General features: G+C 45.3%; 5 protein-coding genes across 10 annotated transcripts; 3 read left to right on the top strand and 2 right to left on the bottom strand.

The window, feature by feature from the left end:
• Positions 1–87,459: 87,459 nt before the first annotated feature.
• On the top strand, positions 87,460–104,892 carry YWHAB (tyrosine 3-monooxygenase/tryptophan 5-monooxygenase activation protein beta). Of its 2 annotated transcripts, XM_090064896.1 has the most exons (7): positions 87,473–87,617; positions 92,325–92,378; positions 95,059–95,360; positions 98,895–99,018; positions 100,207–100,370; positions 102,383–102,478; positions 102,991–104,892. In XM_090064896.1, the coding sequence occupies exons 3-7, from the start codon at positions 95,067–95,069 to the stop codon at positions 103,045–103,047; spliced, it is 735 nt and encodes a 244-aa protein (XP_089921022.1). In that variant the 5' UTR covers positions 87,473–87,617; positions 92,325–92,378; positions 95,059–95,066; the 3' UTR covers positions 103,048–104,892. The 2 variants fall into 2 exon arrangements, with proteins under 2 accessions (XP_089921021.1, XP_089921022.1); XM_090064895.1 differs by lacking the exon at positions 92,325–92,378 and having other exon boundaries at positions 87,460–87,617.
• Positions 104,893–109,845: 4,953 nt separating this feature from the next.
• PABPC1L (poly(A) binding protein cytoplasmic 1 like) lies at positions 109,846–141,236 on the top strand. The gene is made up of 15 exons (XM_090064897.1): positions 109,846–113,478; positions 119,035–119,228; positions 119,629–119,744; positions 120,734–120,873; positions 123,437–123,531; positions 123,904–124,041; positions 125,346–125,441; positions 127,076–127,342; positions 128,772–128,862; positions 129,201–129,326; positions 131,554–131,693; positions 133,196–133,289; positions 134,824–134,954; positions 137,848–137,938; positions 138,690–141,236. The coding sequence occupies exons 1-14, from the start codon at positions 113,286–113,288 to the stop codon at positions 137,929–137,931; spliced, it is 1,905 nt and encodes a 634-aa protein (XP_089921023.1). The 5' UTR covers positions 109,846–113,285; the 3' UTR covers positions 137,932–137,938; positions 138,690–141,236.
• Positions 141,237–141,391: 155 nt separating this feature from the next.
• TOMM34 (translocase of outer mitochondrial membrane 34) lies at positions 141,392–150,243 on the bottom strand. The gene is made up of 7 exons (XM_090064894.1): positions 149,785–150,243; positions 147,254–147,353; positions 146,319–146,471; positions 144,803–144,972; positions 144,406–144,550; positions 143,376–143,502; positions 141,392–142,714 (listed from the first exon to the last, which is right to left on the bottom strand). The coding sequence occupies exons 1-7, from the start codon at positions 150,110–150,112 to the stop codon at positions 142,616–142,618; spliced, it is 1,122 nt and encodes a 373-aa protein (XP_089921020.1). The 5' UTR covers positions 150,113–150,243; the 3' UTR covers positions 141,392–142,615.
• A 71-nt stretch (positions 150,244–150,314) lies between these two features.
• Positions 150,315–233,566, top strand: STK4 (serine/threonine kinase 4). 2 transcript variants are annotated; one of them, XM_090064893.1, is made up of 12 exons: positions 150,315–150,497; positions 154,908–154,988; positions 158,496–158,624; positions 160,398–160,512; positions 161,057–161,221; positions 161,665–161,832; positions 162,347–162,484; positions 163,561–163,689; positions 169,482–169,668; positions 197,223–197,380; positions 228,074–228,156; positions 229,920–230,056. In XM_090064893.1, exons 1-11 carry the CDS (start codon positions 150,466–150,468, stop codon positions 228,122–228,124), a joined length of 1,353 nt encoding a protein of 450 aa, XP_089921019.1. In that variant the 5' UTR covers positions 150,315–150,465; the 3' UTR covers positions 228,125–228,156; positions 229,920–230,056. The 2 variants fall into 2 exon arrangements, with proteins under 2 accessions (XP_089921019.1, XP_089921018.1); XM_090064892.1 differs by lacking the exon at positions 228,074–228,156 and having other exon boundaries at positions 229,920–233,566.
• Positions 233,567–241,433: 7,867 nt separating this feature from the next.
• On the bottom strand, positions 241,434–276,634 carry KCNS1 (potassium voltage-gated channel modifier subfamily S member 1). Of its 4 annotated transcripts, XR_016444475.1 has the most exons (5): positions 275,643–276,634; positions 270,476–271,468; positions 249,122–250,533; positions 248,414–248,513; positions 241,434–246,047 (listed from the first exon to the last, which is right to left on the bottom strand). XR_016444475.1 is itself a non-coding variant. In XM_090065035.1 (3 exons), the coding sequence occupies exons 2-3, from the start codon at positions 271,439–271,441 to the stop codon at positions 250,078–250,080; spliced, it is 1,422 nt and encodes a 473-aa protein (XP_089921161.1). In that variant the 5' UTR covers positions 271,442–271,468; positions 275,643–276,634; the 3' UTR covers positions 241,434–250,077. The 4 variants fall into 4 exon arrangements, 1 of the variants encoding a protein (XP_089921161.1); XR_016444474.1 differs by having other exon boundaries at positions 248,414–250,533; XR_016444473.1 differs by having other exon boundaries at positions 241,434–248,513.
• Between the last annotated feature and the right edge of the window lie 10,456 nt (positions 276,635–287,090).

Here is a 287,090-nt window from a genome sequence, read left to right as displayed (position 1 = left end):
TGTTAATTATGCAAACACTTGCATGTGATTCATAAGATAGATCCAGAGATTTCATAGAGCGATCTACTGTCAAAAGACTTTTGTGGTCTTTTTTTAATTCTTTGTGTAACAGGGACTCAGGCAAGAGCCCTGTTACTTAGGATAGCTCTGGAAGGAGCACCCTGCCAGGTGGAAAGGATTTCACACCTGGGGGAAGATTGAGTGATTAGCCCACAAAAACCGGCAGCGGAAAAGTTACTGATAGCCTTTGGGTACAAGACGATGAGCGCAAGGGTAACCGAGACCCCGGAGAGACAAGAGTGACAAGAGAAGTCTAACCTGTGACTTGGAAGGACGTTGAAAGCACCCGACTTCTTGGAGACACAACAGGTCAGACCCAGGCGGAAGTTGCTGCTGAGGATTATGCTGCATGGTGAGTGCAGAGACACTGAGGCACCGGGAAACAGCTCGGCGGGGAACCAAGTAAGAAATGGCATCTCCGGGACAAAGTACAGGGAAATAGAGACCCAGATAGGCCATTACCTCACCAGGATTATGATCACATAGGGGATAGCCAGAGGGACTATAGGGGGGCAGCAGGGAGCCGCTCCTGTCATAAGCCGGAGATGATGAATGAAAAACGCAGAGATCATGTTCTGCTAATAAGGTAATTAGTGATTTAGATTAGTTTAACCAATGTATCTTTAAAAGTATTGGCTTGGGGTTTCTCCTCACCTCTAACACAGGTTAACCTGGCCAATGAAGTAATTGGCAAGGTTATTCTTACCGTATCTGTTACTTTGTAAAATAAACCTACAAGCTGAGCGGGCAACATCTGGGTGATATTTATTGATCACAGACATTAAAAATTCACAGATCTCCTCTCTTTTCTTATTACATCCAAGTCATGGCAGGCGAGTACAGAAAGGCGATGAAGTTATTACCCAACACACTCACACTTTGCAAAAGAAGAAATGCTCTATTATTTTCCCCACGGTCAAGAAATCAGTGAAAGCTAGGAGCTGGCATTGGTTGAGAACCACTGATCTTAAAAAAATTACAGCATCCATGAGACATTCTGTCATCACAGAAACGGGCAGAAAGGCCTCTCCATGTCTCTTTGCAAGATTAGTATCCAGCCAAACCTGATATGTTCCTATCTATTAATGTCCAAAACAGACATGTGTCCTGCTCCCTCCACTGCTGCTAAACAGCAAATACCACGCTGTAAATCAAACCAGGAGAACTGCATTCCACAGAGTATCGTTTTGTTCAAATTTGAAATCCTAATATGAAGCAATGGCTGCAACTTTCAGTACTGTTATTCCCCCAGCTTTCTCTCCAGTTGTGACTAGATTCACACACCTGTCTCTCTTCAGCTGTCTATAACACAGCCCACAAAGGCACTAAGCTACAAGCTAGACAGGGACATGGCTGACTGTCAGCAATGAGGTATTGACCTGTCAGCCTCCAGTCTCACATTCACTCTTTTCACTGCTTCCTCTTCTTCTCACATTTATCTTGGCCATCTTCTTTCAAAGGATAAGATAACACTAAGCTTCACATCAGCTGCATCACTGTGCACTCTGTTCATTCTGTTGGCATCTATAATAGATGGGCAGGATCAAAGGTTGGGAGTTATTCTGATGCCTTCACAAGCAGCAATCTGTTCTGCTGCCTCCTGTTCTACCCTCTAACCCCCTCCTATGGTTAAATCAACAGAGGTAGGTGAATGGATATATCAAGATATATCATATTTTCCTCACTCACCATACACCCCGAAATAAGACATGCACCTTGTTTTGGGGAAGGAAGAATATTGAGTCTAACAAGGTTAAGAACCAATGATCAAAATGAAATTGCAGCATCCATGAGACATTCTCTGTCATCACAAAAATGGCCAGAAAGGCCTTTCCAGTAAGGTCAGAAAAAAAAATTTAAAGGATGTTTCCAGAGAAATGGCCAGAGCTGATTCACCCTTCCTTTTTTGCTTAAAACCAAAAGCTGAAACCCTAGCTGTTGTTAAGAATTGGTGGGATGGATCTCTGATTTTTGAGAAGTCTCCAGAACTGAAACAGAAGAAGAAAAGCAGACTGCGACAGGGGGCAAATCTCCCAGGCCCGGTCACAGTACTGGCCCACCCACCTGCCTTGGGCAGTCTGCCCAGTCTCGCCTCCCACGTCTTGTTGTTAGGATAATGGTTGTAATAAAGCAGAAGGCTGCCCATTTTAGGCCCTGATGTCTAGGGATGTATACACAACTCCGACCTCTCCTTATCAAGTCCCATGCCTCACAAATGTCTCTATTTGAGTTGCTCTTAACTCCAGCTTGTGGCCGGGCCAAACTCAGGCCTTAGCTTGTCCTCATACATTCGCCCTTTCTTTCTACCCTAATGGGCCTCATTCACGCCACTGGCTTTCACCGGGCCTCTGCCAGTACGCCCACTCTCACTGGTTCTCTTACTCACTGCCCCACACTGGGCCACATTCAGCCTGCCCTGCTCCCTTGAACAGTTCCCATAGGCCATCAGGCTTGCTTACTAACACGCCTTGGCTGGCCGGCACACAGCCCCTCAGGCTTTCTCGTGACCCTCATCCAAACGGTAACCAGCCAATTCACGTCACCCTGGATGGAGTTCTGACCCAAAGCCCCTTGTCAGGTAACTCATTACTCTTTGTTCCTACCTAGGGCCAATTACTCACCCACTCAGCCTCCGGCCTACTTGTGGCCTCAGGCATCTGAAGACTTACCTGGGCCTCACTGCCCCCTTTCCTGGGGCCTCATCACAACCCTGTCTCTCTGGGGCCCACACTCCACCTCTGTGCTGTGGTCTCGAGGTATTACACCCCCACAGGCTCAGCTGCCCCTCAATAGGCACACCTGGCCCCATTACGACGAGGTTCTTAGACCCCCACAGGCTCAGATGCCCCTCGCTGGGCATGCCTGGCCCTACTATCCTCTGGGGTCTTACACTCCCATGGGCTCAGGTACCTTTCCCACGCGTGTGCCAGCCTCCATTTCCCTCTGGGGTTTTACACCCTCATGGGCTCAGATGCCTGTCCCATGTGTGTGCCTGGTCCCACTACCCTTCAGTCATAATGACCCACCGGATGGTGGAGGCTGGGGTTATCAGGCACCCCTACTCATCTTTCATTGGGGAGGTAACTGGACTGGCATTTCTGGGGTACTGTCCCACCATGGACAGCCCCACTAGACCAACTCTTCCCCAGCAGGATGCAGCTCTCAGCCTTACTCAGTCTAGTTCCCTCATTAGGGCACCTGGCTTGGGATATCTCTCACTGGACCCAGCTCTCACTCTGACCCCATTCTGATATTATAAGTGCCAGCATGCCAGCTGTCATGTCCCCACCATTGAAGGGACCTTCAGCCCAGGTGGGCTCTGGCCCTGCCTCCAGGCCAGTCAGGGTGCCAGATAACTCACCTTGACCCTGGTCTGCCCCTCACAGTGAGCATAACTACCCTTTGGCTTTCTGGCCCTGGCCCTCTTGCACTCACCAGTGTGAGGGTTCAGAAAGTCAGCCTAGCAGCTGCTAACCCCCATACTCCAAAGGGGTCCCTTCTGGGTCTCACAATTGAACCCCTGGCTTCACTCCTGCCAAATCTACTTGGGGCTTGCCTGACCTGTTCTGTAGGCCTACAGACTGTTAGCCCCCTTGCTAGGCTGGGCCATGCTCTCTCTAGGCCTCAGCCTTCTTCCTGGGGCTCAGGACCCCACTGGGCCCATAGGAACCTCCTGCTATCCCCATAGCTCCTCCCTTACCTCCAGGGCGTTCGGAGCAGCAGCTCAGCCAGGTGTTGTTCCTCCCTGGCTGCCAGCAACAGACCTCCCCGCCAGGCCTGAGGGCCCAGATCTTAAATAGCCACCTCACCAGGGCTGGCCTTCACCTGCTGGCTGCCTGCTCTCAGCCCTTAAAGTGTTCTCCATCACAAAGGCAGAAAAAATGTCTGAAGAAAAGTTAGCTTGAGTAGTGGAACATCAGGACCACTAAAAAGGAGAGATGATTGTTATTGCCAGTGGATTGAAGACCAGTGAGGTATTAAGTCAACCGACTCCCTCAGCTACCTGCATAGAAATACCAGTGCTGCTCTTGGGCAGTTGGTTTTAGAGCAGAAATCAAAGCACAATGCTTTTATTCCAGTCAGTGGGGGGTGGGGGGAAGGGGAGGAAATCAACCTGCTTAAAAACACACCCCAGCTTCCGAGGGTGTGGCTGATTTGGGGGGGGGAGTGCAAATAGTAGGTGAAAAAAATATAGTACTTCCTTCTCTGCAATCCCCCTTGAGCTACTAAAACATGCGCTGTACCCCAGTCTGTATGGGAACCAGGTAATTTTATTTGCTGACTTTTTCCCTGTGAAAAATGCAAGCTCCGCATTTGAGCAGCCAGGGTGGGGGAGGAGGAGATGTCTTCAAATAGAAAATGCTGTTAAGAGCAGGTGTTTGCACATCCACTTCACTGAAATATCATAGGAACAGCATGTCCCCAAGGCCTGCATGTTCTGCAGCACTGCAGGCCAGGGAAAACTGGGCAAGGAAAAAAGAAAAGCTAGGAACAGATGGGGCAGAGGGAAAGGACACAGCTGGTGGGAAGGGAAGGAGTGCTAGAAAGGACGTAAGAACCAGGCCAGAAGAAGCTGAGTTGGGGGAGAAACTGGAAACTGGAGAGCAGACTCTAGAAAAGGAGGGGAAATGGAAAAGAATTAGGTGCAAGCAAGCGGGAAAGGAATAAGGGGAAACATGTAGTCATGGGGCAAATGACATTTTAGGGTACAGTCCAGACATACAAAGATTCAAGTTGCAGCAAAGGAAGTTTAGATTAGATATTAGGAAAAACTCTTTCATGAGGAAGGTAGTAAAGCAGTGGAACAGGTTACCCAGACAGGTTGTGGAATCTGCATCCTTGTAAGTTTTTAAGACCCAAGTAGACAAAGCCTTAGCTGGGATGATTTAGTTGGGGATGGTCCTGCTTTGAGCTGGGGGTTGAACTAGATGACCTCCTGAGGTCCCTTCTAACCCTAATTTTCTATGATTCTATGAGACAGAGAAGTACGTGCATATAGTGCAGCCACAATAAGATGTAGACCATAGATCATCTCATAGATGTAGATCATCTCATAGATCATCTCATAGATGTAGATCAGGAAGTTAAGACAACTACCCAATTTGCACATGCAAATATAGGGGCTGTTTTGGTAAAACTCAACTTAAAAAAAAATAAAATTGTTAGAGCAAAGGCTTTATGTTATATTTTGGGGGCTTGGGAGATGGAGCTGAGCAGTTTGTGACTGAATGCAAACATCAGATCATGCAGACAAATTGCTTTCTTCATTCCTTTCATTCATACCCACACATGCCACTGGCATTGTCACAGATGGAGGCAATGCTGGAAGTGACAGCTGGGATTTAATGTATTTGAATGTTAATCACCAATTATTGTAAAATACAATAATATTTCAATGGGTGAGTAATTTAGCTCCCAAGCCACAAATACAGATTCATCAACTCTAGCTGTAAATTTCCCCACGTCTCACATAATAAGTAACTAACTAGCTTATATAGAAATGGATAAGTTATAACCAGGCAAAGCAATGGTACCTTGGGAATCAGGTTGGCATGGAATTATCCAGCCAAATTGCTAAGTGATAGTGTGGCATTCTGCCCATGTCATGCTTAGCAAGACTCAAGTTTAATTTTTTTTGTTAGATTTTTAGGGCTGGGAGGGACCTCATAAGATCATTGGGTCTATCCCCCTGCCCAAGGGGCAGGAAGTCAGCTAGGGTCAAAGGACCCCAGCAAGATAAATGTCCAAAATGTTTCTTAAAGGCATCCTGAGTAGGTGCTTGCACCACCTCTGTGGGGTGTCTGTTCCAAGCCTTGGGGGCTCGGACAGTAGAAAAGCTTTTCCTTATGTCCAGCCTAAAATGGTCTTGGTGGAGTTTGTGATGGTTGGGCCTTGTCATCCCCTGGGATGCTCTGATGAACAAGTGTTTCCCCAGATCCTGATGCGCACCCCTTATTTACTTACAGGCTGCCACCAAGTCCCCCCTGAGCCTGCGCTTCTCCAAGCTGAAGAGTCCCATAGCTCACAGCCTGTCTTCATAAGGCCTGTTCTCTTGCCCTCTGATCATGTGTGTGGCTCTCCTCTGGACTCTTTCAAGCTTCTCCACATCCTTCCTAAATTGTGGAGCCCAGAACTGGATGCAGTACTCCAGCTGCAGCCTCACCAAGGCCGAGTATAGCAGCGGGAGGAGGGTCTTGCTTGAAATGCATCAGTAGATGCAAGCCAGAGTTTTGTTTGCTTTGCCAGCTGCGGTATCACATTGGCAGCTCATATTCATCTTGTGGTCAGTCATGATCCCCAAGTCTCTTTCGGTCATGGTACTAGCGAGTGTAACATTGCCGAGCCTATAAGTGTAATGTGGGTTTTTATTCCCGAGGTGGAGCACTTTGCATTTCTCTGTATTGAACGCCGCCAGGTTTTCATCTGACCACCTTGCAAGCCTATTGAGGTCAGCCTGGGTCACCAGCCTATCTTCACTCTTCCTCAAAGTTTGGTGTCATCAGCAAACTTGGCCAGTCCACTTTTGACACCAGTGTCCAGATCATTTATGAAACCATTTTAATGGAGTACAGGTCCAAGAACGGAGCCTTGGGGGATGCCACTAGTCACCAAGTGCCATGTTGATTCTGTTCTGTCAACTACCACTCTCTGGGTCTGACCTCGGAGCCAGTTCCCCAGCCATCAGACTGTGGAGTAGTCAAGGCCACAGTTACCCAATTTTTCCATGAGGACATCATAGGACACCAGGTGAAAGGTATTTTTAAAGTCCAAATATATGACATCAACCTCTTCCCCTTTGTCCAGGTGATAGGTCACCTGGTCATAGAAGGAAATGAGATTGGTCAAGCAAGACCTACATGCAACAAACCTGTGCTGGCTATCCCTCAGGATGCTGCCTTTTGCTAGCCTGTTAAGAATAGTTTCTTTGATCATTTTTTTCCAAAATCTTCCCAGGGATTCAGGTAAAACTGAGTGACCTGTAGTTTCCCAGATCTTCTTTCCTCCCTTTCTTGAAGATGGGCACCAGATTGGCCCTCTTCCAATCTTCAGGTACTTCTCCTGAGAGTCATGAATTCTCAAATATCCTTGCCAGTGGCTGCGCTATGGTGTCTACCAGTTCCGTTAGCAATCTTGGGTGCAACCTATCCAAACCAGCTAATTTATGGGGATCCAGCCTCTTAAGCTGCTCCCTCACAAGATCCATGCCAGTGGTGGGCATATATTCATCTTCATCCTGGTCATCCCACATCATGTTTGGCAGGGTGGACCCCTTGGGCTGGTGAAAAACCGATTTAAAGTAATTGTTAAGTAGATTGGCTTTTCCCTGGGTGTTGGTAGTCAGCTACCCCAACTGATTTAGCAGGGGTCCAACGTTGCCCTTGTTTTTCTTTCAATTCCCCACATATCTGAAGACTCCCCACGCATCTGAAGAAGGGCTTACCCTTGATTCCTATAACCAGATGGAGTTCAGTTGCAGCCTTGGCTTTTCCAGTTCACTCCCTGAAGGTGTGGACCAGTGCAGTATACTTCTCCTTAGTGCTGTTTCCTGTCCTCCATCCATTATACGCCTCTCTTTTTAGACGTAGGAGGTCCATGTGTTCCCTGTTGAGCTAAGGGGGTTGCTAAGCCCTTTTACCACCTTTCCACACTAGTAGCACTCTTAGTGTAGGAGCTTCCTCCACCCCCATAGTTCCTTCCCAAATCTCCAACTGCTTCTTGCTGATCTCTCCTTGCCAGCATTCAGGAGCTGCAGCCTTCCTGCTGGGCAATGTTCCCTCATCAGCTTCCAAGATCTTATGGTCAGCTCTGCTCTCAAGGTCTGGGTTTACATCCTGCCTAAGCCCAGCCCTTCTCCAGTCAGACGACTCCCTCCAATCAGTCCTGGCCCCCCCTGCAGGCTCCCTGGGTCCATCAGCTCTGGCCTCACCTGCAGGCTGCTACACCAGCTGCTTGGCCTCTTAAAGTCGGAGGTGCCTTAAGCATCCTATAACACTGTCTTTTTTAAAATAGCTATGGGGAGTTTATAAAAGAAGCAAGACAGAAATAATCCTGTGTGTGATTTTCTGCAGATGAGTTTTGGTGCTTGTAAAAGTCATGGTAAATGGATTTTTTCGGTATCCAAATGGACATTGGCAGGTTTATAGACTAATAGGTGATTCACCATAGCTCCTGATGCTGAGTCTCTGTCTGGAGGAGGATATCACTGCCAGTGCCTAGGGGCTTTTAACTTATAACACTCCTGCCTTCTTGGTCCTGTATCTATGGTGTAGCTGGCTGAGAAAACCTCAGAAGTGAAAGGCTACTGCTATTGGTTCTTCATGGAAGGTGCTCACATAGAGGTCTGGTGGGTAGCAGGTAAAAGCCCTTATGTCAGAATAGTAAATAGCAGGCATTTGGCCTTCTTCACAGAGCAGGCAGCAGAAACTAGCAACAGAAGCAGGTGTCCCATTTTTCCTTGTCATTTCCTGCTTCTGCAGGCCCATTTCTGATCTAACTTACGCATCTCACTGAGTTTCATGGTCTGTTGGCAATATTTTTTGGTTAGCCAGAGGAGTTTCAACATAAGGTGCCATATGTTCTTGTATGAGACATGCATTGCCTCCCCCCATCACCACCCTAAAAAGGCTTCTGGCAATTATTGTATGCAAGATATATAGTAATATGCAACTCAGGAAGAACAACAATAAGCAAGGTGGGCTCCCTAGCTGCTTACTTACTAGAGTTACTTACTGCAAGGAAATATCTTTTTTTTCCATTTTGCCTTTCAAATACAAGGTGCATATATTATTCCAGGGTATGCTGTTTGCAGGAAAATACAGTATTCTTTCCTACTCCAGGTCTTTGAAGCCCCCCACATAAGAAGGCAACCAGATTGCAAAGACAAGGATGGGACTCAAATTTGGTTTAAAGAACTCCAATCTATTGCCACTCTGAATGACTTATAACTTATTATTCAAAATAATGCACGAGAAAGCTATGGGGGCAAGACTTATATCCCTTTGGAAATGTATTTATGAGATATTTAATGTAAAAGGCTGGGCTATTGCAAATGTTGTTCTGTTAGCAGCAACAAAGGTGAAAGCTTCAGTCCATGGACCCTATAATTTGTTAGAGATCTGTGAGTTTGGCAATAAAGGTAGTAAAGCCATTGACATCAATTACTTAGACTTCTGACAGCAGCACAAAGTCTTTCAAAGAGACTGAATACTCATGAGGTGAGAGCCAAAGTATTATCACAGTCAAGACTGGCCTGGAGACCTAAGGCAGAAGAACAGATGTGTACAGTCAGGTTTCATTGTGGCCAGAGATTACTAGCAGGTGCCTTAAGGTTCCAGGTAGATCCCATGTGGTTTGATGTATTTACTGATGATCTGAAAATCTGATCCTGTAGTCTTGTGTATGTGCTCACCTCACATACACCCCCTGCAGTTGGTACTTGCTCCTCCAAACCAGCGGGGCATTTTCCACTAACTTCAGGGGGCTTTGGATTAGCCCCTGCCTGGGACTCAGATACTCGGGGACAAGTCTGACCATTAACAGAGCTGCCTCTCACACTGCCACATCCCAGACTTAAGTTGCGACCGATGTGATCCCATATGCAGCTGTGGTCCCCACAAGTGAAATGAGATGAGCCTTTTCAAATCAGCCATTTGGGGTTGTGCTGAGGTGAAATCCTCCTCCCTGGACTAAGCCAGCTAGGAATGGCAGCGAGTTTGTCAGCTGAGAGCTCTAGAGAGAGACATGTTGAGAGCAGAGGTTCAGCCATCCCCAGGGTCCATTCCCATTGCTGGGTGGTTTTGGTTAGCTTGGCTTTTGGGGAGACAATAGGAGGGAAATGTGCCTCCTTAAAATGCTGCCTCAGCAGGGGACCTGCCAAGCATTCTCAGGTGAATCCTGTCCTAGAGCTGCTGTTGGCCCATCAAGGAAGCCACTTTAAATGCAACTGCTACAGTTGGTTTGTGTGCCCCAGGCCTTTGAAAGACTCATTATGTATTTATTTGTAAACAGAGCTGTGTGGATGATTCCAGCTCTACATTGATCCCTGCCTTTCCTCAAAATACTTCTGCAAGGAAAAGCAAGGTAAAAATGGTGAAAACACGTATTTCTACTTCTCCTAGCACTCTGCCAAAGGAGCTTGCTAACACTGATGGGGCTTGAGGCATTGGAACGACTTGCCAAGGGAGGCAGTTGCAACTGCCTCCCTTGGCAAGTCGTTCCATCTTTAAGAATGAAAAGGAGAACAGTGGTCTCACAGGAGCGAATGAACCTTCCTGATGCTGGAGCTGGACTTGAAGAGCTCATTCTGGGTGTAAGGTCCTCATTCAGTTATCTTTTGACTAACCCACATCAAAGTCTAAGGATGGAAGCAAAGGGAGCAAGAGGAAGTTGACCATTTGTCCTGGGGAGGGACTGTTAATCATGCCCTAATGCTCAGTGCATCCCGATCAGAAAGGCCCACAGTCAGCTGGAAGCCACTCAGCCTCGTTTACAAAAATCTGTATGAGGCTCCATGAAATTTGTTTTGCTAAGGCCATGTAACCCTAAGGCCGGCCCTCATTTCCCAGCCCTATCTCTGAAAGTAGATAAATGATACATGGAAAATAACAATGATGTTACTAAACTCTGTGGGAACTAACTCCAATGCCCTGAGGTTCCTTCTTCTCTGGGAATGGCAATTGAATTATAATAAACTGAAAAAGCTTCTCTTATGCAGAACCCCTTTGTTTTTCATAGAATGACCCACCTTGCTGCTATATACCTTTTTCAGTATTTTGCCAGCTACTGAGGCACAGGCCCAAACCATATCCTCAAGCTGGTGTGTTTCTCTTGGTGCCTGAATATTTATTCCAAGCAAATGTTTTCCCCAGTCAACTGAGGAGAAGGCTACAGCAGGCTGATTCCCTTTCACACCTCCACAGAGGATGTTGCCATTGCTCTGTGCAATGAATGTCACAGAAGCTGCCTGTTTCTTTCCTGCACAGGGAAAAGCAGCCCAATCCTCTTGAAGGACCCAAGCACTTCAAGCTGTCTGTTCTCAAGCCATGACTCATGCTATGCTGTCTCTCTGGGGCACGTCACTTTTTCTGCAGGTTAATAGTTCTGCTCTCTGCAGAGCTGGGGCTGGATTTTTGATGCATTTTAAGTTGCTGACTAATGTTCTTTGCTCTGCAGTTGTGACATTTGGCACCCTTTCTGGAAATAGCTATGAAGAGAAAAAGAATCCATTCACCCCTTGAGGACCTCAGGTATTTGCCTGTATACTTCCCATTAGGAATAATCTAAGACCCTGTTGAAGATTGACATGGGACTCCACTGCACTGCTCTCAGGCAGCAGCATAAGAACATGGCCAGATGCCCAGGGCAGCTGCCAAACGCAAGGGTAGTGATGATTTCTGGTTGCCACTGCCACTGTGATTGTGCAGCTATGGCAAAAGCTGGTTTCCTCTCCTCCCTCCCATTACCCATTAATGCCCAGGGCTGTTGTCCCTGTCCCCCACCCTAGTTACATCACTGCTCTCAGGACATCCTATTCTTTCTGCCTCCACAGCTATGTTTCAGTGACCTTCCCTAGCAATTGCTACATAGTCTTCTGTAGAAATAGGTTGGAGCTACATAGCTGATGAAGGCTGGATCTCCAGAGTATAGGAGTCAGGATATAAACAGTCCCCTGCTTTCCCTTTTGCAGCCCTACAGAGGACACCAAATATGGGTTCCACAAGGAACACAGGATTGGAAAAACCTGCTGGCTCAATGAGTCCAGCCACCTGTTATCACACCACTATATAAGCATTGCAGATACTCCCTCTCATACACTGATCAATATTATCTTAAAGCTAGCTAGGGGTTTTTTTCCCTCCAGCTATTCTTACTAAGGGCCATCCCAGAACATCGCTGCTCTGACGGTTAGAAACCATTCAGCCTAAGCTGATTCACATTTGAGTTTAAACACAGTTGTACCTCTGCCAACATTGTCTTTGGGCTTAAATAGTTTTTATCCCTCTCTCATGCTCCCCTCCTGCCATATTTATAGACAGCAATCTTCTCTCTGTCATCCTTCATTTTGCTAGGCTACCCAAGCCAAGCTATTTTAGTCTTTACTCAAGAGGCTGGCTCTTCATTCGTGTGGTCATCTTGGTAGCACTTCACTGCTTTTATTCTGTGTGGGTACAGCCATAACTTGACTGAAAGGAATAGTATGTGGGGGCAACCATAATTTGAGTAATGTGTGGAAAACTTAGACCAAAGGGATTGTCCCAACCAGTAGGTTGAATCTTTGCCATGAAGAAGAGAATATCTTTTGACATGTGCTCCATATCAGGTGATTCATTTGCTTTGGGTTTATGTCTGAGTGCTGTCACCCTCTAGTGGGTACAGCTCATGAATTGGATAGAAGAACTTTCATAGGTAGCAGTTTCCTTTAAGTAGGTTGATGGGGCCCGGCATTGCTGCTGAAGGCAAGGATTCCAATCCCACTTCCCCATGTGTGATTTATCCTTGAGCATCTCTGAAGACTGGTTTTGCAAATCAGGAACTGGATTGGCTATATTCAGTTCCAGGTTCTGACATGCTGATTTTCTGTGTGACATTGAACAAATCTTTGTGCCCCGGTGACTTATCTGTAGAAATGGGATTAATATTATATTTTATTTGTCTGTCAGGTCTGTTTACTCTGTTTCTGAATGATGCCCAGAATAATGTAGCCCTGATGGGGCATGGCATCACCCCAGGCTCAGTACTCAGACCAGTACTCTTTAATATATTCATAAATGAACTGGATTCAGGTGTCAGAAGCAGACTGGGTAAGTTTGCAGATGACACCAAATTATGGGGAAGTGTGGTCACACTAGAGGATAGGCTGGCAATTCAGGCTGACCTGGACAGGCTAGCAAGGTAGGTAGTTGACGTTCAACATGGAGAAATACAAGGTGCTCCACCTTGGGAGAAAAAACTCACATCATACTTACAGGCTTGGCAGTGCTACACTCACTAGCACCACAACCGACAGAGACTTGGGGGTCATGAGCGACCACAAGATGAACATGAGCCACCAGCAAAGCAAATAAAACTCTGACTTGCATCTATCAATGCATCTCAAGCAAGACCCATGAAGTCATCCTCCCACTTTACTTGGCCTTGGTGAGGCTGCAGCCGGAGTACGGCATCCTATTTTGGGCTCCATACTTTAGAAAGGATGTGGAAAAGCTTTTGAGAGTCCAGAGGAGAGCCACGCACATGATCAGAGGTCAAGACAACAGGCCTTATGAAGAGAGGCTGAGAGACTCTTCAGCCTGGAGAAGTGAAGGCTCAGGGGAGACTTGGTGGCAGCCTATAAGTATATAAGGGGTGTGCACCAGGATCTGGGAGAATGTCTGTTCACCAATGAACAGTTCTAACCGTCACAAACTGGTGGGAGACTGTTTTAGGCTGGACATAAGGAAAAACTTTTTTACTGTCTGAGTCTCCAGAGTCTGGACTAGACTCCCCCCAGAAGTGGTGTAAGCACCTACTCTGAATACCTTTAAGTCACAGTGAGAATTCCTGACCTCATCCGGCCCTCTGACAACTACCCCATGGTCCTCATCCATGTGGGAACAAATGCAGCCAGGAGCACTCCAGCCCGTGTTGTGAGTGACTACAGGGCTCTGGGGACCAGGCTTAGGAAGACGGGTGTGCAAGTAGTCTTTTCATTGATCCTCCCCATCAGCGGTCACAATAGGCATCACATCACCTGTGTCCTGTAAGTCAAACTGCGGCTCCAGAGTTGGTGCCATCGTGAGGGTTTTGGCTTCCTGGATCACGATCCGTACTCCTATGCAAGGGACCTCCTGGGACAAAATGGGCTTCATCTCTCCGCAAAAGGTAAGAGTCTCTTTTTTACAGGTTGACTGACCTCCTATGTCGGGCTTTAAACTAAGTACGACAAGGGACAGGGAGGCACGAGATGGAGAGAGTCTAGAACCTACAAACTGCCAGACATGCAGCAGTACACCCCAGGTAAGTACTAAGGGGCCTTTTAGGCATTAGAGTGGGGGGGCAGTGGGGCACCAAAGGCACCATTCAGAGGGCTCACGTGCCTCTATACTGATGCTAGGAGCATGGGGAACAAGCAGGAAGAACTTGCACTTCTGCTTGCAGATAATAACTCGGATTTAGTGGGGCTACTAGAAACCTGGTGGGACCCTACCCATGACTGGGCAGTACACATTGAGGGCTACAGGTTGTACAGAAGGGACAGAGTAGGGAGGAAAGGGGGTGGAGTTACTCTCTATGTAAAGGAGCATTATACATCTACCCTAATCAAAATGGGATCAGAGGAGGAGAAAGTTGAGGCATTGTGGGTTAGGACACATGGAGGTCGAGGGGAAAGGGACTTGGTGGTAGGGGTCTGTTACAGACCACCACGCCAAGAGGAAAAGCTCGACTTGGAATTCTTGAGGCAGCTCTCAGAGGCCGTACGGTCTAGGGATGTGGTTGTCATGGGGGACCGAAACTACCCTGACATCTTCTGGGAGGAAGCCAAATCTAACCATTCACATACCTTCTTAACCTGTGTGCAGGACCTTCACCTAATGCAGGAGGCATACAGTCCCACTAGGGGGAATGTCTTCCTGGACTTGGTGTTGGCTGTGGGAGAGGACCTGGTAGGGGAACTGCAGATTTGTGGTCACTTTGGGGACAGTGATCACCAATCAGTCGAATTCACCATATAGCGTAGGGTGGATAAGATAATTAGCAGGGTGGAAGTGCTTGACTTTAGGAAGGATAACTTCAGTGTGCTTAGGAGTTTAGTCAATCATGCACTGCAGGATAGGAGTATTGGTGAGATGGGAGTCCAGGAAGGGTGGTTGTTCATGAAGGAAGCGATCCGTTGGGCACAGAGGGAGACTATCCCAGTACAAGGGAAAGGGGGAAAGGAGCCAAAAAACTTCCTTGGCTAAACAGTGTAGAAGTAATTGGCTTACTTGACTAGAAAAATAGACAAAGACCAGAAGTGCTGATACTGCTTAATTCAAATGTTCTGAGATAAGGAATCCGCATTCCTGCATGCCTTGGGTTATCTTGATATCTTGCCCTATGCATAGATAGTTGTTTAAGTAAACTTTCTAAGTTTCTGTGTAATTTACTATTGTTTTGTTTCTCCAAGGTGTATTTTTTATCTCTTTCTCTGTCTTTAGTATAAATACGCTTGTAAACTTAGAGAGTCTGAGAAATCCTTTGAAGCAGACAAGTGGGTGATTCCCCTTGCTGTATGGAATTCTCCCTGTGATCACAGTATAGCCTTAAATAAAGAAAAGCTGGCTCTGTCAGTCCTGATTCAACCACAACGCGAAGTTTGATTTCTTCCACAACAGGGAAATCCAGGGGAGCCTAAGGGCAAAAAAGAAGGCATATAAGTGGTGGAAGCGGGGGAAACTACCAAGGAGGATTATACCTACTTGCCCTGCACTTGCAGGGAGGCAGTTAGAAAGGCCAAAGCAACTACCGAGCTGAGGCTGGCAACACAAACTAAAGACAACAAAAAGTCTTTTAGGTCTGTAGGGAGTAAAAGGGAGGCACAGGGTAGCATAGGACCCTACTAAACAAGGAGGAGCAATTAGTGACAGACAGGGGGGACAAGGCTGAGCTATTCAATGAGTTTTTTGCCTCAGTGTTCCCGAACAGGGCTCAAGATAAGTCTCCTAATGGGTTCTTAGATGGGCAGCAGAGGGACACCAGTCCACCAACTGTCGACACTGACTTGGTGCAGAGTCACTTGGATGGACTGGATGTGTTCAAGTCAGCAGGCCGGGATAAGCTGCATCTGAGGGGACTGAAGGAATTGGCTGGTGTCATAGCAGGACCACTGGCACAGCTATTTGAGCACTCATGGTGCTCAGGTCAGGTCCCGGAGGAGTGGAAAAGGGCCAATATGGTGCCTATTTTCAAGAAGGGGTGGAAGGAGGATCCGAGTAATTATAGGCCAGTCAGTCTCACCTCCATCCTTGGAAAGGTCTTTGAAAACATTATGAAGGATGATATTTGTGCAAGTCCAGTGGGAAAAATAATGCAGCGGGGAAACCAGCATGGATTTGTAGCAGGTAGATCATGTCTGACCAATCTGGTTTTGTTTTATGACAGGGTCACAAAATGCCTAGATGCAGAAGTAGAGGTGGATGTTGTTTTCTTGGACTTTAGCAAGGCTTTTGATATGGTATCTCATCTTATTCTCATAAATAAATTAAGAGGCTGTGACATAGATGTTTACATGATCCGGTGGGTGGCAAATTGGCTTAGCCGTTGCACCATAGCGTGGTAGTAGACGGGTTGGTGTTGACCTGGAAGGATGTGGGTGGTGGGGTCCCACAGGGCTTGGTCCTTGGACCTCTACTCTTCAATATCTTCATCAGTGACTCGGATGTGGGTGTGAAGTGTACTCTGTCCAAGTTTGCGGAGGATACTAAATTGTGGGGTGAAGTACATGATCCGGAGGGTAGGGAATGATTGCAGGCAGACCTGGACAGGTTAGAAATGTGGGCAGTACACAATAGGATGCAGTACAACAAGGACAAGTGCAGAGTGCTGCACCTAGGGTGCAAAAATATCCAGCACACCTACTGGCTGGGAAGTGACCCTCTCAGCAGCACAGAAGCAGAAAGGGATCTCGGAGTCATAGTGGACTCCAAGATGAACATCAGTCGTCAGTGTGACAAAATCATTAGCAAAACTAAATGCACTTGATTATGCATCAGCAGATGCGTGACAAATAGATCCAGGAGGTGATACTTCCTTTCTATGTGGCATTGGTCAGACCGCAGTTGGAGTACTGCGTCCAGTTTTAGGAGCCCTACTTCAAGAAGGATGTTGATAGACTCGAGAGGGTCCAGAGGAGGCCACTAATATAGTTAGTGGCTAACAGGACAAGCTCTGTGAGGAGAGGCTGAGGGACCTGGACCTCTTCACCTCCACAAGAGAAGGCTGAGAAGTGATCTTGTGTCCGCCTACAAATTCATTAGGGGGACGCAGCAAGGGATCGGAGATGCTCTGTTTACCAGGGCGTCTCTTGGGGTAACAAGGAACAATGGTCACAAACTGACAAAGAGCAGATTTAGGCTAGATATCAGGAAAAATGTCTTTGTGGTAAGGGCAGCCAGAATTTGGAATGGGCTTCCAAGGGAGGTGGTGCTCTCCCCTACCTTGGGGGTCTTTAAGAGAAGGCTGGCTAGGCATCTGGCTGGGGTCATCTCACCCCAGCATGCTTTCCTGTCCAGGCAGGGGGTCAGACTCGATGATCTGTTGAGGTCCCTTCTGACCCTACATCTATGAATCTATGACACACTTGGATGCTTATCTTGTTGGGGTGATCTGACCGCAGCTGACTTCCTGCTTTTTGGGCAGGGGGCTGGACCCAATGATCTTCCGAGGTCCCTTCCAGCCCTGATGTCTATGAAATCTACAAAATCTATGATGTTAGTTCTAGCTTCTAGACATTCCTATAACACAACATATCAATCAATGTTTGAAGATACATAGTTTTGTTATATGAGTATGGAAGTGGTGGGAGAATTTACATGCAGGGACTGAGGGTCCTGCTGCAAAAATAATTCAGGCACAGAGAAATCAAAGAGAACTGGTTTTTTACTCTTGGGAGCTACAAAATAGGCTAAGATGCAAAAAATAACCTGCTATGGGTTCCAGACACTCCGTCCCTTTTACCCAGTCACAGAGAATTTAAGCTTAGTTACACGGTGCCTGATCTTTCCATCTAGTGTTATCACGACCTTCTCCCGCAGCCCCTGACCAGATCCAGCTGAATTACCAATGGATTCTTCACTCTTATTCCATTCTTTTTCCCTCTGATCCTTGGGCAGATCTGTAAGAAGGGTTACATAAATTTCTCAGGGACATTTTTCTGATTTTTAAAATAAATTCACATCTTCTTCCACCAGTTTGTGTTTGTTCTCTGCCAGGCACAGGCAGAAGAGACATCAAGACAAAGTGGAAGGAAGTGAGAAGGAGGGAAATCAGAGCCTTGTAACCAGGAAAGCAGGGAGAAGGGACCTCTACCAGGGAAAGGAGGCACTGGCAATCACACAAACGGTAAGACAGGAAAAGGTGGGAGGGAGGGTCAAGGAGGAGAAAAGGACCAGGTACTCCTAAATTCCCTTTCCATTCTAGTAATGGGATAGGGGCCCCATTACAGATATTGATGCAGTTGTTTCCTCTGTCTATACCCATGTTGGCTTGGGATGGGACTCCAAAGTGACTTGCTTTTGCACGTTACCTCTTACATCCACAGAGCACGTGCCTAATGAAGTGCCAACATTTGAAGAATCAGGTGTTCCAGACCTCAGAAAAACCCATCTGCCCCCAGCTACTGGGGAAGGGGGGGACGGTTCTCTTCCATACTTGAGATATTTCCAAGGAGGGTCACATATGTCCTTCAATGCTGTTGCTGTTCTTATTGTACATAGCATTTGTACAAGGCATTGATGTTTCTTTGCTTCACAGAAAGAAAAAAAATGATGTAGCCCCTACCTGAGGAGATGATGTTCCCACAGTGAACCATTTCAATATGCAAGACAGCCACAATGGTGTATCATTCCTAGAGATGGCCCCTCAGTCCGTTCTACAGCCCAGTCCCTTAAAGCCCTCACCTGTGTCCTGATCATGCCTTGTCACGGTCAGAGCTGAAGGCAACTGCTTTTTCCCACAAAACCCAATTATTAAAAAAAAGAAGTAGATTGCACAGGGGAGGATGGATTCCCCCTTATAAAATCACAGAAACGCAAACTCAATCATCCCAGGTGAAGAAACCATACATCTTCAATTCATTTAAATGCAAAAGCAGCCACCTCACTAATATCTCAACTCCTTTTTTTTTTTAACCTTCCCAAGGGATTTACTGAGGTTGTAAAGTGTTTGGGGAAAGGCTGTCTCTTTGCTTTTTGTATATCGCCTTGTGCAATGGAGTCCAAGAAAATCACCCAGTGTTTCTATGCCTTGTTTTCCCACCTGAAAAATGTGCATAATAGCACTCTATAGCTATTAGGCACTTTTCGACCTCAGAGGTGTTTCTAAGGATGAATGCATTAAAGACTGTGAGGGGTTCAAATGTCATGGCAATAGGACCTATAGCAATGCTTGGGCAGTACATCTCCCAATGGCCAATGCAGGATTATTACCTTGATATCCTTATCAGGGCTTTGTCCCATCCAGTTTTAGGTATGCCCAGGGATGCAGTTAATTTCACTGTTTCTACCCATTCTGCAGATGTTCCAATAGGCTGCTCAGCTATTACAGGGAGGAGTACAGCATAAATGCTGAGAGGTTGAGGAAATATTTCATGTTTTCAGCTGCAGTTTAGACTCCTTTGCATAAGACAGAGACACATGCTGAGAAATGGCCACTCATACTCTTTTATGCTGGGCACCAGCAGAACAGATTGCTCAGAAACGGAGGAACATGAAGCCAAACAAGTAGCGGCAGCAGCTAGGGTCCCTCCTTCTCTGCACTGTATGTATTAATGATACTGGCACAAGACCTGGCCACTTATCCTATTAAACCCTTTGAAATTAATGGGGCAGTTTCTCTAGGACTCTCCACAAATGGAGGGGAAAGCCATGGGATGTGAAGCAGGCAAAGCCAGGTCTGGTACCCCAGAGAGTGTTGACAACAAGGGGGATGACAGTCCTCCCTAGCACATGGGCCCTAGGCTGCTTTTGCCAGAACAGAATCATGATGCTCAGAGGAAGGGGCAGCCTAAGTCCGGCAGGTTCAGTCCTGTCCGCACTGAAGTCAATATATTAACACAATGGGGAAGAGGAGGAGGAGGATGAAGATTTGGCAGGGGCGTTTCAAAGATTCTCTCTAGCATGGAGTGAGTGGACAAGCTGAGACACCATTCAAACTGCTCACACTCTGAGGGCAGGGGAGCATGTGTCTTTGTCTACAGGGTGTTCATACTGATAGAGATGTCATCACTGCCTTAGGAAGGCTTTGAGTCCAACCCTGCTCCCCCGCCCACTGATTCAGGTCCGACGCCACTCCCCCCCACTGCTTTGGGTCCAACCTCATTCCCCCTTCACCCCCTACCGCTTCAGGTCTGACCCTGTTCCCCTTGCCCTCTTCCCCCCCGTCGCTTCGGGTCCTCCTGGCCCGCGCCTGCCTGCTTCCCTGCTCCCCTCCCTCCATCTCTCTGCTGACAGTTCTGGGGGGGTGCCACCAATGTGATCCCCCCCGTTGCCCTCAAGCAGGGAGGTGGGGGAGCCCCACTGCTGGGACAGTCAGGGCGTGTTCTCCACTGCCAAACTTCCCTGGCAGTGGCTCAATCTTGGGCATGCACAGCCCAGGCCATCCAGCCAATTGCTGCCCGCCCTCTTAGTGGCACGTGTGCAGTTAGCCAGAAGCATTACAGACAGACAGACACACAGACAGGCAGACTAAGCCTTTTATTATATTAGAATAATGCTTATTGATGCACACTTAACACCCCACAAAAGATAGCTACTTCACATCTTTTCTATGTGTAGTAGATGTTGGACCAGTGGAAAAGTCTGAACATGACTTATTTTACATGAGGAGGCCATTGCGCATCGGCAACCACACAGGTCTTGGTGGAGGAGAAACCTGGGTCTGGTGGCAAGAAGATCCAAGATAACTGGGGTTACTCTTCCACTGCAGCCTTCATCTACCTTCAAAGCCAGTGAGAATTATGTCTTCTGCATCCTCCTGCTCCACTGCTGAGGTCTTTGTGTTGTGTTGGACTGCTTTTCATCTGATACATCACCTTTGACCTTACCACCATGGGTGACCCTACCAGGAGTACAAGACTCCTGATGGTGTCACTTTTAGAGTTATCAGTGTGCACAAGCCTCCCCACCCCATCAAGGTGGCAGTCCAGTGCATATAAAGCATGCAGACCACTTTCCCTGGTCTTCCTCGGTGTTGTCCTTTTCATGAGGTAGATATGCCTGGAGTCAGTTTTGGCCCTATTTTAAAACCGCTGCCAAACCCTAAAGAAAAGCAAAGCAGAGACAGTGACCAAAGAAAACTGAGCTGAAAAACGGTATCTGCAGCAGGGTGACTTTGATTTAAATTAAATCAATTTAAATCCCAATATAAATCACTGGTCAGGAAGCCTTGATTTAATTATTGTTTTCTACAAAAAGTGCATTCTTGTTGTTTGATATAACCTTAATACATATGATTCACAACTCAGAGACAGATGTACAGTAGATAGATGTAGGTTTCATTTTTAGAAGGTACACACTATGCATTTTAAAGCAGTGATTTATTTTGATATTTTTTTGGATTAATTTTGCAGCTACATCAGAAAACTGAATTGTAATTTAACTTCTTGAAACTTTGCACTTTTAGAGAGAGGTAAGGGCTTGACTGTGCATAAAAACTTGCAGAAAAACAACAGGGTTGACGGGTAGGTAATCAGGTCTGTTATCTCTCATCTCCATATACTGCTGTTAACAAGGATGTTCTCTCTCAAGGCACAAATCCACCGTTTGAGAACTGAAACTAAGCATCACAGAGATTCTTAATGAGATCTTTAGACTGAGTACTGAGTCCCATTGGGTAGAGTGGTTTTCTTTAATCTTTACTAATCTACAGGAGCCTGTGGGAACGTGGGAAGACTGGGCCTCTAATATAGTCCATGGCCTGTTGTGACCTATTTATATTTTTTTTCTATAATGGTTACATGAATATATGGTCTCAAATAGTATATAATTAGAAGTTATAATCCCTATTCCATGATGATATCTTTGAGCTTTAATATATCTTAAAATTAAACTATCTTTATATAGTTTTTTTAAAAATCTTAACAAAAATATGATTCAATTTTAAAAATCCATTTTTTATTATTTATTTTTTTTAATTGTTGATTTTTATCCACACTTATCTGCAGCATGTTTTACAGCCTGTGGGTATCTCATAAATCATCTCCAACACTTAAAACTGCTGTGAGTACTGGAGAGGAGAGCAACAAATCCTCATTGTGTCTGGGAAGACCAGGAGCCAGAGTCTGCTCTGTTATACTGGTATCAATCCAGTGTAATCCCAGTGCTCACTTCTCTGACTCTCTTGTGCAGGTTACTGACTGGGTGGGGGGTGCTTTTTAGGATAAGGATTGAAGCAAAAGGAGGAAGGTCATGGCCAAAAGATTGGGATGTCTCCGGGCCAACTGCCCTGTTTGGTTCCACAATGTCTCTATTACCCTTTAGGTAGAATAGCTTTGCCATGTGGCACCAGGCAAGTAGTAAAGAATGCTCATTCCTTTCCTCCTTCACAAATGAGATTTACCAATAAACTACAAGGAAGCCAACTATGCTGCAGACAGGTCAGTGCAGATTGGAGCAGCCTGCACTTTCTGCCGGCTCACAAGCTGCGTAACACAGGGGTAAGAGGAGAAATAACAAGCACACGGATAGTGTCGATGCTGCCATGTTTCCATTGTTGAACTGCCACTCAAACACCTTGTTAGGCATGGGTGTGACGTCAGATGCGTGTCTAACAAACTCTGCTGTCACTCAAAACCCTTTTAACAAATGGAGATGGTGACAGCTTGCAATGCGGTGCTCCAGCCCTCCCCAGTGTTTTCTTTTTTTAAACACGAAGATTAAAAATTAAAATTTCTGGTCAGCTACAACTCTCCCTGGCAAGGAGCTCACAGCTGTGGCTGTCATGGTTTATAATGTTGCATCGTATGGGGAAAATTAACTACAAATGGAATCTCTATGTGCTCTAATGAGCTGGCTAGTTGTCCTCTGTGCGGCAGCATCAAAACTGTTCAACTGTGTGCCATAGTCCCCCTTACCAAAAATACCTGACAAAGATTCTCCTTTACAGCAAGTGATAAGAGTTGGTGAAGAAAGATCTGAATGCAATTCCTGGCATTATGAAGGTCCTAGTGGCCGTGGGATATAGCATAATCATAGTAGCATGAGCTATGCTGTCCCAAGGAGTCACTGTTTCTCTCTGGCTGGGAGATGGGAGGAAGGAGTCTACTATACCCATTTCCAGAGTGTCGGAGAACTTTATAAATGCCAGTGGTTAGACCTCTGCTTCTCTTCCTTCCTCCACCCCCTCTTTACTTGGGTCTTTTTCTTCTTCCTTGTGGAGATGCCAAGCCAAAGAAGTGGGTTTGCACTTTGTTCCAGGAGTTCTTGGTCTGACCTGTGACACTCAGGAGAGGGCAGGTCACAGGTCTCAGAAAGGCACAAACCTCCCTCCTGTGCCACCATGCCTTGTCACTGTGCAGCTCATTCCATGGAGCAGCGAGGGAGGAGGGCAGCCTCCAGCTCTCCTGCTCCCTCTCAAGTTGTTCCCCTTTTCTCCTTTATCTCATGCAGTGCCAGATCTCAGGGACTGTAATATTTTCTTCAGCATGTTAGCAAATCCTCCTCATGCTCCAGGAGGTCACCTTCCTTAATCTATGATGTCTGATTGCATAACAGTGATACCGAACAAATAGCTTACATTTCATCTTCATTTCCTTTCATCTCAAGTGCCAAATGAATTCCTGGACAGTCACTGCTTCAGCACAGGGCTGGGGTCATGCACTGGCCACATTAACTTTAAAAAGGAGTCATATGAAATGGGCTAAAAGGAGGAAATATGAACTTGGTTCCAAAGTCTCTGTTGCAGCAGCCAAGCCAGTGAAGGGTCCCAGAGCAGAACTGCCACTTGCAATTTCAGATGCTCAAATATCAATCTGCCTTCTTTCCCCCCCTCCCCCTGTGCCCAATTCTATAATTAAGGGCAGTGATCAATTCTCATTACTCAGCCTTCGACAACACCCGTGCTCTGCATTCAGTCCAGGTGCCCAGGGGAGAGGACAAGTGCAAGAATCTAAATGGATACAATAGTTAGGTAATTCTGGTCCCTATATAATGGGCATTGACAAATGAGAGAGAAAGCACTCAAGACTCTGGGAAAATGAGTTCCCTGATCAATACTTCATTAATGTATAAATATGCAGAGCCCTGTTCTCAGAAGAAGTGCTAGCCCAAGCTTTACTTGGCCTAAACAAGTTCAGGGCTTTGATGAGAGGCAGTATAGGCTAGTAAGTAAGAGATCACAGGTTTCTGTTCCTTGCTCTGTCACAATTCCCCATATGACCTTTGACCAGTCACACAGATTGTCTGTTTGCACACTCAGCTCCTCTGTGCACACGGGTGAAGTTTTCAAAAGTGCTTTGGGGGCTTAGCAAGCTTAGTCCCATTTCCAGAAGTGACAAAGAGCCAGTAAAGCAGTCCACTTGCTGTAACAGCATACCAGGCAGCCTGATCAAAAGCACTCTGAAGTTAATGATAGTCTATCTCCTGATTCTGGCTTAGGCCGAAGCATACCTGAAAACTGGAACATAGGATTATTATTATTGCTGTAGCTCCTAGAGGTCTTAAACCTGCTGTACCAGGTGCTGCAAAAATACAAAGGAAACTACAATCCCTACTATAAAGATGAGCTCTGATCAGGTCTGGCTAATGCTGTAAGAGATTTCTGGGGTTTATGACCTGGGAATGAAAATGCACTCCCTGCAAAAAAATCCCATTTAGCATGCAGTTCTCAGTGCAGACTGACCAGCTTGTGTGTTTGGAGAACAAAAGGCGATGCGACATATGAGTCTCCTCTCTCTGGCACTGACTCACAGCTCCTACACAATCGCTGTCAAAGCCCTCAATGCAATTCCAAGCCAATGCATAAACAACCCAGATTCAACCATTTCTAGCTCTGCAACACAGAAGACAGTGTCTTAATGGTGCACTCTAAACACTGGCAAGTGCTAGCCTTGTGGGGCAATGGGATCATCACAGGCAGCAGGAAGACTGAAAAAGCACTTTGGAGCAGGGCGCTCCATCTCCCAGGCCCTAGCAAGCAAGGCTCTGTACCATGTTGGCTAACACTTTTAAAGGTCTAGCATAAACAATACAGCCTTAAATGTATAAGAGGAACCCAGGCTTTAATTTGCTCAGCTTAGCACATGTTCAGGTCTACCCTACTTTGTCTATGCTTGGTGTTTAGAACATGCTAGCTCACAAGTCTTAGCTAACAGCACACCTCTGGGTCTGATGTTTGATTCTTGGGTTTAAAAGATGAAGGAATATTCCAGGCTTCTCTGCATTACAGGGCTACTGCTGCCACAGCTATGTCAGCAGAGGGACGGGGGCAAACCCCCTCCTGGTGATGTGACATAGGAGCAGAAGGGGTTGTTCTTTCTGCTTCTTTCCACCACCTCCCTGTCTGCTGACAGAAACTGTCTTCTGTCAGCATAACTGTGTCCAGACAGGGCGGGTTGTCCGCACAACTACTTCGGCAACACTTTGTACTGTGGACCAAACTGCCAGCATCAATACTTTACTTGGAATTAGTGCATCTAGCGATTCAGTCCCAAATGGAATATGGGCTACTGTCAGCAATTTTATATTCCCTTTTTATTTTTGTAAAGGCACCCAGAAACCTAAGAGACTGGAACTGGATTCCTCGTCTGGTTGGTAGTGAGAGAAACTCTTCACCATTACACAGTTGTTTGAGAGATTCGTTGGTCTCAATCCTGACTGAACATCATGAAACCCACAATTGGCAGCTTGGCTGCCGTAGTCCGTTGACACACTAAAGACTAGTTAGGTTATAGAGACCAAACTGCACCCTTAAACCAGTTGAGATATGTGTACTTCTGTATAACCATCGGGGCAATATAAAAGGGTTTAGTGGCTGGGTAGCCTACTCACTTAAGAGTGCACAGAAACCCACTGATATATTTAATATCAGCAGCCTGTGGAAATGATTTCCACAAACAAATTCAAGCCAGTGACCTATAGAAGTGAAAGGCTCCATGACTGATTACCATTGCTTACACCAGGGGTGGCCAGCCTGCAGCACGTGTGCCACAAATGGCATGGGCAGCCTGTGTGTGTGATACACAGCAGATCAGGGAGGGGGCAGGCAGCAGAGCAGCAGATAGAGCAGAAAACAGAAAGAAGAGCAGCATATAGGGCAGGGAGCAGAAAGCAGAGCAACAGACCAGGCAGGGGAAGGAGAATTGGAGTGGCACACGGTGAGGGTACGTGGCTTATTTGTGGCACATTGGCCAAAAAGGTTTGCCCCCACTGGATTACACCATCTGGTTTGCCAGACTTCTTTTCAAGTTATGGCCAATGACCTTCGTTATCTTTTGTGTCTAGTTTATTGTAATTGAATAGTTTGCACTCTCTGCTCACTTAGCTCTGTATGTTATTGATAGGACCAGTGTCACAGTGTCAGCAACTACGCTGGCAGGTCTCATGGGACAGCCAGGAACCATCAGCATTTAGGTCTTTCTTAGAGAATGCTTCTGTGGAAAAAGCTGAATGTGAGATGCAGAGGGAAGGGTTTGATTTTCTTGTTCCATTTCCTACTCATTTTTCTTTGGATTGTTAATCACATTTCGAATGACGGAGGATGTATTAATAGGACATTTCAATTCATAATGTCCCCATCTCCCTTTTCTCACTGTCTTCGCTTCCTGGAACACTGAGAGCCTCCTTCATATTAATTAAAACAAATAAGATGCTCATACATCTCATTAGGGTAATTTGGAATTTAAATCCATGAGCAGTTCCTCCTAATGAATACTGTGAAGAGAGTCGGCGACAATCTCATTCCCTCCTTCCTTGTGCATTTTTGCTCAGCCTCTTCAGAATAACAATGTGCTGTAAAAGCTCAGTCCTTGGCCAGATTCCAGCTCAGGTAATAACATCCTGCCCCTAAATGCCTCCCATGCTCTCAAGAGGAAATACTATTCCTCCTCGCTAAGCTGTTGGGCAATGTTGCAGTGCACAGTTAAAGAGTTGCCATGTTCCTCCCCAGTGAGATCTTGTAGAACACATACAGCATCTATATCTCAGGGGGTGGGAAGGCTCATTATATAATAATATATTAAGGCCTAATTTTTGCTGGGGTTCAAGCTGGTCCTTAACCCTATGCCCTTAATTACACGTGGCTGCAGCACTGTGCCCACAGACAGATGATTAGCTATCTAATGGCTGGCACTGAAAACCAAGGTTTGCTGGAGGTCCAAAACTGGACACGTAGTTATGTTCCAGCACAATTAGTGGCTGCTGTTTGTAAAGGCAGCCCTCACCATTTGCAGCAGGTTTGAGATCTACAGAAGGAAGGTGCCCCAGAAATGCAAAGTGCTGTTCTCAGCTCTTCTATGTGCACTGAACTCACCCCATAAAATAAGAGCTCTCTTGCATTTGACAGGGATTGTAACACCCACACACGTGAATCGGAGCTGGAGGGGAATTTTATATATAGTTCTCTCCTTCCAGCCTTGCATTGTTCTGTTCAGGAGTCAAATCAGGTGAGTTCTAAGAGTTTGAGTTCAGTCAGAGGTTCAGAAATTCAAATGGGTAGGTGCTGTAGGATGTGCGTGACGGCGGCGGGGGAGTGGTAGCAGGGGAGGCAGAATCATTGTAGAAAACATGACCTGGAAAAGCTAACCCTCTCCTGTTTGTTGGTCAGGGATCACACACACACACACACACACACACACACACACACACTTAAGGATTTACATAGGGTTTTGCACAGGTCAAAGAATTAGAACCAAATTCAGGGTTTTCTTAATACTCAAATTCTCTTAAAGGAAATTTCTCAATAAACAGAAACCACTACTATTTCTTTATTCAATTAAGAGGCAGTTACCAGCAGGGATATGCCTGGGTGTTTAACTCAGCTAAGTCCCATAGTAGAAAGGGAAGTGTTTTGTCAATTAAACCTGTGTCTGCAATTCAAGGGTGTCTTTTGCCATGGAAGTGCTTGTGGCCTCTAAGGAAGTCAAAGGCAGGGGTCAGGTGGAAGAATGGGCTAGGATGGCTCTGGGCAAGAGAAGGGGAAGCAGAGATGCAAGAGTGCTGCTCTTGGGAACAGCAAGCTGAATGAAGAATGGGAAGTTGGTGATTTCTGAGCTTAACAGTAATGGGTAGGAGGAGAGTGATGACACGCACCTGTCATCCCAATGGAGCAGGAGAAGCCAGATTGACATGCTTTGTCCATGGACCACTCCAGGTTTGGAGCCCCCACCAAAGCCTCTGGCCAAGGCTCCTCTGGGCCTGAATTAAGAGTGTTAGCCTCAAATCTCCTAATTCAGCCAGAATCTTCTCTTTAATAGCATTCATTCCTGCACCCATCTAGCTAAAAAGAATTTAACCGCTTTGCTAATCTCATTCTATTTCAGAGGTTTGTTCCAGTTTCCTTACAGTGTAAGCTGGGATAGCAGCGGTCTGCTGTGCTCATTATACTAGATTTGGGCTTCATCTTGAGCTCCCAAGGGGATGGCTGTCTGCTCACAGCCTGCAAGATCTGCCCTCTGTCTCTCTTAGGATACACTACTGTTCCTGCCACTCAGGAGAGGTGCTGGGCTAGGGTATGGCTGTGCAGTTACCCCTTGTCCTGTTGTCTCTATTCCTTCCACTACCTCCAGGTGCTATTTGCTAGACCCCAGCTGCTCATCCATCCGGCCTCCCCCATCTATTGCCTCAAATACCTGATTGCACTCATCTACCCTGCCCAGACATCCTTTCCTGATATTAATGCTGCCTCCCCATTCTCTCTGCTCCTTTAAGTCAATTTTCAAAGCCCAGTGCATCAAAGAGCCTTGTAAGCTGGCATGCACATGGGCATATGTATAAGGAAAGAACAGTTTGGAGACCATACCTCACTCCCCCCGGCAAATGCTCCATCATATTATCACCACTGTCACTTTCTAGAGTTCATTTCTCTTTCCTTTGCTTCCAGTTCCCTTGGATTGGCAGCTTTCCGGAGCTGCAGCTCTGTCTGTGTAGTTGACAAAACACCATGAATAGCCACAGCTCTGTCCAGGTCACACAGTCTGGTAACATGATCCAGATCTGCTGGTGTTAACTGCTTCAGCTCCACTCAAGTCAGTGGTACTGGGCTGGTCACAGCCTGGTGGCAATGCTAATAATTTCCTCTACATCCTCCTGGAAAAAGTCTTTCCACAACAACAGTGACACAGCTCTCACCTTCTCTTCTGCTCTAGGTCTTGGTGCTGACAACCCCTACTCCCCATAAAGCCCTACCAAATAAAAATAAGGAATGCAACAAAACCTAAAAGGCCAAGCAAATTCAAACCCTAACACTGCCACCCTGAGCAGAATGTGGAATCCTGAAGGGGGAGAGATGTCAGCCACTTGCTACTGGGGTGTAGGTTGTTGCCATGTTGGTCTAAGGACATAAGCAGACAAGGTTCTTTGGGTGGATCTGATATCTTTTATTAGACCAACTTATAACCTACCTGACATCTGACTCCCCAGATGCCTCTCCACTATTCATCCCCCTTCTCTCCCCCCCACACCTGGCCTGTCTCTCACCCATTGACTCCTCAGTCTACATCTTCAGAGACTGCCTATCCTGTATGCAGCCCAGTCCAGCCTCCAGTTTCTTTACTTTTCATTCCATCCAGGAAGAGCGCACACCAACTGCAGAAACTTCCTCAGCCTGACAAAGGTTTTTTGAACCTGAAAGCTTGCTTAATTTTTTTTTTCCAACTATTTAAGTTGGTCTAATAAAAGATATCAGATTCACCCAAAGAACCTTGTCAGCCACTTCCATTGATTTGACAGAGAAGAGGCTCAGGTTCCATGGGGATAGGTGGCTCTATAAAGGCCCTTGAGTGGAAAGATTTAAGGTAGCCTGTCTCTTATGCCTATGCAGAGGAAAAAGCACCAGGAGGTACATCAGCATCTCATGCTGGAGGCCACAGTGCAGGGAGGAAAGAGCATCCTCAGAGCTGTTCCTCCCCACTCTTAGGCAGGTGGAGGTAGGGATTTGGCAAGGCATAGCAAGTTGGGCATCAAACCACACAAGTGTGCCATGGGCTGTCTGCTGTGCTGCCTACTGGGGTAGATGCTCATGCACAGAAGAAACAAAGCAGATGGTGACTCTCTCTGCATGACAATCTGCTGCCCAAGCTGCTTTGGGGCCAAGGTAATAATGTGGTACCCCATCATGCAAGGCCGTGAGGATGCTCTTATTAGCCTAAATGATTAAATTGCCCTCTGTTGAGAGGAACAAATCTGCCAGCCAGTTCCCTTCTGTTGTGCCTTTAGCAATGAGTGCCTGGAAGGCTGGTATCCAACTTTCCAAGGGAAGCATTCAAGAAAGCACCACACTCAGAGCCATTCAGTCAGTCTGCAGGATGATTTCCGTTCCTGGTGGTTTGGTTGCTACCCAGAGATTTTCCCATGTTGCTGTCTGCTGTTGTTTGTTCCTCTGCAGCCCTTCACCCACCACTGCCCCCTGAATCCATGCCAATAGTCCACCCTCCATTTCTTCTCCATCAAAAAAATACCAAGAGCCACATGAATAAAATAATCTGCTGGAAATTACTCATCTTGAAATACTCATCCACTACAGTGATGGGGGAGAAACTGGTGCCTGCAGGAGAGAGAGATCCTGGCACTTGGGCAGTCAACATGGCTGCCCAGAAGGAGTGCCCAAGCTGGGGTAGATGTGTGTGCTGATTGCTAGGGAAGTGCCTTCTTCTCATTTGTTCAATGCTGCTGAGGTGCTCAGCATGCTAAAAGTAAAGGCCTTTGGCATGCACATTCTCCCAGTTTGCTCAGCAAAACTGCAGTAGTTGAGTTGTCTATGAAATCCTGGGCATGCTACTGTATACAGACCTGTCTTCCACCATTTGCAGATATGGCTCATTGGAGACAGCCGTAAAACAGGAGGCAGGAGGAAGGAGTTTGAAGATGGCTCAGAGAGAGTGGTGAAGCCTGGAGCAGAGGGCTAGCAGCTGGGTCCCAACCACAGGTTCCATCTGTGGCCTGGACCTGCACCCCTGAGAAATGAAGAGAATAAAAGCCACCTTCTGAGAAGGCTCAGAAAGTAAATCAGTGTTTAAATGATGGTTGTATTAGGCCAGAGATACAACCTGTTCATGTCTTGCAGAGAAAGCATAAGAGCTCTTACCAGCCCAGACAGCTATACCCATCCCAGCCACAGGAGGTCAAAACATATGTAGTTAACACTGCAAAGTGTGCAAATAACTCCCACCTGAGACCAGTTCACTACAGTTCTCCACAGGAGGAGGTAGGAGGATGAGGGCCCCATGCAAGCCTGCAGGGAAGTTTTTATTTCTGTTCTCTCGCACTATATATGTCAAATTTCTTCCTCCCCCTCCTCCCTCTTATCAGGGGTTGTTCTCTCTGCCTTTAGAGTCCATAGCAGCACAGGACTCTTCCAGAAACCTTTCTGAGGGTGCTGCAGCCATACTTAAGAGGCAGCAGTGGGTAAGGTGATCCTCAAAAGACCATCTCTTTGAGCAGACCTTGATGTGAAGTGCAGTATTTATACTTCAGTACCCATAGGGGCTAAGCATGTACTTATAATGGTCTCCTTGGCATCCCTATAGAACATGTCTCTCCATGGGAAGGATCCTCAAGGATCCCCCTCACCTATTAAAACACATGAAGTTTCAGCTTGCAGCTTCTTCCATGCAGAGCTGATTCACCATGCAGCCTGTGAATAAGTTATGTGTAACAGAAGAGCGTGGCTGCCAGAAAACATCAAATTACTTCCTTTCATCACCACAAATTAGAAGCGCTCCTCCTGCTGAGAGAGCCAGGCTTCACTCCAATTAAAAGTCAGCATGGGAGTAGTTTTTCTCAGTCTCCTGAGAGCTGTGACTCCCATCACAGCACCGGCCCGTAGCAGGGCGTTCTGCTTCTGGCCCAAACAGGGAGAAGACCTTGAATCAGAGATGGAGAAGCCAATGGTCCATCTGGTACATGTCATGGTCAAGGCAGGATGGCTCCTTGCTTTCTACTTCCCTGTGCCTTCTCTAAATTAATTTAACTGCTTGAGACTTGTCCAAGTGCAAAGGAAGTACTGCCTGCAAAGAGTAGCCACTCCTCACACCCCTCAGCCTGGTGTCATCGGTACCCTCACAGCCTGGAAGGAGCATGGGATAAACACCAGCAGGCGGAAGAGCTGACATTCCAGCCACATGTTCAGCAGAAGAGGGAGAGGCAGTCTCTGCAGTAAGGGCCATACAATCCAAATCAACCCTACAGCAAAACCCTTGGGGCTGAGACAAGAAGAGGGGGTGTTTTAGAGCTCAGCTTGCTGCAAATGCACTGGCTTCAGACAGTAGTGGAGGAGGTGGGAGAGAAACTGCAAGCTGCGCCAGTGCCTCTAAAATACCAGGGATGTCCTTTTCCCACATCAGTCCTACATTTCTCCCTGCAATCTGTGTCGGAGCAGGAAGGCAGGAGCTGTCCTGCAGCCTTTCACAGGAGGAAGACGAGCTGTCCCTCTCAGATAGAGGGCCTGTCCAATTGCCATGCTGCTGCATCTTCATGATGGCCTGTGCTTTGGTGCGAGAACCCCATCTCACTACAGACTGTCCATAGGAGGGATCAGTTTCCCTTCTTAGCCCTGCACTTAGCATGCAAGAGAATTCAGCCAAGACCTTTCCTTACCTCTGATCAGCTTCTCGTTCTGCTGTTTTGTTTCTTAAAAAATAAACCTATGAAGCCCAGAAGCAACCAGGGATGTTCCTGAGGCAAGACTTAGTTTATACTCACAGTCCATTCCTCTCCCATAAGAATAAATCAGGTTAGACCTGAAGGAGAAACCTTGCATTGATCTTTAAATCAATGCAAGCAGAGACCCCACATTTATACTGCACACATAATTTTCCTTTACAGGTTTGCAAGCAATGAGAGGAGAGATGAATGTCAGCAATGAACCGCTTTGTATGTCTGTATTTATGTTGGCCAGTGTAGAGAAGGGACTGGTTTAACTATAGTGCACGCTGCTTTAATGTAGAAGCGATGTGTCTGTAATGTAAAGGCCTCTATGGTGCTGCTTACCTCCCCTGAGCAGGACACCGTGACACAGTGCTGTGAGAACAGGGTATAGCACAGTGGAAGAGAAGCAAAACTTACAGGTATAAACACAGCAGCCCTGTGTTGCTCTGCTACTGCAACTCTGAGGGCTGGTTCAGGAAAATTAACTGGTGAAGCCTGGAGTTCATGTACCCTGAAGCAGACAGTTCAGACATATTTGTGGGATGACATTAAAATAGAGACTGAGGAGATAGCAGAAGATCACTCTTCTGGAATGAAAACTATCCCAAAAAAGAAAGGGCATATAGAGAATTAACTTTCCATTGAAGAAGTCAAGTTGGTGAATCCTCCCAGCTAAGGGAAAAAGAAAAAATAGCAGATAGAGAAGCAGAAAAGTGGTTTAAAGTTACTACTGCTGCCTAAGTGTCTGAGTTGCTGGCTCAAACTGAATGGCTCCTCAAGCCAGATTTTGGAGCCAGTTAAGTGTTTGCTTGCTCCTCACACTTGTGTGTATGACAATCACAAGCGTACCTGTAATCTAGGTAACTATGAATATGAATTGCTGGTGATATTTCTTCTGAATTGCTGCATGTACAGTTATCTGGTAGTCAATGGCAAGTGAAGGGCACAATGACACACTGACTTAGGGTGGTCACCTGTCCCTAACTGGGCGGGACAGTCCCAAAATGTAACGATCAAGTCCCAGTCCTGGGCTGAATGATTCCTGGGCCACTCAGACATGCACGTGGCCAGCAATACAACCAGGAGCAGCTCCCCCAGCTGCCAGCACGTAAGTCAATGGGGACAAGGAAAGGGCATAGGCAATGTGGGAGAAGGGCAGGGGGGCAGATTGAGGCCCCCATTGTGAGGGAGGGCATGGGGCAGGGTTGGCGGCTCGGGCTGGGGCCACTGCCTAGCTGGGGTGATGCATGGAGTCTGGAGCCCAGCACCGGAGCAGGAGTACACAGCCACATGGCCTGGCCAGGGAGCAAGACAGAGCTACCGGTGGCTCATCTGGGAGGTAGTGGGGGGCCTGGTCCCTGCCAATGGGTTCAGTCCTGGGGAGAGGGGCATGGGGGAGGCACAGCCCCTCCCCCACAAATCTGTGCCTGGGGTAAAGGCAGGCTGCTTGCTGCAGGATCCAGGCTCCCTGCCCTGCTGCCCTCCCCTTGGGGCCTCTGAGGCCCGTTGGGCAGGACCCAGCGTGGGAGAGCAGAGTGGGGCGAGGAGGCTCAGAGTTCCACTTCTGCATTTTGAAAAGGTGTTCACCCTACGCTGACCACTTCCCAATCCCCACCCCCTCCATCTTTCTACAGAGCCTAAAGTCCCTGTAAGAAGTGAGAAGTGGGAGTGGAAAGGCGATAGTGGCTCCCTGGCACCTTGCACAAGCTGAAATCAGCCATTTCCAAGGACAGTTTGAGAAATGGAAATGAATTCCAGCTGAATGCAACCTACCGTCCCAGCCTTCAAGCATCATATTAGTGCAAATAATACTGTGGTTCATACCACAATTCATATGGGCAGTGACTCATGAAAAAGCCAATAAGACCAGCGGGTGAGGTCGCACTGGTAGGAGAGGTGAAAGGAAACAAATCATTTACTGACTCATCATCCAGAACCAAGTCGGCCCCAGCAGGGCACCTGCAAACCCAGCTAATGCCTCACAGCAGCAGGAAGCTGGCAGAACCCAGCAGCATAAAACAGATCATTCTTTTATTCGCTCCTCTGGGCACAGAATCGCTAATCTTTGCTCTCAGAGTGAAAGCCAAGTGCCCATGTAATTTGAGTCTCTGTATCTGGGGCTTGATCCTGTCCAGTGGCGAGGACAAAGAACCCAAGTCAGAGAAACTGGTAAGCACGTTACTTAACTTTAAGTATCCAAGTAATACCAGCAGTACCCGGATCTTTTCCTTAGTGGAGCTCAAAGCAGTTTAAAAAGGAAGTCTACTATCATGATCCCCATTTCACATATGGGAAACCTGTGGCACAGAGCAGTAAAGCAACTTGCCTAAGATCACCCAACGGACCAGAGTGTGAGCAAGGAAATAGAAGTCCAGTCTCTTAAGTCCCAGGCCAGTGTCCACAAGACCAGGCTGCCTGGACATTGACCCAATTGGGATCCTTGCTGTGCTAAAAGTTAAACATATGCTCAAGTGTTTTGGTGGAAGTAACATCTTGCTGGGCTGAGCCCTTACTGCATCTGGCTGGCCAAAGAGGGGGTGCAAGGGCAGAGGTCAAGTGACTCTCACATCCTTCTGCCTCAGAATTGTGCCTGATGCCGTAGGCAGTGGCTATCATGTACCTGGAGAAGGGGCTGATCTGCTCCTTCAACAGCTTTTATTGACAGAGGGCAGTTAGCTCTGTTTGCCCCTAAAGCTGGCTCACACTACCCAGCACCAGAAAAGCCAGGTAAGCTGCTAATGCATAATTACTTTCTCTGAAAGACCTGCTCTTCTTCAGTAGTCTCTGATCTTGTACCCGGAGATGCTTTCAGAATCTGATCCAGCTCACTGGGCATTTTACATTGTAGCTCTTTCCTGATCCGTCCCCAAGCCCTGCAGTCACCCTCTGGCAGAAGCTAGACCCCAGAAGTGTCTTAAGACTACAGGACACTCTTCTCTTCAGTTGCCTTCTCCAGGACCTTAATCTAGATTATTATGATCCCTTGATGGGCATCTGTTAGATTCACAGCCTCTATTTACACCCACTATCTCAATTTGAATCCATCGATGATCTATCAGTGAGTCAGGCTAGTGCACTTAACTGAATACCTTGCTACCAAACTGGCCTCAGGAGAAGAAAGAAGCAGTTTTCTCCTCTCCAAACACTGCAGGCTCCTGCCTTGCAGGCATGATATAATTGGAGCCAAACTCTGTTTCACAGTTCCTTGTCACCAGCTGCAGGTTCACAACTCCCAGCTCTTGTGGCCTCAGCGATATATTTAATGACGCTAAATATAAATCAAATGTTCAAGTTGCACAAATATATGCCTCTCGCAGATTAAGAAATGACAGCCATGTGTTTGGATTTATTAGTCAGGCAAAAGATAAATGTTGTGGCTAATTGTGCCTGGTCCTCTCCTCTCTGGAGAAATAAAACAGAGACCATGCATGTGCGGCTCTGGCCCAGCATCCCATCTGCCTCATATAAGGAGGGGAAGGCTAGCAGTGCCAATGCATGCCAGGCAGGCTGGCTGGGCACAATGTGTGTCTGGCCAGGCCTATGTCACATGAGTCTAATGCCATCCCTCATTACTTATTATGGACATAGAATGACAGATGTGCTCTGGGCTCACAACATCAACTGACAGACTCCCTGCCCACAAGAGTTTATCCTCCAAGGCCAGAACAACAGGAGGAGATAACAGAATGATAATAACAAAGGATAGCCCAAAAATCAGGCCAAAATAATGGTGCACTTCTCTGTGAAGATCATATAGATGTCTTGGCTATTTCAGTTCATGCTAATATTAATTGTTTAATATCTTTAGTAGATTGCTTATCACAAGACAGCAATCTACCTGACACATATGGGAATATACACACACATGCATGCAGAGACATCCACATGCATGCACCAACATACAAGGAGACACACCTATGTAAGCACACACACAGACACTGTACTCATTTGTGTATGCACACATAGGCACATGCATACTTAATACACTGGGTGATGTGTGTCATGACTCATGTCCTTCACATGGCAAAAAGCCATTGTGAACATGAATGATTACAGCTGACAGCTGTAAAACGTGGCTTGTTAGCTAAGACTGCAGATACCCATGCTGTCAGCCTTGAAGGCCCTGTGTGGTTATGTATACACAGGGAGACATGCACACAAATATCTAAGAAGCTGGAGTCTGGTGTAAATGAACTGATGGCTTTGCCTGCCCTTGACAGCTGAGGGGTTTGAGCAATAAAGATGCACTTTTGGGTATGTTATTGCCTAAAGATGGCAAGTTAGAAATCCTGGCTGGAGACAGCTGTTTCAGCTCCACATTGAAGGCTACTGTTTCCCATTAACTGGAGTTCAGAGCCCCTTGGGTACAATACAGCAAGCCATGAAAAGGAGCACTAGATTGTGAGGCGGGCAGGAAGCACCCAAGCAGGGCTAGAATGCATTGTTCTTTTGGGACTGACGACTTTATGAAGGACCCTACTCCATTGCCCAGTACCTCAAAGATGGGTGACTCGGACTTCATTCCTGATTAGAGGATAAAACAGTTTCTGTTAACTGGGCATTAAACACTGAGAAAATTTTAACAGCCCTTGTCACTATCTCTATTTCAGGGGTTATTCTTTAGCAGAACTTCTTGGAGGACAGGGCTGAACAGTAGCACGAGGATGCCAGGATGCCCTTATAGTCATCTGATGTCAGGGTCCTCCACAATTGCTAGAACACCCTCTGAGAACTGAGAAGCCTGAGCTCTCTGGCCAAGAGCCCTATTCTCCCAATTAAAGGCTGCATCTCTTCTTTCTGCTGAGACTAATCTCTTTGTATCTCTTTATAGATAAAGAAGATTAACAGGTAACTTCTGCTCTGCAGTTGGCAATGAATGCCAGCAGATTAGCTGCAGGTCTGTGCAGCAATCTGTGATCCCTTGGTATCAGATAACAAGCAGAGATACTTGCACGGTAATGATCGTCCTATCAATGAGCTCATGAATGAGTAAAACCCAGGACTTAGTGGCAGAGTGATAGTTTGCTGTACACTAAGCCCTGGGACAGGAGCCAAAAGTTAAGTCATTATAGGGCACTGGCATAGGAAGTCAAAATGACTGATCAAGGCAAATCTCTTCCTTGCAGGAGAGATTGGGTGCGTAGCCACACCTTGTTTAACCTGACTGGATTTTTATTTAATCTGTAATTTGCTTTTTATAGCTTTCTCTCATTAAAACCAATTGGCAAGTCAATATAATAAGATCTTTACGTTCTGGACCCATTCACACTGTTAATTTCCCTTCTTTTATTTCTTCTCAAATAGGTTTAAGGATGGGAAGAATTGGGTGCTAATTTCACTGCATTTGTCAATTCAGTAAGATAAAGAATAACACAGAAAGAGACCAGATATCCATAGAGAGGGAATAAGAGAAAGACACTTTTCCTTTACGTAGCTCCTTTTATGAGGAGGCATTTCATAAAATTTCACAAAACAGGCTAAGAAAGCAGCTTGTGAGGTACTGTTTCTGTTACAGAGGTGACCAAATTTAGGCAACAGTTGAGCCTAATGGCCTGATTTTCAGTGTGGAGTGAATGCCAGCATTCATTCTCAGAAAGGTCCATTTAAGTTACCTGTTCCTGTTCCAGAAAAAAAGTCAGTCTGCCAACTACTTGTCTCTGTCTGCTTCACACAGATGGTTACAGCCAGGTAATTCAGGCATGGTGGGACAGTTTGCGTGGCTAAGGACAACTATGGGCAGACCTTTACCTCACCCCAAATGGTGTAAATATGCCTACTGACTTCACTGGAAATGGACCTCTGCTAAAAAGTCCATAAAAATTTGTCCATAATGGAAAATCACTCAGTATTAGAACATGTGTCAGCTAACACAAGGAAAAATACTCAAATCAAGGTCATCAAAAGTATTTAGGTTCCTAGCATTCACTGATTACCTAAGTATTTCTAAGAGCGGAGGTGTGACTACTTTACATCATGCTAGTAAGCTGTGTGCTAACACAGTGTGATTCCTGAGTATAGATTGGCTCTATGGTAGTCTTTGTACCATCAACAGATAAGGTGTCCATATCCTCCACACTAAAGACAGGACAGGAACAGCTGCTCCCACCAAGGAAGCAAGGAAGAGTAATTGTGATAGGAGACTCCTTGCTGTGGGGAACAGAGGGTGCCATTTGTTGTCCTGACCCTTAGCTCGAAGGTCTGCTGCCTTCCAGGAGCCAGGATCTGAGATGTAATGGTGAGGATCCCAAAGCTGGTCTGTCCTACAGACTACTACCCCATGCTCCTTTTCCACACAGGCACCAACGACATAGCAAAAAACAACCCCAGGAGAATCATGAGAGACTACAAGTCCATGGGCGTGAAGCTCAAGGGACGAGGAGCACAACTGGTATCATAGTATCATTGGGTCAGAAAGGACCTAAACAGATCATCAGGTCCAACCCCCTGCCCTTGGCAGGAATGGGTGCCGGGGTCATATCACCTCAGCCAAATATCTGTCCAGCCTCCCCTTGAAGACCCCCAAGGTACGAGAGAGCACCACCTCACTTGGGAGCCCATTCCAGAGCCTGGCGGCCCTAACTGTAAAGGCCAGAAAGACCTGCTTGGCTCAACAGGGACATAAGGGAGCTTTTGAAAAGGAAAAAAGCATACAAGCAATGGAAAAATGGTTCAGCATCCAGAGAGGAGTACAATCACATGGTCAGAGTCTGCATGTGTGAGACATGGAAAGCCAAGGCAGGCATGGAGATCAAGCTGGCATCTGAAATAAAGGACAACAAAAAGTTCCTCTATAATTATACAGAGAGCAAGAAAAAAATCAAGTTCCACTTTGGGACCCCCTACTAAATTTTGGGGGACAGCCCACAGTTGATCCCCATGAAAAGGCAGAGGTCCTAAATGCTTACTTCACATCGGTGTTCCTGAAATCAGATGGGAGCTGCTCACCTGTCCAGAGGCCCAGAAAATATGGGGAAGACAACAGCCCACATGAAATTAGTCCCAAACAGGTGAGGGTACTCGTAGAATATCTGGACGTGTTCAAATCTGCTGGGCCAGATGACCGGCATCCAAAAGTCCTCAAACATCTGGCTGAGCTCATAGCAGAGCCTCTGACAAAGCTGTTTGAAGAGTTGTGGAACTTGGGAGTGGTACCAAATGACTGGAAGAGGGCTAATGTGTACCCATCTTTAAGAAAGGGAAGAGGGATGACCCTGCAAACTTCAGACTGGACTGTCTAACCTTAGTTCTGGGAAAAAGCTTTGAAAAAATTGTTAAGGAGGCCATCAACCACAAGCTTGTAACTAGTGGGGTATTAAGAAGCAACCAACGCAACTTTGTTAAGGTTATGTCACGCCTAAAAAATCTGGTATCCTTTTATGACCATGTAACTAACCAGCTGGACAAGGGGCATGAGACTGACATCACTTACCTAGACTTCAGCAGGGCCTTTGATACTGTTTCCCACGAGATCCTTTTAATTAAGCTGGAGGGTACTGGCCTAGACCAGTCTACAGTGAGGTGGGTTGGCAATTGGCTCAGAGGCTGATCCCAAAGAGTTGTAACTTGATGGGATGGCTTCACCCTGGCAGGCCATCTCCAGTGGTGTCCCCCAGAGATCAGTGCTTGGGCCCATGCCCTTTAACATCTTTATCAATGACTGGACGAAGGTGTGGAAAGCACAGTGATTAAGTTTGCAAATGACACCAAGATGTGGGGAAATGCAGACATGTCTGAGGATAGGGCAAGGATCCAGGCAGACCTCAACAGACTGGTTCTATGGGCTGAACACAATCAGATGAGGTTCAATAGGGACAAGTGCCAGGTCCTTCATCTGGGTAGGAAGAACTTTCAGCACAACTATACGATGGGTGGTGATCCATTGGCTGGCACTGCTTCTGAAAGGGACCTGGGGATGGCAATCAACCAGAAGATAAATATGAGCCAACAGTACAATGAAGCCACCAGCAAGGTAAACAGACCTCTGGCGTGTATCGGCCAGCGTGCTGTGAACAGATCCAGAGAGGTGCTCCTCCTGCTCTGTTCAGCACTGGAGAGGCTGCCGCTGGAGTACTGTGTTCAGTTCTGGGCAGCGCACTTCAGGAAGGATGTGGATAAGCTCAAAAGGGTGCAGAGGAGAGCCACCCATATGATCAGAGGCCTGGAGGACAGGCCATATGAGGAGAGACCCCTGGGTTTGTTCAGTCTGAGCAAGAGAAGACTGAGAGATGACTTGATAGCTGCCTACAAGTATGTCAAGGGTGAACCCCAAGTTCTAGAGGAGCAATTCTTCAGCAAGGCACACTCAGGGAGGACGAGGACCAATGGGCACAAGCTAACTGAGGAAAGATTTAAGTTGGACATTAGGAAAAACTTTTCCATCAGGGTATCTAGAATCTGGAACACGCTCCCAGCAGAGATGATGCAGTCACCATCCTTGGAGGTGTTCAAGAGGAGGCTGGACAAGCACCTCGTTGAGCTTGCTTGAGCCCAGTAAACTCCTGCCCATGGCAAGAGACCAGACTTCATGATTTTACAGGTTCCTTCCAGTCCTTTGATTCTCTGGGTGCTTGTACACAACAGGGGTTTAGTCCTCAGGGTTTTATTCTATGCCACCTAAATTGAAACAGTGGGTTTTTAATTGAAACCCACTTTTTCAATTTTTCTGTCATGTTGCAGTGAGGGGGTCAATCTTTTTTTGTGGGGTGGGAAGGACAGGGGGCTGGAGCCTGCTCACAGCCAGGGGGTGAACTGCCAGTGGGCTGAGCAGCCCCTGAGCTGTGGGGGGGCCCTGGCCCTTCCCTCCATGGCAATGGTACCCCCAGGCAGGTTGCTAGTAGGCTGGGTGCTGCCCCAGCTCAGAGGCAGCACCCAGCCCTATCCAAGTCTTCCCCGACCCCAAGCTGGGGCAGCACCTGGCCTGCTAGCAGCCCGGCTGGGCAGCCTCAGGCGATGCTGCTCCCACAGAGGGAAGGACTGGGGCCCCTGCAGCTCAGTGGCTGCTTGGCCTGCCAGCAGCTGTCCAGGTGCAGCCCCAGCTTGGAGGTGCCCAATCCAATGTTTCCCCGAGCCCACCTGGACTTCCAGTGCCCCATGCACTGTCCTCGCCACCTTCTCTGGCCACCAGCAAACCCAGCTGCTCTCCTGCTGCCTTCCCACACTGCCCCAGAAGTAAGCCAGCCCATTCCCAGGTGGTCCCAGGCATTCTGGCAGCCACAGGAGCATGCTGAAAGCAGAAGCAGCGAGGGGCCCAATCTTTTTTTTCCTGCAGAATCTGCCTGCCTCTCCCGTGGCCGGGGGGGGAGGGGGGGGGAACGGGGGGGGCAGGATGTAGTTGAGTTTGCAATGATGTAAACTCATTTAAACCCCCCAAAACTCTTACAGGTGTACAGTGTGATGCCGTTAAGCCACACAAAGTAACATTTTCATTACGTGTACGTGGTAATGGCCTCACATGTACAAGTGATCTAACTGACTTCTCCAAGGTCACACAGCCTGGCTCACAGATCTCTTCTCTGACCTTGAGGCACCACTATCTCTTAAATAGGAAGAAGATGATGAAAAGAGAAGAGAAAACAAAATGAGAAAGAGGCCTTGAAAACAATTTGTATCAGGAGTATCACAGATAAATTCCCTGGGTTTTTCACTTTGTTATTCTTTCCTTATGAATGTGTTCATGATCAGTAGTCCTATACACTCCAGGAGGACAATCACCTTAATGGGAAGTTACCAACCTCCTCTTTGCACGGGTAAAATAAAATATTTGTCTTCCTAATTTAGTTGCACTGAAGTAATCAGGACCTAAAAATGACTGTTGAAGATTGATGCTTAGAGTGACAGAAAATAACCCCATTGAGCATATACCTGTGTCTGTGTGCACAGGAATCCCTGCACACATGAATGGAGACATGTGTTCATGAAACTATGTAGGTGCCTTTGTGCATGAGGGGAGTGCATATGCAGATGTTTCAATATGCAGATATTCCTCTGGTCTAAATTAGAACAAAAATAGAAGCAACTGCTTTAATCTTCACTTAGGAATACTATGAACATACCATTTTTTCCTTGGCATTTTTTGAAAAATGATGTGCTTTTAATTAAAGGCCAGTGCCATAAGCTTTAAGTCGTTAGCATCCCAGATAAGATCCAAAACCATTTTCTTCAGGTTTTGCCCATTTGAGAGAATCAGAGCTATTTTTCTGAATTAATGCCCATCATTAAAAACAAGATTTCATCCCAGAACACCCATAAGGTAACACTGGAAATAGAAAGAATTAATGGAAACTTTATACAGCCGTTTGGCTCTTCATCAAAAGTGCAATATTTCCCTAAAAAGAACTGCATTCACTACTAGATTAAATTCTCCCTATGTATTGTTCCCAAGTCTGATACCTTTCATCAAGCTTCGCTAGGTGTTTTCAGATCTCAAATTGTGGCTTCTATAATTGCAAGTCTTATTTGGTTGACGATGCAAGAACTTTCATAGAAGCTCCTGACTAGAGCTTTCTGCTGTCTGGCAATGCATGTGAGACACTGAAAATACGTGTCAGGTCAACCAAACCCTGCAGTAAATGTAAAGAATATATTTAGTATTGAGGAAAGCAACACCTGGCTCCACAATGCAACTCCCAGGGGATAGAGTACGTCTTAGGAGTGAATTTTTTTCCAAGCTTCATGTAAGAGGAAGGTTGGTCTCTGTGGTCACTGCACCTGGCTAGTTTGCAGGAGATGCGAGTTCAGTCCTGGGCTCTTCCAGGCTCTCTTGGGCAAGTCTCTTAAAATTCTTGTGCTTTGTTTTCCCCATCCATGAAAAGGGATAGGAGTGTATCCTTTCTCCTGCTCAATGTTCATCTCATCTATGGAGATGGTCAGCTCTTTGGGCAAGGGTTTGTTTTTATTGCAGTCTGATCAGTGACTTGGTGATGAACATGGTGCTCTGACTTCAGCTGTAGCCTCTCAGTAATTTAGATCACTCACAGGTAGTTTTTTTTCTTTAATGGCTCCATTCAGAATCCATTGGACTTGTATAAACCAGAATTTCCAGAGCAAATCAAGAGCTCCTGGTTTGCTTAAGTTGTTTTAAAAGGACACAGTAAAATGAGGGTGGCAGTAGGGAAGAACATTATTTCTGAGAGCTCCAAACATCAGGAGGTTCTCTCTTCTGTGCAGCTATCACACAACTGTGAGGTGTGAAGACAGCTGAAAGAAAGTCCAGTGGTGTGAAGGTACCAAGCGACTCCAGTTACAGGCAGACTTAATTACTGAAACGCGAGCATTCATTTCCTCCTCCTTCCCATTCACATCCTTCCCCCACTCCTTGCCTTCCTGCTTTCTGTCTGTCTTCCTGGAATGCCCTCCTATTTCAGCAGGAAAAAAGTAAACACCCTTTTTTCATACAACCGCAGCTTTCAAACATACCACTCCTCCCCAAGCCACCCCCATCAACCCTCTATGAGAGGGCTTCCTCCCTTCCTCAAACCAACCTGATTCTGGTCAGCCAGGGATGCCTGCCTCTGATCTGGTGCGTCTCCTAATGTCAGCTAGGAGTTTCAGGGCCCAAGAATGTGCCTTACTCTATTCCAGCCAAGGTTGTTGAGTAATAATAGCATTCGGCTGCTTCAGTGAATATATACCTGTAGCATATGAATGGTACAGGTTCAGCCCTTTGGTTTTGCATGATTCTTTGTATGGAGATGTCACAAAATCCTTCTGTGACATAAAAGCAATTGTTATTGCAACATGCCTGAGGAGCTGTCCTATTCTGTAGTGTCCTGCAGCTCCTTCCTTCCCGTGTCTTTGAAACTCCTACAGCCAGATTCTCTCTGAGTCTGACACGTGAATGATGTATCAGGATAGGTCCTGGGGCAGCTGTGGTACCCATTATGGCCATTTTAATCCTACACATACTCCTGGTCCTTTCTATAACCCCGCCTGTTTCTCTCATCTGCCACGTCCTGATGTTTCTTTGTTATTAATTGGGAGGCTGCCCCCAAGTCCCATGGTATCCTCACTGGTACTTTGCCCAACCTGACTCATCTCTCACGATCACTAGACCCCCCTCTGCCCACTGGCCAAAACCATGCAGTTCTCATGGGTGTCTCTCACACTCTGGCTGACCTACTGGTACCTAGCTGGCACTGGGAGCCAGTGGTTACCATCTGTGGCCTGAATGGGTCTTAGGGCTCTCAACTGTGGCCTCCCGCTGCCCCCATTGTCATGCCCGTGTCCATGCCCCACAGGTGATACTCCATCTACAACTTAGTTCTTTTGTAGAGGCCTCATCCCTCTTGGCTTTACTGCCCCTCCCCTTCCTCCCCACCCCCCAGCTGTAGGGTTTCAGCCCTGGCTCAGCGATTCAGGCCCAGCTATCCCAGCCTCAGCCCTCTCTGGGTATCTGGTCTGTGGGCCCTTCAGCCCCATATTACTGCTTGTCTCAGTCCCTTTGGAGTCCCTAATCCATGGCAAGGCTGATCATGGCTCAGCCCAGCATACACTGCCCCTACAATGTCCCTGATCTAGGACAAGGCTGCTCTTGGTGCAGGTCAGCCCCCATGGTATCCCTGACCCAGAGCAAGGATAATCTTCATTCAACTCAGCCCCCGTATTGTCTCTGACCCAGGGCAAGGCCGGTCTCAGTTCTGCCTCCTCCTAAAGTGTTTGGGCTTCTGCCCCATGCAGCCCACCAGGTCCCAGACCCTGTGGCATCCAGTCCACCCCTATCAGCCACACCCAATCCTCTGGTCTAAATTAGAACAAAAATACAAGCAACCACTTTAAAATCCAGGTGCCCTCTCTGGGTCATCATCATACCTACCAGCGTGACCTGGCAGGAGTTCCTTTCTCTGCAGAGTTCAGGGCTAAACTGCCCCTCTGTCTCACGAGCCCAGGTTTATAACCCCTGTGCTCCTCCCCTTCTGGTCAGGTGCTGAATGACCAGCTGCAGGTGCGTCCCCTCATCTTAATGGGAAGCTTACTGCCTAGGCTGTAGTTGTTGCCTTGCTGTCTTCCCTCCTGCAGCTAACCTCTGTTCAACTGGCTGGGGCTCTTTCTGCTGCAGTCTCTCCCTTAAAGTAACAGAAGCCCCCGGCTCCCTCTTACAAATGGAAAGAGGTATCGGAATACCCCAGGAAGTTTGTCATTGTCATTGATGAAAAGCTGTATTTCCAGCTTGCTGTGTGATCTATAGAGGATAAATAGTGCAAAGCCTCTTCTGTGGGTTTTCTCTAGGTAAGAAAGATAAATTGCTTTCTCTGTGGTTCTCAGCTGGTGTACTTGGAAAGAAGAGTGCAGCCAGCATATTACATATGACGAGGTTAATAGCAAATACCTGGATACATAGGCAAATACATACATAAATACACACACATATTACACATACACACATATATTACACGTATATGTAGGTATGTATGTGTGTGTGCACATATGCAGCTGTTTGCTTTGGATCTGCATTTACTTTTGTCTCTGTATACATGCATATATTCTTCACTTGTTTGAATTGAGAAGAAGCCTCGTTAGGGAAGGACTCCCTTTTGCTTATTCCTCTCTGGCTTAAAAGTCTCATGATAAGGACCTTCCCTCTGTCTGAGGACTGTTTCTATTCTGAAGCCCAATAGTGAAAACAGGCAGAAAGTCAGGGACCGTTCCAGAATGATGCAGGACCCTTTTGAGTGATCCTTAATGGAAATAAACATCTTTCACGTTTTTGTCCCCCACTGAAGGCTTTGTTCCACACCCAAGGGACATATATACATGTGTTGTTCTCAAAGGACAACACAATAAGTGATAAAAAAATACAACTAAGGAGGCAGATCCCTCCATTGATGCTGTTACTTGTTATTTAAAGTGGAGGACCAGCTCCTCCATGGTTGCAAATCAGCACAGTGCTCTTGCCTTCTGAACAGCTACTCTGATTTTTGTTTCAGTGGTAGATGTGACCCAGAGACTTAAGCCCATCCTAAAACAGCCAGTGCAGAAAAGATAAGCTATGCTGTTGACTTTAAACAGCAGGTGGGTCTGCACAGTCTAGGTCATTTAGCAAAAATGTTGCAACCTGGCTATACTTAGGTCTTCTTCTTGGATATCATTGTTGTAACCTAACTGCCTGGACAGAGAAATAATTAATGGTGCCCTTGTTCAGAGTACAAGTGGAACATGTGATGGCTCAGCAAGCTATAAATTACAACTGAGTTTCCATCTGATCCAAAGTCTATTTATACCTCACAGGCCCCAATTAACTTTAAAAGTTGGGGTTGATGGTGAAATAGAGAAATTGTTCTCAAATAATGTGATTGAATAGGGTCTGATATTAATAGATAGAGACAGAAGATGCCATTTATTCCTCCAAGGCAAGGAAGGTCTAGAGCTGCACACAGATTTCACTCAGTTATTCCTGGACTGAGCCAATGAACTTGTGCTGGACATTGGAGATTACACTGAGAAGGAACAGCCAGACCTTCCAATGTGCCTTGCTCCTTAGGGATGAATAAAGTAAAAGACCCCCAATCAAAAATTCAAAAATGCTGTCCTCTGCAGGACTAAGCAGACCTCCCAGGACCAGAAAGTTAAGGAATCTCCCTCTTATTTTGAAGACCTTCTCACTCCCACTTTCCTAACAGAGCTCTCAATCTCTCACTAATTGGTACCAAATCCAAACAGAAAAGACAAGCCTAGCAACAAGGTGTCTTGTTTGTTAAGGTGATTCTGAAGTATTTAATAACTGGAAGAGGAGAAATTAAATCAATAAGCAATATGAACTCTAAAGTTGGAGTCAAATGCACCAGAGAAAGCTAAATCTGACTCTTGAGGTGATTCAGCCCCAGAAGGGTTATGTGGTTTAGCATTATTTTTTTGAATACTGTGCTTAATGATATAGAGAATTGTTCATTTTAACAATAAGACCATATGAGGACTTTAGATTATCATACTGAATGGGAATTTCGGCAATTTCAATTCCAACTTAAGTTGCGTGCTCAGCAACACATCCAGGCTGACTGTGCTCAGCCAAAGAAGCATGTGTGTGCAACAAAGAAACTATGAAGGACCAAAGGAGAATTCCCTCAGCACAGGAACAGCATACTACTAATGTAAGCACACCAACACTTCTTCATACTGCATTGAGGATTGCCAGGAACATGACTCTGAAGGGACATACCTACAGCATTGAGCACCACGGGGATTCAGGACTGCAGCATAGCCAGTAAGCTGTCATGCTGACCCTCCAGCTGTTCTATGTACAGTTTGTTCTGAGCCTCCTGCATCCAGCCTCAAGCAGAAGTTCCCAGATGCTGTCAAAAAAGGTTACTCTAGTAAGATGCATGTCTCGGCAAAGCCAGGAAGAGCTGGAAACCTTGCAAAAGAAAGTCTGGTCTCAAGAAATCTCGGACCCCCTACTCATTCAGATAATTCTTCCAAGCCATTCGATATACCTGCATCCCTACTACCACCTTATGTATGAGCCTGTCAGCATTATAACCTATAGAGTTTGCTTAGGAAAGGTGCATAAGACAATGGCAGATTTCCAAGCGCAGTAGAAAATGGTGCTAATATCCGAGGGAGTACTTTCGTCTTCAGGATCCATACTGAAGCAAAGCTTCATCATGGTGCTATTATAAACAGAGATGCTGCATTGTTGCCTTTTCAGAAACGTGTAAAACCCTGGCATAGCTGCTGATCACTAAAGACGCCAACAAGCCTTTTGCTAGAGCAGGAATTAGGCTAGGAATCCTGACTGAATCCCAGCTCAGGTAATTACATGCTGCCTCTCAGGAATTTTAATTGGGCATTTATTCTCCTTGACTTCCTGTCTTAAAGAGCAGCTTTTCAGGGAGAAGCTGTATTTTGATGGCAGAGCTGACAATCCCTGTATGCTCAGTTTCAGGAGTAATAGTGCTTTATTAATGCATGACGTTGTTAGCTGCTTCTGGAGAAGGAAACTCTGAACAGCCCACTGAAGTTCCTCCTGAAAAGGCTCTTCATGCCTCAGTGCATCACCTAATCCCTTTCAGGCTACATGTTAACTTCTTTGCATTAGATTTTTCCTCAAAAAAATCTCTGACATTTTCAGCAAATTAATGACAGAATAATTAAACTCAGAAAGCTGGTATCAGAATGGTAAACATGTGCTTTCCTGGTGCTTGTTTAGGACCCAGCTACCTTAAAATAAAAGAGTCCACTCCCTCCTACTGAAAGCAAGTCTGATGCAGTAGGTCATTTAGTAGGTCTTTTATTTCTTGAGCTTCAAGTCTCCGGGTTCCCATTCCTGATTCTGAGCTCCATGTGGGGTTTTGGTCCTAGAAGTGCTGCACAATCAGATGTGCTGATGAACAGCAAGCAGTCTGATGGAAATATGAAAGTGTTCCAGAAAAGAAAACACCGTGTTTTTTAATAAACCAAACATAATCCTCCTGCTTTGATTAGGGCCCTGGGATGGAAGCTCTTAAGGTGGGCAGCAGCTCTTCAATTTGTTCACTGTTATTAGACAGAGTAGTGTGGTATTGGGGGGGGGGGAGCAAACAGCTTTGTGATCAGAGAATCACAACCTGCTTGCCCCACTGAATGAGTAGGGCTAGAAAGGCCCAGTTATCAGTCTTCTCTTACCAAAGCTTCCTGGGAGTGAGGAGGTCTGAAGCACACTGTACTGTAATGCTAGCTGCTGTCTTACATTTCAGGAAGACAACACCAGGAGGAAGAGAACCTGGGAGAGAAAACAGGTGGTATATGTAAGTAAATGCTTTAATGCTTGAGAAAGCCTATTGATTTTCTGTTGAAGAATAATTCCAGGAGCTGGACAACATGTACTTACTGTGTCTGTGGAACAAACATCCTAGGGTTTAAGAAACCATCCTTTACCTTCTTGGCCTATCCCAACAGTGGCACTCAGGGTATCCCACTGCCCTCAGTAGCAATCATACCATTCTTCTGAATGAGATCTTAGAGTGTACTCCCTTTCTCCACAAGTGGCTAATGTTCAAAGGCCTCACTCTACACTTCTAGGATAGTAGGATCTTGCTTTTATCATGCCCATCCTCTTCATAAAGGAAGATATAAGGCAATGATTCTCAACCAGGGTGCCATAGCATCCTGGGGTACCCTGAAACTCTTTCAAGGGTGCCAGGGGATGCCAAGCCATTTCAGCACTGTTAGGTAGGCAGACATGGTTCACAAGATAGATAAACCCAGAGATTTCAAGTAGGAATCCATAATGTTACAAAAACTTTCTGACCTATTGTGGTCTTTCTGAGTTCCTGGCAGCAGAAAAAATACTTTATCATTTTGCCTTAGTCAAAAAATGAAAACGAAAAACTGGCATTTTTCAAGGGGTGACTCAAGTCTGAAAAGTTTGAGAACCACTTGTGTAAGGCCTGATTTTCTATCGCCTTGCACCTTGGCAATCCTTTACCCAAAATGGTTTAATATCCCCAGTGGGCTTGGGCATTAGACTCTCTTTGCATGGGACAATACAAAGTGCAAGACCAAAGAATCAAGCCTCATTTATCTGGGCCTGTGTATACTCTTGCTGAGTACAGCACTGCTGCTGAAGTTGCTGAGGCAGTCACTGTACTGTCAGGCTTTAACTCACTACTGAAAAGCCCTGGAGAATAAAAGGTGTAATATAAAACCAAATTTTCTCTATACAGAAGGAACTGATCAAGTAAGCATTTCATGAGGTTATCTTTATTTCTGCAAAGCCTCTGAATATGATCTGGGCTGAAGACAGATGCCAAAGAGCGTCAAAATTCTCTGCTGAGACCCGTGGTGCAGATTTATTTTAAGAGCAGCAGCAATAACCCAGAGCAGCTCTCAGCCACTTCTCTCACACTCTAGCATTGAAAAGCTAATGCTGCACAAGCAAGATTAGTCTGGGCCTGCTATTTTCTCACTTAAGTTTCAAGTGGCTCCTACTTCCAGCTACTCGTGATGTTTCATTGGCTGACAGCTTCCTCTCCTGAATACTATGAGAAAATATTGCCCTTAGGCAGTTGCCCCACTATTTCCTGCATGTCATAGACTGAGAAACAGCCTGATCCATCTCAGAATGGACAGAAAAGGAGATCAAATTCTCTCTCTCAAGATGAACAAGATCTTTTCCAAGAGGTTTTTCTCTTCCTAGGGGACAATAGTAGCACTTGTTCTTGCTTTCTGTACTCCTGAGGAACCTTTAGCCTAATTTCCTCTTTTCCATTGCACTGCTCAGTGCTCACCAGGCTGCATCCATGGGGAAAAATAACCCATCTACTGAGGAGACTTATATGAGCATAACAGCCACACTTGGTCTTCCAGAAGATTGAGGGAGGAACAAAGAAAGACAGGACCAGAGAGAATGAACAAGGTCAGCAACAGGAATCAGCCACTTCATAAACTCTTTGATACTATGAAAGTCACACTGTGAACTCACAACAGTTAAACAAGATTTAATGAGTAAATACCTGCTGTTCTACTTGTTCTACATTGCCACCACACACACTTCATCATGCAGAAAAGGCAAGGAGTTAATCACGTTATTGTAAGGCACACAAGGATTCGGGACCAGAAGAAGGTTCAGATGCCAAGGTGTCCAAGGAATTATACAAGGCATTTGCGTCTGTTTCTGTTGCTTTGGCTGATGCTAAAAATGTAGCAAAACAACTGTGGCGCTTTCCCTGTAGGTGGAGTGTCATTATGAAAAAGATCACCCTCTGTGTCACCAGAACCTGCTGCTTTGTCTCTTCTGAGCCCCACTGTCAGTTGCAGGTAGCATGAAATGTGGAGACTGGTAGGCTGCTGCAGGTAATCCTTTCTTCTGGAGCTGTAATAGGCTAGGCAGTGAAATAACGCCGCAAACATACCCAGCTTCACTATCAGGGGATGCAGGACTCACAGGAGGTCACTATCAGGGGATGCAGACCTGAGGTCACAGGTATCTCAGCTTGTCCATGTGGGAAAGCTGGAGTGCAGTAAATTAGGGTGCACAGTTACAACACACTAACTGCTGCACACAAACTCTGAAACAAGAGTACCCAGCCTCATGCCAGGAATGTCTGCACAAGGACTTGGGATGGAGCAGCTAGTTCACTGGACACTGATTTCCCTGTATAGACCCTTCAAGAGCTTGGCATGGGCTGAAGCAGGAGAGGAGTCACTCTGACTTGCCATGCGGACAACCACAACCAAGACACAGGATTTAGTATTAAAGAGCCATAGTTTGTACCTGACCAATAATGTGTAAGATCCCTTCTCAAGGATGCATTGTAAGACCCCAAAGCAGTTTGCTTCATTTAATTGCAGACACATTTACTTATCTAGGGACTACAGCAGGGGCCAGAGTATCAGGATTCCTGGGTTCTTTCCCTGGCTCTAGCAGTGACTTGCTGTGTGACTTCAGCTCTACTTCAAACTGAAGACCTCAGCATCATCTACTTCCTAGTATAGGGAGGTTTTTGAAGTACTCCCAATTGCCAGTGAAAGGGCTCTGGGAAGTTCAATGGATTATTGTTGTTGTGGTTATCCTAACTCACTGACTCCATTATTACAGGGTCTGGATGGAGTTAGCATATCTTTGTTCTAAATATAAGAGATACTTTGCCCCTGTATCTCATACTGATGGTGTGTGGTTTGTCTAGCAAACTTCTAAATCCAGGACACAGGGCCTCCAGTGTGGCTTGGCTTTCACCAGGGCCTTCTCATTACTCTAGATTGCCTCCTCGCTCTCATAAGCAGCTCACTGTTCAGTCTCTGCAGTAGAGTCACTGATGGCATAACTTGTGCATTTGATTCTGAGGCTGCCACGTCAGGAGTATTAATTCCTAGTCATCTGGCCATGTGCCCTGCCAGCAGTGCCCACACCTGCCAGGACTGCACAGAGTTTGGAAACCAAACGCTTTATTTCTGACTGATTTTCCTCATGCTCATTACAGGGCACAGCTTGGATTCCATGTCTTCTCTTTGCTTTCTTGCAGAGGGTGACAGACTGTTCTTTATTTAGTGAGGGCTGGGGCCTTCCAAGAAAATATCAAATTTGCCATCATGGCAATGGCAAAGCAGCTGGTGTTAGCCTGGGCTTCCTCCATCTGCCGGTTGTAGCCACTCATTGCAGCACATTTTATACTCAAGCTTGGAAACACTTTGGGCCTAGCATGTTCTTTTATAATGTCTGTGGACAGAACCTAGCTCAATAAATACATAATTAACCATATAAATAACAGGTGGTAATAAGCAAAGAATGCGATATCAAATGCTGGGGGAGGTCTTTTCTTGTTTGATTGCTTGGGTTTTTATTTGTTTTCATTTGGGCAAGAATGTAAATGACACGGTACTGTGACGAAGCTGTGAGCCACAGAAAATGTTATACATAGTACTAACAACCAGGTGAAGACTGGATTAGTTCAGCATTCTGGCTGGTCTGGGCTTGCCTGATCAAATAAATTACATTGCACATTTTCTAACACAAAGCCTGCTTACAATGAGCTCTGTGAAATTGCAATATAAAGGAAACAAAAGTGGAAAAATGAGAGAAAGGGGAAATGCACTTAGGAATAGCCAATAGGAAATGTCCAGCCTTAGTAAAACATAAGTGAGCACATAGAGGGAAAGAGAAAGGGACAAGCAAGATTCATATATTGCTGGAAAGGGCTGGAAGGGACCTTGCGAGATCATCGGGTCCAGCCCCCCTGCACTAGGCAAGAAAGATAACTGTCAAGTGACCCCAGCAAGGTGACTGTCTAGTCTCCTCTTGAAGATTTCCAGGGTAGGTGATTGCACCAGATCTGGAAGGCGTTTATTCCACAGTCTAGACACTCAACTATAAAGAAGTTTATCCTAGTGTTAAACCTGAAATGGTCTTCCAGGAGTTTGTGGCCATTGCTTCTAGTTTTCCCCAAGGGTCCCCTGTCAGCCTTCTCCTTTTAGGTTGAAGAGACCCAAGTCCCTCAGCTTTTCCTTGTATGTCCTGCCTCACAAATGTCTGATCATACAGGTAGCTCTTCTCTGGATTCTCTCAAGCTTTTCCACATCCCTGTTGAAGTGCAGCCCCCAGAACTGGACACGTACTCCAACTGCAGTCTCACCAATGCTGAATAAAGCAGAAGAATCACTTCCTTGGTTTTCCTTGAGATGCATTGGTTGATGCTAGAGGTATTAGAAATGGGGCCTATTTGTTTTGGATTTGGATTCGGCCCAAATCAGGGACAGTGATTTGTTGATTTGGATCACTGTCCTTGATTCAAATTGGCCAAATCCGAATCTGAAGATTCAATGCTGATTCAGAGAATCAGCAATTCGGACATAGACACAGCTTTAAAAGTTTTTTCTACATACCTTGAGGTAGCAGGCATGGCTTGTGATCGCTGCAATGCTGGGGCAGATGGAGCGTCCCACAGGAGCGTTTGGGTTGTGGGGGGAAGCCTGCATGCTTGGCGGTGAACCCGGAAGTGGACCAGAAGTAGTTCTGGTCCACTTCTGGGTCCACTAGGGAGCATGCTGCACCCCCACATATGCCCCCTGGCTTGGCGATTGGCCGCAGGGGGACCCCGGGTACCCCCCCCCCCAGATCCAGGAGGCACCAGCTGCCAAGCCAGAAGCATGTTCCCCGGCAGACCTAGAAATGGACTGGAAGTGCTTCTGGTCCACTTCTGGGTCTGCTGCATGCTGGGGAGCCCTCCACGCTCCTGTGGGACACTCATAGTTTCATAGTTTCATAGTTTGTAGGGTCGGAAGGGACCTGAACAGATCATCTAGTCTGACCCCCTGCCATGGCAAGAAAGAGTACTGGGGTCAAATGACCCCAGCTAGATGTTCATCTAACCTCCTCTTAAACACCCCCAGGGTAGGAGCCCGCACAACTTCTCTTGGAAGCTGGTTCCAGACCCTAGCCACTCTGACTGTGAAGTAGTACCTTCTGATATCTAACCTAAACCTACCCTCTGCCAGCTTGTGACCATTATTCCTGGTCACTCCTGGTGGTGCTCGGGGAAACAGTGACTTCCCCAATGCCTGCTGATCCCCCCTGACTAGCTTATAACAGGCCACAAGATCCCCCCTCAGCCTTCTCTTTTGGAGGCTGAACAGGTTCAGGTCCCGCAGCCTGTCCTCATAGGGCCTGCCCTGTTGTCCCCTGATCATACGAGTGGCCCTCCTCTGGACCCTCTCGATGCCGTCGACATCCCTCTTGAAGTGCGGCGCCCAGAACTGGACGCAGTACTCCAGCTGTGGCCTGACCAGTGCCGCATAGAGGGGGAGGATCACCTCCTTGGACCTGCTCGAGATACATCTGTGGATGCATGCCAAGGTGCGGTTGGCCTTCCTTACTGCCTCTCCACACTGCCGGCCCATGTTCATCTTGGAGTCAATGATCACTCCCAGATCCCTTTCCGCCTCCGTGCTGACAAGAGGGGAGTTCCCCAACCTGTAGGTATGGTGCCGGTTGTTCCTCCCGAGGTGCATCACCTTGCACTTGTCTGTGTTGAAACCCATCCTATTCTCGTCCGCCCACCCTTGTAACCTGTCTAGGTCAGATTGTAGCCTGTTGCATCCTTCCAATGTTCCCACGTCCCCCCACATCTTAGTGTCATCAGCAAATTTGAACAGGGTGCTTTTTACCCCCTCGTCCAAATCGCTGATGAAGATGTTGAACAGTGCGGGCCCGAGGACCGAGCCCTGCGGAGCCCCACTGCCCACGTCCTTCCAGGTTGAGAAGGACCCATCCACTACCACCCTCTGGGTGCGGCCCTCCAGCCAGTTGGTGACCCATTTGACTGTGTGGGTGTCTACACCACAGCCCCCCAGTTTCTTAATGAGAACAGGGTGAGAGACAGTGTCAAAAGCCTTCCGGAAGTCCAGGAAGACTATATCCACTGCTACCCCTGCATCTAATGATCTGGTGATCTGATTGTAAAAAGCCACCAGGTTGGTCTGACAGGACCTGCCACTGATGAACCCATGTTGGTTGCCCCTAAGCATGCAGTCTCCTGCTGGCCCCTCCTGGATGTGTGCCAGCATAATTTTTTCGAACAGCTTGCCTAGGATCGAGGTGAGACTAGCCGGCCTATAGTTTCCCGGGTCCTCCTTCCTGCCTTTTTTGAAGATGGGGACCACATTGGCCCTCTTCCAGTCCTCCGGTACCTCACCAGAGCACCACAAGTGCTCGTAAAGTTGTGCCAGGGGACTTGCAATGACCTCGGCCTGTTCCTTTAGAACTCTAGGGTGGAGATCATCCGGACCAGCTGACTTGAATAAATCCAACCCCTCCAGAATCTCCCTAACTAAATCCTCGCTAACCCGTGGCCCAGGTGTGCCTCCCCCCGGTCCCGAGGGGGGCCCAGCAGGGAGGTGGCTGTTTTGGTCCCTACTTAGGAAGACGGAGGCAAAGAAATCGTTAAACATGTTAGCTTTGCACTCCATGCGCCCCAGCATTGCAGCACTCACGAGCCCCTGCTATCTAGAGATATGTAGAAAAAACATTTAAAGCTGTCTATGTCTGAATCTTTCTGAATCTCTCCAAATTGATTTGGAGGTTTCCAATTCGATTTGGAGAGATTAAAGGGTCCTTGGTGTCATCCGTGAATTTGACTAGTGAGCTCTTCACCCCCACATCCGAATCACTGATAAAGATGTTGAAAAGCACTGAACCAAGCACACCCCCCTGAGGGACATCACTGGCCACCTCTCACCAAGATGACACAGATAATGTTCATTAGAGCTCTCTGGGTCCTACCCCACAGCCAGCTTCCTACCCACCTGTTGAGCACTTAAGCCCACAATCCTCCAATTTTTCCTATGAGAACATCATGGGATACCAGATCAAAGGCCTTTTGAAAGTCCAGTGTGACAGGTCACCTTCCCTGGCACCATCTTTTTCATCATCCGCGCCTCATATGGGGGACCCTTGGGGCCTGTTTTGTAATTCTTCAGTCCCGCCCTAATCTTGTCTGCCACACCTTGCTGGAATCTTATTTTTTTGAGCGGGAGACTGCCTATTCTGGGTATGTTGGGGTCTTGCCTATTATGACTTAACCCTTGTGTCCTCTAGCTAGGCCTCCATGTTCAAACCCATTAAACAGGGTTGGACTCCGAGGCTCTAGCTTTTCCTGCTCCCTTATAGAGCACGGCACTCCCTGGCCCCAAGGCACGGGAGCCGGACCCCCACAACCAGTGGAGCAAGGGCCCAAGACCCAGGTACAACCCGAACCCGCCCCAGTTGGTCCAAACAAAAAACCCCCCAAAAGATAGACCACAACCACACTCCGGTGCACCAGGCCTCCCTGGTCTTTTTAAAATAGTCCTTCCAATACCGGGGTTCATATCCCCCGGAAGCTGCGCCCTTACTGGTGCCGGTGTCCGCTCCAAAAAACTGCACCCTCACTGACACCGGTGTCTGTGCCCCCAAAGTCTGCGCCCTCACTGGCACTGGGGTCTGTACCCCCCAAAACTGCACCCTCCTTGGCACTGGGTTCTGTGCCCCCAAAACTGCGCCCTCCCTGGCACTGGGTACCCACTTTGAAGAGGGTCCTGAAAATGAGGCCTCCTCTGACCCCTAATAGCATCTCCCAAGCCACCGGTCTTGTTCAATAATAAAAAAAATAAAAAATAAAAACTGTCACCAACCAATATGATCAAGCAAAGCAGCAGGTCAGCTTACAATTCGCAGGGTTCGTGCCTCAGCTCTCTTCTGTTGGCTACAGTCCTTGCTGTGGTGCGGCTGGCATCTTCCCACGGCTTCCATAGTTCCCACCTTTGGACTGTTCACCCAGCTTCCCTATGGTGCTCTCAGAGGCACTTCTTCCCCTTCAGCTGCTGTCCCCCCGCTGCCATTTCACCCAGGGTTTTTATAGTCCTGCCTCTTCCAGTCAGCTGACTAGCCATCCCAGTTCAGCACTTCACTCCTTCCTCACCAGTCCTCCGAGCCCAGAAGGTTCTGGCCCTATAGGGGTACACCTTTTTCCTCGTGACAGGGTTTGGGTTCCCTGTCACATCCAGGTATACAATGTCTACCTCCTCTCTCGTATCCAGGTGGTAAGATACCTGGTTGTAGAAGGAGATGAGATTGGTAAAACAAGACCTGCCATGCTGACGTCATTATGAATCCTACCTTTTGTGAGCGTATCACACATAGACTCCTTGATGAATTTTTCCAGAATTTTCCCTGGAATAAAAGTTAGGCTAATTGGCCTATTGTTACCCGGGTCCTCTCTCCTTCCCTTCTTAAAGACGAGCACAACATTGGCCCCATTCCAGTCTTCAGGGACCTTCCCCAATCACCACAAGTTTTGGAAGAGTTTTGCCAGAGGTCCCGTGATGACTTCAGCCAGCATCTTCAGCACTCTTGGATAAAGTTCATCTGGTCCTGCTGACTTATAAATGTCTAACTTTTCTAACTGATCATGCACCAGTTCAACATTGACAGTAGGAATGTGGTCATTGCCAACATGTCCATTCTGAACCATATCCAGTATGCTTTTCCCCTTAGCCAGTGAAATACTGAAGCAAAGTAATCATTCAGGAGTTCAGCTTACTTGTGTGCGGGCCTCCAGGCATGTTTCAGTCAGTGTTTCCCTGTCCCCTAGCAATCTTAGTTTAAGGCCCTATCTAAAAGATGGGCTATCCTGGCTGAAAACAGGGACTTACCCCTCTGCATTAGGTGGATGCCATCTCTTCCCAGGAGTCCTCTCTCCCTGAAATTGCACTGTGGTCAAAGAAATTGAAGCCCACCAGAGTCATCGGTTCACTTCTTTGACACATCCTTCCCTCCTAGGTCTGTGGCCTGCAACCAGGAGCACGGAGGAAAAGATGATGAAATCAGATGGGATAGAAATGTTTTTAAATGACTAAGGCATATACTTCAATGTGACAGCATGCATCGAGCTTATGTTAAACATTATAACATAGTTACATTATAACACATTAGCCATTCAGCATTGAATCCTTGGGGCTTGATTCTCCATTATCATATATTGTTCACAGGGTTAAGTAAGGGTAAAAACACTATCAGTACAAGAATTGTGCATTTATCTTTCGTGGATGTATATGAATATTTGTGATAAGAGCAATGAAAAATCAGGCTGCTGATCTTTATCATTTATGCGCCGTTGGGAGTACTTCAAAAACCTCTCTACACCAGGAGGTAGATGATGCTGAGATCTTCAGTTTGAAGTAGAGCTGAAGTCACACAGCAAGTCACTGCTAGAGCCAGGGAAAGAACCCAGGAATCCTGATACTCTGGCCCCTGCTGTAGTCCCTAGATAAGTAAATGTGTCTGCAATTAAATGAAGCAAACTGCTTTGGGGTCTTACAATGCATCCTTGAGAAGGGATCTTACACATTATTGGTCAGGTACAAACTATGGCTCTTTAATACTAAATCCTGTGTCTTGGTTGTGGTTGTCCGCATGGCAAGTCAGAGTGACTCCTCTCCTGCTTCAGCCCATGCCAGGCTCTTGAAGGGTCTACACAGGGAAATCAGTGTCCAGTGAACTAGCTGCTCCGTCCCAAGTCCTTGTGCAGACATTCCTGGCATGAGGCTGGGTACTCTTGTTTCAGAGTTTGTGTGCAGCAGTTAGTGTGTTGTAACTGTGCACCCTAATTTACTGCACTCCAGCTTTCTCACATGGACAAGCTGAGATACCTGTGACCTCAGGTCTGCATCCCCTGATAGTGACCTCCTGTGAGTCCTGCATCCCCTGATAGTGAAGCTGGGTATGTTTGCAGTGTTATTTCACTGCCTAGCCTATTACAACTCCAGAAGAAAGGGTTATCTGCAGCAGCCCTAGGCCTGTGGTGATTATATTTTAGCATCGGTAGCTATCTTAAAAAAATTCTGTAGTGTGGATAGCAAACCTGATTCACCAGAGATTCTCTGTCAGGAATCAGATGGGGACTTAGGAGCACCTCCTCTCAGATGCAAGTTAGCTCTGGCTGTGCATATTCGGCCCTTGATTGAGGTTCTGGAGATCTCATGAAGATATTTGTATCTGGAATATTATGTATGTTATGTATTTCTCCTGTGGCCTTTAATGTTGTGCTAAAGAAAAGTAACAATAAAAACACCGAATGTGTTTGAGTTACTGGTGCAAGGCCTGGTCTCCCTATGGAGCTAGCTTCCAAGTCTAAGGTAATGAGAACCCAGTATTCAAAATCTACAGAATATAACCAGTAGTATTGGTCTGAATGAGGGTTAGCCAACACGCTACCTATTCATCAGCACAGCATGTGCTCTTTCAGCAAGGCAAGGCTGCAGTGTAGGACCCAAATGTTTTAACAGTAATAAAATCTGCCCTATGGGAAGTTTGAATTATTTTTCTAAAAGCCAAATACTTCCATTTTCATTTGAAAATGCACAGCAGGAAGAGCCGGTAGCACTATAAATCTCCAGGAGCCCTGTGTGTGGTGAGAGATACTGATGGCAGGAGAACTGCATTTCCCAGGTATTAGCTGTCTGGCTGGCATCAGACTCTGTGTTTTTATAGAGTCTTTGGGCCAGATTTGGAGCTGGCATAAACTAGCATAGGTCCATTGAGAACAATAGGACAAGGATGCTTTCCACTGCTGAGGATCCAGCCCACTGACCGGTTCAGAACGTATGGAAGGAAAAAGGACAACTGGGAATTTTAGAGCTTTCGATCTTTGCTTTCACTCAAAACCTCAGCTTTTGGAGGTCCTACCAAACTGCAGAAGAATTTCTCGTGGTCTTGCAGACAAAACTCTGAGGTATTTAAGTGGGGTGGCTTCTGGGGTCTGAGAGAAATTTGGTAGCCTGGCACATTGGAGTATGACCCCATCTCCCTAATTCCAATCTTGGAAGCAGGAAAGATAGCAGTGTGACCTCTAAGTCATTGTTTGTTAGACACTTCAGATGTCTTTACACATGCTTGGGGGTGGAGGGAGAGGGGGAGTGCTTTAATTAGACTAGCTCTCCGGAGTGTCCCATTCAATTAGCCTCCATTTTGAAGCACAGGGATGCTGAACACACATGATACTAAGGCTGCTGGAGCACACTAATTAGCACACTCCAGCAGACGTGATTAATTGAGTCTGCTCGGACGTATTCCAATTAGAGTATGTCAGAGCAGGCATCAGACGTATGTATTCCTGGTCCTCTCTAACTTCTACAGAAAACAATCTTCATATCCACTCCATAGTAGCTATATACCTCCAAGCCTAGGTAGAGTAGAAAAGAAATGTCCCCCAGAGGAACAAGGAGGGCAGACAGCCTGGGGTCATATACATTATGTATAGGGTTGCCTCCAGCCTAGAGAGCTCAGTCCATGTATTTCTCATCTTTTTGTATTCATGCGCTGAGCACACAAGGTTTGAAATTTCTAGGGATTACATTTCTCCTTCATTTACACACACACGATTTGTAATTATTATTATTATACTGATTATATTTTAATGTCTATGAAGAAAGAATATTCTCATCATTTGTGGTGCCCCCTGAGCTTGGGGGCCTGGTATAACGATATCCTTATTTTCCCTCTCTCACAGACCCTGGCTGCTTTAACAAAGAGGTCGTTCTACGCAGCCTGTGCTCCCGCCCTGCAGTGGGGAATTCTGCCGGACACTAACATGCCCTGAAGCAGCTCTAGATCTACTGTCCCCAAAATACTCATGTAGGCAGGGTTGACATGTATAGGGTGCACGTGCACCTCCTGAGCGTGGCAGTGCACCCCCTACAAAAAGCCGCCACCAACACTGTCAGCAGCACCTGCGGGCGGCTGCCACTCGCCACCCCACCACCGACACTGCTGGTGGCATCTGCAGGCGGTCCGTGATCCCTGCTGGCCACCGTCGACACTGCAGACGACAGCTGCGGGCAGTCACCGACCCTTGGTTGGCGCTGGTCCCCCTCCTCCCCCCTGCTGCTGACAGCACTGACAGCGTCTGTGGGAGCTCCCTGCTTACTGCCGCCATGCTCCCACCCCTGCTGCCACCATGCCCCACCAGCCGCTGGGGACACGAGTCGTTCATGCATGCAGGACACCAAGAACAAAAACAGACAAGTTTTGGTGTAAGACTCCCTGGCCAGGTTTTTTATGGCCAAAATTCAAGGAGCTGTGATGCATGCTTTTTTCATCAGTTTTCCTGTTTTTAACACAACCTCTGGCTAATAGGGAGACTCTGTGTATGTGATGTTTAGTGTCAGAATCAGTAGATAGAAATAAAAGTTTTGGTAGAAGAGGTTCTAGATAAGATATGAAGCACAAACTTGATCCTTACACTGTAATGATCTTTATGGGTTTGGGAGACAACAATGACCACTGAATGAGAAGGAAACAAAGCTTTTTTATTAAGAGCCAATGGAATATTTAGCTTCAACTGGAATATTTAGCTTTTTTCCTTTGTGCAGGGTATATCTTCTAGTTCCCACAATCACAACACTAACTATTAGGAATCATCTCTAAATTCTAATCTTCCACTTACATATCACACATGCTAAAAAAACAGTGGTGGGGCTGGAACTAGAGGAACAGGGGAGCTATTGGTCAATATGACAATGCATTGGCAGTGCTCTGTTGCCCTGATTTTAACTAGTGCTGCTCCTCATCCTGTTTCATTAGCCCAACCTCCACACAGACTATAATGGAAATAGCTTTTGGTCCAATTGTGGATGACATTTCAGTGTCTGCCAAAAAGGTCCTGTCCTGTCCTGTCCTATCATGCTCTGCAGGTTTGGTGCTGAGTGTACTTCCACTACCCTGCTGGTTTTGCAGTACCCTCACATTTCCAGTTCTGGGAAAAGAGATACCTTGACACCTCCCCTCCCAATCCTGCAGGTCTTGGCCACAGGAACAAACACTCTTTGTGATTTCACTTAGGCTAAAACTAATGACAGATTTGAACATTCAGCCCATTTGCCATGTAAGATCAGAGTAGCTAAAGCTGCAAATAACTTTACTTGATCACTGAGTCCATCTTTCTGCCAAGACAGGATGTAGTACCCTGATAGTGGATATATATTAGTGTCTTTCTATTCAGAGGCCATTAAATAAATATTTCATGAGACCCTAAACTATTATAAATGTTGCTGAGCTCATTCCCTTCTCTGGGCACTGGTTTATCTCATCAGCTTGATAAAGTGACTAAGCTAAAATTGTTGTTAAGTGTGACTGAATTGTGGGCAAGGTGGAAGACACAAGAGAAAAGGAATGATAAATGTTCCCACCAAGGGAAACTTTAACAAATGGCTTTTTCCTGCTAGACTCATTATTCCTCTGCTTGTTCATTCCCAGGTTATCCTGAGCCCAAGTGACAATACTTAGCACTTCTGTTCTGTTAGAAAAGGGAGAAAAACAGAGGCTCTTTATATAGGACTCCTCAGAAGCCCCTTGACCCCCCATATCTATTTCCAGCTCACTTACTGAGCAGCCGTCTCCTCCTCCAGAAGTGGAACCTAGTGAGATATATATATATAAAAGAAAAAGCAATCCATTTTTGTATAAATGTAGGCACCTTATCTTTATTGTGTAATGTACATGCTTTATGACTCATGGGTCTTTTACAGTATATGCATTTTTGTTTAGCTTTATGATGTTCTAGTTTTTATTTAGATTGAAAATATAGTTAAAAAATCCTGTTGTCATCCAAATAGTTCTTTAGTCATTATGAAAATGATGGTGGAGGAAAGCAAACTCTTTTTTGTAGAGAGCAACCAGAAGTTTTAATCAAGGTTTCCATGTAGTGTTAGGTCAGTTGTTCTTCAAAGACTCCTATTACAATGGATGTTGACTGATAGGGTTAGCACTCCACTGACCATTAATTTATTGCCCACCACACTTGCTTTTATTATTGTGGTCAGAAAGAATGCCTGCCCCAGAATTAATTCCACATTTGTAGTTCTTGTGATTGGTGTTTTCCAGGGCTCCTCCTTCTCTACACCCCAGTGTGTCACTCACCCAATGTATTGAGCCATTATGGATCTCACTATTTATCATTTCAGCCTTCTTTTCTTGCTTGACCCAAGGGTTTCCCTGAACTATCCTAGTCAGGTTTGATCCCGCAAATATATACTCTCAGTCAAAACTGAAATGAATGACTCTGGCCCCTTCTGGACCACCTCAGTGACTGCCTCCTCCCAATTCAGGTTCAAGCAACATCAGAAGGTTCGGGTGACCTTCTTGATAATCCTCGTCCACACTCTCTATTCTTCTTACAATACACCTGAATCCCACTCAACAGAACCTGTCTTTTGATAAATTAATCCCTTCTCCCTTTGCCTAAACTCAAGGGTTTCAGAGTTCTTTTAACATAATCCATATCCTTAGCTGTGACAGCTGAAAATTATGTCTGTGTGGTAAAGGTGCTTGCTGAAGGCTCTAGGAAGATTAGACCAAGTGTTTTTCTGTCATTTGTTCAGATATTAAGCTATATGTTGTTGCTAAGAGCCTAATTAAAGTCTAAAATGTAGTAAGGCCTTGTATGTAGTATGAGTTCTAGTAAATTTAGCAAAGCCTTATAGAAGTGATGGTAGGCCCTGTGGCATAGTTAAAATTAACCTTATCAGAAGAATTCAAGGCTTCTACTGCTATTGTTCAGTCTAAGGACAGTTGAAGTAAAAATTCTGAATGGCTGTAAGTTACCAGCATAGCTCAAAAGTTATAAATTGGCTGGCACATCTGGAAATCATTTAGAAGGAAGATACAGCTCTGTGAAAGGAACTACAAATTAGCTGTTGGCCTAGATTCAGTGGGCCCATGGATCTCAAGGAGCCCAAGGGCTGAATACCAGGGTCCTTCCCAGTACTCCTCAGACAGCGCTGATCGGGGATGCCTGACTTCAGTGAGTTTGGTAGAAAAAGAAACTTGTCATATATCAGGCATCAGAGTGGACTGCCAATAAGTTGCTGATGCAAATTATTATCGTCTGTCATTATCTGTCTTAGTATACTATGCGTAGTCATGTTTTTGTTAAGTCAATAAACCTTTCTTACCTTTCGACCCCCCAACCACACTCTCAATCCTGAACCCTCTGCTGGCAGCTAGGACACTTAGCCAGCACATGTCTCTCAGAATCCTCTGAACACAACCCACGCTCCAAGTAATTAATTCATTCATTGTCTACTCCCGTTGTAAAATAAGAGTTCTCCCCAGAACAGTTCATGTCTTGGTTGAGGGACTACTTTCCCCACTCTAGCTGCTTAATAACCTTCCAAGCTGTACCCGACAGTCTGTAATTGGCTCAACCAGTCCGCCTTTGGCAGGACTCACTTGGCTTCAATTAAGGACCGTGAGTAGATTCAGGCTGTATATATTGGCCCTCACCCAATTCCACAGCACTTACTTCTTTCTTCTTTTCTCTTCCCCTCAAAGGGCCCTCACATTCCCCAGTGCAGGTGTTGGTCAGGCATCTTTGTCCTAGTGACAGCAATGTCCTTATTGGTGCAGTACTCCAGCAGAGCAGTGGACACAGGCTGCGTCTCCTACATCCCTCAGAAGCTGGGATTTATGGCTTGTATTATTATTGGCTCATCTACACCTTTGTGTAGACCCCAAGTAAGTACACTGGATTTGCCCTTTCCCAGGGGTTGCCTAAATCCTATGGTGGAGGGGTTGGTATTCCCCAACCCCCTCTTACTGCAAGACTACTTCCCTACCAGTCTGTAACAGTGATCCTACACAGCAGCAGCCTCAGTATTCACCTCCTCACTGCTCAGGTGGGTGAAGTACTCCAGCCTTGTAGGTGATGGTCAACCCATGCTTCCATATGGGTACAAGCTAATCCTCCCTGTTTTGCCCCTTTCTACAGGGAAACCCCCCATGACACCTCCCACAGTCACCCTTTTAAGACTAACCAGAACTCCTGGGGTCTCCTGGGAGCTTGCCTCTCCCTGGCTGGGCTCTAATGCATGCAATTTAACTGTTTTGTGTCTGGCACAATGTTCTTCCAGAGCCAGACTTCCAGGTCAACAGAGCCTAGAATAGGCTCCCTGCTACAATTCCCCACAAAGACTCTAACAATATCTTGAGATATTGTCTCTTAAGACAGCATTGGCTAGAGATATTGCTCCTTGTCCTGTTTCATCAGCCCAGCCTCCACACAGACTATAGAGGAAATAGCTTTTGGTTCAATTGTGGATGATGTTCCAGTGTCTGCCAAAAAGGTCCTGTGCTGTCCTATCCTGCCCTGCAGGTTTGGTGCTGAGTGTACTCCTACTTCCAATATTGGTGAGAGATTATGTTTTCTTCCCAGTGTCTCAAGCTGGAGGGAGTGTGGTTTGCCCATGACTCTCCAGAGTAGTTCATGCATACACTTCCACATGGCCATGTGGTGCCTATAGCAGTTATGACTACTTTTCCAATGCACTTGGTAGTGAAAGCAAGGCTAGCATCAGAGCCATTTTATATTTTTCTCCTTCCCTTGAGATTCTCCCTCATCCTTCACATGGCTTGTGTGCGTGCAGTATCATGAAATCAGGATCACTTTTAAAAGCACCCAAGGAGCAACAAAGTGCAGAGATAAATGGTGTAGCAGAGCAGTGAATAATGTTCACTGTGGAACTGTGGGTCATAGAATCTTACTAAGGAAGGCCATATCCCACATGCAAAGAATGTAAAATACAAAGCTTGCCAACGTTGCTTTTTCATGTAGATGAGCTAGAAATATTTTGCACGGCTGACCCATGACCTATTACCTTGACAAGTTTGACATGCTGCTTTCCTCCTGTCTCATCTCGTTAGTTATTCCCCTCCAAGGAGCTTAAAAATGCTGAGTAGTTTTTGGCTTTCAAATCGCTTTATTTCCTTGACGATGGTTTGCAGGGTTTGAATATGGTATTGGGGCATCTAGTGGCTGATGTCATTATTGCATGCACTGGTCTATGGTTTATTCCAACAAGGAATCAGACAGGAAATTAACAACAACGACAGCTTGTTCTGTTTCAGTCCTTGATCTGAAGCACCCACTAAGGTTCAGGGCCACAGATGACTACATTCCTAGACTACACACATGATGATGGTGTTGCTATGCATTTAGATTTCAGTTTTGGGACACCTTTCCTTTGGCTCATTCTGTGGTTTCTTCACAATATGTGATCTTTATCCATGCCTTCCTATATTTCTCAGTGTCTGGTGTTGATATTTTGAATTTGACAAGGTACTGGCAATTCTGCAGGTAAATGTATTTAATGTGTTCAAATGTACTGCCCCGTGATTCTCTTGGATCTGCTTTTCCCTTTCATTTAAGTCTGCTTAATTGATTGACTTGTATAGAGATGATTAAAACTAAAAATGCGTTTGGAGGGTCTGATTTCATCACCCTGATTCCCAATTTTGTTCAGCATTTTCAAAAATGATCTGGAAATAGGGGTGCACAGTGAAATCTCTAAGTTTGCAGATAAAACCAAATTAATTTAAATAATAAAATCCCAAATCAATGGAGTAGAGTTACAGAAAGATCTCACCAAGCTAAGTGGGTGGACAAAAAAAAAATGGCAGATGAACTTCAGTGTTGGTAGGTGCAAGGTAATGCACATGGGAAAAAAATAACCCCCACTATAAGTACACAAAGCTGGTCCTGAACTATCTGTTACAACTCAGAAAAGAGATGTTGGAGTCCTTGTAGATCAGGGGTGGGCAAAATGCAGCCCAGGGGCCGGATGCGGCCCACCAGGTCATTCTACCCACACGGCCCCTAAAATATTTAGAAAATTAATATTAATCTGCCCTGAGCTGCCTGTCATGCAGTCCTCAATGGCTTGCTGAAACTCAGTAAGCAGCCCTCTGTACAAAATAATTGCCTTCCCCCGTTGTAGATAGTTATCTAATAATGTCAGCTCAATGTGCAGCAGCAACCAAAAAACCCAATTAAATGTTGGGCTGCGTTAATATGGGAATTGAAAACAAAAATGGAGAACATCATCATGCCATTATACAAATTCATAGTGTGCCTAGCTCATATCTTGAATACTGTATGCATTTCTGGTCTCCATCTCAAAAATGGTGCAGAATTAGAACACGTGTCGTACAGGGCAACTAAAATGGTCAGGGATATGGAACAGTTGCCATACCAGTATAGACCCCCACTCCCTGCACAACAGCTCGTCAAAACTCCTGGGGCACTCAGCCAGGCAGCTGTGGGCAGGTAAGGAGTGGGACAGGCAGGTAGGGCTGGGGCTGGGATTGTGGGGCTGTGACAGCATGGGGCTAGGACCCAGGTCAGAGCCAAGATCCACTGCCCACATGTCCCTGCAATGGGTCCGGTTCTGTAGGCTGGGGTGTGTAGGAGCAAGATCACGGCTTTGCCCTGGGCCTTGGCCCTGTGTTGTTACCGCCCAGTGATCCTGGGGTCTCCATGGAGGCTGGTCAGGACCCACATGGGCAGAGCACACAGCAAGGTGGATGGGATGGGGCTGCAGATGGGCAGAGAGCTGCGTCCAGGGCCAGGGCTGGGATCTTGGGGTGGTGGTAGTGTGGACCTGGAGCAGACCTGTGGCCTGCTCCATGCACGCCTCTGCCCGTGGAATCTGTGCCTGTCACACGGGTGTGTGGGCAGCGGATTGCAGCTCTGCCCCAGGCCCAACCCATTGCTTCTGGGGCTGCTGCAAAGGGAATCCAGCTGGTGCACGGCCCTCGCCCCACTGCATGCCCAGGGCGGGCAGGACCAGCCGCATGTGCCACAACCCAGGACTGAGGGACCCACTGCAGTCCAAACCATGAATACTATGTGCCCCGGCACCCAGGCAGCAGTGACAGAGGCATTGTAGTGGCAAGCGGGTAGCTCCCACAGGCAGCCGTGGCAGTGTTGGCGACAGACTGAGTGGGGAGCTCCCGCAGGTGGCCACCACGGTGTTGGCAGCTGGGGCGGGGTGGGGGAGCACCGACAGTGTCAGTAGTGGCCAGTGGTGATTGGGGACCATCCACAGATGCGTGAAGGGGGTGGTGGGAGTAGCAGCATCGGTGGCACTTTTCACAGGGGGTGCACAGCCAATCTCAGGGGGTGCACAAGCACCTGCATGCACCCCCTATGCATCGCCAATGGTTCAGACAAAATCTCTCGGAGGGTCAGATCTGGCTTGCAGGCTGTATTTTGCCCACCCCTGCTCTGGATGCACATGGTTCAATGCTCTGCCTCCATGAATGATGTGTGCCCACGGCAGCTGGCGAGTGGCAACCACCCTCAGGTGCCGCTGACACTGTCAACAGTGCCTTTTCATAGGGGGTGCACAACCACGCTCAGGGGGTGCACGTGCACCCACGTGCACCCCCTGCACATCATCAATGTCTGCCTTTAAAGCATCCATTCCTACCACTGTCAGAGTCGGGATACTGTGCTAGATCAAGGGTGGGCAAAATATGGCCCATGAGCCAGATCCACCCCACAAAGGGATTTTATCTGGCCCACCCCTGCTTATGGGTCCCAACACAGTGAGTCCCTTGGTTCCACCCAGCCCAGGTGCGGGGGCAGTCCAGGCCATGGTGTGGGCAGCCAGCCCGCCTGCCCTGGGCATGTAGTGGGGTTTGAGCAGTGCAGCGGTTGGACTCTGTTCCTGGAAGCCTCAGTGGTGGCAACTCCTGGCTGCTGCCACTGCTGGCCCTGACCCCACTGCCCAGGCACTCCAGTCTGTCCGCCCTGCACCAACTGCTGGGGACAGAACCTGCATGGTTAGGGCGCATGGCCGGCCGGATAGGATGGAGCTGTGGGTGGGCAAGGAGTGGTGCCTGGGAGTGGGATGGGCAGGCGGGACCACAGTACAGGATTCTGGAAAAGATGGGGGAGCTGGGGAATCAAACCAGGAACTAGGGGGATATTCAGGGACCTGAACATTCCCCCAGCCCCCAGTTCGATTCCCCCAGCTCTTCCCAGGGGCCGCAGGCCCCTGATTTGCGCACTGGGTTTCAGCAAGCTGCTGCTGCAGGGTGAGGCCAGCGGCAGCACCAGTCTTCCTGGCACTTGATGTGCACTGTACCAAGCGGCTGCTGCTGGCCCCAACCTGCAGCAGCAGCCTGCTGAAACCCCACACGCAGATTGGGGGCCTGCACCCCCCAGGAAGAGCTGGGGAAATGATCAGAGAGCTGGAGAATTGAACCAGGAGCTAGATGTTAGGGCTGTGCAAAGCTTCAGGTGGTGATTTGATTCAGAGGAGATTCGGCTCGATTTGGTGGTTGACTCTCTGAATCCGAATCGAATCAGGGGACCAATTTAAAGGTCTGAATTGATTCAAAGCTCTCTGAAGCTTCAGCAAAGATTCGGAGAGCTTTGATGATTTGGGCAGTCCCCAGTGGCTGCAGCACAGAGCTGCAGCCACTCCGAGCTGGTAAGTACTAGGAGTGGGGAAGCGGGGACTGGGGGAGGGGACCCCCGCCAGCCCCTCCAACCCCCCCCACTCCCTCAGCCCCGCAACCCCCACCTGCTCCCCCAGCCCCACCATGGCTGCCCTGCCTGCCCCAGCTCCTCACACTTTAAAAAAAAGCCCCGGTGCTCATTGGGTGCTGCTGGGCAGGGGGCGATCCCCACTGCCCCATGCTGCACTGGGGGCTTTGCAAGAGCCCTCTCGACCCCACCTCCACTCCCCCGGCCCCTCCACGGCTGCCTCGCTGGCTGGGGCTCTGACTCTTTAAGAAAAACAAAGCAGAGAAAAGCCCTGGGACTCTCAGCTTCTGGTGCAGCCTTGGGGATTCGGGGGCTCCTGCAGAGCTCCCACATGGCATGTGGCAGCGGGGATCACCCCCTGCCTGCAGCAGCGGTGAGTCCCAGGGAGTAGGGGGGTGGGATTCAGGGGCTCATGCAGAGCTCCCCATGCAGTGGGAGGCAGTGGGGATCACCCCCCAGCCCGGCAGCACCTCCTGAGCTGGGGCTTTTTTTTCCCCCCAGGTGCTGGGAGCAGGGGCAGGCAGGGCAGCCATTGCTGGGCTGGGAGAGGGGCGGGGGATGGGCCTGGCCTGGCTGATTCGGAGATTCTGCTGAATCAAAACAGGACAGTGATTCGAATCGCTGAATCGAATCACTGTCCCCCAAATCGGCCGAATGCAAATCCGAAGCAAATACTAGCTGCTTCACACAGGCCTAGTAGATGTCAGCATCAGAGCAGTCCTGCCCCTCTCTTCTCCCTCCCTCTCCTTAGTTTCTGTTTAGCTGCAAGCAAGCCCGGCTTCGAAATTCGAAATGTTTCAAGTGCCCTCATGTCATTTCAAAGCTGTTTCAAAGCCTTCCGTTTCATTTCCGTTTCGCTGTTTTGAGCTCGAAATGCATCAAAACGGTTTTGAAACAAAACACCCAGTGAAATTTTGCACAGCCGTAATGCTGGGGGAGTCTGGTTTATCTTAACCCAGGAAGGGGTCTGGGACAGACATTGCATAAACCGGTTTGACCAGATCAGTTAAGTCTGATACTGCATTTAACCAGGTTTATCTCAAATGGGTTTCAGCTATTTTCAAACTGGTTTATGTACACTGAGCAGGTTTAAACCAGTTTCTGATCACTTAAACCAGTTTATGTGTAGTGTCTGTCCCTGGCCTTAGAGAACAATGCTTACAGAGGTCTAGTGAATCCAAGTGATGTGTTCCACTATTTTCATCTAATCTATTACATGTTCACCACAGAAAAATAGTGTGCAAATGAAAAAAATAAAATTGCAGTAAATAATGAGGTGAAATGGAGGAGAGAAGAGTTGACAGCAGTTGAAGGAGACTATACTTAGTGACTCAAAAGGTCCCTTGCAGTTGTATATTTCCATACTTCTCACCCAGCAGAGACTCCAGGTGAAAACCCAGTCTCCTTGAAATCAATGACAAAACTCCCTGACTCCAGTGAGACAACTGATTACCTCTACTGACTGTTTTCTCTGCTCCACCCTGGCAGACAAAGATAAAGGGCTCACACACTCTTGGGATAGTGATGACCATGACTCTGGGTGATTCCAAGATGGATATTAGAGAGGGCTCATTCTGAAAATCTGTCACTAAGTGAAATCAATTTGAATCATCTTTTAAGATGCACAATTTAATCCTCAAAAAAGTTGACTCACACAACAGACAAACATCAGGCAACGTTGAATGCCTCACTTCACTGCTCTCATCAGGAGGTTGTCATGAAAAATGTTTGATGTCAGTGTTTTCTTCTACTTGTGCAAAAGCTAAAAATATTGTACTTGGTTGAAAATTAAATTCTAGTCTCTATACCAGTCACTAAATACTTCCTTCATGTGCTAAACTGAATCTTGGCTTGAGTTTCTCCTTACCATCTCATGCTGCCTTAGAACTCAGCAGAAATCACAGAAGAAATGTGGATTTGATAACTGGATTTGGGACCAATTTATGTCATTTTCATTAACATATGCCATTGTGTTAGTGAAATCTTAAAAAGGTCATTATGGTGAATTGCCTTTCAGCTGCCGGAAGGAGGAATGCTATTTTTTCATGGGGAAATAGCAGGCAGTGACCCACACTGGGTCAGCCTTTCTCTTTTAGACAAACAGCGTGACAAATTCCAAGAAAAACTCAACAACAGGGACAGGCTATGGGCAAAGATCTAGATCTACTGTCAGTTATGCTGATGCAATGGTATTATTGTGGTTATATAATGATGAAAGTGAGATGAGACTTATCCCATAGTCTTATTTATTTTGAGATGGCCAGCAATTGCATCTGAAACATGGGAGTTTGCTTTGAGGACTAGAGATTAAATACGAATTAGAAGGGAATCTTCCTATTGAGTTTGCTCAAGAAAGCTATAGAAATCTTAGCCTGCAAGCACACACTGAACTTCCAGGGAAGTTTGCTGTGAAGTAACGGCAATGGTAAGCATTGAATCTGAGAAATAATCCTTAGTGCGAATACGTAAGACATGCAAAGTTGAGCTCCTAGCTGTGGTTTATGAATCCTTTTATCATTTCTGTGCCATCCTCTGAATAATTCTCCACTTCTCGATATTGGTAAGCCTTTTCTTGGAAGCGTCAGTGGATTGTTAAACTACTAAATGAACTATTTTATTGAAAAATAGAGACACCTTAAATCACAAGCTAGGCCAGAGAAGGGAAAGATCTTCAGACAGTGCTGCTTCCAAGCCAGCATACTGAGAGGCTCCAACCCCATTGCCTCTGTAGAACTTGGTTGAGGAAGAGAAGCATGTTTTATTAAAGTTGAACAGCAGAGGCTCATCACCCCAGCCAGCTCCCAATCCTAAATCTTGGAGCTGCCTACACAAGCAGAGTACTCAGCTGACCCATGCCTACCCTAGAAGGTTGCCATGTAAAATGCAGATATCATTCTGGTTACACCAAGGGTAAGATCTGTGAAGAAATTATACTTTACTTTTTCATAGTTGCTTTTCCAGTTGAAAGTGCACTTCAGAGCACCTGAACAGCATTTTCTTCAATGTCTTGTGAAAAGACAGCAACCTTTTTCACACGACATTCTCTTCAGCTTGGAGCTGGTACTCATACTCATGCCAGCTTGGAAGATTGCTATGGGCGCAAGGTTCAGAGGAGAGAGATTAGTGAGAGGAGCAGTACTGATATTTCTTAACAGATAAGAATTCTCTTTGCACACAATTCTTCTATTGTGCCTTGAAATGGGAAAGCAGTAGTCCTTCCTCAGGGCTTGTCAGGAACAGGGCGTGAGAAGCTGTTTCTTTGGCTGTGTTTTCTTCTGCTTTGAAAATGGATTTGTCTGAAGTGACTGCCGGCAGCTTTGAAGGACAGTTGTTACTTGTTATTCATTTCATGGTTTAAGTTTTCCCAAGCATTCCACTGATCATCTGCACATTCTGACTATCAATGTCAACAGCCATAAAAGTTAGTGTCACACTGGCTGCCTGTCATCTTTCAGTTATGGGTGCTTTTTATAGCACCACTCTTTACCAATTCATTTTATTTGAATTTGCCTAGAAGACCTAATTACATTTCCCTACTAATCAATAACCTGTTCTTTTTGGGAACCTCTGTTATTCAGCATTAACATTTCCAAAGCAGACTGCTTATGCAATTCAAAAATATCCAGTGTTTTAATTTCCTGTCATTACACTGTTTGTTACTACTTAGGTCATTTTTATTCCTATGCTCTTGTGTCTACTTCTGTCTTCATGTCGCCTTGTTATTTTGAAATTATGCTCTTAACTCTGGTCTTTTAAGTCACCTACAAACCTTCAGACACCTTCACATTAACTATTTTGGTTCAAGATTCATGCAATAGTTCCCTTCGCTCTGCATCAGCTCAGCTTGAATTATGCTTAAACCAATTTAGTTGAATGATTGTAAAAACTTGTGTGTACATTCGTATTTCATTGGAAATGGCCTTGCTTTGGATTATCTACAGCTACTTTTGTAACTTGGACTGCAGAAAGGGCTGAGTGAGGCACAAACATAAACCATTGTTAAGTACAGGTCTTTCCTTAGGGTCCTACAAAGAATGGTCTGGGCAGCATAATAATAAAGAATATAAGTAGCATCCCTTCAACTAAAGTTTTAAAATGTACCTGACCAACTCTGTGCTACTGTATTATCCCATAGGAGACATTTATTCCTGATCCCAGCTGGTGATCAATCTGTGCCCTGAAGCAGAAGTATGGATAGCCATTGTAATTTTATCCTTATTAGTTTGACTCTAACATTACTATTGGGGGTTGTAATGTTGCAAGCATAATATATACAGAGAAGAGATAGGAGACACCGCTAGAAAGTTTCTCCCTGTTTTTCCCCATTAGCAGCAATAATAGGCTGAACACACTCTTTACCGCCTTCTTGCAAGGAAACAAAACTAAGCATACAAGTTTCCTCCTGCTTTGCATAAACCCAGCAAGACCTGATGATGGGCGATATTCCACATTAACTTGACCTAAGGCTCTAACAATTGCCTTTAGCTATTAATTTAACCCTGCTTGGGAACTGGCACTTAATACATTATTTAGCGATCTGTGAGATTGAGCTAGAGAATGATGGAATTCAGGAAACTGCAAGACAGTAGACTCCGATAGGAAGAGAAATGGGCAGAACACAAGAACCAAGAAATGAAGATACATTGAGTAAGTGGCTACCACTTAATGGAATGTTGTGAGTATTTTTCTTATAGCTGTAAACCGTGACACTCTCCAGCCTACACCCAAACACTGTTAGGTATCAGAAGATAGATTGCAATGACATGTTAAAGTACCATTAGCTGTCTAGTTTTAGTGTCTGCTTAATCTATGTTTGGCTGTCTAATAAAAAAAAAAGAAAGAAACAATAGCAACATTCAAGATCATTTGCCATTTAAAACAACATACATATATGCTGGAAACAGTATCTTTGTAACCAATGACTTTGAAGCAGCAAAGGAGTAAGGGTTAAACTATGTTCCAAGAGGATTAAAATCAAAGGACCGGAAGGGACCTGCAAGATCATCAAGTCTGGTCCCCTGCCGCGGGCAGGACGTTATTGGGCTTAAATGAGCTCAACAAGGTGCTTATCCAGCCTCATCTTGAACACCTCCAAGGATGGTGACTGCACCACCTCTGCTGGGAGTGTGTTCCAGGTTCTAGTAACCCTTACGGAAAATACGTTTTTTCTTATGTGCAGCCTAAATTTTCCCTCTATTAGCTTGTGTCCATTGGTCCTTGTCCTCCCTTGAGGTGCCTTCTTAAAGAGTTGTTCCCCTGGTCTAGGTGCTCAACCCTAATGTACTTGTAGGTGTCACCTCTCAGCCTTCTCTTACTCACACTGAACAGGCCCAGTTCCCAGAGTCTCTCCTCATAAGGCATATGCTCCAGGCTCCTAATCATATGTGTGGCTCTTCTTTGTACCCTCTCAAGCTTATCCACATCCTTCCTGAAGTGCGGTGCCCAGAGCTGGATACAGTGCTCCAGCTGTGGCCTTATCAACACCAAACAGAGAGAGAGAAGCACCTCCCTGGATCTGCTGGCAACACATCAGCTGATACATGAAGAGCTCTATTTGCCCTTCTGGCAGCCTCAGTGCGCTGTGGGCTCAGGTTCATCTTCCAGTTGATTGTGACCTCCAGGTCCCATTCAGATGCTGTGCTAGCCAGTGGACCACCACCCATCATGTAGTTTTGGTGCAGGTTTTTCCTACCCAGATGAAGAAGCCAGCACTTTCCCCTGTTAAACCTCATCTGATTCCATTTCACCCATAAAAGCAATCTGTCAAGGTCATCCTGGATCCTTACCCTACCCTCTGATGTGCCCTCCTACCTGCACAGCTATGAGTCACCACTACAGGGTTGGTGAGCCAGGACAGGCTTCTATCCCTGCTGTAGGTTGGGGGCTGAGGGGCTGAGAGTGTTGGGTTGAGGGGTGGAAACATGAAGTTGGGTGGCAGAGAATTAACAGGATGGGGGTGGGTAATGAAATAAATGGGAGGTGGAAAGGAAATGGGGGTGGGGGCAGAATAGTGAAATGAAGGAAGTTAGCCATTGAAAGATAAAAGAAAAAGTAAAAAAAAAGGAATTTAAAAAGAAATAATGAGGAAGTGAATTAAAGAAGGTCTCATGTTTTTAATAAACTGGGATTTAGGACTGGAGTATGGGGGGTACTGGTCATGCTTCCCTGGGTGGATGGTAGGTGGGAGCAGTAAGAGAAGGAGCTTCTGGGGGAAGCTACTGCTCCTGCCCTGAGAAAGAAGCCACAGCTCAAGGTGAACCAATCTGGCCCCCTATCTTGTTCCCTTCCCCAAAACCCTAGACCCTACTCCTGGACCCATCTATGCCCTGCAACCTGGCTAGCTGGCATATGCTATGCAGGCTGCTTGCATGAGGTTGCACCCCTGGGGGAGAGGGGGGAGTTGGCCTGGTGTCAGAACCACCCCCAGGCAGTAGAGTTCAGGGGTGGAAAGTTTGTCCACAAAGAACAGGAGGGTGGGGAGACAGACACTGCATCCTGGGGTCATGAAGGACTGCAACTTTGGCAGTTCATCTGTGGGGAGTGCCCACACATTAATGGAACATGGATCAGAGATAAACCTGCCCTGGAGTAGTGCAACTGTAAGCTGCCTGAAGTATGCTTAAAGTTAGTTTCAAGTGTAAATGTGTGGACACTCCAAGGCTTAAGAGCTCCAGGATCCACATAAAATTAGTGTGTAACAAGGCCCTAACAGAAGTATATTCCCTATGAAGAAGTTACAGCAGCCTTGTTTCATTGATCTCTCTTTTCATGTACAAACAGTTTCTGGTTTACATAAAAATCAACAGAAGACAGGATTTTTTTGTCTGCCACTAGTCAGAGCCCTCATACTTTTACTAATATCTCAACCAAAATAAATATCCCAAATGTCTTGTTCAAAAAAGGGGAGGTATTCGTGCCCAAAACTTGCAATTAAAGAATTTTTTAAAAAAAATCTTTGTCTAATAAAATATGTCATCTCTCCCATAGGCCCAGATAGCTATGTCCAAAAAAGGGCACTTAAACTATACATAAAGCAATGTAAGTAAGTTGGTACAAAAGGTCATAGGTTCTTATTCTAGCCTACATAGGCTAGGTTAGGTTACGCCATTCACTAGTAATCCAATTCCATCCCGACTTGGAGGAAAGGCAGCAAAAAGGCACAGCAGCCCCCTTGGCTCTCCAGGGAACTGGCGGACCTCCTGCATCTTAAAAGGAAGACCTACAAAGGATGGAGGACTGGAACCGCCACCAAGGAGGAATACTCTGCTTTAGTCCGGATTTCCAGGGAGCAAACCAGGAAAGCCAAGACTGCGATGGAACTCCAGCCAGCTACAAATATCAAGGAAAATAAAACGTCCTTTTTTAGATATGTGGGGAGCCAGAGGAAAAGCAAGGGCAACACTGGACCCCTGCCAAACCAGATGGGGCAACTGACGACTGACGCCCAGGAAAAAGCGAACTTGCTAAATGGATACTTTGCATCAGTTTTTCAACAGTTCCATGAAACAGCCCTGCCCACTATGGGTCAGGGAGGCCCGGGTGAGGGAGATTCCTTGCCCTCCATCAAAGCTTGTGAAGGAATACCTTGAGAGGCTGGATACCATCAAGTTAGCCAGCCCTGATGGGTTACACCCCAGGGTACTCAGGGAGCTGGCAAGCATCATAGCTCAGTCACTGGCACAGATCTTTGAGAGCTCTTGGCTCTCTGGTGAAGTGCCCGAAGATTGGAAGAAGGCCGATGTGGTGCCTATCTTCAAGAAAGGAGGAAAGCAGATCCGGCAAACTACAGGCCTATCAGCCTGACCTCTATCCTGGGGAAGGTCTTGGAAAAGATTATCAAGGAGGCCATCCTTAACAGACTGGCTGAAGGCAATATCCTGAGGGATACCCAGCATGGGTTTGTTGGGGGTAGGTCTTGCTTGACCAATCTTATGTCCTTTTATGACCAGGTAACCTATCACCTGGACAAGGAGGAAGAGATCAATGCTGTATACTTGACTTTAAAAAAAACCTTCGATTTGGTACCCCACGATTACCTCTTGGCTAAACTGGCTAACTGCGGCCTTGACGACACCATGATCCGCTGGCTGGGGAACTGGCTCCATAGTAGGACCCAGAGGGTGGTGGTCAAGGGGGTGGCCAACCATCTTGGTGTGGGGTCCCCCAAGGCTCTGTCCTAGGGCCTATATTGTCTAGGGCCTATACTGTCTAACATCTTCATCAATGATGTGGACATTGGTGTCAGAAGTGGACTGGCCAAATTTGCTGATGTCACCAAACTCTGGGGTAAAATATCAACCCATGAGGACAGGAGGGTGATCTAGGCAGATCTGGACAGACTCATGAAATGGGCGGACAAGAACCTGATGGTGTTTAACACTGAAAAATGCAAGGTTCTCCACCTTGGGAGGAAAAACCTGCACCATGCTTCAAGGCTTGGTAGTGCTACACTGGTTAGCACTGCAGATGAAAGGGACTTAGGGGTCATGGTTGACCACAAGATAAACATGAGCCTTCAATGCGATGCTGCAGCTAGTAAAGTGAGCAAAACACTGGCTTGTATCCATAGATGCTTCTCAGGCAAATCCTGGGACGTCATTCTCCCACTGTACTTGGCCTTGGTGAGGCCGCAGCTGGAGTACTGTGTCCAGTTTTGGGCTCCACGATTCAAAAGGGATGTGGAGAAGCTTGAGAGGGTGCAGAGGAGAGCCACGTGCATGATCAAAGGTCAGGAAAACAGACCTTATGATGAGAGGCTGAGAGCAATGGGGCTATTCAGCCTGGAAAAGTGCAGACTCAGGGGTGATCTGGTGGCCACCTATAAGTTTATCAGGGGTGCTCATCAGGATCTGGGGGAACGTCTGTTCACCAGAGCCCACCAAGGGATGACAAGATTGAATGGTCACAAACTCCACTGTGACCAGTTCAGGCTGGACATAAGAAAGACCTTCTTCACTTTCCGAGCCCCCAAGGTTTGGGATAGACTGCTGCCGGAGGCGGTTTAAGCACCCACTTTGAACACCTTCAAGACACATTTGGATGTGCTTATCTTACTGGAATCCTATGACCCCTGCTGACTTCCTGCCCCTGGGGCAGGGGGCTGGACTCAATGATCCTCCGGGGTCCCTTCCAGCCCTAATGTCTATGAAATCTATGAAATTCAATATAAACCCAATCAAAATAATTATACTCCAAATAGCCTTTTTCAGTGATTGTTTTGTCCAGCACTATTTAACTCACCTCACCTAAGCAGAGACTCAACGTAACGGCACACATGAACCTAACCTATCCTTGTATGCTTTTCACAACAGTGTTTAGCAGTTAAATTAACGTTCAATTACTACTGGTTTCATTGTCACCTGTTTCACTGGTGAAACAGGTGACAATGATGGAACCTTTCCTGTTAGAAGCATGCTTAACTAAAGAAAGTTTGTAAAGCCACCTGAGGAGAGAGGGAATTTGATCTTTATCTCTTATCCTTCCCATTTTGGACAGCAGTTTTGCAAAGCCCAGAAAATGCCTGTTAGAAGCCAAAACAAAACTCTTTTCTGATATAATGCTCTGTTTGATTCAATCTGCTTGGTTTGGGAGGTGACTTGCTATTGCAGGGTCCAAATTGAGCATCTGTTCTCCTAACACCATTATTACTAAATAATTTGGAAGCATGGCTTGTGACTTTGACACTCTGCTTTGAATAATGTATTTGGACAGACCAAATAACCCTGAAACTGAGACAGAAGTTGGTGTGCATGACGCTTTCTCAGAGACAAAAATGACACCGTGTTTGCTTCAAAGGGCCTGTAGTCCAGATTAATCTGACATGATGTGACATAGAGAGAACTGACATCAAGCACAGGGAGGAATACATAAGCTGAGTGATTCTATTAGCTTCTGGTTAGAAGGCTAAAATGTGGGAGCGAATCACTGCTGTAGACTGTGGGAACAGGTGGGCTTGAAAGAGGAATTTAAGGAAGAGAAAGAGGTTATGAGTCAAGGTAGGCTTGAGGGGGAATTTAAATGAGAAAGCAGAGGAATTTAAGCAAAAAGAAAGTGTTAAAGAAGACATGGAAGCCTTAACCTGAAAAGGAAGTAAATTAAGTGGTTTTGGCAGGTGCTGTGGCTTAGCAAAGGATGAGGTAAAAGTAGGAACGGTATGGTGGAGTTTTAGAAGTATTTAAGCATGTACTAGGGTATTTAAAACCCCTGTGTGCTCTCAGTTCAAGAGAGGTGTCTATCAGCATCATTAGGCTTCTCAGTGCTTTTAAAATCTGACCCAAGCCAAGTGATAATGAGGAGTTTTGATTTGATACAGGGGGGAGTGAGAACTGGCCTGTTAAATGGAAGAAGAGTTTGATTGTGTATGGTATGTATTTGTTTCTTACCATAAAGTGGAATGTATGAAAAGGAAATGCATCCCAGATAAGATGGATAGAAGCAGGAAAATTAAACAGAGGATTACTAAGGCAAAGAAAATTTGGTAGCATGACTAGAGACTGGCTTTTTGAACTATGTTGTCAGTCTTGCTGAACATTCCTGCCATAGGAGGTGGTGATATAGCTAAAGAGAAATAGTTCATCTCTCAAATATGTTATGGAGGAGAAAAGTGACCAGGAATAGTCAGTGTGGATTCACCAAGGGCAAGTCATACCTGACCAGCCTGATTGTCTTCTACGATAAAAGGACTGGCTGTGTGAATGAAGGGAAAGCAGTGGATGTAATATTCCTTGATTTTTCTTAACAAGGCTTTTGATACAGTTTCCCACTAGGGCTGTGGGAAGCTTTGGGTGATGATTTGATTTGGAGGAAATTTGGTGGCTGAATCTCTGAATCCGAATCAAATCGGGACCAATTTAAAGGTCCAAATCAATGCCAAAGATTTGGAGAGCTTTGATGATTCCGGCAGTCCCTGGTAGCTGCAGTCACTCCAAGATGATAAGTACTAGGGAAGGGGGCCATGGGGGGACCCCCCAGCACCCCCCCAATGGCTGCCCGCACCCACCTCAGCTCGGTACTTTAAAAAAAAGCCTTGGTGCTCACCGGGTGCTGCCAGGCAAGGGAAGAAAAAAAGCTGAGAGACGCCCCGGGACTCACTGCTCCTGGTGCAGCCTTGGGGCTTTGGGGGCTCCTGCACAGCCCCTGTGTGGTGGGGGGGGGCAGTGGGGATTCCCCCCCCCACTTCAGGGGTTTTTTTTCCTTAAAGAGCCGGTGCTGGCCCGTGAGAGGGCTGGGGGAGTGATGGGGTTCGGGGGCTTGTGCAGAGTCCCCCCCATGCAGCGTGGGGCAGCAGGGATCGCCCCCCACCTGGCAGCACCTGTTGAGCCAGGGCTTTTTTTCCCCCCAAGTGCTGGGAGCTGGGCCAGGCAGGGCAGCCATTGCTGGGCCAGGAGAGGGGCGGAAGATGGGCCTGCCCTAGCTGATTCAGAGATTCAGCTGAATCGAATCAGGAGAGTGATTCAAATCACCAAACTGAATCACTGTCCCCCGAATTGGCTGAATCCGAAGCAAAGGCCTGTGCAAAGCAGCTAGTATATCTCCCATAGCATTCTTGCAGGCAAGCTAAGGAAGTATGAGTTAGATGAATAGACTGTAAGGTAAACAGAAAGCTGGCAGGATCATCAGGCTCAATGGGTAATGATCAATGGCTTGATGTCTAGTTGGCAGCTGGTATCAAGTAGAGTGCTCTAGGGGTCAGGCCTGGGACGGGTTTTGTTCCATGTCTTCATTAATGATCTGGAAGATGAGATGGAGTGTACCCTCAGCACATCTGCAGATGACACCAAGCAGAGAGGAGTAGTTGATATGCTGGAGGGTTGGGCTAGTATTCAGACCTTGACAAATTGGAGGATTAAGCCAAAAGGAATCTCATGAGGTTCAACAAGTACAAGTGCAAAGTCCTGCAATTGGGGCAGGAGAATCCCATGCACCACCATAGGCTTAGGACCAACTGGCTAAGCAACAGCTCTGCAGAAAAGGACCTGGGGGTTACAGTAGACAGTAAGCTGAATATGAGTCAACAATGTACCTTTGTTGCAAAAGCAGCTGACAGCATCCTGAGCTGCATTAGTAGGAGCATTGCCAGCAGATCAAGGGAAGCGATAATTCTCCTCTATTCAGCACTGGTGAGGCCACATCTGGCATAGTGTCCAGTTTTGCGCCCCTTTCTGCCCCCCCCCCCGGACTATAGAAGGGATGTGGACAAGTTGGAAAGAGTCTAGTACAGGGCAATGAAAATGGTTAGGGGGCTGGGGCACAGGACTTCTGAAGAGAGGCTGAGGGAACTGACTTTATTTAGTCTGCAGAAAAGAAGACTGAGAAGGGATTTGATAACAGCTCTCAACTACCTGAAGGGGGGTTCCAAAGAGGATGGAGCTGGACTGTTCTCAGTGGTGGCAGTTGACAGAACAAGGAGCAACAGTCTCAAGTTGCAGGAGAGGTTTAGGTTAGATTTTAGGAAAAAACTTTCTGACTTGGAGTGTGGTGAAGCACTGGAATGGGTTACCAGAGAGGTGGTGGAATCTCCATCCTTGAAGGTTTCTAAGGCCTGGCTCAACAAAGCCCTGGCTGGAATGATCTAGTTGGGGATGGTCCTGCTTTGAGCAGGGGGTTGGATTAAATGACCTCTTGAGGTCCCTTCCAATCCTAACTTTCTATGATTCTATGAATATTTCAATTAGGCCAACTAGCTGAGTAGGCCGCTTGTAAGGGCTTGTGCGCCACAAACATTTATCCTGATGGACAGGCTTCTTTACAAGCTGCAGAAATGTACCAGTAAATCTGCTGAATTTATTTAGGTTCTTTATACTATGTTCATCACCAGGGCTGCAGAGTGTCTTTAAGATGAATAAGAAATGTACCGTGATGAGCATATTTATGACGATTGCCCAGTTTAGGCATAATGTTCTATTCTAAATTGCAGACTCATCTTTTCCACTATAAGAAGATAATACATTTCTTCAACTGCCTTTTGTTAGGAAAGAAAACATGTCTAAATTTCACTGACATTTTAAACACTTGTGCCATCTGCTGGAAACAACTTAGCTCAGCATTGTCCTTTACACAAGACACAAACAGTGCCTTCTTTGTATGACAGCAAGCTGTCTTTCATAAAGTACTATTTATATATTTTAATTATTATTGGGGTTAAGTGATCTGGGTGCTAAAGACCCTGAACTTCTGCATTTGTAGCTACAACAGGCTATGCTATAGGCAGCAATGTAACCAACTTCCCATGCACCCATGCCTTTTCCACTTAGAGGCCTCCACTCTCCTTTTGAAGCAATTGCCTTCTTCAAGGGTTGTTGAAGTATTGCAGGCATCACAGCTCCCAAAGTAACAGAATCTCTGATCCCGTCAGTTCTCCTGGCATGCCCTACATAGTGTTCAGTTCTCTTGATGTCTTCTGCCTCTGAGTAGGATCCTGTGATTTGTTCCTTTCAGGCTCAGGTCTTGGGCTACAGACTTGCCTCGGTAGATTTATTGTCAGGTCAACACCAGGGGTTCTGTTGTCCTGGGGACAATGACAGGATTCACCGCTGACCAGACGGCTCTCACATATCAAAGTACTATTCAGAGCAAAATCGCATATGAAAAAACAATGAAGCTTATGTTTGTCTAATTTAACAGGGGGGCAGTCATCTTCCACCTCAAGATTCTGATATTGGGCTCTTATCTTAGGCCACTCTGCTTCCTCCATTACAGGGTCAAAGACTTTTACCTACCCCATTTCAACACTGAGGATTCCTCTCTGCAGGATTTAAGAAGAACAGAAGTATTCTATATCTCACTTGCTACTGTATAAATATAATGGTATGAGTGGCTATATTCACTTAAAATATGAAGGTATATAAAACAAAGGTGTGTGTGTATATATACCTATAAAGATGTATTTATAAGGTGAATATATTCATTTCTGAATATGTTATCATTTTGTAGTCTCTGTTGTAACAAGTTTTTAGGTAACTGGAGCACTAATGCTCTATATACAAATACACAAAGAGATTTTTTTCAGGCTTATAGGCATACAATGTTGAATGATTCTGCTCAAGTACGCTGTAATTTAGACAGCATTTAAATTAAAGAATAGCACCTTTCCATCTATACTGCACTACTGATTAAAGTATGTGTGTGGAAGGGGGTGGTTTGTGGGTTGGTTTGTTGCTTTTTTATTTGTTTTGCTTGCTACAAAATACACTAAAGCCCACAAATCCTCATAGATTTTGCAACTATCTAATCCAAACTGGGAATTTTTTCCATTTCTCATATAATACCAGTTTACATTACAGTTGTTGAGATAATTGTAAAGAAAAGGTTCTGATGTGTTTTCCCTCTTGCATTAGCTAACCACCCCCAACCCCCCACCCTTTTTTTTTAACCCATCATCCCTGAATCCTAGGAGTAAAAGTTCAATCTGCTGCTTCAGTTTACACTACTTGGAATGGTTCTCTAACAGGCACCTCTCCCACTTCAGAATCACTTGAGCCGCGTTCTTCACTCCTGCACCAAGACACATCCCCAACTTGGGAAATGCGAAAGAAAAAATGACTTTAAGCTTGCTATGTTGGCTTTACAACACTGGAAAATTTTGTGGAAGGTTTATGCATACCTTAATAAAATGTGAATACAGGCAGTCCTCAACTTACAACGTTTTGCACTTACAACGTTTATAAATTGACGCTCCGTTTCAACTTTATGACGTCAGTTTTGACTTTACAATGCTTGATCCAATGCAACGCCACGCCATGCCAGTGAACAAGTTGGCTGCATTGCTCATCTCCCTGGAGAACATCTGTCCAAACTTCCTTGGACAGTTTCTTTAAGAAAGAAGACAAGACTCCAGAAAAAGCTGCAGCCAAGACTCCTGAGAAGACTCCAGCCAAGAACCCTTCAAAAAGTCTAGCAAAGTCACCTCAAAGAAGTCCTGCTAAATCAATATGATTGCTACTTAGAATATAAATACATTAATGTAGCTATATTACTCATCTATAATTGATCAAGTACAAAATTCTGGGATATTTTTGGTGAAAATAGGGTATGGAGCCTTGGTTCAGGAACCAATCCCACATTTATAACATTGTTTCTTGTGAGAAAATTGGTTCTGAGTTACAACATTTCAACTTAAAATTGGTTCCTGAAAATCACATCTTGTCTAGTCTGAGGACTGCCTGTATCCATAACTGTATTTTGATAACACTGTGTGAGAGAGAACTGTAGCACTGCTTTCATGGTACCATGTCAGTTTAATATGTTTACTCATGCTACATTATGATATCTCATGTGAAACAAAAGAGTTTCAAAATAACAAAATAACACTTTTGATCTGGCATGATATTCCAGCCTAAAGCTGCGTGATGACTGAAAACCAGATGATTCACATTTGATATAGTACTCTCCAGATACCATACTGCTGCAAGATGCTGCCATACCCAGATGTAGGACACAGTATTGCAATTGTATGGTGCCATATTAAAAAGTGCTGATCCTTCATGGAGAGAGCAGGATGTAATTTCTCAGTGGAATTGCATTGATTTTTTGCAGTGACACATCAAACTTTCCAGAATGCAAGAGTGCTGCAGCCTCTTGGGCTGTGTCCATGTCTGGCTTTTTTGCCATAAATTTGATCGCTTCTGCGGGCTCTCTGCATTACGTAAGAACAGACCTGCCACCCTGGGTCAGACCAAAGGTTCAGCTAGCCCACTAGCTTGTCTCTTAACAGTGGCTAATTGTGCCTGTCTCTAGCAGTGGCAAGTAATAGAGAAAGGATAATAAGAAATAGGGCAGGTGGACTGGAATACAGTCTGTCAGACCCTCCCAGTTAGCAACAGGTGTAGGGATATCACCCTGCTTTTTTGAACACTGTCAACAGCCCATGGTAACACGTACTGGAAGCATTGATTGCCATTCCCCTGCTGCCAAATTTCCAGACCCTGGGGGAGCATGCAGGCTGGATTGTGGGCCTGTGCAGGGACAGATCCAGGGGTACACTGGTGCGTTCATACCCCTCTTTGATTCCTGCCACCCAAAGTTTAAAACCAGCAGTGCTAGTGAGTAGGGCTATGCAAAATTTTGCCGAGTATTTCATCTTGAAGCCATTTTGATGTGTTTTGAGCTCAAAACAGCTAAATTGAAATGAAACAAAAGGCTCTGAAACAGCGAAATTAAAATGAAACAATTGCACTTGAAACATTTCAAAAGTTTCAAAATGTTTTGAGTTTTGAAGCTGGGCTAACTTGGCTTCAGTGCTGGTCCCAGGCATTAGTGGAGGCCTCCTTTCATCCAGGGCGCAGATCTGTGCGCCCGCCTGCACCCCCGGGAGGAGTCCAGCACAGCCCTGCGGCCTTCCTGGGGTTGCGGGACCCAGGTGAGAGGAGGCTACCATTACCGGCAAGTGTCACGAGTTTTGCTTTGAACAGTTTGAGGTGGTTTCCCAGAAACCCGTACACCTATCTCCTTAAAACATGGCAGGCTTCATGCCCTGAGAAAGGGCTACCACCCCAACAATTTTCATCCAAATCAGGCAAGAAATGACAAAATTTAGGGATTTTCATGATTCCCCATTATAGCCTATGGGCGAAACGTCAAAGCGCATCGAAACAGTGAAACAGTTTTGACGAAAGGAAATGATACAGCACTTTGAAATGACAAAACAAAACACTGTCCCTTCAAAATGTTGAAATGCGTTGAAACAGCAAAATGGTTTTGATGAAACGAAATGGGACAGTGCTTCGAAACGAACTGTCCCTTCAAAATGTTGAAACAGTTTCAACAAAATGGAACAGTGCTTCGAAACAAAACTATTAAATGAAACACTGTCCCTTCGAAACATGTTGAAACAGCAAAACAGTTTTTACAAAACGAAATGGAATAGCGCTTCGAAATAAAACGACAAAAGAAATGCTCTCTCTTTGAAACAGCGAAACGGGCATCGAAACCATACAGTAGTGAGGCTGTGTGGACCGAGGCCCTTCACTTTGCTCCTCCCCGTTTACCCTGCCAAACCCCTGCTCCAGGGGTGCTCCCCACCCTCCCTCCTCCTCAGGCTCTTGCTCCCCCCCGGGGCCCAGCCTTGGCTCGGGTCCTTCGCCTGGGGAGGAAGCTGCTATTTCCCAGCTGTTCTGAGCTCATTCTGGGGAAGAGCTGTTGGTTTTTACTTCGGTCAAACTGCAGACCCCGGACCTGGGCCTGGTTTGTTGTTCACGGGAGAAAAGCGAGTGTTGCTACATGTGAGAAGGACTCCCCTTCCCCGGCCTGCACCGTGTGCTCCTAGGTCTGATCCAGAGCCGCCACCGAGCGGGGGCGACAGGACACTCCTCACAGCTGCCAAGCGCTGCAGGCCCGCCTGCAGCGAGGGGCAGGGCGCGGGGAGCCCCACCCACAGGTGGCGGCGGCCAGGTGCGGGGGGCGGGGCAGCGCTGAGGGAGGCTGCTCGCGCGAGGGGGCGGAGTCAGGAAGAAAGAGCGGGGGCGGGGCCAGACCTACCCTCTCCTCTCGCCCCCTCCCCTTTCCCCAGTTGCCATGACAGCCGTGAGGTTTCCCTCTCCCTCGCCTTGCACCGCGGCCCCGGCGGCCCAATGGGGAGGGGGGAAGGGGTGGGGACTCGCGGGCACCGGAAGGGGTGTGGCGCGGGCGCCGGAAGTGAGTGCTGGAGCCGCAGGGTGTGTGTGCGTGTGAGGGAGCCCAGCGGCTGCCACGCTCGGAGCCTCCCGACCCGCCTGGCCCCGTGTTCCCGGTGTGAGCTGCTGCCGCCCGCCGCCAGGTGAGAGCCCTGCGCCGGCCCCGACGGCGGGAGCTGGGTGGGGCGCGGTGGAGGCCGCGGCGGGATTGCCGGGCGGGCCCCGGGGCTGACCTACGCCCGGGGGTGGCTTTGCCGCCGGGCGGGCTCGCGGCCTGCGCCGCGCCCGGGAGGTAAGGGCGGAGGCCTCAGGCCGCTGAGAAGCGCCGGGGCGGGGCCGCTCAGGTAACGGTGCGAGGCGCTGCGCCGCCGGGCGGGAGCTGGGAGCGCCGCCTCCCGCGGGAGCGCCCGCCCCACCCGCCTGAGTCACTTCCCCGGGCTCCGGCCCGCGCTCACCTGTACAGGCGGGGCGGGGCCCGAGCTCCTCGGGCGGGCGCCGCACCAGCCCTCTCCTTGCCCAGGCCTCCCTGGGCACCGCTTTGGGACGTGCCTCCCAATCGGCTTCCTGGGCTGAGGTCCCCTCGGGGCCTCTGCTAGTGCAGGGGGTGGGGTGCTTTCCGTAGCTGCTTCTGCCTCTTTCAGGGAGGATATCTCAGAGAGGTCTCCAGCCAGGAGGGGAAGGGGGTGCAGGTGCCTGTCTTGAAGGCTGTATAGAGTGAGATACAAATACAGGAGCCAGGAAAGGTTTCTCTTTTTTTTTTTCTGTCTGTTTAAAGCAGAGCTGAATTTGGGGAGGCTGCCAGACAGGAAAAGGGACTTTAGCCCAGGGCCCAATGCTTAATAGTGTCCAGAGCTCATAACAATCCCCAGTACCTGCTTAGAAGCATTTGTAGTCAGCAGCATCCTAGTGCTCTCACAAATATACCGCCAGCAAAGTCTCATCTAAGTAATGGTTCCCAGCAAGTGGATAAGTCCTTCCATTTAGTTTCTTTGAAGTTATAGTAACACAGTAGTAGAGAAGCAAAATGAGTGTTGTGTTATGCTTTTAAAGCTAAATTCTATTTAACTTCAATAGCTTGGAAATATGTTAGCATGTTACAGCTTTAGGAGAGGTTCAGGTACCTGAATCAGAAATCTCATATGTGCAGTGCCCTTTAGTTAAAAGATTTCAATATCTTTTTTGTTGCTGCTTAAATATTTTTTTTTCCTTAAAGCAGAGTGTATTAAAAATGTATCCTTGTCAGTTATAATCTAGAGGTGCAGGATAGGGGAAACAGTTTTGTTCACTGCTTGCATCCCAAGGTTGTGGGCCTCTTACAAATAGGATTGCAAAGAAAGCATCCTTACCATATAATCATATTTTATGTTTTATCTTTAATAAAGATCTTGTGTTAAGTACCAGTGGGTGAAATATAAAGAATATTTGGAGCCCACTGCAATCCTTCTAACACAGTTATATCAATATACTATGTTCTGATCTGCAGTAACCTTGCTTTTCTAGGGCTGACGGTTTTGTAAGCAGATTTAGGCAAGAACATGGCTTTTATGATGTGTGCAGATAAACTAGGATGCAACTGAGTTGTAGCACAAGCACAGATTTGAATTATGAAGCAACAAAAGGCTAGTACTTTTATTCACCTGGTGCCATAATAGCACATTATAATAAAACTAAAGCCCTATAATGGTGCGGTTTCTCATTGCCACAGTTTTATCCCACCTCATAATATAAATGCTCTCACTTTATTGTTGCTGAAGGTGATTTACCTCTGCTATGAATGTTTTGTTTTGGCATAAATTTTACACCTGAGGGAAAAGTATTTTTGTTTTTGGAAAAGTTACTACTTCTGTCTGGATGCTAGCCAAAAACAATTGTGCTAACTGGAACAAAAAAGTGTAACCATATTAAGTGCACTATAGGCAAGAGCTGTATTCCTGTCTCCACCTACAGCTGTCTGTATGCATATATGTGCATATTGACTTCAACAGAACAGCATGGCCCTGCTCCCAGGAACCTACATGACAAAGAGCATTACGAGAGGTGTCAAAGATGGGGAAAGATGATGTGGGGGGGCGGGGGTGGCTGTCCAGGAAAAGTTCATTAGATGTACTTACTGGTTTTTCTCTTCAGATAATGTGGAAGTATGGGGCGGCATTTGGGTTGAAGGCCTAAGTGGAAGGTTTGTTGGGAAAAAAACAAGTCTGGCATACTTGGGAGGCTAGTGGAGCTTCATGACACAAAAACAAGGAGGAGGGCTGTGCCTGGTGTTGTACTGCCTCGTTTAAAGCCAGAGGATATGCAGAATATATTTTATTACTCATAGCATAATCCTGGCTTGTAGTAGTAGTAGACAGGCAAGCTTTCAGTGCTTATATAAACCTTACAGGGCAAATATATTTGCCTGGGAAGTCATTTTTAGCAATACATGTGCTATTTGGGGGAAGCATTCTATTTCCATTAGCTTCAAGTGATGCACAGGGTATTTTTGTGGAAAGGAAACAAATGAGAAATGTTGATGAATAATCTGTTTAGTTTCCAGTGTTCTCCTTCACCACTCCTAAATTTCCTAAGTCAAGATAAAGAGCACAACTTGGGGCTAAGCAAGAGGCCTGCTGGTTTTTTTTAAAGAGGGGAAGCGCGCAAACAGGACTCCTGGCGTTTTATTTGGAAGGTGCTGAGAAACAAAGCCATTCCAGTTCTATAATAGAGAATCCATCAGCAGTGATGCCAGTGGCATAGTGTATGCCAAGTGGGGCTCAACCTTTTTTTCCCCTGCAGGCTGGATCTGCTTGGTGGTCCCAATCTGGCAGGCATGGTGAGCATCATCTGGCCTCATGGAGGAGAGCGGGAACCAATCCATTCCCACCCTGGCACTGCGGGATTGGGAGGGGGCTTGGCTTGGCCCTGGGGGGAGGGGGTGGGGAAAGAGTCATGGCATAGCTCCAACCCAGCCCCATGCGAAGAGGCAGGGGGTTGCAGCCCAACTCTAACTGGATGTGCAAGGCTTGGAGTTTGGCAGGGGGAGGTGGCCATATTAATAGCCATCATTCCACCACAGCCAAATTTCCTGACTCATGGGGACCCTTGCAGACTAGATTCCAAGTCTCATTGGGTGCATTTCTCCTTTGGGCCTAGGGGTTGAGGAGCCCTGGTGTATTATACACGTTGTACACCGATGCCGTAAAACAGTTGACAGATATGTGACTGTCCTCTGAAGAAACCTTTTTGTTCCTTTCTGTTTTATAGATGGCTGTCTTGGTAATCTGAATCCCCATTTGAGTTTCTGACTTGTAGAACTGATCTTTGAAATTGCATAAGTACCATTTGCTTCATGTATAGATTTTTTTCTGTTTGGGTGTTTTACCATATTAACGAAGTCCCTAGCTAAAATCCAATGTGAGATAGCCAAATGATACTATTTTTTAGTATGCAGCCTCCTCCAGTATGGGCCTGTTGCTTGTTCCAGTTGCAAATTGGTGGCTTTGTTCTCAAAGGTGTATATAGTTTTATCACTTGACCGAGGGTGGATTTAACTGAACTTCTCCAGAGGGGAAGGGTTAAGGTATTAATCCACTCTTCTGCCTGTTGCCTTAGTGAACTGTGTGTTCAAGTTTTTAAACCAATAATTACATTACTTTCTTCCTCTAATAGAGAGGTGCGTGACTAATTAGTTCAAGTGCTTGCTATACAGAAATACACTTTTAAAAAGGTCCTTGAGAACAGCAGATTTCAGACTGATGGAAATTTATTAGTATTGTCTTCCCAGTTAAGTATATTGCATAAGTCAGATCTCTTCAGTGTCAGTTTTTCATTTGCTTTACACCATGTTTAAATGCAGTTACTTCTGTTCTGTTTTGACTTGGACTTAAATAGATAATGGAGAGTTGGAAGTAGCAATGCCAGAATGCTGGCATGTTCGCTGCCAGGTAGTTTGAGCTTAAAAAGTGGTTTATTTCAATGTAATGTTTTGGGGAATAGAATGTCTACCCATCTTATTCCTTATCAGTCACTAACGCTTTAATTTAATTTCTCCACCTCCTTACTTGCAGTTCTGTGAGTATACTCTGAAGTTAGGTGCCCTTTTTAAGCTGGCCTTGTCCTCCTGTGCTTCTAACTTTTCTTCCTATCTAAAGCAACCAAGGCCATTATAAATCCAATTTACAGACCTATTTTACAAACATATTTTTCTTTGGTCAGACATCATATTATTTTAAGAAATACAATCTAGGGCCACTCCTCTAGTGAGCAGTTTCTGCTTGGAACTAGCAAATGTTGCTCTTGATCTTATGTCTTCCATGGCTGTAACTACCCACATACATGGCATGACTTTGTCAGTGCTGTATTAAACAGTCCCTGTCAGTCTTCAACTCCAGTTACTGGTATATGTTGATAATTGCTGCAGGTGATTCCCACTAGGTGACTTAAACGTTTGTAGCCTCCAAACAGTTTCAACTATGGGCCTCCCAAATATGTGTGTTCCAGGCACACTAATGCAGGGATGCTGAAGCCCTGGCCCACAGGCCAGATATGGCACCATGTCATCCAGCCCCTGGGGGGAGCTCTGGACCTTGCATACTGGATTGGGTACCCAGTTTCACCTGGTGGGAGTGGGAGGGAGTGGTGCCAGCCCCAGGGCCCAACCCTGGTGCCAAGGGGCCTGCTCCAGCCTGTGGACTGGACCCTTGCCACTCAACTGGCTCTTGGGGCCAAAAGCTTGAAAGACCACTACACTAATTCATTGTAAACCGGAGCATTGCTTTCAGCTTCTTTATGAGAGGGACAGGTTATAGGTGCTGCTTTAGTTTTTTCAAATGTCACTTCTTTCCTTGTATTTTTTCTCTTCTGGTGAACAGTGGAGCACAAGCCAGCATAGTTCTGCAAAAACCTTTCTCCAGGCTTCCAGCAAGGTAAGTAGTGGAGAATAAGATTCTGACTATATTTTGTTTCTGATTGACCCTTGTGAACGTGAGAGTAGTCTTACTGCCAGGTTATGAGTGTTTTGGTGTGGAGGAATGTCTGCCTTATTGGAAGAACTTTGTAGCATTTAAATCTTGTTAATTTTACTGAACCAGTAGTTTGTAGTTCAGTAGCAAACCTGACAAGGCAGATATTAGCTACTTGACTAGTCAGATCAAGGCGTAACTTGAGGCTGGAACACTGTCCTTAATTTTTGGCAAAAATAGACAAATGCAGTTCTAATTGGAACTCAGACTTTAGTAAGCAGCTTAAAGCTGTATTTAGGACAGGCACATAATTTAGTTGGATAAATAGCTAAGGAAAGAGATATGATGAAAACATGCTTTGTATATTTTGTGCTCGTATCTGACAAATTAACTGCTTAGCCAAAGCTGTTTTCTGGACCTGCACTTTTACCCAGTGGCTTTTGATGCCTGCTGAATTCCCTCTTTGCATCTTCCAATATGTCCTTAAGTGAACTCGGTAACTGCCGTGGACTTGCATTTCAAGATAAATATATCAGTAAGCATCATACTAATAGGACTGTGTAGTTCCTAAGCTTGGTTCTGTAAAAGTGACTTGTTTCACAAATTAAAGCACTGCTGGAAAAATACAGATAAAATGTAACACTATCTATCAATTTAATGGTGAAATGGCAACTGCCTCAGAGTAAGTTGCCCTTAACTTTCAGTATATGGAGTATTTCTGTAAAACAAAACATCCAGATTACATGATAATGGTGGTAAACTTTGAGCAATTACAGTCAAAATGTTTCTAGTGGCTATACAGCTTTTTTAGGAAGTAAGAATATCTCACAACTATGCGGGCCCACTGGCTATGGTTGGCTTTCATGTAGTATAAAAAACACTGTGATATTAACATCATGTGGTACCCTGCAGATTGGGCAGAAGGTCACTAGAGAGCAAGCACTTACTAGGTAGAGTATATAAATCAGTAATTTGGGAGCTGTCTGGAAGGCAAAGGATGGCTTATTGGCTTGGAATACAGAGCACGGGTTAAAAATTGAGTTGGTTCATGTGGTAGTAATAGTATTCAAAAGCTGCTGCCATTTGACTGGTCTCTCATATTAAGTTAATGCATTTCCTAGCAGAAAGTTCCCTTTATATTATGAATAACCTCCTCCCCCCATCAGTTGGTACCGTTGTAGTCTGGAAAAGCTAGTGTGTAATGTGAATCAACTACTGTGTGTCCTTAGAGGAGTTCCATCCTGAGAGAGATGGAGCCATTAATGAAGCATTAAAAGCTAAATTGCAGTGTTCCTGTCCATACATCATCTGCCTTGGAGGGAGAGGTTCAATACAAAGACTAACAGTTTGTCACCTTGAAGTGCTAAATAGTACTAGTTTGGAAGTACTTCTTGGCACAGAACTGGACAACTATGAAACTTTGTGTACAAAAGCACTCTCTCTTTCAGGAAACATCTTTTAGCAACAAGTTTGTTTTGAGCAAGTGTCTCAGTGCTAGATCCACAATCAGAGTTAGCTTAGTAAACAAGATTAAGCATGGTTTGCTAACCTAATGGTTGGGGTGCTTGCCTGGGTACTGGTTCTGGTACAAGAGCTATCATGTAAAATGGTCTGTGAAGTGGGACAGCTTCTATAGGAAGGAGCTGTACCTCCCTGGTATAGCCAATAGCCTGGTAGTTGGGGAACTGTCCTATGACTTAGGAAATGGAGAAGCCAGGGCAAGGAGCAAAAAGCAGAGCATTTGTTTGGCCTGGGGAAAGGGGACCAGAGATGCTCTTGTGGAGGGTGTGTGGGTAATTTGTGGCATGCCTGCCATTGTAGTCTTCCATACTCTTACAGCAGGGGTTGTCAACCGGGGGTACCCCCCTGCTCTGTGTCTGACTGCTTACTTCCTTCCCCACCTCTTTGGGGGGTACATTTACTGAAAAAGGGGTTGCCGGGGGTATACTTATTAAAAAAGGTTGAAAACGCCTGCTTTACAGTATTAGCTTAAGCATCAGGCTTTACACTTTGAAGACAAACTTATGTAGAGAAGTACCTGAGTAATGTTCCTGGCGGAGCAGTGTAAAACATCTTTTGTTTCCAGGTATTACAGATTCATGTCTTTAATCATGTACAAAAGTATTACACATATTCAGTGTGTTCAGTAAAAGTGTAGGATGACAACAGGAGCTGTCCAGTGTTTCAGATTCTTAGATTGTAGCAACATTGTTCCTGTTACAGAAGGGCATAAGAACTGGCTTTCTTCTGAGTTTGAAAGTGCACCCTCTCCTCTGGGACTTCTTGTAGTGAAGTCATGATGAGAGAGATGTACAGGAGTGATTTGTGTGGGGAACAGGTTGATATATGAAATCACGTATTTTGTTGTATTTGAAGGGATTGTGTTAGAGTTCTTTCAAGACTGATTTGGCTGGCTGCAGCCTTTGAAACATAATGGAAGAGGTTTCTTTATGTGAAGTAATAATCAAAACAAAAACTTAATAACCCTTCTAGCAAGTCATTGTTGGGGGGGGGGCAGTGGCAGAGAGATGAAAGTCACACTTACTAAAGACTTGTGACTCAGATTGTTCTTTTTTAACTTTACCATCCACTTTCAACAACCTGTGCTCTCAGAAGATATTATTTTAATTTTCTCCTTTTTCAGGAATAACAATGGATAAAAGTGAGCTGGTACAGAAAGCCAAACTGGCTGAACAGGCTGAGCGCTATGATGATATGGCTGCTGCAATGAAGGCTGTTACTGAGCAAGGACATGAACTCTCCAATGAGGAAAGGAATCTACTCTCTGTTGCCTATAAGAATGTGGTTGGTGCCCGTCGGTCATCTTGGCGTGTCATTTCCAGCATTGAACAGAAAACAGAGAGGAATGAGAAGAAACAGCAGATGGGAAGAGAGTATCGTGAGAAAATCGAGGCTGAATTGCAGGATATCTGCAATGATGTTCTGGTAATAATCCAATAGCAAAAATAACAGCACAAAATACTGCAGCATTTACCAGAGAGGCTCCAGGAGTTTCAGTTTCTATGACATTACAAGCTTTAGCAGGAAGAAACTTTCTGTCCCATGGCCCTGAACAAAGAACTTGGGTTGAGTTTAGTCACTGAACCTTTTAATTTATTTCATGTACTTCTTTAAAGTCTTAAAGTGCTATATGTCCTGTCAAGTATAAAAAAAGGAAACTAAGGCATGGGGAAACAACACACTGAATACTTCTAATCTAACAGCAATGAGTTGATTTGGAAATGATTTTGGATGGGGGGTACTGGAATGATTCATGGACGAATGTGATGGGATTCTGCCAAGACTTTTTCTTGGTATTTTGGCTAGTGAATATTTGAAATCTACCAATATCCCTTTTCTGGAAGGAAACAAAGTACTTTCTTTTATCCTCAAGCAGTGTCCTTGCTTCTCGTGAGTTGCAGGAAAAGGATGCTCTTTGCTGCTCTGCAGTTGCACAGCCAGGGCACTGCTGCATGTGATAAGGGGAGGGTGCTTGTCTTTTTAGAATCCTTTTTCTCTATACACACCAGTGCTGTCTGTGCTATTATTCATAGCTCTTTGGCAGGAGTAGCAGATGAAGCTGACATTGTTTTAGATAACTTTGCTGCTACCCTTAGGGTTCAGAACAGCAACAGCAAAAGTCAGCAGACTCTTGCTAATGTCATGATGCTGTTATTTGGCAAAATTGTGAGTATCAGCAAAAGTGCTGGAACTCAGTGTGTGCAAATTCACACACACTGTTCTGCATCATTGTACCTTGTGAAGGCTATCTTCACAAACACATGCTTCCGAAGTATAGTTAGCCGTTACATTCTGAAGAAAATACTCTCAGGCCTCAGTTGCAAGTTTCTCCCTCCTCTGGAAGAAGGAAAGTGCTTATTTTTTCTTTTTCCCCTGAGTTTGGCAGTATTTCTAAATGTTGCATGCATACACTTATGAAGTTTCATAGATTTCATATACATTAGGGCTGGAAGGGACCTTGGAAGTTCATCGAGTCCAGCCCCCTGCCCCTGGGGCAGGAAGTCAGCTGGGATCATAGGATCCCAGCCAAAAAAAAATCCAGATTTCTCTTGAAGGTGTTCAGAGTAGGTGCTTGAGCCACCTCCGATTGGCAGGCAATTCCAGATCTTGGGGGCTCAAACAGTAGAGAAGTTCTTCCTTATGTCCAGCCTGAAATGGTCTTGCAGGAATTTATAACCATTTGACCTTGTAGTCCCTTGGGGCGCTGTGGTGAACAGACGTTCTCCCGGGTACTGGTAGTCACCCCTTAAAACTTACAGATAGCCGTCAGATCACCCCTGAGCCTGCGCTTTTCCAGGCTGAAGAGTCCCATGACTCTCAGCCTGTCATCGTAAGGTCTGTTTTCCTGACCTCTGATCATGTGCATGGCTCTTCTCTGGACTCTCTCAAGCTTCTCCACATCCTTTTTGAATTGTGGAGCCCAAAACTGGCTGCAGCACTCCAGCTGCGGCCTCACCAAGACCGAGTAGAGTGGGAGAATGATGTCCTGGGATTTGCTTGAGAAGCATCTATGGATGCAAGCCAGGGTTTTGCTCGCTTTACTAGCCTCAGCATCACACTGAAGGCTCATGTTCATCTTGTGGTCAGTTCTGACCCTCAAGTCCCTCTCGTCCATAGTGCTAGCCATCGTAGCACTGCTGAGCCTATAAACATGCTGCGAGTTTTTCCTTCCAAGGTGGAGAACCTTGCATTTTTCAGTGTTAAACACCATGAGATTCTCGTCTGCCCGTTTCCTGAGCCTGTCAAGATCAGCCTGGATTGCTCCCTGTCCTCAGGTGTGGATGCTTTACCCCAGAGTTTGGTATCATTGGTGAACTTGGCTAGTCCACTTCTGACTCCAGTGTCCATATCATTAATGAAGAGGCTGAACAAAATAGGTCCAAGGACAGAGCCTTGAGGGACCCCACTGGTCACAGGGCACCATGATGATTGACTTCTGTCAACCACCACCCTCTGGGTCCGACCACGGAGTCAGTTCCACAGCTAGTGGATCATGGTGGACCCAAAGCCGCAGTTGGCCAGTTTTGCCAAGAGGTAATCATGGGATACCAGATCAAAGGCTTTTCTGAAGTCATGATATATGACCTCAGTCTCTTCCCCCTTGTCCAGGTGATAGGTCATCTGGTCATAAAAGGAAATGAGATTGGTTAAGCATGACCTACCCACAACAAACCCATGCTGGCTGTTCCTCAGGATGTTGCCATTGGCCAGTCCGTTAAGAGTGGCCTCTTTGATAATCTTTTCTAAGACCTTCCCTGGGATAGAGGTCAGGTTGATGGGTCTGTAGTTTGCTGGATCCACTTTCCTCCCTTTCTTGATGATAGGCAACACATTGGCCTTCTTCCAATCTTCAGGCACTACACCAGAGTGCCAGGAGCTTTCAAAGATCCATGCCAGGGGCTGAGCTATGATGCTGGCCAGCTCCTTGAGTACTCTCAGGTGTAAATTGTCAGGGCTGGCTGACTTGAGGATGTCCAGCCTCTCTAGGTGTTCCTTCATGAGTTCATCATTGATGGAGGGCAAGGAATCGCCCTCACTCAGGTGTCCCTGTCCCATAATGAGCAGGGGCATCCCGTGGGATTGATGAAAGACCGACGCAAAGTACCCATTTAGTAAGTTGGCTTTTTCCTGGGCGTCGATTGTCAGTTGTCCCTTCTGGTTTAGCAGGGGTCCAGTGTTGCCCTTGCTTTTCCTCCGGCTCCCCACATATCTAAAAAAAGGACTTTTTATTCTCCTTGATTCTTGTAGCCAGTTGGAGTTCCATCGCAGCCTTGGCTTTCCTTGCTCCCTGCAGGTCTGGACCAGTGCAGAATATTTCTCCTTGGATGTGGATCCAGTCCTCCATCCTTTTTAGATCTTTCTTTTTAGATGCAGGAGGTTCGCTAGTTCCTTGTTGAGCCAGGGGGACTGCTGTGCCCTTTTGCTGCCTTTCCTCCAAAACGGAATAGCTTTAGCTTGTGCATCTAGGAATGCTCCCTTGAGGAGCAACCACTCTTCCTGGACTCCCGTCCCCTTGGGGTTGTGGTCCCTTAGGACCTCGTTGACAAGGCTCCTGAGCTTGCCAAAGTCAGCCCTCTAGAAGTCAAGGACCTCTGTACTGCTGACTGATTTGCCAGCTTTTTGGCGGATGGTGAAGATGATCAGCTCGTGGTAACTGTCACCTAGCTTCCCTTCTATTGTTATGTTGCTAATTAGGTCGTCCGCAGTTGTCAGTACCAGGTCGAGCAGCGCTTTACCTCTCATTGGCACGTAGACTTCTCGAGTCAGATAGACCTCATCCATGCACGTGAGGAAACTTTGCAACTGTTCAGATTTGGCTGAGCGCTCTTCCCACAAGATGTTCGGGTAGTTGCATTAGCATTTTAAAAATACGTACTTCTTATAGTAGTAAAAGTTATGTTTCTACTACAGCTGGAACTTTTATGACAAAAACAGTAATTCTGCAATTCTTTTTTTCAGGAACTGCTTGATAAGTATCTTATTGTTAATGCCACACAGCCAGAAAGCAAGGTTTTCTATTTAAAAATGAAAGGTGATTACTACAGATACCTTTCTGAGGTGGCATCTGGGGACAATAAGCAAAGTAAGTGGAAATAAAATCTTGTGTTTAAAAATGCATAAAACTAGCAGATCAGAATGTAAACAGGATAAGAACTAAAGTATGAGAAGTGTTTATATCTTCTCAGTAAGGAGTACTTATTTCAGTTTTCAACATCTTCCTGCAGTATTAAAAAATATTGGCTGGCTGCTTTTATTAAAATAAATATGCCAAAAACCCCCACAGTGCCTAAACAATATCCAACCAACTGCATTGCTGTCCCTGCTTCATGCCAAAAACTGCTGTGTGTAGTATGCCTGGAAGTTTAACAAACCTAAGTTCTGGTGGAAAAGGATGGGAATGCATCATCTCAGAGTCAAGGGCCCGCCTTATGTAAAGTGCCCTGCCAGAGCCTACTTCTTGTTTAAACCACAGCACCTAGCTCAGGTGCCACTACCAATTTCATGTGTATCCCATAGCAAAGTTGGGTTCCCAAATAAGCAGGTCCTTTAACAGTTAGAAACGTTCTATTAAAATTGTCAGCTTGAATTCTGTTTGGAAGATATCAGATGGACATTGCTAGTAGATCACTGACATAGAACTGGGCCGTTGTTTTGGAGCTTATTGTGTGACCCATCAACCAACCTGGAGAAGATGGTGTTCTTGTTTCCTCTATACTCCTAACCTCTGATGGAGGAAGTGAGTGACAGGGGATTGCCTCTTGGATGTGCCTTTCCTTCTCAGAAGCATTACTGACTTATGAGGGTGTTCCAACCCCAGGCCTTACCTTTAATTTTCACCTTACAAAACTATTTCTTGTACATCTAACTTGGTAGGTTTTTAATGACTTTGCAGTTTGGGTACTCTTCAATGGCAGTAAAACAGCTGTTTTCACTGGCTTTTATTTCTGTATAAACTGTTGCATTTTAAATCTTAAGAATACTCCTAAACAAAACTTTAAGCTCTACAAGAAGTGTATAGTTGAAAATACTTCTGCGTTAATAATTCAGTTACTGGTAAGTTTCTTGGTGTTAAAAATATTGAGGGAAATCCTCCATATACATATTGAAAAAACAACCAAATATTTATTGGTATCTGTGTCAGAAGCTCCACTTGCAGTGCCTAGGTCAAGAAGTTAATTACTAGTGCTCGCTTTAGACACAAAGCAATATTACAGAACACAGTGGTTTACTATCTATTGATGTTACTGTGATCACTTTTTTTTTTTTCCAGCAACAGTTGCAAATTCTCAGCAGGCTTACCAGGAAGCATTTGAAATTAGCAAGAAAGAGATGCAGCCAACACATCCCATTCGACTTGGTTTGGCTCTTAATTTCTCTGTCTTTTACTATGAGATATTAAATTCTCCTGAAAAAGCCTGTAGTTTAGCAAAAACAGTAAGTATACTCTTCATCTCCTCGATTTGACAGAGGGATGGGGTCAAGGTGTATGGTAATGAACATGGCTTAGTCTGAGAATGAATACCTTCTTTCAGATGTGTGCATCCTTTTAAGATCTTCTCTGGTTTCATGTAAGTTAGCAGAATCAGAACAGTTAATGGGCACGTCTGCATGTGCGCTTTAATGCGCAGTAGCCTATTTTACTGTGCATTAAAGCATGTACAAAACTTAAAGTACACTAGTGCGCAGTAAAATAGGCTACTGTGCATTAAGCTTCACTTAAACATGTGCTTTTGGTACTGCACATTAGGGCAGCCTAATATGCATTTATTTAGTACCTGACATGGGAGGTACTAAATTTAATGCACATTAGGAAAAGTGTATTAATGCATGTGTAGACATGCCCACTGACTGTTAAAGTTGAGCTTCTGTGGAATAAGACAAGCTGCTTCCTTCACCTGTTTTAGGGTTCTTACCAAATGTGCTTGTACAAGAAATTTAAATAGCATCTGCATTAATCTGGTATTTCTATAGATACAGTTTAATGAAAAAAAGCTTGCAGCACCACGTTGAGGTGAGCATAGAGCAAGTCTTTGTTGTAGCATCACCAATAATACTTTACCAAAAAAAAAAACTTCAGGCATGACCTGCATTATTCAAGTTTTTCTGTTTAGAAACCCAAGACAGTTTGAGAATGATTAGCTGTATTATTAAGCTATCAAATAGTTTGCCCCAATCAAAGAGATCATGAAGGAATGAGGGTTGGTTTGTTGTTCTCCTTAAACTGAAATTTGACTCTTCCTCAGAAGTGAGAGGATTCATGTAGTATCTTTTAAATAGTCTCTGCTTGCTTCCAAGGAAAAACAGTCAAGTAACTGTTTGAATAATGATAGCATTAAGAATGAGTCAGCATGTACTTACAATGCACTTCTATAGCATCCTAATGCTGTTTGTATCAAGAAATTATTTTTTCTTGTTCTGCACTGGCTGCTTCTAGTTATGCCTTTTTTTAATTAAAGGAACCTAAATTGGGTTTGGAAATATAGCTACATCTGTGTTTCATATCCAGGTAGAAACAAAGGATCAAATTCATGGCAGTTATCAAACCTGCATACAGGTCGATAGCGAGAGTTGCTATATTAATTGGTCCTTAGTGGAAAATGCTGTTTCCTCTGCTGTAAAATACCTTGGGCTCCTATATATATGCAGGGAGGTTGCTCTAGTGTGCTGTAATTCCAGCACATCAGAGCAGACTGGATTAATTGGTTCTGCTGGTGTGTAGTAATTACTGCGATCCAGCAGCTTCCAATGTTATGTGTATCAGCTTACCCTTGCTGAAAAATGGCGGTGGGGTGCTTTAAAGCCCATTGAATGAGCTTTAGTTCAAAGCACCCTGCCACCATTTTTCAGTGTAGGGATGCTGATGCATGTGACTCTTCAGGTGCTTTTAATTAGCGCTGCGCTAATTAAAGGCCCTCCCCCCCTTTCTGGAGTACATCTGTAAATATCCCTTGTTTCCTGTTTCTTTGTTTTTGATTTAACATGCAGGAAATAAAACAATTCTCAGGATCTCTCTAGTTTTTCAGCCTGATCGATCGGTCTCTCTGTCTCTGTCTCTTAAACAGTTGAGACCTTCTTTTTCGTGATGAAGGCACTCTGGGAAATGTCTAAGCATGCCCTCTTTAATCCATTGACTAGTTTGCCCTTGAGCCATCTAAAGCACTAGATATAGAAGCGAGCACACCTGCCACTCGTGCTTGGCTTCAGCCTGGAAAGTTTAGAGTATGTAGGGATTTACACTTGAATCGCCTATCATGAAATGGTATTTTTCCAGTCTGATAATAAAGTGTCCTTCACTTTGTTGTAGCCTGGCTTGAATTTTTTTCTTACATTGCTGAGCCTTCAAATGTAGTCTGGGAGGAAAAATTAAGATTCAAACCAAACTTAATTCAGATAAGCACAGAATTTAAAAATCAGATGTTGTATGTTGAATTGTCTTGCGCTTTCAGGCATTTGATGAAGCGATAGCCGAGCTGGACACATTGAATGAAGAGTCTTACAAAGACAGCACTCTGATCATGCAACTACTTAGGGACAACCTTACTGTAAGTATCATTAGGCTAAACTACTATATTTTGCACTGTTGTTTTTGTAGACTGTCTGACTTCACTAAGTAGGATTTGGCATCAGAAGTTTTGTACAGTCCTTTTCTCTGCTTTACAAACCATCTCTTCTTGGGTAACTGCACCAACTGGATGAACTGGACCTATTTGAGAGCCATTTGCTTTGCATGTTAAATCAAAAGGTGATTGTTAACTAGTGCAATTGAGCCTTTCTGCAGTAAATTGTCACTGAAAAGTGCACTTCATCATCAGTTTCCCAACAGCTAACTTTCCTCCAGTAAGTGCTGCCTGCAAGCTTTGCTGGTTTTATTAATCCACTGTCCAACTTTCTGTTTAGTTCATTATTCTGCAGCTTTAGTAGTAAGCTCAATCATGTTTTGCTCTTTAATTAAGAAAACAGCACAACTACAGTTAATTATCCCATCTCCCCTCTTCTGACAATTGTAATTAACTGCATGCTTTCAGCATAAACATATGTTTATATTTTCTTACAGCTATGGACATCGGAAAACCAGGGAGATGAAGGGGATGCTGGGGAGGGAGAGAACTAATGGCTGTCACGCTTCACTATATGTTCAATGTCACTCTGTATCCTACACATATATCCCTTTGTGCGACAAGCAAAAAGAATAGTACATCGACTTTCACAACCTCAACGTAGCAAAAACTGTCTGTGGGGTAAAAACAGTTGGTTGGTGTTTTGTGTGTTTTAAAATGAAGACCAGTTATACAATGGCATTCTGAACTTTCCTATAATGAACATTTGCAGTTATGATTACCGTGTTTATATTTTTAACTGAACACTGTGATTATGGGTTTTGTGACTGCAGTTGACTTTACAAAACTCTTACTGGTAGAAAAGTAGACATTTAATTATGTAACTCTGGAAACTTAATCTGGCACTAAAATAGTCGAAGTACAATTCTGTTGTAAAGTTGTACAGAAAGTTATAGAGATTATATTGTGACACTGGGGCATGGAAGGAAAACAATCCATTGTATGGCATTCCAGTTCAGCAACACCGCTACGAATTAGTTTAACAGGCACACTCTCTAGATATTTTTAACCAAGTTTGAGGCACTGCTTTCAGTCAATAGCTTGCTTTAAGTAAACCTTACTTTTTCTGGGGCTTTGATTTTTGGAGGAGGAGGGAGTAGAACACCTTGATTTCCAAATTCTTTACACTGGCAGATAACTGGGGTTTGAACAACTGTTTAGTGCTCAGACAATGTGCATTACTAAGCCCCTTCCTAGAGCAATAATTTACCTATTTACAATGTAAATTATTCTTTAGTAGTGAGATTTCTCAGTTCACGACCATGGAATTCGAAAAGGGAAAGATTCAATTTTAGGAATGGCCATATTAGTTTGAATAATACCATTAAGTGAAATGCAGTCTTTAATTCTCGGAAGAGAAATTTAATGCAAAGTCCCTTTGGGTAGTCCCATTCTGAACTTTATCTAGAAAAATTTCTAAATATTCCACTCTGCCATCTTTTGAGTTGATACTTTAGAAATCTTCCTCCCACTGATCTCTGTTTGTCCTCACTTTTCATCTGCTTAAACTTCACCTAAAAAAAAAACAACAGATTTCTATGTGTTCTATTATTTTTCAATTATGGGTGACATCAGAGAGATGGGAGAGACTAAAGTATGTTAATGGACAGGTCTCTTAGTGAGATGTTTGAGAGCTGCCAGTGCTGCTGTAGTCTTCAGCTCTTACTGTCTGCCACTTTCTAGGTGAGCCAGATCCTGATATTATTAAATATTCAAGAATTCCCATTATTTCTTACTGGAATGCAGACCTTACACATTTATAATGCTTGTTATTAACTTGTAATATTTGAACTCCAAATGTTTTCATATAGTTAGATTCCCAAACATGTCCTATTAAATAAGACTTCATAAGAGTTGCATGAATAATGCAGTGGAAAAGATTAGGAATAGTCACTTATCAGTCTCACAGTATCATCCTTTTACCTTAACATTCCACTTAGTTATAGAATCCACCTGTTTGTCTGTCCATCTATCTGCTGAAGAGAGAATTTCATGCACTGATTTTAAAACTCCCCTCTACTAGCTGAACAAATTGTGCAGTTAATACTTGGCGCTTGATAAATGCAGTAGTGAATGTGGAACCGAGCCTGTCTGTATATCTGGTAGCTCTTTCGCTTTGTTTTTACTGACCAGTATTCTGCCTAAAGTTAGCTTCTGTGACGGTTATATTGCCTAGTGCACACGTGGTTGTGAGAATAGTATAGCAAAAAGAAATACCTGGTTATTGATGTACTAGATTTGTGTATGTCTTTTAAACAGTTCTAGTTTCACCTTACACAAAATAATCAGGAAAGTGTAAAAGAATTCAAAAGTGAATAATAAAAAAAATTTTATCAGTTCCTTGTGGTCTGTTGTCTTTGCCAAACTAGTGGCAAAAGGAAGTCATGGTGGAGAAACACCACCTCCTTATTCTGCATTTGGATTGTGTAACTAGTTAACTCATGGTATTAAGTAGTACTAATATTTTATTTTTTTAATAACTATCTTTTTCTATAACAAAACTTAAATTCTACTACAACACTCATTTTGTAGTAGAGGACACAGATTCTGTTCCTTCATGTCCATTCTATTTGGGGTCATGCGTATAAATCTAATTTCATTGCAGGGCTGAGGAGAAAGAAATAGAACTATAAATACTTTCTTTTTAACTTGCTATGAGTCATTGAGTATGGTAATGGTTGAATGCACAGTATGTGAACCAGGTCTGTTGCAGTGCTTTCTGCTGATGGCTAATATACAAAAGATTGATGCTTGGGGTCCTACAGCATTTGTACACATGCTTGCACTGCAGTGCTGGGTACTTTGAAAAGTACCTGGTGCTGCGGCACATACTGTTCTGTAAGTGGCAAAATGCGCTGAGAAAATGGTGGCAATGCGCTTTTGAACTAAAACACATCAGAGGTGTTGTTAGTTCAAAAGTGCACTGCTGCTATTTTCTGCACACTAATGCACATTTTGCCACTTGCATAACTGCACGCCATGCAGTACAGTGCGTGTCAGCTCACGTGCAGAGCAGACTTGATTAATCAAGTTTGCCTGGCACAAAAATGTATGTGTATATATGCCCCTAGTGAGCTCATACCTGGCTTGAAATGCTCCTTGTATAGGAGTTACTGAGAGCACTGTGTGCACCTATAAATCTGTGTTAGTAAAATTCAACAAATATTTCTGTCTCTAGGAACAGGGTAAAATTACAGCTCTTAATAGTTTTTTTGGGGGGAGGGTTGGTTAGTGGCAGGGTTATAAACAAATATGATGCCAGATTAGTGGTCATTTATCTTTAGTTTCTCGGCAGAGCTTTTCTGACAAAATTCTTGTGTAGTGTTTAATTTTCCCAAATAATACTTTCTGCAGTACATTGCAGTAAAAGGCAGCTGATCATGTACTGTGACACAGTACATATGTATGATGTCAAATCCCTTGTTTCAAACAGTTTTTACCAGGTGGCTATTGCCTGTGCATCACAACTGACTTTTTTCATATGAATAAAGACTCTTGATTGCAAAGGTGTGCCTTAACAAGGATCTCTTATCTCCAGTCTCCTGTATACACATCTGTGGTGTGATCAGTAAGCATTTTAGAAATCTGATGGCCACCTATAAGTTTATCAGGGATGACCACCAGGATCTGGGGGAACGTTTGTTCACCAGAGTGCCCCAAGGGATGACGGGGTCGAACGGTCACGAACTCCTGCAGGACCGTTTTGGGCTGGACATAGGGAAGAATTTCTTTGCTGTCAGAGCCCCCAAGGTCTGGAACAGCCTGCCAGCGGAGGTGGTTCAAGCACCTACATTGAACACCTTCAAGAGTAAATTGGATGCTTATCTTGCTGGGATCCTATGACCCCAGCTGACTTCCTGCCCTTTGGGCAGGGGGCTGGACTCGATGATCTCCTGAGGTCCCCTCCAGCCCTTAATGTCTATGAAATCTATGAAATGTTTGCCAACTATTCTCATTTTTAGAAGCAAGTTTCAATGACAGGTTCCCCTGTGTGCATGTCCATGAGGCAGTCTGCGGGGAGGAGGGGGAATCTATCCAGAGTCTGGAAATAACATTTGGAAGCCTTCATTTTCATTTAAGAAGCTGTCAACTTGGCAGGCTGCAGGAGAGCCATCTCATCCAACCAGGCCTATGCACCTCTCCTATTTGGCTAAGAGTGTAATACTTAGAAATGTAGGGCCAGCTTTCAAAATGGCCTCAGCTGGGCCTTTAGCTGCCTACCAGTTTGTACTTTGTGCATTATCATTTGCATACATGTTAACTTGTCCACACCCTACTTCTCAAAAGGGTGATTCATGAAAAGTGAACATGCAAAAGCACTTGTAGCACTGGGTGACACTTTCGGAAAACCTGGTGCCTTGAGTCATGAATTATAAAAGATTCCTCTGTGTGTGTCATCTTACATTCTACAAACAGGTTCGTTGGGGCCAAAAAGGTCGTCCTACCTATTCTAGCTTTCTAATCATAATGACCTTTCTGTTTTGGAAAGGATTAATCTGGTATCTGGGAAATACCTGAGGAATTCAAAAAGAACTGAGAGATGTTGCTAACTTCCTTTCCAGCAAAATGATTACTATTCTAACTTTTACAAAGTTGTGCAGTACAATAGCAACTTAATTTTCAGAGATTTTCTGCTGCTTGATCCCTTTCCTACTTTGGGAAGAAGTCCCCATTTTAACACTTACTTGTCATACAAATGAACATGCCTCCTAACTATTCAGCTGCTCTAGCTTTTCTACCTGAAAACCCAAGCAGTTGGGATTCAAGCATTAATCTGTCCCATTTCCATGGCTTCAGAGAGTTCCTGGTATTTTGCCACTTTCTTGAACCTCTGCAGACATATCTTGACTTAATTCCCAGACTCCATTAGAGCATTCCTACCTCTCACCCCATGTATCATATTTAGGTGACTCTTCTTAAACAAGGGGCTAGCACTGTCATGTTTGGCTAGCTGTTGCTGTTTTCTGATGGTGCTCAGCCTGACTTACTTCCTTGTTGCGTGTGGGGAACTTCAGACTCAGGCTGGCCAGCAGAGGTGGTGGGGAATACACTGGAGATGGTGTGAAAAAAGAGAACAGGAGGTTTCCTTGATTTTTCAAGCCAGTGGGTCAGCTGTGGCTTGCTTGTAAAGGGAAATCCTGTACACAGGTTAACTGTGACAGAGGGCTGGCTACCTGTCCCCTACTACAGCACTCCAAGCAGTCTGAAATCTCAGCTCTTGCATGCTGCCTGGCAAGAGAGGCTTAAACCCTATAGTTTGTGCTGGGGGAGTTCCATGGCAGGTCTTGCATTTCAAGCTCTCTGCATAGGAATTACCTTGCTTGGTGAGATTCAACAGATCCACTTGGGTGGAAAATGTAAGAAAGGGCTAATGCTAGTCTGCCTTCTTTTACGCCTCTCCCCCTCCTTGTCACCTTCACTCACGCCCCCAATGAAATGTGGGAGAGCAGAAACAGCATTGCTGTGGGAGGAGAATCTGTGTCAAGGTACAGCCATTTCAAGCATCCTCTACAGAGCTGTGAAATACACCTCCAAGCAGTCAGCTGTATTTCTGTTTCATGCAGTAACTAGCAACTTCCCAGAACTGTAGGGAAGTCACTGCCATACCCACCCCACCCTTAGCTCTTGTGCTGTCCTGCAAACACCCAGACAAATTCTTCAGCTTTGCAGCAAACTGTTCAATTAAAAATATGTATTAAACTACACATCCAATTTCTTGCTATCACAAATATAGTATGAATTGTGAAGTCACCTTTAAACTGAATGGTTTATAGATGAAAACAGTGCTAAGTGTTTATTGTGCAGTTGCCCAAGGAAAAAGAATCTTAGAACGGGTGATGGGTTGCGAGGGATGATCATGTTCATTGTGACTGAGGAACGGGTTGAAGAGTTTGGTAAGGAGCCAAGGTGTTACAGACTTAGTGATGAAGTGTATGCATTGAGAGTTGTGAATGTCTTGCTGACTGCTAGACTTGTATTGGTATATTTTATTTAAAAATAAATTTTAGTTGAAATCCTCTGCAAGAAAACCACATTTAGGTTGAAATGTAGCACCACTGCCTTGCAACTTTCAACTTTAAGAAAAAAGTACTTGCATAAAATTGCATCTGAAAAAGTTACACTTCTCTGGGGGACAGAATTGGCTCGTTGACTTTAATATACCTTGACTCTTCTGGGAAAGCTTACTGGATCTGTGTATGAAAGAGGTAATAAAACGTTGTTAAGGATGTTTGTACCCGAAAGCTTGCAAAGAACAAGTTTTCCAATGGTGTAGTGGTCTAAAAGATATCACATTTATCCAAAGAAGCTTGTGTGCTCAAAGAAGCAAGGTACTTCTTGCTAGCACCATATTAGGCACTTATTGGCCTGGTGCTGCTGCAATGGTGAATGCCACAGCTTTCTGAACAGTCTCTTTTTCATGTATTTTCCTTGTGAGATTTTTTTCCAAAATCAGAGGTTGAGGCAAAAATAAGCAGTAACACATAATTTTGAACTATATTAAAAACCAGTTCCTTCAAGATGGCTTAGCTGAAGGAAGATCTGACATTTCAAGTGAACTGGGTGGCTCTCGTGTGGCACGTGGTGCCAAATGAGTGGAGGAAGGGAATGCAAAGAGTAAAGAGCAGGATCTTGTTTTAATTCACTTGTCTTCATGTTGCTGCAAGCCGGTAGGAGGACTAGCGGTGGACTGAGGCCTCCTTTCATCTAATGAAGAAACAGCACAGGGAGGTGGCTTCTTGTTGAAGAGCGTACAGTCTCAGCAGTGGACATAACATCTACATGTCTCCTCCTGTACAGGCACGGGAGTGACATAAAACCAACACGTGGGTTTAGCAAACTAGGGTTTATTGCACACTAATGGGCACCTGAGTCAGACTATTGGGGAGCGTGCCACACACTCCTTTCATACACTTGTCATGTACACCATTTACACCAAGTCACCTGAAGCAGATGCACTCAACCGAGGGAGCTGCAAGCACCGGCTCCCCTCTAACCAGCCCTGCTCTGCCCACGACCCGCTCTATTTTCCTACCCGCCTTTGTGGGTTTTGTTTTTTAACCTCTATCCCTGCTGCTCCCCCCGCCTGTAGGGCAGAGGCGCCCTCGCGAATTTCCACCCCCTCGAAGTCGGTGCGCGGAGCGGCGCTCCCGCCGGCCCTACTGCTGCGGCGAGGGCGGGAGGGGAAGGGGCGGGGTCCGCGGCCGCCCGGGCCGGAGCTGCGGCTGCGCGTGAGTGCGCGGGGATTCCGGGGATGGCTCCGCCCCAGGAAGGGGCGGGGCTTCTGGCAGCCCTCCCAGTCGGCGCGGTGCGGCTCTTCGGCTGCCCGTCCCCGCTGCTGCTTCCCGTTGTCTCGTGCTCCCTCCCCGCTCCCTCCCCAGGCTGCCAGTGCCACCGTGCCCCAGGTTGGCCACCGCGGGGGCAGCTCCTTGGGGGGCGGGTTGAGTGCGCGCGGGCAGCTCTGCCAAGCCTGGGGGTGGGCGCGCATCGCAGGGGCCGAGTGAGGTTCACTCGGATCCTAAGACCTCTTGAAAACAATCCTTCATAAGGCTTGTCCTGGCTTGAAATACTGAAGCAGGTAGTTTGGGAGGCGTTCACGGACTGGAATGGGGACGTAGATTTTTTTGCAAATGGGAAACAGCTGTGAAAAGCTGCCGCAGCCTCCCTCGAAAAAAGGGATGTGCTGAAGGAAATGGGGCCGTCTATCAAAGTGCACGATGCCTGAGCGTGCCTGCAGGTGGTAGAAATGCCTGACCTCAAAATGCGGTCGTCTAACTATATATAGTCTTGGCTACCCATGCTGGGAAGCTGTGCGACTGCAATGCAAGTCTTCTGCAGCAGCGCCAGAGTGATTAATGGGAGAACCAGATGTTGAGAGTACGGTGTGTGCGAGCCGGGTGTGCAAGCCTGGGTCCTGCAACAGATGTGGAACGACCTGCGGAGATGACCAGCTTATCCTAGCTCCCTGGAAGGAGGGGTTAGGCTCTTACTGCCACACACTACCTTTCCTCTCTGCTGTGCTCTGCCCAATTCCTTATGCTGCTGGAAATGCTCTGAAGTTGTTAATGAGGTTTTGAATTCTTCCCTGCCTGACTCACTACTTCGGACTATAATCTCCATGGAGAGAGTGACTTATTCTAGGCATTCCTCCCTGGGCGAGGGAATGTAGCCCAGTGCGCTGGGAACTGGGACTTCCTGGTTGTGTTTCCAGCTCTGCCAGTGAGTCAGACTGTGGCTGTGGGCGAATCCTTTCCCATTCCCCAGCAGGCAACGATGCTAGAGAGGAGGGCCATGAGATTAATTTGTGCTTCTGTTGAGCGCGTTGAGATTCCTACATCAAAGAAACTAGAGAAATGTTGGAGACGACCCTTTGTCCTCCCTGTTAGATTTATATTTACAACTTGCTTCTTGTAGGCTGACTTGACTTGAGAAAAAGGACAGGAGGCTTGTGATGCGTCAGTGGATAGGTCAAGTCTGAGAAAAGTCCAGATATCTGTAGCAGCCAAGGGTTGGACTATAGCTGGAGACTAGAGCTAGTATGAATCCAGAACTTTTGCTTGTCTGATTCTTCTCTCTGACTTTCTAGTCCCCTCCCAATGTAGTATTTTTAGTGATTGCATTTCCATTAAGTTTTCAGTTTTCTACAAAAAGAAACCTCTGCCAACGGCCTCAGTATGGGCTGTTGGCAGAATTTAAAGATTGTTTTGGGTTTTTTTTAAATACCCTTTGGGCGACTTCAGTTGTGTAGTGTTTGGTCAAGTTTATGAATGAGAGTTCCATTTATTAGGCTTCTGTAATGCAGTCTCTCTGTCCTCTCCATTATCCCCCTTCCTTCAATCCCAAAACAGCAGTTCACCCTTTGGCTGCAGGATGTGGCTTGTTCCTGAGCCTTCAGTTGTGGGGCTGGGAGTATTTGTATAGGACCCTTGGGGAAATGTGTCTCAGTCAGTTGAGAAGTTAGGATCTCAGCCAAGGAGATGGAAGTAGTTTGGAACCCCCCTCCCCCCCCAAGTTCAGCATTGGGCTCTGACTCCAAGCTGGTATGTGTATTTTAGAAAACATTTAAAGAATATCAGCCACCTGCTGTACTGTGTATTGGTTTATTCTGAGCTCCGATTTGGAACCGTCACTGTTTTATCTGGTGGCTTTGTAAGATTTAAAATGAGATTTTAAAATTAAAACCTGGATTGTGCAGCAGAGACCCTTTTTGTTCTTTATTTGTACAGCACCTGCCACAGTGAGGTCCTGGCCAGTGACTGGGGCTCCTTGGTGCTATGAGAAGATATAGAAGTCACGTTAGCAAGGGGGACCAAACATCTCTCCTCCTGTTTCCCCAAGTCTTAGCAGCCAGATAAGAAACTAGGATTTAACTGGTTTGGAAGTGCTGCCTTTTGCAGTTAATTCTGGAAGTGGCTACACTAGTACTTTTCTCAGGAGTGAATGCCAGGGGCCAGGCCTGCTACCAAGAAGGACCTGCTAGGATTAGTGCTAGGCTTACTTTTGAAACCTCAGGTTCTGGTGTTTTGTGGTTAATGTAGATGTGGCATATTGGAAATGAAATGATGTTTGCAGCTGATGATCTCCACTGGCATCGTGGTCCCACAGTAACAATTACTACCAGTTCTTCCCTGCAGTGTTTGTTTAAGTCAGTTTTCCTTGTTCTCCCTGATGGCCCTCATTTCCTTTGCTGCTGCTGTTTGAATGGTACATGGTAGGTCTGTAGGTTAATCCTTAGATATGAAGGGCTGATTTATCATGGGATTGTTCAAATGTGGTGAAAGTAGCGTGCTTTTCTAGCATCTTCATTGGTGGGCCCTCTCAGGTAGAGAAGTGTTATCATAATCATCTCCATCTTGCAGAAGTGGGGAGTGTGACATTTGCCAGAATCTTTGTGTCCTTGGGTGAAGCAGCCAACATTTTGACTGAGCCCCGCTACTTAACCCTACTCCTGCCCAGCCCTTTAGCATTCTCTCACGAGGTTGCTCATCTCAAACTTCTGCACTGCAGATCTCCATCCTGTGTCCTTCTCCGCCCATGACAAAATAACTGGATCCCTGATGGCCTATTTAACTGGGGCAGTAACAACTTTGAATGTTGCTAACTTGCAACAGATTGATATTAAGGATATTGGAGGTTGGGATATCATCCTAAGAGTGGTGATTTCCTTGTAGGGGATTTATCTTGCAGCAAAATACCCTCCATTGTCCTTAGATTTGCCTTTCTCTCTGAAGAGCAAGGGTATGGTGAATCACGTGAGGGATTAAAATCCTTCAGCGGGATAGGGCTGTTTGTTTACCAGGGAATGAAATTCCAATTGGTTCTCTTAACTAGTGCATGTAAATTGAAAATAGTGAGTCACGCCTCATCTGAGTGTCCTATTGTCTGCATAATTTCCATGGACTAGGGGTTTATTTAAGATATCAGTGTGCAATAAACAATTCAGAGTTTGCTGTTTGAATGATATTGATTAGTTTCAGGTTGTGATCTATGAGGTGTGCATATGAGGCTTGTGATGTACCAGAGGTACAAATAATCCAAATGCCACTGGTAAGAATTTATGATTTCTGTTTGCTACACTATACAACTTCATGGGCAACAGGAAGGTTTGGGATCACATTTTTCTTGGTTGCTTCATATGATTCATGCTGTATTATCTTAGCACAAAAGGTATTTTCTGCGCTGCAGTGTGTAACTGGGTCTTGCTTCACTTTAAAGTTAAGCTTTGTGGTTGACCATGAATGCTAGTGGCCCGGGATATCCATTAGCCTCCCTTTATGTGGGAGATCTACATCCAGATGTGACAGAAGCCATGTTATATGAGAAGTTCTCGCCTGCTGGGCCGATAATGTCCATCAGAGTTTGTCGGGATGTTGCCACACGCCGATCGCTGGGCTATGCCTACATAAATTTTCAGCAGCCTGCAGATGGTAAGTTTGATAAAAGTTAACCTCCCTGGAACTTTTTTTTGTGTATAGCTGGTGGTGGTTTGGGGATCTGCTTAAATGGGGTGTATAAATTCTAGGAGCATTTAAAAAGTAGTACTGGCTTAAAACTGGGTTTTTCTTCATATCTACTATAGTCTTGCTTAGGGTTCTTCTTTAGTAACCACTGGTAGGATTGAGCATCTAATCACATCTCCGTCCCTGTATAAATTAGGGTACATCGTTAGCCCCTGTGCTTTTAATTTGCTAACTGACTTTCTCACCTGTGTACGACAACAATCTTCCTCAAAGCTCTGGCACATAGAATCATAGAAGTCTGGTCAGAAGGGACCTTCAAGTCTGAGCCCCCCCCCCCCCCCCCCCCCCCCCCCGAGCAGGAGAAAAACTGAGCTCAAATGACTCCAGCCACGTAGGCATCAAGCCTCTTCTTAAAGACCCCCAGGGTAGGAGCCAGCACCACTTCCCTTGGAAGTTGGTTCCAGATCCTAGCCGCCCTGACCGTGAAGTAGTTCTTGCGGATGTCTAATCTAAATCTACTCTCTAATAATTTGTGTTCCTTGTCATGCCAGGGTGCGCTAGGGGAAACAAGGTCTCTCCCAAACCCTTCTGGTCCCCCCTAGTGAGTTTATAGACAGCCACCAGGTCCCCCTCAGCCTTCTCTTGTGAAGGCTGAACAAGTTCAGGTCCCGCAGTCTCTCATTGCAGGGTCTGCCCTGCTGTCCCCGGATCATGCAGGTGGCCCTCCTCTGGACCCTCTCCATGTTGTTCACATCCCTCCTGAAATGGAGCGCACAGAACTGGACACTGTACTCCAGCTGCGGCCTGACCAGCATTGTGTAAAGGGGGAGAATCACCTCCTTGGCCCTGCTTGAGATGCACCTGTGGATGCATGACTAGGTGCGGTTAGCCCTGCCAAACGTGACCTCGCATTGTTGGTCCATGTTCATCTTGGGAGTCAGTAATGACTCCAAGATCCCTTTCTGCCTCCGTGCTCTCAAGAAGGGAGTTTCCCATCTTATGAGTGTGCTTCTGGTTACTGCTGCCCAAGTGCAGCACCCTGCACTTGTCAGTATTGAAAGCCATCCTGTTTTTGCTAGCCCACCCCTGTAACCTATCCAGGTCTTGCTGCAATCTTTCCCTCCCTGCTAGCATGCTCACCTCACCCCAAATCTTGGTATCATCAGCGAATTTAAACAGGTTGCTTTTCACCCTGTTGTCCAAATCGCTGATAAAGAAATTGAACAGCGTGGGCCTAAGGACCGAGCCCTGGGGGACTCCACTGCCCACTTCCCCCCAGGTCGAATATGACCCATCCACGACCACCCTCTGAGTATGACCCTTCAGCCAATCTGCGATCCATCTGACTGTGTAGGCATCAATGCCACAGTTGCCTAGTTTTTTAATGAGGATGGCATGGGAGACGGTGTCAAAGGCCTTGCTGAGGTCCAGAAGGACTATGTCCATGGCGACACCTGCATCCAATGCTTTTGTGACCTGATCATAAAAGGCAATCATGTTGGTCTGACATGACCTGCCCCTAATGAAACTGTGCTGGTTGCCCTTGAGCATCATCCCTGAAGCCAGCCCATCACAGATGTGCTCCATGATGATCTTCTCAAAGAGTTTCCCTAGGATTGAGGTAAGACTGATGGGCCTATAGTTGCCTGGGTCCTCCCTCCTCCCTTTTTTAAAGATGGGGACCATGCTGGCTACCTTCCAATTATCCGGCACCTGGCCCAAGCACCGTGAGCGCTCGTAAAGTTGTGCCAAGGGCCCTGCAATAACCTCTGCTAGCTCCCTCAACACTCTGGCATGGAGAGCACCTGAACCTGCTGATTTGAACACATCCAGCCCCTCCAGAAGCTCTCTAACCCAGTCCTCCCCAACCTGAGGTCTGGAGGTGTTCCCTTCGAGTCCATCTTGCATCATGGTGGGCAAGTCCCGGTCCCTGCCCAAGAAAACGGAGGTGAAGAATTGGTTAAAGAGGTCTGCTTTCTCCTCTGGCGCAACCACCAGATTGCCCAGCGTATCTTGCAGGGGCCCCACATTTTCCGGTGCCGCTGCCTTCCTCCATATATATTTGAAAAAGGACTTTTTGTTATCTTTGAATTTGGACGCAAGTCCTAGCTCTATGTGCACCTTAGCTTTCCTGACAGCCCCGCTACAGGCCCGAGCAGAGGAGGTATACTCCTCTTTGGAGATAGCACCCCCCTTCCACCGGTTGTACACTGCCTTTTTGGCAGTCAGGCATTCCCGGATGCCATTGGTGAGCCAGTGGGGCTTACGGGCACTCCTGCCCCCTTGCCCCTTTGCTTCTGGTTGGGATGGTCACCCCTTGGACCCCGAGTATTGTTTCCTTAAGGAACAACCACTCATCCTGGACACTGAGTTCCCCTGCTCTCGAGAACCCCAGTGCCTCTCCCACTAGTCTCCTCAACCTGTTGAAGTTGGCCCTCTTGAAGTCTAGGGCTACCGCCTTGCTGCTGGCCCTTGACACCCTGCGCTGAACGGTGAATTCCAGCAAGCGATGATTGCTATTGCCCAGGTGGTCAAGGACCTGGAGGCCCCTTACCAGGTCGTCGCCTGTGGCCAGGACTAAGTCCAACAGGGCATTCCCCCGGTGGGACTGTGCACCTCCTGGGTTAAGTAGAGGTCCTGTATCTCAGCCAGGAACCTCCTGGAATGGTCCGACCTGGCTGACTGTTCCTCCCAGCAGATGTCCGGGTAATTTAAATCACCCATGACAACTTGTCTTAAGTGCCTCTGCAAGCTGGCCCAAAAATTCCCAGTCCAGCTCCTCCCCTTGGTTGGGGGGTCTGTAGTAGACCCCCACTGTTAAATCCCTCTCCCCACGGCCCCCATGTATCTTGACCCAGAGCACTTCCGCTTGCCCCTCCTCCGACCCCATTTTGCTGGCAGAGGCTGTGTATTGCTCCTTGACACAAAGCACCACACCCCCACCTTTCCTGCCTTCTCTATCCTGCCTGTAAAGCCTATAGTCCCTAATGCTAACTGCCCAGTCGTGGGATGAATCCCACCACGTTTCTGTAAGCCCTGTTATGTCTGGGTTTGAATGGGCTATTCTGAGGGCGAGTTTCTCTTGTTTGTTCCCCATGCTATGAGCATTGGTATATAGGCTTTTAAGGCCTTGCCTAGCTTCGTGTGCCATCCCCTGATTTGGGAGACTGTCTGGACCCCTGTTTCTTACCTGGGCACTCCTTGCATTTATCACCTGTCTTGCTCGGGTGGTGTCTCCTGGTCTTCCTGCGGCCCCCTCCCATGAGGTACCTGTATTCCATGCTGCATCTGTATCCCATTCGTTATCTTGGGGGTGGGTGAGGTCCGGCCCGCGGACCGGATTGGGCCCACAGCAGACTCTATTTCCCAGCAGCCCCTGCCCACATAGTTTCATAGTAGCTAGAGTCGGAAGGGACCTAGGTAGATCATCTAGTCCGACCCCCTGCCTTGGCAGGAAAGAGCACCGGGGTCAGATGACCCCGGCAAGGTGCTCATCTAACTTCCTTTTAAAAATCCCCAGGCTAGGAGCCTGCACCACTTCCCCTGGAAGCTGGTTCCAGGCCCTAGCCGCCCTGACTGTGAAGTAGCGCCTCCTAATATCTAATCTAAACTTACCCTCCGCCAGCTTGTGACCGTTATTCCTGGTCACTCCTGGCAGCGCACGGGGGAACAGGGACTCCCCCAATACCTGCTGATCCCCCCTGACCAGTTTGTAGCAGGCCACAAGGTCCCCCCTTAACCTTCTCTTGTGGAGGCTAAACAGGTTCAGGTCCCGTAGCCTCTCCTCATAAGGCCTGCCCTGCTGACCCTTGATCATACGAGTGGCCCTCCTCTGAGCTCTTTCCATATCGTCCACGTCCCTCTTGAAGTGTGGCGCCCAGAACTGGACGCAGTACTCCAGCTGCGGCCTGACCAGTGCCGCATAGAGGGGGAGGATCACCTCCCTGGACCTGCTCGAGATGCATCTGTGGATGCATGACAGGGTACGGTTGGCCTTCTTGACTGCCTCCCTACACTGCCGGCCCATGTTCATCGTGGAGTCAATGACGACTCCAAGATCCTTTTCCGTCTCCGTGCTGGCAAGAGGGGAGTTCCCCAACCTGTAAGTGTGGTGCCGGTTCTTCCTCCCCATGTGCAACACCTTGCACTTATCAGTGTTAAACCCCATCCTATTCTCATCCGCCCACCGTTGCAACCTGTCAAGGTCAGCTTGTAGCCTATTGCACCCTTCTAGTGCACCCACATCCCCCCACATCTTAGTGTCATCAGCAAACTTGAACAGGGTGCTTTCTACCCCGTCATCCAAGTCACTGATGAAGATGTTGAACAGTGCGGGCCCGAGGACCGAGCCCTGCGGAACCCCACTGCCCACGTCCTTCCAGGTCGAGAAGAACCCATCCACTACCACCCTCTGGGTGCGGCCCTCCAACCAGTTGGCGACCCATTTGACCGTGTGGGCATCGACACCACAGTCTCCCAGCTTTTTGATGAGGACAGGGTGAGAGACAGTGTCGAAAGCCTTCCGGAAGTCCAGAAAGACTACATCCACAGCAACCCCTGCGTCTAATGATTTGGTGAGCTGATCGTAAAAGGCCACCAGGTTGGTCTGACAAGACCTGCCACTGATGAACCCATGTTGGTTGCCCCTGAGCATGCATTCCCCCGCAAGGCCCTCCTGGATGTGTGCCAGGATAATTTTTTCAAAGAGCTTACCCGGGATTGAGGTAAGACTAACTGGCCTGTAATTTCCCGGGTCCTCTTTTTTTCCCTTTTTGAAGATAGGGACCACATTGGCCCTCTTCCAGTCCTCCGGCACCTCGCCAGAGCACCACGAGTGCTCATAGAGCCGCGCTAGGGGTCCCGCAATGACCTCGGCCAGTTCCTGTAGAACCCTAGGGTGAAGATCGTCCGGACCGGACATCACTGCATCGTCCGGATCGTCCGGTCCGGACGATCACTGCATCCAGTTTCCATGGAGACCCCAGGAGTTGTGAAGCCATGACAGCGTAGGGCCAGGGTTTCCATGGCGACTGGCCCCACCAGTGCTGGCAGGGCAAGGAGCTGCTTCAGACTGGGATCTTGCAGTGGAGACAACATGGTCCAGAGCTGGGGCAGAGCTGTGATCTGCTGCCCACACACCCTGGGTGGGCTCATTGAGGAATCGGTCATTCTCATTCAGTATGCCTTGGCCAATGGGGACTCTCAGGTGCTTCATTTTCCACCGTGGACTAAGGGATCACTGTAGGCAGTTACATGAACTGAGCCCTTTGCCTGACAGTCTCTCCATAAGGTGCTACAAGAGGACTTAATTTCCTCCTGGTTTGCAAAGTAACTTAGGCTGCGTCTCCGGTCTTTATTTCATATTTTTCCCCCTCGCAATGGTGAGGCTTGGAAATAAAACCTCTCTACTTCTTGTAACCATCTGATCACTCAAACAGCTGGTGTCCTTTCAAAGAAGGGGCCAGGGTTGTGTTGCAGTTCCCTCTGCCTGTTTTGTAATCAAATGTGCATGTCTCCTGCCAGCTGAGCGAGCCTTGGACACCATGAATTTTGAAGTCATCAAAGGTCGCCCGATTCGAATCATGTGGTCCCAGCGAGACCCGGGTCTCAGGAAATCGGGGGTTGGGAATGTCTTTATCAAGAATCTGGATGACTCCATTGACAACAAAGCCTTATACGACACATTTTCAGCCTTTGGGAATATCCTTTCTTGCAAGGTAGGAACTTTTTTACTTGGTGCAAGAATGGGATTTATCATAGACTTGCCTGGGACTAGTTGCCAGGAATAGTTAACAGGCTGAAGTCTGAATTCTGTTTGTATCACTTCTAGTCGTATTTCCTTTTTGTTGTTACCTGCTGAATTAATGGAACTCAGTGCTGCCCAGAAGCTGAGCCTGTGACCCAGACTCCCACCACCCCACTGGGTAGCATGTCATGACCCTGCAAGTCTAGATACTATTGCTTGGGTAAAACAAGATACCAATGGGGTCGATGTTCCCTGAGGGTGAAGTTGGGGTGGGCTTTGGGGGGAATTCTGCCTAGGGTAAGGGATGGGAGGATCCTTGCTTATGTAGGGCTCTTGAGCATCTGGCTCTGCTTTTTGTGCTTGGTTGGTAGGTGGTTTGTGATGAGAATGGATCCCGTGGTTACGGCTTTGTTCACTTTGAGACTCACGAGGCAGCAAATCGAGCCATTGAAACCATGAACGGGATGCTGCTCAATGACCGCAAGGTGTAAGTGGGGGAAGGGCTTCCTTGGGTGATGCTTTGGTAGCCCTCTCTGCCTAGCCTTTATGTGCTAGCTAAATGCCTGCTTAGCCTGACTCCTTCAGTGCACAGTCAGCATTTTAATGGGAGACTGCTTCCTGTTCAGGCTATTTCTTCCCTTTTATGTGTTTCCCATCCTCTTATTCCCTCCGCCCCACCCCTCTTTTCTTTCTTTCATTCTCTCCCTCAGCAGCTGTCAGCTCTTACATATGCTATACCCTCCAAAATGAGTATCATTTAAGTAGTTGATGCTGATGTAAGTGTCATTGTTGGGGATTACAGTTATACGGATGATCCTTGCAAGGTTGCAACACAAAGGGAGCCTGGTACAGGCATGAGCTGAGTGTGTCCTATTATGTATCACTCCATGGTTCCTCACTGGACCTGACTGCCTGAAATTCTGAAGAAAATTGGGGTAGAGGCAATGGAGGGGGTAGGGTGTAGACTTCTCCTGTCCTGAGCTGTTCCTCTCCTCCTTGGACACACCATACCATTCTGACACCTAGTGAGCTTTCTCTCCCTCAGTCTCTGGTATTAGTCTGCAGTAACACCACTGCAGCTTTGCAGCAGTGGTGTTAAGGCAAGTGGGCCCAAACTTTGAGTTGGGGAAGAGAACAAATGATGTAATTTGTCAAGGATCAATTTGAGAATGAGATTCCCCAGCAGTGTTTGGGCCCTTGGACTGTCAGCTCTGTTGGGCAGGGAGCGCAGGGTGTTGCCGCTATGCGAATGGTCAGGAACAATATCCAGCTTCTGCGAGGAGATGGACACATGCAAGGAGGGTCTATTCAAGTTGCTGAGCTGCCACACAGACTGGACCTATGGGCAATCAAGCTACCTTTAGGAGGAACTCTGCTAGCCTCATTCCCAGGGGACATACCTGTCTCTCTTTCTTGTCCAGTGCAGGTATGTCATCATTACAAGAGGGTTCATGTTCCTCTGTTTCTTCTCTGCAGCTTTGTTGGTCACTTTAAGTCCCGCAAAGAGCGTGAGGCTGAATTTGGGGCTAGAGCAATGGAATTTACCAATGTTTATATCAAAAATTTTGGAGATGACATGGATGATGACAAGCTGCGGGAAACATTCTCCAGGTTTGGTGAGTGAAGTCTCAAATGCAAAATCTTTCTAGTGCAAGGGTTGGTAATGTTTTTGGGCTGAGTGCCAAAAAACTCTGCATCTTGGACTTACAGGATGTTGGCGTGCCAGGGGTGGATGGTGGTGAAGCTGAGGGGCCTAATCCTTGTTGTGGTAGTACAGCCCCGGCTTCTTTCCCTGTGCTCCCCAAGGTGTGCTTGCAGCCTCATGGTTGCCTGCTACAAGCAACCCCTAAGGAAGGGGAGAGAGATGTGCACACACTTGGTTCCTGCCATACTGTCGATTTAAAAGGTCTGGAGGGGACTTGTGGTGCCCGCAGCGGCAGCTTGGCAGCTGCTGGGGCATCCTGGATGGCTGTAGGAGTCTTCTCTGGGGGTTCCTGCTTGGCAGGGTGGTGCCACTGTGGCAGCAGTGCCTCTCTCAGTACCCGCTGCTCGTGGGGCTCAGGTCTGTGGGTACACGTTGCCTCTGGAGCTCCCAGAGGCATAGCACTCCCAGGCAGGAAGCCAATGCCCACCAGGAAGCTGCAATAGACTGGGCAGGATGGTGAGTGGCTGCTACCTGCCCCCTCCCTCCTGGCCATCTCCTGGCCGCATCCTGCTTTCCTGGCAGCTTGTGGTTTCACTTTCACTCTGAGGGTGTTGAGAGTGCCCCGGGGTAGGCATCTGGGGTAAAAGGGTGTGAGGTGGCAGCAATACGGTGGTGATGCAACACCTGAGTGAGCAGTTCTGGGGGGTGAGCATGGCTGGTGGATCCCAGCGGGCAGTGGGGAGCGCAGCAGCATGCAGTCCAGGTTCTGTGCATGTGGGGGGTAGGGGGGAGGCAGGTGCTTGCCATGGGACATGGTCTTCAGGGGCAGGTTGGGGGACCTGTGTGTCACTCCACAGTGACAGTGGAGTTGCGTCGGGTGAGCGCTTCAGTGGCCACTCGTGGCAGGGCTTGTTCTGCCTGGCTCGGCAGCGCCTGACCCTTCCCATGGGATTCCCGGCCATCTGTGCTGCTTCCTTTTGCTTTTTGGCCTGGGCAGAGATGCGGGTGGCTTGACAGCATGGCCCCTGACCCCGGGGGCAGCAGATGTGGAAGTAGCCAGCTCCATGGTCTCTGCAGCTGGGGGAGTCTGCAGCCTGACCTGACCCTGGGCCACTCCCCCAACACTGCCCCCAGCCACCCTGCAGGCACTGCTAGTGAGGGTCCCTGTCTCCACTAAATGGGAGAGGAGGAGGTGGGATCAGAGATGTCTCCCAGCTGCCTGCTGTAAGCACCCTGGACTCTGTGGCCAGCAGTGGTGTGGCCAGGAAAATGGCCTTGTGTGCCATGCTCTGGCACGTGTCAAGGGTTGCCGACCCCTGTTCTACAGAATGATGAATTTGTGCAAAGGAGAGAACCTGCATGAATAGTTGGGCTTCTTCTTGTTTTTATAAACTCTTAGCTTTAGCATTAAAGAGGAAGTGTACTGAGGCTCGAGGAAGGCTACTGTGATACCCGAACACTGGTCTATGAGTTGGTTCAATAAAAAATATTACCCACGAGAATTCTTGCCTCTTAAGTACTAATGAAGTCCAGAGGGCTCAGATTACCAAATCAGCTGCAGACCTAGCGAGACATTCCACAGGATTGTAATGGTGTAGCTTGCAACCTTGAAAATTATGCATTCAATAACTCCGTCATCCATCCCTTACCTGGAAGGTGGAGAATAGCTGATAGCATGCCCTGCCAGTTTAAAAAAAAAAAAGCCCATTGAGCAAATAGGGACAAAAAATGCCTTAGAACTGTGCAAAGATGTATAAGCCAGTTACACAAATGTAACTATCCAACCTGGATATGAAAGCAAATGTTACTCTTTCTACTGAGCCTTGCAGTGGATCGCATCCCTAAGTTCTTGCAATGACAATGAGGTTTGTTGCTGTTTTGTTTTTTATTTCAAGCACTCAGCTTGCTGTTGGCTCTTGATAAACACTAAATCATTTAACATCTATAGAAAACCTTGCAATTGTGCCTCTGCAAGGCAGCATTTCTGTAACTGGATTCCCCATGTGAATATAGATAAGAATATTTAGCTCAGTTTTATAGATGTGGAAATGGGGTGCCAGAACTTATGACTTGCCCAGAGTTAAGCTGTAGTCTTCCACCAAGAATACAACCCAAGGCTCCTGCGCTAGCTGTTGGAGAGTGCCTTCTGGATTCTTGCAGCTCTGTCATTCCTCTACTGCCCTCAAGCCTTTTCACAGCACTGGCTAGGTGCCTGTACCCAGCTGCTTCTGCCATTGTTATGCTCCTGTTGGCTTTAAAGAGTAGGGTAAATGGTAGGGCTCCCCTGCAACATGCACCTGTCTCCCTTTTTGCACCAAACGAGAACTGTAGGAGAGGTGTAAGAATTGCCTAAATATCTGAATCTTGTATGCTGCTGCCATTGCACTTACTTCGCTCTCTTCTAATGACATCTGATCATTAGCCAAAGAGATAGTGTAGACATTGGTGATTTTGCTAAGGTTGTGAGCTGAGGTTCCATGGACACTATCATTGTACCCCAAGCGGTTCTCATGCCTAACACTCTTCTATTGCAGGAAAGACGCTAAGTGTCAAAGTTATGATGGATGATTCTGGCCACTCGAAAGGCTTTGGGTTTGTCAATTTTGAGAAGCACGAGGAAGCCCAGAAGGCAAGTGGATCCCTGCTTTATAGATTTAATTGGACCAGGGGTGTCTGATTGCACCTGCTCATCAGTGTAAAGAGCCTGACATGCATCAACTGTTGAAACATGAAAAGCTGCTAATATTCCAGGAAGAAAGAGTCCATAATACACAAGTTCTGTAAATTCTTGGTAATACTGAATCCCAGAGGAGCAATATGTGTCTGGGGGACCAAGGTTTCCCTGCGCAAAATAGAAGAGAGATCCATGCTGTAACCTATGTTCGGAAGCAAAGCTGCTTCTACTTCTCCTTGAGAAGCCCTATAGCTGTTGGGAAGTGTGTGACAAGCGTGGGTGCTGTTGTTTCTCTCTGTGCTTAGATTTGGCTCCTTTTTCTGGCAGGCTGTGGCAGACATGAATGGGAAGGAAATCAATGGCCGGATGGTGTACGTTGGCCGAGCTCAGAAGAGGCTGGAGCGTCAGAGTGAACTGAAGCGTAAATTTGAACAGATCAAGCAGGAAAGAGCAAGCAGGTACCAGGTAATGGTGTAAGCAGCAGCATTTTGTGCCTTATGCTGCAAGGCTAGCTACCTGTTTTGCTCTCTGACATGGTTGTCCAGAAGACTAACTGCATGATGTTTGGCCCTGCTGGATCTCCCAGCCTCTGAGGGAAACCTTCAGGCATCTGGTACTTGGAATGGGATCCTTTTTATCATTTTTTTTTTTTTTTTTCAAAAGGGTCAAGCACTGGCCTAATTGTTCCCTCTGGGCTCTTACTTAAATGCTTCGAGGCTTCAGTGGGCCTCTGCTCAGTGCTCTTTAAAACTCCACCTGGTTCTAGCAGCAATCCTAGGGAAGAAAGTCTCCCTCCTTACTACGTGGGTCGGACCTCCATACCCAGGGTAACACCAATCAGTTGCATGTCCAATCAACCCCATTGTTTCTATAGGCAGTTTCTTTCCTTCTTTTAAGGTTCTATAAAGAGTTTTTGCTCCTCTGTGATCAGGAAATCTCCTGCTATTATGAGAGCTAGAAAAAATGCCTCTTCTAATCCCTTTGCTGTTCTTTGCAGTCTGCTGTATTCTTTTTTCAGTCATGTATTTTGGGAGTTTACCAGTCAACCTCAAGTTTTCATACCCATGCAGGGGTTGGCTTCAATTGTTGCAGCTGTTTGGTGCATCCTATTGCATTTGAGTCTCTGGAGCTGGATCCTTCCAGAGGCTATCCCAGGTTAGAGACGCATATGATGGAGTGAAAGGGAATGAGTCTGGTCCATTGCTATTGAAACCAACTACACCATAATTCCCTTCACAAGCTTATCAAGTCCTATTGTAAAATGAGGTTCTTTGCAAAACAAAGCTTTGCAGTAGACATAAATGCTGTCTATAAACACCAGGGAAGCTTGAAGGGTGATATTGGCATTAGAAGAAATGGATATAAACTGGCCACAAATAAACTGAAGGCTGTCAGTTAAAGACCTCTAACCATCAGAAAAAGGATGGGCTCCCAGTGACTGTTTGTGTTATAAACACCTTCAGGGTATGTCTTACCTTCAGGTGAGGAAGATGCACAGCTAGCCCCATCCTAAAGCACTGTGGGCATCAGGGACTTTGCTGTATCTCCAGAATTCTTTCCGTAGCCAGAAAAAAGGTGAATTTTGCATTAACAATTAATAGTCAAAACCACTCCAGGCTTTTCTACAGATGGAAGAAATCTGTATGGCACAGTAAAATGAGTTCCTAATGGCGTAACGTATATTGTGGGCCCTGTGAAGCCATCCTGAATTTTTAGAAGCCTGTTATGTCTTTAGGAGGAAACTGACCTGTTGCCCTATTTGTTTTTAGGGGGTAAACTTGTATGTGAAGAACCTGGACGATGGTATTGATGATGAGCGACTACGGAAGGAGTTCTCTCCATATGGTACCATTACTAGTGCCAAGGTGAGGGATGTAGGCTACCACCTGGGTTTTTAAAAGTTTCTCCCCCCTAGAGAGTTAGTTTTGTTTATTCAGCACAGCTGAAGTAAATGGTTCTGCCTGTTTGTATTTTGTATTCTGAACCAAATACCAAGAATCACCTTTCTTTCATGTCAGCACCAAGCCTTTAAAAAGATGTACAAGTTTTGGAAGTGTTTTGTGCATCCCCTTCAGTTCAGATCTGACATGTCTTCGCTGCAAATGAAGATGTGTAGCCAGTGTTAGCTTCAGAGATGCGAGCTCTTAAAACTAGGTGAAAGTCTGGCACCTTGCAGTTCAGATGGTATGAAGTATTAACTGGGGGGCTTGCTGGGTTCTGTTGTTCTTGTGTTTGCCCTGAAGGTTGTGCATGCCTGGGGGAAGCATTGTGCTCATACGAATGGCATCACTTTACATTTAGTTACCTTGTAACCTGTCAGTTGCTGGTGGGGGCTGTTTCACTTGACAGCTGCGAGTCTCTGCTCTCAGGCAGGGCATGGCATTTGTTTGGAGCCTTTATAAATCCCAAGTAGGGACCTACTCAATTCACAGTTTCACAGATTTTGCAAAAACCACGAAATCTGGAATTATCTGTGAACTCAAAAAAAAAAAAAAAACTTGATAAAAATAAAATGCTACCGGGAGGGGAAGCCTCCGGCTGGCAGGATGGCACAAAGGGCATCAGACAGGATGGCAGTTGCCCCCTTGCCCCTTCTCCCCCTCCACCTCTCTGCCAGTCAGTGCCAGGGGGTGGAGCTGCCACAAAATGCACATATAATCAACTCTGCTCTGTGAACAGGCCACAAAACCCCCTTTTTCTCACTCTGATTTTAAGTAGATCCCTATTCATGAGGCAAGCTGTTGATGAGTCCTAGGTTTAGTACTGCATTAGTTGGCATTGGACTGGGACTGAATGAATCCCAGATGTCTGAGTAGTATTCTTGATACCACTAGGACAGTGGTTTTCAACTTGTAGTCCACAGACCCCTAAGGGTCTGCAGACTATGTCTAAGGGGTCCATGAAAGATGACTATGATCAATCAAAAGTATGTGAATACCCACGCTTATATTCTGCACCTCTGTTCAAAATTTTTTAGGAGTCTGCAAATGAAAACAAGTTGAAAACCACTGTACTAGTATGTATAGTATCTAAACAGATCAGTGCTGATTCTCTCCACTTCTGTCATTGCTTTTGCAGTGGTTGCTAGTACAGGGTGATTGGGTAATGAACCCAGCTCCTGTGCATCCCACTTACCACCCCACCATGTATATCATATGGAGAAGCATGTTGCACTACAGCCAAGCTGTCTGATGTGCCTGTCCCTGGTAACCGTAAAATTTAGTATTAAGGTGAGGTGGAAAGTCACCCTCAGCTATTGTCATTTACAGTTGCATAGCATTAAAATTCAGGGCTCCTACTTCCTGCCTGATCTGAAAGAAATACCAATTCTGCATATAGTCCCTAGGCACCCAGGTCAGAGCATCAATTTTTCTTGATGGCTGGCTTCTGCCAGTCCTCTACCTGTTTGCATGCCCACCTTTGACGGCCCTGTGTGATTATGAATGTGGGATGCATGGCATTCAGTGGACTCAGTTGTGTTGTTCTAATCTAATTATAGGTGATGACAGAAGGTGGACACAGCAAAGGGTTTGGCTTTGTATGTTTTTCCTCCCCAGAAGAGGCTACCAAGGCCGTGACAGAAATGAATGGGCGGATTGTCAGCACCAAGCCTTTGTATGTTGCCCTTGCTCAAAGGAAGGAAGAAAGGAAAGCAATTCTTACCAACCAGTATATGCAGAGGTTGGCTACCATGCGGACCCTGCCTGGCCCTCTTCTTGGCTCCTTCCAGCCACCTACAGGGTACTTCCTGCCTCCCATCCCACAGGTGAGTTCAACTAACCCCTCTTTCTGCAACTTTTCAGCAGACTGCCAGGAAGCCCGAGTTGGAGTGCCAGAGCAGCCCCAAGCCTTTCGCATGGCAGGGGTGTGTACATGCAAACTCCTGAACTAACAACAAGTGGAGAAAAACAGTTTATTTTTGGGTTCTGGTGGTAACAGCCAAAAAAATCTTAAGTCTGGAAATGTCAGAGCTAATGAAGCCATTCTGAGTGATGCTGCAGTCTGAGCACTTGTCCTTTCACCACCACAAAACCCAAATCTGACAACGGGGTACCACTAGAATCTGTCCTGGTCATGTGACAAAGATGTGAGACCTATGTGCCGTGCTGCATCTGGCTCTTGTCTACTCTGTTAGTCTGTATTATTCATTGAATATCCTCTGGGCCCTCTACTATATTGCGACATATGCACAGTAGGACAGAAACTAGCTTCTTGGTAGTGCCCATGTGACAGTGCAGAGTATGAACAAGACTTTCAAACCTGGCTACTTAAAGCTGGCTCTGAAGTCCATAGGCAGATGGCTAAATAGGTGGTATGACTTTCAGAAATCCTGGTAGCAGGTGCATCGTCAATGCTTTTGAAAATTAGGCCACATATTTAGGGGCACCTGTACACGAGCCCAACACCTACTCCAGTGCGTTCTAATTAGAATGTCTCAGAGCAGACTCAATTAATCTAACCTAAGTTGGCACACTCCAGCAGCTTTGGTATCATGTATTCAGCATACTCATGCTTCAAAATGGTGGCGGAGGCACTTTAAATCTCGTCAAACAAGCTTTAGTTAAAGCACCCCTGCTGACGTTTTGAAGTGTGGAATGATGAGTACACAAGACTCTGCAGGCACGTTAATTTAGAGCGACTCCTGAGAGCTGCTCTAATTAAAGTGCCCTCTGACCCCCACCCCAGAGCACATGTAAAGATGCCCTAAGTGCCTAAATAGGTATGCCTTGATTTTAAATTTTAGCTGGTATGCACAGCTCCTGAACCTGAGTATCTTTCTCATGGGTGGGAGATGGGTTACGGTTGGAAGACCTCCAAGAATTGGTCCAGGTCAGGGTTCTGAATGTGGAGAAGGGATCTGCTGGTTGGACTAGGAGGAGGACTGAGGTCATGTGCTGCGGTGTTGTAGAAGATGCAGAGTGAGTGGGAGGAGATGAGTAAGGAAGCTGAAAAGGATATAGGGAACAGGAGTGAAGGGGAAGGAGCAGAAATGGGTCTGTGTTTTAGGTGCAGTATAAATGCCAAGAATGCTGGGGTGCATGTATTAGTTTGTAGAGATCCCTGGAACACTTACACCACCAACATTTCAAAGACTTGGGCCTACTTTCCCATTTTGTGGTCTGTCACTGCTGTGGATGCTGATGCAGTAACTCTGGCTTGCAAATCACTCTGGATAACATGTTCTCCCCTCATAGCCACAAACCAGAGCTACTTTCTACAGTCCCAGCCCAGTTGCTTCAGTCCGTCCTGCTGCTCGCTGGAGTGCACAGCCCTCCAGGCCTCCCCGTGAGTGAGTCTATCTGTCTCTCCCTGTGAACAACTTGTGTGTGGGGAGCAGGAGTGCACTTTGGTGGCTGCTTGTCGTTCTGTGTTTTCCCTCTGGTTCTCTGGTATTGGCATAGGTTTAAGGTTTGAAGGCTCACTCAATTCAAGCCTGGCTTGGAGAGCTGTGTGGCACTTCTGGTTTGTGGGGCACCTGTAGGTAATGAGGGGGAAGCTCTTGGCACTTACTCAGTGGCAAAGCAAAGGCCTCCCTCTTTCAACAGTGACTGTTCTTGATCATTTTCTTCTGCACCTGTACTTTCAGGAAGTGTTTTCTAATACAAAGTGGTCATTCCCTGCAGCCTTCCCATCAGCTACCCCGATCCTGAGGACCACAGCTCCACCCAGGCGCCTGTTGTCCAACATCAGCACCATGAGGCAGGCCTCAACCCAAGTGCCCCGAGTGTCACCACAGACCCAGAGAGTGGGTAAGCTGAGGAAGAAAGGATGTGGGAGTTGCTATAGTGAGGGCATGGTGATGAGGGCATTTGCTACTTGCGCTCCCTCTGCTTCTGTGAAGAGCAGTCTATTTGTGGTGCTGGAGGAGAACTTGAAACTCTTTCCCTCTCTTTCTTTCCTGTTGGAGGGTTGGTGGAGATCAGCTTTAAAGAGTTTGCATTGCAGTAGTAAAGTGTCCTCTATCCCAAATGATGCTCTCCATCCCAAATAGACTTGAGCAGTCTGAGCAGATAATTGATTTATAGTTTTCAGGGAAGATAGATATCTATGGGACAGTGCCTAGCACAACAGGATGTTGATACTGCTTAGTCCTGCTGGATGCTGTGTACACTATATAGACATTAAAACAGTCACATGGAGTCCTTGCTTATGTGTATATTCTGCCTTTGTATCTGATTGCTTGACTGCTCCCAGGATTGACTCAACTGTGTGTTGCCTGCTTGACTGCATCTTGTTCATCCCTTCCCTACTCACCTGCTGACCTCCTATTCTGACTTCTGCAGGACCTGGAAGTGGGGCTTTGACATGAGCTGACCTTTCACCATAAGTATTCAGGTCAAAAGATACTCACCCAGCTTCCTGGGAGAGAAGTTTGGTCGCTTGTCAGTTCAGTTAGTTTACCTTGTCATTCTTTGTCAGCATAAGAGATGTGGTGGAGGAAACTGGAGCAGCCTACAGCTGGATCCAGAGGTGATTTGTAAGCAGGACTCTTGGCTACTTTTCTTGCTGGTCTCCTCTCTTCTCTTCAGCCCTCAGTACATGGGTGGCACTAAGTTAGACTCCTTCACACTCAAGGTTAGGAGGCCAGGTTGTAGGATGTGGGTAATATGGGTCAGGAGGATGTTGTGCCTTGGTAATAGGGTGCATGTTTGAGGTCACCTTGTGTATGTAATGAACCAGCTGCTGCTGCTGCTCCCAGAAAAAAGTATAAATTGCTCAAATTTGGATTCCCTCCCTTGGCACTTGTGGTGCTTGACCCATCTTCTGTATTTGGCACTCGCATCTCCTGTTCTTGAAGAGAGGAGGAAACGAAAGGCAGTTGGTGTTGGAGATGCTTTGATTCTGTGGAGTCCATTCTTGTGAGCCAGCAAGCTGAGTGGTTGCTTGAGGAGAAGGGAGCGCCTCTTCAATGAGTGGTAGAGCAGGAGGCATAGAGAAGCTGCTCCCATGTCACCCAGGGGGAATTATGGGAGCCCATATGAAATTGGTGCAGCACAGTAACATGTGGTGTGTGGAGGGCATGTTTGGGGCCCCTTGGTGGTTCTTGTTCTCATCTCTTTTACTTTTTCCTCAGCTGTCGCCTCCTTCCTGCAGTCAGCCCAACAGTGGAGGAGGGCAGCGTTATGCTCCCGTAGAACACTTCCCTTTACTCTCAGTCCCTGGTTGCTCTCACAGCAGGCCACCCTAGTCAGTGCACTCAGCGGGGTCTAGGCGAGTCCCTTTATACTGGGCTCCGGTGCTTCCTTTCAGTTGCTGAACGTGACTGACTTCTCTAAGAGGAGAATAGGTGGATCTGTTTGTGACCCACTGATTAGAGCAGGCTGCATCCAGCCCTCAGAGCTGCTGTCTCTGGTCTGCCAGGCTCCTGGTGGCAGAAGCTGGGGGCACGGCCAGGTGGAGTGACCACAACCTCTGGGTCCCGGTGGGCATGGTGGTTAGTGGCAGGATACAGCCCCAGTTGCTCTGTAGCCAGTTGGCCCATTACCACCACTGCGGTAAACAGTTGCTTGACTCATGCTTCCTGTTTCTCCTCTGTTGGCTCTGCCACTGCCTCATGTCAGAGCTGGTACCACTTTGAGCCCTTGGGCCAGAGCCAGAGCCACCACATGCCCTGGGCTGGAGTCAGTGACACCACTGTGAGCCGTGAGCTGCCGTGTACCCCTGGCCAGAGTCAGAGCTGCTGCTGCTGCTGCTGCGTGCCCCAGATTGGAGGCACCAGATGCCCCAGGCTGGATCTGGCCTGCAAGGAGCCCAGTGGGCTGCACCCAGCCTGTGGTATGAGGTGAATTTGACCTCCTTGAATTACCGGATGAGTCTTTTGTCTTCATGTTCTCTTCTCTAAGATGCAGATTGCTTTGAACCTGTGAGGGGAATATTCTTGCTGTCCTGCAGAAAGTGCTACCACCAAGCTGTTTGGTGTGTACAAGCAGATGGTGAGATGACTCTTCCTTGCAGACCCTTTTGTCTCTGTTTCAGCTAACATAGGGACCCAGACAGTCAGCACGCGAGCGCTCCCCACAGCTTCCCTGCCCCGGAGCACTTCACAGTACAAGTACTCCTCCGCGGTGCGGAACATCCAGCCAGTGGGAAGTGTGATGCCTATGCCAGTACAGCAGGTAGGTGGTTCACATGCTCTTATCCCAGATGTGGTGCTCTCAGGACTCAGCAATTTGCTGTAGTCATAGGGACAGAAACATTGAATAGAAGGCTGAATGATGGCATTCCAAAAACAGCCCCGGTTTCCTGAGCTCTTGGAGGATCTGGCAGGTCTTGTGTTGTTTCCATTTGAACTTAATGAGACGCATGAAGCTGCTGGAATTCCTGAAGATGCAGGAAAGATGGACTGTTTCTCTCATGGTGTATGCTTGGGGCTGTTAAAGGAGGAAGATCTGAGATACAGGCCACAGAGCACTGCAGTCTGCTGTAACCATGACACTGGTGTGACTCCAAGTGCCTAGATGTGCAGTGCTGCATCCTGCCTCCCTCAGCCAGGCTACTTGAATCAGTGTGGAGCACTGCCTGCTAAGTCCTGTGCACTTGGTGGAGGCCAGGCCTCATGTGCAGATCCCATGATCTGAAACACTCAACCAGCCCTGATGCAGAGGTCTCCCGTCAGGAGGAGGAGAGAGGATTCAGTCTCACTCCTGAAGCTTGCAGATTCTCCCAGAACTGTGATTTCCTGCCTTATCACCTGCCTGATGAAAAACTGTTAGAAATCTGTCACTTACCAGAGTTGGTTCTTAATGCTGGTAGCAAATTAGGAATTGGATAACTTTTTCTGAGAATGGAAAGGCTCTTCCTGTGGTACCAGAAGGGTGACTCTTCAGATGCTTGCAGTCATGTCAAACCTGATTCTGTTGTGGCCTGGTCAGGCAACCTGCCTTCAAGAACCCTGTGCCTAGATAGTCCTGAGTGAAGCTAGTTGTCAAACTGAACCATCATCTAGTAATCACAGCAGGGAGACAATAAGGACCTGTGTTTTAAGCTTTCAAAAAAATCTGGAAAGCACGAACCAAATATAACCATTGTGGCAAGGTCAGATTCTGAAACAGTAGCTCTGGGATGTATGAATTGCCTTATGCAGTGGAGTGTTAATACGGAAACCCACTGTTCAGGGGTGCTCGAGGGTGTTGCCCGTACCTTTGCAGCAGAGAGGTGTATAGCACGAGAGTACAGCAGGTTCAGTCCCCTATCCTCCCACTGAGATGATACACTTTGGCTGTTGGGGTAAATAATGGGTGCCACCTGCTGCCATCCTCTCAAAGGGGTCTCTGCCCCTGGTAGGGTAGAAGAGGAACTCTTAACCCCTACCCCCCGCTCCATCTCTAGGGAAGGGGAAAGGGATTGGGAAAGGTCAGAGAGCACCGTAGGTGGCAGGACTATGGTATACCTAGTTTTCCAGCTTACCTGAATTCAGCCCTGGTTTGACTTGTTGGCAGGATGCTTAAGGATTGAGATTTCCCCGGTTAAAAGGGTTCTGTAATTGCTGAGGCCAGTGACTGGGATGTGTCCTCCTTTCCAGAATCTTTGTTTCTAAGACCTCTCTGGTGCACCCTGCTCACTCTAAGTCTTGTTCCCTATCTCTTCTGACCAGTCCTGTTCCTTGTGTGTTGCATAGGGTGGAGAACCTGCCGTTCATGTCCAGGGGCAGGAGCCACTGACTGCATCTATGTTGGCTGCAGCCCCTCCTCAGGAGCAGAAGCAAATGATAGGTAAGTGCCAATGTAGCCTTACAGGTTTATTCCTCCAAGAGGCAGGCATTAACTTGCGGAAGCAATTCCAGCTGTAACTGGCTGGAGTTGCACGTTGTGTTTGTGCATGAGAGGCCTGCAGGATGTTTAGGCTTGCATGTGCCAAGGAAAATCTAAAGGTATATCTGTACAATATAGCTAATTATCTGGGGAACACTGCCATGCTACTGCAGTTTTACTGCTTCTGGTTCTCTAGCCAATGTGCACAGAGCAAGCTCTAATATCTTGGCACAATGCAACCTAGTGCTGCTCCTCCCACCCCAGTCCTTTGTGGAATAGCTTCCATTATGGGGTGCCAAAGCTAGGCAGTGGCTGTCTCATGCATGAGAACATGTCACCAATGGGCATTGTGCCATGGGTCATGGATAGAGGCCCAACTGAAAGGAAATCCAGTGAGCATTGAATGCCATGTAGAGCTCCATATTGCCAGGTTGCTGCAGGGGCAGTTGTTCAGCGTCTGCTGAAGTCAAAACTCTGCTTTGCTGCTGCTTTTGTGTTTTTCGTTTAAAAAAAAAAAAAAAATCCCTTTCCTTGAAGGTTTGGGTCCTATCAGTCAACTAGACCTCACCCAGACTGTCTCACAGGCACAGGACTTTGCTAATGGGCTTGGGTTTCATGTAGCACCTAGGACTTCCTGCTGACTGAGCAGCTGGTATGTGCCACAGGAGCATGCGCTGGGCAGAGATGTTAGTTCTGAATGTCTATTAAGCACTAAGAACTTGGTGACGGAGACTTGCCTTGCTGTGCCTTCCCTGGGTTGTGCATTTGCCAAGGGTACCCTGCCCAGGCCAATATGTAATGAAGCAGAGCCCAGTCCTTCCTCCCTCCACAGAGGTCGATATGCCAGTGAGCCCCCACCCCCCCAATCTGTGCCTTTACAAACAAATATGTTTTCCCATGCTTCCCGCTGGGGGAGCCCTTCCTCATGGGTCTAAAATGGACTGTCCTCCCTACCTCACTGCTAGTAGCACTCAATACAGGCCAGCAGCAACAGGTGGCTGCCACTATCTGATTTCAGCCAGCAGCTTCAGTCTTCGGGGGGTGGGGGGAAGAGAGATTTGCAGTCCCTGGTCAAGGAATGGAAAAACTGTTGGTAGGCACATGCTGTGTTCAGGACTGAGGTGCTTTGGTACAGCTCTCTGTGTGGGGACTTCAGCCTTGAAATAGCAGCAGGTGTTGCAAGTTGAGATGGAAGAGCGGTAGGGGAGTAGCCCACACAGCTCCTGCCTAGCTTAAGCCATTGTTTCCATCCCAGATTCTCTCACCTGTTATTTAATGAACAGGAAAATGTCAGTTTTGTATAACAGAATGGGAGGTGGGGGAAAAAGAGATGTTTCACCCAGGCTGCCTCTATACTGAGAGGTCAGGGCTGGAAGTCCTAGCTGGGGGAGGAGGAACATAATGGGGAAGAGGTTGTTGACAAATCTAAATGATTTGATATCACTTGGGAGTTTTCCCTAATATATAAAGTTGCTGTTGATGTTAATGTGAGCAGGTGAACGCCTCTATCCCCTCATTCATGCAATGCATACCTCGCTTGCTGGGAAGATCACAGGGATGCTGCTAGAGATTGATAATTCCGAGCTGCTGCTGCTGCTGGAATCGCCAGAATCCCTCCGCTCCAAGGTATGATGCGTCGGCAGTCTACATGTGAACGTGTGCGCAGAGAAGTTACAGGGCAGGAGGATGGGCCAGCGCGGTAAATGCCTGCTGTAGACAAAAGCAAGCAGTAGTGTCCTAAGAGGAGGGTGGGGAGAGAGGAAGCAGAAATGACCCAAAATTAAATGCATGGCACGAGTAATTGTGCTGCCCCTTCCCCTGCCTCCCCATAGCAATGGAGAAAGGAGAGGGTGGAGCAGCTCTTTTGAAGTTGAGAGCAGAGGTGTTTTTCAAGGGGAAAAAAATACTTTGAGAGGATGTTGTGCCCTTGTTGCCAAGAAGGCTAACAGCATACTGGGCTGCACTGGCAGAAGCTGGGGCAGATTGAGGAAAGTAATTATTCCCCTCTATTCAGCACTGGTGAGGCCACATCTGGAGTACTATGTCCAGTTTTGAGCCCCCACTACAGAAAGGATGCAGAAAAGTTGGAGAGAGTTCCGTGGAAGGCAATAAAAATGGTTATGGGACTGGGGGACATAACTTATGAGGAGAGACTGAGGGAACTAGGCTTATTTAATCTGTAGAACAGAAGACAAGGGTGTTTCCAAAGAGGATGGAGCTAGATTGTTTTCAGTGGTGGAAGATGATAGAACAAAAAGTAATGGTCTCAAGTTGCAGCAGGGAGGTTTAGATTAGATATTAGGAAAAACTTTCTCCCTTGGAGGATGGTGAAGCACTGGAACGGGTTACCAGAGAGGTGGTGGAATCTCCATCCTTGGAGGTTTTTAAGGCCCAGCCTGACAAAGCCTTGGCTGGAATGATCAAGTTGGAGGTGGTCCTGCTTTGAGCAGGGGGGTGGACTCAATGCCTTCCTGACATCCCTTCCAACCCTAATTTTCTATGATTCTGTGTTGCAGAAACAGGCTGGAATTGAGACGGAGCAAGGTCAGCAATGACTTGTCCTTTCTGAGTGTCCTTGCCCTAGGATACTGTCCCATCATTTAGCTCAGAATACTTATCAAACCAGTGAAGACAGTCCCAAGCCAGTGCTCGCAAGTGGCTTAAATGTGCTAATCATTTAGAAACTAGCTAACTAAAGGTTAAAGAAAAAAAGCCCTCTAGTGAAGATACAATTCTATGTGAACAAAAGCAGAGAAGAGGGGGTAATAGTTTAGCTTACTACTTGTATAAAGAGATTGTTGGTTTGTAGTCCTTTTTGCAGGGAAAAGGTGCATGGAGTTGGACTTGGCACATAGGACTGGTGTTTCCAGGAGCTGGCAAAGCTGACAGGCAGATAAATGAGGGATTGGGAAAAGCTGGGACCCAGATCCAGCACGTGGCTTGCAGGAATGGGATGTCCCATAGTAAGGAGAGCACAGGTGTGTTCGGAGGAGGAAGATGCAGACTAGCCTGTCTGACTGTTTGGCCTAAGAGACTGAGATATGGTGTGTGCAAAGCTTTTTTAATATTTGAAACCCTTAATTCCCTGACTCACTAACTAAAGAAGAGTGTGGGTAGGCGCTGGCCTGGCCCTCACTGCCCATCAATCCTGACTGACATCCCCAGCTCTTCCAGCTCATTTTAGTCTGACAAACGGAGCACGAATGGCTGTTGGTTCATTTTGTTCTCAGACAGTTGGAGGTCACCTGAACAGAGCCTGCTTGTAGAAAATTGGCTGCTGGCTTTTTAGCAAAGCACAGCAAGCAGAAGGGCTCCAACTGTTTAGATAGGAGATGGGCACAGGATGGTCTGATTCTTCCTGATAGAGGCAACTTTCTTGCCAGAAAATGACTATTCTTTCGCTACTGTGATCTCTGTTTGGGGATTACAGAACTGGTGCTGGTTTATAAGGTTCTTGTTCACAAAGATTTGGATTCCTGGAGATTCTGTAGGGACCTGTTTGTACTAGGGAGTCAAAAGCAGCATCTTCCCAGTCTTTATCCCCCAAATCACTTGGCAATAACATACAATCCTGGTGACTTCGTTAGCTGTCACTGAGCAACATACTTTGAGGCAGTAGATCCTGCTGTGAGCAGTTTCTTTTCATGCATGTCAGAAGCCATAGGTCTGGGTCTATGCTCTGAGCCTTCACGTGTCCTGTACAATACCTCCTGTAAGAGGGAGTTCTTAAAGGAGCCTGGACAATAGTGAACATGCTAAATCTCTCAGGCTGATGAAGGATCCACTGTTATCTGACACGTGTAAGCTCTGAGGAATGACCTCTCTTCTAAATGTCCAGACATTAAAATGCTGTCTCTGCGCAGAATCTGCTTTTCCTCATGCTTGGCTGCTTAGACCCACTGAGAACTGATCAGTTTTATTCCTGCTTCCAGTAGTGACAGAATATTATTAAAAATAATATTATTTGCTTGTGCCATTTCCCTTTTTAAAACAGGCAGCTTGCCTTTGCCAGGTGGAATCAGACTACTGGCTCAGCTACAAAGGAGTCTGGACTCTTGGTACCTAAGTAGTGCTTCTGAAGAAGGCAAAAAGCCCCACAGTGAATGTGGCCAGTTGTGCAGGGCTATATGAAGAAGAGGCTGAACTGTTCCTTGTAAAGTAAATCATCAGAAGCTTCTGGGACAAATATCCTGATAGCAGTTGTTATAGTACAGAAAGCCCACATCCCACACAAGTTAGTGGAGGGAATACCCCCCACCCCAAGTTATATGCTTTGGCATATTGCAGAATTGCCCAGTATCTGAAAGACTTTCTGGATCAGAAGACAGTGGAGTTTTTGAATAAAATTAACCTAATCCAGGGCCACTGTTATAATATAGCAACTCTGATAACTCATTCATTTCTTGAAAAAGCATCTATACAGGGGTCCAGTTAGGAGCCTCGGATATCATGTTACTTGTGCAGAGAGCTGCCGATATCAGACTGACTAAAGTCTCTACCTTTTGTTTTGTTTTGTGAGATTGAGGAAGCGGTTGCAGTGCTCCAAGCACACCAAGCTACTGAGTCGACACATAAGAGTGGCACTGCCACGTTCCTTCAGTGAGATGCAGGTAGGTGGGGAGGGGTACATAGACTCTAACCTTGTGTAAAATGAGACCAGGCTACCTAGTGGAGTGATTTCTGGCTTAAGTGTGTTTTTTCAGGAGGGTATTGAAGGTCAACCAATCTGGCCTGGAGAGAATTTTCTTGGACCCACTTGAACAAATGCTGTCTACTGTCTTCCAGAGTCTGAGCAGTTTATCACTGAGAAATGAATAAGTGACTTCTGCCCAATTACATAGGGGCAAGCAGATATTGAAACCAGTTCTAATGGGATTTGATGTGATCAGCCCTGAAGCCTCCCCACCAGTGTTATTGTGGATTGTTTAACACCATGGTTTCCAACCTTTTTGGAGCCATGGATACTGTCTATCCTCAGACATTTTTATGGTTCACCATGGTCCCTTATCAAACTTCAGATTGAAAGCTCTATAATGGTGAATGGGGTCTAGAGAGAAGCATTTATTTGGGCTTCTTGGACCACCACTTATGGACCACAGTAATCCTTGTAGAAGCATGGAGTCAGTGGCAGTGCTGGTGCTCCCTCCCAATTACACCTTGAGTAGAAGCTTCCAACCTTCCTGATCAATTGTAAAAAGTAAGCATCCGGACCTGTAAAGGGTTCCCATTCTGAGAGCACCTTTCGCATCATTTTCTTGCTATCACAGGTCACTTAATCTGGATTTGGCATTGATCTGTGAATCCCAGACTGACTTGGATTGTGTTTCTACTTCTAATATGTTTACAATTTGTTTTTTGTAGAAGAGTGAACTATGAAAGATGTGCTCTGCTCTGCTCTGAGCAATGCCTGTCTCTGAAGAAAAAACAGCAACCTTGTGTATCACCATGTCCAGCTGAAGCGTGTGTTCTATGTACAGTGACTCTGACTTGCATTAAGGCCCAATCCTATTGCATTACTTTTTCTTGGTGCATTTAAAAACTTTGCAAAATGATTTTTTTTTCCCCAGAAATGAACTGCACTTGTGTAACAGTTGCCCATGTGAGCTCTCTTCTTGCAACCCTAGCAGCTGGGAGCATGTTGTGAAAATGTAACATGGGGAATATGCAATAGAATGGAAAACTCTCCTCTTTAATGGTGAGGAGAGAAACACAATTGGTTCAGTTGTAGCATTTCAGGAGGTGACAAGTACTGACAATTCACCATTTTTACTAAGTTCACTGGGTTCTGTAATTTTATTTGTTCTTGTAGTTGACACGATAAAGAGTTGCTTTTTCCACCCTCACCTTGTACTAGTCACTGTCTTTCTTTAAAAAAAAAAATACTGCTTCATCTGCAAAACTTGCTGTCCAAGTATCAGTCACAAAGATTATCCTTATGCTGCAGAGGGTCAAGAATGGAGTTGGAGGCCTGAGAACTTACTAGGGGACAGAAAATAGAGTGAATAGTCAATGTACAGAGCTAGCAAGAGATTACCTTAAGGTTCTGTAATGGCTCTCATGTATTTATGTTAAAAAGAAACTTAAGATTAAGTGGGGAGAGGAGCAAAGTAGCCAGTTTTGCAGGTGTTAAGCAAGGAACTTGAGAGAGACCTAACTGAAGTATGTGAATGGACAACACAATTGTATTTGTTGCTATGGATTTTCTGTTGGAATGGAAAATGTTATCCCACTCTATTTTACCAGGTAGTAAGCTAGCTAGGCCTGGTAGTTAGGCCATAGACCTATCATTGCAGATGGCTCCAATGAAGACCTCTGCTTTATGTGTAGTTGCAATCATGCAAGCAAACTCATGCCAGGAAGCCTTATATGCATAGCTGGTAGCCTATAAGGAAGGTTGCATCTAAGACCATGTGTTTGATAGCTAAAACTTTCTGAAAACCAGTCATTTGAAATTCTAAAATGTTTGGTATCTGCCTCAAGCTGAATTTTGCCTATAGGAAAAAATATGACTGATATTTGTAAACTGATAAATAAGGGACTGTATTAAGGTTGCCTAGGCCTCCTGAACTGTGGCATTTCCTGAGTATTTAACTGTAGCACTGATGTTCCTTTAATATTCTTGACTTTGGCTGTAAGAGATCACAGGTGCAGGCTCAGCTGGAGTAATTTGCAGTACTTGCATAGTTGGATAGTGCAGGGGTATTTGGAGAGAGACTACTATAATGGTGAAGCTGGAAAAATTCTATTAGGAGTGAAAAGACTAGGATTAAGAGATGAACACAGACTGAAGCCTGGCCTGTAACATGAATTTGATTGGGGGGCAGGAAAGTAGAGTGGCAGCTTCTTGATCATTTGCTTTTTCTCTCCTACCTCCTTTTCCCCCCCCAATCCCCTTCCATCCCAGGAACTAGTTTTTATATAAATATTTCCATACTGAAATACAAGGTGGGCACTGGGCAGCATGACTAAGTGATGGTCCTATATTAATTAGGCCACAGTTAGTGGCCACATGCTGTAAAGTGCAGTGATAGCATTTTACTTTGCTCTTCCACATGGCTCAGCTGGAAACACTGACACAAGTCCTCAGTGAATGCTTCTGAGTAATGGTGGCAGTGTGTGGGAGTGTTTGTTTGTTGACCTAATTCTGCTTCCTAGGCCTCTTTTCCAAAGCTGTTCAGGTAGCTTGGCTCAAATTTCTCCTGCAGTGTGTAGTGAGGAAGGGGGGAGAATGTCACCAGCTTCAGCATTTTAATTCCTTTAGCCTTAGTGCTGTTTTGCTACTGAGGAAGTCCAGCTACTCAGTCTAAACTCTTTGATCCCTAAGCACTAGCTGTTGGGCTCCATGTAAAGCAGAGGAACCATGGACTCTTATTTTCCTCTCTGGCTTTCAGCCCAACCAGGACCCAGCAGTGCATAGAAACAAAACCAGATTCTGATGTTCTGCAGTATGGTGGCAGAGTGTCCAATACTTTGGTTATGCAGCCACAGGTCTCGCACCTTTTGGAGCTGTTCTTTCAGACTGTATGTATGATGGCACATGACTGCAGGGAACCTCAAACATAAGGTTGAGAAATTATTTTAAAATGAGAGAAAATACAGAAGCACTGTGAAATGCACAGATCTCTGCTTACAGCTCTGATGGGATAGCAGGAGCTGCTCTATGTCAAGGCTGTGATGTCTATGCCAATACTATTCCAGCCTTACAAGAGTATTTTCTAATTCCTGAATGTAGTCCAAGTAGTGATAAACAGAACCCAAACCCTGACCCTATCTATCTGAGAAGAAGTGATAAGTCCACACTGACCCAGCAAAGGTTTAGGACTACAGTTGAAGATACCCAGCTATAGTTTACATTACATCTGTACATTCTGTATATATTCTGATATAAATAAAACAATTTCTGTTTAATGCGTCTCACCTTTCTCTAGTTTGGTAATCTTGGTACTAAACACTATACAGCTGCAAAGCTTTACTTGTTAACTAATATAACTGTCTTCAATAGGCTGGGCATGAGCTAGAACTTTGGCAGTATTTTCATTGTTGTATAAATGATGGATTTCAGACCATGGCTCTGCGTAATCAGGCAAATGAATAAAATAGTGCTTTTTAATGTCAAGAATGTTACCATTATTTTATTCTGTGATGGATGATTTCACTGTCCCAGTCCCAATCTGCTATGCAGTGAGAACATAAAGTGCACAGTTACAATAAAAATAGACAATTTTGAAATAGTTTGGGTTTTAATGAAAGTTGTATTGTTTATACAGTACATTGCCAAACAAATCCTACCTACTTAAGACAACTCCATCACCAGTCCAGAATAGTTATCTTTAATCCATCATCTATGTTGTTGCTGCCAGTACCACATGAGAAGAATCAAACAGCATAACATGCATATAGGTCGGAAGCTGCAAGGTAGTTTTTTTTTTTTTACAGTACAGGCCTCATGTAGGATACTCCTGTACCCCTATTCCCTGTCAAATTCTTAATAGCAGCTGGTCAGAAAGGCACAAAACAAGCTAAACTTTAGAGAGGAAGAAGTTGTGAAACCTCAAAGTAGCAGCTAAAATCCAAACTTGAGCAGTGCATTGAAGACAACCCACAAATACAGCAACAAGGCTATTGCAGTGCTTGATGGCTGCTTTATGAGGTAAATGCCATGAGTTGCTGTGAACAGCACAAGTTTAAGTAGAGGCCAGCAGGCATCAGCTAAGCCAGGAAATGCACCAGATGCGACTTTAGTAGTAATCAGGTGTCAGGTTAGATTGTAGTAAGTCTGCTGCCTGCTGAGGAGGCCCTGCCTTTTGTTCCTCTACTGTCAACCCTTCCAAGTGGCTTGCTGAAATAACCAGAGGCAGTAAGCATAGCAGCTTTGTATCACCTGTTTGTGTATTGACAAAACTCATCTTACAGCTATTGAAAATATCCCCCACTCTGGTAAAAGCAAGAGAAGCAACAGCCCTACAAGACTCTTTACAGACTAACTTTTATTATGAGGAAATATCCTAGGTTTAGGAAAGTAGCCTGCAACTCTCAGAGAGAGAGAGAGAGAGAGAGGGTCATTTAAAACTTAATGATCTTACAGGGAAATAATCTGTTTTGGCATAGATGGTATGCATCTTCCAATATACATTTAACCAAGTGGCAGAGAACCAGTTGATCCTCAGCAAGTCTTAGGGGCATCTTTCAGTGCTACTCCTGCATTAAGATTGGTCCCTGTAACTATTAAAAGGAAAGCCCATCTTCTGCAGCATAAAACAGACTAATTCTATACTTCCTGTGTTATATTAAACTCTGTTCAGTTCTTTCAGTAGCTTCTGTGCAGCTGTGTTCTTTGGTTCAATTTTCAGAAGGCTGCTAACATCAGCAATACTTGACTTGTAATCCTAGGAGCAAAACAAAATTGCATTGAAAAAACAGGTATGTTTGTAGACCTTTAAGGCTCACACACTGAAGTGCCTCTACTGGGCAAAAGCCATTCAACTGGACCTGTTACAGCCCATGTTAATTCACATGTACTTATCCTAAGGGTTGATAGGATGTTTTTTAACATACTTAAACTAGGGAGTAAAAAGTCAAATCACTTTAGTAATTTAGGTGGATGTGAAACAACTGCATTAGCCTTCCTTTGGTTTCAGATGTTCTAATGTTGCAGAATTTCATCAGTTACAGCAGCTCCTATAAAGTGGCATTAAGCATATTATAAATCCCATAATGATTAGCTGGGTGTTATATCTACAGTCATCTTCAGTAATCCAATCAACCTGTACCTTGGTATTTCCAGACACTTACCAAGCAACTGAGGATGTCAAAAGGTCTGAAGCTAATGAAAACATCCAAGCAGCAGCCAGCCAGTGAAATGAGCAGTTATCCCCTCACCACATACCAAAGCTTAGTCTAATCAGATAGCAGAATTATTATTCCACAGATACAAATCTTTAGTTTTACTTCTACTGTTATAGAGTCAAAACTCAGTTTTCTGGTTGAACATGACTAGGTATTTGTTCTTACCCTAAAAATAGTACCACGCTCTATTAATATAGTTACCTTTAGTTCCTTAAATGCCTGAGCACGTCTGTAGAATGCCTTAATATTCCTAGCATCTAACTTCAGAGCTTCTGTGCAGTCTTGGATTGTTTCCTTGTATTGCTTCAGAGACAGGTAACAAAGAGCTCTGGAATACAGATAATGGAGGTTAGAGGTCTGGATCCATGTGCAACAATTCCTATTTGGGCACTTACAATCAATTGTAATCAGGCTTTCTTGGAAAGAGTTGCTAGAGAAAGGTGACCTTGACTACACAAAGATTAGCAGGCACTTTCAGAATCAGGTTAGGAATGCCATCTGTCTCTCTGCAGGGCGTACACCCATCAAAAGACCCCCATCTTGCCCTCCCCTAATCAGAAACTGCCTTTTAATAAAACTAATACAGAGAAAGAGATACTAAAAAGTGGAGGGATCTTACTCTCAAGTTTAAAATATGCTTTGGTTAAAAAGGGAGAAAAATATATTCTCTTAACAACAATAAATTAATAGTTTTTTCAAGAATAGCTTACAATTCCTAGCTTTAAGAAGTCCTAAAATTAAAGTTTTCTATGTGTATTCTCTTGACAGATTCTCTGTACACTGCAACTGTCTTCAGTGTCCCACATGTGGTAAAGGTCTTAGATATGTCTGTCCAGTTATTTGTAGTCAGCAGGGCAGCAGACATCATCAAAACAGGGTGTTCTTAGCTGATAAAGGGTTAAAAGGAAAAAACCCCTAATGGTTTCAAGTCAAGAATTTCCACGTGGGCTCCACATGGCCACTTTGAAAAAGAAAGGGACCTTCATCTAAAAAACTAGTCTCTTACAAAAAGAAAATGTGTCTGTCCTGTCTCTCTCAAACATGCAGAATCCTCTCTAGTCTGGTCTAAGAGCACTGCTCATATGTTAAAAACATGCTGTTTCCATTCATTTAAACAGAGGCTAGTTGAGCATCTGATAACAGGATTTGGCCCTAGTTGATTAAGAGTTATGATGATAGCTTTAGGATGCACCCCAAAGTGCAAAGGTCCATTGTTCTGCCTGAATGTTACCTGTTGGTATAAGTAGAAGATTCCTGGTTTAGTTTGAGACTCTCTCTGTACTTTTCAATAGCTTTCTTATGGTTTCCTTTCCGCACAAGTTCATTTCCTTCTTCCTTCAAAGTTTTTGCTCTTTCAATGGCAGCAGCTGTAGGCACTGGAAGATGTGTTGAAGAGAACACAGTACTATGTGAAACAAAGAGCTTGGGAGTCTCATTTATTACCACAGGAATCAACATCATTAACTAACTTCACCGTCAAGTACAACAAAGTAAGGCACTGTAGGAAACCTGATTCCTCTCACAGAGCTCCATCCTAGGGTCAAGTGAGCCCTGGACAGACCCCATCTGTGTATGGTCTCCTCTTGGCATCACAACTCTAACGGCCATCTGAACAGCAAAGTGCTCACCCTCTTTTCCTAGAGATGCAGTCTCATTTAGTTTGGTTCTCAGGGCAGCCTCTTGGCTTTCTGCACGAGGAAAGTCCCATCTTCTCTGAGCAGAAACAGGAACTGAAGGGATTCGTGGGAGCTTCTGGCGCCACTCAGGGCCATCCTTCTCCAATAGAGCTTTTGTCATTCTGCAAACAGATACAGATTGTGCAGCTACTAACTCTGCTGAGAACAGGCCTGTAGTCTACCAGCAGGCCTCTTAACTAACCACTTACCAAGAGTTACTAGCACTGCTGTGCATCCAGCCCCGCGTGTGAGATTCAGCTGGAAGAATGGGACTTTAATAGAGTTGCTTCTTTTTAGTGACTGCCATTTGAGTAGTTCAAACATTTAATTAAGTATGCAGTCATGCCTGCTACTACAGGAGTCAGCACAACTAGAGAGCTGATACCCAAGTCATTCCAGGGAAGCCTGACTTCTCCCTAAGAACTCTGTCCTACAGCAAAGCGATCTACGGACAGAACACACTGATGTATCCAAGTGCTGTTGCTGAGCACATGAGAAACACCATTTTACATATGGGAAAAGTCAAGGAGTTGGTTTGTGACCTTGGACAAGACACCTAAGTCAGGAACAGGACTGGAACCCAGATCTCCCATTGCCCTATTCCTGAATCATGAGGCTATGTATCTTCATGAGAAGAACGAGATAGGGAAGTAAGTACAGGACATCTGTACCTGCCATTCAGAAAGGATGCTTAATAAGACTGCTTGACTAGAACAATTTCTAATCTAACCCTATTCCCTCCTTCACATTTCACAAGATGCTTACAGAGAGAAGTTTGTTTTACAGAATCATCTCATTCTCCTTGTTCAAGACATCTTTTGGCAACTTAAGTACTGTGGAATTTGTCCCCACATCTCACATCCGCCTCCTTATGCAAAGCTGAGAGAGGCTCTTCCTACTAACCAGATTTCAGAAAGAGGACTTTTTTTCCTCAGCAGAAACAAAACCAAAAGCAGGAACATATGCTGGGATTGGGGCTGTGGAGTGTACTGCAGAACAAATGAGGATGTAAAGCTGTAGAAAGGTTTAGGTACTTGTCATTAACCATGGAACCTGTCAAGTCAAGCCTACTGCAGTCATATTTACTCATATTTATCCTAGTAGAATGGGGAAGGGGCACATATTGAATCATGACCACTTATCATTCATTAGCTGCTCAAGAATAAACAGTGTGCAAAATACTTGAAAGTGTGAACAGTCAAGTGTATCATTTGCCAGCTAGAGGAAAGGGGGAAGTAGCATAAACGGCACAGAGAGCTGCAGGGCTGACAGCAAACAACACTAACACTAAAGAATTCACAGCGTAGGGGTAGAAGATGAATGGGTTTCTGCTATTTAACCAGGACCTAAAGTCACCCAACCTGTCCATGGGCAACCATCCTAAAAGCAGGGCTGAGTGACCCAGGCTGCTCCCTGTATTGTCAAGCCTCCATTTTGGCTTGTGTAACAGTATAAACTTAGAAGTTACCTGTTGACACCATCATGTGCAGCCTGTACAGTGCAGTCAATCTGCAATACAGTCTTGTAGTCCACATAGGCTAGCTGGTATCTCTCAAGAGCCTCATAGGCTGCTGCCCGCCTCAACAGAGGTTTGATTCCAAAAGGAACAAGGTCCAGTGCACTGTATCAGGGAAGGAAGCAAGAGAGGTCACTGGGCCACCTGAGTTAAGTCCAGCAGAGAGGAGAAGGTTGGTGTGCTTGATGGACTAGGGGTTTGTCAGGTATCAGCTTTTCATGACTAAGTTTTAAAGGCAATCTTGAAAGTATAGAATTGCACCTTAGAAATATTTGCTTGGCAGGGAACGATTCTGCAGGAGTAAGTGGGGAATTTCTGCATCTCTCAGGTGTGCAGTTGTAGCCAGGGGACAGAGGAAGAAAGATATTAATTCCACCTCCCAGTGACAGTCACTTTTTTCTCAGAATAAACCAAACCAAAAGCAGATAAGTATGCTGGGACAGGGGCTATGGACACAGGCTGCAGTTCAGCTGTGCTGCAGAACAACTAAACATGTAGAGCTGTGGAAAGGTTTAGGTAAGGAATGATCCTGCAGCAGTGAGTAGGGAATGGAAGGACAATTCGACAGTATTCAAAAATTAAAAAATAAAAGTGATGTATGCATGATCAGCAAGGAAGAGAAGCTTGCTCAAGCAAATGAATGTGACATCTCCTCCTCCCCATTTAAATGGCAACAACTACAAAAGGCCAGGCAAAATCCTTCACCCATATGTGTTTTGCTATGGGTGGTTGACCAATGCCAGTGTTTGGGAACAGAGGCTGCCATGTGGTTCCCTAAAGGTGCTTAACTCTTCCTCCAAATAGTCTTAAATGAAGGGCCCACACTATCTTATTTCATTCACAACAAAAACACAGTTTAGGTTTTTAACTGGGTAACAGCTACTTACACAGTACAGTCCTTAACACAGAGGCTACAATTCCCATCCTTCAGATAGCAGGCAGCTCGATTTGAATGGAGGACACTCATTTCCTCAGCATCCTTCTCCTCTAGGAGCAGAAACAAAAACAGAAGACAAATTCAAGGTGGGAAATGTGGAACAATACATTCAGTGCATGCTATGGCCAATTCCTGTATTAGATGTTTCTACTTACAACAGAAAAGGGGTACTAAAAATACGATGGATCTCACAGATGCTGAAGTATGGCTCAAGAGAGCCATTTGGAAGCTTAACTGCTAAAGTTACTGATCAGTACCAGCAGTAAAGCTCATCTTTCATCTTCAGAGCATGAGGTACTTAATTGTCAGTCTCCCCAAAGAAGCAAACAATGATCATCTCGATGTGGATCAGATCTAGGCTTAAGAGTTCAGAAGATCCCAGCCTCTAGTTTCCCAGTTCATAATTCTGTCTTTTCCATTGCTGCAGCTGGTAGTGACAGCATTCAGCAGCAGAACACCTGAGCCTGTAGAAGATTTAAAAAGAAAAGCCCCTAGCAACTTTATGATGGAACGAGTTTCGGACATTGGCAGTCACATCTGGATTTACATTGTGCTGTGGGGCCATATTATTATTATAATTTTCTAATTTTTTTTTATAATTTTTATAATTCCAAGCCAAATTTATAATTTTCTGAACATTTTTATAATTCCAAGCCAAATTTGCCAAAACAAATTCCAAATCCGAGAGTCAGCCCAGAACCATACGTGGCCCTACTACTGGCAAACATCCTCCCCCCTCATCTGAGGCTTCAGATGTTCCCAAATCCTTTGGTGGGCATCCTACTTGCAGGCCCAAGCACAGAGTTTGGATGCCCCCAAGTTTTGCTTGCCCTTAGCCATAAGGCCCCAGGAGCAAGCTAGGGAGGAGTCTTCCATTTCTATAAAGTGGGCATAAAGCCAGGGTTAACTATGCATTACCTATGCAGGTACTATTCCATGCCAGCAGAATGATCTTACCCAGGTGCAACTAGGAAGCCACCATGGTGATCATTAGGGTTGTGTGAAGCTTTGGGTGGTGATTCAATTCGGGGATTTGGCCCGATTCAGCGGCCAAATCTCAGAATTCAAATCAAATCAGGGGACCAATTTAAAGGTCTGAATTGATTCAAAGCTCTCTGAATCTTTGGAAAAGATTTGGAAAGCTCTGATGATTTGGGCAGTCCCAAGTGGCTGCAGCAGGGAGCTGCAGTTGACTCGGAACTGGGAAGTACTAGGGGCAGGAGGGCTGAGGGAGGGGACCATGGGGGGGGACCCCTGCCAGCCCCCCCACTCTCCCCACAGCTACTCCTGCCCACCCCAGTGCCTAGTACTTAAAAGAGCCCCAGTGCTCACTGGGTGCTCCCGAGCAGGGGGTCCAAACCTGCTGCCCCCTACTGCCCCATAGGGGGGCTCTGCACAAGCCACCCAACACCCCACCCCCGCACAGATGCCCCACCTGGGCCAGCTCCAGCCCTTTTAAAAAAAACCAAAAAACAAAAAAACGGAGAAAAGCCCCAGAGACTCACCATTCCTACAGCAGCCTTGGGGGTCTCATGCAGAACCCTCCACGTGATGTGGGGATCGCCCCCTGCCAGCAGGAGCAGCAAGTCACAGGGTTTTTTCCATTTTTTTTTTCCTTAAAGGGCCAGAGCTGGCCTGTGCAGTGCACATATGGTGGGGGGGGCTGGGGGAGCGAGGGAGGATGGTCGGGGGGGCATGCAGAGCCCCCCCATGCAGCGTGGGGCAGCAGGGATCACCCCCCACCTGGCAACACCTGGTGATCCAGGGCTTTTTATTTATTTATTTTTACCAGTGCCGGGAGCTGGGGCAGCCATTGCTGCCTGGTACAGGGGTGGGCGATGGGCCTGGCCTAGCTGATTCGGAGATTTGGCTGCTGCCGAATCTCTGAATCAGATTTGGCCGAATCGAATCGGGACAGTGATTCAAAACGCTGAATCAAGTCACTGTCCCCCAAATCGGCCAAATCCAAAGCGAATACCAGCGGCTTTGCACAGGCCTAGTGATCATGGTATTTCCCGCCAAGCAAGCGTAGGACTGCGCTTGATCTGAGGCGACAAGAGGCCAAGGAGCCTGGACTGTGCATATAAGGCAACAACCGGTGCGGTGGCAAGAGGGCTGCTGCTCCCGGCGGGTCCAGCCGGCCAAACGCCCGTTACCTCAGCAGTTATGGGAGCAGATCACCCGCTGGCTGCCCTCCACCACGCGGCACTATTTTTAAACTGGGTCACCGAAGGCGGGGAGGAGTCGACAGAGCCGCGCTGCTGCGAGGAGCCCTGCTGTAGCAGCTCTGCCGCGCCCCGCCCTGGGGCGCCCCGGGAGAATGGACGGGCCAGCGGGCCGCAACCCGCAGGAACGCGCGGGGAGGAGGCTGCTTCACCCCGGCGCTGGGGGCGGGGGCTCACAGCCCCGCGGAGGGGTCCCTTGCCTGCCCCGGGCTCGGCGGGAGGCAGAGGGCGAGCCGGGCCCTCCTCTCGCCCCTACCTGCTGCCTCGAGCAGAGCCAGCGCGCGGCTGTAGAGCGCGGCCGCCTGCCCGTACTGCCCGGTGCGGAACTGCTCGTTGCCGGCGCTGCGCAGCGCCGCGGCCCGCGACTCAGGGGCCATGGGGCCGGCAGGCGGAGCCGGGCGTCGGCTGCTCCCCGCGGGCTCCGGGTGCCGCTTCCTGCCGGCTCCGAGCCGGGGCGGGGCAACGCGGCCGGCTTCTGCTCGACCCCGCCCCCAGAGGCGGTGTCCCGCGACAGCTGGGCCAGGAAGGGCCGAGCGCGGCTCCCTGCTGGGGCGGGGCGGGGCGGGGCTGGAAACGAGGCGCATCTTTTACGCGGCGGAGCTCCCGACACCGCGCGTGCGGGACCCGAGCCTGACCCGCGCGAGGAGTCAGGCCCACCTATGAGGGGCGCGGCGCATGCTGGGAAACTGCCTCGGGCTGGGGGGCGGTCCCGCGGCCTGGCCACGCCCCTCTGCCGCAGGAGGCGCGGAGCCCCGCCCTCTCCGCGAGGCCACGTGACAGCCGCTGGGCCGCGCCCCGCGCTTCCGACGTGTGGGGGTGGAGGAGGCGGAAGCGGAGCGGAAGGCGCGCGGGGCCGGAGGAGCGGGAGGTAGCGGAGGCATCGGGGCCATGGCGGAGTGAGCGTCTCCTGCTGCCGTCCACACGGGCCCGCCGCGCCATGGAGACAGTGCAGCTGCGCAACCCGCGCCGGTGAGAGGAGAGGAGAGGCCAGGCGGGGGCGGGCCGGCGGACCCGGTTGTCATGGGGACTCGCGGCTCTGAGCGCCCGGGGTGGCAGCGCCTCTGCCCGGGCCGAGGGCGGCCCCTCGCCCCACCGCGGGGTAGTCGCAGCTGCTGTGATTTAGTTGCGTATTGACGCGAGTCCGACTTCGCCCGAATTAATCAGCCCCGAATTAAACAGGTCGTTTGTTTGTAGCTGGGGGAGTCGCTCCTCTCCTGGCTGCGGTCGTCGGTTCCACCCTCCTTCAAACCCTCCTCGCAGGTGTATTGTTACATGGAGTTAGGGGAGCCAGGCTTGTCATGCTGGAGCCGCGTTCAGCCTGTAACTGGACTTCATTTCAGAAAGCAAGGAGTGAGGTGAAGCAAGAAAGGCCTCGAGGCCCTTGAGTAACAACACCGAGTCACAGTTACCAAATGCAAGTATGGCAAGGAACGGGTGTCCTGGCAACGTAATTGCCAATCATGGAGATGAGAGCTGTGCTTTTGCAGTCGTGATGTTTAAGACACCTCTGCCTTAGCGTGATCAAAGAGTCATTGTTGAAGTGCTGAATTCCCTCAGCTCTTCACAGAATAAGAGTCTTTTACTCTCTGAGGTTTGGGCGTCTAAATAGGTATCAGAAAGCACAGGGGGAAGCTCAAAGAAATGTTCAGCTTAACCTGCCTTTTTATGTAAGGCAACAGAAAAATCCAAATCCTTTGGTATTCAAGGCATTGAAAAAAATGGGATTAAGCGGGGGGGAATCTGGTCATTACTGTAGGTCCAAATAGATGTAATGTTGTCATCGTAATAATATGCTTTTTCTCTGGAACCCAGTAGGTACAGCTAAGATGACTGAGGTAGTGTCTTCTCAATGTTCCTTTCTTTGCAAGGAGCATCAGTTAGTTGATAGAATATATTGCTTAGAGTTGTAACTAAAACATTTCATGGAGGAAAGCAAAACTTGTGGGATTTCCCTGTCGCTGATGCACTTATTCCATGTATATGGTGCAGAATATATTTGTTAGTCATAAGTAACTCCGTCTGGAGTACTGGATGCCCTATAATTACTTCTAGGTCTCCAAACACTAAGTCTGGCAAGTGATGATAGCTAAGGGAACTCACATCTTTTTATAGCAGAATATTTGGAGGGCTTTATCTTCATCTGTGCACATGCACTGTATTATAGATCCTATAACAGTTATGTTTTCTTTGACATTTGGGAAAGTTCACTTCCCAGTGATTTAGAAGTCAAGCTGGTGACCCTTTAAAATACCTTAGAAATATTTTGGAGGTATTTTGGCATGGTAGTTGCTAGCACTTGTTGTGATAACCTTGTGCATCTCTTGCAAGACTGCACAAAACTCTTTTTTTAGGTGAGATCTGTCATGTTCTTTTTGCATTCTGCCAGTGTTCCTGTCTATTTTAAGGTTCGGTGATCTCTGACTATGGATGAGAGCAATGGAGCCTAGGCGGAGCAATTCACAGCCAGATGATTTAAGTAGCCAAGGGGAAGAAATGGATCAACTGATGTGTAATTTATTCTGTTGCAACCTTTGGCTTATATTGTTCACAAGCAAAACCAGAAGCTGATGGGAAATAATGGGGGATGTCAGACCTCCTCCAAAGAACCCCAGAAAGTGTAGAAGTATGAAACCTTGCCAACAATATGAATCTGTTCATTTTTTTCCCTCTAATTTTAGACTGAGTTAATATTGGGAGTTAATCTTAAAAGTCTAATTAAGAGGACTTTTGAATGAAAGACAACACACTAGTATAACCAGGTCTGAAACCTTCAAGGAAATCTTGTTAGATCATGAAAAACTAATGACTTACAAGCTTCCATTTTTCAATAGGAAATTCATTCTGTACTCTTAAAAAAAAAAAACAAAAAACAAAAAACCCCAAAAACAACTTTTCTTTTTAGGACTGACTGAGACATGTCAAATCAGATGTTAAATTTCTTTTTAATTAGTTTGGGAAAGGCATAGGGCATATTTAGTGTAAGGAAGTAGAATTTTGATTTTTGGAAGTCACTTGTGTCTTCCCTTTTAATTAAAGTTGCTCATCAACAAAGGCTGCTATTTATTACATGTGTATTAAGAGTGGGGGAATGAAATGACTTATTTACTAATCTCCTAGTTATTCCTTTTAACAGTTAAAAGTGCAAGCTAACAGTGACAGGATGTTTATCCTCTGAAGCTCAGTTCAACGCCTTGTATATTGTTGCTAATATTCCTTAATGTTCGCTCTTACTTTTTTCTGATAAGTAACATCTGTTGGGTGTGTGGGCAGTGTCAGTTTGGGATTTCAGAGACATGTGAATCAAGCTGTTAGTAGCCTATCCTTTCACTCCAGAGTGTTGTTGAACAACTCTGGACAGAGGATAATTTGGAAGCACTTCTGACAGACTGAAACTTTATTCAATTGCTGAACACTATCAGTGGTGTGCAGCTGTTTCTAACTATGTTTGAGAGATGAGCAGAAGAGGCAATTTCCTTTGTTTTGTGACAGATAGCAGCTGGCTTTCTTTTCTTTTTTTTTGTTCTCATTTAACTGACAAGGGAGCAAAATATCTGCTGTTAGTAATGTGTTTCGTTTACCTATAATTTAGTATACAGTTGTCTATATGGAAGTTTAACTATACCTGACCCAGATTAGATGTGAACACTCCAGAAGGCAAAACTGGTTTTGTTTCCATCTTAATCTTCTGTAGAAATGTATGCTGTAAAAGACAGGGTGTCCTAGATAAATTGGATCACTCCTGATTCAGGCTCATTAGAGGCTGAAAGAATACCACTGAATTTCTGAATACGTTCAGGAACAAGGAATCTTAGTGTCACTTGAAGTAGGCAATAAATTGGCTCCTGAAGAGTTCATGTGATGTTTGGATCTTCTAAAATCATGTAGAATTGGTGTGTGCCTGGATCTAATTCTACACGTTTTATTCTATAGTATCTGCCCTTTAGATTACTACATTTCAAGCTATTTGGTAATGGTGACTGGGTATTGTTATTCAGGCAAGAACAAGTAACCTTCTTTTGGTTTAATGCTTATCATTGCAAAGAAGCTAGTGACTTTCAGTATTTCGCCACTTCCTGAGTTTGCTTGCTTGTATGTTTCCTTCATTTCAGGAAGCCATTGTATGTACAGCCCATGTGCATCTTGCTTCTCCTATATGGCTTCTGCATATTGACGTAATAGCAGATGCATGCTGAGTGCTTTCCAGTCCTAGCTTCAGCAACTTCACAAAAGCTTTTTACATTTTTAGTATCTTAGGTACAAACTGTACCTGTTTTCTTCATCTTTAGTGACAACAGCTCGTGTTATTTATAAACAGCAGGCAGCCATGTGTATTTCATTTTTTTATATAATTCAAATGTGGAGACTTAAGAATTGCTTGATAAAGAGCTACAAAAGTCCATTTGTTTTCTGTAACCGTAGTATAACTGTTTTTAGTTCAGAGGCAATGCACTTTTTCTTATGGCATGTGTTGGCTACTTAGTGGATCATAAAAGATGTGGTTTTGGGTGTTTGTGTCCTTAAGAACTGTTTAGAACTTGATAGTGATTTATATGTAGCTTCTTGGTCAGTAACTCTGAAGTATGTTAAAGATGATGTGCAAAAGAGAAAAGAAATTTGCATTTTTCTTGTTGGTTTGTGATGCATATAATTGGCATCGTTCTTTCCTCTCTTCTTCCCTCCCCCACAACTGAAGGGACTAAGAAGTTTTGGAATCTCTAACCAAGTCATCTTTCCTCACAAGAGTTTCAACTCCAGATGTTAGATCACTTTTTAATTTACTGTTAACATCACTTTCCACCTTGACTTATTGCATTATACTTTCATTGATTTCCTTTCCTTACCTCCCCCTTCACTCTATCATACCAGCTCACCAGTTGCTCTGTCTTTCAAGGATAAACAAGTTCTGAATTTCTGGTGAAAAAATGAGCAAGAATAAGAACAACCCTCATCCTACAAAAGCGTAGTCTTTGCATAGTCTAAATCTATAAGCTAGCAGAAGGCTTGTTCAGGAAGCACTAGACACAATGTTGTTAATAATGGAATCTGTAAAGTGCACCCAGACATGATCCCTCATATTCTGGTGCCTTGGATATATAACTGTTTCCTGCAGCACAGAGGAAATGTAGATCTATGTGTTTGATAAAACTCTGCTCCCTGTAAGACTCAAAGCTGTTTTTAGTGTTTGGTGTTCTGATTTGCATCTAGTGAACTGTATTTTACTTCTTAGGTAGATTAAATCTTAAATGAGTGTGACAAAATACACTTTTGTCAAACTTTCTCAATGCTGTATGATTTAAAACCTTTGTCTCACACTTCTGTTCTCAGAAATACCCAAATTATAGTACCTTAACCTTTGTTTCTATGCCCTTGTGTATACAGGCAGCTGAAGAAGTTGGATGAAGATAGTTTAACCAAGCAACCTGAAGAAGTATTTGATGTACTAGAGAAGCTTGGGGAAGGGTAAGATGTTATAAAAATGGGTATAACATTCCTGACGTTGGATCATTTACAACAGAGGTGTCAAAGATGCTGCTTACGGGCTAGATAGAGCCTGTGTAGTGCTATCATTCAGCCTCCAGTGCTGCTCATGATCTTGAGTGTACCCATAGGTAGCTTGTATGGTGTGCCAGGTGGTCCTATGTGCCATATGCAGTACCTGCTCCAGCCATTCAGGGGTACATGTGACATCTGCTCCAGAACACATGTTGGATCTGGCATGCAGCAGATACCATGTGCAGCATGGTCCTGGAGCAACTCATCCAGGACATGTGGGGTTGGTCTGTTTCCTTCTACTCTACAGATAAACTGGAGAAGTGCCTATTGCAGATATTTTCAAATCTTGCCTTCTACACATCACAATCAGAAAACTGACACTGTCATTTAAATAAACCAAATCTGCCCCAACTGTTTCAAAGAAAAGAATTTCCAACAAAAATACGTAGGTTAGCTCATTTTAAGGTTTCAGCACTGTATTCACAACATAGGTGTACAAACCACTGGTTGGCTCATGGCTCAGTACTGGCAGAAAAGTAATCAGAAGTGGATTATTTTGTTTTGTCTTTTAATGATGAAACTTCACATTAGGAAGTGAATTAACAGGGGAGGGGGAATCCAGTTACTTGAAGAAGGTTACATAAGAATTCTCTCCTCGTTAATGCAGTTGGGCTCAAGCTGGTATTTAGGTGCCTCATTGTTATTGAGTTTAGTAGTGATTTATGTTGTTTGAGTATGAGACACCTTGGTTTATAGGAGTCATTGGGAAAGAAGTAGAGAGAGGATCAGCACCAGCAATGCTTCTGAAGAAGTACAGCTTGCTAGAAAAAGTTGCTTACAGAAGAGAAAAAATATAACTTCCTAAAACTTTGGGAAGAATGATTTCACTAAATGAACATATAAAATGGTTTCAAGATTGTTTGTAGGTAATAAGACTACTATTTTGGGGGTTGCATTTCTAAGGTTACTTCCAGTACAGGGTCTTGTCAATCAAATAGTTCTTAGTTGGTCAAAACAATCAGCTTTTCTAACAGAAAATACTGGGAATAACATTTGTATATGTGTTAATCCAACTGGTAAGGATGCAGAATTGGAATTATTAGAGTAAAGGTTTTAAATTACTGAAAGTGTTAGCATAAATTGTGATCTTGGGCAGCTATGAACAGTAAGCCTGTGGATTTTTCTTTAATGTACAAACTGTAGCTAGAAAATGTCACCTCTGTATTTGAGGTATAAAACCCAGAATTTTGGAAACCAAAATGTGTGGTCAAGCAAGAAAGGGAAAGTTGGAATACAAAGAGTAGATAAAAAATATCTAGTCACACTATGTGGAGAACTTTAAGCATTCTATTAATGCTGAAGACTGAAAACTGAAATTAAACCTTTCCTCTTTATCTTGGAGTCTCCAGTAGTCCTTTTGGGAAATTGTTGTGCCTGGGCTGAGGGTAGCAAGTAAGAGAGGCATGGGAGCTGTTCTTCTGTTTGTGAGCTATATTATTTTCTGTTCTCTTCACTGGCCCTTGTTTTTAGTCTTGTGCTGAATAAGCTGCATTCAGCAAATTTAAAATGCAGAGTACTTCCCTAAACTGATAGTCCTTTAAGATGAGCCCAAAGATCATTAAATTGACATTGGATATGCAAACAGGATATCGGGAGTTCTTGCAAAATAGGTGGACTGTAAACTTTTAGTAACTGGCATCCAATTAAATATTCAGTGATTTTGAGAACCTCAAATCTTGGGCTTGGAGCACAAACACAGCTATTGCAAATTAATACACTGCATGTTAAAAATGGTGTTCCTAGCAGCATGCCTTAAATCTGATTCTTGGATATGTACGTGCTCAGAGCGCACGTCTAGGATTAACTCAGAGATTATTCTCACTTCCTATTCATTTTTCTTTTCTTGGGCTTTCTGTTGTCACCAAGGGTGGTGGTTATTACCAACAGTATTGAAAAGCACCTTGTTTCAGACAGGCTACAGAACATACAACTAGGAACTACTTTTGATTATTTTGACCTAGTTTGGTTATAATTAAGGCCATAAAGGGCAGAGATAGGTACTGTATCCTGTTGCAGAGCCATGAGCCAACCAGTGGTTTGTACACCTATGTTGTGAATACCGTGCTGAAACCTTAAAATGAGCTAACCTACATATTTTTGTTGGAAATTCTTTTCTTTGAAACAGTTGGGGCAGATTTGGTTTATTTAAATGACAGTGTCAGTTTTCTGATTGTGATGTGTAGAAGGCAAGATTTGAAAATATCTGCAATAGGTACTTCTCCAGTTTATTTGTAGAGTAGAAGGAAAAAAGCCCAGGAAACCCCAGAAAAGTATGTTAATTTCTATATCTTTTATTTAGAGTTTTGTAAGAAATAAGAATTTAAAAACCTCTTTCTCCAAAGAAGTTTCTTGTTCACATCCTTGCCTTTTGAAGCAATAACATTTTTGGGAATAGGAGGGAGATACTCAAACATTTTGATTTAATAGAAAAACTTTTGAAAGTAGGGCCAGATGCATCTTGTTTCCATCTTTTTTTTTTTTTGTTTGCTCATCTCAAATCATAGCTTATACAGTATTTACTCTGTGCTAAGTATCAAGAGCTCATCTGCAGAACAGAGTCTCTGTTGGTTGCGTCTGTCCTCAGCCCTGAAGTCTCCCCATGTTAGATCAGAAAACTTCTGGCTCTTGGCATCTGTGGGTGAAATGTACTATCTTAGAGCAGAATCCTAACTTGACCTTTTTTGTATCTGTGCACCCACAGGTAGCTAGTATTGCATTGGCGACACAAGGTTGTCTTGCCCCCAGCCAGGCTTCTGTGTTGACAGTAGAGCATGAGGCTGCAGCCTGGCTGGGGCCAGAGCCCAGCAGCAGTGGGGGTAGTGGCAGTGGTACGATTTCTGTGCAAACAACGGGGTCTGGGGCTGCAGCCTGGCTGGACCCAACATCCACCAGCAGCAGGGGCAATGGCAGAGGCATGCATTTGTGCCATCCATCATGTCCCCCACCAGCACTTACTTGTGGCCTATGTAGTATTGCAGTGATTTTGTATCAGTGGGACAGAATCTGTGCATTGTAACTGAGTGTAAAAAATTGGGTGAATGCAGGTAATAAATTTAGTTCATACTTTCCTTTTGCCTACCAGTTGTTGACTTGATTTACCCAGGCTGAGGAAATCTTCATTCTTTACCCTCATGGTCATTTCATATGTTTGTATGAGATATGTGCTCAACTTCCTTTGCAAATGGGTGAAAAGATAATTTTTTAAGCATCCAGAATGTGGCTCTTGCATTATTTCTGTTGATGGCAGGATAGCCCATCAGGAGCAGTATGCTAACTTACAGGCAACTTTGAGTCTGATAGTATGCTTAGATTGGGCTGGCTCTCCCTTTTGCAATGATCTTTTCACTAAAACAGCGTGCCAGTTTCTAACCTCTGGCAGTGTTTGTGTTCAGTATTTCAAATTGTCTATTACAGATCCTATGGCAGTGTATTCAAAGCTATTCATAAAGAGACAGGTCAAGTTGTTGCAATTAAGCAAGTCCCTGTTGAATCGGACCTACAGGAGATTATAAAGGAAATATCCATAATGCAGCAATGTGACAGGTAAGTGCATGCAGTGAAACCCATATGCATTGATGAAAGAAGACTACTGTATGTAACCTGCTATTTACGAATTGGATCTAAGAGTTGCTATGCTATCTTAAACACTTTTTTAGAGGTTAGACCAGCAATTATACTGTCCGAGGTGGACCAGGAAAAACTGACAAAGTAAGTGTGAGGTAAACTGGGTTCTTCTTTGCAAAAGTCTTCTGCTGTCCTCTTCTCAGTCTAATTTAGAAACATCTTTCCTATAACGGTATCATTTACAGAAACTAAAAGGCAACAGAGATTTTTGGCCTTGATTGATTTATTTAGAGTGGAGCTCTGGTGGAGGTCCAGTGACAGAACATAATGCACAGAGATGCAAATACACTATTGTCTGCAAAGATGACAGAATTTTTACTTGTAAATCCTCAGCATACATAGATTTTCGTGCACTAACTCAGTGGGGGCCATTCTTTTTGACGGGCGTGCCACAAACTGAGCCTCGTGCCCTCCTCGAGTACCACTCCAGTCTGCTGCACCACTTTCGGCTCTGTGCTGTGTTCCTTGCCTGCTTCATCTCTCTGCTTTCTTTCCCGTGCTCTGTGCCCCCTGCAGTATCTGTTGCTGTGTTCACTGTTTCCTCCCTAGTCTGTGACAGAGGGTCTGTATAACACTTGTGGCACATGTGCAGCAGTCTGGCCACCCTTACACTGACATATGCCTGTAGGTCAGTGCACATTCAGTGTTACTTTTGCACAATTGTTAGAAGTTTGGAAATCAGGGTCTGCAGGTTTTGTATTAATAATTTCAGTCATTACTTATGGGAAAATTGTTTGATTAGAAAAGATTACAGAGAGATCCCCTGCACAGTAGTCCTTACACCAAAGTGTTTCCCCTGAATGAAAAATGTAAACTCTACTCATTTTTTAATATGCTGGTATTCCACATCTAGGCAAATTAATTGCTGTTTTCTTAGACTGCAAGCTTAAATTAAATACCATTTATTGTACTTAAAAAATAGGATTTCAAATAGCATTGCACTGCTGTTCACTCTTTGTGCAAACTTATCGCCCAAATAATAAAATGCTCACAATTTTTTCCCCCAAATAACTTACAATGGTCTGTGAACATTTCTCCTTCTTGAAAGCAAAATGTCCAGACTGATTGGAATCAAACCTTTCATTTGTCTGTCTACTCCACACTTGTGAATACCACGGATAGAAAATCATGCAACTCTTATGCTCTGCACAGACATTCAAGAAATCTCCTTGATCAGCATTTAATTCTGCCTTAATTACTTAGTCATTTGCAGATTAAAACCAATTTTGTTCCTTTCTTTACCTCTATATTTCTGTCTAGTCAGCCTTTAGCCTTTTTCCAAAGGACAGCTGTTTTGTTCCGATATTGGGTTATTTGCTAGGTAACCAGACAATGACGGTAGATGAGATAAAATGACCTAACTCTATTAAGTTTCTAAAAAGCATTAAGATCCAGAACTGAATTGCAGAACTAAGAAGGGTGTTTGTGTTCAAGGGGAGTTTCCTTTTAATGGAGGATATGAGCACTTCCTGTGAACTCCTCACTTTGCAATATGCTCAGTATTTAAATTTGGGATTCTGAATTTGACCCTGAATTTTCAGGAGATTTTGCAGGGTGGAGGGGTGTGTGTGGAGGAGGGAGGCGGGCGTTGGTTGTGCTTTGTATTGTGCTGCCACATATAGAGTTACTTTAGTCAATAACATGATGCTCTCTCTTTTCATCTTGCTCCCCACCCCCTTATTTTTTTTGTAGTCCCCATGTAGTCAAATACTACGGCAGCTATTTTAAGAACACGGACCTGTGGATAGTCATGGAGTACTGTGGAGCTGGATCTGTATCTGACATTATTCGGTTACGAAATAAAACGGTATGTTCTTTCTCTTTAACTCTTGGTATTTTAAGAATCTTAACATTTTATGAAAATCACTTATAAGTATGCAACTTAAATGTTACAAATGATAGTGAGAAGGTGGCTAGTGGTCTGTGCATCATTCACTGGCTGGATTCTTTTCTTTTCATAGTTGCTCAGCAACCAGAGCTTCCATTGGTTGCTGTGTGAGTAGCAAGTGCCTGGCATTTCTGAAATTGAGGCTGGCTGTCACCACATAGCTAGCTAGATCAAGTTAGCTAATTAGTTAATGTACTTATGGATTTAGTAGCTATTCAGATTAGATGAACTACAATGCTTCCAAAAACAGAATGAGCCTCTAGTTATTTTGTAACAGCATAAATATCTGCTTGTGAAAAGGCATACAACACTGTGTGAAACTGTAAAACCATACCTTCTGTATATTTCTAACTGAAACTATAATTTTCTGTTAGTTGATATGGCAAGGAAATGTCAGTCTTTCACATCAGATGCTTTATAGTCTCGGTGAATCATGGTTGGCTATAACTTTTGTCTTCTGTAGTTGACAGAAGAGGAAATTGCTACAATAGTACAGTCAACCCTCAAAGGACTAGAATATCTGCATTTTATGAGGAAAATACACCGAGATATCAAAGCTGGGAATATATTACTAAATACAGAAGGACATGCTAAACTTGCAGATTTTGGGGTAGCAGGACAACTTACGGTAAGTAAAAATGTCATTGCGTGTGTTCAATTTCTTTCAAGCTACAGCTACTAACATTAAATGTTTGTAGGCTTTTTTTGTGTGTGTGTTTGATTTTTTTTTTTTTAAAAGAAATTGCGTTCAGTTGTCTCTTCATGGCAGAGCTACATGTATTGCCCTTGATCTAGTAATGGGCTCTAAAGCAGGCACAGGTCTGGTACCCTATTTTTTTTTCTGTCTCCAGAACTACTGTACCTAAATTTATTCGCAGTAGCACCTGCCCCATTCTTCTGGGTCCATTACATATTCTGCTGGTGCATTACAGTTCAGAGGTGCAATATCCCATATTCTAGTCTTTCTGAGTCTTACTTTGGTGTATGATCATTAAGGAAGTGTGGTACTTAGAAAAAGAACAAAAAGCTTTAACATTGCATGGAATTTTCTTTCCCCTGTTTTTATTTTAGGATACCATGGCAAAACGGAATACAGTTATAGGAACTCCATTTTGGATGGCTCCTGAAGTGATCCAGGAAATTGGGTATAACTGTGTAGCAGACATCTGGTCGCTGGGGATCACGGCAATAGAAATGGCTGAAGGAAAGCCACCATATGCAGATATTCATCCAATGAGGGTGAGGACCAAGGACTCAAATATTGCAGGAAATGCATAGGTTTCAATTCACAATTAGTTGAATAGCACTCGAACGAGATGCCAACTATCTTTTAACATAGGAGGAAGTTAACATCAAGTAAAATGAGAGAATATTTCTCATGAGAAGGAAAATCGTCAGATAAATGTAGAATTATATAGTTTGCTTAGAACATACATGTGTTCTTTGGATCAACCCCCATGCCCCAATTGTCAACATGCAGTCCTATTTTTCAAGTAGTATCTCTGCCATAGGTAAAAACTCCCACTGAAAACGGCTCTAGTGAATGAATTTCTCATTACTTTGATCTGTTTCCTAGGGGAATATATATAGTTGGCATAAACAATTGAAGTGACAGGCAACTTTGAACTGCTATAGTTATCTCAGAGTTGGGACATGAACACTTTTGTAAATGTGTTTACTTCAGGCAATGTGCATGGTTGTTCTGTGTGTGATCTTGACTGTCTAGAAATTAAGCAGTTTTTATTGTTATCAGGCAATTTTCATGATTCCTACAAATCCTCCTCCAACATTCCGGAAGCCAGAACACTGGTCAGACAATTTCACCGACTTTGTAAAACAGTGTCTTGTGAAGAGTCCTGAGCAAAGAGCCACTGCCACGCAGCTTCTTCAGGTCTGGTCTTGGGTGCCTGGGATGAGCCTACAGGGGCATGAAACCTAGAGAGTTGAATGACTTGTAGTGTAGGCATAGTGATTGGGTGCATTTTGCAATAATAATTTCCCTTTTTGTTTTCTGTTTGTTGTAATGTCGTGACTAAAAACCTCACACTCAGTTTCAACCTTCGAAGTCTTCCCTACAAACTGGATCTACTTCTGCTTCCTGTTCCTTTATGTATACGTATAAAATTTAAATATTGCATCTTTGTGCCTTCAGGCTTTTTGTCTGATTCGCAAGATTTCCAAGGAGAGATCCTGTTGCTTAACTGCATGACATTATATAGTGCACCTTTAACTGACCTTATGCTTTAAAACAGAGCCATTTCTCTGCTGCTACCTTGTCACAAACAGCTCCTCTCCATTTTCTGGCTATTCCAGTTTACCTTTGTTTTTCATGTGACAGAGGCTCCTGCTTAGAGATGAAAGCAAAGCTGGCTAATCTTTAAAGCACTCGTTAGATATTATCAAAGAGAAAAGGGATATATGTTTGGATCAAGAGGATATTTTTTTCAGTGTACCATCTTGGGCTACAGCCTCTCCCACTACAGACAAAACAGTACCCCTGTCTTTTCATGACACTAATGTCTCCATTGATGTAACCTTTCTGAGAAGACTTCATTATGGTTTATTGGCTGGCCCTTAGAATGTGAAAAGAAGGCAGCAATTTAGGCAGTTTTGCAACCTGTTGGGAAGTGTAGCCATGCTGTAGTCCCAGGTTACGATTTTAGATAGCCAGAGGGGTCATGTGTAGAAGTGAGTTATGTTCAAAGCAGTTCAGGAGAAGAGTCTGAATGCAGGGTATTGCAGAATTTGTCTTTTTGTAGCAGAAGTTAGTCAGGGATTCTCTTTCTCCATTGCTAAAAAGATGCATTAAACTTGTGCTTTTGCAAAGCTGTTTGCACAAGCATTAACATGTGTGCAGCAGGAATGGGGATAGCTCTGGTTAACAATAGTGTTTGGGGTTTTTTACTGCTGTTATCACGGTTCAAATTTACTGCTTAAAACATATCATGTACATCCCTTTTTTTTTAGCATCCATTTGTTAAAAGTGCCAAAGGGGTGTCAATTTTGCGGGATTTAATAAATGAAGCAATGGATGTTAAGTTGAAACGCCAAGAAGCACAACAGCGGGAACTGGATCAAGATGATGAAGAGAATTCAGTGAGTGTTTAACAAATGCAATCACTTAAACAATGGGGAAAGTCCCCCTACTTTCCCATAACATCTGTACCCAACTGGTCTAACTCTGTCTATACACTGTGTTGTGTCAAATCTCTCTCTCTCTCTAGGTTCTGGTGTTTTTAACTTAAACTTAATACAACATAATTATTAGCTTGGTTGTTGTCACCAGGTGTGGGTGTTGTGGGATTTTTACCTTAAAATGGCTCAGTTCAGTCTTAAACCCTCTCTACAATCCTGCTCCTACTTCCTGTATATTCTGGTAGGATAATGAGCTTTTGTAAGAATCAGCCCAACATATTGTCATAACACCAGCTACCACTAGAAAATTATCAGTCAAGTAAACTACTTTAAAGATATAGATGCATATGCAAAAGATTCAAAAGGCTATTTCTATGCTGCTCGATAAAGCATGTTTCCTACTTTCTGTGCATGTACCAAACCCTGATATTGAAGCAGTGAAGCGCACCCTTTGGGGGTCACTTTCAAGCATGCCGGAGAGAGCTTTAGAGTAGTAGGGGTGGCCCTGAAGGTGGATCTGTTACCTTATTTCTGAGTTGGCTGTGTGCAGAGTTGGAGCAGGTGCATGCTTCTTGGTGACCCTCTCAGGAGATTAATAACTTAATTTATTTCGCAAATAAATGTTTCCCAGCACGATCAACCTTTTCCTTCCTAGTAAGAACTTCAGACTGTAGACTCCAGTCTTCTTGGACTACATTCTTAGCATAAAGCAGTGGTGGCTGTATAAAATAAGCTGTCTTCCTATTTCAACTCTTTAGAAATTCTGATATAGAAACTTCATGCTGTACAATAGAAATAAACACAGATGTCAGGGGAGGGGATGTATGCTTAGGCTTCTTGCAGTATGCAGTGTAGTGCTATGCATTTGTTCTTTGTTTGCAGTTGGAGCATGTGTGGTGCAGAAAGTATGCTGAGCTATCTTTGAGCACACTCTGACTGTTCAAACTTGACTGAATCAGATGGGCACTGAACGACTTTTGCTCCAAAAAGTCCTTTTCAGAGCCAATAGCATGTTTTGTTCCCAAGTATTGATCTGTAGCAGGGAGGGACAATTATTTGTGTCCTCAGGCCATACAGGGAGTTTTGCTTAGCTGTCATGGATCAGAACCCCACCTCCCTGCACAGCAGCTCATCAAAACTCAATATGTGTGATGGGGCTGCGGGCCAGTGGGGAGCAGGATAGGTGGGTGAAGAGGTAATCACAGGGCAGGGTCCCAGGGCAGTGACAGTATGGGGTGGGGGCCTGGAGCAGAGCTGTGATCCACTACCCACATGCCCCTGCAACAGGCGCAGGTTCCCCAGGTGGGCATACAGCACAGCAGCTGGACTCCATATCCCAGCAGCTCAGCAGCAGCAGCTCCTGGCTGCCACAGCTGTTGGCCCTGGCCCATCTGCCCTGCACCCACTGCCGGCGTCGGAACCTGCATGAGCAGAGTCCTTGGCCGGGTGCCTGAGATGCAGCTGCAAGTGGGCAAAGAGCAGCATCTGTGAGCGAGATGGGCAAGTGGGGCCAGGGAGACCCTGGGATTTTGTGGTGGTGACAGTTTGGGGCTTGGACCAGGGGCAGAGCTGCACTCCACTGCCTGCATACCCTTGCAACAGGTTCCACGGGCAGGGGTGTGTGGGGAGCAAATTGCAGCTCTCTACTGAGCCCCAGCTCCATGCTGTCACCACCCCAATGTCCCAGACCCCACTCTGGATGTAGCTCCCTGCCCACCCCTGGCCCCGTATTGTCCACCTGGCCATATGCCCTGGCTCAGCCCTGTGTGGCAGTAATAGTGGGGGGCTGGGACAGAGTTGCAATCTGCTCCCTGAATGTCCCTGCCTGCAGTACTGAGGCTCTGTCCTGGCCCCACGCTGTCACCACCCCATGATCCTGGGGTCTCAATGGAGGATGGCCAGGACCCATGCAGGCAGGATGATGCTGCTGGCAGAGAGCTATGTCCAGGGCCAGGTCCAGGATCTTGGGGTGATGACAGCGCGGGGCCAGATCTGGGCCAGCGCTGCAATCTTCTTCCTGCACGCTATTGCCCACAGGACCCGTGCCTGTCACAGGAGCATGTGGGCAGTGGATCATGGCTGTACCCTGGGTCTAGGCCCCATGCTGTCACCGGTCCAAGATCCCAGAGTCTCCCCGGCCCCATCTGCCCATCTTGCTCCTGGATGCCACTTCCCACCTTATTCTTCAGTTGTGGCTGAATGGTGATTGAGAAGTAATTTTACTCATTATGTCGCCAGGTTGGATACCTTCAAGTCAGCTGTCCCTGACAATCTACACCCCAGGGTACTCAAGGAGCTGGCGAGCATCATAGCCCAGCCCCTAGCAAGGATCTTTGAGAACTCCTGGCGCTCTGGTGTAGTGCCTGAGGACTGGAAGAAGGCCAATGTGTTGCCTATCTTCAAGAAAGGGAGGAAAGTGCATCCTGCAAACTATAGACCCATCAGCCTGACCTCTATCCTGGGGAAGGTCTTAGAAAAGTTTAGAGAGGCCATCCTTAATGGACTGGCCAAACCAGCATCCTGAGGGATAGCCAGCATGGGTTTGTTGTGGGTAGGTCTTGCTTGACCAATCTCATTTCCTTTTATGACCAGGTGACCTATCACCTGGACAAGGGAGAAGATATTAATGTCATATATCTTGACTTCTGAAAAGCCTTCGATCTGGTATCCCATGATCACCTCTTGGCGAAACTGGCCAATTGTGGCCCTGGGTCCACCATGCTCCGCTGGTTGGGAAATTGGCTCTGTGGTTGGACCCAGAGGGTGGTAATTGGAAATCAATCATCATGGTGCCCTGTGACCAGTGGGGTCCCCCAAGGCTCTGTCCTTGGACCCATATTATTCAACATCTTTATTAATGATGTGGACATTGGAGTCAGAAGCGGACTGGCCAGGTTTGCCGATGACACCAAACTTTGGGGCAGAGCATCCACACCAGAAGGCAGGAGGCCAATCCAGGCTGACCTGGACAGGCTCAGCAAATGGGCGGACGAGAACCTGATGGTGTTTAACACCGAAAAATGCAAGGTTCTCTACCTTGGAAGGAGAAACCTGCAGCATGCTTATAGGCTTGGTAGTGCTACACTGGCTAGCGCTATGGAAGAAAGGGACTTGGGGGGTCATCATTGACCACAAGATGAACATGAGCCTGCAGTGCAGTGCTGTGGCTAGTAAAGTGACCAAAACACTGGGTTGCATCCATAGCTGCTTCTCAAGCAAATCCTGGGACATCATTCTCCTCTTGTATTCAGCCTTGGTGAGGCCACAGCTGGAGTACTGCATCCAGTTTTGGGCTCCACAATTCAAAAAGGATGCGGAGAAGCTTGAGAGAGCAGAGGAGAGCAACATACGTGGTCAGAGGTCAGGAAAACAGACCTTACGACGACAGGCTGAGCGCCATGGGGCTCTTAGCCTGCAAAAGCGCAGGCTCAGGAGTGATCTGATGGCCACCTATAAGTTTATCCCATAAGGGGTGACCACCAATACCTGGGGGAACATTTGTTCAGCAAAGCGCCACAAGGGATGATGGGGTCGAATGGTTATAAACTACTGCAAGACTGTTTCAGGCTGGACATAAGGGAGAATTTCTTTACTGTCCGAGCCCCCAGGGTCTGGAACAGCCTGCCGTCGGAGGTGGTTCAAGCACCTACTTTGAACACCTTCAAGAGTAAATTGGATGCTTATCTTGCTGGGCTCGTATGACACCAGCTGACTTCCTGCCCTTTGGGTGGGGGGCTGGACTCGATGATCTTCCGAGGTCCCTTCCAGCCCTAATGTCTATGAAATCTATGAAATTATATTAGCTGAAGCACCAGGGTCTGTTGCTCTGCACCTAAGTGAACAGTGCACTGATGTCATGGTGCTCTTTGATGCCAGTGCAACTTCTCTCGCTCCTCCATGTTAGATTTGCTGGAGGGTAGAGAGTTAGTAAGGTTTTCCATGACACTTTCTTCTTTTCCTGTGGTGTTTCACTGTGCTACAGGTGGGGGATTCACAAGGAAACATGGCAAAATAGAACACGGGTGGGCAAAATAAAGCCTGCAGGCTAGGTTCAGCCTGCTGAGGGATTTTGTCTCGTCTGCAACAGTTTCTTCTGCCCCACCTGGCCCAGACGTGGGGAGCAGTCCAGTCCATGGCATGTGTGGCGAGTCCCATCACCCCTGGGTGTGCAGCGGGGCTAGGGCTTCATTTCCCAGTGACCCCAGTGGCAGCTTCTTCCAGCTACCGCTTCTGCCAGACCTGACCCCACTGCCTGGGCACCCTGTCCTGTCTATCCAGCACCTGAAGCTGGGGTTGGGATCTGTGTGGGCAGGCTACTTGGCTGATGCTTGACACGGAGCCACAGATGCATAGGGAGCGGGGAATTCACTCTTCACCAGCAATAAAATTTAATTTCCCTCCCCCTCTAATTTTTGCAGTTTTCCTTTTTTTCCCCTCTTTGTCAGGTAAGAATGCTATCTGTGGACACCATTAGTAAGACAGAGGCCACTGACATGTGGATCAGGGCAGGGCAGGGCAGTGTCTACTTCTTCGTTGTAACAGCTATGAGATGTTGAGACGTGATGATATAACTTGGGGAGATGTATGCACATTAGCCTCATGATAGTAACTCAAATCATAGTCATGTGAAGACAGAGGAACTGGATCTATCCATTGGTAACAGGTGGTCATCTTTTTTAATGTTCAATATTAAGGTGATTTGCCTGGTAACTAATTTTACCAGATTTTCAGCTAGCATTTACTGTGCTTAGAAGCAGTAAATGATTTCTTATTCAGGGATTGAAGAAGTATTTCCAAGAAATTGTCATAACTTTGAAATTCCTAACCGTTCTACGGTCAGTGTTTATATGGGCAGGATTTTATTAAATATTTTCAAAGGGCTGTCTTGTCTACATTCTGGCTCAGATATTTAGCTTTCCTTGTGCACTTTTGGGGAAATTTATTTTCCCATATTAATGTTCATTTTGATTCTAAAAGTTTGCATTACTGTTGGCAAGACTCAAGGGTTTAAATTCTACTCTCTTATGGCAGGAACAGGCAGGCTTTGCAGACTTCTCCCAAAAATATAAAAGGCCAGAAAAACAATTTGTTTCTGAAAAATGAATATTAAGTCTAGTTCCTTTTTTAAAAAACCTTGCAAATTCAGTACTTGAACATTTAATTATATTTTTCTGTGAGTTTTTTTTGCTTTTTTTTTTTTTTTTTTTTTTTTTTTTTAAGAATCAGCTTCTGAAAACCAGGATTATCCCTTTCTTCTTTAGTTTGTTTATACTGTAAACAAACCGCTGCAATTTAATCAATGCTCACTGGAGATGGGGCTTTGTATCATACCTGACGGTCTTTAATAGAAATATTTAAAGACTGAATAGCTCTTTTAATCTAACTGCTTTTAGTGATGGGCCACCAAATTAGGTTCTAGCTGGGGAGCTTGTACTTCTTATTGCTGTTATTGCTGCTTATTTATGGTTCGGTAGAAAACTTTAATCTCCAAGACTTGTCATCCAATTATTTCTAACACTAGGTAATGCTGGAGGAACAGGAACAGAGAAGATTGTTTTTCCTTGCCCATTTGTGGATGAGGGGGGAAGGAAAGGCACCAAGTAATTCTTTACTTTTTACTGTTTTTATAGTAATTTTGTAAGATCCTCTTTCTTATTGAAGAGCTTTTAGAAGTTAGTTCCAATTCTCTTTGAATGTAGTCAGCCTTTGTATAAGATTGTCCTGAAAACTGCATTTTATATACCCTGCCATAGGAAGAAGATGAAACTGATTCAGGTACAATGGTGCGGGCAAGTGGAGATGAGACTGGTACAATAAGAGCTGCCAGCACCATGAGTGATGGAGCCAATACCATGATAGAACATGATGGCACTCTGGAGTCCCAGCTGGGCACGATGGTAATAAATACAGAAGAGGAGGAAGAGGAAGGGACCATGAAAAGTAAGAACTCTTTTTATCGTCATTCATTTCACACACAGGCCCCCGCAGGAGATGCAGAGCTAGGGAGGAAATTTATGAACACATGATCAAAAAGTATTATGCTAAAAGGTTTTCAGCAGGAGGCAGGAGGGGAAGGTAAGATTTGGAATAAATGTTAGCTCAAGATGCATAATTAATAGGTTCAGCAATGTGTTTGATTTTTGAGGATGGTAGTTTATGGTAATATATGTATTTTTATACTTTTCATTGCATGTACAGTTAGCCTAGATGTAATTTCCCTTGACAATTTTTTAAAAATTATTATAAGCTGTTAATTAATCCTCAACTAATATCAAATCCAGTTGCTAGTTTCTTCTGTTATGGTATTTCTATACTTATTGGTTCAAATGAAGGAGATTTCATGTTCCTGCTGCTGGGCTGGATCAGAGGCACATACGTTGGTTCCACTCAGTGGTTATAAGCATTTAATTAAAACGATAATTTACTTCTAAGAAGTGGGACTGTTTTTGGTTCCTTGTATTGTGGCAGTACGTTTGGGCCACGGTTGTGACTGGAGCCCAGTCATACTAGCATAAGGAAAAGATGAGCCTTGCCCTTAAGAGTTGACATAAAAGGAAAAAGCAAGTAAATACAACAGACAGCGAGAACAAGATAGGACTGAAAACAAAGTTGGTTTCTATACCAGGTGCCTAGCCATTGTATTCATTTTTGTAGGCATCATAGTAGAAGGTAGCTTGTTATTAAGGTAGTGTTTTGAAAAGGGTGATGTGGTAGCTTTTCAGAGCGGAAAACACTAGGGATGACATGGGAGAAAGCACAAGAGTGCTTTTTAATTTAATCAACACGATATTGGTGACAGAGGAGAGGGTGGGATTTTGCATCTTGATGGGGGGCGGGGGGAGGGTGTACGTGTGTGATGGGAGGGCTGTAGTAAGTAGGTCATTGGGGTGTTGGATTTTAAATGTAATGACTAGTTTGTTTCAGTTGGTAGAGCCAGTGGAGATGTGCAAACAGGGGTACAAACAATCTGGTAGAAGCCTAGAGCTAGAAAACCCCTTTGCAGCTTTTTTAGTGACTGTTACTAAGGCAAGCTTGTATTTGTCAAGGCTGGAGAGGAGGTTGTGGCTGTGGATCTGAAGAGGAGGGTAGAGAGGACAGGCTGAATTTGGGTGGGATGCAGGAAGAGGCAGTTCTCCCTTTGCCTTTTTTGGCTCTGTGTGGCAGCTAATGATGACTTGCTGCTTTAACACATGCAGTGCTTACAGACATTGGGGGAAAAAAAAGTGGCACTTTTAAACTCGGTGTACTTGTGCACCAAATCCATCACATACCCAGAAGAGGCATCACGTTAGTTGGAGCCAGCTCACCTAACACCTATGTAGATCATGCACTTTAGTGGGGGTTTGTTGGTACTTTATATAAGGGGTGAACTGATAGGCATTTTGGGAGTGATACCACTAGCTGATTTTTAAGGAGGCACATCGACTGATACTGATCTGATTTCTGATGCAATTGAGTCCAGCTGGTAAGTCTGGTGTGGCGAAAGGGGAGGGAGGGGGTATGGGGGGTAGATCAGTTCCCCCATGGTGAGGGAGGGGAATAAGGCTGGGGTAGGTGCTGCTAGGGTGGGCATGGGACAGAGCCGTGGCTCATCCGGGGGGCACCAGGAGGGGAGGTGGCTCCCACCTCTGTGCAGGGTGGGGCAGGGCGGGCTGCAGCTAGGGCCAGGGGCTGGGCAGCATTCGGGGCAGGTGGTGGTGATGCTGGAAAGGAGGCTATGGGGGGGGCTGCAGCCCCCCCAAACTTCATCCTAGCCCCCCACCTAGCACCACCACCACCTGCTCTGAGTGCAGCGTGGCAGCCAGCCCACAGCTGCAGCCTGCCTTGCCTCGCACAGCCCCCCTCCCCTCCCTCCCTTTCCCCCTCATGCCCTCCTGGACAAGTGGTAGGAACAGTGGCAGGAGCCGCCCCCACCCCTTCCTGTCTTGCCCTGGCTGGGCAGGACCTACCTCAGCCCCACTCCCTCCCTCACCATGGGGAGCGTTGATCTGCCCCCCCACAACCCTTCCCTCACCCCTCCCCTTCCACCACACCAGACTTACCAGCAGGATGCAACTCTCCAAGCTGCCAGGTTGTGCTTCTTGCTGCCTGCGTGCTGTGCTGTGGCTGGCTGCACGCATGCATGGGCATTTATTCACCAAACTATCAGCTGCATCAGGCCAATTTCCGATATAGTCAATTTTCTTTTTATTGGTGCGGAACCGGTATCAGACTAATGTATCGATGCAGCTCTACTTTATATAATAGCTGATTGACTCGGCTTTAGAGAAAAGCACCAAAAAGCCCTGCTGAAGCACCTGATCTATACAAACAATGCAGAGCTAGGTAAAGTGCATTCTGCTAAAACACATTTGCAGGTGGGTGGTTTCAGCGCCTGTAAGCAGCTGTTCTGTTTTGAGGAAATTCTGTTCAGGTTTTGCAGCTTTTGTCAGACTTGGAACTGGTTTCATCCTGATCTGCGAAAGTCCACTCCATTATTGAGAAACGCCTCTCTGTGATACCTGCTGACCATAGCAAATGTAATGGGGAATCAAGGTATCAGAGTCTCATTTGGTTTGTAGGTTGAGAGGTGAGCTACAGCTAGACATGAAAGACAGTTGCTGTATTTGTGCTAAGCAGCTGCCTAAAGACAGGTGACATTTGCTACCAGAGGATCAGTTTCTAGGTGGCCCCAGGGGTAAGTAGGGGTGAGATTTATTTGTAATAGTCACCTTTTCTAGCACTCTAATATTCCCTGATTTACTAGTCCTCTCTTATAAAAATGTGTACATCATTATTAATATTTGGTGTGGGGTGTGTGTTAACATTACTAACGTGGGAAACTGTTTACTTTGAAATTAATAGTGACCCAGTGGTTTGATTACCTACTTAGTTGCAGCAGTACTTGTCTTTCAGTTTCCTGGTCAGATTGTGGTTAATTGACCTTTCCTGTCTATTGCACATCATCCTAATAGGGATCTGTTAGTAGAAAAGTTTTTAATTAGTGCTTAGTTTATGTGGTGAGCTGGTACTGGAGCTTATAGCTAACTTACAAGCATTATGTGATGGACTCATAAGCATTTGTAAAATCTTAGCTATCTGGGGCAATGATGGTGATACAATGTGACTGCTTAACCACAGCAGGCACAAATGTAGCCCAGAACTACAGTACATCATTCCTCCCATTCTGACATGGCTGTTCCAACTGGCTTGATAAATATTGACTGCTGCTGTTCAATCTATAATACTTCATTTTAACCAATGTGCAAGTCTGATTCATGCTGAGAGGTTACTCAACCAACCTGTCTTTATTTTGCTTTGTTTGTGGAGTACCTGCTGTTTGAGAGCTTTGGCTTTTAGCAGCTTCTGCTTTACCAGGCTATTGATTTGCTTTCATTAGTTGTGCCTCAGAAGATCTGTGGGCAGTTCTCCTTCCTGGTATGGTCTTTGCTTTGCAGTAGCAGAGCTCTGTGATTTTTTTATTTTTATTTTTTTTTTTCCCATCTAAAATGCCTCATTGAGAGAGGTTGCAGATTTGGTTTGGCTCTGCAGCAGCTGTATCTTTTTTGTCTTCATCAAGTGTCATTCATAATAAACAGGAGAAGAGCAGTCTTGAAGGCAAAGTGAACACTATGGGTTCTGAAAACAACTTCAAACTGGGAAGTTTTACCTGTAATATAATTGCATGAAAGAAATCTGAATGAGCTTACAATAGGCATGCAAAATGGAGGCTGAACCCTTAAACAAGTTTTAAATAAATGTGTCAATGCTTAAAGCATCCCTTTATACTGAATGTAAAGTTCTAGTCACAAACTTGGGCATAATGTTAACATGTTTCCAAAGTAAAGAGTGTGGGTAATGCCTATGATTGGAGTGAAGCATTGGTACCCAGTAAGAGAGAGCATGTGTAAGATGCACAGGATAGATTGTGTGCATTTTATGTAGACCCCTACAAACTAACATTTTTTCTGGTGCTGGAGGAGGCAGAGCACCTTGGTAGGAATGGTTCTAAACCCTGTGGTGCCTTTTAAGATGACCTATCTGTCATTAAGCAACCAAAAAGGAGTCTGTTCTAGAGCTGCTGCCTTAGATTGAGGGGCATGTATATAAAATGTCATGTACACCTGATGTTCAGTAGTGCACATGGAGATTGCTACTTGCATAGGTGCTTAGCTCTTTCTCACTGCTGCTTCATGCTATTTGCCCTATAAAAAGAACCCAACAAATCCCTTATGTCCTAAAGGTCACAGCCTTCTGTAAAAAAGGCTGTTGTTGCAGAGTTTGGAATTTAAAGTCATATGCATAGTTTAACTCTGTGGGCAGCAGTGTACTACTTGCTGTCATTGTAGATTGATTTGAAACCGAGTCACTTTGGTTGATGTGGGGGACAAGGGAATGACTGTGCATCTATAGAAAATTATATGAAGTAAGTGCAAAAAACTCTCTTCTTCTTCACCTTCTCTCCATTCCTCCCCCTGCCAACTCCCACCATTTCCTGATCTTTCTGGGAAAGCTCCATGGAAAACTCATTTCTGCAAATTGGTGTCTTGACAATATTGGAAAAACTGAAAATTCATTTCTCTGCTAGGGAGAGAACCTCTACAGAGTCCGTGGCTGTCTTCCCATTAACACTTCAACACATGGTGCGAGTTACTGTCATTCATGGTGAAGACTAGAATACAGAAAAGTAGTTTGGTTTGATTTTTGTTCCCCCCACCCTTGCACCACCTCCTGGCAGCATTTCCAAGATCTGCCTTGGTGACCTGAGTTCAAATCTTGGGTCACTGAGTTGCTATGGAAACAATCACTGCAAAGGCTGAGGTGAGAGCTTTCTTTCTTTTCTTAAGATGTTGAATCAGCAGGACTGACTCCATACCCTACAGCACTGGGTATAGCAGCCATGTGTTTGAGAGTGTAGAACAACTTGCTATGAATATCATGAAAATCAGTTGTTAAGGAAGCCAACTGATAAGACTTTCCAGGAGTCTGGATTCCTTCCAAGGGAAGCTCTTTAAATGTACCAACTTTTCTTATAGAAGACGGTCATTTTTTTTCAAACAGAAGAGGGAGAACATGGTCATTTTCTTGCAGCTTGGCGGCGAGCTCAGTAGACTGGGATCTTTTGAAATTTCACGCTGTAGCAAATACCAGCAATTAGCCATGATGGGTAACTGGGGCTTCCAAGCCAGGCTCATGGCAAGACAGGGAAAGGAGTAATCAAATCTGACTTGCATTTCAGTGTTCCCCCTGGCTCTGAAGAAAGAGAATAGAAGTCTGACAAGAAAAGCAATGGAAGACTGTGCACGTATTAAGTTACTGCAGTTTTAAAAGATCACACAAAATAGGTGGGGCCTGGGACATCTGAGGCTATAACATAAGTGAGATTGCCAGCTGGTCACAAATATAAAGCATACGGGCTTTTTTCCCCATTGGGAGACTGAATAATGTGACTTCTCATCATTTAAAGAGCAGAAATCAAAAATAATTTAAATAAATAAATAAAAGCCTATGATCATACTCCTTCTTCTCGGGTAGATCTCCAGATCTCTATGACTAATTGTCCATTCACTTCCTTGAACCCAAAGGAAACAGGTCTACCAGCATTTTGTAAAATGTTGAGAGCAAAAGTTTTGTTTTAAACCTTAGTTCCCAAATATTCACTTATCCACTCTGCCTTCGCAAGGTCTCCGTAAAAAATTGTGTTCTCATAAACTGGCAGTGAATAGCCTTGCTCTCATATCCATCCTGCTTGCAGGAATTCCTCTTTTGTAGAGGAAATGCAAAATAGCTTTTGTGGACCGGGGCATCCTATCCTAGTTGCTGCAGCTGTGCTAGCCAGCCTCTAACCAGAAGAGGGAGCTCCAGAACAGGCTATGTGGCATCTCTGTCTGCTCGAATAGAAAGCTTAGCTTTTACTCATTTGAAAATGTCTTGAGTACTCCCTCTGCTTCCAGAATTAATCTGATATTCCAGATCTAAGCAGTGTGCGCACAAAGGGTTCTACCCAACCATTCAGGACTTGAAGAAGACCAAGAGAAGTTAGGTTTCACATAGGGTTTTTGTTTTTGCTGTCATACATGTCTCTGTTTTTAAAAAACTAATATGATTAGAGTAACTTGCTCTTTGATACTGTTAAGGAAAAATACCACAACAGGTTAAAATGTTAGGTAAAAACCCTTCTCTCCTTTTCACTAATAGGATAATATTGGAATCCTTTGCAGTCCAGCACATAGTCCAAGTTGATATTCCTTTCTGTAATCATTTCTTCGGGAGTTGGCTGGGCAGCTGTATATTAGCCTGCAAATGCCCTTCCTGAGAATTGCCTCAAGTGCTCCATTTTTCAACTTACCATTTCCATGTTAATGTTCTCTTGACATTCGGTTAAATTGATTTTGCTGTAAAACTCATCAGCCTGGCTGCAGAACTCTTCTAAGGAAAGAGCTTTTCATAATCTTAAATATAAGCATAATAATGACACTTTGAATCAATTTAATTAATTCATCTTTCAAGAGTGATCTGTAATTCAGGTGGGAATTGGTGTCACTATTAATGGTAAAAGTATTCAGGGGAATACAGAAGTTCTGGAAACTCTTACGTGGCAGCAGAGGTAGAATGTTTCCAGAAGTCTGAAACTCCTGGCTCTGGGGGAAAAAGAGAGTAATTACAAAAATAAATCTAACTTGGTATACAGTCCACCCTCGTAGTTGGAGCCAGATGTGCTTTTCAGAGGGGTGAGGCCAGAAGTATACATTCTCCTGAAGTGGAAGTAGTGTTATAACTGTGGTATCACGTGGCTGTCCTTCTAGGCTAACTCTGCTTAACAGGCAAAACTAAATTAACCTGCTTGCCTGCTAAAGTGGCTGTTTTTGTTCCCCTTTGGAGGCATTGTGCACTGCTGGGCATCCTGCGGACACTTGCAGGAGTTCACAGCATCAGCTGGAATGCACTTTTTTCCCTTTTTGGGAAATCTGTATCTTGAAAACAAAACCCAAACCCTGATATTTGTTTTAAATGTGGAAACTGGTTGTAGGGCACTGACACATCTCATTTCTGGAAAATCATTGTCAACAGTGACACTAAAATCTTGTGTCCCCAGGATAATGTAAAGTCTGATCTCTTAAGGACAGTCTTTATAAATTGGTTTTCTGTTTTTAATGATCGGATAACAAATATACTTTACATCTAGTATGTTAGAAAAGTACCAAAATCTTCTAAGCTGTAACTTTGGTTGCTTAAATCTTTTCTCTGTTTCTTCCCCTGCCCCCTCCCCTTTTACTTGGTTTAATATTTTGCAAAGGTTTAATATTTTGCAAATGTGCCATGCGTGTATATAATTTTTTTTTAAAAAAAAGCTGTTCCCAATGCTCTGCCACATAATTCATCCATAACTGGTTACTTGCAGTCTTTAGTTTTAACTAGCTTGAAATAACCTTTAATATCTTAATAGCTTTACTTCTAGAGGCCTGAGGCAGGTCACTCACTTGTAGCAGTAAGCATCCTCATTCTGCTGAGAAATGGCAATCATTTTCATTTCAGTTAAGCTCCAATTAATCTTTGTATTGTCCTTGCTTCTCAAGACATCTTCTAGACTATACTTCTACTTGGGCATTATCTCAAATGGCTAGCGAAACCAATTGGTATTCTTTTCTCTCTCTACAGATAAGCTTCATTACCATTCATGCAATTAAACGTTTGTAATTAGTTATTAAAATTTCTCCTGTTTACCTTGCAGGCTATTTGCTAATGTATATATTTACATTCATTTTTGCTTGTGTGTGTATATATTAATTACCTGCCCTTTCCTAGAATGTATGGTCCTGACAAGACTATAGAAAACCTCTTATGCATTTCTTGTTTTTATTACTTGCCATAGGTCCTGAGATGATGGAAACCTGACAGTGTGCAGCTTTTTTGGTTTACAGAGTAGCACATAAGTTACATGGCAGGTAACCATACTGCTTGCCTTGCCCTGTTATCTGATCAGATTTATGAAGTAGGGTCTACGTTGGTCAGTACTCAAATCTGCCCTGCCTGGACTTGGAGGAGCTTGTCCACTGTAGTATTGATAAACACCAAACAAAATTACACTGCAGCTTAGAAAGCATAGACCAAAGGTGGTCTTGAGATTATACATACATAAGGGGTTTTTGTTGGGTTACTTATCTGGGGGAGGGGGTCTACTAACACTCTGTTTCTCATGGAGAGGATATTAAAAAAATCTTGATCATTTATGAGTATTACAATATTTTGTCACTTCTCAATAAAATTGTGGTCCTTATGTTTTAGATGATCCCAAATAAAATTCATTGGGATTAATTGGTTCATTCAGCAGTCAGGATTTCTGACCATGTCCAAGCTAATAGGTGTTTTCATGTTCTGTTTAAAAAGACACCTTCTATGCTAAAAGCAGTTGTAGTTCATAAATCAGGGTGTGACGTACATGAGAAGATTTCCAGTCTTCTAGATGAAAACTTCCATATAAAATATACCTCAAATGTATACTTTGGGATATTTTAATTCAACTTCTCGTTTGAAATTTAGCCAGGTTTTAAAAACCAAGATTCAATAAACCTTTCCATTGTTAGAACTCTACAACATTTCCTGTAGAGAAATTACTGTATTTTATCGGCAAAAACAGTTATTTGAAAAATGCAGCATAATTAAATATGGGTGACTCAGAAGGCATGCAGTAGGTGTACAATTGGGTTACTGTTATAAGTGAATAAAGCATTATTGATCTGTGGCTGAGGCAGGTTTGTAGGTGTATTTACTGGCAGCAGTTACCTGAAGTTCTATGGTTTCCTGGTATCAAAATAAATGATATGGCTATTATAGAAAACAGCTTAACATTTTGTCAGTTTTATGTATTCTGTAATACTGGGGCTTTTTACCACATTTTTCCTTTGCTGTTCTCTAGGGAGATGACTTTTCATAGCAACCTCCCACCACCTTTTTAAAATAGCTAGTTATTCCATTTTCAGTGGCATAGATTTGTATCTAAAATGAACAGGACCATTTAAAAGTAATTGGGTTATAAAGCAGTATTAGCATTATGTACTGAGATACCATTATGATGAGCATTTGTATAAAAGCCTAAATTGATTAAACACTTCCTTCACTGCCGTAGCATTATAGTACCGCTCTTGATGTATGGAGAATAGCGATGTCCAGAAATGGGAGCCCAGGCATGCTTCCCTGTGCTTGTTGCATTCTGTATTGCTTTTTACCTTCATTTTTGTGGTGGTGCAGCTGGTCAACCTGACCGTCTTTTTTGTTTATTTCCAATCCATGTGCCAAGACTATTGAGTTGAATGCGTGTCAGCACAGCCTTGTAGCTCAGTAGAAGGAGTGCACATACACTGCTGTCTTTATGTGATGCCAAGCAAGCAGTATGAATTTATTTTTTTTAGTCAGAGGGGCAGTAGTTAATTCTGAAAAATGGATTAAAGTAGGGGGTTTGTGCAGTACACATATCCACTTAGCATGCTGAATCTAGTTCATGGCTTCTCCTTTAGTAAGATGAATTTGATAATCTATGAATATTACATACATGCTGTCCAGTGCTGGAACTGGAAGCAGACATATAAATGTGTTTAATGTAGCAATCGTTGTATAGACCTATGTTCTTTTATTGCTTTATTGAAACTATTACAAAATATGTCTGCGCTAGGGTACCTATGGAAAGGTTTTCTGGATGTAACCAATGGCTTGAACAAGATGGAGAGCATGAGTAATGGAATAGTTAGTAGATGTATAGGCTTGTTATCCCAACAGAATCAACAAAGACCTATGGGGAAGGAACTAAATCATTTCAGTTCAGGTACATCTTTATCTCCAAATGCTATATCACACCTTCAGGTAAGCTGTGTTCTGCCCAAGAGAGACAGATTATTTCCTATGAGGACTAAAATTACTTGTCCTTTTTTCTGAGTAGCTAGAATAAACTAATAAAGCTTCTGTGATCAAGAAGTGTCTCTTCCAAAGAGGGAATTGCTGCTAAAAAGAGTTCTTTTGATACTGAGGTTTGAATTCTCCTAGCAAGTACAAAAGGCATGGAGAGATTTACCTGTTTTCATCTTGAGCTGTGGTTGAGGTTTTTTATGGTTGTTAGTAAGTAAAGACATTAGGAAGCAGTTGCTGACAATCCTATGATCCTATTCAGTAGTGTCCCCTCCAAAATCCTTGAGACTGAGCTTGAGGATTCAGCTATGAGGAGATTGCTTAGATGGGTTGCAGACTTGCTTTTTACTAGGTTCAGCATAATTGAAAAGTCATCCTACATGCCACAGGGTGAAGGTTGGATATCCTTTCATTCTTACTGCTGTTTCACCTCCTTTTCATCTTTTGTCTCTGATGCAAATATTCTTACAGATTTAATCCACTGACTAAAGCAAGTAAGAGAGGAGAGGGAAGAATGTGTCAGAAAAAAATGGTAGTGTATGAAGAGCAAGGCAACTTCAAGTGCACTATTTTACTTGCTGCTTATAGTGAGAACTCTGACAATATTATGCTGCATGGTAGTGTGAGATGTCAGTAAAGGGCTTTCTTGCATCATGGAGCAAGCACAGCTGAGACCTGTTTCTTAGGGAGAAATTCTCTGTTCTATGTGCCATAGCCTTTAGCTTTGTACCATTGATATAACTATTTTTCTCAGATGCTTTATATTCATTACAAGAGATTAGTTTAGGTGCTTCGGACTAATTGAAGTGAGGCTCATATTTGTAGCTGTGACAGGACTTACCAGGCATATTCTGCCTTTTGTTTGGGACTAAGGCAAAGTTCTTGCAAATCACAGTCAGGGGAAGACTTGCAGGTATGAAGGGTTGCGTCTCTTGTGTTTAGTGCAGGAAATTTTGGCTAGTGTTGCTGAGGGGTAAATTCATTAATTATGAAACATTTTCTTTTTCTCTGATTGAATAAATTGGTATATTTCTCACTGCACTATAGGAAATGACGCACAGTCCTATTAATCTTTATTAGATCCTGTACAAATTAGTCAGTGCTGTTGCTAAATTTCATTGATTCTCTGATAATAGTTTGAAGCAAATTAAAACTTGAGTTTGCATTTGAAATCTAGTGAAGTTTCTTGCACATAATCATTGGGTGCTGTTCTGCTGAATGTTTAGCCTAGACCTGAGCTGCCTGTTGTGCAAGCTGCACAAATGCAGAGAAGGATGACTAGGATGATTAGGGGAATGGAGAGCTAATCCTATGAGAGAACTAGGAAAGTTTTCCTTGTTTAACCTAGCAAAATGAAGACTGATAGTTCATGAAAGCTCTCTTTAAAAAGTTGGGTGGATATAGAATGAAGTAAATATGTTGGGAGAGGTGGTGGGGGGGAGAAACTGCTTAAGCTAAAAAGTAGTGTTGGCACAGGAGCAAATGGATATAAATTAACCATGAAGAAATGTCTAACCCTTAAAGCATGGAGGTTTTTAACAGCCTCCTAATGAGAATAGTCAAGGCAAACGTCTTATCTGCTTTTAAAATGGAGCTTGGCCAGCTTACAGAAGGGTTTTCATGATCTACCTAACTGTGATAGGAGGGGATTGCAGTTGCTGACTAGGAAGATGACTTCTAGTCCTATGTTCCTATGAAGGCGCTTGTTGTTTTTTTCTTTTGAGGTGAAAATGCTAGCATCTGCCAGGTGTGATCTTTCTGCACAGACTGTGTGTACCTGAGGGTGTGTAAGGTGGATAGTACAGTAAAGCCCTGGCACAAATAAGTTGTTCCCACCTGCTAAATTTTTCACCAAAAAGGCAACCACTGGAAGGGGACAGAGGGTTCAGGAAAAGGCAGATATAATGTATAAATGCTATTTTGCATGCATCTTTCTCTGACAATCTCATTTTTCTGTGCACAGTTTTCAAGTGAAAATTCTTATGTTCCTGTGTTGGTAGATTGCTAATGCACATGTTAAAGCTGTCTCTGCTGCTGCTTCTGCTAAATTTTTCGCCAAAAAGGCAACCACTGGAGGGGCAGAGGATTCAGGAAGTTTAAAAAAAAAAAAAACATTAAAAGAGGATTGGGTACTTCTGCTTGAGCAAAAAAATATTAAAAATGTAAAATAATGTATTACAAAATATAATCAAACTATTGCAAAATAAGTCTAAATATTAGTTTAGATCAATGTAACTAGTATTTTTTTTTAATTTAAATTGAGATGTAACTTTGATAGTTTTCCCCCCCTCATACATCAATGTGCTATTTTGAGAATGTGTTGGGTTGGTTTTTTTTAAGCACATCATGATTTATGATGAAAAATAATTGCAGGCTTTATTTGTGAAGCTCATAGGGCTGCACAAACATAATCTTTGATTTTAGTTCTGTTGGGGAAAATATGCATGCTTGCTATCTAACTTTTCTAATGTAATTTTGCTAATGTAATAATCAAACATTTTATGGCTTCAGATAGAATTATTTTTTTAAAGTGATTGTGTCCATTAGCAAATTGGCAGGGTTGCAGGTTAAACATATACTTTAAAATTTACAGTGTGAAGTCAATTAATATTTAAAAAATGTATTTGCAGTGCAGCCTTCCTGTCTGATTTCCAGCAGATAGCTCAACTCTGATTTGGACTGAGGAAAATCCTTCCATGTATGTCGGGCTTGGGTCCTTTTACCATGTCACACTGACTGAGCTGGTTTGTCTGCATGCCCATGAGGTCGTGTTCGCAGAGTTCTATATTTACCCCCTGTCATAGGAAGCACTGCAGCTCGGGAGTTTGCTGGCTGGTGGGAGCAGTTCCTCTGAGGAGGAAAGAATTGCAAAACAAAGGTAGTTGGCTGCCCTGTGTGCCGGATCTAGCACATAGGACCACAACCCACGAGGCTTCCCACAAGATCTGTGGGGGTCCTATGGGCTGGGTTACATGGTGATGGGCCAGGTCTAGCCCATGGGTGAGGGATTGAGTACCCTGATCTAAAGCACTCTGCCTTGGCCTAAATGTAAATCCATTGAAGTCGGTGAGTTTTTGAAAATCCCATTTATAAAATCCACTTTCTAGAGCTAATTGAATAAAACTCATAGACTGAGCTCATCTGTTCATCACAGATGAGGCCATGGTTAAGAGTCTTGTCTCAGTTCTATCATAGAGCACCCTCCTGAAAAAAAAACTTCTGCTCCAACCATCTCTCCCTTCTCTTTTCATCCCATTACTAACTCCCCTTCTCCAGAGCATCAGACAAGCTACCTGTCTTCATTTTCTTGGCTCCTTACCTGTTATCTTTTGTGTAGTATCATGAGGTTGACTTCTGAAGTTGACCATGACAGCAGCCTCCTTGCTCACTTGTTTAAGTTTCAGAGCAATATCTTAGTGTTTCCTCCCATGCTGGAAGAAGCTTGCTAAAAAGTGAGCAAACCCACAATTTATTCTCTGTAGCTGAGTTCAAGTTCCAGGAGTGGCTGTGATGCCCCTGATGACCATGCAAGCTTTGCCCTGCTCCAACTCTGGGGTGTCCTCCCCTTTTTACTCACCTGCCATGCCTTGATGTATTTGTTTGATCTAAGGGTCCTACACCAAGCCCCAGTTCATCTGACTGCTAGCAGGTCCCTGGCAGACCCCCACTGGTCTTGGTCCTACCTGCAGCTGGGTGGGCCCCACCTGCACCCCAGGGCACCTGTAGCATTGAGGACTATTCACGGCCTCTGACCTCTCCTACAGCCGTGCCAATGCCTCACAGGCATTACCAGACAGTGGCTCCCTTGTCCAGGTCTTCCTGGCCCTCCCCCTTTTGTCTAGCCAGGCTAGCTCTGTAGTTGGCAGTCACAGCCATTTGTCATTAGCTGCCTATTCCTTTGCAGCCAACTCATCCCAGGCAGAGGTCTCCTGGCAGGCTGCAGGTGTGCCCCTTCACTCTAATAGGCAGCTATGTTTCTTTCCTGCCTTCCCTCTTGTGGCTGACCCCTCTCAGCTGCCTGGGCTCCATCTGCTGCCATTTCTCCCCTTAAAGTAACAGGAGCCCAAGATTCCTTGTTACATTTATCTTTAAACTCCTCTTTTAAACTCGCCTATGCTGTGACTTCTACAATAAATTGCTCATGGTTCGACTTCTTGTGTGCTGATACCACTGCTCCTTGTCCTGAACAGTATTGTGCGTCGCTTTGGACTCCCTTCTGTATCCATCTGTCTCTTGTCAAATGCTTAGATTGTACAGACTTTAGGAAAGGACTGCCTTACTGAAGTTTTAGCCTATGTTAAGACCCTTTTAGTATTATTTGTATTATACAACCCAGAGAGCTACTACACACTGCTCTTCTCTGCCTTATGCTTACATCACAAAATTGGCATTCAGTTACCCACATTTTTATTTTTTCCTAACAATTTATACCAACCAACATATGGAAACTCCTATTTTCACAGCTTTTTTTATAAGTTATTTTTTGTAATAGAAGTGCCGAATGAACCAAGTGCTGTGAGCATGTTGAATTAAAAAAATCATGGTTCGTTTCTCGGGAGGTGGAAAAAAACTTTCAGCTTCAGACACACTTTATTAGCAATACAAAAGGTATATATTTGCAAATAGGGTCAGAGGGAGAAGACAAAAGATCAAATCCCTCTGCCCCCGAGCATAATCATTAGCAGGCTTTTATCCCCTCTCTCCTGACCACGTGTGCAGAAGGAGGAATTTTTACAACTCATTTCCGGTTCATACAAACATATATGTAAACATGTCGCTTCATACGTCCCATGTGCATTACAATTAACTACTTAAGTATGCGGGGCGGGTAGGCTTAATATGCATTAGGTTATCACGCGTGCGTGGATGGGACTCAAGGTTACTCAAGGTTCATCCTGAAGGCAAAAAATGGCATTTGCTCTTATCTTAGCCTTAGGAATGTGGGGTCATGAAAGAAAGTGTGATTTAGTGTGACAAAGAGATAGTAAATTTGCAGGACAGAGAGGGAGTGATACCTTTAGTACAAAGGGCTTTTGGTGGTTTTTCCCTTCAATTTCCAACCCCCCCCTTCCCTCTCCCATTAAGGAGACAAGGATGGGTAGCAGCTGTGTTCTTTTTTTTTTTTTTTTCTAAATCTGCTATTGATAATGCATTTTTAATAATATTTCTAACAATATCCCCCCTCGAGATGCTTTCTGATCTTTACTTCATTCGGGCATATCAAGATAATTACGAGGAATTTTTCTGAGGACCATGACCTTTGCAGCAGTCTGTGCTTTTAGAGGGACTGCTGCGACCTGCATTCCTTCCACTGTGGTGGTTATCAATCTAGTGAGACAAGGAATAAGGCAAGGGATAAAAATCAAACCAGTTAGAGCACACAAAAGCACAAACCCTACCTTTTTCCACCAGGGTCCTCCAAATAATTGAAACCACCAGTCCTTATTCCATGTGGTTTCCCACGTTTGTATTGGTACATGGGCTATTTTTCTAATCTCTTTGGCAATCTCTAAGACTGCTTTCCCGTTGTCATCTATTTGGAGGCAACAGTTAGAAAGGTTGAGCTTTCCGCAGACTCCGCCTTCCTCTGCAAGTAAATAGTCTAAGGCCATCCGATTTTGGTATATGGCTGCTCTCATCTGAGAACTTTGTCGGGCCAATAACTCGAGAGCAGTGGCGGTCTGGTTAGTAATTACTTCCAAGACTGCCTGCAACCGGATGATTCTATTCAGCATATATATTGGTGTCCGGTATCCCCAACTCCCATCATTAGCCCATGTAGCTGGTCCATAATACTCAATAATCCTCTGAGGGGGCCACTCATCCTTCTTCCACTTTTGGGAGCTACCCTGTGTCAAACTTACATCAGTACTTCTCTTGGCCCTTTTCCAATCATCATACAAAGAGACTCCTAGCTTATTTCCAACCTCAGACGGTAACAAAAAGAAAGCTGGTACAATTACTCCCATATAGCAAGTTCCCGTCCACCCCTGTGGTAGTATTGTATAGGCCCGTCGTCCGCAAATCCAATAGTATCCTCTTAAGGCCCTATTTTCTCTATTGGTGGCATTTGGAGGGGCCCAACCATAGGGCATCTCGGGAAACCCCAAGCCTCCTTCTGGACCCAAAGGACCAGCAACTGCGTGGCCTCCTTTCATGGAACATTCCCATAGCCCATCCTGTGTTCTTGTCTGTACAATCTGTCCGATCATCACTTTGATTTGTGGCACTCCAATATTTATTAAACCACACAATTGTTCCATTGGGATGCTGCCACACTAGCCGATTATACCCTGGGCTATTAGGATAATAAAGCCGTTCTAATCTTGTAAGGTTCATCCACCTTACTTTTAAAGTCCATATGCAACGGCTGTGTCCCAACCTTTTTCCTGTACCATTATTACTGATGCAATACTCTCCTAACGCCACTTGGGAAAGTTCCCAACTGTGGTTCTCATCCCATTTTTGACTAGTACTCTTAACATCTGCCTTACTACTTACTAGCCATTTCGGGGCCAAAGGAAAAGCCCTCCAAGGCCACTGGCCTCTGGCCTCCCGAAGCCCCCCACAGGCCCAGCAGTTGGTAAGATTAAAAGTACCTGCAATTCTTTCCATCATATCAACATACAAATTTGTCCCTGGGGGAGCAATTTGGGAAAGCGAGGGTGTGAGCCAGCGGTTAAGGCTGCTCAATTCTGCTTCTTTCATTATGCAGATAACAACAAGGCACATTAAGATTCCCACCATATTTTCCCTTTTACTTTCTTGTCTAATTTTCTGAGCTTTGATTAAGCCGTCTCAGGCGCACTTGGAGATCACCAGTAGGTTCACAGCTCCACTTGCTGGCTTCTTGTTCCGAAGACGACTCAGCTTCCACAGTGAGTTCATCTTGGGAGATGTTGTCCTCTGACGCTTGTGGATGTCGTTTCACACGAGTATGGTGTATCCAACGATCATGGCCAGTAATCTTTACAGCGGTGTGGGTTGTTAGAAGTACCTGGAAAGGGCCACTCCACCTCTCAGTCAAAGGCTCCTTTTTCCACCGCTGCACCAAGACCCAGTCTCCCGGGGAGAAGTCATGTACCGGTACATCTAAAGGCAGACGCTGAAAGGAGGCTGCATACCTGTGAAGAGAAAACAAGACAGACTGCAAGACAATAACATATGTATGAAGTTCACTATTACCTAATTCAAAAGTTACATTCTCTCGCATCCCAGGAGGTAAGACTCGAGGCGGCTTGCCAAACATAATTTCATATGGGGTCAATTTGAGGCCCCGTCGGGGAGTGTTTCGAATGCAAGTAAGAGCTAGCGGCAATGCTTGAGGCCACTTAAGGCGTGTTTCAATACAGATTTTGGTGAGCAAAGTCTTTAAAGTTCTATTCATGCGTTCCACTTGTCCTGAACTCTGTGGTCTCCATGGTGTGTGTAGTTTCCAAGTAACCTTGAGAGCTTGTGCGACTTCTTGAACCACTCTTCCCACAAAGTGTTGTCCTTGATCCGACTCGATGGACTCAGGCAGGGAATACCGGGGAATGATCTCCTGTAACAAATACTTCACTACTGCAGCTGCAGTGGCAGTCCTGGTGGGCCAAGCCTCGACCCAACCAGAGAGCTGGTCTACCATGACAAGTAAAAACCCGTGATGTCCGGATCGTGGGAGCTCGGCAAAATCAATCTGCCATGCCTGTCCAGGGTACGCTGCCCAGGGTCTACCTCCCATTGGCACAGGGGGTTTCCTTCGAGGGTTTACTTTCTCGCATGTAATGCACCTGGTAGCAATGCGCTGAGCTTCTACATATAGCCCTGGGGCTACTGCTTGGCGGATCATTAGATCACCCATGGCCAAACCTCCCATATGGGTTCTTGCATGGAGCTGTTGCAGCACCTCCCGAAGCAATGGCCTGGGTATCATGACTTTCCCTCCTGGTACTATCCACCACCCCTGGGAGTTCTTTTCTGCACAAGCTTTCTGTGCAAATTTATCTTCTTCAGGGGAATACTGTGGGACCAAATCCTGAACGTATGGCCATATGGCATGGGACATAGCCTGCTTGGATACCTCTTCCGCTTCTCCCCCAATAAATGCAGCTTCCTTTGCTGCTGCATCAGCCTTTGCATTTCCAAGCTTATGCTTTTTCTCAGCAGCCTTCCCATGGGCCCGCACATGAATGACTGCTACCTCTTTAGGCTGGTGGAGTGCCTCTAGTAGTTTGATAATCTGGGGGCCATTAGCAATCTTATTCCCAGAGGCAGTAATGAAACCCCTTTCTTTCCACAATAGTCCGTGCGCATGGACTGTAGAAAAAGCATAGCGAGAGTCAGTGTATATATTAACTCGCTGGTCTGTCCCCAGCTGTAATGCTCGGGTGAGCGCAGTGAGTTCTGCGGCCTGTGCCGACCATGAGCTCGGCAATGACTCCCTCCATACTACCTTATCCAAGGTTACCACTGCACATCCTGTTCGTCTTTTTCCATCGATGACAGAGCTGGAGCCGTCCACAAAGTATTCAACATCTGGGTCTTCAATTGGGTCCTCAGCAAGATCAGGTCGCACCTGCGTGGTCTGATTCAGGACCTCAAGGCAGTCATGCGTCGGTTGCCCTGGCTCTGGCAGCAAGGTTGCAGGGTTTAAGGCTGTAGTATGTTTGAAAGTAAGTCCTGGATTAGAGAGCAAAAATATCTCATACCGTGATTGTCTGGAGGGGTTAAGAAATTTCCCTCCCTCAGTCCCTAGGATCTGGGGAACTCCATGAGGAGTGAGTATTTCCATATCCGCACCCATGACTATCTTCTGGGCTTCTTCAACAACCACTGCTGTGGCTGCCACAGCCCGAAGACAGGCTGGCCACCCGAGTGCAACTGGATCTAGAACCTTTGAATAATATCCCACGGGTCTCCAGGTCGGGCCCGATGGCTGTGTCAGCACCCCTGATGCAACCCCTCGATTCTCATGAACATACAGTCGATATGGCTTTTTACTGTTTGGGATGGCTAAGGCTGGGGGCTGGGTTAATGCTGCCTTCAGCAGATCAAAAGCATGCTGCATTTCTTTATTCCATTTCCATTTAGTGAGACTCTCCTTAGTCAGGGATTCATACAGTGGTCTAGCCTTCCCACCGTAATCTGGTATCCATAGTCGACAGAACCCAGTTAGCCCTAGGAATGCTCGCAGCTCCTTGGGTGACTTAGGTGGGGTTAGACCTTGAATCGCCTGTATGCGATCTGCACTCAGGGCTCTGACTCCTTTTGAGAGCTTATATCCCAAAAATGTGACTTCAGGCTGACATATTTGGGCTTTTTCTCTAGAGACTTTATATCCTTTTTTTCCCAGAGTGTTTAGGAGTGACCTGGTGGCTTCCTCGCAGAGCTGCAAGTTTGGGCTTGCAACTAGCAGGTCATCCACATACTGGAGGAGAGTCACTGCGGGGTGTGATCCCTTCCATTCCCCCAAGTCCTTCTGAAGGGCAAGTCCGAAAATATGGGGGGGGCTGCTATAAATCCTTGTGGAAGAACTGTCCACATGAGTTGGGCTTTATGGAAAGTATCTGGATCCTCCCATTCAAAAGCAAACAATTTTTGACTCTTTCGGTGAAGAGGAATAGAGAAGAAAGCATCTTTCAAATCTAGCACTGAAAATATTTCAGCTTCCCCCGGTACTTGTGTCAAAATCGTGTGAGGGTTCGGGACTACAGGATGGTCTGAAAGGACCTTCTTATTTACTGCCCGTAAGTCTTGGACCAGTCTGTATGAGACCCCATCTGCCTTTGGCACTCCAAGAATGGGGGTGTTATAGGGTGAAGACCCTTCCACTAGCCATCCGTACCTCTTGTATTTCTCTATTAACGGCTTGAGTCCAGCTCTGGCCGCTCGGCTGAGTGGGTACTGCTTTACCCGAACGGGCCCCTCCCCTTCCTTGAGTACGATCCTTACCGGGGAGACGAACTTAGCTCGCGCAGGGGTTCCATCAGCCCATACCGAGGGGTCTACTCCGGTCATGTGATCTTCTGGACTTACTGCAGGGCGTCGGTCCTCCAGGAGAGCCATCTGATAGTTCGAGCTCTGCTTGACAGGTAGCTGGACCACCATCTGATCGTCTCTGAAAAAGATTTCAGCTTGCAATTTTGTGAGTAAGTCCCGCCCAAGGAGTGCAACCGGGCAACTTGGAGAATACACAAAGGAGTGCTCGAGCAAATGGTCTCCCACCTTGGTGAGGAGTGGTTTACAAACAGGGAATCGAGTTTGCATTCCCTCAATCCCTTCTACAAGTACATGCTGTTCACTAGTTCCTGCACAGGGGGGTTTTTCTGGAATCATTGAAAATGTAGCCCCAGTATCCACCAAGGCTTCAAAGTTTTTGCCACCAACCCTAATGGTTACCATGGGATCTTCTCGGGCTCCAACCCGAAGGGTAGTGGTCTTAGATCCCTGTCCCCTTCATTCTGAATCCTCACCCTTGTCTTCTGCCCGCATGAGGTGACCTCTCGGTTCCCCCTCTCTCTTCTCCTTCAACTTCGGGCATTCCCTCTTCCAGTGTCCTTTCTCCTTGCAATAAGCACAAACATCTGCTCCCACTCTTTCTCCCTTCCTCTTCTGTATCCCAGCCTTTCCAGGGTTCCCTCCAGTTATAGCAGCTGCTAGTGCTGCCATCTGTCGCTGAGCCTTTTTATCCTCCTTGCGCTCCTGCACTTGCTCACGATTCCCATACACCTTATATGCAATTTCCACCAGCTCTGAAATCGGTTTCCCAGCACCTCCCTCAGTTTTCTGTAACTTCTTACGGATATCAGCAGCAGATTGACCAATGAACATAAGATTTACCATGCGCTGGTTATCTGGGGCTTCTGGATCCAGATCCGAAAACCTGCGAAACGCCTCATACAGCCTCCCAAGGAAAGCTGAGGGATCCTCCTCTCTTCCCTGTCTCACCTCATACAATTTAGACAGATTGGTAATCCGAGGCACTGCCTTTCCCATTGCTTCCACTATAATTCCCAAATACCGTGCACTCAGCTCTCTGCCCTCTGCAGTATGATTGTCCCATCCTGGCTCTTCTACAGGGTAGGTATCACGCAGAGTACGACCAGCAGCACCCTCTGACTCAACTCTGGCTGCCGCAATACGCTCTGCTGTACCTAACACTAATCTCCTCTCCTCCGGGGTTAGGAGAGTCTGGAGCATCATCTGGACATCAGCCCAAGTGGGTCGATGAGTCTGCCCAATAGATCGAAACAAATCCCTCATCTTTTCAGGGTCTTCACGAAAAGAGGGGCTCTGATTTTTCCAGTTAAATAAATCTGAAGTGCTAAATGGGGTGTAGACAAAAGTTGCAGTGCCTCCTTCCCCAATAACCTCTCGCATCGGACAGTTCAACACCGGCTGTGACTCTACAGGCTTGCGCAAATAATAACCCTTATTTCCTGATTCAGATGAGGCACTTGGCTGAGGCTCACGCTCTAACTCATTAGGTATGCATTGGTACGTCGGTGGTGGTCTCTCTAAGGGAGGGGGCGGTGGTGCAGAAGGACTGGATGCCGAGGAGGCGTCTGACTCATCTTCGCTACCCGACAGGGCAACCGGAGCACGGGTCCGGTACTCAGCCAATTCAGAATTCCCCCCCTCATTAGACTCGGGAAGTACAGGCGGCCCCCCCGAGCCTTTTTCTTAACAAGCATCACATGAGACTTTGCTAAGTAATTCTTAATCCAAGGTGGCTGATTTTGAACCACCCACAACCAACAATCAATATAAGGAAACTGATTCCAATACCCATTTTGCATAACAATTTCATGGATAGCTATCACTTCTTTTAGCACAAAGGATCCTTTCGGGGTCCAGTGGACCCCAAATGTTGGCCACTCGAGTTGACAAAACTTAGTTAAATCACCTTTTTTCATTTTTATTCCATAATCGGCCGGCCTTGCAAATTTATTAAAATGACGTAATAAGACTTTTAGAGGGGTATCAATATTGTTTTCTACACGAGAGCTACTCGTACCCATTTGCCCACAAAAATGCGCCCAATGCACACCAAATACCAAAAAGATCTCAACAACAGATGATTTACAATGAGAGCTAAGCCTAGAATTTCTCAGCAAACTTACACATCCTTTGTTTTCGATCCGTACACCAGATTAGGCAAAGGGAATTCGTATACTCACTCAGATACCCCAGAGATCTCGATCCAAATTCCAAAGTGTGTCTGCCTCTCCAGAAACTCAGAATTTACATAGGATACTTCCTTTAACTTCCCGGATATTTGGACTTAAACCTCAAATACCAGGGTGAGTCCAAAGTCGGCTCGGTGTGCACAAATCCCTGGTACTGGAGGTGCTCCGTCACTGAATTCCGGGGTAGTCCTCGAGAAGCCCCACGTTGGGCGCCAATTGTTGAATTAAAAAAATCATGGTTCGTTTCTCGGGAGGTGGAAAAAAACTTTCAGCTTCAGACACACTTTATTAGCAATACAAAAGGTATATATTTGCAAATAGGGTCAGAGGGAGAAGACAAAAGATCAAATCCCTCTGCCCCCGAGCATAATCATTAGCAGGCTTTTATCCCCTCTCTCCTGACCACGTGTGCAGAAGGAGGAATTTTTACAACTCATTTCCGGTTCATACAAACATATGTAAACATGTCGCTTCATACGTCCCATGTGCATTACAATTAACTACTTAAGTATGCGGGGCGGGTAGGCTTAATATGCATTAGGTTATCACGCGTGCGTGGATGGGACTCAAGGTTACTCAAGGTTCATCCTGAAGGCAAAAAATGGCATTTGCTCTTATCTTAGCCTTAGGAATGTGGGGTCATGAAAGAAAGTGTGATTTAGTGTGACAAAGAGATAGTAAATTTGCAGGACAGAGAGGGAGTGATACCTTTAGTACAAAGGGCTTTTGGTGGTTTTTCCCTTCAATTTCCAACCCCCCCCTTCCCTCTTCCATTAAGGAGACAAGGATGGGTAGCAGCTGTGTTCTTTTTTTTTTTTTTTTTTCTAAATCTGCTATTGATAATGCATTTTTAATAATATTTCTAACAAGCACACGGGGTGCTTTGTGAATACCTTTCAATATATAATTTCCAGTAAGCTGGAATGGTTCCATCAGAGCAATGGTGTTCCATTTGTAATTAATATAGTCCTTTAAAAAAATGACATATTTAAATGACTGGAACATTAATGGCTCCAGAGGAGCTGTCCAGGTTCATTTCCATAAGTATCTTTCTTTCAAAGTTTCTAAATATGGAAATCATTCCTGTCTCTGTGTAACACCCAAGGTATAACCTTCCAGTAGAAATCATTCTCTACAGCCACATGCACTTGCTTCCTGGCAAGCATTAATATTTTAATGCAATTCTGTAAAACTGGGAAACATAAGATCCTTGGCATAAGCTGTCTTAGACCCATCTAGCCTGGTGTCATCTACCAGCAGCAGCCACAGACACTGTTCTTTCCAAGATCAGATGATAAAGTTATTGTATGGTTTCTTCTTTGGCTGTTGTCAGTCAAAATTTTGAAGGTACTTAAATTCAATGCAAAAAACAAGTTTAATAGCAAGGTCACCTTTTTCAGTTTGCACTGATGCAAAAGTCAAGATTACAGATATAAGGCATCTATTTGGTACTACCAGACAGGCAGTGATTGATTTTTGGTGTATTGTCTTTCATTCTCAAAGAGCATTTCTATCAGTCCTGATAAATAAGTAGCTTAACTGAAGTTATAGTTGCAATTAACATTTCAGAAGTCCCAGAGTTGGAAGTTAATAAATCTATACTTAATCATTCTTAACAAGTTGATGAAGTGGTTTACTGAAACATTAGATTGTGCTTTGCCAATTGGTGGATATTATAAAATAAAAATAATTGCATCCCTCAACGGCCAGAATGATTTCAAAGTTCCAATGCTGGACATAATATGGATATGAGAGAGATGTGATTTCTTTCAACTATTGTAAACTTTCCAGAAACCAACCTAGAAATGTACTTGTTTGCTTTTTATTTGTAACCATATATGCAGAAAGAATTTTCATTTTATTAAATCTTTAGTAAACCCTTTTTGATATCCTGAAGCCACTAAAAAGCATTTTATTGCCTGAATAGTCCCATGCTGTAAATGCAGGACCAACCTACAGCTGTGGTTGTTTCTGAAGCACCAATTAGTTGATAAAATAGAATTGAAACTGTTGGGGAGGAATGAGATGCTTAAGAAACTTTCTGGATTGTGGGTGTCCCCCCGCCCCCCGGCACAAGCAGATATTCATTAACAAAATTACTTTAGTGATAAGGTAATGAAACTCAAGTAGTTCTCCCTGTCTTTCCCATTCTCTCTTTCTAAAAGAACATTAAAAATGAGAATGTTTGCAAGCTATCCAACGCTAACCTGAATTTGTTGGGTTTTTTTTTAAACCTAATTTATAACTGAGACCTGGGCTACTACTTAATCTATTGTAATCAGATTTGCATTCATGCCTGTTCTACAAAATTCCCTGCATGAAACATTTCTATTATTCATTGTCCATAATATTTATTTCTCATGCTTCTAATAGCATGCGTACCTTCAGAAAAATGCAAGCAACATTTACATAGAATAAAAATAAATGTTTTATTATTATAATAGTGATTGGATTCCTATTGTATATCAGTAGTTATTCCCAATAGTATTGCAGTTCTCAGCTTTGTGAACACAGTTCCAGACTGACCTTCATGCATTCTGTCTGAAGACATCTCGCTTGCTCTAATTCTGTACAGTGAGGATTTTAAAAAGGGAGATGACTGCCAGGAGGGGTAGGATAATTTGTCTGAACTTTTGTCATTGTCATAATGCAGAAATGTAAGTGCATATTTTCGTTTTTAAACTCTCTGCTAGCCTAGAAAAGATTTGTATCCGTGCTGCTTCAAGATTTCTAATGACATTTTCAGATTGCAGACAGCCACACTTCTTTTAGTATCTGAGGCTTAGGATCATGCTAAAATATCTCTGCTTTATAGAGGCTTATATTTAGCACTCTATTAAAAAAAAACAAAAAACAAAAAAAAAACAGTGCTCTCTTAAAATATATACAAAGTTAACACAGGAATTCAAAGAATAGTCTTATAATAGGATAAAATCTGGAAAAGAAACATTGTAACATGTCAGTTTTGTTTTAAAGAATAATATTCTGTGACAAAACCTTAATAGATTTCCAAGGTAACCATTTCCCCCCCACTCAAAAACATGGGCACTCCTGAACATTTTATGATCTTTGGGAAAACTTAACATTTGACAGTCTGATTTCTGCCTGTATCTTGGATGTGAAACTGTTTGCCAGAAATTGCCTTACAGAGATCTGGCAAATCACTAGAGTAACTGCTGGATTTGATGGGGGTTTTTTCAAGCCTGACATTTTGTTTTTTCTTTTGGCAGTTGTTTAGAGTGACTCTTGAGATTGGTAACTGTTACTACATAGTCCAAAGCAGTTTTCCAGTTGGCTAATTTAAAACTGTTTTATATTAACACTTGACCAAGAATAATGAGCTCATTATGAGTTGCTGACTTTTTCAGGCACTTAGGAATTATGGCTTTTATATAAACTATAACGAATGTTTAAAGATGAAAGATTTATTGCATTGTGTAGAGAACCGTGCTTTGTCATAACGCAAGACCATCTTTTTCAAGATCAAGGTATTTAAAATAGATGATGTTGATTTGCTATTGTAGAACAAACTCGTGTGCACAAATTGTATATGATGGTTTGTCATCCCTAAATGCAGTACTGTTCTCTCATATGAGTAATCTTTAATTACATTTTTCAGCTTCTGTTATCTTAAGATGCAACTTGCTCAACAGCATGTCTTCCACGCAAGCCTATTTTCTGTCATGCCGAGACTCTGTCCAAAGTAGTGTGTGCATTAAAGTTAGCTTGTTCTGCTACATACTAATTTTAAATACATTTTTGACAGCAACTGAAACTGTACCAGTTGCTACGAACCTTAAATGTGACACACAATTGCATCTTTTCAGTGGGAATGCTCGACAAACTGAAAAAAGTTATGCCAATAGCAGAAAATTTTTTCCTGAGGTGCATTGATACTAAATTATATTCACTTCTGATCTCTTCTCCCCCAACCACTATGCAGAATTGCATCCTGTACCATAAAGATCCTCCAGCTCAGTGCATGCCAACCTTTTTGACAGGCATGCCATAAATTAATCCTGCACACTTCCTGCAAGCCACTCGGACCCTTTTCCCCTGCCTGATCTGCTGCTCTGCTTTCTGACCCCTGCCTTATCTGCCACTGTACTGCCTGTCCCCTCCCCAGTGTGCTACATGCTACACAGGCTGCCTGTGCCACTTGTGGCACCCATGCTGCAGGTTGACCACCTCCAGGTAAGACAGATTTGGCTTATTGGAAGCTGTTTTTTAAGCTTTAAACAGCATCGGTGCCTTATCTTTTATACCTGAACTTATGGTTGCACATTTCCCATGGTGACCAAAATTGAGCAGAGGCATGGATGTGGGTAGTACATGTGCAGCCATGCACAAGTAGCATGGAACAACTATTCACGCGTATTCTTGCAGGAAAGCAAGGCATGTTAGTTTCCCTAGTTCCACCCCAACCTGATTAAGCAGCTCGACCAGTCATACATGTGAAACTGAAATGTCTCTGCACACGTCTTTCATAGATGCAGTGTCCTGTCTGCCTCCCCTGTCATTCAGCTTCTTATTACTGTACTCCAAAGGGTATATAATGGTGTCATACCGAGTCAGATGCCCTGTTCAACTACATGTGATAAGTGCTTTTCTTTCTGAAATACAAATGGACTGGGAACAAGGAAATGAGGGATTCCTTGGTTGGGTTCTCTGAATAACTGATTAGTCTGTTTGGTGGCCAGAGAGGAAATGCAATCATTTCTGATTGATCCAACATCAATATTTTAACTACTGGTTTAACTACTAGTTAATTGAGGAGATAAGTTCAGGTCAAAGGAATTATTTTGCTCAACTGAAAACATTTCTTTTTCCTTCTAGTTTGGGCAGTTCTTATAAAAATGCAACAAGGACTTGTGCACCATTCCCAAAATCTTGGTGGGGGGGAAGGTTAGTCTGGTCTAATTCACTGGGGTCTAACCTTTTTTGGTAGGTGTGCCACAAATTAGTCCCATGTCTTCCCTGAGTGCCCTCCCAATCTCTGCGTAATCTGCTGTTCTGCTTTCTTCCCCCTGCTTGCTCTGGTAGTCTGCTTTCTGCCCTGTCTGCCACCGTGCTGCCTGTACCTTCCCCGCCCTGCTACCTGCCATGGACACAGGCTGCCCATACCACTTTGTAGCATGCATACAGCAGGTTGGCCACTTCTGGTCTAGAAGCCAGATGTTTTGGAGTTCTATTCCAAGGTTGGATATTGTGCTTCTTTATGGTCTCTTGGCCTCAATGTCCCACTTTACAAATGGGGATAATACTTCCTTCTCTTGGGTGGTATGAGGTTTAGCTTTCAGAACTTTCCATACAGTGTTTTATGAGCACTAGGTATCATTATTAGCAATCTAATAGTTTGGCACAGATATTAAGTGGAATATAAAACATGCTGTTTTTATTTTTACAAAAGTGACCATTGTTTTACCACTTCTTAAATATTCCCAGGGAGGGAAGAGACCATGCAGCCAGCCAAACCGTCATTCCTGGAATATTTTGAACAAAAAGAAAAAGAGAATCAGATCAATAGTTTTGGGAAGAATGTGTCTGGCCAGACAAAAAATTCATCTGACTGGAAAGTACCACAGGATGGAGACTATGAATTTGTAAGTGCATACATTGAAATGTAATACAGTTGTCTTTTTTAAGGTTTTCTCTTAATGCTGCTAGAATAAGATTTTTTTTTTTTTATTTTGGCATGCTAGTAGAAACTCAGAGAGACTAAATAGTAATACCTTTGAATGGTGGCATTTTGACGAAGTCATTTTTCTTTACTTGCTTCTGGGTCATTGTAGCTAGCCACTGATCATTGCTGTATTTTTTTAATGTAAGAATGTTGAAGACACCGAGAGAGACATTATTTTACCTCCCTTTTTGTCTAAAATGCCTAAATACAAACAGCATTCCAGATGGTAGTTGGAAAATATTAATCCTTAATGTGGGTGTGTGAAGATCAGTGTTACCAGCTGCTAGGATACTTGAAATATTTTTTCCCTTTAAAGCTTTCAGCCATAGGACTCATGTTACTACTTCAGCTTTAGTGCATTAACCCCTGAGTTTCTAGTCCTCATGGTTTTGAAGAAAAGGCTTGGAAATAACCCAGAAGGCTTTTAGAAAGCAAATAAAGACCCTAAACTTATTTTAAAATATTGCATGCTCTATAACCTAGCTTTCCTACTGGGGAGAGCCTGTCTCATGATTTTTTTTCCATGCTTTTATCTGCCTTAATGCTTTGTTGTTCAGCTTTCTCCTGTAGCATTGGTGGCAGTGCAGGTGCTTTCTGGTTTAATGTTGTATTGTAGTTTGACGTTCCTTCAGGTTTTCTAAGATTTAGGCTGACAGATTGAACTAATTAGTGGAACTTGTTCCCATTCAGAAAGCAAAATTTACCTCTGTCATGATGCAGGTTGCAGGGGAGATCTGTTGCCCCAAGGCTGGAATGGTAGCTGCAGCACCTCTGTGCTGCTTGCACTCATTGCAAGACTAGCTAAGGCAGATTCAGTAACAGTCACTTCTGCCTTTTTTTATTGCTGTCTCCTATTCAGCCTTAATGGGACCAACAAATAAATTCTGCTTGAGGCCCCATTGTCCTTTGCAACACATAAATCAAATTTTAGTGGGTACCTACTTTTGTGGAAATCACGAAATCCACAAAAAAAAGGGAGAACTTAAAACACTGGCTTCCCAGAGGGAGCCCACATGGCACTGCACTCCAGCTGTGCAGCCAGCTGGCAGGGAAGGGAGGAAAGGGGCCTGCCCACAGGAAGGGCAGCCCAAGCTGGATGCTGCCCTGCCCCTCACCACTGATTGGCTGAGGGCTGCTTGTCATATGGCTTTGGCCCTCCCACCAATCAGTGGTGAGGGGTGGGGACACAGGCCCCTCAGCCAGTCAGCAGGATGAGGGACCTTGCCATGATCAACCTGCGAATATGGCAGCTGGCCCATGATGTCCCCATGAAATTGGCCGGCTGCCTCCAAGTTAAGTAGACCCCTACACACAAGCTGTGCTCTGTCCCCATGCACCACTCTGACATTCAACCTGAAAGTTCAGAGTTAGTTGAGAAAAATGTTTTGCAAAAATAACATGTGACCTGGTGGGCTGGTTTGCTGCTCTGGCAGCATCCTCCAGCCCTGCAGTTCCTGTCCTGGTTCTTCACAGTTTGTTTCATTTCTTTAAAATAATAGGCTCAGCATGTTGGTAGTATGCCTTGTCAAGTCCCAGGGTCTTCTCCTGAGACTTAAGCCTCAGAGGCCATCTGCTGGGGAGTCATGGCAAACCTCACATCTGTTCTGCCCAGCAAGGGCAAGATTATACTTGTTAGGCCCTCCACCTGACTCTTTCACACACTTGGCTCTCTTCCTGATCCACAGTCTCCTGTAGGGACTTTCTGATGCCTGCAGCTATCTGACTCAGTTGAGCCTCATTGTGCAATCACCTAGTTCTCATTGATGTGGCAATTACCTGATCCCTGGCCTTGCAACCTCACCTGGGAGATGTATGATTAGACGCAGGTGGGCCTGACTCCCCTTAGAGAACCAGCCACCCTATGACATAAACTAAAACTTTTAAAGCATGCTATATATCATATATTCACGCTGAAGGAAAGATACGAAACGTGTGGTATTTTTGGAGACATGGAGACTAGTATGAATGTGTGAAGAAGGCTATCACAAGAGCTACAGAGGAAACATTGCTTTAATCTTTATTTTAATTCCACTTATTTAAGACTTAAATCAACCATTAAAAATAATCTTACTATAAATTTTCTTTAATTCTGTGTAAGACTGCAGAACCTCTCCCCCCAGCACCATAGTTTGGAACATCCTGGGATGGATCGGGCACAGCCAGCAATGTGTGGTAGAAGGTACATGGTGAATGGGCTGTGTGCCGTGCAAGGGAAAGTTTGGTGACATTCTGGTGAACAGAAGAGAAGAAATATTTTTAGACCATCTGCGTGTTCAGCAGCTGTTTGACTTGGTTGTATGACCTTGCTTCCTAAAGTATTGCCATTTACATAGATTTCACTTACCACTGAGCTGAAGGCATGAAAGGAAGCATTTTGAAAGCAGCAAATTGAACAGTATTTAAATATGGTTGGGTCACCTTGATGTACTAATTCATAGAAATCTTGCTTTAAAGTTGTATATATATTTCTAGCTCTGCTTTCCCTCTGACCATGAACAGGCCTGACAGTCTTGCATTTCAGGTCTGTAACTGAACTAGCTTTTCAGTTAATTATTTTCTTTTAAAGTAGGATTAAAAAAACTTGAAAGTACCAACCATTGAACTTTAATAGATACAAGGGTATTTCAGGGCTTAAATAAGTGTTTGTAACAATAAGTAAATTCTGTAACCCAGTCAAAGATCTAAAAGTAAATTCCTGTCCTATTTGACTAAAAGCAGAATAGAGTAGCCCTAATGATCTGTTGTAAGCAAAACTCATTGGTTTAAACCACATGGTAATTGAATGCATCATTGCAGGTTGGAAGGGACCTCAGGAGGTCATCTAGCCCAACCCCCTGTCTCAAATAGGACTATCCCCAACCAGATCATCCCAGCCAAAGCTTTGTCTTGGAAGTCTTAAAAACCTCCAAGGATGGAGATTCTAGTTAGTAACCACCTCTCTAGGTAACCTGTTCCAGTGTTTTACTACCCTTCTAGTGAGAAAATTCTTCCTCATATCCTAACCTCTACTAACCTAAACTTCCTTGCTGCAACTTGAGCCCATTGCTCCTTGTTCTGTCATCTGCCACCACTAAGAACAGTCTAGCTCCATCCTCTTTGGAACCCCTTTCAGGTAGTTGAAGGCTACTATTAAATCCCCTCTCAGTCTTCTCTTCTCTAGACCAAATAAGCCCAGTTCCCTCAGTCTCTCCTCAGAAGTCACATCCCCCAGCCCCCTCACCATTTTTGTTGCCCTCTGCTGGACTCTCTCCAATTTGTCCACATCCTTTCTGTAGTGGGAGGCCCAAAACTGAATGCAGTACTCCAGATGTGGCCTCACCAGTGCTGAATAGAGGGGAATGATCATTTCCCTTGACTTACTGGCAACACACCTACGAATGCAGCCCAGTATGCCATTAGCTTTCTTTGCAACAAGGGCACACTGCTGGCTCATATTCAGCTTATTGTCCACTGTACCCCCCCAGTCCTTTTCTGCAGAGCTGCTGCCCAGCCAGTCAGCCCCCAGCCTGTCCTGGTGCATGGGATTGTTCTGTCCTAAGTGCAGGACTTTGCACTTGTCCTTGTTGAACCTCATGAGATTTCCTTTTGGCCCAATCCTCCAATTTGTCTAGGTCACTCTGAATCCTAGCCCTACCCTCCAGTGTATCTACTACTCCCCCAGCTTGGTGTCATCTGCAAACTTGCTGAGGTGCACTCTATGCCATCTTCCAGGTCACTGATGAAGACATTGAACAAAACCAGCCCCAGGACTGGCGAGCCCTGGGGCACTCCACTTGATACCAGCTGCCAACTAGACATCGAGCCATTGATTACTACTCTCTGAGTCCTGATGCTCCAGCCAGTTTTCTATCCAGCTTACAGTTACAGTATATTCATCCAGCCCATACTTCCTTAGCTTGCCTGAAAGAATGTTGTAGGAGACTGTATTAAAAGCTTTGCTAAAATCAAGGTATACCACATCCACTGGTCTCCCTGCATCCACAGAGCCAGTCACCTCATCATAGAAGGCAATCAGGTTGGTCAGGCATGACTTGCCCTTGGTGAATCATGCTGACTGTTCCTAATCACCTTCTTCTCCTCCAAGTGCTTCAGAAATGATTCCTTGAGGATCTGCTCCATGATTTTTCCAGGGACTGAGGTGAGGCTGACGGTCTGTAGTTCCCTGGATCCTCCTTTTTCCCTTTCTTAAATATGGGCACTATGTTTGCCCTTTTCCAATCATCCAGGACCTCTCCTGATCGCCATGAGTTTTCAAAGATGATAGCCAGTGGCTCTGCAATCACATCAGCCAACTCCCTAGCACCCTTGGGTGCATCCCATTTGGCCCCATAGACTTGTGTATGTCCAGCTTTTCTAAATAGTCCTAACCTGTTCTTTCACCACCGTTGGCTGCTACCACCTCCTCCCAAACTGTGCTGTCTGGTGCAGTAGTCTGGGAGCTGACCTTGCCTGTGAAGACTGAGGCAAGAAAGGCATTGAGCACTTCAGCCTTTTCTGCATCCTCTGTCACAAGGTTGCCTCCCCCATTCAGTAAGGGACCCACACTTTCCCTGATCCTTCTTGCTACCAACATACTTGTAAAAACTTCTTGTTACCCTTCACATTCCCTTGCTTGCTGCAACTCCAATTGTGCTTTGGCCTTCCTGACTTCATCCCTGCATGTCTGAGCAATGTTCTTATATTCTTCCCTAGTTATTTGTCCAAGTTTCCACTTCTTATAAGCTTCTTTTTGTGATTTAGTTTATTGAAGAGCTTCCCTGCTAAGCCAAGCTGGTCTTCTGTCATACTTGCTAGTCTTCCTGCACATTGGGATGGTTTGTTCCTACACTCTCAGTAAGGCTTCTTTAAAGTACAGCCAGCTCTCCTGGACTCCTCTCCCCCTTTGGCTTCCCAGGGGATCCTGCCCATGAGTTCCCTGAGCAAGTCAAAGTCTGCTTTTCTGAAGTCCAGGGTCCTTACTCTGCTGCTCTCCATCCTTCCTTTCCTCAGGATCCTGAACTCAATCATCTCGTGCAATCACTGCTGCCCAAGTTACCGTCCACTACTACATTCCCTACCAATTCTTCCCTGTTTGTGAGCAGCAGGTCAAGAAGAACATGGCCCCTAGTTGGCCACTCCAGCACTTGCACCAGGAAGTTGTCCCCAACACTTTCCAAAAACTTCCTGGATTGCCTGTGCACTGCTATATTGCCCTCCCAGCAGATGTCAGGGTGATTGAAGTCCTCCATGAGAACCAGGGTTTGTGATTGGGAAACTTCCACTAGCTGTTTGAAGAAAGTCTCATCCACCACTTCCTCCTTGGTCAGTGGTCTATAGCAAACCCCCACCACAACATCACCATTGTTGCTCTCCCCTTCTGACCCTAACTCAGACACTTTCATCAGGCCTATCTCCAGTTTCATACTGGAACTCTGAGCAATCATACAGCTCACATAAACAACATTCCTCCTCTTTTCCCTTGCCTGTCCATCCTGAACAGTTTGTACCCATCCATGACAGTGCTGTAGTCGTGCGAGCTCCCACCAAGTCTCTGTTCTTCTGATCACATCATAGTTCTTTAACTGTGCAACTACTTCCACTTCTTCCTGCTTATTTCCAAGGCTCTGTGTGCATTTGTATACAGGCACCTGAGGTAACTAGTTGATTGTCCTGATTTCTCAGGAAGTATGAGAACACCTCCCCTGTTGCCCCTTCCTGCTTGCTCTTTCTCCAGGTCTCCTGCTTCCCCACTTATCTCAGGGCTTTGGTCCCCATCACTTAGTACACTTAATTTAAAGCCCTTCTCACTAGATTAGTGAGCCTGTTTGCAAAGATGCTCTTCCCTCTTTTCGTCAGGTAGATCCCATCTCTTCCCAGCAATCCTTCTTCTTGGAAGAACATCCCGTGGTTGACCAAGCCAAAGCCTTGCTGGTGATACCACCTCCACAGCCAGGTGTTGATCTGCAGGATGCATCTACTCCTACCCAGGCCCATTCCCTTGTCCAGAAGGATTGACAAGAACACAACCTGAGCCCCAAACCCCCTCACCCTTGCACCCAGAGCCCTGTAGTCACTTTTGATATGCTTAAGGTCTCCCCTGGCAGTATCGTTGGTGTCCACATAGATGAACAGTACTGTAGTTGGGGCTTAAAAATGTTGTAGTTTAAATTGTACTGCACCAGCATATGTTAATCACACTGTGATACCCATTGTTAAAGAAATGTTACTTCTTTTTCCTGGAAGTTATATTTAGTCAACGTATTTCCTCTCCTTAATTTTAATCTATCAAGAAAACCAAAATAGGAAATAAAATTAGACTTGCAATTTGTCCTGCTCACTTAAACATTAAACCCTTTTGTTTCTCAGCAATTCTTAAAAGCCTTTTAAAACAATCGCAGTAGGCCAAGGTTTTAATTTCATTTGTGGCTAGACTTGCTTGGTTTTTGCTCAGTCCTGTCAAATAAGCATTTGACCGTGAAGATTCAGTGTGTATAGCTAATTGTTTCACTGAGAGTCTGGTTGTTTTTCAGCACAAGTCTCTGATTTGTACATGATGAGAGTCAGGACAGTATTGAAAGCTTTTCAGATTTCATTGGAAAATGGTGGGAATGAGTGTTGTGGGGGCTGGGAAAGGAGGGGTAATAATTGCTTCTCCCTTGAGGCAATCTGAATCTGTAAATTTCTGTCTCCTTCTAAATGTCTGTAGTGCAGTGTTGAGATTCTGCTTTAATGTGGTGTATGATTCTTTATGGTCTCTCTCAAATTTTCACCAAATATTCTATTGGAATTTCTTGAAATGAGGCTGGGTGATGCCGAGTCTTAGTGTCAGATATGTAGACACCATTGCAAGGGCCTAGAATGCCACTGCTTTTCTGTAGGCTTCTCTAGCTATGCTGATTTTTATTATACAGAATACCTGCTGGAGTAGTTAAGTAGTTATACCTCCTGGAGTAGTTGGGTATTGAGGCCAGTTCAGGTTACTGTCTTTGCATGGAATGTGTTTGCATTAATTGCCACTGATCAACCTCCAGCACTCTGAGCCTTAAAGGTATGCACAGCAACCACCTTCTTCTACTCCTTTAGAGGCATGTTAAAGATGCTGTGCAATTGAATTGCATTTAGCCATGAGTGAAACTTCAAAATTCTCTCCAGCGGCTCCTAAATGAGCAACAGCCAGGAATTTCGGCACTAGTAACTTTAACTATGACTGTGGCGCTGAGAAAGAGGTGGCCATTTAAAAACAAAATTGATGGCTCACCCCTTCAAATTATCCTTCCTTAGAAAGAGCCTGTCATGATTCATATCCACGGTTTGATGAATCAAACTCTTCCCTTTCCTGCAGTTACTGAATGCCTTTGTTTGTCCTCCTCTTCCACCCTTAGAGCTAATGAAGGAGGCTCTTCATTGAAGAGGGAGGTCATTAGACACAGAAGCCTTAGGGCTAAACTTATTCCTTCCATAAATAAAGCCATAAGACTACAGTAATGTAAGGATTTGGTGTGGCAGCACAGCAGTAGAGATTATTGGGTATGCCCCCTTCTCCTTTCGAGGAGGTACTTGTGAAAGGCAGTGGTGGTTAAATGGTATTTGCTCAGTCATTATATTCCTTTCTGCATATATTCAGTAATACGTACATGGCATGATTACACCTTCTCTGTTGCAGCTCTTTTCAGTCCTTTCTGAGGACTGTTTTTGTGAATCAATGTGAACAAAAACTCTGATAATCATAGACAGTAAGAATTAGTTTGGCTCCACATTCCTAACATAGACTCATGCTCCTGTCCATGTAAGGTTGTCCTATTTCATTTCACTACTACCATGACATTTGTCTTGCCAGTAATTGCACTATTTCTTTCATTTCCTCTACAAGTATGAGGCACATAAGATACTTATTGCCTTAGTGTATTGAAAGATCCCAAAATACTGATTGACTGCCACTTGCCTAGCAGTAGATGTGTTCCTTCTAGGCTGGTTTGGCTAGGCCACAAGCAAGAGCAGTCTCATGGTGCAAGGTCAGAAGTAATAGTCCATCCCTCGAGCTTGCAATCTTAATGAGGTAAAGCTGGAAGGGGAAATGAAGGTGCAGAGGTTAAGAGATTTCCATGAGGAAGGTCACACAGATCAGTGCCAGAGCTGGGATTTGAAACCCGGTCTCTGAACTGCAGTCTGCTGTCTAGTCGTCTAGCCGTTGCTGCTGCCTAGCCCATGGCTGGCTGAACCCTACTAGTTGGAAGTGGCACAGCCACAAAGACCATACTAAAGGGTGTAAGTAGTAGAAATGCACATTTCAGTTTTGGGTTTTTTTCAGATAACACAAAGTGATGAAAAGAGATACTCTGGGGCACAGCTGAAGGAACAGTGACAGGGAAATAAATTTGTTTTTACTTTTATATTCCAACACATTTTTATTAACAAGTGTATCCAGATCTGTTGGGAGTCTTGAATTCCCTACAATGCATGAGTTGGTATCAGAACTGCAATTAACAAATGTATTCTGAAAGCAATTAATGATGCCATCTGTTTCCTCATTTAAATTACTTTTTTAAAGAGTGCATGTTTACAGACATGCCTGTTTCCACAGGGCAGTACTAACGGTCTTCTGTTAGTTTTGGAAGCCATCATGTCCATTTATGTTTACCTAATAGAAGTTGTTGTAACTGTGCACATGCCTGCAAGCTAGTTTCAGTCCAAAGCTTTTCATCGCCATTGTCTGCATCATCTGCTCTGCCAGTATAATGTAGATAATAGCAAACCTTTCTTTTTGCTTGAATGGGAATCTAAAATTTGACTGAACTAATACTGAGGGAGAATGTCTTAATCTGTTTCAAACCCACCCTTCCTTTTGCCCTGGATTTATCATCTCCCTAATTTCTGGGGCTCTACTAATTATTTAAAAATGTCAAGTAAAAACAGAAAGCTAGAAACAGTTTTAATTGTATCAGAGGGGATATTAGGGTATGGATAGATGAAGGCAGTATACAGAGAAGGCCTTGCTGTGTTGAGTAAACTGGAGCACTTTACTGTGCATGAAAGAGGTCTAAGTTATTACTATGCAGCTTTCATTTACTGTGGGATAGGAACAGAAACATGCAAGTTATCACTGAGCAGTTAATGTGTGCAGTAGCCCTTTTCCTCAACTCAGTATGTTTTGTTCTTTATCCTTTAGACTAGTAGCTTCAACATGCAGATTTGGATAAATGATTGTTGTTTGTTGATGAAACTTCACTATGAATTTCCTTCCTTTTGTTTAGACATCTTAATGTCAGAATCATACAAAGATGTGCTCCCAGCTCTCACAGAGAAGTCTACAGGTAATCCCATGAATAAGTAAGAGAAGTTTGCTGCTTTAAAGACAAGCCAAGTCAAATTAGGGTCATGCTGAGTATTAAGTCTGGTGACAGGTGCCAGGGTGACAGTGCCTGCAGGCTGGAATCCTATAGCTAATCATATTGGATACATTCAAGGTAGTAAAAACCTTAGCCATGTTGGTTCAAGAACCTGGGCTTGAAATGGCCATTTCTAGAGGGGAAAGGTGATTTGAAGCCCATGGCCTATTTGGCGCTAGTCTTCCCACATCTGCTGCAGTTAGCATCTGAATGTTCCTTGAGGCATCTCGCTCGCAACCCGGTACCATTTCCTCTATCCAGCCACATAATGATTAGATTTAAGGATTTAGTGTATTTTAATTAATTGCATCTTCAAGCTCTGTTGCATGCTCTCTCTGATCCATTGGGTGCTTCATGACTTGCAGTGAAGAATGTTAATAACCTGCTGGATGTATAGTGGAGCAATCTTTCTTTCACTGGAAATGATTTACGGGGAGGAAGTGTTACAGGCCAAGTGATTTTATTGCTTATCGATAACTGTAAGCACACTCTGCTTTACAATGACCAGTGTGTCTAATGTATAATGGTCTCTTGTGTAGGTATCATTTGTCTTGTGAATGGATTATTGTCTACTAGTATCTGGAACATTCAGTTTCTATTCTGTCTTTCAAAACACTAGTTGGATGGTATTCGTTAGTAACCAAGTATAGGTACCTTATGGCTTTCCTGCCCTCTGCCTGTCCTTGTGAAAATTCAGCTATTCAAAAGCATGGAAAAAGTGAGAGACTTATCTATGCACTCAATTTTGGTTAAGATAGTAGCAGACTAGATAACGGGCTTTGCTTTATTACTTTGTGGAGGCTGCTCTTCAGGTCCCCTTCAGTGGTGGGGGGGAAAAACATGAATTGATAGAACAGATAGTACTGAGGAAGTGTTTTAATTCATCAGTAGATCAGAAGCTCAATCTAGAGATATGCTCTGATGTTTAATCTTTTTTTGTTTGTTTGTTTTTTGAGCTTGTTACTTCAGTAAGTTTTTTCTCTCTGATAACAACCTCTGAGGTTTTTGTTTTACTCCCGTTTAATTGTTGGAAAATAGAGGTAAATCTTTTGGATGAAAAGACACACAAGCTCTCCAAAAGCATCTTGTTGTTTGTTCTCCATCTCACATGTGAGTGAATAATGGACCAATGCATGAGGTACCAAAACCTGATCTAGTGGATGGACAATAAAAAGTCCAACTTGCTTACCTCCAGGCCTTTTAAATGCGACTCTGCTTCTAAATTCCCTTGAATCATTGTGAAAGATGCATACTGAAGTAACGTTCCCGCCCCTTCTCTTTTTATGTACTTTCCCTGACCCAGAAAATCGTGCAATGAGCAAAAATCATTTGCATCAAGAATTCAATGAATATTTGAAGTTTGAGTGGGGCAGAAGGGAAGCTTCTGTTAAAACAAAGCTTTCTTCAAGACACTAACACTGGGTTTTTTATAACTAGACTAAATGCTCTCAGTGAATCTGGAGGGATTTCTCTGTACAAGTTTCTTTTCTTGGTCGATAATATATTCCTTTTTTCACTGGCAGAGGCTGACATACAAAATACAATCTAGGCACTGACTTTTTGCACTGGATGTTCAAAGGACAATTATGAATTTATTTGCCACGGTATTCATCAGTTTGACTGAAAATATCAGGTCTGGGATTAGTGATAGATATACCTGAATCATGCATTTCCTCCAGCCCATTTTCTCGACAGGAGGAAAACAAACCTAAAATACTGGTTATGCTGTCATGTATCTAACACGAACAAAGGCTGGAGAAAGTAGAAGCAATTAGCATTAATTCCCAAGGTTAAAAGTGTATACTTCTTACAAAGGTCCTTTGCTAATTGAAAGATGTCTTTAGATAAAAGATACTACAGAGATAAAAATCAGTTTGCTCAGTGAAGATTGAGACAGGTTTTGTTACGAGACTGTCTTATTCATTGGTTTTAAATGTCACATCTTAGTTCATAACACCAACAGCCCTTCAGTTCAGCTGTTTTCCTCTTCTGCCCATCCCCCTTATGCATCAGGAGACCTTTAAGCTCTAACAGCCATTCTTTTAAGCAAGCATTGCTGCATTCATCACATCCTTTCCAGCAACACTTATACCTAAAACTTCTTTTCCTAGTAAAAACAATTGACTATTTTAGCACCATTTAATCAGCCATTTTCGTTAAAGAGGCGTTAGCATATATTGCTTATCATTTGGTCTCTTTGCTAACTATGACGAAAGATTCAAGGTCACGTTATACCGAAATGTTCTTTGAAGCTCCTCGCAAACCTCGTCAAAAAGTTTGTGGCTGTTTCGAATTGCTGATCTGTTTTACGGCAAGTTCCTTGCGCGTAGGCGATTTATAAAAGGCTTTGAGCTCTGAATTCCCTTGTAACAAAAAATTGGTCCCTATCACATTTGGCTTTAATATTTATGGTGGCAATATCTGAAATGGAAAGAGTCAGGTAGTTCAATGGTTTGAATCTTTCTTTAATATCTGTCTTGGAAGATAGTTTTTGCTGTCTTCTGACTTCGGGAGGAAGGTTCCCATTTTGTAAGGGAGACTCATCTTTCATTTATGCTCCTTCGCTTGGGCACAAGCTGACATTGATTTGATTGCAAAAGCACCTACTGTTATAACTTATTCTTGCTGCCAAAATTACATTTTTGAGATATATGCTTTGATATAAGGCTTTTTAAAATTAAACTCATTGGGGTAAATGAGAAATGCATGTAAAATACAAATGCTGCTGTTTGCAGTGAATTCTGTTTAGAGTAGGATTCCACCTTAGCCTTAAGACCTTTTCAAGCAGAAGTAGTGTAATCTTAGCACCTACACAAAACATTGATTTTTAGGACTTAACCTATGAAGCTTCTTATCGCAGAATGGCCCCTTTCCCATGTGACACTGCAGGAGTTATTCATTGAACTTGTTGAATTGAAAGTTCCCCTAGCAGTTGGAGGTGAACCTTCAAAGAGGCATCTCTTACTGTACCCCTCCCCTTCCCATCCCCCCTTTATTTCATTATTTCACTAAGAGCCCAGTTTTACAGGTTAAGTTTGTGTTGCCAGCCACACGTGTTCTCTCAGGCTGTGGGAGTGGTAAAGGGTGAGAAGTTTGTGAGATTGGAAAGTTTCTCTCTTTTTGGGATACTGGGTCCTGTTTATGAGTTTATTTTATGAAGAACGCGTTTTGGATGAGGCCCTATAAAGCCATCTCAGTTTGTAAGTGCTGCGTGCATGCCCAGCACTGTGCAAATAATAAAGGAAGAACTAGTCTGTACCCGATGGAATTCTGCAGGAATACGTTGTTGCTTGTAGTTTGTAAGTGCATGACTCGATCTAGACAAACATAGCTGAATTTTTCTGGAAGAACTGATCAAGGCTTCATGGCGTGTCACTTCCATTCCTGTCTTCTCCTTTTGCCTGGCATATGCTGCCTTCTTGCCCAGCTCTGTCTGCACAAAAGAATCTAACTCTTGCTCATTCTCAGTGGTATGCAACGCATGTCATTAGTTCTTGTCCCTGATTACCCCTCTAAACCCCCTTTGCTGAGGTTATTTGCTGATACTCAAGATATTTTCTATGGGTTCACTGATACAATTGTTAAGTATTGCCAGTTAGCAATGGTGGAATAAAACAGTTAGGGGTATATTGAGAGGCTTGCCCTATCATTTCTCATACTGAGTTCGGAGAACAGCTAATTTCAAAGACAAAGATCTATTATGCCCCTAGAGTAGAAAATAAAAATGTAGGTCGACACATGGAATGCACTGAGATAAAACCTGTTTGAAGCATTAAGTCTCTGAAAACTAAAACACTGTTGTGAAACAAATAATGTTTGCAAGTGGATAACCTAATTGTTCCTTGTTCTGTGCATTTTCCCCACAGTGCCTGTTAATGAAGGGTTGTGTACATGCATTCATTATAAATAGTTGTAGAACTAAGAAACATTAGGAAGATTGGTAGGCAAAATCTTGTAGGTTGGTTTGATGTAGGTTTCCAGGGCAAAGCACACTGATGTATCATCTGATACCTGGGTGAAAAACCAAATAGGTTCCTGTTTTAGTTCAATTGGCCATCTCCCATGCTCTAAAACTACATTTTCAGTATAGCTCCACCACTCCTCTTCCATTCAGAGTGCTGTATCTTATTTCTATTGTTTACCAAGGGTGGTGGCAGTAGAGGGCTGTCATGCCATACTCTGGAATCACCCCACTATGCAGCTCATCACGAGTGGTCCCAAGACTGCAAACCTTGCTCTGTACCTTCCCTGCCATGGGTAGCAAGTGAGATTGGGACCTAAATTAAGTTGTTACCAATTAATTACAAATACTATTCAGGATGAGTGGGAAAATCATAGGCAGATTTAGGCTGAACAACTCAGGCTTATCTCTAATAGATGTTGAACTGCTTTTGTTTGAAATAAAGTTGCAGAACTTTGTTTTTAGGAATGGAGACTAGCTGGCAAAGTAATTTTGTTAAAACTTTCTCCTCTCTCCCCTGCCTCCACCAGCTTATTGGATCTGGTTGATTTTTTTTTGTTTGCTTGTTTTCTTTCCAGTAGCTTTCTTCTGCTCTGCTATGTAATTTGTGATGAGGGGACTAGTATATATAGCTCTCACTATGAAGCAATGTGTACAGCTCTCACTTAATAGCTGCATTGCTACTTTAGATAGAAATGCTTTTTTCCAGCAGTTAAGGGTATGCTGAGGCAACCATGCAGTTTTTCCTGAGAAAGGAGTTCCAGTGAAACTTTTAACTTTGGTATCTTATTAAACTACATTCTTCACTAGGCCTGAGCTGGAGAATGGACCCGTTCTTGAATATATTTGAAACTTTAAACATATTTTCTCTTTCCAGGCCTTTTGCTGTTTTTCAGTGGAAAACCAGAGAGCTGTAGTCCAGCCTGTAGCCTGGTGTTTAGTGCTCTCACCTGGGATGCAGGAAATCTGGGATCAAGCCTCTTTTCCAAATCTGGCAGAGTAGGGATGATTATTCAGCCAAGGTCTTTCACATCTTAGAGCACTGCGATCACCTGGCCACTGGCTTTTTGTGATGGAAGTGTGAGAGAGAGAGCCTGTGGCCAAGGAGCATGTCTCTGAAAACTTGGTATGTTCCTGCAAATTTTGTCAGGTTTTAAATGAATCACCATTTTCTGACCAAAAGAATATGTTGCTAAAAAATATCCAGCCAGCTCAGTACCCTGGAGTTTTGTGGAGTTGATTGTTTTGAGTAAGATGATGCATTTTAGCATATAAAAAGATAGTTTGAGGATCCGACTTAAGGAAATGAAGCATAGCATAATCTGTTGTGGTAGGGGGAAAGGGATGTAGAGGAAGAGACACCAATCCAAAGCTGTAAGAGAAGGTTGCCATTGGGTAAACACTTTTTTCTTAGCACTATCTCCAGCAAACAAATGTCTCTAAGTAAGAAAAGCTGAGCTTTCCTGGTGGTCCACACAAACTGACTTTTATCTTGGCTTCTAATTTAGTTGTTTGAAAAAACAGTGAGAGGATTTGTCTTATGGGTTAGAGAATTAGTCAGCCACTTTCCAGATCCCTGACGGTTTTTAGTTTTGGATTTCCTTGAAGTTCGGTGCTACAGAACACAATTGACGCAGTTTGTCATTTTCTTTGTTTAGATCAAGTGTGCAGTACTTGGAACGTCTGCGGATATGAATCAGGTTATTCACTCTGCTCAGGCTAAAGTAAAACCAGTCTGGGAGCTCAAAGGATTAAAACATATTGATCTCTTAAAACCAAAAAAATGTGCATTTTCTTGGAGTATAAGAGGTGATGTCCCCTTTAATGCAACTTCTGTGCATTACTGATGGTGGTAACAGCAGGTAGAATTTATATTAAAAAATATAAAGCATCAGTGGAAGACCCTCTCCTTTCTCAACCTTTTCCGGGAATGTTTTAAGAAATATTGAAGGGTAATTCCTAATTAATATCCATAGCCTCCCTGTCTCGCTTGCATTGATGCAGACCTGCATTGTGTGTTCTCAGTTATGCAACTCTGTGGGTGTTGTATTTGCATAATCACTGTGCAGTTATCCTTCTCAATAGCCATCGAGTAGCCAAAGTAGAGATGTGTATATTCACACTAATCCTGTTATGGTTTGGTTCCTGGATTTCGATTTTTTTTTTTTTTTTAAATTTATCATGCAAAAAATAGATGCGTTTTTGCTGCTTGCACCTTTCAGAGAAAATGAGCAAATGTATAGACATGTGAAAAAGCAAAGCAAATAAGCCTGTCAAAAACTGCTGAAAGGAAAATTGCATTTAAAAAGCTACAAATGCTTTTAACTCTTATGCATGAATTCTTCTCTCTCCATCCTTTCTGCCACTTGGCAGATCTCCTATTCCCCATAGTTGTAAGTTTTATCATTACAAAGTAAAGCGTCCAAGGGGGGCTGGGATATCTCCCATCTTAAAGTAGTTCTGTGGACAGGGGCCTTGCTGACTCTTCAGGAAGCAGTGGGGCGTACATGTGAATAGACAGGGGAAGAAAGAAATGGATGCAAGTGCAAAAATTCTAGTTCTTGTTACATGAAACCTGAACACAGGCTGACATCTATAAGGTTCTCCTTCAGATAATCAGGGTTCAGGAGGATTCAGTACAGTGAATATCAAGGAAGTTCCAGAAGTGACTTGATTAGTGAAGAAGTATTTTCACAGGGTCCTCAAAGGCTTTTTTCTTCTACTGGAGAAGGATATAACAAGAACCAGTGGCTGGAAGGTAAAGCAACAGAGATTAAACCTAGAAATAAGGCATATTTTTAACAGCGAGTTTTAGCTGCTGAAACACATTGCCAAGTGGGTTTTTCATATCTTGATGTCATCAGTTTTAGAGTGAGATGTCGTTCTGGAAGAGATCCTTTAGCGTATGTCTTCTCTGTAGAGTTAGCAGATGTGATTTGGCATCAGAGTTAGCTGACACTGGATGTGCAGTGTAGTACTAGCCAAGTTGCTATGCCTTTACTGGTGCTGTACTTCCTCAGGTGTTGTCCTAGAAGTCATAGCATATCCCATAGTCGTTTTCTGGCACAACAAACTAAGCTGTTTTAATTTTTCACCTCCCTCCCACCCACAGTGAATTGTGGGAAAGTTTCTCTGTTTTATAGGGTCACAGGTGGGAAGGCAACTAACTCGTGCTCTGAAAATGTACATTGGTATTGAGATTTTTATATAGATTTATTTTATGTATAAGAGTGCAGCACTCACTGATGTGGCTAAATTGATGAACCCTAGTGTGAAGACGATAATACTGATATGAGTGTGCTCCTTATAGAAAAGCAGTTTCTAAACAGCATTGAACTCGCACACGACTGCTGTAGACAAGCCAAAACATATTGTTCAGAGCTCCCCCCCTCCACACATTTCTTGGATGCTTCAGTCAAGTGCTGTGATGAATTGCCCTGCACGATGCAGCCTGGAGTGTGTTTAGCCAACTCACTACCTAAATAATTAATATATATTAAAAGCAGATGCTTGTGCCATTGAAGCTTTTCTTTTTCTTCAAATCCTTTGAAAGATTAATACCTGCATTTTAATCCTGCAAGAAATCCCACAGTGTTTGCATTTCACCCAACATTTTCATGGTATTGAGAATCTTCACTGACATTCTAAAGCTTAAAAAAAATCAAGATAATTGGTGTTTATCAAGGTACTGGAATTTGGACTTGTTAACAGTTACATCTTCACATAGATTAATTCAGCTATTTTAAAAATATATAATCCAGTCAAGACCTGAGAGAGACCTGAGAAAATAAGAGTGAGCGACTATTTGACCATGGTTATAAGTAAACTCATAGTTTTCTTAGTTTTTCCAGTTTACTAGTTAAGGTTTCTTGCTTTGGACAACTCATTCTAGAATTTACTATCTGTTCCTACATATGCTAAGGCTTTTTATGCTGACACTATAAAGAGCTTTTGATGTTTGTTAGTTTTTAATGTATGCCAGCTGACACTGAACTAATGCGTCAAGAGAATTTGCTGGAGAAGAAAAGGTTGTCCACAATTACAGTGTCAGTTTCCATTGCTAATGCAAAGATCTAACTATGAAAACACTTTCTGCATTTGCATTTCTTTTGGCTGGGGGAAATGCACATTTGCTAGTTACTTGGGATCTTAGAAAATGAGCCAATGGTATTAGGCAATAACTTGTTCTGGTACTTTAAAAAAAAAAAGTATCACATAGGCTTAAGCAGTGTTTCAGGTTACAGGAACTCTCTAGCTCTTAAAACTGTCATGGGTGTCAGGAGTCAACATTTGAGATTTGACACCCTATTTTAAAGTGTTTTATTCTATCAGCCATCACTGGAGCACGTCAAATTTTGCATTATTTTTTAAGGCTGTTGCATTGCAGACAGGTTCAAAACAGTGATTGCGGCCCAGAAATAAAACTTGAGGCTAATGAGGGGAGAATGAAGACTACCAAACTTGAGGTGAATAGGCATTAAAAAACAGTGCTGAAACTGAAGAGCAAGTTTCTAGGTTTTATTGAAAAGAAGACATCCTTATAGCATTAATGACAGAGATGCCTTGGAGCAAAGGTCATCAAAGCAGAAGAGCATGTAATACCTGCCTTGAAGTGCTGCTATTCGGAAAAATCTCTAATCACTTAGTGTACAGTATTTATAGGAATCTGTTTATCCAGCATTGAAACATAGCTTGGATGTGGCAGCTCCATTCGGCTTGCTCAGTATTGACTGTTATGCACAGGGAGCTCGGACACCTTGACAGGTTCATTTATATCAAGTATTAGCAGACTTCCTTTTTTTTCCCCCAAACAGCCACATCCTGAAGGCCTGAATTTTTTAGACTTGTTTTTGGTAACAGGTATGTCTACTAAGCTTTATCTCTAATGAGTTCAAATGCCTGTCCTTCTCTATTGTACCTTGTTCTCTATCTGTCTATTGTGAAAGCAGTTATGTGAACTGAGGGGTATGTTGCGAATCTTCTGTACCATGTACAAGCATGCTATTTATAGCCTATATCTCATGATTGCTTCTCCAGCTACTGTCACTTCTCCCTCCTCTTCATATGCAGACTTCTTGAGCGTGCTGTCTCTTCTTCATGCTTTGACTTGGTTTCCTTTCTCAGGCTGTTCTGCAGTCCAGAAGCGTACCTGTTCCACTGAAGCATTTCTTGCTGAAGCTGACTTGTTTTTAGCCTAACTCATGAACACCGTTTCTCTCCTTGCCTTGTTCTATTTGTTCACTTGTCCTTGGCACAGTCTATTCTTAAGACCTTGAAGTTCTTGTGCTCAGTTTTTTTTTCTCTCATCCTACCTCTTCAATAATTAATTCAGCCTCTCAATTGGTGGTTTCTTCTCTTTCCTTGTTGATGGCATCCTTATTCCTTTCGGGTCTTTCTGGGTGACCTCAGAGTAGTCTAAACTGACCCTAGCTATTAGGCCAAGTTTTTTTTAAACTGCTTGGATGCGTCTAGTTTTGGATATCCACCTCTCAACTCCTTAAAGGGGCCTGATTTGCAGAGGCTGAACTCACAGACTTCTGAAGATTGTGGGGGTCTTTTTTTATGAGGCTCAAACCAGGCACCCCACAGTTGGAGCAGCTAGAATCGCTAGTTGCTCTTGAGAATCTTGGTCTCAGACCGTAGGTCTCAGCACATCCTCTTTGCATATATGTGGTAAATTTTAAGGGAACAAAAATAGGAAAAGAAGCCTGATCTGAAAATCTGCTGTCTAAAACCTGTTATAGTAGCAGGATCATTTTCTATGTCTCAAACAGCTTGTCACATTTTGGCATTTAATGAGTTAGCATAGCTTGGGTAACTTCTGAAATCTCTTTCCCCAAACCATGTTTGTACCTCTTCCATGTAGGCGGCATGCAAATCAGTGTTGTACTCTGCTGACATACAGTCAGTGTTTTGAATTTTCCTTGGGCCAATTAGATGGGTTGATAAGGAATCAAAAAAGTTAAAAAATTGGTATGTGAAATTGAATGCAAAACAAAAAATATTTAATAAAAGCTAAAGACCTTTTTTTTTGGTGGGGGAGGAAATGAACTTGGATTTTCGTTAACACTTGTCTGGCTCAGGTCTGTATACAGTGTATTTCTCCATGAAGCATAGGAAACTGCAGCTTTTACTCTTGTTTTTCAGCCTTTAACTCCCACTCTACCTTTATGAAGTGTTTAATTGGTAAAATCTATTTTCTAAAGACTACAGAAAATGGAGATTTGATGCCAAGGCCCTGCCCAGTAAAAGCCACTTTGACTTCGTGGGCAAAAGGTATTTAACTTTGTAAAACAAGATATTCTGGGCACTGCAGGTGAATGGTATCTCTGTCCATTAGAGTAAGACTTATCTGAAAGTAGGTGGTGAGCAAGAACTGAATGATAGAATTGAGGATAGTAAAAGTGTGCGTTTTAAACAAGTGCACATGCATACAGGTCAGAAATGTGGAGAGAGCAAGCAAGCTCGGGAAGGAAACAGGCATTTCTCTGTTTTGTAAGGGATCAGCCTTCTCTTTCTGATGGAGTGCCTCTATACTAAACATTTTTAGTTGGGATGAAGGACACTTGAGTTACGCTGATTACATTTGTTCAAACAGTCGTATACTATTCATCTGTAAACTCCGAGGGGAAAAGTTCTTCATCTTTTAAGAATGACTGTTACACTTTCATTTAGCTTTTGCTTCCTATTTATGCTGTTAGGATGTATTATAGTAGCTAGGACTGAGGGGTCCTTTTTAAATTTTGTTCTATAAGGCTGTGTTCAAAGATCATCTGTTACTGCAAGAAAAATAAGCTCGTCTCCCTGCATCTCTTATCTATTCTGTTTTTTGTTTGAAAAATCAATATCTGTTTGTGAATTTGAAATGTGATGATAAAAGAACCACCTTTCCCTTTTGGCTGTGGAGCACTGGCTGTGCTGTTATGGATCAAATGTAACACAAGTCTGCTGGCTTTAGAGAAAACAGTTATAAAACCTCCCTAAGCTGCAGGAGACATGGCAAAGATGCTGAGAGAGGGCTTTGTGCTGGCTGGAGGTTCAGGTTCAGTATCAGCAAATAATGAGACTTGCAGGCAGAATTGGGATTCAGGGGTTTTGTCTGCCCCAAGAGATCATTTTATGGTTCTTGTGCCATTGGTCTGAATCTGATTTCATAGGTAGGAGAGGGAGCTAGCATGTGGGAGTGCTCATTTGTAGAGGAAACATGAAGACTGATGGTAAATTTCAGTTGTGTTTGTTAGTCTCATTCTCGTACTTGATGCATAGAACAAAAGTAACTTTTGTTTGGAGCTGCCTTTTCTGAGTAGGAAGGTATTGCAAGAGTAGCAAAAGATTTTGGTGCCTCTCACCTCTAAGTCACTAGTTTAAATATGGTCCAGACCTGTGGCGACCTCACAAAGTCAGAGGGGTGACCTGCCTTAAATGAAATTGCATTGCAGTTTAACCAGCCTGAAATGAGGGATTGCCTCCTTGTGAGCAGCAGCCGAACAAGAATGAGACTATTTCTCTCCCACTCCTAGAAATGATCTCTCTTGCTCTTAGGGTAGATGTCCCATGGCAAGGCAATGTCAGGCAAGTGTGCATTCCTGCTATATCTCTTTCCTGAGAACGGGACTTCAGTATGTGATATAACCAACTAAGCAGGAGGTAGCTTAGTTTTTCTCTGGGCTCTGATAATTCATTTATCCCCGAAAGCTTGTATTTAAGCTTCTACCACAATAACATGTTCAGAGCAGGCAGAGGAAAGAGGCTGAGGTTATCCTACAGCCTTTATTTTATGGTGAACCTTTTGTGGAATTTAAGTTTGGCACGGGCTGATGCGAAATGTTGTAGCTGGTGCAGAACCTTCTCTAGTTCAAGACAGAATTATGAAGGTATAAATTACAGAGCAGGACGCCCTTGAATATATAACCTATGGCATGTTTAATATGCCTGCTAAGATCTTTTTTTTGTTTGTTTTTTTTGTTTGTTTGTTTTGTTTTGTTTTTCTTTTGGTGCTTGCTTTCATTTAGATTCAGTCCAGTCCAGTGTTACAATGACACCATACCCAACTGTAACAAATGAGTGCAGTAGCCATTTTTTTCAAAATGGAAAATCTTAAAATGAAGAGACCATAACTCAGGAAAACAGATCAGGGGAATAAACATTGCATGGCATAGTAAAGCACCATCCACAGGTTTGTTTTTTTGCTGACAGCAAATGGATATCAGGGTTGGTTTGTGAGCCTTGTTCAGTGGAGGGGTGCAGGAACAAATAAGGGGCAGAACAGTATATTGCTAAAGTGCCTATTACCTCCTTATCTGTGTAGAATCTAGCTCACAAAAGGCAGCTTAGTCCCCTTTCTGCAGTTGAGATTGAGTACAGAAGATTAATAATAGTGCTCCTGTTCTGACAATGATGTCCAGATTTGAAGAGCAAATTTGTGAACTACCACCTGTTTGGGAAGTCTTTAACATGAGCAGTTTTGTTATCAGGATGAAGTAATAAGATCAAGCTAAATACCTGCAGGAAAGATAAAGCTATTAATTGAGTAATTAGGGCATTTGTAACCTTGCAGGATTACCTGCGATTCTCTACCCTGTTTCTATATTGACATATTTGAGCAACACAGGGCATAACTCTTATCAGTCTTGCGTATGGAATTAACTTTCTTGCTTCCAAACATTATAAAAGCTCTTTATTGACCACAGATGGACAAAAATAGCTAAACTCACCAGGAGTCCTAAAAGCTTTCTTGTAAGAAGTCAAAAGGGAAAACTGGGGAAGAAGAAAGGAGGATGAGACTTTGCCCTGCGGCTAAGACCAGTCTTAATTGGTGATGCAGAACACTGAGACCTCCTCTAAACAGCAGTCTATTATGAGGCAGCTTTTTCTTTTCTTTCCTCTCATTTTGCCATCGGCATTTTTTTAAGAAAATAAATTCTATCACTTTCCAACTCCAAGGATCCTGAAGTGTAACACTGCAAAGACAGTGCAGGGTAAAATCTTCATTTCCCTGAGAAATCTGTGGTCTGTGTAGTTGAACCTGGTTTGTATTGAAACCCAGAGGGGTGCATGTACACATACAATTAGCACTCCTGAATATACTCTGATGCAGTTTGTGCCTGAGGTTTATTCCTCCCAGCTGTAGCATTTACACGTGTCCAGGACTACAGCATGTTGAGCCAGGGTGACATAGCCCCCGCTGTCAGGGGACCCGAGAGGGTCAGCCTAGAGTGGCTCTGCCCTGGTTCAGCATGCTGCGCATGTGCGGTATGGGGTGCTATAGACTCATCTGCAGCGATGAAAACTCTGCGTGTCACACACAGATAGTTGCTATGCTGCTAATTTGGGAGATCCTGGTATCAAGAAAAACCTACACCTGAAAAAAGCAAGGTGGTGCACATGGCAGCAGCGTGCATCACTCAAAACCAGAGTCTGGCTGGCTAGAGGCATGCTCCAGCTGCCGGCCAGGCTCCTTATACTGGGGCTGAGGGGCTGACTGGCACACGAGGGTGCTATGGTGTGGGGCTAGCTGGTAAGCAGGCCCTACACTGTAGCACCCTCCTGTCTCAGCCAGCCCTGGTCACCATCTGCACATATGCAGCAGCACACTAAATAACTCCGCCATAGCATAGTGTTGGTGTTGGGCAGTACTGTGCTACAGCAAAGTTAATTAGTTTACTGCAGCCTAATAGCACTGTGTGTGTAGACAGTGATGCTTTACTGCGGAGATGGTCAACTTCTCAATATAAAGCACACTTGTAGATACACCCTGTATATATCCAAATGGATTTTGGAGGCACAGCATTTTAAGAAAGCCTTGCTTTTAAGAGTAGTGATGCATATTGCATTAAAATATTGTGCCGTATTGGGTTAGACCAGTGGTCTGTCTAGCCCTGTGTCCTCTTTCCAACAGTGGCAGAAGTGGATTCTGTTCTGGGAGAGCAGCAAACCAGATATTTCTAATGATCTATTTGATAATATCCCTGGTATCCACCATTTATTGGGTTAGAGATGCCAAAGGAAGCATTTCCAACCATTCTGTTCAATAGCCATTAATAATCTGTCATCCACAAATTAATCCAGTTTGTTTTTTGACTCTAGCTGTGCTATTTGCCATGGCAGATGGAGACGAACCTGCAAAACAGGACATCATAGACTTGTGGGATATCTGCTCCAGTGGGCTCATGAGACTGTCCAACATCACTTTTGCTAAGCTAAGAAACCAGACTGTCCAGTCACCTTTCTTAGACCCTCCATCCTTTTGATTACCTGAATGAAGTCTGTATCTTTTCCAGTATAAATTCATGTTCCTTGAATGTGGATGACTAGCTGAGGTCTTACTAGTGTAAGGCAATAACTTTCTGCTTCTACTGGAAATGCCTCTCAATATATCCTAGAATTGCAATGTCCTTTTTCATAGCCGCATCATGTTTGACAGCTCATAGGCATCCAGTGATCACCAAATACATCTAGGTCATCCTTCTACCCAGTTGTTTTCTACCTCTGCGATCTAGGCTGGTAACAGAAATCCTATTAGTCCTTAAGGGCATGACCCAGCATTCTGTACTATAGAACGATATCCTGTTTCTGTTGTTCCAGTCCTCAAGGTCATTCACTTATTCCTGTATAATATCCCAGTCTTTCTGTGCGACTATTATGACTTTTTGTGCTCATTAAATTAATGATTCATAGACTATGAAGGCATCATCCAAAGTTCTCCTACATCATGAAATGGTGGAATTTACACTAGCTCCTTGCCAGGTCTCATATAAAAAATATTTCCAGTTTTTTCCACTGTCTGACCTCCTTCTGGTAGTGCTTCTAGCTCAGGGGCGGGAAATAATTTTGGCCGGAGGGTTGCTTAATGAGTTTTGGTGAACTGTCAAGGGCCATAAGGGTAGCCCCCCCCTCCCCCTCGTTGCCATATTAGGACCAGAATACCCCCGCTCCCTGACTTTTGCCACTGGAAGTCCCTCCCCCTGCCCCCAAAAGTACTTGTTTTGGGAAGGGGCGTTGCCATCTTGGAACCGGAAAAAAACAAATTATATACCAAAAAACCCATCCACAATAACATTTTTATTATATATATTATACATAGAGAGAGAGAGAGAGAGAGATATCTATTATCTATAGCCTGATTTGTGTGCATTTGCATTACGTATACAGAGGTGAGATCGCATAATAGGTCAAAATGAAGTTTTCTTCTTGTATATTGCGGGCAGTGGGGGAGAGGATGTCGAGAGGGGGGTATGGGGTTTGTAAGGTGCTGTGGTTATGTCTGTGTGGATGTAGGTGGCTATAGGGAGTTTGGAGGGGGGTTGTGCAGATGTATAGATGTGTGGGGGTAGGTATGGGATTTGTGGGGTGTGTGGAGGGGGTGTGGGTGCATGTGGCGGGGTATGTGCACGTAGCAGTGAGCAGGGCTCCCCTCAGAGGTGCATGGGAGAGGGTGTGGGTAGATGCAGTGTTTATGGGGTATGTGATTAAGTGTGGAGGAGGGTTTATGGGTATGGTGGGGTGTGCATGGGAGTACCCCCTGAGCCAGTCAGCTCCCACCCCACAACAGCCCAGAGGCTGCATGCCAGGCAGCGCCTCCCTACCACTGCCAACAGTGTGCAGCCCCAGCCCCGCCCTGCACCCACTCTGGACCCACCCTGGCAGGAGCAGACCAGCCAAAACCTGTGGGCACAGCCCTGACCCCAGCCCTCTCCATGCCTGCTCCACACCGCCCACCTGTGGTGCACCCTGCTGCCCCTTGGGCATGCAGCGGGTCTCTGCGGCTAAACTGCCTTTCTAGCTCCGTCTGGCTACTGCCGCTTCTGGCCCCAGCTGCATGGTACTGGGGGGACCTGTGCACATAGCCCTGACCCAGCCTGCCCCATGCCTGCTCTGGACTCACCCACCCAGGCTGTGTAGTGGCAGTGCCTGGGCACAAACTGTTGCTTGGCATGGGGGAAAAGTGACTTCTCCCCCTCACCACTGCCAGGCCCTTCCTGCTGCAGTTGCCTTGTGTTTCTGCTGCCATCACTGCCACTCCCAGGCTGCCCAATGGGGCAGCGGTGGCAAGGCAGAGCCTGGTGCGGGCTTTGGGCAGCTGCAGCAGGAAGGGTCTGGCAGGAGTGAGGGGGAGGGGCTGCTTTTCCCCTGCCCCAAGCAACAGTTTCTGCCTGGGCACTGCTGCTGCTGCTCTGCCTGGGTGGGCTAGTCCAGACCAGGTGCTGGGTATGCTGGGTTGGGGCTGTGCATGCAGGCCCCCACTGCTACCACGGAACTGGGGCCAGCAGCAGCAGCAGCAGCCAGAAGGAGCACCCACTGTCTGGGCTATCTAGAAAAGCAGTCCAGGCGTGGATCCTCTGCATACCCGCTGTGTGCTCGGGGTGGCAGCAGGATGCACCACAGCTGGACGGTACCTGGGCCATGCAGCACCGAGGGACCTGCTGCAGGCTAGATAAAGCCCCTCCGCAGGCCGTATTCTGCCCACCCATGTTCTAGCTAGACGTGCCTAAAATTAAGAGAATGTATGCTACTTGCCATCTGCAGCCTCATTCATTATGGGGAAGAAAAGTGCCTGTTGTCTTTGCTTTTCGGTTTAACTAGGTACTTTATTTTCATTCATTAGGAATTTGTAAGTCCTATTTTTCATTTACCTGTCTTGACTAGATCTCATCTAAAACCTTGTATCCTTGCTGTCTATTGGTGCATCTGGCTATTTTTTTAATAGTACAGAGCTTTCAACTACGCTAATATTATTCCAGATGTAGTCATTAGAGTAATTAGAGTATCCTTATGCCACATATGGCACTTGACAAAATCTCCTTCCATTACCCTCTGAAATTGTATTGCATCACACAGCACTTCCATGTTCAGATTAGTGTGTCATACCCTAATCTCCCTCTGTGGGAACATTTTTCTAGCCAGCTGTCTTCCATTTTGTTCTGCATCAGGTCCTGTCTACCCAAGTAACCCACCTCTGCCTTTGTTCTAATTAACCTTTATCTCTGGGGATAAAGATGCAGCTGTACCACAAACATCTTTCATGCTGTTAACCATCTGTCCTGACTTAATGATTCACAGAATTCAGTTATTCGGTTGCTTAAGAAAGCCATTGTTCCATTTGCAAACAATTATTTGTGTATTATTAACCCTTTCCACGTACCTGTAGCCCTATGGGATCTTATAGTTATATGGTTCATGTGGAAAGCCCCTGGTCATTTTATAGTAGAGAATAATGAAAGAATAATAGCCTTCACTTAAGGCAGGAACAGTTTTTTATTTCTTTTCAGTCTTCCACCAGCCCATGTATTGATCCTGACTTACAACACCTTTGCTGTTCCAATTCTCAGCCTTGTGTTCTTGGGTTGCACCCATCACTATGGTGCTGAGTGTTGGCAGGGTTGAACTGAGTGGTATCTGCCATATATTACATAGGTGTCTTCTCTCTTTTCTAGAGGAAAAAATATCTGGATCCATTTTTTTTTATGTAGTGGTATGTGCTGTTAGCAATAGCCAAAAGGAAAGTGCACGCTCCACCTGGCCTGGAGAGTGGTGAGGTTTCAGGTGGTTCTTGGTGCCAGTTGTATAGTGGCCCCTCTGCAAACTCTCTCCTGCACCACCCAGTGTTAACCTTGCAGCTGAAAACGGCTGTGTGCTGTAGGGACATAGTAAATACTGGTGGTCGTCAGCCCAGAGTGAAGTAACATGTTCTGGAGCCATTTAAAAATCCTACCTCCTGAAGCCCTGAGCCTTTGAATTGATGGTGATGTTGGAATTGTAGAAATTGGCCGTCTCAGTGGGGCCCTCTCCCCAGTTGTCGTTTTACCTCTGTGTTCCTCTGGTGCCCAGTACCAGAAGCTTTCAATAGAAGGGACAAGAAATTCTCAGTAGCTGGAGGTAGAGCACTGTATCCCCGCAAAATCTCTCCCAACCTCTAATACTGTAGTTGGGCATAAATTCTGATGCATAAGGTTTTATACGCCTTGTAATGTTCTTTATTTATTGAATAGAAGAAGCCTGGCCACCGTGCAGGAGAGCCAGTTAAAGTTTAAGCTTATGTAGCCATTCCGTATACATACTCAGCATTCAAATTAACGTTTTGCTCTTTTTTTCTCATTTTATTTGACTACAGACTCTTTTATTTCCCTGGACTCCTAAGTAGAAGAGTATCGGATAATTACCTTCTCTAAAACAGCTGTTATTAAATTAGTATGAAACGGTAGACGGGTGCCATACATCAGCTTAAACTGCCGACTGGGAAAGTCCTATTAATGTGTATAAATAATGTACATCTTCATGGAAAAAGTCCTTTGTCTTTCTAATGAACAATTTGCATGTTAGGCAAAATGACTGCGTACCCTTGCTGAAAAGCTTTTATTTCCCTTGTACTTGGATTATTATAATACATGTATTATTGATGAGTTTAAAGTACATGCTAGTAGGAAATACCTTTTTTTCTGGTACAAAATATGAAGGATTTTCCAAAAAATGAGTCACTCTGGATCCAACCAGTGATTGACCTTGTAACTTCTAGGAATGATCAGTCTTCAATTGAAGAGACTAGCAAAGGAATATTTAACAGTTTCATAGATGTTAGGATCAGAAGTGACCTATTAGATCATCGAGTCCAACCCCCTGCCCTGGGCAGGAATGAGTGCTGGGGTCAGATGACCCCAGCCAGGTATCTGTCCAATTTCCTTCTAAATACAGGCATACCTCGTTTTATTGCGCTTTGCTTTATTGAGTTTCGCAGATATTGCGTTTTTTACAAATTGAAGGTTTGTGGCAACCCTGCGTCAAGCAAGTCCATCAGCTCCATTTTTCCAACAGCATTTGCTCACTTCGTGTCTCTGTGTCACATTTTGGTAATTCTCGCAATATTTCAAACTTTTTCATTATTGTTATATTTGTTATGTGATCTGTGATCTTTGATGTTACTATTGTAATTGTTTTGGGGCACCACGAACCGCGCCCATATAAGACGGCGAACTTAATTGATAAATGTTGTGTGTGTTCTGACTGCTCCACCGACCGGCCGTTCCCCCATCCTCGGGCCTCCCTATTCCCTGAGACACAACAATATTGAAAATTAAGCCATTTAATAACCCTACAATGGCCTCTAAGTGTTCAAGTGAAAGGAAGAGTCGCACGTCTCTCACTTTAAATCAAAAGCTAGAAATGATTAAGCTTAGTGAGGAAGGCATGTCGAAAGCCGAGAGAGGCCAAAAACTAGGCCTCTTGCGCCAAACAGTTAGCCAAGTTGTGAATGCAAAGGAAAAGTTCTTGAAGGAAATTAAAAGTGCTACTCCAGTGAACACACAAATGATAGGAAAGCGAAACAGCCTTATTGCTGATATGGAGAAAGTTTTAGTGGTCTGGATAGAAGATCAAACCAGCCACAACATTCCCTTAAGCCTAATCCAGAGCAAGGCCCTAACTCTCTTCAATTCTGTGAAGGCTGAGAGAGGTGAGGAAGCTGCAGAAGAAAAGTTTGAAGCTAGCAGAGGTTGGTTCATGAGGTTTAAGGAAAGAAGCTGTCTCCATAACATAAAAGTGGAAGGTGAAGCAGCAAGTGCTGATGTAGAAGCTGTAGCAAGTTATCCAGAAGGTCTAGCTAAGATAATTGATGAAGGTGGCTACACTAAACAACAGATTTTCAGTGTAGACGAAACAGCCTTATATTGGAAGAAGGTGCCATCTAGGACTTTCATAGGTAGAGAGGAGAAGTCAATGCCTGGCTTCAAAGGACAGGCTGACTCCCTTGTTAGGGGCTAATGCAGCTGGTGACTTTAAGTTGAAGCCAATGCTCATTTACCATTCCGAAAATCCTAGGGTCCTTAAGAATTATGCTAAATCTACTCTGCCTGTGCTCTATAAATGGAACAACAAAGCCTGGATGACAGCACATCTGTTTACAACATGGTTTACTGAATATTTTAAGCCCACTGTTGAGACCTACCGCTCAGAAAAAAAGATTCCTTTCAAAATATTACTGCTCATTGACAATGCACCTGGTCACCTAAGAGCTCTGATGGAGGTGTACAACGAGATTAATGTTGTTTTCGTGCCTGCTAACACAACATCCATTCTGCAGCCCATGGATCAAGGAGTAATTTTGACTTTCAAGTCTTATTATTTAAGAAATACATTTCGTAAAGCTATAGCTGCCATAGATAGTGATTCCTCTGATGAATCTGGGCAAAGTAAATTGAAAACCTTCTGGAAAGTCAGCAGCCATCAACATCTAGGCAAGAGCCTCCACCAGCAAAAAGATTACGACTCGCTGAAGGCTCAGATGATGGTTAGCATTTTTTAGCAATAAAGTATTTTTTAATTAGGTATGTACATTGTTTTTTAGACATAATGCTATTGCACTCTTAATAGACTATAGTATAGTGTAAACATAACTTTTATATGCACTGGGAAACCAAAAAATTCGTGTGACTCGCTTTATTGCGATATTCGCTTTATTGCGGTGATCTGGAACCGAACCCGCAATATCTCCGAGGTATGCCTGTACCTCCAAGGAAGGGAACAGCATCACCTCCCTTGGAAGCGTAGTCCATATTTTGGCAACCCTCACTGTAAATTTTTTCCTGATGTCCAATCTGAATTTGCTCTCTTCCAGTTTGTTTAATTTAAGCACTTGAACTAATCAGGAAATTAAGATTGCTCTTAATATTTTAGAACATTATAGGAACTGAAGGACCATAGCAATCACCTACAGTTCAGTCATTTCCTTATACTGACTGGAGGAAATATTTGTATTTGGCTGTAAGGTTTTTAGTTCCTAAATGGACTTGAAGGGGGACTGTGGTAGCTGTGTAATTAATAATAAACCATTGTCAGGAGTGGCATTTACATTCATCTCGACTGCTGTTAACTAATGTTCTAATGGCATTATTTAACACTCAAAATCAAGCCATCCTTTCACACTAGAAATACAAAGTGTTTGCAGGGCTACAGGTTTTAGCCATGTTGGTCTACAGGCAAAAAATATGTTTAACTTTTGGCAGAGGTGATATTTTTAGACTAACAAAATCGTTGCAAAAAAAATTCCTACGTATGCAAGCATTCGGGCTCACGTGCCTTTCCTCAGCCAAGAAGAAAGCACAAATTGTAACATTTATCCCAAGTAGAAATGAAAATTCATAATGCACAGGAGAGTAAAAAAGATGCCCTAGTTTCTCTTGGGTGGAAAAGTTCCTTTTATGCAAGTTAGGCTCAAATAAATGTTCAAGCAGTCTGTTTACCTCCAAGTTGTGTGATGGTAAGCTGGGTGTTGATTTTTTTTCTCCTTCTTGGTAAGGTGTTTTCTGTTATAGAAGAGAGAGGCAGATGGGATGTATCTCCTGGTTGAGAGAGTTCTGTAGTGTGGAGCCTGTTTTTCAGGTATGCAAATGCAGCTTAAACAATGGTCTGGCTGGATGGAGAAGGGTTGCAATTCTCCAGGTCTCTGGGCTTTTGGTTTTTGCTTCTTTTTTGTAGAAATTATGAAGTTTTCACTTCAGAGTGGCTAATTGCTTTGTCTTGCATGTTGCAGAGATCCAAGTTTTTACTTGATCTTTATTTGATTTGCTGTTGCAGTGTTTTGCAGAGAGTATTGGAGATGATGTGCAAATAGTTGTAGAAGTGTTTGCATCCCTTAACAGGTGTGGCTATTTTCAAGAGCTGTTTTGAGTGCTGGGAATCACTTGTTCAGGGAAAAGAAAAGGTACTGTGGCTTGCTGACCATCCACTGCATGCAAATGGCAAACTGAAGCAATGGCTGCAGCAAATACCTTGTGAGCAATTTGTAGGCTGAAAAAAATTGGGAAAATGTCTTGTTCAATAAACAACATGTGTAATGTGTATAATTTATGAAAATTTGCAGTGCATAAATCTTAAAATTTTTAAATGGAAGAATCGGTCCTCATTACAATGGTAACCTCGTGGGAGCTGAGAAAACACAATTTGCAGACAAGTTGTGGATTGACTGAAACAAAACCCAAAAACCTCTGGGGGCGCATCCAGATCAGTGCGCACGTGCGGTTTGGGGCACTAGTCTCAGCTGCAGCAACGTAAACTGCATGCGTCACACATGCAGACACTCACCACGCTTCTGATTTGCAGCGCAGTGGGTTTTTTGATACCGGGAGATCCTGATATTAAAAAAAACAAAAAACAAACATCTGAAAAGAGCAGGGCAGTGCACATGGTAGCAGCATGCATGGCTCAAAACCAGAGCCTAGCTGGCCAGAGCCATGCTTCAGCTGCTGGTCAGACTCCACACACTGCTTCACCTCTGCTGGAGACCCCCAAGACCCCAGGTAAAACTTCCAGGTGCTGGCCTCAGCCTCCTCTACCCTACCCAGGGCAACTTGCCATGCACCAGAGCATGTGTGCACCAGCATTCCCTGGGAACTAGTAACAGCGGCACAACTGTGCCACTGCTGCTTGTCCTCTGGATGCTCCCGAGGTAGCTGGTACAGAATAATGTACAAATGGTGTGGGGTTTTTTGGATGCAAGTATGAGCATGTGAGTTGTAACCAGCATTTTGGCCTTTCAGAAATAGAAAAGAACCTAAGTATAGAAGTCTACACAAATGTCTAGGTACCCTCTATCTTTTTAACTTTCTGGAGTTTAACAAGCTAAAACTAGTCTCTTTCTCAGTTTCTTTTTTCTTTCCCTTCCTCTGTCCCTTTACTCAGTGAAATTAAGGGCTATTAGGAAAAGGAAGGAAAACCAGTAAAGGAAAGCTTTTTAATTCATTTTGAAATGACAGTATTTGAAAACTTCTTTGAAAACCCTCAGAATGGGAAATGCCTGATAGTTCTTAAAAACCGTGAAGTTTAAGTAGATACTGTGTGCTGTGCTTATGGCCTGTCTGGCACACGTTTCACTGTAAGAGTTAGCTGAAAGAGACAATAAACCAATTTTTACTGCAACCAGGATTCGGGTTCTAGGAGCTTGGAGCAGAAGTTATTTGTCATCTTGTTTCTCAGTTATTCCCCTCTGCTGCTTTTGGAGTTCAGAACGGTTTTGCTCTCTACTGTTAGGATGCTGTTTTAATATTTATAATGCAAGAGCAAGAAGAGCACAGTCTCTGCAGAAGTGCTGGTCATTTTTGTTCAGACTCTGAGGTTGGGTTATATTCTGTTTTTCTTTCTGCTAGTTAAAGAGTTGGAGCGTAGAGGAGCTGCAGAGGAGACTCTCAGCCCTTGATCCCATGATGGAGCAGGAAATTGAAGAGATCCGCCAGAAGTACCAGTCGAAACGACAGCCAATCCTCGATGCCATTGAAGCGAAGAAGCGTCGGCAACAGAACTTCTGAAAGAACTGCTGGTAGAATCAACCTCCATCCTCTGAAACAATCAGCTCCTTGCTTTTTATGACTACTAAACAGATTGATTAGCAAGATAGAGGGCAGTACTGCCTACTTATTTTTTTTTTCCATAGCACTTTTGTGAACTCAGGAATGCCATTAAGTGGGAAGTCCTGATGGATGGATAATGGTATGTGTTAATGTTAGACATATTTAAAATAAGAGGTGTATTATTTCAGAGGAGTTCTGTTACTGCTTTTAGATGGATTTTTTTTTTTTTTTTAAATCTGAGGAACAGCTAGAAATAGACTAATGAAAGTTGGCTCCTTTTCTTCTTGAAGTAACTTTCAGTAGTCCAGTTTCTTCTTTTCAAGTTACTATGTACTGTGGTGTTTTAACTGCTGCATTTTTATTGTTGTTGATGTTATTATATAGGCTCAGTTTCAAACAGTTTAACTGTGTCTTTCTACTGTTAAGGTACTATGGAAAGTGAGAGCAAACAAATGAGGTTGCTGAAAAGTGTTAGACAAAGACATACAAAAACAGTTCCAGCCTTTAGAAAGGAACATAAATCTCACATTTTAAAAAGCCTGTAATAAGCCCCATGCCTTACGTTATGTGCTTTTAAAAGCGTTTTTCAAAACCTCTGTCTTGTCCTTCATGTGTACTGTATGAATTAATACTGGTAGATTAAGCATGTTGTGCCTCTATTAGAAATTATATTCTGCAGTTTAAAAGCCACATTAACCTTAAGACAAAACCAAAACCAAAGTGGAATTGCAACACAGAACACAAAGCAGATGCCTGTTTGGAAATGTCCTTCAGAGAGATCCACCTAGCATTGCCATGCATGCAAGATGCAGCATTAGGATGCTGAAATTATTCTGTGAAATCTCTCTCAGGAAATTAAGTACTTTCTGCTCCATTTGTTAGAGGTTTTAAAAAAAATATGCCACTGTAAATTGTGGAGATTTCTTACAGGCTTTAGAAGTTAGATGTAAATTTGGATGTTTGGATAAAAATGTACCTTCAGAGTACTTCACCTTCCTAAAGGGTTAAGTGCATCAAAAAGGCTAAGCTAAAAATAAATATTTTTTACCCAAAAAGATTCAATAATTTTTTTTCTTTTGAGGTGGCAAACCTTGCTCATAGGAGTCAATTGACTGAAGGTACAACTTAGCCTGTGTTGCTGTTGCTAAATTCAGTCTCTTCTAGCTTTTCAGGACACCCTTAAAATCTCTCTCTCTGGGATAACTGTACAGTCTACCTTTTTTCATATTTTTGAAGACTTGTGGAAAATGAGCAGAAAGTGGACGTACAATCAAAGCGAGCTGAGTCACCTTGGAATGGTTCAGTAAACTTTCACTGCTGTGAGGGAAAGCTAACCAGAAAAATCAGTACAAGAGTTACCAGTTACAGATGCAGCCGTATGAGAGGGGGTGCTGTACTCTGTAGCTAGAGAACACCGCTAATGTCAGTTCTCATATTAGGATTTGGTTTTTTAGGAGTCTCTTACATATGGGACAGATCAAGAACTTGCATTAATTTACTTTCATTTTCCTCTGATAGAAAGATCAGTTTCCACATCATCCTTGTGAAACAGATCTTGGTACGACATAAGATAATCAAACTGAATTGCAATGGTTCCTGAAATCAAATGCTGTTAGTAAAGAGAGGCGTGCCTTCACACCTATTTGGAAGCATAGCTTTAGACCCTGTTTCTTGGGAGGTAATGCCTAGGTTACAGTAAACTTATATCCTATTGATTTAAAAGGAGCTGAGCCATTGTTTAGCTCTCATCACCTTCAATTTATTCCTCAGTTGTGAATGTGCAGAGCTAAAGTAGCCATCTCCTAAAACTCATCTAACTCCTCAAGCAGACGTATGAAAGGAAAAGGAGTCGGTGAGCAGTGTGGTTAAGGACAATGAGATATTGCATTCCAGGGATACCCACTCTGCCCAGCTGTTGGGCGCTTGAATTCTGACAGTCTCCAGTATTGGGAAAAGTACAGGATGAAGATCTTGAAAGCAACCAGTACATTAAAATGAGTCCAATCTTACTTCCCCAGCAGAAGCTGAATAATTTAAACCTTGCCTTTGTTAGATGACTAAATCCCTTAGTAATAAAAATCTGGCAATGAAGTGAACCATGAAGGCTAGTAAACTTGTATATTGACAATACAGCATAGTTGCACAGGGCACAGATGCCATCTGCAGCACACATTAAAAATTCATGCCGTGTGTTTTTATTGCTCAAAAAATATTTACAAAAGATTCTTATTAATGTTCATTATGTTCACTTGCTTCAGTGGAACTTCCGGAAACAAGAAAGATGGAATTCTTTTATTTGAAATATTAGACCTTGGTTTAATTATTTGTGGTATATATGCATTTTGCCTCTGTGTGTGTGCGCGTGCGTGCTAGGTGAGCCATGCATGGCAAGCTAATTGCATTGCCTACGTGTTGTAAAGACTGGACTCTGGAGGGAATGAATTGTCACTTGACAAAACTTTCTGATGACTGGAAGACATTAGGAAACCCCAATTCTAAACAAAACAGCAAACGGTGATCTGGTGGTCATGTTTTGCTGTTCGCTCCAAGAACATAATTTGAGATTGCCCAAAGCAATATGTTAGTTCACAGATGCTTACAATCAGTAGGCTTCACTGAAATAGCTTTCTATTTAAAAAAAAAAAAACCGCACACAAAACCAACCAAACAAAAAAAAACCCACTAGCAGAAGAATCCAAATATATGAAAGAATGAAATGGTCTAATTAACAATTTCCTTAACCTGTTCCCAAATGACTATAAGAGTTCAGACTTTTGCTGCTTTATGGAGTTCTCCAAAATATAGGGAATGGATATTGTTCTCCCTACCCTCTTCCAGTTAACTTCTAATCAAGTAGAGAAAATTGTTCCTTTTTTGGCTTCTTTGCAGTAATGTGCAGAAGCATATTCCACTTGCTCCTTGTGCTGCTTCAAATGGTAAGACTAAGGCTTGTATCCTAAGGCAAGGGTAGTCAGGCAAACAAGGTTAAGCAATATGCTTGTTTAATTGTGAAATTGCATTGACATGCTTTATGGGTCCATATGCATTGCTGAGAAGTGTTCTGGACAAATTGTTATCTTCACTTCTTACGGCCTGAAAAGACGCCGATGTCAGTTCTGTGAGACTAAATAATGTGAAGTTTGTAGCTTTAACTTTTTTTGTAACAAAGAAATTAGTGACACTGGCATAAAGTGCTGACTTGAAGTGCTATTTTGTAAGATCTGGCTATTTGTATATAATAGTATTGGGTCATTAGTTTGTATATGTATGAAATAGCAACTTTTATGGCATTGTCTCCAAGTTTAATACAGGAGATTGTTTTCATTTCTCTCAAATATCTTGCCTTATTTGTTCAACATGACAAATAAACTGTGCTGAATGAAGGTCTTAGTGCTGAACTATGTATACAGAATTAAAACGGTTCCAATACAGAATTTCTAGCTTGATGTAGCATCTGGAACTTCTTTTAGGACACATTCTCTTTTTAGATAGATCAAGAAGTAGTAACAAAATGAACCTTCCATCTACAGCAGTCATTCTAAGTCTACTCTTGGGTCCACAAGGCTTTGGTAAGTGGTTCACAAATGCATGTGCAGATCACTCTCCCTCCTTTCCAGCGCCATGTTTGAGAGAGGTGCCTGGCTGGCTCCTGCAGAAAATTTTGGTTGACACTGATGCATCGATCCAAAATGTTTAAGAACCAGGGCATTGGTTTCCATTGTATTCCAAGTCAGTAGTTGGTTATTAAATGAAAGATTAGCTGACTGGCCAGTGCCTACTACTTGGGAGTTCAGCTCAGGTGCTACTAGACATTTTTGTTACTAGTACAAGTGTAGACTGTTTTTAAGACCAGGACACAGGTTAAGAGAACAGAGATGGGGCTTCTCCTTCACACTGCAGGGTTTTTTGGGTGTAGGACAATATTGTATCCTACAACAGCTGCCTGCTGTACCTATTCCATAAAGAGCTTCTTCCCTAGGGTGCTTTCCCCAGCACACAGTTCAATGTTCAATTAAGAAAGTTTCTGTTCATGTAGCTTTCAGACTTGCTACCCTGTAGCAGGCTAGAATTTGTCCCTACAGTTTGTCTGGGACATGGGTAGGTATAGGTATAGGCATAGGTAAGACATTGGTGGAAGGACCTTCTCTCCCCTTCCGATACATAGTCTGTCATTTAGCGACTCTGGCTGCTATAAATGACTCATTGAGTATAAACCCAGAACTGTCAGCACTGTCATAAAAAGAAAACCTTCAACTCTTCCAACCTCTAGCAAGGTTTTTATCGTTTCAGATACTTAATTGGGAGCTCAGAATCCTGACTAGAACATACTGATTCAGGATACCTGCCTGCCATCATAAACAGAAATGGCTTTGGCCTGTACTTATTCTGAGCTATCCCTTCACCTGACTTCTCTTCTCATGTAATCCCTTTTGCTCTTGCCTGTAAGCACAAAGGGTCAGTCAGACCCAAGAGCCAGCATCTGAAGTGTTTATGTGAGAATTGTCTTGATACTGGCTATGTCTGTCATGTGTGCCAGGAGAGAAGGGAAAATATTAGTCCCTCCCAGAATGCAAGTCAGCCACTTCCAACCCCTGAGTGACTTAATAATCCTTTAATTTGTGAAAGCCCATGTAGGCAGCCAAACCTCATTTAAAATATTACCATAATTGGAGTCCAGTGTACACTGCCCAGTGCACTTGATCCTAGCACTGCTTATCAGGTAAGTGCTGTCCTGGGGCTTGAGAAATCAGGAGTTCTCATTTCTTGCAGCATTGATTGCTGGCTACTTACTTGGCCAGTACAGCAGATCAGTGCAATGCTAAACATCCCTTCTTTTAATGAGTGGATCACTGAAGTGCAGGATGTCCTGACCCACTGACAAGCAGGCAAACTGCAAGAACAGTTTACACGCCCAGCAGGGGTGGTACAGGCACCTACCCTGGAGATCTTCAAGGCTATGGACAGACATTCAAAAATCCTGAGCCTGAATTTATTCAATCTTTGCAGATTAGTCTAACCTGGCTAGGCTGAATCAGTTTTTAACTGCACAGACATCCCAGAAATGCAGGCACATTCCTGCAGTGGCTTAGGCTAGAAGCCAGGGGGTGCTCAAGCAGCCCTCTCTTCCCTTCCCTTCCCTTCCCTTCCCTTCCCTTCCACAGTGCTGAGCTGAGGGGGGCATGGCTCTGATTAGGGAGGGGTCCATCCCCTCCACTTCTAATCGCCCAGCAGGAAATAGATAACAGCGTTTATCATCCCTACCTCGGTATTTATCACCCTGTTAAGAAAACAACAGGGTCATATTACTAGCCACCTGCTGATTCTGCCTTTGTCCTGTCTACCACAGCACAGACCATAGCCAGCATGTGGTCTGCTAGCTAATGCTGAGAAGTGCCTGTGTAAGGCAGAAGGGACGGGAGATCCCTGGTTAGCAGGGATGGGGGGAGCAGGGGGAAGCTGAAGCCAGGCAGTCTCTGCCAAGCTCCAGCCAGGGAGCAGAGGGGTGGAGCGAGCCCTGTTGTAGAGTGGAGAACCTTGCCCAGTCCTGAGAGCATGCCAGGATGCTGAGGGAGCCTGATTTAAGTTAAATCAGGAAGGGGTCTGGGACAGACATTGCATTAACTGGTTTGACTCAAATCAGTTAAGTCTGATACTACATTTAACCAGGTTTATCTCAAATCAGTTTCACTCTGTCAAACTGGTTTATATGTACTGAACATTGTTCTGTTACAGGTTTACACCAGTTTTTGATCACTTAAATTGTTTTATGTGTAATGCCTGTTACTAGCCCAGAAGGAGACTGGATTCACAGCACACCTTGCTGGAGTTATTTGACCGGGGGGCTGGAACCAATGATCTCACAAGGTCCCTCCTAGCCCTAAACTTCTGTGAATAGTCTGTAAACAGCACAGCCATTTAAATACTGCTCCTCAAAGCGAAATAATATGGCCAACCTTTTCCTTTAACTTAGTTTGAGTAAACACCTTGAGGTACCCCAAGATTTGGTTGAATATAGATTGGATTATACAGTATCCCTCAGCAGTCTTACTATTGGCATTGTGCTTCTCTATAGGGTAGACGCTGCTCTGTTTTGGGGGTTTTTCAGTCACCCAAACCTGCTCTTCCTATGCTCATTCTCTTAACTTAATCCTGTGTCTCTTGGACCTGTTCAACACCAAATTAAGGGTGCAACTTAATTTAAAAAAATAAACTACTAAATCAAGTGTTCTAGATAATTGGTTTTACTGGTAAACCAATAAAATAAATTGGTTTAATGTTTCTAATTCGAATACTTTCCTAGTGGATAGACCAAGTCCATACCAATGTAGGGACTCCCTTGGCACTAGATGGATAAGGAGGTAAATTCATACAATACAGCATAACTCCAACATTTAAGGTATAACATGGCTCATCTTTATTAGGCTCCAAACCTAGATCAGCAAGTTTTGGAGATGAACAATTTTATACATATGCACATGAGATTATGTAAAAATACTTGGGAAAACAGGAAATTAAGTGCTGGACAATAAAATCAAGCTGGTTCTTTGAGAATCTCACCACATGATGTTTTGGAAGGGGTTTAGGTGCCTAATCTGGTGCTTTGCTACTTCTCAAAAGGAAATTCTTCAGTTTCATCCAGTTTGTGTATCACAGCAGTGGAAGACTGGAAAGTCCCCACTGCTACATGTATGGATTTCAAAAGCCTCAGGGAGCCACCAGGGCAAGCTTGAGAGACAGCTTTTCCAGAAGCTATGTACTCTCAAGCTAAATGAAAACATAAAAGACTATTTCTTATCTTGCGCTCCCTAGGTCTGCAAAGCCTTATGCTAGTATGGCATAGAGGTCCTTCCATCCACAAGAAAAATACCAGGATTTGCTGTGAGAGCCCCCTTATATGCATTCATTTTGCTTGCCCCTCTGGCTCTTCCCAACCACCTGCTGTTTTACAGTCACATTCCCCTATTTAAATGTTTGCTTCATGCTGCTATTGAATGAAAGACTTGCCAAAAATGAGAGAACTCAAATCAAGTATGCACAGTGTGCCATCAACTGTGCAAAGCAGACAATATAGTTCCCCTTCCATAGTATAAGTGCATGCTTTGGGATCTGGTGTTTGATTCAAAGCCCGGTTCTTGGAGAAAACTGAGGAGCTACATCCACAGAGGGACATATGTGTTGTAACACTCCAAACAGGTGTCTGGGCTCCCTGATATAATGGGTGCTGAGAGTTAAGCACTTGAGACAGAAGCCAGCAAGCCAAGAAAAGAAGTACTGAGCTAGCTAGTGAGAAATGGGCCCCACCGCCACAGCCCAATACCCGCTTCATCTCCAAAGAGGCATTTGAGCTGTGGCTCTACCTCTCTGGACAGTATTCTAGCTGCAGGGTAGAAGAGGCACTGCCATGCCCTCCTCAGGTGAGGATTCAGCTGTGGATCCTGAGTGGTGACAGATCCATCCCTCCAACCTTATGGTTGAAGTCTGTCACCTCTGAGGAGTGAGGCCTGTTCATTTCTTGCTGGTTAACACAGCAGCATATTCTAAACACCAGGCGAGAAGGTACTTTGGGGTGAAGGTCTCCCAATATCCTAGTGATGCCATGCCACTTTGGATCCCACTTCAAACAACTGCCAGAACTTAGGTCTGGCATAGGAGCAGCACCTAAGATTGGCCGTGGACATCTCTTTTCCTTGATGACTTTAGCATTAGTGAAGCATTGGTTTTTCCATGAGTTGCTCACACCCATTGCTTCAGAGAAAAGCTTGATGACATGATGCAAGCACAACCTAAAGGCAAACAGTCCCATTAAAAAATCTCATACTTTTAAGACAATCATGAGTGTCTGAGGTCTAGCTCATAATTTCTGAGCAAGAAAATACTCCTATAAAAGTAGGGGAAAACACCAAAATAATTAGGTTGCTTTAGTCCCTTTAAAATTAGTTTTATAATTCTTGGCTGCAAGAAGGAGCTTAATAAGGTCACCCCTTAATCAGCTCTAGAGGCTAAATAGTCCTTGTTTCATCAATCATTTTCTCAGTGTGGAAAGCAGCTTTTGTTGAAATAACCTGATCAAGTGTTTAATTGATTTACCCAGGGCACCAAATGGAAATAGAATCAGGCTTGCGAAAAAATGACTGGGGGCCTGGGTTAGCAAAAGCAGGGGGAGGCTGCCCTGTCAGTTCAGTGTCCATTTAAAGATGATGTAGCTGCTGGAGCGCATATAAATGATTCTTTTGAAGCTAGGGCTGGTATTCCCTGCCTGTCCAGACACTTGCTGCAGCAGGCTGAAGCAAATATGGCAGCACAAACACAGGTTATAATTGCCTGTTTTTGAGTCATTCAAACAAAAGATGTTCTGCAGAATTCTAGCACCCAGGTTTCTAGCACTGCAGGGCGGCTGCATATCAGCCGTTAGAAAGCCCAGTGGGAAATCCTAATGCAATTACTCGTAGTAACATAACACCTTGTAACATCAGCTTGACATCTTACTTCTTCCTCTTAGTTCCATGGCTTTCCTAATTGAAGAAGCTACCCCTCAAGGACAATGGTCATAGATTCACAGAAGTTTAGGGCTGGAAGGGACTTTGTGAGAACATCATTTCCAGCCCCCCCTTCTCTGGGCATAGTCATTTGAAGACCGCAGAATCAGTCCTGGGTTTTGGTCCTTTTGTTAACAGGTGAGCAGGCTTTCCCTGATAAGCTGTACCTAGCTGGGTTTGTTGCAGTGTTGTTTTGTGGAGCAGCCTGGGCTGGAACATAGCCAGGGTTTTCCCCCTAAATAATCATTCCTCACTCCTGTGGTTGGTGATAACTAAACTTTACCTCCTTTCTAATCCTCTAGTCCTGTCGGGACAAGTAGAGCTGCATGGCCAGCAGAGCAGAGGGCACTCTCCTTTCCATTCCTCCCAATTCCTGCCCTGTAGAGGAGCACCTGAAAAATCAGGAAAGTGTTCTCCAAGTATGTCTGCAAATCTAGCCCTCTCAAGCACATAAATTGACCAGTCTCCCTAGAAGATTACAAGGACGAAGCCAGTCACAGTAAAAACTGAGTATCTCAGAGCGTACTGGGAAATGAGAACAGGGCTTGGTTCCTGAGTAACAGAACAGGCCACTATATGGTTTCACCTGCTTGTCTCTGCTGTATATAAAGGTCAGCGCAGAAAGGCATGCAGGGGAAAAGTTCCTATAAAAGGGGCAAATGTACACTAACAGAAAGTTAATGAAAGTAATAAGGGGGAGGCTTCTAACAAAAGGAGCTGGGGCTTTCATTTTTCTAACTGGGTATGCTAGTAGCTGTGGGGATTACTTAGTAGACTCCTGGAGCAGCCTGAGGGTAGAGAGTGCTGTTTGAGTGCTAGGCTCTTGGTCTAGGTAGCATGGCTTTGCCTTGTTATTTTTAGGACCCTGACAAGCAAAGTGGGTTTTCTGACTACTTAATTATGAGCCAAGGTTGGCTCCACATGGCCTATACATACTCTTATTTTCTGGGGACTTGTCTTCTTTCTTTATGGGGTGGCTCTGGCATGAAAGTACAGCTTCCAAGCTCGGATGAATCCAGAAGGAATCTGGGCGGCTGGGCTTTTCTGCCTTTGCAGCAAAGATGATAGCTGCTCCCTAGCTCCTGTTGTGGCTGTTCTGAATCTTCATGTCTCCCTGAAAGCAATAGCATCACTCATATAAATTGGGGCTGTAACAAAACCACCCTGAGGGGGCCTGAGGATCCTAGAAGGCATATTTTGAATAAGTCAGAAGTGTATCAGCTACTTGTACAGCCTTAAGTTACTCAGCATTTCATCTCAATAGGTTCCCTTTCTAACTAGCATTAGTATTTAATGAGACATGAGCAGCCAAGAAATTCCTTACAGAAGAAGCAAGCTGATTCTTCTCATCTGGATGCTTTTTTCTTCTGTAATCTGACTGGCATGTGGCTCAAGACAACACAATAACTTGGCTGTTTTTTCCCCTTATGACGTATTCAGAGGAATTGGTTCTTTAATGCCTCTGACTACAGAGGGCCTGACAGCTCTCTCCTCCTTGCTGCTGATTTATAGAAGGCCATTAATTACTGATCTGCTAGCTTTACAAAGGGGCACATTGGAGAGAGTAATGCCTGGGAACGTAGAGTGCAATGTATAAAATCCTTTAGCTGGCTACTGGCAAAGGTCTCTTGAAATGGTCTGTTGCCCAATGAGACCCAGATGAAGAAAATCTTCCAGTTTTGTAACTTCAGTTTGTTTGTGTTTTGTTTGTGTTTTGTTGGAGTTTTTCTATTTTCAGACCAGGGCCATTCCCAGGAGGCGTGGGTGAACGCTACTTTTAGAACAGAGCTGGTTACTAGGAGAGAGAACCGCTTGTAGATGCAGGCTGCTGGAACCACCAAGAACAGATCAGTGCTGGGTTTTTCCATGCTGTCAGGCTAAGGTCTCATGTTCCCAGGACTGCGCTGACCCCAGAGAGTGGGCAGTCTCTTACAAACACAGCCCTGCAAATTGCTGCTTATTTCTGACGGCTGCTACTGGGCTATTAAGCATTCACAGGCATTTAATGGGATAGAAGAGTCAGGGTTCAAGTGGGGCTTGCTTTATGCCTTAGAAGTTAACCTTGCTTTTTAATGTCAATGATGAGATGACCGTCTTTCCTGATGAGCCATTCTGGATGTCTCCCTTGTCCCTCCCACACCAGCACCCAGCCCAGCTCCACTCCTGTTCCTAAGGCTTTGGAGATGCATTAAAGCCATGCAGTAATATAATGGCAGATATCATGCTAAATTGGCCAGGTAGCAAAATGCAGCTGCATCTCTGCCCTGCATGGTCTTCTCCAGCCTTCCAGGACAGGTGAATTAGAGATCTCTATGTGAAGTGGTGCATGGACTTGGGCTAGAGGACAAGATACTCTTCTTCACAGGCCAAAATGAAGGTGGGGAGGAGGAGAGAGGAGTGAGGAAAAGCACAGCTGAGAAGTCAGAGATGCCCATGCATGAGGCAGTGTTCCTGCGCACCGTTGTTCCCTGGTAAACTTTCATGAAAAAGGAAATTTGGCCTGGATACCTAGGACTGCTTTTAAAGGAGTTTGCCCCCAGATCATCTCCTCACTGCGCTCACCTTTCACTAATACCTGTCAGATCTGTCACCATGTGCTGCACATAGGGGCACTGCCATGAATCTAAAAGCCTGCTGGCATCAGGGAATTCACCCCTTACCACCAAGCTTTTTAACCAGGCTAAGGATCATGTCCCAAATGAACCAGTTTCCTTTTGCTTAAAATTAAAGCTCTGAGCTTGCATGTATGAAGAAACAGATTCCAGAGTGGTGCCCTTAGAATGATCTTTAATAAAATATTATAGTATGCATCCCATGCATAGATAGAAAATTACTTTACATGCTTTTTACTTATTTGCATAATGCTCGTAATGAATACAGTTACGTTGCTCTCACATTTAAATACATTTGGCTACTGGAATATTTAGAGAGAAGGGAAACTCCTTCCTTTATTCAAGTAACTAGCAGGAGCTGGTAAACTCCAGAGCAGAAACAGTGGTCACTTCTTGCTGTAGGAGTGAATGAGGCTATGCTGACTTAGTAATACTGGAAGACTCAGATGACTAGTAATGGCATATCTAGCTCCCTCAACTCTTTGTGGGGCTTCTCTTGGAGTTGGTTCACCAGGCACCCCGTCCACATAATGCCTTTCCTGCTTTGCCTTCAGTGAGGCTAGAACTGCCTGCTAAGCTGTTTAATTTGCTGCTGTTTCATTTAGACAAGCTACTCCTAGGTTGAGAGACCATTGTCACAACCGAGTGTGGGTGAGCGTGGGGTGGCTTAGGCCCAGATTTCCATATCTGCTTAGGTCCAGTGTATGCATAGGCACATCCCATCCCATAGGGAAGTGCCTGCCTCTCCCTGTGGGAATGAATAACCAGGAAAGGCATCGGGTCGCTAATGCCACTGCATGCTTCAAGGGCCACATCTGAAGGTGACCTGAATGAGAGAGCCCAAATTTCTCCATTTGATTCCTTTGAAATCAGTCTTTGTTATATGTCCTGATGGCTCAGTAACCACCAAGCTCCTAGCATCCAGGAAATTGTAAGCAATCCCTTGCATTGTAGACTTAGACATGATGGGCCAGATCATCAGGCCCCTTTCCTGCTAGCTGAGCTTCCATCTTCCACAGAGGAGTCCTTGGGTCACCACAGCATGCAGTCCAACCTGCGTCTCCTCTCCCAGCGCAAGAGCAGTTCCAGCAGCCTCCAGTTGGTCAAGCAGTCCAGCTACCAAGCTGTTCTTGCTAGTGAGATTGAGAGTAGTCAGGGCTAGAGGAGCACAGAGGTGGCTGAGAGGACCTTCCCCAGCTCCTTGCATCTGCCCTGAGCACAGCCCAGACAGACCTAACAACCTGCCTGGGGACATGCAGTCTTTGTTTCTGCAGGAGGAAAGCTAGAGCTGCCAAGGCCAGCCCCAGCCTCCTTGAAGAGCCCTCTCTCTGGGGCGACTTCCTTGCTTTCCTTCCCCTCCCTCCCAGCATCATGGTGCCCAGACACCAACTATCAGAGGGAATATGGGGATCTGTGGATATACACAAAAAGATGGGGAAGCAAATTCCACAGCTTGAGGGGCCCTTGCAACAGCAGCACATTCACCTATGTGACCTAACACACTGATAAGGAGGGGTCTGCAGATACCCACCAGTCCCAGACTCTCAGAGGAAACTTGGCAGGGAGCCCAGGGCCAGTACAGTGACAGGCTATATACGGGAATAAATTAATAGAATCAAAGTTAAATCCCCCACTGTTTCTGTTGCTTTCTGAAGTCTAGCGTATGTCCCTTTTCAATTTCCTCCTAACCCTCTCCCCGTGCAGGGGAGCGGCTGGATGATTGAATCAGCCCTGGGAATTGCTACTGAAGTTCTAATGTGATTTTTTGCAGATCAGGCTGGGGGAGCAGAAACCAACTGCAGCTCCATGCGTGTTTGTAGAGCTTTGACCTTGCCAGTGCTCCTCCCCCGGTCTCCTACTGCATGCACGGCTTGATGGTGTGCTTCGGTGACAGCATGTGCTCAAGCCTGTGCTCACCAGCCATTTCTCAAGTGAAGGGCAGGTTGTCAAAGCACGCGGGTTCTGTCGCAGGCGCCCCCTGAAATTCAGCTCCTTGCTCATGCAGGCAGCCAATTGCAGCCACTTGCATAAATCCCATAGCTCATCTAAGCAGAGAAGTGGTGACAGATCAGGAAAGGGCAAGCGAGCAGGCATTCTGCATGTGACATTAGGCGGGCGTATGTATAGGACAGCTCCCCCCATGTAAGCACCCACAGGATGAAACAGCAGGTCAGACCTGTTCTCATCCTGCTGGGTTTGTGCAGCTTGTTGTTAAGATACAAATGGACCAGCCAGCTTAGCAGCTGAGCCAGGCTGGGCTGGGGCTGGCATGATACAGTCTCCCGATCTGCAGCCAGGTAGACCGGGGAATGCTCCAAACTAGGTGGGATTTGTCCCTCTTTTGGAGAGCTCCCAACTCCTCCCCATGTCACACTGCTGCTGCAGGACCTTTTGGGGGAAGCAGCTGGTTTTGCATTGGGTGCAGTCAGTCTTACTATATTCAGCTGAGAGAGACATTTGTCACCACATCCAATGCAGATGTGACACCTTTAATGAGCATCATAAGGGGACAATACTTCCATTCATGGGAAAGGAGCTACCATTTCCCATGTGGTTAGCCAAGGACAGAAAGGAGGAAATCTGTAGGGTGCTAGCATCAAATACAGCAAGATTTCCATGAGGCACCTCTGCTGAGCAGTTGTTTGCTCCACTTAACTGCAACAGGCAAGTTCCTCTGCTAACAGAGATCAGTGTTGATCCTCTAAAGTCACTCAAGCTGTACAGAATTTATGGTAGCGGATGGTCTCTTCCAGTGTCAAGGACCCAAAAGCTACAGAGGAGCAGCTTCCCTAACCCTGATCCACAAACCTGCATCCACCACTCCTGGAACAGCTCTTGCCCCTAGTTACAAACCCTAAATGTTAGAGTGCTCAGACTCCGGTCCCCTCCTGCTGCTTCTGCTTCAGAGGAAAATGAACCTTTAACCTGGGCCATTAACAAGAAACAGCAGTGCCTTTCATGAGCTGACAGCCTTTGTTCTCCTGCCCTGTCTGGTGCTAGCAGTCACATTGTGGCTCATACATGACTATCATGACGAGTGTGTCAGACCTGGGGCTCCTGTACTGGGGAAATAGTCTTCAAGGTATAATTGCTATTCCTGTTGCTTAGAAATGTGCCCCAGCCCACGCTGGGTCCCCACAGGGCAGTCTCTCCACAGGCCTACAAATGCTGGTTTAAGTCCTGCTGCCTTTACCTGCACAAGGAGAGCTGGATCCTACAACGTGGCTTTTCACAACCCGCAGGAGATGACAGTGACAACAGCCCCTTGGCTGCTGTGACCAGAGCCTTTCCCGCGGGGCTGAGCAGCTTTATCCCTGGCTGTGGTTGGACAAGGCGCTGTGGGAGGGGGCAACAACCCAGCTTGTCCCCACCACAGGGCAGAGGGCCCATCTTCCATGGCATCCCTGCCTGCTGCCTTCTCTTGCCCTTGCTGAGGGCTGCTGTCAAAGCTTCCCAAGAGGTGGGAGCCTCTCCCTAGCCTAGACTAGTCCTCTGGCCCTACACCCTGCTGGGTTCCTTGGGAAACTAGACATTAAAATCATTTGCTGTGATATCAGCATAATCTTCATCTGCTGGGCATGAGGTTCTTTGTCAGGAGGAAAGCTGCTTCCTTTATAAGTCGCTTAAGAGACCTGCTCTGAGTCTGCTGGATCCAATAGCCAAAGCTGCCTTTGTCTGCATTGGGCTCTGGATCGGGCCCTAGCTGGGGACAGGGATTAGCAATGCATTTCCAGCACTGCCTTGCCTGAGCCAGCCTGGCTGTCTCATCACCCTGGGGTGGCCTGTCAGTCTAAGCCGCCTTTTCCTGCTAACTCCCAGCAGGAAGTGCACTGTGCCCATGACAAGCGAGCCTCAGAAGAGGCAATGCATTGTCTGACGGCGGGATAAGCCTAGGCAGCGCAGACATGGCCTGGGGGTGAAACACTGCTATTTTTAGAAAAGCATTTTTGTTGCTGGGGGGGCTTTTCTTGCAGTGACATTACCAAGAAGTATGAAGCAGGAGCCTGAAAGCCAACCAGCAAACAAGGCAGCTGTCTTTATGCAGAGCCCAGCTATGGCAGATGGGACCTGAGGTATCCTCAGTCAGCACAAATGTAACAATGCAGCCACTGATTTTCCTTCCCATGGAGACACCTGGCTACTCAAGCTCCAACACATATCCCCACCCCAATCGCACCAAGGCCATTTTCCAGGCTTCACGGAAGGCGCCAGGAATTATCCCAGTGAAGTCAATGGAGCGAAGCTACAGTGATATTATCAATAGGGAAGTATACTAGTTCTTGCAGCCTGCAATGTTAAGTCTGTGTGTAAAGCCCTTGCAGGTGCTGTGTCCTGATACTCAAAATAACCCACCTGATGGTCCATAGGCAGAGAGAACTCACAAGGCGTTGGGTGCAAGCGAGCTCCCACAATCAAACCTTATTGGAATTTCATTGAGCTAATAGTTGTTTCATCTTCTCTCAATGAAATGTGTCTAACCACTTTGAAACTCTCTGATCTCCCATTCATTCTGACAGTGAGCTGCATCAGCTAAGCCTGACCTACATCACCAGACATGTCAAAACAGCAGGGCCTGTTAAATAATTAATGATCCTCTTCTGAGGCTCTGAGATGCTGTATCTGTGCGGAGAAAATCTCTCACTGCATTGCCATAGGCCAATGGGCCAAATTGCTCTCTGCTGCACCTCTGCTGAAGTCACTGGCGTTCCACTGAAGATCTGTTTGGCTCCATGTGCCTTTAATAGACTCTTTCTCTGGTTACTTCTGTCTGCTGCTGGCTGTCAGGGCAGAGAAAATAGTAACTTCAAGGTCTGATGTTCACATTATCCCTCACAGCCCCACCAAGCTTGGAGAGAAAGAGAAGACATGAGAAAGGGACACTTGCAAAATGGAAAGAGTAGGTGGGGGCTCCTACTCAGAACAGCAGAGTATGGGCAGAGAGCTGGAAATGGCACTGGTGTGCAGGTAATAAGTGAAAGGACATCAACAGAGCCCCATCACGGGTTTCCAGACTGGAGGGGCAGGAGGGTCCCAGATTGTGGGTCAGAAAGGAATTGTGAGGTGGGAAAAGTATAATTAAAGTCAGAATTTTCTGAAACACCTTTGTGTTGGTGAATATAGCAATATGGTTTCCGTAAGGATCTGGAGATGTAAGAGATTCCCTAAGCAAAGATGAGATCATTTGAGGGCTACTTGTTTCCAATCTAGAAGAAAAATTATGGACAAACAGAACTAACCCTGGAGAAATGCCTCCAGATAGGAGGGGCAAATGGAAAAGGAAATGACAGCTACTTGAACAACTAAACAGGCTCGACATGATAAAGAACACAGGAGTCCAGGGGACGGGGTGTGAATGCAGACATCATGGTCTGTTGTACGCACAGGCACACAGAGGTGACACACCAGTAGAACACAAAAAACCCAGGCTAGAGGCAATGCTGCAAGGAATATAGGGTAAAAGGAGCCACTTGATGCCCAAATGCTGCAGCTACCTTAGGAAGAAAGAAGCTGCAGTGCATACAGTGGCTGAGAGCAGAAAGGCCTCCAGTAAAGAAGAAGGAGTTGAACAAGCTCCAAGGTGCTGTGTGCACGTGCACTAGAGGAAGGCTGCCAGCTGTTCAGCTGTTTGTAGCTGCAGCTCTGCTCTCGGATCAACACCCAGTTCCATTCCAGCTGGACTCAGCAGCCAGCTGCAAAGTGATACGCAGACACGTTACACTGGAGAAATGTGCTGCACGCTGGTGATGCACAACAAAACCCTTCCAAGGGCAGTAGGCACGTGCAGGTTGTCAATTGGAAGGTCATGAAACCAGGGGCATTATAGTTTAGTGTTTATAGTAACTGCCAGAGGAGCACTGCTTAGGCAGGACAACACGGAAGTATCCTCCTAGTGAGGGTAGAGGGGGAGGGCAGTCATCAGGAGACCAGTCCAAGTTTCTGCTAGAAGAGGAGAACGTCTTTCAAAGAAAGAGGCACCTAGACAGCAAGCTGAAGTGAGACAGAGACCTCCTCTCTCTGCAGCCTACGTGACTGCTGACATGCAGATGTTTCATTAGCCCTGGTGGAGGCACTGGAGAGGGAACACAAAAGTCCGCAAGGAAGAGTCAACACACACCAACTGAAACTAGCAGTGTAGTTCAGCAGCCTAGAAGGGCTAAACTGAGGATGTGCAGTGATCTAATATCATAGAACAGAACACAGTATTCTCAGGAAGGATCTACGGTACCTCTGGGTACAGCACACTTGGTGTGCGATGTTGGCATGCTGAGCTGTAGGAAGCATTCAGTCTCACCTTCATGCTGGTACTGCTGGGTATGAATGACAATGGGCATCAGCCCAGCCCATTTTGAGTCACTTGAATTAGGAACTAGCTGAGGATGCTATCATTTTAAGAGGAGGTGTCAAGGTTGAAGTGATCCAGGACCATAAGATAGAGCCAATGGACAATGGTGCAAGGTGGGCACAGCATACGGTTGACTGACAGCAGGAAAGTGGCCAACCTCATGACATCCCAACCCACACCTTCCCCAAGAACCTACTTATTATGGGCACCATGTCTCAGCATAGATTGCTGCTCCAGCCTCTGGGAGGTTAGCCATCTGGAGGCCATCCAGGGAAATCTATTGCCAGGAAACACATTTTTCAAGTTATGGCATCTGTATCACATGATGTGTTGACAATGGGCCAGTGTAGTACATGAGGATTGACATGAGTTAGCACCAGATGGGTATTTAAGCACAGAATACTTTTTCCTTGGTACCAGCCAAGACAGTCAGCAGTGAAGACAGGGAAGAGACTGATGGCAAAGGAAGAGCAGAGAGGAAGGGATTCCTCTGTGGAGCAGCACTGGGTCATCACAGTACTCCCACTCAAGGATGACATATACCCCAGCACAAGGACTGGTGGGTGAGGTCAGAGGCTCTGTTCCCCATGAAGTATCTGGGATTAAGCAGAGCAGTAGGGAACATCTAAGAAACTGAAGGGGTGTGGCTGCTTGGGAAAGGCCATGGAACAGTTTGGAAAGCTTGGGAGTCAGAAAAAGAAGCAAGGAGCATCCAGGAAAGCAAGAAAGCAGCTTGGAGAGCAGGGGAAATCTTAGAGAAAGGAGGCTGAATCAGCAATAAGTGTTGTGATTGCAAAGGACCTGCTTGGAACCAGCAGATAGCTCTTGTTCTCCGAGTTTCATTTCCAAATGGCCATTGCATGCAGCTGGGCATCCAGGACAAGAGAATTTCTCCAGAAACCTGTAAGAATGAAGGCCAAAGAAGAAAACCTGTTGGAGGTCACCAACATATGGGCTTGGAGCACATGTTTAAGTAAAAGCCAGGGTTTTTCATTGCTTTGGGGCTTTGTCCACACAGTGGTGAAATCGTCTCTTCTTTCTGTATCTATCAGATCCCCTGCAAAGCTGTTCTTCCATGGGTCTGCCCATCAGAGCTCTGGCACCCACTCCCAGCCTAACCGGAAAGATGTGGCAAGATTGACAGATTGGCTATGGGCAGTTATTCAACTGGCTGGCATGCTGGTTTATTCAGAATATGCCACGCCACTCGGTGCCAGCCGGGGGAACACTGAAGGATGGGGAATCACCTCTCTCCTTAACAGAGATCTCTCCAAGGACTATCTACATGGTGCCACAGAGCCATGGCAAACTGCTTTCTCTGGCTCTCCAAAACATTGTTCTTTGGGGGGTGCTCTCTTATGACCACAACACTTGGCTGCCTGTGAAAGTGAATGCATTCTCATTAATGAAGGCGAACAGATGTGCTGATATTGTGGCTCTTACAAGGACACCTGAGCACCATTCCAGCCTCAGCTATGCACTGGAAGAAAACACATATTTTGATGTTACCTTCTCTGTGATCCCACATGGTATGTAGACACCATTCACTTTACCACCCTCATTTCTCCTCTTCATCCACTAAGGAATGGACAGGAAGTGATCAGTTAGGATTTCCCAAGGAAGAAAGCTGTAAGCAAGCTGCGGACCCAGTGTTTAATGTCAGCTCAGGTTGGGTACTTGTGGGACAACCAGTCAGGTTTAGGCTTGTCCCTCTGACTGGTTCTTTGCAGAGATTATTTCACCACACCCTAGCCCCCAGGAAATGTTCCCCTTGCAAACACAGGGAGAATTTGGAGTTCATGTGTTTCAGAGTGGTGGGTGGGAAACGGGAGCTAAGTGCTCAGCACTGACATTGTGATAGGCCAGACAGAAATTTGGGCTGCAGGACGTTGGAAGGAGTTACTGGTGGCCAGGCAGACCAGGTCTTTCTGCTTCTTGATTTGGTTCTTCACCCTTTTCTTTTCTTTTCTAAGTCCTTGGTAACTTAATTTTATTTCCTAATTGGCATTTGGGGGCTCTGACACTATTGCCATTACTACAGTGAATACTGTCATTCAGTGCATGTCCTAATGGATACAGCTGCTGCCTGCTGTCACCACTGCAAGGGTTAGAAACAGCTAGAACCTAATGGGCATATCTTGTTGACTCTTGATTTGTCCTTTGCCTGGCAGAGAAGTTTGTCAGATGTTGCGCACAGTGTTAAGGAGGCCAGGTGGACTTTCTTGTAAATCTGGGGCAGCCCAGAGCTATTGTCATTCTAGTTCTGGTGGTTTTTCTTCATTGTCCCAGCACAAGGGCAGTGCACTGTGCAAGCATCATCTGGGGTGTTTCATCTCCTGTTTACTTCCAGTGCATAAGAGTCAGCAATGGTAAAAGAGTGAGTACCACTCTGACCTGGTCCTTCAGGCCATGTGTGTCTAGGAGAAAACACCCTGGTGGAATTGTCAGCTCTAGCTGCCGTGGGCTCAGTGAGCAGGAAGGGTATCTTTGGTCAGGCGCTGGCGGTCTGGCTTGCTTCCTTCCTGGAAGATTTCACTTGGAGCCTCCGAGTCTTGATTCTGGCTGGAAAAATCGTCAGTGTCTTCTAGCTCCTTCTTGTCGCTGTTCCTTACGGCAGCCTCCAAGGCTTTCTGCTTGCGGTAGAAGTGGGAGAATTTGTTGAAAATGATTGTGATGGGCAAAGCCACCACCAGGATCCCGCCCAGGATACAGCCTGAAGCTGCCAGTTTGCCAGCCACGGTCACTGGCACCACGTCTCCATAGCCCACAGTGGTCATGCTGACCGTACCCCACCACCAGCAGGCTGGGATGGTGTCGAAACCAACATCCTCCTCTTTCTCGGCTGTGTAGGCCACTCCAGAGAACACAGAGACTCCCACAGCCAGGTAGAGCAGCAGGATGCCCACCTCCCTGTAGCTGTGCTGGAAAGAAGAGCAAAGGGAGAGTCAATAGGGACCAAGACGTTCTGTATACAGGGCCAGCAAACAAGGACTCACTAGCAATTATGCAAAGCAGGGTTTCTTTCTCCCTCTGTCCTGAATATTCTGATTTTCATGTTATTACATTTCTCTGGGTGCCATGAGGGAAATGACTTTTTAGGAGCCCATTCCCTTCAGTCTGACCTACCAACCTCCTTCAACCTACTTGGGCACCTTAGACCTTGCAGTAAAAGTCTTCTCTTCCTTATCCCATACATAAAGGGGACCATGGAGCATGGGGAAGCCAAGCAAGAAGGGATTGGGAGTGGAGGGGCTCACTTTGCAAAAGTGAGTCATGCAGCTAGGGCCAGCCACTGAGCCTTCACTCCCCCTATGTGTGAGAAATGCCACCGGTGGGACTCTCTGAAATCTGACCCAGATCATGCCTCTCTCACGAGGAGTTGCCATGCAGAATTGATTCCAGGATCAATCCACAAGGCCCTCAAACCCCGTGTTATTTCCCACATAATCACTGTGAAAGATGAATGACTCGGAGTGGCCAGTGAGTGGCATGCCCAGCACTCCTGGCATTTCAGCACTGAGCTGCTGGTGGGCTCCAAACCATCCAAAAGTCCAGCAGTGCTCTGGACTAGACTCCAGTTTGCATTCAGCTGAAGGCAAACCTACCTGTTGGCCGCGGCATTTGTCAGAACCATGATTGATTTTTCCAGTGGCAAATCAATACCTGTCATCCTCTTCCTTCATGCAGCATGTAAGCAAGCATTCAGAAGAGGAGGGAAGATCTGCAGGAAGAAGGGAGCTGAACCACAGGTGAAACACTGCTAACAACAGCACAACTGCAGGGGAGGTTGTGAGACAGCGTGGCCTTCCTCTTCATCTAAGAGGAGTTTGATTAGGTGGCTAGTCTGGCATTCTCACAAAAGAGTCGGCCCTGTGAGGAAATGCCCCATCCTCCCAGTAGCAGCAGATTAGACACACAGCTGTCATTGCTAGAGCAGCTGCAAACTGGGACTAGAGAGCAATGCAAGAGTTCCCTGCCCCCACGACAAAACACTGCCTGTACAACACACGGTCCTAGGGGGCAAGGGGTGGGGAGCAGTTTTCAGGTTTGTAACTCAGATACAGGCCTGAGACGTTGCTTTATCACTGTGTTCAGTGGAGGTTCTGCAACACTGGTAATCGCAAGAGCCCCACAGATACCTTTCAACCTTTGCTGCCATTGTGAGGGTCAGATGCACATACTCCTCGCCAGCGCAGGAAGGACCTACAGAGGGTATGGGCAGTTGTGACAGACTTGGGAAGAAGGCAAAGAGGTCCCCTAGATGTCACCCTGGTTCTCGGCAGGAGCAGAGTCCAAGACTGAGGACTACACAAATCCGAGCAGTCGCAAAGCTTCCTCACATGCGTGGATGAGCTTTATCTGGCTCAAGAAGTCAATGAGCCAACAAGAGGTAAAGCATTGCTGGACCTGGTACTGGCCAAAGAGGATGACCTAGTCAGTGACCTAAGAATCGATGGAAAGCTGGGTGATAATGACCACAAGCTGATCGCCTTTACTATCCATCGCAAGGCTGGCAAGTCAGTCAGCAATGCAGAAGTCCTCAGCTTTAGGAAAGCTGACTTTGATAAGCTCAGGAGGCTCATTGTTGAGGTCCTAAGGGACCATGACTCGACAGGAAGAGGAGTCCAAGAGGAGTGTTCGCTCCTCAAGGGAGCAATCCTGACAGCACAAGGGATGTCCGTCCCATCTCAGAGGAAGGGTAGCAAAAGGTCACAGCAACCCCCTTGGCCCAGCAGGGAACTCGAGGACCTCCTATGCCTGAAAAGAGAGACTTATAAAGGATGGAAGGCTGGAACCGCCACCAAGGAGAAGTTCTCAGCACTGGTCCATACCTGCAGGAAGCGGACCAGGAAAGCGAAGGCTGCAACCGAGCTTCATCTGGCTTCACATATCAAGGAAAATAAAAAGTCCTTTTTCAGATATGTAGGGAGTCAGAAAAAAAACAAGGGGAACATTGGACCCCTGCTGAACCAAATGGGACAACTGATAACCGACACCCAGAAAAAAGCCAACCTGCGTAATGGGTACTTCACGTCGGTCTTTCATCAGCCCAAAGGGAACCGCCCTGCCTATAGCATGCTGCGGGATGGCCAGGGTGAGGGCATATTTATACCCAGCATTGGTGTAGACCTTGTAAAGGAACACCTTGAGAGGCTGGACACCTTCAAGTCAGCTGGTCCTGACAGATTACACCCTACGGTACTCAAGGAGCTAGCAAGTGTCATAGCCCAAACATTGACAAAAATATTCAAAAACTCGTGGTGCTCAGGTGAAGTACCTGAAGACTGGAAGACGGCTAATGTGGTACCCATCTTCAAGAAAGGGCAGAAAGTAGATCCCAGGAATTACACGCCAATTAGCTTGACCTCAATCCCTGGTAAGATTCTGGAGAAAATGATCAAAGAGACTCTTCTTGAAAAGCTGGCTGATTGCAACTTCCTGAGAGACAGCCAGCACAGGTTTGTCACGGAGAGGTTTTGTCTGACCAATCTTATCTCCTTCTATGATCAGGTGACATATCACCTAGACAAGGGAGAAGAGATTGGCATTATATACCTGGACTTTAAAAAAGCCTTTGATCTGGTGTCCCATGATCTCCTCATGGAAAAATTGACCAACTGTGGCCTTAGCTACACCACAGTCCGATGGCTGGGAAATCGGCTCCGAGGTCAGACCCAGAGAGTAATAGTTGATGGAAGTGAATCATTATGGTGCTCCATGACCAGTGGTGTCCCCCAAGACTCTGGCCTTAGAAAGTGGGCAGATATAAACCTGATGATGTTCAATACCGAAAAATGCAAGGTACCCCACCTCAGCAGGGGGGGGAGGTCACTGTTGTGACCTGTTATCACACTTATAGACTTGGCAGTGCTACTCTTGCTAGCACCACTGCTGAAAGAGACTTGAGGGTCATGATTGACCACAAGATGAACATGAGCCACCAATGTGATGTCACAGCTGGTAAAGCAAACAAAACTCTAGCTTGCATCCACAGATGTTTCTCAAGTAAATCTCAGGAAGTCATAGTCCCACTGTACTTGGCCTTGGTGAGGCCACAGCTGGAGTACTGCATCCAGTTTTGGGCTCCACAATTCAAGAAGGATGTCGAGAAGCTTGAGAGAGTCCAGAGGAGAGCCACATCCATGATCAGAGGGCAAGAGAATAGGCCTTATGAAGAGAGGCTGAGAGCCATGGGATTCTTCAGCCTGGAAAAGCGCAGGGTCAGGGGTGACCTGGTGGCCACCTATAAATACATAAGGGGTGTACATCAGGATCTGGGGGAATGTCTGTTCACCAGAGCGCCCCGAGGTATAACAAGGACCAGTGGTCATAAACTCCTCCAAGCCCGTTTAAGGCTGGACATAAGGAAAAGCTTCTTTACTTTCCGAGCCCCCAAGGCCTGGAATAGACTCCCTCCAGAAATGGTGCAGAAGTGGTGCATTCCCTCCAGAAATGTTTGGATGCTTATCTTGCTGGGAGCCTTTGACCCCATCTGACTTCCTGCCACTGGGGCAGGGGGCTGGACTTGATGATCTTCAAGGTCCTTTCAAGTCCTAATGTCTATGAAATCTACAATGAACAAGAGTGGCCCAGAGGGGGCCACAGGGTTGCTGGGGGGGCATGTGTACACCAGGGAAGCAGCCCCATGAACATATGAGAATGGCCTGAAGGAAGCAGCATGGAACATGGGCTGAGTCATGGAAGCAGCATCAGGGAGGCCACAGAGGTCACCTGAGAACAAGGGAATGAATGCCAATAAAAGTGGATAGGATAACTAGAGCCAGACCAGGAGCTCCCACAGCCAAGTGTCCACCTTCCCCCTCTCATTGGTTAGGTACAACACTCAGGCTTGTTCTCTAGACATCGCACAGTTCTCAGCACCTTCCAGAACAGTATTCCTGAAAATCTCCATGCACTTGGCGCAAGGGATTGGACAGCCCTGGCACCCAGCCCAGTCATCTATGAAAGCCAGGGGGCATGGCCAGGTGCTTGGTCAGAACACAAGTTCTGAGTGACCCCTTGTGGACAACTCTCCAGACTACAGGTTAACCCATGAATTCCTAAACCACATTGACCCATAGTCTGGATGAAAAAAATTTCAACCCTGCACAGGCATCAGGTGAACCCAATGCATTCCTATGTCAGGCTGACTTGTAGTCCAAGCAGCCAAAGCCAGGCACTAGGTCAACCCCAGGCATTCCTTCGGCAGGTTGACCTGTTGTCTGTGGAACTGTGACTGAGCTACAAGTCCACCCAATGCATGCCTATGGCAGGCTGATCTATAGTTCAGAAAGTCGTAGATGGGCTACAGCCCAATACAATGCATACCTATGGTAGGTTGATCTCTCATCTGGAGGGCCCCAGCCAGGGATCAGGTCAACCCAATGTGTTTCTATGGTAGCCTGACCTGTAGCCTGGATGACAATTTTTCAAAGTCCTGCATGGGCATCAGGTCAACCCAATGCATTTGTATGGGAGGCTGGCCTGTAGTTTGGAGAGCCACAGTTGGGCACCAGGTCAACCCTAGGCATTCTTATGACAGGTTGACCTGTAGTCTGGGCAATTATTTAGTTAACCCCTTAAGGGGCTCTCTTTCAGGGTATGGAACCAAAGTCCCACACAGCCTGTCCAACCTATGTGACAAAAATACAGTGACGACTGCCGTGAGCCATTGGCAACCATGATGACAACTTCATGGTTGCATAATCATTAGAAGACTCCCACTGAGACAGCAGTGCAGATGGGGAGGGAAAAACTTAGATATGAAACAAAAAGGACAAAGAAATAAGCAAACTCAGTCCACAAGGGAGGGACTGCACCATTGATTCCATGAAGTCTCATGTATTCCAATGACCTTAAGAGAGGACCACGGAGGCCACCTAGATCTTATCCAATGATTAACCAAATGATCACTTGGTGCGTGGCACAATACCTACGGCAGCTAAGCAGCACCAAACTATGGTAGGGCTACCACAATATACCACATGGCACTGGTTGGAGCTTGATGAAGTCCGTAGTGAACTGGGCTACAGAAAACAGGCACATTACACATGGATTCAGTGAAGAGGATTGTGCAGGGAGCATCCACAGAGCTCAAACTCACATTATTCATGTGAGCCATCTAGGGTTTGACGTCATGCCTGCTAAGCAGTCCCCACCCACAGCAAGGGTTGCCAACATGTAGCAGTGGTTGGGACTTGATGGAGTCCTAGTGGCTGGGCACACAGCCAGACAAATGCCAACACAATACCACATGGTCTGTGGTAGTTACTCACCCTGGGCAGAAGAGGTGTGTGTGGTGATGCCCATAAGGTTTAAAACCCACATCATTCACCCAAAATGGTTTTAGGCAGCCACCAAAACTGCCTGGAATAGATTCCACCTTACTCCCCCCTGGCAATGGCTTGCCCAGTAACTTGTCCTGTCCTCATATGTTGATTGATTATTTGACTCAGGAATTGACACGTGCAAGACAGCAGATGCCAAATACAGTCCTGGGCACATGCCACCCAACCTGAGCTGCTATTGCAGCTAAGAATGCGTCCATAGCATGCTGAGCTGCCAATGTCATCGCCACTCATCGGTGTCATGTCAGGAGGGGAAAGGCAGGAGTGATTCATAAGAGGGGGAGAAATGCACAGTCACAGGTGCAGGACAGGAACAATCAAGCAGCCTGCTATTTATAGACAAGGAATAAGTAACAGATAGGAACAGACAGCAACATAATGACAGCGTATGGAAATCGAACTACATGGCAGTGCAGCCAGCTAAAAACCGCAGCTCTGACCCAGCACAGTTCGGAGATGGAGGGAGAGTCTGGGCGCACAGTGGGACACCTGCTTGAGAAACCAGCAAAGGCACAGGAAACCCAGATACAAATGAAGCAGAGAGAGTACCAAGGTGCTGAATCTCTGCATGCTTGTGTGATTTACACCTGGAGATAAAGGGATGCAGCCTCAGGAATCACTAATACACTTCTCTTTTTATATAGTAGCTGATCTTTTACTATCAGCTGCTTTTTCTCAGCCTGTGAGAAGGGGAAAAATATTAGCATGTTCCCAGCATGTGCAGACAAACTCTTCTTCCCAGCAGCCCTGCTGTTGCTTGCTGTACTGTGATCTCCTCTAATAACATTCAGAAAAATGTTTCTTTCATCTTGGCAGGATGCTGGAAATCACCAAATGGGAAATTTGTCTCTCAGTGGAATAATTTCCCTGTGAAGCTGGCAAGAGAGGAAAGCTTTAGAAGAAGCAGGGGTAGAGGAGATATCTCCCAAAGAAGAGGGGAATATATCTTCAGTACAGGCTTAACTTGGGCTCTATCCTATGATTTTTGTCCAATCCCTGCCCTCCCCTGACAATTTTTCCCACACATGACCTTTAAACCCTGGCTTATTTGTGCTTTGAAGGACTTGCATAGGTAGGGGTCCAAGGTCTATTTTAACTTGATTTGGGAACCCACACACTTGGCAGAGAAAATGCAAATGAAGCCAGTATCATGGAGGTCAGGTTTTGATAGTCCTCCAGTGCCATCCCCAAATTCTCTGGGCCTGTAGCTTCTACCCTTCTACCCATGCCTTTCTCACTCATCTCCAATATGCTGGATGCCATCTGGTAATTTAAATGCATTTGGTTCATATTTAGCCCTTCATTTAACTCAGATGTTCCACAGCCACAAATATCCCCAGGGCCGATGGACATCCCCTGATCGGTCCTGGGGATATCCATGGGCTCCTGACCTGGAGAGATGTCCTCTGTTCAGTCTCTCCCTGCAGAACCGTGGGCTAAGGAAAATGAGTGCACTGTGGACCTCTTGTTCCAATACCTAGGACACTGTCCTGCTCACTGCCATTCTCCCTTGGAGTCTGCACATGGCTCTTGTCAACTGGGTCACAGCTTCTGAATTTAACTCACCCACAGCTGGTATGCCAGCAGCAGTTTGAATAAAGCATTTCTTACTTTAATATGGGTAAATGGATTAATCACCTGGTTTAGCTGTATGCTATACTGGCTGCTGGTAGGAGGGAGAGCTGAGGAACTGACCCAAAGTGCTTGATAAACTGTACAACTCTTAGTTACAGAAGAATAACAGCAAACAGTGATGCTTCCATCCCAACGGTGCCTGCAGCTGCACCTCCTCCCCCTCGGCAGCACATATCAGCCTGCAATGTGAGGACAGGGATGCCCAGAGTTTCCTCTACATCCCTTTCCTGAATGGACCCAGCCCCAGTGAGGACAGGTGTCTCTTGCCCAGGCCTGCAAACAAGCAGTGTCTCAAGCCCACTTCTGGTAAAAAGTCTCTCTCTTGTCCTTGCAGACATTGTGCAGGAAGTAGCATGTGGCAGCAGTGTTCACAGCAATGAGCATATAGGTCTTCTAAGGACACTCAGGAAATTCCTACAATACCCAAAGAAAACAAGTTGTAGAGCATCTCGGTGTACCTGAGAGGTAAGGTGACTTAGCCCCTGTACAGTGCTTGGCAAGGCTGCTTTCTGGTATTCAGGGTATCTTATTTAAATCTAACATGAGTATGCCTATGCAACATGGCAGCCTACTGCACAGAGGTACCCTTAGTGAGCCCTGGGACACAGCCCAAGGAATCTTAGGGGTAGACCCAGATATGAGTAGCCCCAATGCTGACACAGCTACACAAATCTGAGCAGCTTTCAGTACAGCAGGCATCATGGTCAAGCCGAGGGGCCTGGACTCTGGTATGTTCTGCAGCAAAGACATATTCAGGGAAGCCCTTTTTTTGTTTTAGAAATACCAGCCTGTGCCAGAGGAATGGTCACTGAGACTTTTACTACCAGACAAACCTAGGAATCTGCTGTGCCTCTCAGAACAGGGCTGGAAACAGCTTCATATCCCTCTAATAAGCTCATTCTTCCTGCAGAGATTGATTTATGTTCCAAAGGCAATGTTGGTGTTATCATCTACGGCAGGAGGGGGGTGGTGACAGGTAGCCTGACAGCTGCTTGCCTTTAACAACCTCCTTCTTTTATCACAGGCAAAGGCTGCTTTTGACAGAACCATGTCACCAGTGGGCATTTGCCAGCCCAGATGGTAGATACACCAATCTGGGGTCCTTTTGTCAGCTGTATCACGACAGACCCATGATAAGAAAATGAGAGCTGGTGGATCTTAGAAATCAAGACATCTTCTTGTCTAGATAAGAAAGTTGCACTAGCAAAGAATTAACATTTGATTTAAATGAACATTAGTTCAGCCATTAACACGAGCTGCAGGTCCTTATTTTGGAGTAAGAATGGCTTATTTTGGTTTCAAGGCATTTAGGAGCAGGGTGACTGAATGGAACAGATCCACTTCCACTGCAAGATCAGGTTGTCCACACAGCTGTTCACACTGCTTGAATGGCATGAGTCACAAAGTGGATATCATTTGCAGGGATCTGGTTTTCTGTTTCTCACAGAAAAATGGAAAAAATGAAACCCTGGATTTTCCCTTTTGACTGAGAAAAAAAATCCAGATTTCTCATCTTAATGGAGAAACATATGGGTTTTCCATTTTTGCAGAGATCTCTATGCAGGCTGGCAGAGTTCCAGGGGCTCGGGTGCTGCTGCAGGGGGCAGGGGCGGCAGATGCTGGTCCCTGGCCCTGTAGCCCTGGCAGCTGGGGACCCCCTCTGGCAGGGCTGGATGGGGCAAGGGACTGTGGTTGAGGGTTACCAGCAGGGCCAGGGGGCTGTAGTTGGGGAATGAGGGGCACCCGCAGTGCTGGGGAGCTGTGGCTTGGGAGTGAGGGGCCTGGACCTGCATCCTGGTGAGTGTAGGGGACAGGGGCAGCTCTGATTTTTCATGAGAAAATCCAAAATCAAATACCAAATTATATAAGTATTTAGAATTTATTTTATTATAGTGACTAAGTCACTGGTAGACTTCCAAATTTATTTAAAACTGCAAATATATCAATAAAACATTGTGGTCAGTTGATAACTATATATATACTAGCGTTCCATTTTAATCACAGATTTTGGGGTCAATCTCAGAGAATCTGCATTTTTATCAGAGAATTTGCCATTTTTAAACAGCTAAAACCAAGATCCCTGGTCATTTGTTGGTGCAATTATATCATATAGGCAAGTACTTGCAGCGGTGTGCTCATAGTACCGTTCTAACAGGACGTCTCACCATACAGTGTGCTAGAGCTCTTCTGGTACTTCTTATTAGTAATCGTTTGCCCAGATGGGCACCTCCCTCAAAGCCCTGGACATTACGGACAGCAGATGCCTATTAAGTGTCTGCACTGGCTCCAATAGGTAGCTTCCAACTGCTCCCCTGTAGGTAATCATTCACGTTACAATTGCATCCAAAAAGCCCCTCAGCAGGGCTGCAGGCTGAACACACACAGGAAAAAGACAGTGCCAGACCCCAGAAGCTTACAGTCTCATTTCTTCAGTGCTCTACCCAGTCTAGCTTCTCTATGCATTTGCTACTGGGCTGTTCACAATAGGCTGCATGTGAAGCCCTGCAATTCTGACCTACTGGCCTCCTTGTTCCACCCCTGTGCACAGTGCAGTCACTTATCAAATGCCCAGGGCTGAAATGACACAGGGCACCACAGGGACTCAAAGTGGGAGGGTACACTGGAGTGGGGCAGTTCCTAGCAGAGAACTACCTGCTTTGGAACATCAGGATCTACTAAATGAAGATGCAAGGACTCCTGGTTTCAGGTCTCATGACACCCACCCAAACCATCCACAGCATCCCAAATCACTGTAAAGCAGTGGTTTTCAACCTTTTTTCATTTGCAGACCCCTAAGATATTTCAAGTGGAGGTGCAGCCCCCTTTGAATTGTGAGTGTGGGTATTCACATTCTATTAATTGATCATAATCATCTTTTGTGGACCCCTTAGATATCTGTGGACCACTCCCCCCCGCCAAGGGTCCACAGGCCACAGGTTAAAAATCACTGCCCTAGAAAACTTTCTGGCTAATACCTTGAAACACCATCACCTGCCTCCTGAGGAAGTCTCATTCATCCCTTTTTATTCAGGAGGAAGGATGGATGACATAAAAGTTGGGCCTGGCAGGATCATCAGAAAACCCCAGGATTACATAAATACATTACACACTTAGTAATACCACAGAATATTGTTGTCCTGAGCATGTCTGGGGCTTTTCATGATGGCTTCCACTAAAAGGAGAAATAGTTGATACAAACCAGGTATCTTTGGTGCAACCCAGTACATGTACAAAGAAAGCACCCGAAGTCCTATTCCCTCTTTCCAGAAGGAACAAACAGTAGCAGGGAGTTTGTTCAGAAGTCCCCAGGTCTGCCCCTCCAGCCAGTACTGTGCCCAAAGAGCTATGTCTCACTGTTCCCCCATAAAGCCAAGCTCATGAACAACTCTCTGTTTCTCTTGGCTGCAGTGTTTGCTGTCTTTCTCAGTGTGCCCAGCTCACCGGGCAAGCTGGTAGCCTCTCCACATTGGCAATCGGATCAGATGCAAATCAGAACCCTGGACAGTAACTTCCTATTGTTTCCGACTATCACTGCATAAAGGGGCAGCTCATTGCTCTTCCTGCTTAGCCTGAAAGAAGAATGCCTAGTGCACCCATTGCCTTTACTAGCTCTATTAAGCAAAGACCTTTCTGATGGGAAGCTATTAACCCTTTCCAGTGTAACAACACTAAACAAAAGCTAGCCACTATTTGTCAGAGCTATTCGCATTTTTCTCCCTGCTCTTCTGACAAATCCTGCTGCTACCAAGCAAACGCACTCCCCAAACCACAGAGAACCTCTCCCCTCCGTCCTGTCCAGAACTTTTCTTTTCTCACTTAATTCCATGTCAGTGAACGGTGCCAGAGCATCTGAAATCTCCTGTCTATCCACTGAGCATCTGCGGGTTCTACAGCAGTAGCGCGGCTCTATCCTTCTCCACACAGTCAGCTTCATATCATCTAGCGATCAATTCTTAAAGGACATGGCATTATCAAAGCGGATAACTGTCTCTCATCCATCACTCACTGTGATCATCCATTTCACTAGTGCCATCACCAAGCAGTCCTGGGCCAGAAACCAGCCTGAAACATGTCAGAGCCGTAGTCTGTCCAGAAGCCCCTGGAGGTTACTTAAACAGTGTCTTGATTCCCTTACGTAGTTGAAGCATAAGAGCAAAAACAATCCTAATAGGAGGTTCTCGGATATCAGGCCTTGTCCTGCAAAGTTTGCGTGCCCCTCTAGGAAAATACTAGTAAAACACAGAGAACTTTGCTTTGTGAAATTCACCAGCTTCCTATTGATCACCCTGAGCCAAGGGCCAGGGAGGTATTGTTTCCAAAGCTGCAGTCCATGGAGGTGGAGAAGAGACTGCAGTTGTGCCTTATCCTGGGTCTCCAAAGCAGAGAGGAGGGACAGTGCCAATTTGAGGGTCACCAGATACAGGAACTAATGCAAAACTTGGGAAAAAAAACCAGGATAAGTTGCTGCCAGTGAGGCTTATAGTTACTACTGGCATGACTTTCTGCAAGGCTTGTCATGCAGAGATGTGAACAGCAGAGCACTTTGTTGTCCCAGATGCTTTAGAAGTGATGGTATCGGTCCTTTGTGTGCCAGTATTACAAGGGCACTCAACAGAACTGTTATTCAAAGAGATCCTTTTACGCTCTGATTTCTTACATAAAGGAATCAATGATAAGGCCACAACACTTCCTGCCTGCATGATAGAAACACTATCTGGGGAATGCAGAAGTGTGAGGTTTCCCCTGTCATTCCAGGCTGAACTGAAAGGATTTAGATTTGCCAGGACCACAGGTGAGGCCCACGATGTTATGTCTCACTCGACCAAAAGCAGAAATCACAGCTGCACTCCAGGCAGGTGCCATCAGGTGGTGCAGAAAGGCCAAAGGACCTGGACCTCTATTCTTGGAGGACGAGTACAACAGAGGAGATAGCTACAGACAGTTAAGTTTTAAAACATATTTCTGTGTGATCCTGGCTGGAGGGAAGCAAGCACCAGAGAGCAAGGGGCACTGACATGGAGTGTGGTAGATGTCTGCAAAACAACCAGGTTCATTTCTTTGCTGGGTTTAAATAGCAACAGAACCATTGTAGACTAAATTTCAGGCGAAAGATCCTAATGGCAGGAGCCGCAGGACAGTGGAGCCAGCTTCTGAGGAAAGCCAAGGAATCTTCTTCAGTGAAGGATCTCAGGAAGATGCTGGCAGACAGGTCTCTGTGGCAGTTTAGAAACAACGAATCCTGTGTATCTGTGCAGGGAATGGGATTTAGATGATCCCTGAGGTCCCTTCCAACCTTGTGATTCTATGATTACGTTACAAGACTTGCTATCACAAGTGCACCTGTCACACCTCTGTGAGGCAGCTTTGGGAATGCATTGCAACTGCAGTTCATGTAGCCCCACTGAATTAGAGCAAATGAATGTTACTCCCCTTCTGTGTTAACAACCAAACAACTCTGGTTAAAGCCTGACCAGGCTGTCTTATAGGACCAGGAACATCTCTGCACAGAACGCATACATGCAGTATAGCTGACCTTACAAGCTGGTCATGATGGAGAATACAGGAGGTAGTGGAAACCACTGCTCATAGCTATAATGCTGTACAAATTAACCCAATGGCCTGCATCTGAAAGGGTGAAACAGGAGACACTAGAGTTATATTTCAAGTGCTGAGAATTTGCACATTGCTCTGCCAGACCTTCTTGTCAAGGGGAGTTTTGTGCCTTTATTCCCTCCTGCAGACCATAAAACTTTCCAATACACACTGAGGTGTATACTGCACACACAATGGACAAGAGCTCCTGGCTAACAACAGGGAAATCCCAGGAGCTTTGATACTGAAGAGACTGTTATCCCAGGAACTGTTCCCAGTTTAGTTTACAAATTGAATCTCCCTATCTTCTGTGGAGTTAGCATTCAGCAGCTGTTGCTTGCCTGAACACCTCTATTATATTAGCTTGAACTCTCCAGAGGGCAGGTGAAGGAGGATTGATCGATGAGGATGGATGGATGGTAGGAACACTTTTTTTAAAAGGAAAATGCAGTTTCTGCTAAATTGAAGTTTTCCCCAATGTGCTTTTTTCCCCCCCACTGTTGAGAAACATAAAACCCAAATATGTTCTGCATCAGTTGACTTAAATCAAAACATTTTGGTTTGTCAAGACACGTAGAAACACCCCTTTTCCACATTAACCTAGGTCTGCTTGAGTTCCTAAAGTACCTCACACCCCCATTCCTTCCTGTGGGCTTTGCACTCTGGTCTCCCCCTTCCACTCCTGGCTGGACCAGAGCTGTATATCACAAGCCATACGACCAAAGCACATTCTAGGAGATTTAGTGCAGCCAGAGAACCAGGCCCACAGAAAGCTTTGAGTTATCCAAATTATGGTTCCCATGAGAAGGGAAGTGCAGCAACTCAGCAGCGAATTCAAAACAAGGCCCCACATCCAGTATGCCCAAACTGAGATGTTCCCACTCAGAAAAGTACAGTCTCTTCACTTTTTAAAACTAATTAAGGACAAAAAATAATATCAATAGCTTGGAATTCCCTGCATGATTGGAAGTTTTTCCCTTTGGTGCTGCGGGAAAGAGGGGCCCTGGGCTGTGACAGAGGATGGTTCAGTGATGATCAAGCTACCACAGGACTGGACCTGCCAAGATTTGATATTTGGGAAAAATTTGGTTTCTGAATTAGTTTGCCCAATTCCTACAACAAATCCTGCTGTGTGGAGCTGGTCTCCAGGCACCACTCACTTTTACAAGATGCTACGAACTCTCCATCTTTGGGCAGAAGCAGCAATTTTGGCAGGCTAGGGAGGGGCAAAACGATCAAAATACAATTCAAGAAGCTCATCTGAGAAAAGTAAAACACTATGAGAGCAGAACAGGTTTAGATGGGAGGTCTCCAAAACTACAGAAGAGTTTGCTGTGGGGAACAGAAACTTAAGGAGAAGTTATGACCTCACGAAAGAGAGGTATGTACCATTGCCTTCATAGGAGCCAAGATTTCACCATGGCTGTTGTGTGTGCAGGGCAGAGGGCAACCACTCCGTCTTTTTATCAGGAGAGAAGGGGTTAAGCCATCAATATAGCCAGAAGTACTCAGAAGACGGAGCAATTTTGCTTGGTTTTTTTTACATTATGTTACTCCTACTGCTACAAGGAAGAGGTCATTCTAAATGTAGGCCAGTACAAAGGTAGGTGGATATCCAGCATCCCAAGCCTTGTGCAGCAGCCCTTCCAGCTGTGCAAAGCATTTTTTGTATATTAGTTATAGGAGGAAATGATGGTGCTCTACCAAGCACCAGTTGTTTGAGACAGATCTCAGGCAAAAATTGACTCAGATGACTGGAGTACCATGTCTGATTACCCAGGTGTGAATAGCCCACCTGCAAAGCCATAGCCAAGTTAGCGCCCTTCCTGGTGCTGCCCCAACTAGTTTGTGTTTCTAGGACTGGAGGTGACATATCCCATAGCTTTTTTGTGCTGTAATAAGCTCAGATGCCCTAGGGTTTTTTCCCAAGGAAATGTGGGAGAACTTGCCTGCCCACCTGAACACAGGTCGAATTGTTGAAAGGGACCAGAGGACTGTGAGCAGCGGAGTGATGTTCTGTACCCTGCCCTCCACACCCGTGGGTTAATAAGCCACGGGAATATGAAACTTGAGCTCTAACCCACAACCTTCAGCCATACTTGCTGGTCTAGGTTTAAGGTACCAGCAAACCCAGATGAGGTGGGTTTTATGAGTGGATGGGAGAAGAGTTTGGGGCAACACCCATGTGAACACTGCAGTGAAAAATTGTATCCTTAAGAACAGGAGGGTTCCTGAACAGGCATGTGCTTATTCTGGACCAGGGCAGGCTACAGAAAAAGCTGCCCCAGAATGACCTATGACTAGGCTTTAACTGGTTAAGAACTGGCTGCATTGAAGCTCAGACTTACCTGGTTCTGCCTGGAGTGTCCCGGGACACCCCGTTGCAGTCCGGCAGTTTTCTGTGCATCACAGATGAGGTCTCTTAGACGCTTTTGTGCAGTGATCTGGTTCCTGCCAAAATGCCGTTCATCTCTCGAAGAAAGGAAGTCAGAATTCTGATTTTCAGGCTTCTAGCAGCCAGACGACATTTTTCTGGGCTAGTTTTATTCAGTTATTAACTAATACTAGCAATATAGATGAACAGAGAACAGCAAAGTAGTGAAGAAAGAACTTGCACAATCAAGATGAGGCAGATTCTACAGCAGGGAACAAGCCAGATTTTGCTTATAAACTGCTGTCACAAAGCTGCTCAATTCTTGTCAATAATACCAAGGAGGAACAGTGTAATCTCCTCCACCATCACCTGTAGCTGTGAGTGCCTAGAGAAATCCTGAGGGGAAGACAGCTCAGCTGTTACAATGCAGCCTTGCATTTTCAAGGCTTTATCCATGGGTTAAAAAAGACTTGCTCCGGGCAAGGAGCAAAGATCTCAGCCTGGGAGCAACACAGAGAACAGGATCGTACTATACATTTTTAAAGAAAATCCCTTAGGTCCTGGAATGTGCTGGAGAATAAAAAGAGAAAGGGTACAAGGTCAAGGGATTCTGATAGTTTAAGCATTTCGGTTTTGCAAATAGAGGCGAGGGGCTGGCACGCAAGAAAGTGGAGTGAAAAGAGAAATCTGACTGCTGTTAATGCTGGGAAACTGGCAGCTCCCCCTTCTGCACTTACCTGTTTTCAAAGTGCATTGCTTAGGAGCATATCCACAAGAGCACATCAGCATCAATGCCACAGGAGGGCACAGTCTCTCAGAAAATGAGTTTGCAGGAGACCCCATGTTGGCTTGGACTGATACTGCTGCAATATAATGGGCCAAATAACTCCTTTAGAAGACTCCCTGCTAGGCAGCTACTAGGGCTGTGTTAAGTGTCTGAGTAAATAGAAGCCTTAAACCCAAAGGACTTTGTACGTAATTAGGCTTTACACAGGTCAGGGAGCTTTTCTTCAGCAGCATCCAAAACAATTTTCCTTTACTGAATTAAATAAATTGGAGATTTTGGATTTCAGCCCCAGGTCTGAGACATTCAGGAAAGGATATGAGAGAACCAACAAAGGGGACTACAACATGAAGATTGGACATTGCTCCCTGGCACAGTTTGTTGTGCTCATGGGCCACAGTCAGTCCTTAGCAGGTACAACAGTGCAAATGAAAAGTAGGAAGGGTGCGATGCTGGGTGGCACCTTGGGCTGAGATTCAGGAGTCTTCGGTTCTGTGCAGCTCCTGTAGAGCTGGCCCTGCATGACTTGCTCGGGTATTTCGACACCGAAAAATGTACAGAAGTGCTTAATTCACTTAGTGCCTAACTCCCATTAAATTTCAATGGGAGTTTGATACCTAAATGCACAGTATCACAACTGATATCAGATCTCAGCAGGGATTGAGAGAGCAGAGAAAGTGCCTCTGATGTTTGCAATCCTGTTGTTTCACTGCCAGAGTACTGGAGGAGTAAATTTCCCCCAGACAGCCTCTCAGCAGCAGGGAGTGCCAGGGCCACTTATTCAGAAAGAGCCAATAAAAAAAAAAAAGATGCAGGAGGAAGGGAATACAGGGCAACAGCTAAGAGGAGACTGAGGAGGGAAGTGTTCCTGGATTTGGCTTGAAGCCAGGCCCCCTTCATATACACAGTTGGTCTCTTGAAGAGACTTGGTCAGGATGGTGGAGAAGAGTCATTGATTTAAATAGGCTTTGGCTCCGGCCTTGAGTGATCCAAAGAACACCCATAATTTCTCTAGAAGAGACAGAACAGCAGAAATCTCTCTACTTGTATCACTGTAGCATTAACATTAATCACTCCACTTGCCAGAGACACCATCTCCCCACTTCCTGACCATGTAAATGGGCTTTTATTCATCTGCCAATGCTTTATGCTGTTGCAGTAGGAAGTAAATTATGATCAACAATATTTTGTAATTTATGTGCCCAGTAAATTGGAACTTAAACCTGATGCAGCAGGTCAGGGGTTTTAGTGAGATTTTACTGTCAGACAACTCAGATCTGCATGGAGACTGGCGCTTTGCTCAGCATCACTCTGTGAATCGCTGGCTCAGCCTGAATCAAAGCCCAGGAAACTCCTGGTTCTCTTAGTCTCACCACTGCCTAACGACATGCAAATCAGTCAGTCCCTGCTCTGGTGCAGCGTGTCATTCACATGTAAATGGGACACAGAATGAGTTCAAGGAGCCTTTCCACACAGACAGTTTTATTTAACTTTTGTAGCCAAGAAAAGTAACAGATCCAGCCTTTGCCTTATTCCTAAGTGACTTGCTGGTTGTCGCGACAGGTTTTCATGAAGAAGCAGAGTGCGGGTATTTAAGAGGATTTTCTTTCGAAATAGGAACTCTCTGGTTCATGTTTTCATGAGGTCTTTGATCCTGGGAGGGTCTGCCCCTCTCTGAAGAGTCTGGGAGATTTTCAGGCTATTTCAGTGCTGGCCAAGTTGGTGTCCTCTTGAGCCTTTGCTGCTAAGTGCCATGGAGGACAAAGGTACAGGTCTCTTGCACCAACCATCCTTGTCTCCCTGCATGTCTGAGCATTGCTGTACCTAGTTCCTCAGGCTTGTCAGCCACTCCACTGCTGCCAGCCCAGTCTTCCTGCCCCCATGCCAACTTTGGGCTATTCGCAGTGTCCCACGGCAGCCTCCAGGATACCCAAAGTGCTGATATGGCCACTACACTGAAAAAATAAGAAATGGAGAGTGTTAACAGCCATTTGTCCCTTGTAGAGCAACTGTTTGTACAGCAGTAGCTAAGAGACCCAGACAGGAGTGAGGACCACATTGTGTTAGGCACTGTACAGCCTCAGCTTTGTTCTGCTTTCTAATGCCTTCTTGAAAGGAAGGTTCAAGATGGCAAAGGCTCTGCCCATGCTAGGCACAACTGTGCAAATGGAAGGTAGGACACTGGAATTCACAAATGTTCAGAAGAATAAGGGTAGATAGGGGGATGGATTTTATGCCAGGTGGGGATAGCCATTTTATAAAATCAACATTAGAAGCTGGACCTTTGCAAGCAACTCTCTGCAGAGGGGCATCAGCTCCACGTGCGGAGAGGCGGTGAGAACTTCTGTGGGGTTGGAAGGAAATATGCAGATTTCCATAATGTGGCTGCAATGTTTAAGTATTGTTTTGGGATGCTTTTTATATAATTCCAGGAATGGGGGGGAGAAATATGGGTCTGAGGATACCTGATGTTTCCATTAAGTGATAGGAGGTGGAGTGGGCAGCAAAAGTATTCTTCCAGTTCAGCTGTACATTGTCTTACTCATAAAATAGGATCAGGAAAGTTTCTTGATTCATTAAACCAGAAGGACAATGGACTGTTACTCCAGGGAGAGACAAGACCAGAGATAAAGTACCTGCGTGCTAGGTACCTCTGTCTGGCATGGGGGCCAAAAGATGAGATGCAATGAAAAGGCTTTGGCTACAGTGCCCAATAGAAAGTTTATTACAGTAAAAATCTCCAAGCACAGACTTTTGACATGACTGCCATTATTAACTGTATTTGGTGTGGAAGTGCTCAGGAGTACCAGTCAGGGGGCCTTTTGGAGGGTGAATCACAGAGGATATGGAGATACATATACTAGATACACATGACCCTCAAGTTCCCTTCCAGCCCTGGGATGCCATAACCTGGCTGAGCTAGGGACAGCTCAGCAGCTGCCCCTTATGAGGTGGTGGAGAAGTCCACCTCATGAGGCTGCTTGGTCTAATACAGACATGAAGGATAGCAGTCAGGATGACCCTGGCCATTCTCCCCCAGCCCCCGTCATCTTATTTCACAGTGCCGAACTGCTCACCTGCTGTAGAGGGCAAGGTCCTTCCTCCACAGATTCTTCCTCTTGCTGCCAGATTTTCTTGGCCACTGATACCTCTGCTGTTTCCAAATCCTGGGTCCCCTCAGAGAGATCCTGCCAGTATCTCAGGCATCTCCCATTCTGGCTCTTCCTCCCTCTGGCCTGCTCAGAATGGGTTGTCAGCCTTTGTGGGCTCCTCCCTCTGCCCTGCATACAGTACCTTTGTGCTGCCCTGAAGCCTCTCAAGCCAGAGGTAGATCTTCCATGTTGATCCGGACACACCATTGTTGTCACAGGCCCTGTTTATATTTGGTCAACCTTTATTCCCTTCATCTTCGCCTGCCACGTTAAACAGTGCCCGTATCACTCAGTCTTTGGGATCACCCAGGCATAAGATAGGGCACTGCAAAAGGCAGAGTTCAGCTGGCCCTGAATTTGCAGATCTCTAGATGGATGGACACTAGTGCTTGCATGCTGGCCATGGGCCAGCCAGCAACAGGCTCCTAAAGTGACCTCTTCTCAGACATGCTAGAGACAGAAGTAGAGTGAATCTGAAGACATTCATTGTTAGGCACATCTACTTCACAGTAGTGTTTGAACACTAGCAGCTTCTGGCTAGTTTGGACTCTGTTGCAGCCAGCACAACGTGAGCTAATGAAGCAGTGGCTGGAACGCTGCAGGATGACCCTGTAGGGACTATTTGCATCATTGGGGGTATTACACCAGCACTTTCCATCTCCGTCACCACCTCACTGGCAAAATAACTCAGTGGATACCTTCCACTGTGTGTGTGTGTGTGTGTGTGTGTGTATGTGTGTGTGTGTGTGTGTGTGTGTGTGAGAGAGAGAGAGACATTTACACAGGCACCACACAGTAACTAGCATGCAACTTTTGTGGCATTCACCAATATAGGACTTACCCCCCATGCAACCTTCCAACTTCCATGAACTCCCCATGGGAATGGATACTTCTACTAGCTACAGCTCATTCCCAGCTCACATGACTTCTATGCCTACATAGCAAAGCAAGAGAGCAGGAGGTAAGAGAAGACTATACCTTCAAGGTGGCCCCCAGCGATCTCAGCCCAGTTGAATGCCGCGCCAGCTTGAGAACCCGGAATATCCTCATGAGACGAAACACCTGCACCACCTTGCCCAGGTTCCCCAGCTCTGAGTCACTGCCCAGGGTCACGTCCACCAGAAGGGTAAAGTAGAAAGGCAGGACAGAGACAATGTCAATCAGGTTCAGAGGGTGCTTGAAGAATTTCCGTGGGTTGGGAGACAGCAGCAAGCGGGAAGACACTTCAAAGGTGAACCAGGAGATGCAGAAATACTCCAGGTTGTGCAGGATGGGGGCATCCAGCACGTTACCGTTCTCATCCACCACCTGGTACTCTGGCATGCTGTGGATGCACATAGTAGCTATGGAGACGAGCACCACACTGATGGACACAAAGCTGAAGAGTTTGCTGGGGATGGAGTAGCCCGGGTTCTCCATGGTAAGCCAAAGGCGCTTCCGCAAGTTGCCACAGCGCAACGTGCTGTAGCGGAGCAAGTCAAGATTGATATCCGATATCTCATCAGGGGAGGTGTCCACACTGCTGACCTCACTCTCCTCATCCCAGTTGTGGTGCCGGCTCTCTAGCTTGCGCTCATGGTAGCGATAGCTGCAGCATGAGTCCAGGAAGAACTCATTGATGCCCCAGTACTCTATTTCTTGGCAGAAAGAGAAGACACAAAGCTCCTCCATGACATGCAGCTTCCCAGTCTGGTAGAAGTGAAGCACATACAGGAAGAAACCTGGGTTCCTATCAAAGTAAAACTCCCTGGCACTCACGTCATAGTCATCGCAGAGCTGCAGGATGGACTCTTCTGAGTCGCAGGACAGCAAGCGCCCCAGGCGGGTGTCAGGAAACTTGGAGAGAGCGCTAGAGCTGAGCCTTCTTCTCAGACCCCCGACGTTAATGTTGATGACATCGTCCTCAAAATCAGGATCCCAGTAGTTTAAGGTCTCGCTGACCATGATCAGTTAAGCAGGTGCTGGTCTGACCTATGAACACACAGTGCAGATGAAGCAAAGAGATATGGTCTCTGTACAGCGATCTTAAGAAATGTTGCCCAGTTAACAATCATGGCCATATACTTCTTTGGTGGCAATGAATGAATATCAATTTACATTTTCAAATGTGAAATTTAAAGAGAACTAAAAACCCTGGGTCTGTAGGGTACTTTTGGTTCCATACAATTGGCAAGAAAGGCTTGAAAAGATTTTCAAAAGCCTCTTTTTTAATGTTCAACTGCCTAATCTTCCACAGTTTTGTTGGAAGAGTAGTAAAAAGGTCTAACAAAGGTGTATGCAGCACCTTGACTGAAGGGAACGGTGCATTTCCCATGTCCAAAAGTGTTCATTGGCCACTGAAGCTAGATAAGCTCTTGTAACTTCATCAGTTTGTTCATTCTCCCATCAGCAAATTTTGCAGCATCACACCTGAATTTCTAATTAGAGCTTGCTAAAATTTTTTGACAGTGCAGTTTTCAAACCATAACATGTAATTTAGTCAAAATCCGAGTGTTTTGAGGGAAGGTGTTGATTTCAACAAGGTATTCAGCAGAAAAAGCTCAAACATTTGTCTTTATTATATTTAATCTAAGTTCTATATCATTCTATATCACATAGGGTATTATCATGTAGAATATACTAATATAGAACAATTAATATAGAATATTATACTGTAACAAGTTGACATTATCAGAAAAGGTTTTCACATTTCTATACCAAAGGATTTCAGAATTCCTGTCTGAAAAGATTCAAAATGTTGACCCTTCATATTAACTCAGGACACAAGAGATTCTAGCTGTCAGAATTTTCCACAGGACATACTGTATTCCTGCTTTCTGAAAAGCTCTCTCCCCAATATAAATATAATAGCTGACTATTAAAGCCTAAACACAAGATTTTTTTAACCATAAAGAATAGTAAAAATAAAATGCCTATTACATGTCGAACTTCTTCCATCTGTTTAAGGTCCTTTACCTACCCTACCCTACAAACTGCAGAAATTGTTAATGCAAATATTAAAGTCTACAGAAATAGTCTTAGGTGCATGTCTACCTGGTCTCTGTTTGTGCATTTGCCCCTGGCTGCAAGCACCTCTGTACATCTTTTAAAATGTTCTGTATGTGTCAGCATTTGTATCCATAACAGCCACCCATGCAAATAAAATTTAAATGCACAAAATCCAAAACTAGATTTTTTTTTTAAGTTCAAATGCAAAGGTTTGCTATTACAAATCGTAGGTGTCTGTGCTTCACAAATGGAGACTGAAAGAACACGATTTGTTCTCTCTGCAAACTTCTGTTGTTCCCATATGCTGTAAGCACGGTCACTTAGGGAAGGATATAAAAAGTCCCAAGTCCCACATAGTTCACTGTGCAGATGTGATAGGAAGGGGCATTATGTGGGTGCTCAGTTTTGGGAATTAAACTTTCCCTGTGAATAGCTGGTGTCTTTGAAAAAAAATATTATTTTGCATTGCTCTGCACTGTTCCATATTAAGCTCTGCCATCAACCTCCAGGAACATCAAATATGAATTACACAACCCTTAACCCCCCCCCCATATTTTTTCCAATTGTTCTTGTTACTAAACTTTGTGTGACCTGCAGTTTAGTCCAGTGATTCTCAGCCAGGGTGCTGTGGCACCCAGGATTACCTGGAGATCCTTTCAAAGGTACACAGGGGTAGCATGAAATGCTAGCACTGATAGGTGTGTAAACAGGATTCACAAGATAAACTCAGCAATTTCAAATAGGAATCCAGAGTGTTAAAAACATTCTGAGCTGCCGTGGTCTTTCTGAGTTCTTTGCAACAGAAAAACTGCTCAATTATTTTTCAGTAGTCAAAAAATGAGTGAAACTAAGAGGCAGCATATTCAGAGGGTCATTTCAAATCTAAAAAGGTTGAGAACCACTGGCTTAGTCCGTCATAATTTACACGTTCCCTGAAAGGTTTCAGTCAGCTAGGTATTCTTTGAAGAATCCCTCTGTTGCCTTGCCATACAGGGAAGTTTTCCAACCTGACTCTCAGAAATACAGACCAGAGGCAAAAACACCACGAAGGCTGAAAGACAAGGGTGTGATGGCACCTAGAGGAAACGCTGCCATGCAACACACTGGTTCTGGGCAGCTCTGGGCAAAGACAACTGATTCTCTTAGCACTGCAGTGATAACACAAGGGACCCCAGTATAGCAATACTTATGGACAAGATATTTTCCCCCCCCTTCTCTAAACTTCCTTTCTGAAGTCTCAGTTTAATATCCCAAAACTTGCTGGCTTCGAAGAGAGGCTGCTGATGCTTTGAGGTTCATGTAAATGCAGCCAGCCTGTCAGTGCCCTGACTTTGTGAAATGTCTGAACAAGATCAAGTATTATCTGTTAATTATTAATCCTCTCAGTGGGGAATCTGTTCTCAACTGGAGGGAGAGCAATGGGTTTGCAATTGGCTGTTGCCACATGAGCTCTCCTCATGACATCTTCGGCCACATTGCGGAGCTTTGCTCACCACCATGTTACACAACAGCATCCCGAGGGCATGTGCTTTTTATAACACTGAGAACTCTACATTTTTCACTTTCTAATGGGTTCATCGATTGCTGGGCAAGACACCAAGGCAGGAAAAGGCTCTTTGTGGCTCCCACCACTTTCTGAGATGTTAACAAGAACGTTCTGCCAGACAGGAAGGGATTGCTGTTGAAAATCTGGGGCCAAGCATGAAACCTGCAACTTTTGCTGGGGAAGGAGAAGTGACTTAGCAGCCGCCAACTGAGACAGACACCTGCAAGGACCTAGAGATGGGGCACTTCCAATTATACAGAATAAAGTATTGTGGCATGCTGAAAACAGAGCAGGCTAGGAGAGAGACTCATGCCAGCTAAACAGCAGTCTGGCAAAGGCATCCATTAACTCTGCCGCCTCTCTGGGTTGTAGCTCCTTAAAAAACCATGCTCATCAACGCATAAAGCAAGTGCTAGCATTTCACCGTGCCTGGCAGAAGCAGCCGTCTGTGAGAGGCCTCACAGTGTAATTGCATCACTGTCTTCACTTAAAAAAATTAACCATTTTTAGAGCATGCTAGGCACGGGGGTGGGAAGGAGGAAACACTGCTTTTAAGGGAGAAGCTGGAATTTCCATGACCTATAATCTCCCTGCAAGACTTCCACACGGTTCATCTGTGAGGATCAGATGACTAATTCAGTTCTTTCCAGAAGGATGCTTATGAATTCAAGCTACAAACACAGAGGGTTGTCGGTGGAAAAGAGACATCTCCTATTAGCATGCCTGAGCATCTGCACAAGCTGCATGCAACAACAGCCTTGGGGGACCAACCCAAAGGTTGCCAAAATCAATGGAAAACATCACTGACTTCAAGGCAGTTTCCGTCAAGCTCCTTTCTGCACAGACAACTTGTACTGATGCAGAGACTCGGAGACAGTACCTATAACGCTGGAGAACCCTGGCCCTTCTTAACTCCCTTTAGTGGCAATAGCATTAATAGTGCTGAAATGCATACGTCTCCCTTAAAATCACAAAAGAAGTGGATCCAACCTGTTTCCCAACTTGCAGAGGGACAGGGGAGAGCTGCTTGGCCATCGCAAGCCTTTGTATTACAGAGAAAAATCCTCAGAAAAAGAGGGAGCGGGTGGGAGGGAGAAACGCTGTGAACAAGCTGAGATAGGAGACGTGCAAGAGAAGACACTAATGGAGGATATTGTTTCTGTTCACATTTAACTGTTATCTAGAAATTCAACAGTAATTAGTGCTCTGATGCCGCTTCCCTGGGCATTGCCATTGCATTTCTTCCGCAGGCACCTCAGCAATGCCCGCCTTCGTGTTAGGGTGCAAGGGAGCCCTTGCCCCTGCCCGGAGAGCTGACACTACCAGAGTAACACGGCGCGGAGCTGGTTCAAAGTGACAGAAATACGCTTTTCTTCGCTTTTGTCCTGGGGGCGAGGGGGACGGCTTTCCCGCAGCACAACGGACAGCAAATGCAAAGGCAACCGCCTGGATGCACGTTTGCAAAATTTCCCCGTGCCTTGAAATGCTCACTGCAACCCCCAGCACAGCCCACCCACGAATGCAGGAGCGCGGCGCGGGCGCCGTCTCCGGCAGCGCTGCGATCTCCGCGGGTCGCACACCCCCGAGGCAGCGGGGTGCCCCCGCACCTACCTGCTCCGCCGGGCGCCGATCAGCCCCCGCGCCGCGCCGCGCCGCGCACGTCCCCACCGGGGCGCCGCCGGCCCGGGACCCGCGCCATGCTCCGCTGCCGCCGCCCGGCCCGGCCCGGCCCGGCCCGCGGCTCCTCGCCCGCCGCCGCCGCCGCCAAGTTGTGACTCAGGCTCTGCCCCGCGCCCGCACGTGTCCGCGCCCCCCGAGGGCGGGCGAGGGGCGCTTCGCTTCCGCCCGGCGCCGCGGACTGGCGCAGCCCCCGGGCCCGCGCTGCCCACGGCGGGAGGGGGCTCGGAAAGGCGGCCGGAACCGGGTCCGCCCGGGTCCCCCCTCCCCTGCAGCCGCCAGCTTTTGGGGTCCAGGAAGACCTCGCTCCCCTGCGCAGTCGCCGTGGCTCGTCTTTCCCTCCGAGAAGCTGTTCGATGCCTTGTGAACCCGGCTCCACCAGCTCTGGTGGCAACTACCTGCACACTTTATCAATGACACTAGTACTACACAGAGAGGAGAAAGTCAGCAGGGCTTTGTTATGTACTTTCTCGCGAGTCCAAGGGCTCATGCCATGAAGCCAGTCGGGCATCGGTTTAAAACTAACCAGAAAGGAGGTTCTTTTCACCCGGTGCGTCATTAGCTTGTGAAAGTCGTTGCCACCAGAAGCGAGATCCAAAAAGGGACTGGACACTTGGAAGAAAGGGGCAGCAGCAGCTGTTGAGCACAGGAGGCAGGGATACAGCCTCTGAATCAGAGCTTCCTTGGCCTTATTGCTGGAAGCTGCAAGTGAGAGAATAAAAGGGAGAAACCTGGACAAGTCCACTCTCCCTCTCAGCACCCACTCTCTGCCCCTGCGTAACCTCCCGTATCTGGGATTTTGTCCCATTCCTCCCATCACAGCTCTCAGGGCAGGTAGCTACCCTCTCTCCCCTGCTTTCAGGTCAGACACGGTTTTCTGTTATTGCTTTTTTGGTGCAAAAAGCCCTTTCTCTTTCCTGACAGCCTGTCTTCTGCTCCCTTACGTTTCAGACACCATTGGTCTGACCAGTGAATGGCAGTTTTTTTATTCTTACGGCTGTGTGAGAAAACCTCCTGTTGTTAGTTTTAAACTGACTCCCTACTAGTTTCATTGTGTGACCCCTCATTCTTGTCTTGTAAGAGAGTAAATAATAAATCTCTTTTGACTCTTCCCCATTTAGTATTCTGTAAACTCTTCTCCTGTGCCCCTTAAACTGAACAGGCCTGGTCTCTTTAGTCTCTCCTATGGAAGCCCCTCCATGCAGCTGATCCTCCTTGTTGCCCTTCTCTGGACCTTATATCCCTCTGCACTTATGGGGACCAGGACTGGGCACAGTACTCAAGGTGTGGACACACCATGGATTGATAAGCGGGCATAATAATATTTTGCTTGCTAATAATCCCTAACATTTTGTTTGTTTTTTTGATGGCTGCTGAGTACTGAGCTGATGTTTGTAGGGGAGGAGGTAAGTGAGTTGGAGAGGGAGAGGCCTCAACCCAGACCCCCTGGAGGTGTCCATCAGTGCCAAGGAGCTTTGTATCTGGCCCCAAAAGGACCAAGGACATGTGGAAGCCAGTGCTGGAAAACTGAACATGCATCACACCCCATACGCCAGGTCCTTGGGTATAACCGCCTGTGAAGTTTTCAGACCAGGGATATTTCTTTAGTGGAAAAACAGGCAAAAAGACAAGGAAATAAATCCTCTGGTGCACTAGTGTTTAAAGATTTGTCTCCAGGCCAGGACATAATGATAGCACCAACACTTGTGTAACACCCACACACATGTGGAGTTGTGTGTGGTCAAGTGTGTTCTGGTTTTATTTTGCTGTACATTTTGCTTCCTCTAGGACTGGAGAGAACCACCTCCCATCCCCCCTTATTGTGTCCAGACCCTTTGTCTTAAGTCTCCCTCCAAGGAACTTGTGGGATCAGTTTGGTGACGGGTCCCTTCAGCAGGGGTTGCTGACCGCTTTTGAAATGACTGGTCTGCATTAGCAGTGTTCAAATAATGCCTGTTTCTGGTTGGCACAAAGTGATGAGGTCAGAAAAGTTATTTTAGGGTCAGGCCACCTGGTCTAAGTTGTCTTCTTCCTCCTGAGGATGCTGAAGCCTGAATGCTGATTTGAGAGCCCAGAAAGCCTGCTCCCCTGGTGGGGTCACCCCCTGGTCTTCACTGATGAAGCAAACTAAAGCTATGTGAAGGGAAAGCCTCAGTTTCCTGCCCCAGCACAGCTGGGATTAGGACTAAAAATGTTGGGGTGTGATATGCTGACAAAAATTGCACTTAACCACTCAAATCCACCACGCAGAAGTGAGGATCAACATGATACGTTCACAGGGAGCAATGAGGGGCCCTTTGCAATGCAGAAGGACCTACGTTCTCTAGCAGGTCCCTGCAGTGCAGTGGACCCATGGAGCAATTCATTGAACTCTCCAGTGCGGGCCCCCCTCTCCAGTCCTTTGCTGAAGGGCAGGTATAGGGGTGCAGGTTCCCAGAACCACCCACTGGGGAGCCCTAAATCCCAGACTGCCTAGGTATGGGTAAAGGCCCCTCCAAGAGGGTGCCACCGAGAGACTTTGTTTTGTAGTTTGTAATGTTATAAAATGATAGTTAGTGTTTACTTTTCTTTGTTTTTATGCTTTGTAATATGTTTGGATTTTGTATTTACACTGCTTGCGAGAAAAGGGTTGTTGGTTTTATTGGACACCCTAGTAATTTATTTAGTGTTTCCCAGGTAGACTGGGGGCTCAAGCCAAGGTAAAATATATTTAGTATCCCCAAATTTGAACCTGGCCCTTGTTGATGTTGACAGGTGCTGCTCAGCAGAAGGGTTACACTTGCAAAATCCAGACAGATTCCCAGCTGACACACCCATGCCCAATACCAACAGTGGAAGCCAGACATGGGTAACAGGGTGGGTAGGTCTATGCTGCAGAAAGGATATATAGTGTAGATGTATGTGAGCCAGTGTTAAACTAGTTAGCATGGATACCAGTGTCTCTCTCGTCCTGGCAGCATGGAGCACAGTGTGGGCTTCCTAATGTGCCTGGGGCAGGCTGTAAAACATGCCTCGCACTGTCTAACCTTACCCAGAATGACACAGTGCATGGACAAGACTTTGGGCCCTGGGTAACCTTCTGAAAGTCTCCGGCTAGTAGCCCAGCTCTTCTGATGGTGACACCAGCAGTGGAAACACTAGTAGAAATTGCTTGGGGTGAGAGGGAGGGGAGAATAGCATATTGGTTACCAGCCAGAATTGGCTGTGCTCTGGCTTGATTATTACTGGGGTAGCTACACAGCTGGAGAGTTCTGGACCCCACCTTTGCTAGTAAAAGCAAACCTGTCCTGGATGTGATCATTGCTTCTTGTCAGACCCAGCACAGGGCTGTGACCCCAAAATGGGTCTTTTGCACATACTCCTGAACCCTGTGTTTTTTGAGGGAGAAAGACCTCAAGACAGGAGGCAGTTTAGACATGAGTTTATATGACCTTGCAGAGGCTATGAGGCTGCGTCATGCAGGTCTGGGGAACCTGGGGTCTACTACAGACCTCCCAACCAAGGGGAAGAGCTGGACCGCGAATTCTTGGGTCAGCTTGCAGAGGCACTTAAGGCAAGGGTAGTTGTCATGGGTGATCTAAATTACCCAGACATCTGCTGGGAGGAGCAGTCAGCCAGGTCAGACCACTCATGGAGGTTCCTGGACGAGATACAGGACCTCCACTTAACCCAGGAGGTGCACAGTCCCACCAGGGGGAATGCCCTGCTGGACCTGGTCCTGGCCACAGGCGATGACCTGGTAAGGGGCCTCCAGGTGCTTGACTACCTGGGCGATAGCAATCATCGCTTGCTGGAATTCACCATCCAGTGCAGGGTGTCAAGGGCCTGCAGTAAGGTGGTAGCCCTAGACTTTAAGAGGGCCAACTTCAATGAGCTGAGGAGATTAGTGGGAGAGGCGCTGGGTCCTTGAGAGTAGGGGAACTCAGTGCCCAAGATGAGTGGTCGTTCCTTAAGGAGACGATACTCAGAGCCCAAGGGGTGACAGTCCCAACAAGAAGCAAGGGGGGCAAGAGTGTCCAAAAGCGCCCCCGGCTCACCAAGGGCATTCGTGAATGCCTGACTGCCAAAAAAGGAGGCATACACCCGGTGGAAGGGAAGGGCTATCACCGAAGAGGAGTATGCCTCCACCGCTTGTGTCTGTAGGGTGGCTGTTAGAAAAGCTAAGGCAGATATTGAGAGAGGGCTAGTGTCAAGGATCAAAGATAATAAAAAGTCCTTTTTAAATATGTAGGGAGAATGAAGAAGGCACCGGGAAATGTGGGGCCCCTGCAGGATATGCTTGGCAATCTGGTGGTTGCACCAGAGGAGAAAGCAGACCTCTTTAACAAATTCTTCACCTCCATTTTCTTGTGCAGGGACCAGGACTCCCCGACCAAGAATCCAGATGGACTTGGGAGAAACACTGCCAGGCCTAAGGTCGGGGAGGACCGGGTTAGAGAGCTTCTGGAGGAGCTGGATATGTTCAAATCAGCAAGTCCAGATGCTCTCCACCCCAGGGTGCTGAGGGAACTGGCAGGGGTTATTGCAGGGCCCCTGGCACGGCTTTACAAACACTCGTGGTGCTCTGGCCAGGTGCCAGATGACTGGAAGAAAGCCAACATGGTCCCCATCTTTAAAAAAGGGAAGAGGGAGGACCTGGGCAACTATAGGCCCATTAGTCTTACTTCAATCCTAGGGAAACTCTTTGAGAAAATTATCAAGGAGCACATCTGTGATGAGCCAGCAGCGGGGATGATGCTCAAGGGCAACCAGCATGGTTTCATTAGGGGCAGGTCCTGTCAGACCAACCTGACTGCCTTCTACAGTCAGGTCACAAAAGCTTTGGACGCAGGTGTCGCGGTGGATGTAGTCTTTCTGGACTTCAGGAAGGCCTTTGACACTGTCTCTCACCCCATTCTCATTAAAAAACTAGGTGACTGTGGCACCGATGCCTACACAGTCAGATGGATTGCTAATTGGCTGAAGGGTCGTACTCAGAGGGTGGTGGTGGACGGGTCTTTTTTGACCTGGAGGGAAGTGGGCAGTGGAGTCACCCAGGGCTCGGTCCTTGGGCCCACGCTGTTCAATTTCTTTATTAGTGACTTGGACGACGGGGTGAGAAGCAGCCTGTTTAAATTTGCTGATGATACCAAGATTTGGCGTGAGGTGGACACGCTAGTAGGGAAGGAGAGATTACAGCAGAACCTGGAGAGGTTACAGGGGTGGGCTAACAAAAACAGGATGGGTTTCAATACTGACAAGTGCAGGGCGCTGCACTTGGGGAGCAGGAACCAACAGCACACTTATAAGCTGGGAAACTCCCTTCTCAAGAGCACGGTGGCAGAAAGAGATCTTGGAGTCATTATTGACTTCAAGATGAACATGGGCCGACAATGCAAGATCACGGTCAGTAGGGCTAACCATACCTTGTCGTGCATCCACAGATGCATCTCAAGTAGGGCCAAAGAGGTGATCCTCCCCCTCTATGCAACACTGGTCAGGCCGCAGCTGGAGTACTGTTCTGGGCGCCGCACTTCAGGGGGGATGTGGACAGCATGGAGAGGGTCCAGAGGAGGCCACTCGCATGATCCAGAGGCAGCACGGCAGGCCCTACGAGGAGAGGCTACGGGACCTGAACCTGTTCAGCCTTCGCAAGAGAAGGCTGAGGGGGGACCTGGTGACTGTCTATAAACTCACTAGGGGGGGCCAGCAGGGTTTGGGAGACACCTTGTTCCCCCGAGCGCCCCCTGGGGTAACAAGCAATAACGGCCACAAGTTGTTATTGAGTAGTTTAGACTAGATGGCCGAAGGCGCTACTTCACAGTTAGGGCGGCTATGATCTGGAACCAACTTCCAAGGGAAGCGGTGCTGGCTCCTACCCTGAGGGTCTTTAAGAGGAGACTTGATGTCTACCTGGCTGGGGTCATTTGAGCCCGGTTTTTCTCCTGCCCAGGGCAGGGGGTCGGACCTGATGAACTACAAGGTTCCTTCCGACCCTCCATCTGTGAACCCAGGATGGGGCACTTAGAAGGCATCATCACTGACTTGGAAAGAGTTTCTCCTTTAAGAGGAAACTGTAGTAGGATGAAAGAAGCTCCAGCAGGGCCTTCGCTCCATTTTGGGTCACTGAGAAGCTGTTGTCATTCAAGGCACTCCCTGTACTGCAAGAGGGCCCTGCAGCTGTACCAGTCATGTGCTGTATGAGCAGGCCGTTACCAGCGTAGAAAGAAACAATCTCAGGCCCTTACTGGCAGAGGGCAGAGGGCAGAGGGCTGCATTTCAATGCAATAGTGCTTTGTTGGCTTGACAATATGTACCAGTCATCTCTATGTCAGAGGCAAATACAGTATCTGGGGTGAGACTTCATCTTGTATCTAGGATTTTATCTCATTCCTTTCCATTATAGCTCTCATGGCAGGTAGCTGTCCTCATTCACCTGCTTTCAGGTCAGGCATAGTTTTCTGTTATTGCTTTTTTGATGGAAAAAGTCCTTTATCTTTCCTGACAGCCTGTCTTCTGCTCCCTTGTGTTTCAGACACTACTGGGAGCAGTAGTTGGTTTTACGTTATTCATCCTGTGATTGTTCATAGAGGCACTAAACAGAGATTGGGACCCCTTGGGCTAACCCTGTACAAGCATCTAATGAAAGGATGGTCTCTGCCCTGAAGCAGTTACAACCTGAGTGTCTGGAGCAGAAAGTCCATCCCTGTCAGTCACTCCTCTGTTATGCTTTTTTTTTTTTGTGCTGTCTTTTCTTCTTGGGTTTGAGCTGTGCTTTTGTGTCCTACAGCTACCAGATCCAGAGTCTGGAGGTGGGAAGATTCTGCCTTGGTTTTTCACGTTCACTGTGTTGGCTTAGTCACTACCACAAGACTTCTAGGTAGCAGAACAAGGGACCGTGTGTTTCCACATGTGACATGTTGGTGCCGCCTCTGTGTGTGTGATGCACTTATTTACCTGGGAAGGCAGTAACAGGGTTGAGACAGACTTCAACAGAGGCCTCTAGAAAATAAAAAAGCAAAACAAAGGAAATTCCACTGTGCTGTGATATGAAGCAAGAGGTATTTATATTTTGTGATGATTAAGGATGGCTTAGCAGCCTGGGAACTGAGAAGTCAGCATATGAGAGTGTGGCTGAGTGGAGAGTCACAGACGTGGTGGTATCACTCATGGTGGCAGGCGTTCCCCAGCAGTTTTCTGAAAGGCTCCTTCTTTTCTGATGGTCAGGCTGGATTTTCTTTTTCCTCCATATGCTTTCAAGGTAGTAATTTTATGACAAGGAGTTTTGCCCTGTGGGGCCTGCTTTATAAAGCTTTAAGAGAATTTTGCTTGTAATTTTTCTTTATTTGTTTGTAAATTATAACCTACCCTCCAATGGCCTCTGCTGGATAGTGGTTTTATAGACAACTGGAAGTGCCCCATGATAGTCAATAGTGACAAGTATCCAGTTCAAAGCAGAACTCAAATCCCAGCCTGCAAATAAACCCATAGCCAGTTTCCTTCCTGGTACCTGATAGCAAATAAGGCTCCTTTACAACAAGGGAGTGTCCATTATTATTTATATTTTGGAAAGTCACTGGCGCTTTATAAATCAAAGTATGAAGGGTGGGATCCTATTGAAAACAACAGGGATTTCCTAGCATCTTGAATGGTAGGATTTCACACCTCTCTGCTCCAAGGAGTTTCAAAACCCATTGACTCCTCAGTGTAGCACAGAATGCAGCTTTGTCTTTGTTCTTCCTTCTCAGTAGGCAAAGAGCTCGGCATTCACTCTGGGGAGATCTTTTTTTCCTTCTTGTTGTTTGGAAGATCATTACACATATTTGTCACTACTTGCGAGGGATATCTTTATCTCATTGACCTTGCAGTCCCTTTTTAAAAGAAGCTAATGAGAAGAAGGCCCTTCTTAGCTGTGGGTTAAGTGACTCTAGGGTTGGCTTTACTGGAGGGTAGGCTCAGGGAGGGCGCACAGATGATTACCAAGATGGTTATCATGGTGGAACAGGTGTGTTGTAAATCTTTTGCCTCATTTGCCTCACTGTATAACCTGTTTATATGTCCCTGCCTCAGAGGAAATACATGAGAGGAAATAGCTTCCCTATTAGCTCTCCCAAGCTTTCCAGCCTGAAGGTGCTGCTAAGGCACTTCATCTGGCTCTGCTATGTTAGAGAGGCTTAAAAGTGACAGTGAATTATACTCTTATTTTCAGGCTCTTTCACACTACCAGAGCAAAGTAAATCAGGCTGTAGTAGAACTGAGAATCAAGCCTTTTGTTCTGTGGGGATCGCTGCTCTCTCCATATCTGCATACTCCAGATGCCACTGTGTATAGTAGTGCAGTATGGCTACACGCATTGAGAGTGACTTCTGAACTAACGCAGGATGATGCAGGGATGGAAAGAAGCCCAAAAGCAGGTCAACTAAAAATGCCTCACCATCTCCTCCCTTCATGTCTGCCGCCTCCTTCCCTCTGCTACACCGGTGTTTCTCCTCCTACCCGCATCCACAGGGTCTGTGTGGGTAACTCATATTGGCTGGTAAAAGCCCTGCACACACTGGAAAGAAGAAGCCTCTTGATGTATTTTCTCTGCTGTTGAAAAGCAAATGAGGGAGGCAGGGATGGTCTGAAGCAGGCAGCCATCACAGTAATGCAATGAGTCATTTCTAAACACACTTGGCTTATGTCAGCTCTGTTCTTCCCATCATAAATGATCATGCAGCAATATGTAAAGAAACATAGAGGAGAGGATATTATTTAATATAAAAAATTCCTTTCATCACAAGAGGGATCCTAAAGCAATAAATCAATCCATAAGCTATACTCAGGCTCAACCCAAAGCTGCCACCTCTGAGATGAAAGGATCCAACCTTTGACACCCTATGGTTACACAGTACTGCAGGTTAAGACAGGGAGTGAAGGAGAATCCCCCCTCCAACTAAAAGTGGAAGAGAAATTTCTGAGGCAGAACTGAATAGCCAAACTGGTGTTTGATTAGGACACTAGTTTCTAACACCTGGGTACAAAAAACAATGCCTTTCCATTCAAGAAAACAGAACTAGGGCAGAGATTAATTTTATTTGTTTCCTAGTAGTCCTGTATTATGCTGGCTGGGCTCTAGTACATCAGGCCTGCCCTCCTGGAGCTTTCACAAACCACTTCCACAAGGGACAATTCAGATTCACTGGAGACTTACTCTCGAAAAAGGACAAATTCTGTGCTTCTCCTTCATGCCCCATCTGCTGATTGCCTCCACATGTAGTCACATCCTTTGATTATGTTTCAGGGTTTTCACAACAAGCAATGTCCTCTGAGCCCCTTTAAATAACAGCAGTTTGCAGCAGGTATTGTATGCCAGGCCATGTACCACCCTTGTCAGCCATTGACTTTAATGACCCTTCCACATGCAAATGCAGACATCCATTAGAGAGGCCAACAGCCACATGTTGGACTTGCCCATGGTCATGGAAGAACCCAGGGTTAAGTCAGGAGCAAAGCCCAGGTCTCCTGACTCTCAGCCTTGTATCTCACATACACAGGCTTGCTTTCTCCCTCCCAAGCTAGAAGGGGCCAAACCCCAGTGGCAAAACACCCATTAGGACCAGGTTTAGTGTTCTGAGTGCACAGGGGTCAAGTTTCACCCTGATTTTGAAACTTCAAAGTTGGGAGAAGCAATAACCATACATAAATAAAGATATAAATTAACACAACTGTGTTGGCTTTTCCCTAACTTAACTCAGTGCTTTGGGCCAACTGTGATGCTTTGCATTTGAAGATGATGATAATGAAGATAAAGATGCTGGGATCTCATTTTGCTCAGCATCACTTGTAAGGGGATTGGGTAACCAGGAGAAACCAGTTTCACCAGAATTCACAACAGAATCCATTGCTAAATCCATGCAGATCTTCTTGACACAAAGCACTGCCCATTAAAGGTATAACATCTGGCACCAATAGCACTTCTCTTCCTAAAGCAGGGGTGACTCATTAATTAATGTGTCATGTGCATGGGATGTGCTTTAATGTGTTACCTGGCAACTGGCTATAGCTTTTGACATAAATCAGAAGACCTTGAATTATTTCTGAATTGTGCGCTTGGTCATCTTCTCCCACTTCTTAATTGTACAACACCTAGGGACCTCCATCACAGTTTCTTTGGGTGGAGCATGATCATTAGGAGAGCATCCCATGGATTTTTGGTGGTTCTTAGGGTAGCAAGTATTTCTGAAAAAGACATTGCTTGAATTATCTGTGTTTGCTCTTCATTGCACCTGGGTTTTGCCTCAGATACCTAGAAAAGTACCAAAAGCATAGCCAGAATCTTTGGAAGATTGTGGCAACCTTATAGGCATCAGAAAAGCAGACTAAAGGTCACATTTTCACAATTGCTTAAGCAACTTTCACATTTAGGAGCCATTCTCTCATTGAAAGTAAATGGGATTTAGAGTTACAAGTGCTTAAATTACTTTTGAAAATGAGACTTTTAAAATATCCTGGATTTTTAAACATTTTAGTCACCAGAGTAAAAATCTGGTTGCAAAATCACAATAGAAGTTGCAGCCTTCTGAGCAGTTTTAAAAATCTGATACTTATTTTCATGCCTAATGAGAACCTGAGCTTTTTGCAAATTCTAGCCCTGGTCAAGGGCTCTGCACACAGGGAAATTTGGCTCTGAGCACTTTGGAAAATTTGCCCTTTCTGTGCCTTTTACAACCCTCCTGCAAGGGCTTTCTAAGCCACAGACAGCAGCTTGGGTGCTGCCAAATTGAATCACCATCCTTCTGCACTGAGTGCAAGCACTGGTTTGGAGTTAAGAGCCCCAGTGGATTCCTAAACTAGGAAAGGTTAGTTGAAAAATTCCTTAATTTACAGAAGATCTTGGCTCTGGTTTCAGACTGGGAACTATAACCAGAAATATTAGAGAGTCTGTGAATTGTAGGATAGCTGAAGTAGGGAGCACTGAGGTTTGGTTTTTCCCCCCACCATATGGCAACCCCTAGAGAAGGAATGCAAGAGTTATTACAGCATTAAGGCACAGCAAGCTGCCCAATTAATCCAATGCATTGGCTAGTCACCATCAGCAAAGGAGATTTATTGCCTTGATACTTCCAGTAACCTGCTACCTATCTAAAGTACTTATATTGCCTGCATTACCATATTACCAGAGCATCTAAAAATCTCTTTATTATGGCGATCCTCCTGACACCCTGCTCTTTATGCTCATTTTATACACTAGGACAACTGAAATTAAGCTATTGGTTCAAGGTCATGCAACAGAAGCCTGTAACTGAGAAGGGAAGAGAGCCCCCAGTTTCCCCAAATCCCAGCATCTGGTACAATAAATAGTGACCCACTGTTTTGTTCCTCCTTAGGCACAGCAGAGCGGTGGAACAAAAAGGGAGGGCT

This window comes from Crocodylus siamensis, chromosome 10 (assembly GCF_052110815.1).
Source record: "Crocodylus siamensis isolate JL-2025a chromosome 10, ASM5211081v1, whole genome shotgun sequence".
In the NCBI taxonomy this organism is placed as follows: domain Eukaryota; kingdom Metazoa; phylum Chordata; order Crocodylia; family Crocodylidae; genus Crocodylus; species Crocodylus siamensis.
This window is presented reverse-complemented; position numbering and strand designations above follow the sequence as displayed.

What these genes read in the sequence shown, in the direction of transcription:
- KCNS1 (XM_090065035.1), bottom strand. Translation starts at nt 271,441, where the DNA reads ATGGTCAGCGAGACCTTAAACTACTGGGATCCTGATTTTGAGGACGAT. An exon ending in CGCTGGGGGCCACCTTGAAG is followed by an intron (nt 250,534 to 270,475) that starts GTATAGTCTTCT and finishes TCTTCTTTCCAG; the next exon opens with CACAGCTACAGGGAGGTGGG.
- PABPC1L (XM_090064897.1), top strand. Translation starts at nt 113,286, where the DNA reads ATGAATGCTAGTGGCCCGGGATATCCATTAGCCTCCCTTTATGTGGGA. An exon ending in AGCACGAGGAAGCCCAGAAG is followed by an intron (nt 123,532 to 123,903) that starts GCAAGTGGATCC and finishes TTTTTCTGGCAG; the next exon opens with GCTGTGGCAGACATGAATGG. An exon ending in GTACCATTACTAGTGCCAAG is followed by an intron (nt 125,442 to 127,075) that starts GTGAGGGATGTA and finishes ATCTAATTATAG; the next exon opens with GTGATGACAGAAGGTGGACA.
- YWHAB (XM_090064895.1), top strand. Translation starts at nt 95,067, where the DNA reads ATGGATAAAAGTGAGCTGGTACAGAAAGCCAAACTGGCTGAACAGGCT. An exon ending in ATCTGGGGACAATAAGCAAA is followed by an intron (nt 99,019 to 100,206) that starts GTAAGTGGAAAT and finishes TTTTTTTTCCAG; the next exon opens with CAACAGTTGCAAATTCTCAG. An exon ending in TACTTAGGGACAACCTTACT is followed by an intron (nt 102,479 to 102,990) that starts GTAAGTATCATT and finishes ATTTTCTTACAG; the next exon opens with CTATGGACATCGGAAAACCA.
- STK4 (XM_090064892.1), top strand. Translation starts at nt 150,466, where the DNA reads ATGGAGACAGTGCAGCTGCGCAACCCGCGCCG. An exon ending in CTGCCACGCAGCTTCTTCAG is followed by an intron (nt 162,485 to 163,560) that starts GTCTGGTCTTGG and finishes CTTTTTTTTTAG; the next exon opens with CATCCATTTGTTAAAAGTGC. An exon ending in AGAGGAAGGGACCATGAAAA is followed by an intron (nt 169,669 to 197,222) that starts GTAAGAACTCTT and finishes AAATATTCCCAG; the next exon opens with GGAGGGAAGAGACCATGCAG.
- TOMM34 (XM_090064894.1), bottom strand. Translation starts at nt 150,112, where the DNA reads ATGCGCCTCGTTTCCAGCCCCGCCCCGCCCCGCCCCAGCAGGGAGCCG. An exon ending in GCACATGATGGTGTCAACAG is followed by an intron (nt 144,973 to 146,318) that starts GTAACTTCTAAG and finishes ATCTGTTTGCAG; the next exon opens with AATGACAAAAGCTCTATTGG. An exon ending in AGGCATTTAAGGAACTAAAG is followed by an intron (nt 142,715 to 143,375) that starts GTAACTATATTA and finishes TTTTGCTCCTAG; the next exon opens with GATTACAAGTCAAGTATTGC.